This window comes from Rhinolophus sinicus, chromosome 11 (genome assembly GCF_057876585.1).
Source record: "Rhinolophus sinicus isolate RSI-liver-muscle chromosome 11, RSI-T2T, whole genome shotgun sequence".
In the NCBI taxonomy this organism is placed as follows: domain Eukaryota; kingdom Metazoa; phylum Chordata; class Mammalia; order Chiroptera; family Rhinolophidae; genus Rhinolophus; species Rhinolophus sinicus.
Window position 1 is genome coordinate 26,929,146 of NC_142511.1, and position 237,177 is coordinate 27,166,322.

Below are 237,177 nucleotides of genomic sequence, written 5' to 3' on the forward strand. Positions count from 1 at the left end.
TACTGGGACACGGGGAGACACGGGGACGGGGGTACTGGGGAAACGGGAGACGGGGGGATGGGTGGACGGGGAGAGGGGGAGTCGGGGAGACATAAGGACGGTGGGACCGGGGGAAAAGGGAGATGGGGAGACAGGGAGACCAAGGGACGGAGGGACCGAGGGGACTGGGGGAAAGGGAGACCCGGGTGACAGGGGGACGGGGGGATGGAGGGGACGCGGAGACAGGGAGACCGGGGGGACGGGGGGACGGAGGGACGGGGAGACCAGGGAGACGGGGGACGGGGGGACAGGGAGATGGGGAGACAGGGAGACCGAAGGACGGGTGGACCGAGGGGACGGGGGACAGGGAGACCGGTGGATGGGGGGACCGGGGAACCGGGGGACGGGGGGACCGGGGTGACGGGAATATCGGGGACGGGGGTACCGGGGGACGAAGAGCCCGGGGAGACGGGGGGACGGGGGCATGGGGAGACCGGTGGACGGGGAGACCGGGGGACTTGGGGACGGGGAGACTGGGGGGACGGGGAGACTGGGGGACGGTGGGACCGGGAGACCGGGGGGATGGGGAGATGGGGAGACCGGGGGGATGTGGGGACGGAGGGACGTGGGGACGGGGAGACGGGGAGACCGGGAGAAGGGGGGACGGCGGGACGGGGAGACCGGGAGACCGGGGGCCGGGAGGACCGGTGGGAAGGGGAGACGGGGAGACCGGGGGAACGGCGGGACGGGGGGACGAGGAGCCCGGGGGGACTGGGGGACGGGGGGACGGGGAGACCGGTGGACGGGGAGACCGGGGGACTGGGGAACGGGGGGAACGGAGGGACGGGGAGAATGGGGGACGGGGGGACTGGGCGACCGGGGGACCGTGGGGATAGGGAAACGGGGAGACAGGGAGACCGGGGGACCGGGGGACAAAGGGGACGGGGAGAGGGGGAGACGGGGAGACCGAAGAACGTGTATACGGGGAGACCGGGGGGGACGGGGGGACAGGGAGATGGGGAGACAGGGAGACCGAAGGACGGGGGGACCGAGGGGACGGGGGGACAGGGAGACCGGTGGACGGGGGGACCGGGGAACCGGGGGACGGGTGGACCGGGGTGACGAGGAGCCCGGGGGGACGGGGGGATGGGGGGACGGGGAGACCGGTGGACGGGGAGACCGGGGGACTGGGGAGCGGGGGGACCGGGGGGACGGGGAGAATGGGGGACGGGGGGACTGGGCGACCGGGGGACCGTGGGGACAGGGAAACGGGGAGACAGGGAGACCGGGGGACCGGGGGACAAAGGGGACTGGGGGACAGGGAGACCGGGGGGACGGTGGGACTGGGGGACGAAGGGGACGGGGACACGGGGAGACGGGGGGACGGCGGGACGGGGGGACGTGGTGACCGGGGGGACGGGGGGACGGGGGCATGGGGAGACCGGTGGACGGGGAGACCGGGGGACTTGGGGACGGGGGGACTGGGGGGACTGGGACACCGGGGGGATGGGGAGATGGGGAGACCGGGGGGATGTGGGGACGGAGGGACGTGGGGACGTGGAGACGGGGAGACCGGGAGAAGGGGGGACGGGGGTACGGGGAGACCGAGGGACAGGGGCCCGGGGGAAAGGGGGAAGTGTGGAACGTGGGACAGTGGGACGGGGAGACAGGGGAAATGGGGGGACGGGGAAACAGGGACACAGTTGGTACTGGGGGAGGGGTGACGTGTAGACCGTGGCACGGGGGACCGGAGGACTGAAGGGACGGGGGGATGGGGGGACGGTGGGACAGAGGGACGGGCGGACAGCGCAACGGGGGGACGGGGGTAGGGAAGTCCAGGAGACCGGGGGACGGGGGGACGGGCGAACGGGGGGACGGGGGGATGGGAAGACGAGGAGACCGGGGGACAGGGGGACCGTGGGACCGGGGGACCGGGGCGACGGGGAGATCGGGGACGGGGAGACCGTGGGACGGGGAGATCGGGGGGACCGGGGGGACAGGGGGACGGGGGGACGGGGAGACGGGGAGAGGGGAGACCGGGGGACGGGGGGACTGGGGAGACGGGGAGATGGGGGGATGGGGAGACCGGTGGATGGGGAAACCGGGAACTGGGGGACCGGGGGACCGGGGGGATGGGGAGACGGGGAGACAGGGAGACCGGGTTACAGTGGTACCGAGGCGACGGGGGGACAGGGAGACCGGGGGGACGGGATGACGGGGGGATGGGTAGACCATGGGACTGGGTGTGCGGGGGACCTGGGGAACAGGGGGGACGGGGAGACGGGGAGACCCGTGGACGGGAGGACCTAGGGGACTGGTAGACGGGGAGACCGGGGGAAGGGGGGACGGGGAGACGGTGGGACGGGGGACCTGGGGGAGCGGGGGACAGGGAGACGGGGAGTCCAGGGGACCGGGAGACTGGGGGACGGGGAGACCGGGGGGACGGAGGAACGGGGGGACAGGGAGATTTGGAGACAGGGAGACCGAAGGACGGGGGGACCGAGGGGACGGGGGGACAGGGAGACCCGGGGGACGGGGGGACAGGGAGACCGGGGAGACGGGGGGACAGGGGGACAGGGAGATGGGGAGACAGGGAGACCGAAGGACGGGGGGACCGGGGTGACGGGGATATCGGGGACGGGGGTACCGGGGGACAGGGGTACAGGGGGACGCGGAGACCGGGGGATGGGGGGACCGTGGGACCGTGGGACAGGGAGACCAGGGGACGGGGGCGGTGGGATGAGGAGACAGGGAGACTGTGGTACGGGGGGACCGGGAGAATGGGGTACGGTTGGACCAGAGGACCGAGGGACCGAGGGGACGGGGAGACGTGGAAAGGGGAGACCTGGGGACGGGGGGACTGGGGGACGGGTGGACCGGGGGACTGGGGGACCGGGGGACCGGGAGATGGGGAGACCGGGAGACGGGGGGACCAGGGGTACAGGGACATAGGGAGATCCGGGGATGGGGGGACCGGGGGACCGGTGGACTGGGGGACGGAGGGGAAGGGGAGACAGGGAGATGGGGAGACCGGGGGACGGGGGGAAGGTGGGATGGGGAGACGGGGAGACTGTGGTACGGGGGGATCGGGAGACTGGGGGACGGGGAGACCGGGGGACGGGGGGACCGGGGGACGGGGGGACTGGTGGGAGGGGAGACTGGGGGACGGGAGGACCGGGGGACCGGGGGGATGTGGAGATGGGGAGACCGGGGGGATGGGGGGACCGAGGGACGTGGGGACGGGGAGACGGGGAGACCGGGGAAGGGGGGACGGGGGGACGGGGAGACCGGGGGACAGGGGGACGGGGAGACCGGGGGATCGTGGGACGGGGGGACCGGGGCGAAGGGGAGACGGGGAGACCGGGAGACGGGGGGACTGGGGGTACGGGGACAAGGGGAGACCTGGGGACGGGGGGACCGAGGATCCGGGAAACGGGGGGACGGGGGGGGGACTGGGGACTGGGGGAACGGGGGGACGCAGAGACCGGGGGACGGGGTACTGGGAGACTGGGGAACGGGGGGACCGGGGCACTGGGGAACCGGGGGGACGGTGAGACGGGGAAACATTGAGAAGGGGGGACGGGGTGACGGGAAGACGGGGAGACCGGGGTACGGGGGACCGTGGGTCGGGGGAACAGGGGACCGGGGGACGGGGGGACCGGGGGGAGGTGGAGACTGGGGGATGGGGGCACCGGGGGACTGGGGGACCGGGGACGGGGAGACAGGGGGGACGGGGAGACGGGGAGACCGGGAGACGGGGGGACCGGGGGTACTGGGACATGGGGAGACACGGGGACGGGGGTACTGGGGAAACGGGAGACGGGGGGATGGGTGGACGGGGAGAGGGGGAGACGGGGAGACATAAGGAAGGTGGGACCGGGGGAAAAGGGAGATGGGGAGACAGGGAGACCAAGGGACGGAGGGACCGAGGGGACGGGGAAAGGGAGACCCAGGTGACAGGGGGACGGGGGGATGGAGGGGACGCGGAGACAGGGAGACCGGGGGGACGGGGGGACCGGGGGGACGGGGGGACGGGGAGACCGGGGAGACGGGGGACGGGGGGACAGGGAGATGGGGAGACAGGGAGACCGAAGGACGGGGGGACCGAAGGGACGGGGGGACAGGGAGTCTGGTGGACGTGGGGACCGGGGAACCGGGGGACGGGGGGACCGGGGTGACGGGAATATCGGGGACGGGGTTACCGGGGGACGAAGAGCCCGGGGAGACGGGGGGATGGGGGCACGGGGAGTCCGGTGGACGGGGAGACCGGGGGACTTGGGGACGGGGGGACGGGGGGACGGGGAGACTGGGGGACGGTGGGACCGGGAGACCGGGGGGATGGGGAGATGGGGAGACCGGGTGGATGTGGGGACGGAGGGACGTGGGGACGGGGAGACGGGGAGACCGGGAGAAGGGGGGACGGGGGGACGGGGAGACCGAGGGACAGGGGGACCGGGGAACAGGGTGACGGGGTGACCAGGAGACCGGGGGCCGGGAGGACCGGGGGGAAGGGGAGACGGGGAGACCGGGGGAACGGCGGGACGGGGGGACTGGGGGGACTGGGACACCGGGGGGATGGGGAGATGGGGAGACCGGGGGGATGTTGGGACGGAGGGACCTGGGGACGTGGAGACGGGGAGACCGGGAGAAGGGGGGACGGGGGGACGGGGAGACCGAGGGACAGGGGCCCGGGGGACAGGGGGACGGGTGGAACGTGGGACAGGGGGACGGGGAGACAGGGGAAATGGGGGGACGGGGAAACGGGGACACAGGTGGTACTGGGGGAGGGGTGACGTGTAGACCGGGGCACGGGGGACCGGGGGACTGAAGGGACGGGGGGATGGGGGGACGGTGGGACGGAGGGACGGGCGGACGGCGCAACGGGGTGACGGGGTTCGGGAAGACGAGGAGACCAGGGGACGGGGGGACCGTGGGACCGGGGGACCGGGGCGACGGGGAGATCGGGGAAGGGGAGACCGTGGGACGGGGAGATCGGGGGGACCGGGGGGACAGGGGGACGGGGGGAAGGGGAGACCAGGGGACCGGGGGATAGGGGTACGGGTACGTGGTGACCGGGGGACCGGAGGACCTGAGGGACGGGGAGACGGGGAGAGGGGAGACCGGGGGACAGGGTGACGCGGGGACCGGGGGACAGGGGGACCGGGGGTACGGGGACACGGGGAGACCGTGGGACGGGGGGGATGGGGAGACGGGGAGACAGGGAGACCAGGTTACAGGGGTACCGAGGCGACGGGGGGACAGGGAGACCGGGGGGACGGGATGACGGGGGGACGGAGGGGACGGGGAGACGGGGAGCCCGGGGGAACGGGGGGATGGGGGGACGGAGATACAGGGGTTTCGGGGGGACGGGGAGACCGGTGGACTGGGGATCGGGGGACCGGGAGATGGGGGGACTTGGGGGACTGGGGACTGGGGTACGGGGGGATCGGGGGACAGGGGGACGGGCAGACCGGGGGACCGGGTGACGCGGGGACCGGGGGGACGGGGAAACGGGGAGACCGGGGGACAGGGGACCGGGGGGACGGGGAGATGGGGAGATGGGGAGACCGGGGTTGGGGGGACCGGGGGGACCGGGTGATGTGGAGAACAGGGGGACGCGGGGATGGGGAGACCGGGGGACAGGGGCCCGGGGGACAGGGGGACGGGGAGACCGAGGGACCGTGGGACGGGGGGACCGGGGGGAAGGGGAGACGGGGAGACCCGGAGACGGGGGACCGGGGGTACAGGGACAAGGGGAGACCTGGGGACGGGGGGACCGAGGATCCGGGAAACGGGGGGACGGGGGGACTGGGGACTGGGGGAACGGGGGGACGCAGAGACCGGGGGAAGGGGTACAGGGAGACTGGGGGACGGGGGGACCGGGGGACTGGGGAACCGGGGGGACGGTGAGACGGGGAGACATTGAGAAGGGGGGACGGGGTGACGGGGAGACGGGGAGACCGGGGTACGGGGGACCGTGGGACGGGGGAACAGGGGACCGGGGGTCGGGGGGACAGGGGGGAGGTGGAGACTGGGGGATGGGGGCACCGGGGGACTGGGGGACCGGGGACGGGGAGACAGGGGGGACGGGGGGACGGGGAGACGGGGAGACCGGGAGACGGGGGGACCGGGGGTACTGGGACATGGGGAGACACGGGGACGGGGGTACTGGGGAAACGGGAGACGTGGGGATGGGTGGACGGGGAGAGGGGGAGACGGGGAGACATAAGGAAGGTGGGACCGGGGGAAAAGGGAGATGGGGAGACAGGGAGACCAAGGGATGAAGGGACCGAGGGGACGGGGGAAAGGGAGACCCGGGTGACAGGGGGACGGGGGGATGGAGGGGACGCGGAGACAGGGAGCCGGGGGGACGGGGGGACCGGGGGGACGGGGGGACGGGGAGACCGGGGAGACGGGGGACGGGGGGACAGGGAGATGGGGAGACAGGGAGACCGAAGGACGGGGGGACCGAGGGGATGGGGGGACAGGGAGACCGGTGGACGGGGGGACCGGGGAACCGGTGGACGGGGAGACCGTGGGACGGGGAGATCGGGGGGACCGGGGGGACAGGGGGACGGGGGGAAGGGGAGACCAGGGGACCGGGGGATAGGGGTACGGGTACGGGGTGACCGGGGGACCGGAGGACCTGAGGGACGGGGAGACGGGGAGAGGGGAGACCGGGGGACAGGGGGACGCGGGGACCGGGGGACAGGGGGACCGGGGGTACGGGGACACGGGGAGACCGGGGGACGGGGGGATCGGGGAACTGGGGGACCGGGAGACCGGGGGGATGGGGAGACGGGGAGACAGGGAGACCGGGTTACAGGGGTACCGAGGGGACGGGGGGACAGGGAGACCGGGGGGACGGGATGACGGGGGGAAGGAGGGGACGGGGAGACGGGGAACCCGGGGGGACGGGGGGGACGGGGGGACCGGGGCGACGGGGGACAGTGGGACGGGGAGACGGGGAGACCGGGGAACCGGGGGACCGGGGGACGGGGAGACTGGGGGACCGGGGGGACGGGGAGACGGGGAGACGGGGGGACGGGGAGACCGGTGGACGGACGGAACGGGGAATGGGGGACAGGGGGACCTGGGGGATGTGGAGACGGGGAGACGGGGAGACCTGGGGATGGAGGGACCGGGGGGATGGGGGGACGGGGAGACGGGGAGACAGGGGGACAGGGGACCGGGGGTACGGGGAGACGGGGAGACCGGTGGATGTGGGACCGGGGGGACGGGGACACGGGAAGATGGGGAGACCAGGGGACGGGGGGACCGGGGGACCAGGGGAAAGAGGGATGGGGAGACCAGGAGGACGCGGGGACGGGGAGACCGGGCGGACCGGGGCGACGGGGGGATGGGGGGACGGGGAGAGGGGGAGACGGGGAGACCGAAGGACGGGGACACGGGGAGACCGGGAGAAGGGGGGACTGGGGGTTGGGGAGACCGGGGGACGGGGGAATCGGGAGAAGGGGAGACTAGGGGTCGGGGAGACCGGGGGACGGGGGGACCGGGGGACGGGGGGACGGGTAGCCCGGGGGACTGGGGGACCGGGGGACCGGGAGATGCGGAGACCGGGAGACGGGGGGACCAGGGGTACAGGGAAGTGGGGAGACCAGGGGATGGGGGGACCGGGGGACCGGTGGACTGGGGGACGGAGGGGAAGGGGGGACCGGGAGACATTGAGAAGGGGGGACCGGGTGACGGGGAGACGGGGAGACTGGGGTATGGGGGACCGTGGGACGGGGGAACAGGGTATGGGGAGACCGGGGGACCGGCGGACGGGGGCCCGGGGGAACGGGAGACCATGATGACGGGGGACTAGGGGGACTAGGGGGACTAGGGGGACTAGGGGACCGGGGGATGGGGAGACAGGGGGGACGGGGGGACGGGGAGACGGGGAGACCAGGAGACGGGGGGACCGGGGGTACTGGGACATGGGGAGACACGGGGACGGGGGTACTGGGGAAATGGGAGACGGGGGGATGGGTGGACGGGGAGAGGGGGAGACGGGGAGACGTAAGGACGGTGGGACCGGGGGAAAAGGGAGATGGGGAGACAGGGAGACCAAGGGACGGAGGGACCGAGGGGATGGGGGGAAAGGGAGATCCGGGTGACAGGGGGACGAGGGGACGGGGGGACCGGGGGGACGGGGGGACGGGGGGACGTGGAGACCGGGGAGACGGGGGACGGGGGGACAGGGAGATGGGGAGACAGGGAGACCGAAGGACGGGGGGACCGGGGAACCGGGGGACGGGGGGACCGGGATGACGGGAATATCGGGGACGGGGGTACCGGGGGACGAAGAGCCCGGGGAGACGGGGGGAAGGGGGCACGGGGAGACCGGTGGACGGGGAGACCGGGGGACTTGGGGACGGGGTGACTGGGGGGACGGGGAGACTGGGGGACGGTGGGACCGGGAAACCGGGGGGATGGGAAGATGGGGAGACCGGGGGGATGTGGGGACGGAGGGACGTGGGGACGGGGAGACGGGGAGACCGGGAGAAGGGGGGACGGGGGGACGGGGAGACCGAGGGACAGGGGGACCGGGGGACAGGGGGACGGGGAGACCGGGAGACCGGGGGCCGGGAGGACCGAGGGGGAAGGGGAGACAGGGAGACCGGGGGAATGGCGGGACGGGGGGACGAGGAGCCCGGGGGGACGGGGGGACGGGGGGACGGGGAGACCGGTGGACGGGGAGACCGGGGGACTGGGGAACGGGGGGACCGGGGGGACGGGGAGAATGGGGGACGGGGGGACTGGGCGACCGGGGGACTGTGGGGACAGGGAAACGGGGAGACACGGAGACCGGGGGACCGGGGGACAAAGGGGACGGGGGGACAAGGAGACCGGGGGGACGGAGGGACTGGGGGACGAAGGGGACGGGGCCATGGGGAGACCGGGGGGACGGGGGGAATGGCGGACGGGGAGACCGGGGAGACGGGGGGACGGGGGCATGGGGAGACCGGTGGACGGGGAGACCGGGGGACTTGGGGACGGGGGGACTGGGAGGAATGGGAGACCGGGGGGATGGGGAGATGGGGAGACCGGGGGGATGTGGGGACGGAGGGACGTGGGGACGTGGAGACGGGGAGACCGGGAGAAGGGGGGACGGGGGGACGGGGAGACTAGGGACAGGGGCCCAGGGGACAGGGGGACGGGTGGAACGTGGGACAGGGGGACGGGGAGACAGGGGAAATGGGTGGACGGGGAAACGGGGACACAGGTGGTACTGGGGGAGGGTTGACGTGTAGACCGGGGCACGGGGGACCGGGGGACTGAAGGGACGGGGGGATGGGGGGACGGTGGGACGGAGGTACGGGCGGACGGCGCAACGGGGTGACGGGGTTCGGGAAGACGAGGAGACCAGGGGACGGGGGGACCGTGGGACCGGGGGACGGGGGCGACGGGAAGATCCGGGACGGGGAGACCGTGGGACGGGGAGATCGGGGGGACCGGGGGGACAGGGGGACGGGGGGAAGGGGAGACCAGGGGACCGGGGGATAGGGGTACGGGTACGGGGTGACCGGGGGACCGGAGGACCTGAGGGACGGGGAGACGGGGAGAGGGGAGACCGGGGGACAGGGGGACGCGGGGACCGGGGGACAGGGGGACCGGGGGTATGGGGACACGGGGAGTCCCGGGGACGGGGGGACCGGGGAACTGGGGGACCGGGGGACCGGGGGGATGGGGAAACGGGGAGACAGGGAGACCGGGTTACAGGGGTACCGAGGGGACGGGGGACAGCGAGACCGTGGGGACGGGATGACGGGGGGAAGGAGGGGACGGGGAGACGGGGAGCCCGGGGGGACGGGGGGACGGGGGATGGGGAGACCATGGGACTGGGTGTGCGGGGGACCTGGGGAAAAGGGGGGACGGGGAGACGGGGAGACCGGTGGACGGGAGGACCTAGGGGACGGGTAGACAGGGAGACCGGGGGAAGGGGGGACGGGGAGACGGTGGGACGGGGGACCTGGGGGAGCGGGGGACAGGGAGACGGGGAGACCAGGGGACCGGGAGACTGGGGGACGGGGAGACCGGGGGGACGGGGGGACGGGGGGACGGGGAGTCCGGGGAGATCGGCGGACGGGGGGAAGGGGAGACCTGTGGAAGGGGAGACGGGGAGACAGGGAGAAGGGCGGACCGGGGGACCGGGGGACGGGCAGACCGGGGGACCGAGGGACGGGGGGACCGGGGGACCGGGAGACGGGGAGACCGGGAGACGGAGAACAGGGGGCACGGGGGACGCGGAGCCCGTGGGACGGGGTACCGGGGAACTGGGTGATGGAGGGACCGGGGGACTGGGGGGACGCGGAGACGGGGAGAGATGAGACCTGGGGACGGGGGGACCGGGGGACGGGTGGACCGGGGGACAGGGTGACGGGGGGACCGGGGGAATGGGGGACCGGGGGACGGGGAGACCGGGGGGACCGAGGGCACGGGGGAACGGGGGGACGGGGAGACCTGGGGATGGGGAGACCGAAAGACGGGGAGACCGGGGGACTGGAGGGACTGGCGGGACGAGGCGACTGGTAGATGGGTAGACCGGGGGATGGGGGGACTGGGGGCACGGGGAGACTGGGAGACGGGGACACCGGGGGACCGGGGAACCGGGGGACCGGGGGACGGGGAGACCGGGGGGACCGGGGCGACGGGGGACAGGGGGACCGGCGAACCGGGGGATAGAGGAACGGGGAGATTGGGCGGACCGGGGCGACGGGGGGATGGGGAGACCGGGGGACGGGGGGACGGGGGGACTGGGGGACCTGGGGGAGCGGGGGGACGCGGAGACGTGGAGACCGGGGGATGGGGGGAACGGCGGACCGGGGGACGGGGAGACCGTGGGACCAGGGGACGGGGGGACCGGGGGGACGGGGAGACCGTGGGACAGGGGGACCAGAGAACCGGGGGATCGAGGGACGGGGAGATCGGGCGGACCGGGGCGACAGGGGGATGGGGGCACGGGTAGACGGGGAGATGGGGAGACCGAAGGACGGGGAGACCGTAGGGACGTGGGGATGGGGGGACGGAGATACAGGGGTTTCGGGAGGACGGGGAGACCGGGGTACTGGGGATCGGGGGACCGGGAGATGGGGGGACTTGGGGGACTGGGGACTGGGGTACGGGGGGATCGGGGGACAGGGGGACGGGCAGACCGGGGGTCCGGGGGACGCGGGGACAAGGGGGACGGGGAAACGGGGATACCGGGGGACAGGGGACCGGGGGGACGGGGAGATGGGCAGATAGGGAGACCGGGGGATGGGGGGACCGGGGGACCGGGGGACCGGGTGATGGGGAGAACAGGGGGACGCGGGGATGGGGAGACCAGGCGGACCGAGGCGACGGGGTGATGGGGGGACGGGGAGAGGGGGAGATGGGGAGACCTAAGGACGGGGGGACCCGGGGAACAGGGAGATGGGGAGACAGGTAGACCGAGGGACGGGGGGATCGAGGGGACGGGGGGAAAGGGAGACCGGGGGGACAGGGGTACGGGGGGACGGAGGAGACGCGGAGACGGAGAGACCCGGGGGGACGGGGAGACCGGGGGGACGGGGGGACGGGGGGACGGGAAGACCGGGGAGACGGGGGGACGTGGGGACAGGGAGACCGGTGGACGGGGGGACCGGGGAACAGGGAGATGTGGAGACAGGGAGACCGAGGGACGGGGGGACCGAGGGGACAAGGGGGACAGGGAAATGGGGATACCGGGGGATGGGGGTCCGGGGGACGGGGGGACGGGGAGACCGGGGATGGGGGGACAGGGAGATGGGGAGACAGGGAGACCGAAGGACGGGGGGACCGAGGGGACGGGGGGACAGGGAGACCGGTGGACGGGGGGACCGGGGAACCGGGGGACGGGGGGACCGGGGTGACGGGAATATCGGGGACGGGGGTACCGGGGGACGAAAGCCCGGGGAGACGGGGGGACGGGGGCACGGGGAGACCGGTGGACGGGGAGACCGGGGGACTTGGGGACGGAGGGACTGGGGGGACGGGGAGACTGGGGGACGGTGGGACCGGGAGACCGGGGGGATGGGGAGATGGGGAGACCGGGGGGATGTGGGGACGGAGGGACGTGGGGACGGGGAGACGGGGAGACCGGGAGAAGGGGGGACGGGGGGACGGGGAGACCGAGGGACAGGGGGACCGGGGGACAGGGGGACGGGGAGACCGGGAGACCGGGGGCCGGGAGGACCGGGGGGAAGGGGAGACGGGGAGACCGGGGGAACGGCGGGACGGGGGGACGAGGAGCCCGGGGGGACGGGGGGACGGGGGGACGGGGAGACCGGTGGACGGGGAGACCGGGGGACTGGGGAACGGGGGGAACGGAGGGACGGGGAGAATGGGGGACGGGGGGACTGGGCGACCGGGGGACCGTGGGGATAGGGAAACGGGGAGACAGGGAGACCGGGGGACCGGGGGACAAAGGGGACGGGGGGACAGGGAGACCGGGGGGACGGAGGGACTGGGGGACGAAGGGGACGGGGCCATGGGGAGACCGGGGGGACGGGGGGAATGGCGGACGGGGAGACCGGGGAGACGGGGGGACGGGGGCATGGGGAGACCGGTGGATGGGGAGACCGGGGGACTTGGGGACGGAGGGACTGGGGGGACTGGGAGACCGGGGGGATGGGGAGATGGGGAGACCGGGGGGATGTGGGGACGGAGGGACGTGGGGACGTGGAGACGGGGAGACCGGGAGAAAGGGGGACGGGGGGACGGGGAGACCGAGGGACAGGGGCCCGGGGGACAGGGGGACGGGGAGACAGGGGAAATGGGGGGACGGGGAAACGGGGACACAGGTGGTACTGGGGGAGGGGTGACGTGTAGACCGGGGCACGGGGGACCGGGGGACTGAAGGGACGGGGGGACTGGGGGACGGGGAGACCGGGGGACAGGGGATCGGGGGACGGGGGACCGGGGGACGGGGAGACCGGGGACGAGGGGACCGGGAGACCTGGGGATGGGGAGATGGAGAGACCGGGGGGATGTGGGGACGGAGGGAGGTGGGGACGGGGAGACGGGGAGACCGGGAGAAGGGGGGAAGGGGGGACGGGGAGACCGAGGGACAGGGGGCCCGGGGGACAGGGGGACGGGGAGACCGGGGGATCGTGGGACGGGGGGACCGGGGGGAAGGGGAGACGGGGAGACCGGGAGACGGGGGGACCGGGGGTACGGGGACAAGGGGAGACCTGGGGACGGGGGGACCGAGGATCCGGGAAACGGGGGGACGGGGGGGGACTGGGGACTGGGGGAACGGGGGGACGCAGAGACCGGGGGACGGGGTACTGGGAGACTGGGGGACGGGGGGACCGGGGCACTGGGGAACCGGGGGGACGGTGAGACGGGGAAACATTGAGAAGGGGGGACGGGGTGACGGGAAGACGGGGAGACCGGGGTACGGGGGACCGTGGGTCGGGGGAACAGGGGACCGGGGGACGGGGGGACCGGGGGGAGGTGGAGACTGGGGGATGGGGGCACCGGGGGACTGGGGGACCGGGGACGGGGAGACAGGGGGGACGGGGAGACGGGGAGACCGGGAGACGGGGGGACCGGGGGTACTGGGACATGGGGAGACACGGGGACGGGGGTACTGGGGAAACGGGAGACGGGGGGATGGGTGGACGGGGAGAGGGGGAGACGGGGAGACATAAGGAAGGTGGGACCGGGGGAAAAGGGAGATGGGGAGACAGGGAGACCAAGGGACGGAGGGACCGAGGGGACGGGGGGAAAGGGAGACCCAGGTGACAGGGGGACGGGGGGATGGAGGGGACGCGGAGACAGGGAGACCGGGGGGGACGGGGGGACCGGGGGGACGTGGGGACGGGGAGACCGGGGAGACGGGGGACGGGGGGACAGGGAGATGGGGAGACAGGGAGACCGAAGGACGGGGGGACCGAAGGGACGGGGGGACAGGGAGTCCGGTGGACGTGGGGACCGGGGAACCGGGGGACGGGGGGACCGGGGTGACGGGAATATCGGGGACGGGGTTACCGGGGGACGAAGAGCCCGGGGAGACGGGGGGATGGGGGCACGGGGAGACCGGTGGACGGGGAGACCGGGGGACTTGGGGACGGGGGGACTGGGGGGACGGGGAGACTGGGGGACGGTGGGACCGGGAGACCGGGGGGATGGGGAGATGGGGAGACCGGGTGGATGTGGGGACGGAGGGACGTGGGGACGGGGAGACGGGGAGACCGGGAGAAGGGGGGACGGGGGGACGGGGAGACCGAGGGACAGGGGGACCGGGGAACAGGGTGACGGGGTGACCAGGAGACCGGGGGCCGGGAGGACCGGGGGGAAGGGGAGACGGGGAGACCGGGGGAACGGCGGGACGGGGGGACTGGGGGGACTGGGACACCGGGGGGATGGGGAGATGGGGAGACCGGGGGGATGTGGGGACGGAGGGACCTGGGGACGTGGAGACGGGGAGACCGGGAGAAGGGGGGACGGGGGGACGGGGAGACCGAGGGACAGGGGCCCGGGGGACAGGGGGACGGGTGGAACGTGGGACAGGGGGACAGGGAGACAGGGGAAATGGGGGGACGGGGAAACGGGGACACAGGTGGTACTGGGGGAGGGGTGACGTGTAGACCGGGGCACGGGGGACCGGGGGACTGAAGGGACGGGGGGATGGGGGGACGGTGGGACGGAGGGACGGGCGGACGGCGCAACGGGGTGACGGGGTTCGGGAAGACGAGGAGACCAGGGGACGGGGGGACCGTGGGACCGGGGGACCGGGGCGACGGGGAGATCGGGGAAGGGGAGACCGTGGGACGGGGAGATCGGGGGGACCGGGGGGACAGGGGGACGGGGGGAAGGGGAGACCAGGGGACCGGGGGATAGGGGTACGGGTACGGGGTGACCGGGGGACCGGAGGACCTGAGGGACGGGGAGACGGGGAGAGGGGAGACCGGGGGACAGGGTGACGCGGGGACCGGGGGACAGGGGGACCGGGGGTACGGGGACACGGGGAGACCGGGGGACGGGGGGGATGGGGAGACGGGGAGACAGGGAGACCGGGTTACAGGGGTACCGAGGAGACGGGGGGACAGGGAGACCGGGGGGACGGGATGACGGGGGGACGGAGGGGACGGGGAGACGGGGAGCCCGGGGGAACGGGGGGACGGGGGGATGGGGAGACCATGGGACTGGGTGTGCGGGGGACCTGGGGAACAGGGGGGACAGGGAGACGGGGAGACCGGTGGACGGGAGGACCTAGGGGACGGGTAGACGGGGAGACCGGGGGAAGGGGGGACGGGGAGACAGTGGGAAGGGGGACCTGGGGGAGCGGGGGACAGGGAGACGGGGAGACCAGGGGACCGGGAGACTGGGGGACGGGGAGACCGGGGGGACGGGGGGACGGGGGGACGGGGATTCCGGGGAGATGGGGGGACGGGGGGACGGGGAGACCTGTGGACGGGGAGACGGGGCGACCGGGAGAAGGGGGACCGGGGGACCGGGGGACGGGGAGACCGGGAGACGGGGAACAGGGGGCACGGGGGGACGCGGAGCCCGGGGGACGGGGTACCGGGGGACTGGGTGATGGAGGGACCGGGGGACTGGGGGGACGCGGAGACACGGAGAGATGAGACCTGGGGACGGGGGGACCGGGGGACGGGTGGACCGGGGGACAGGGTGACGGGGGGACCGGGGGACGGGGGGACCGGGGGACGGGGAGACCGGGGGGACCGAGGGCACGGGGGAACGGGGGGACGGGGAGACCTGGGGATGGGGGCACCGGGGGGACGGGGAGACCGTGGGACAGGGGCACCGGCGAACCGGGGGATAGAGGAACGGGGAGATTGGGCGGACCGGGGCGACGGGGGGATGGGGAGACCGGGGGACGGGGGGACGGGGGGACTGGGGGACCTGGGGGAGCGGGGGGACGGGGAGACGTGGAGACCGGGGGATGGGGGGACCGGCGGACCGGGGGACGGGGAGACCGTGGGACCAGGGGATGGGCGGACCGGGGGGAAGGGGAGACCGTGGGACAGGGGGACCAGAGAACCGGGGGATCGAGGGACGGGGAGATCGGGCGGACCGGGGCGACGGGGGGATGGGGGCACGGGTAGACGGGGAGATGGCGAGACCGAAGGACGGGGAGACCGTAGGGACGTGGGGATGGGGGGACGGAGATACAGGGGTTTCGGGGGGACGGGGAGACCGGTGGACTGGGGATCGGGGGACCGGGAGATGGGGGGACTTGGGGGACTGGGGACTGGGGTACGGGGGGATCGGGGGACAGGGGGACGGGCAGACCGGGGGACCGGGTGACGCGGGGACCGGGGGGACGGGGAAACGGGGAGACCGGGGGACAGGGGACCGGGGGGACGGGGAGATGGGGAGATGGGGAGACCGGGGTTGGGGGGACCGGGGGACCGGGTGATGTGGAGAACAGGGGGACGCGGGGATGGGGAGACCGGGGGACAGGGGGCCCGGGGGACAGGGGGACGGGGAGACCGAGGGACCGTGGGACGGGGGGACCGGGGGGAAGGGGAGACGGGGAGACCCGGAGACGGGGGACCGGGGGTACAGGGACAAGGGGAGACCTGGGGACGGGGGGACCGAGGATCCGGGAAACGGGGGGACGGGGGGGACTGGGGACTGGGGGAACGGGGGGACGCAGAGACCGGGGGAAGGGGTACAGGGAGACTGGGGGACGGGGGGACCGGGGGACTGGGGAACCGGGGGGACGGTGAGACGGGGAGACATTGAGAAGGGGGGACGGGGTGACGGGGAGACGGGGAGACCGGGGTACGGGGGACCGTGGGACGGGGGAACAGGGGACCGGGGGTCGGGGGGACAGGGGGGAGGTGGAGACTGGGGGATGGGGGCACCGGGGGACTGGGGGACCGGGGACGGGGAGACAGGGGGGACGGGGGGACGGGGAGACGGGGAGACCGGGAGACGGGGGGACCGGGGGTACTGGGACATGGGGAGACACGGGGACGGGGGTACTGGGGAAACGGGAGACGTGGGGATGGGTGGACGGGGAGAGGGGGAGACGGGGAGACATAAGGAAGGTGGGACCGGGGGAAAAGGGAGATGGGGAGACAGGGAGACCAAGGGATGAAGGGACCGAGGGGACGGGGGAAAGGGAGACCCGGGTGACAGGGGGACGGGGGGATGGAGGGGACGCGGAGACAGGGAGCCGGGGGGACGGGGGGACCGGGGGGACGGGGGGACGGGGAGACCGGGGAGACGGGGGACGGGGGGACAGGGAGATGGGGAGACAGGGAGACCGAAGGACGGGGGGACCGAGGGGATGGGGGGACAGGGAGACCGGTGGACGGGGGGACCGGGGAACCGGTGGACGGGGAGACCGTGGGACGGGGAGATCGGGGGGACCGGGGGGACAGGGGGACGGGGGGAAGGGGAGACCAGGGGACCGGGGGATAGGGGTACGGGTACGGGGTGACCGGGGGACCGGAGGACCTGAGGGACGGGGAGACGGGGAGAGGGGAGACCGGGGGACAGGGGGACGCGGGGACCGGGGGACAGGGGGACCGGGGGTACGGGGACACGGGGAGACCGGGGGACGGGGGGATCGGGGAACTGGGGGACCGGGAGACCGGGGGGATGGGGAGACGGGGAGACAGGGAGACCGGGTTACAGGGGTACCGAGGGGACGGGGGGACAGGGAGACCGGGGGGACGGGATGACGGGGGGAAGGAGGGGACGGGGAGACGGGGAACCCGGGGGGACGGGGGGGACGGGGGGACCGGGGCGACGGGGGACAGTGGGACGGGGAGACGGGGAGACCGGGGAACCGGGGGACCGGGGGACGGGGAGACTGGGGGACCGGGGGGACGGGGAGACGGGGAGACGGGGGGACGGGGAGACCGGTGGACGGACGGAACGGGGAATGGGGGACAGGGGGACCTGGGGGATGTGGAGACGGGGAGACGGGGAGACCTGGGGATGGAGGGACCGGGGGGATGGGGGGACGGGGAGACGGGGAGACAGGGGACCGGGGGTACGGGGAGACGGGGAGACCGGTGGATGTGGGACCGGGGGGACGGGGACACGGGAAGATGGGGAGACCAGGGGACGGGGGGACCGGGGGACCAGGGGAAAGAGGGATGGGGAGACCAGGAGGACGCGGGGACGGGGAGACCGGGCGGACCGGGGCGACGGGGGGATGGGGGGACGGGGAGAGGGGGAGACGGGGAGACCGAAGGACGGGGACACGGGGAGACCGGGAGAAGGGGGGACTGGGGGTTGGGGAGACCGGGGGACGGGGGAATCGGGAGAAGGGGAGACTGGGGGTCGGGGAGACCGGGGGACGGGGGGACCGGGGGACGGGGGGACGGGTAGCCCGGGGGACTGGGGGACCGGGGGACCGGGAGATGCGGAGACCGGGAGACGGGGGGACCAGGGGTACAGGGAAGTGGGGAGACCAGGGGATGGGGGGACCGGGGGACCGGTGGACTGGGGGACGGAGGGGAAGGGGGGACCGGGGGGACGGGGAGACGGGGAGACGGGGGGACGGGGAGACCGGTGGACGGACGGAACGGGGAATGGGGGACAGGGGGACCTGGGGGATGTGGAGACGGGGAGACGGGGAGACCTGGGGATGGAGGGACCGGGGGGATGGGGGGACGGGGAGACGGGGAGACCGGGGAACCGGGGGACCGGGGGACGGGGAGACTGGGGGACCGGGGGGACGGGGAGACGGGGAGACGGGGGGACGGGGAGACCGGTGGACGGACGGAACGGGGAATGGGGGACAGGGGGACCTGGGGGATTTGGAGACGGGGAGACGGGGAGACCTGGGGATGGAGGGACCGGGGGGACGGGGAGACCGTGGGACAGGGGGACCGGCGAACCGGGGGATAGAGGAACGGGGAGATTGGGCGGACCAGGGCGACGGGGGGATGGGGAGACCGGGACACGGGGGGACGGGGGGACTGGGGGACCTGGGGGAACGGGGGGACGGGGAGACGTGGAGACTGGGGGATGGGGGGACCGGCGGACCGGGGGATGGGGAGACCGTGGGACCAGGGGACGGGGGGACCGGGGGGACGGGGAGACCGTGGGACAGGGGGACCAGAGAACCGGGGGATCGAGGGACGGGGAGATCGGGCGGACCGGGGCGACGGGGGTATGGGGGCACGGGTAGACGGAGAGATGGGGAGACCGAAGTACGGGGAGACCTGGGGACTGGAGGGACAGGGGGGACGAGGCGACTGGGAGATGGGTAGACCGGGGGATGGGGGGACTGGGGGCACGGGGAGACTGGGAGACGGGGACACCATGGGACCGGGGAACCGGGGGACCGGGGGACGGGGAGACCGGGGGGAACGGGGCGACGGGGGACAGTGGGACGGGGAGACGGGGAGACCGGGGAACCGGGGGACCGGGGGACTGGGAGACCGGGGGACCGGGGGGACGGGGAGACGGGGGGACGGGGAGACCGGTGGACGGGCGGAACGGGGAACGGGGGACCGGGGGACCTGGGGGATGTGGAGAAGGGGAGACGGGGAGACCGAGGGACCGAGGGAGTGGGGGACGGGGAGACCGGGGGACGAGGGGAATGGGGGACCGGGGGATGGGGAGACCGGGGTTCGTGGGGACCAGGGGGACGGGCAGACCGGGTGACGGAGGGACCGGGGGAGCGGGGGAACAGGGGACGGGGAGACCGCGGGACCGGCGGAAGGGGGCCCGGGGGAACGGGAGACCATGATGACAGGGAGACCGGGGGACCAGGGGGACGGCGAGACAGGGAGACGGGGAGACCGTGGGACAGGGGGAAGGGGAGACCGGGGGACGGGGAGCCCGGGGGTAAGGGGGGACTGGGAGACGGGGAACCCGGGGGTACGGGGGGACAGGGAGACGGGGAGACCAGGGGATGGGGGGACGGGGGGACGGGGAGACCGGGGGACAGGGGGCCCGGGGGAATGGGGGACGGGGAGACCGGGGGACCGTGGGATCTGGGGACGGGGAGACGGGGAGACGGGGATACAGGGGGGACAGGGGGACGTGAGAAGGGTGGACCGGGGGACCTGGGGGAGCGGGGGGACGGGGAGACGGGGAGACCGGGGGATGGGGGATCATGGGACCGGGGAGAAGGGGAGATGGTGATACCGGTGGATGGGGGGACAGGGGGGACTGGGAGACGGGGAGACCAGGGGACTGGGAGACTGGGGGACGGGGAGACCGGGGGGGACGGGGGGACGGGGGGACGGGGAGTCCGGGGAGATGGGGGGACGGGGGGACGGGGAGACTTGTGGACGGGGAGACGGGGAGACCGGAAGAAGGGGGGACCGGGGGACCGGAGGGACGGGTAGCCCGGGGGACTGGGGGACCGGGGGACCGGGAGATGGGGAGACCGGGAATTGGGGGGACCAGGGGTAAAGGGACATGGGGAGACCCGGGGATGGGGGGACCGGGGGACCGGTGGACTGGGGGACGGAGGGGAAGGGGAGACAGGGAGATGGGGAGACCGGGGGACGGGGGGATCGGGAGACTGGGGTACGGGGAGACCGGGGGACGGGGGGACCGGGGGACGGGGGGACTGGTGGGAGGGGAGACTGGGGGACGGGGGGACCGGGGGACCGGGGGGATGTGGAGATGGGGAGACCGGGGGGATGGGGGGACCGAGGTACGTGGGGACGGGGAGACGGGGAGACCGGGAGAAGGGGGGACGGGGGGACGGGGAGACCGGGGGACAGGGGGCCCGGGGGACAGGGGGACGGGGAGACCGGGGGACCGTGGGACGGGGGGACAGGGGGGAAGGGGAGACGGGGAGACCGGGAGACGGGGGGACCGGGGGTACGGGGACAAGGGGAGACCTGGGGACGGGGTGACCGAGGATCCGGGAAACGGGGGGACGGGGGGGACTGGGGACTGGGGGAACGGGGGGACGCAGAGACCGGGGGAAGGGGTACTGGGAGACTGGGGGACGGGGGGACCGGGGGACTGGGGAACCGGGGGGACGGTGAGACGGGGAGACATTGAGAAGGGGGGACGGGGTGACGGGGAGACGGGGAGACCGGGAGAAGGGGGGACTGGGGGTTGGGGAGACCGGGGGACGGGGGGACCGGGAGAAGGGGGGACTGGGGGTCGGGGAGACCGGGATCGGGGGGACCGGGGAACCGGGGGACGGGGAGACCGGGAGACGGGGGGACCGGGGGTACTGGGACATGGGGAGACACTGGGACGGGGGTACTGGGGAAACGGGAGACGGGGGGATGGGTGGACGGGGAGAGGGGGAGACGGGGAGACATAAGGACCTTGGGACCGGGGGAAAAAGGAGATGGGGAGACAGGGAGACCAAGGGACGGAGGGACCGAGGGGACGGGGGAAAGGGAGACCCGGGTGACAGGGGGACGGGGGGATGGAGGGGACCCGGAGACAGGGAGACCGGGGGGACGGGGGGACCGGGGGGACGGGGGGACGTGGGGACGGGGAGACCGGGGAGACGGGGGACAGGAGGACAGGGAGATGGGGAGACAGGGAGACCGAAGGACGGGGGGACCGAGGGGACGGGGGGATAGGGAGACAGGTGGATGGGGGGACCGGGGAACCGGGGGACGGGGGGACCGGGGTGACGGGAATATCGGGGACGGGGGTACCGGGGGACGAAGAGCCCGGGGAGACGGGGGGACGGGGGCACGGGGAGACCGGTGGATGGGGAGACCGGGGGACTTGGGGACGGGGGGACTGGGGGGACGGGGAGACTGGGGGACGGTGGGACCGGGAGATCGGGGTGATGGGGAGATGGGGAGACCGGGGGGATGTGGGGATGGAGGGACGTGGGGACGGGGAGACGGGGAGACCGGGAGAAGGGGGGACGTGGAGACCGGGAGACCGGGGGCCGGGATGACCGGTGGGGAATGGGAGACGGGGAGACCGGGGGAACGGCGGGACGGGGGGAGGAGGAGCCCGGGGGGACGGGGGGACGGGGAGCCCGGTGGACGGGGAGACCGGGGGACTGGGGAACGGGGGGACCGGGGGGACGGGGAGAATGGGGGACGGGGGGACTGGGCGACCGGGGGACCGTGGGGACAGGGAAACTGGGAGACAGGGAGACCGGGGGACCGGGGGACAAAGGGGACGGGGGGACAGGGAGACTGGGGGGACGGAGGGACTGGGGGAGGAAGGGGACGGGGACACCGGGAGACCGGGGGGACGGCGGGACGGGGGGACGTGGAGACCGGGGGGACGGGGGGACGGGGGGACGGGGAGACCGGGGAGACGGGGGGACGGGGGCATGGGGAGACCGGTGGACGGGGAGACCGGGGGACTTGGGGACGGGGGGACTGGGGGGACTGGGAGACCTGTGGGATGGGTAGATGGTGAGACCGGGGGGATGTGGGGACGGAGGGACGTGGGGACGTGGAGACGGGGAGACCGGGAGAAAGGGGGACGGGGGGACGGGGAGACCGAGGGACAGGGGCCCGGGGGACAGGGGGACGGGTGGAACGTGGGACAGGGGGACGGGGAGACAGGGTAAATGGGGGGACGGGGAAACGGGGACACAGGTGGTACTGGGGGAGGGGTGACGTGTAGACCGGGGCACGGGGGACCGGGGGACTGAAGGGACGGGGGGACTGGGGGACGGGGAGACGGGGGGACGGGGGATCGGTGGACGGGGGACCGGGGTGACGGGGATATCGGGGACGGGGGTACCGGGGGACAGGGGTACAGGGGGGAAGCGGAGACCGGGGGACGGGGGATCGTGGGACCGTGGGACGGGGAGACCATGGGAACGCGGGACGGGGGGACCAGGGGGACGGGGAGACCGTGGGACGGGGGGGACTGGGGAACCGGGAATCGGGGGTCGGGGAGATCGGGCGACCGGGGTAACGGGGAGATGGCGGGACGGGTAGACGGGGAGATGGGGAGACCTAAGGTCGTGGGTACAGGGGGGACAGGGAGACGGGGAGACGGGGAGACCGGGGGACGAGGGGACCGAGAGGATGGGGGGACGGGGAGACGGGGAGACAGGGGGACAGGGGACCGGGGGTATGGGGAGACGGGGAGACCGGTGGATGGGGGGACCGGGGGGACGGGGACACGGGAAGATGGGGAGACCGGGGGACGGGGTGACCGGGGGACCGGGGGACCGAGGGATGGGGAGACCAGGAGGACGCGGGGACGGGGAGACCGGGCGGACCGGGGCGACGGGAGGATGGGGGGACGGGGAGAGGCGGAGACGGGGAGACCGGGGAAGGGGGGACTGGGGGTTGGGGAGACCGGGGGACGGTGGGACCGGGAGAAGGGGGGACTGGGGGTCGGGGAGACCGGGGGACGGGGGGACCGGGGGACGGGGGGACGGGTAGCCCGGGGGACTGGGGGACCGGGGGACCGGGAGATGGGGAGACCGGGAGACGGGGGGACCAGGGGTACAGGGACATGGGGAGACCCGGGGATGGGGGGAACGGGGGACCGGTGGACTGGGGGACGGAGGGGAAGGGGAGACAGGGAGATGGGGAGAGCGGGGGACGGGGGGAAGGTGGGATGGGGAGACGGGGAGACTGTGGTACGGGGGGATCGGGAGACTGGGGTACGGGGAGACCGGTGGACGGGGAGACCGGGGGACTGGGGAACGGGGGGACTGGCGGACGGGGAGACCGGGTGACGGGGGATCGGGGGACGGGGGACCGGGGGACGGGGGATCGGGGGACGAGGGGACTGGGAGACCGGGGGGATGGGGAGATGGAGAGACCGGGGGGATGTGGGGACAGAGGGAAGTGGGGACGGGGAGACGGGGAGACCGGGAGAAGCGGGGAAGGGGGGACGGGGAGACCGGGGGACCGGGGGACGGGAGGACCGGGGAGAGGGGGAGACGGGGAGACCTAAGGACGGTGGGACCGGGGGAACAGGGAGATGGGGAGACAGGGAGACCAAGGGACGGAGGGACCGAGGGGACGGGGGGAAAGGGAGACCCGGGTGACAGGGGGACGGGGGGATGGAGGGGACGCGGAGACAGGGAGACCCGGGGGACGGGGGGACGGGGAGACCGGGGAGACGGGGGGACGGGGGGACAGGGAGATGGGGAGACAGGGAGACCGAAGGACGGGGGGACCGAGGGGACGGGGGGACAGGGAGACCGGTGGACGGGGGGACCGGGGAACCGGGGGACGGGGGGACCGGGGTGACGGGGATATCGGGGACGGGGGTACCGGGGGACAGGGGTACAGGGGGGACGCGTAGACCGGGGGACGGGGGGACCGTGGGACCGTGGGACGGGGAGACCATGGGAACGCGGGACGGGGGGACCAGGGGGACGGGGAGACCGTGGGACGGGGGGACTGGGGAACCGGGAATCGGGGGACGGGGAGATCGGGCGGACCGGGGTAAGGTGGAGATGGCGGGACGGGTAGACGGGGAGATGGGGAGACCTAAGGTCGTGGGTACAGGGGGGACAGGGAGACGGGGAGACGTGGAGACCGGGGGACGAGGGGACCGAGAGGATGGGGGGACGGGGAGACGGGGAGACAGGGGGACAGGGGACCGGGGGTACGGGGAGACGGGGAGACCGGTGGATGGGGGGACCGGGGGGACGGGGACACGGGAAGATGGGGAGACCGGGGGACGGGGTTACCGGGGGACCGGGGGACCGAGGGATGGGGAGACCAGGAGGACGCGGGGACGGGGAGACCGGGCGGACCGGGGCGACGGGGGGATGGGGGGACGGGGAGAGGGGGAGACGGGAGACTGAAGGACGGGGAGACGGGGAGACTGGGAGAAGGGGGGACTGGGGGTTGGGGAGACCGGGGGACGGGGGGAACGGGAGAAGGGGGGACTGGGGGGAGGGGAGACTGGGGGACGGGGGGACCGGGGGAACGGGGGGATGTGGAGATGGGGAGACCGGGGGGATGGGGGGACCGAGGGACGTGGGGACTGGGAGACGGGGAGACCGGAGAAGGGGGGACGGAGGGACGGGGAGACCGGGGGACAGGGGGCCCGGGGGACTGGGGGAAGGGGAGACCGGGGGACCGGGAGACGGGGGGACCGGGGGTACGGGGACAAGGGGAGACCTGGGGACGGGGCGACCGAGGATCCGGGAAACGGGGGGACTGGGGGGACTGGGGACTGGGGGAACGGGGGGACGCGGAGACCGGGGGACGGGGTACTGGGAGACTGGGGGACGGGGGGACCGGGGGACTGGGGAACCGGGGGGACGGTGAGTCGGGGGGACTGGGAGACCGGGGGACGGGGGGACCGGGGGACCGTGGGACGGGGAGACCGGGGGACGGGGGAATGGGGAACAGGGGGACGGGGAGACAGGGAGATGGGGAGACCGGGGGACGGGGGGATGGTGGGATGGGGAGACGGGGAGACTGTGGTACGAGTTGAACGGAGGACTGGGGTACGGTGGGACCGGAGGATCGAGGGACCGGGGGACGGGGGGAACGGGGTACCGGTGGACTGGGGAACGGAAAGGAAGGGGGGACCGGGAGACATTGAGAAGGGGGGACGGGGTGACGGGGAGACGGGGAGACCGGGGTACGGGGGACCGTGGGACGGGGGAACAGGGGAAGGGGAGACTGGGGGACCGGCGGACGGGGGCCCGGGGGGATGGGGGGACGGGGAGAGGGGGAGACGGGGAGACCGAAGGACGGGGAGACGGGGAGACCGGGAGAAGGGGGGACTGGGGTTTGGGGAGACCGGGGGACGGGGGGACCGGGAGAAGGGGGGACTGGGGGTCGGGGAGACCGGGGGAAGGGGGGACCGGGGAACCGGGGGACGGGGAGACCGGGAGACGGGGGGACCGGAGGTACTGGGACATGGGGAGACACGGGGACGGGGGTACTGGGGAAAAGGGAGACGGGGGGTGGGTGGACGGGGAGAGGGGGAGACGGGGAGACATAAGGACGGTGGGACCGGGGGAAAAGGGAGATGGGGAGACAGGGAGACCAAGGGACGGAGGGACCGAGGGGACGGGGGGAAAGGGAGACCCGGGTGACAGGGGGACCGGGGGATGGAGGGGACGCGGAGACAGGGAGACCGGGGGGATAGTGGGACCGGGGGGACGGGGGGACGGGGAGACCGGGGAGACGGGGGACGGGGGGACAGGGAGATGGGGAGACAGGGATACCGAAGGACGGCGGGACCGAGGGGACGGGGGGGACAGGGAGACCGGTGGACCGGGGGACCGGGGAACCGGGGGACGGGGGGACCGGGGTGACGGGAATATCGGGGACGGGGGTACCGGGGGACGAAGAGCCCGGGGAGACGGGGGGACGGGGGCACGGGGAGACCGGTGGACGGGGAGACCGGGGGACTTGGGGACGGCGGGACTGGGGGGACGGGGAGACTGGGGGACGGTGGGACCGGGAGACCGGGGGGATGGGGAGATGGGGAGACCGGGGGGATGTGGGGACGGAGGGACGTGGGGACGGGGAGACGGGGAGACCGGGAGAAGGGGGGACGGGGGGACGGGGAGACCGAGGGACAGGGGGACCGGGGGACAGGGGGACGGGGAGACCGGGAGACCGGGGGCCGGGAGGACCGGGGGGAAGGGGAGACGGGGAGACCGGGGGAACGGCGGGACGGGGGGACGAGGAGCCCGGGGGGACGGGGGGACGGGGGGACGGGGAGACCGGTGGACGGGGAGACCGGGGGACTGGGGAACGGGGGGAACGGAGGGACGGGGAGAATGGGGGACGGGGGGACTGGGCGACCGGGGGACCGTGGGGATAGGGAAATGGGGAGACAGGGAGACCGGGGGACCGGGGGACAAAGGGGACGGGGGGACAGGGAGACCGGGGGGACGGAGGGACTGGGGGACGAAGGGGACGGGGACACGGGGAGACCGGGGGACGGCGGGACAGGGGGACGTGGAGACCGGGGGGACGGGGGGACGGGGGGACGGGGAGACCGGGGAGACGGGGGGACGGGGGCATGGGGAGACCGGTGGATGGGGAGACCGGGGGACTTGGGGACGGAGGGACTGGGGGGACTGGGAGACCGGGGGGATGGGGAGACGGGGAGACCGGGGGACCGGGGGACGGGGAGACCAGGGGACCGGGGGACGGGGGGGACCGAGGGGACGTGGGGACAGGTAGACCGGGGGGACGGGGGGACGGGGGGACCGGGGGGAGGTGGAGGCTGGGGGATGGGGGCACCGGGGGACAGGGGGACCGGGGGACGGGGTGACAGGGGGACGGGGGGACGGGCAGACGGGGAGACCGGGAGACGGGGGGACCGGGGGTACTGGGACATGGGGAGACACGGGGACGGGGGTACTGGGGAAACGGAGACGGGGGGATGGGTGGACGGGGAGAGGGGGAGACCCGGGGGTACGGGGAGACTGGGGGACGGGGGGACGGGGGGACGGGAAGACCGGGGAGACGGGGGGACGGGGGGACAGGGAGACCGAGGGACGGGGGGACCGAGGGGACAAGGGGACAGGGAAATGGGGATACCGGGGGATGGGGGTCCGGGGGACAGGGGGACGGGGAGTCCGGGGGACCGGCGGACGGCGGGACCTGGGGGACGCGGAGACCGGTGGACGGGGGGACCGGGGAACCAGGGGACGTGGGGACCGTGGTGACGGGGATATCGGGGACGGGGGACCGGGGGACCGGGGGACCGGGGAACGGGGAGACCATGGGACCGGAGGACGGGGGGACCGGGGGGACGGGGAGACCGTGGGACGGGGGGCCCGGGGAACCGGGGAACCGGTGGATGGGGAGACCGGGCGGACGGGGAGACCGGGGAGACGGGGGGACGGGGGGACAGGGAGACCGGTGGACGGGGGGACCGGGGAACAGGGAGATGTGGAGACAGGGAGACCGAGGGATGGGGGGACCGAGGGGACAAGGGGGACAGGGAAATGGGGATACCGGGGATGGGGTGACTGGGGGACCGGGGACGGGGGACCGGGGGACCGGGGAACGGGGAGACCGTGGGACCGGGGGACGGGGGGCCCGGGGAACCGGGGGACCGGTGAATGGGGAGACCGGGCGGCCCGAGGCGACGGTGGGATGAGGGGACAGGGAGACGGGGAGACAGGGAGACCGGGGAACGGGGGACCGGGGGCGTGGACACCAGGGACCGGGGGAAGGGAGGACCGGTGTGACGAGGAGACCGGGAGATGGGGAGACAGGGGGACGGGGGGAACTTGGGATAGGGGGACGGGGAGACCGGGGAAATGGGGGGACAGGGAAATGGGTACACAGGGGTACTGGGGGAGGGGTGACGTGTAGACCGGGGAAAGGGGGACCGGGGGACTGAAGGGACGGGGGATGGGGGGACGGTCGGACGGAGGGACGGGGGACGGGGTAACGGTGGGACGGGGGGACGGGAAGACGAGGAGACCGGGGACGGGGGGACGGGGGAATGGGGGAACGGGGGTAGGGGAAGACGAGGAAACCGGGGGACGGGGGTACCGTGGGACCGGGGGACCGGGTCGACGGGTAGATCGGGGATGGTGGCGGACCGTGGGAAGGGGAGACCGGGGGACGGGGGGACGGGGGGACGGGGAGACCGGGGAGACGGGGGGACGGGGGCATGGGGAGACCGGTGGACGGGGAGACCGGGGGACTTGGGGACGGGGGGACTGGGGGGACTGGGAGACCTGTGGGATGGGTAGATGGTGAGACCGGGGGGATGTGGGGACGGAGGGACGTGGGGACGTGGAGACGGGGAGACCGGGAGAAAGGGGGACGGGGGGACGGGGAGACCGAGGGACAGGGGCCCGGGGGACAGGGGGACGGGTGGAACGTGGGACAGGGGACGGGGAGACAGGGTAAATGGGGGGACGGGAAACGGGGACACAGGTGGTACTGGGGGAGGGGTGACGTGTAGACCGGGGCACGGGGGACCGGGGGACTGAAGGGACGGGGGGACTGGGGGACGGGGAGACGGGGGGACGGGGGATCGGTGGACGGGGACCGGGGTGACGGGGATATCGGGGACGGGGGTACCGGGGGACAGGGGTACAGGGGGGAAGCGGAGACCGGGGGACGGGGGATCGTGGGACCGTGGGACGGGGAGACCATGGGAACGCGGGACGGGGGGACCAGGGGGACGGGGAGACCGTGGGACGGGGGGGACTGGGGAACCGGGAATCGGGGGTCGGGGAGATCGGGCGACCGGGGTAACGGGGAGATGGCGGGACGGGTAGACGGGGAGATGGGGAGACCTAAGGTCGTGGGTACAGGGGGGACAGGGAGACGGGGAGACGGGGAGACCGGGGGACGAGGGGACCGAGAGGATGGGGGACGGGGAGACGGGGAGACAGGGGGACAGGGGACCGGGGGTATGGGGAGACGGGGAGACCGGTGGATGGGGGGACCGGGGGGACGGGGACACGGGAAGATGGGGAGACCGGGGGACGGGGTGACCGGGGACCGGGGGACCGAGGGATGGGGAGACCAGGAGGACGCGGGGACGGGGAGACCGGGCGGACCGGGGCGACGGGAGGATGGGGGACGGGGAGAGGCGGAGACGGGGAGACCGGGGAAGGGGGGACTGGGGGTTGGGGAGACCGGGGGACGGTGGGACCGGGAGAAGGGGGACTGGGGGTCGGGGAGACCGGGGGACGGGGGGACCGGGGGACGGGGGGACGGGTAGCCCGGGGGACTGGGGGACCGGGGGACCGGGAGATGGGGAGACCGGGAGACGGGGGGACCAGGGGTACAGGGACATGGGGAGACCCGGGGATGGGGGGAACGGGGGACCGGTGGACTGGGGGACGGAGGGGAAGGGGAGACAGGGAGATGGGGAGAGCGGGGGACGGGGGGAAGGTGGGATGGGGAGACGGGGAGACTGTGGTACGGGGGGATCGGGAGACTGGGGTACGGGGAGACCGGTGGACGGGGAGACCGGGGGACTGGGGAACGGGGGGACTGGCGGACGGGGAGACCGGGTGACGGGGGATCGGGGGACGGGGACCGGGGGACGGGGGATCGGGGGACGAGGGGACTGGGAGACCGGGGGGATGGGGAGATGGAGAGACCGGGGGGATGTGGGGACAGAGGGAAGTGGGGACGGGGAGACGGGGAGACCGGGAGAAGCGGGGAAGGGGGACGGGGAGACCGGGGGACCGGGGGACGGGAGGACCGGGGAGAGGGGGAGACGGGGAGACCTAAGGACGGTGGGACCGGGGGAACAGGGAGATGGGGAGACAGGGAGACCAAGGGACGGAGGGACCGAGGGGACGGGGGGAAAGGGAGACCCGGGTGACAGGGGGACGGGGGGATGGAGGGGACGCGGAGACAGGGAGACCCGGGGGACGGGGGGACGGGGAGACCGGGGAGACGGGGGGACGGGGGACAGGGAGATGGGGAGACAGGGAGACCGAAGGACGGGGGGACCGAGGGGACGGGGGGACAGGGAGACCGGTGGACGGGGGGGACCGGGGAACCGGGGGACGGGGGGACCGGGGTGACGGGGATATCGGGGACGGGGTACCGGGGGACAGGGGTACAGGGGGGACGCGTAGACCGGGGGACGGGGGACCGTGGGACCGTGGGACGGGGAGACCATGGGAACGCGGGACGGGGGGACCAGGGGGACGGGGAGACCGTGGGACGGGGGGACTGGGGAACCGGGAATCGGGGGACGGGGAGATCGGGCGGACCGGGGTAAGGTGGAGATGGCGGGACGGGTAGACGGGGAGATGGAGAGACCTAAGGTCGTGGGTACAGGGGGACAGGGAGACGGGGAGACGTGGAGACCGGGGGACGAGGGGACCGAGAGGATGGGGGGACGGGGAGACGGGAGACAGGGGGACAGGGGACCGGGGGGGTACGGGGAGACGGGGAGACCGGTGGATGGGGGGACCGGGGGGACGGGGACACGGGAAGATGGGGAGACCGGGGGACGGGGTTACCGGGGGACCGGGGGACCGAGGGATGGGGAGACCAGGAGGACGCGGGGACGGGGAGACCGGGCGGACCGGGGCGACGGGGGGATGGGGGGACGGGGAGAGGGGGAGACGGGAGACTGAAGGACGGGGAGACGGGGAGACTGGGAGAAGGGGGGACTGGGGGTTGGGGAGACCGGGGGACGGGGGGAACGGGAGAAGGGGGGACTGGGGGGAGGGGAGACTGGGGGACGGGGGGACCGGGGGAACGGGGGGATGTGGAGATGGGGAGACCGGGGGGATGGGGGGACCGAGGGACGTGGGGACTGGGAGACGGGGAGACCGGAGAAGGGGGACGGAGGGACGGGGAGACCGGGGGACAGGGGGCCCGGGGGACTGGGGGAAGGGGAGACCGGGGGACCGGGAGACGGGGGGACCGGGGGTACGGGGACAAGGGGAGACCTGGGGACGGGGCGACCGAGGATCCGGGAAACGGGGGGACTGGGGGGACTGGGGACTGGGGGAACGGGGGGACGCGGAGACCGGGGGACGGGGTACTGGGAGACTGGGGGACGGGGGGACCGGGGGACTGGGGAACCGGGGGGACGGTGAGTCGGGGGGACTGGGAGACCGGGGGACGGGGGGACCGGGGGACCGTGGGACGGGGAGACCGGGGGACGGGGGAATGGGGAACAGGGGGACGGGGAGACAGGGAGATGGGGAGACCGGGGGACGGGGGGATGGTGGGATGGGGAGACGGGGAGACTGTGGTACGAGTTGAACGGAGGACTGGGGTACGGTGGGACCGGAGGATCGAGGGACCGGGGGACGGGGGGAACGGGGTACCGGTGGACTGGGGAACGGAAAGGAAGGGGGGACCGGGAGACATTGAGAAGGGGGGACGGGGTGACGGGGAGACGGGGAGACCGGGGTACGGGGGACCGTGGGACGGGGGAACAGGGGAAGGGGAGACTGGGGGACCGGCGGACGGGGGCCCGGGGGGATGGGGGGACGGGGAGAGGGGGAGACGGGGAGACCGAAGGACGGGGAGACGGGGAGACCGGGAGAAGGGGGGACTGGGGTTTGGGGAGACCGGGGGACGGGGGGACCGGGAGAAGGGGGGACTGGGGGTCGGGGAGACCGGGGGAAGGGGGGACCGGGGAACCGGGGGACGGGGAGACCGGGAGACGGGGGGACCGGAGGTACTGGGACATGGGGAGACACGGGGACGGGGGTACTGGGGAAAAGGGAGACGGGGGGTGGGTGGACGGGGAGAGGGGGAGACGGGGAGACATAAGGACGGTGGGACCGGGGGAAAAGGGAGATGGGGAGACAGGGAGACCAAGGGACGGAGGGACCGAGGGGACGGGGGGAAAGGGAGACCCGGGTGACAGGGGGACCGGGGGATGGAGGGGACGCGGAGACAGGGAGACCGGGGGGATAGGGGGACCGGGGGGACGGGGGGACGGGGAGACCGGGGAGACGGGGGACGGGGGACAGGGAGATGGGGAGACAGGGATACCGAAGGACGGCGGGACCGAGGGGACGGGGGGGACAGGGAGACCGGTGGACCGGGGGACCGGGGAACCGGGGGACGGGGGGACCGGGGTGACGGGAATATCGGGGACGGGGGTACCGGGGGACGAAGAGCCCGGGGAGACGGGGGGACGGGGGCACGGGGAGACCGGTGGACGGGGAGACCGGGGGACTTGGGGACGGCGGGACTGGGGGGACGGGGAGACTGGGGGACGGTGGGACCGGGAGACCGGGGGGATGGGGAGATGGGGAGACCGGGGGGATGTGGGGACGGAGGGACGTGGGGACGGGGAGACGGGGAGACCGGGAGAAGGGGGGACGGGGGGACGGGGAGACCGAGGGACAGGGGGACCGGGGGACAGGGGGACGGGGAGACCGGGAGACCGGGGGCCGGGAGGACCGGGGGAAGGGGAGACGGGGAGACCGGGGGAACGGCGGGACGGGGGGACGAGGAGCCCGGGGGGACGGGGGGACGGGGGGACGGGGAGACCGGTGGACGGGGAGACCGGGGGACTGGGGAACGGGGGGAACGGAGGGACGGGGAGAATGGGGGACGGGGGGACTGGGCGACCGGGGGACCGTGGGGATAGGGAAATGGGGAGACAGGGAGACCGGGGGACCGGGGGACAAAGGGGACGGGGGGACAGGGAGACCGGGGGGACGGAGGGACTGGGGGACGAAGGGGACGGGGACACGGGGAGACCGGGGGACGGCGGGACAGGGGGACGTGGAGACCGGGGGGACGGGGGGGACGGGGGGACGGGGAGACCGGGGAGACGGGGGGACGGGGGCATGGGGAGACCGGTGGATGGGGAGACCGGGGGACTTGGGGACGGAGGGACTGGGGGGACTGGGAGACCGGGGGGATGGGGAGACGGGGAGACCGGGGGACCGGGGGACGGGGAGACCAGGGGACCGGGGGACGGGGGGGACCGAGGGGACGTGGGGACAGGTAGACCGGGGGGACGGGGGGACGGGGGGACCGGGGGGAGGTGGAGGCTGGGGGATGGGGGCACCGGGGGACAGGGGGACCGGGGGACGGGGTGACAGGGGGGACGGGGGGACGGGCAGACGGGGAGACCGGGAGACGGGGGGACCGGGGGGTACTGGGACATGGGGAGACACGGGGACGGGGGTACTGGGGAAACGGGAGACGGGGGGATGGGTGGACGGGGAGAGGGGGAGACCCGGGGGTACGGGGAGACTGGGGGGACGGGGGGACGGGGGGACGGGAAGACCGGGGAGACGGGGGGACGGGGGGACAGGGAGACCGAGGGACGGGGGGACCGAGGGGACAAGGGGGACAGGGAAATGGGGATACCGGGGGATGGGGGTCCGGGGGACAGGGGGACGGGGAGTCCGGGGGACCGGCGGACGGCGGGACCTGGGGGACGCGGAGACCGGTGGACGGGGGGACCGGGGAACCAGGGGACGTGGGGACCGTGGTGACGGGGATATCGGGGACGGGGGACCGGGGGACCGGGGGACCGGGGAACGGGGAGACCATGGGACCGGAGGACGGGGGGACCGGGGGGACGGGGAGACCGTGGGACGGGGGGCCCGGGGAACCGGGGAACCGGTGGATGGGGAGACCGGGCGGACGGGGAGACCGGGGAGACGGGGGGACGGGGGGACAGGGAGACCGGTGGACGGGGGGGACCGGGGAACAGGGAGATGTGGAGACAGGGAGACCGAGGGATGGGGGGACCGAGGGGACAAGGGGGACAGGGAAATGGGGATACCGGGGGATGGGGTGACTGGGGGACCGGGGGACGGGGGACCGGGGGACCGGGGAACGGGGAGACCGTGGGACCGGGGGACGGGGGGCCCGGGGAACCGGGGGACCGGTGAATGGGGAGACCGGGCGGCCCGAGGCGACGGTGGGATGAGGGGACAGGGAGACGGGGAGACAGGGAGACCGGGGAACGGGGGACCGGGGCGTGGACACCAGGGGACCGGGGGAAGGGAGGACCGGTGTGACGAGGAGACCGGGAGATGGGGAGACAGGGGGACGGGGGGAACTTGGGATAGGGGGACGGGGAGACCGGGGAAATGGGGGGACAGGGAAATGGGTACACAGGGGGTACTGGGGGAGGGGTGACGTGTAGACCGGGGAAAGGGGGGACCGGGGGACTGAAGGGACGGGGGATGGGGGGACGGTCGGACGGAGGGACGGGGGGACGGGGTAACGGTGGGACGGGGGGACGGGAAGACGAGGAGACCGGGGGACGGGGGGACGGGGGAATGGGGGAACGGGGGTAGGGGAAGACGAGGAAACCGGGGGACGGGGGTACCGTGGGACCGGGGGACCGGGTCGACGGGTAGATCGGGGATGGTGGCGGACCGTGGGAAGGGGAGACCGGGGGGACGGGGGGACGGTGAGACGGGGAGACAGGGGGTTCGGGGGGACGGGGAGACCGGGTGACCGGGGGACGCGGAGACCGGGGGGGACGGCGAGATGGGGAGACCGGGGGACAGGGGGACCATGGGGGACGGGGAGACGGGGAGACGGGGAGACCGGGGGATGGGGGAATCGGGGGATCGGTGGACTGGGACGGAGGGGAAGGGGGGACGGGGAGATATTGGGAAGGGGGGACGGGGTGACGGGGAGACGGGGAGACCGGGATACGGGGGACCGTGGGACCGGGGGACGGGGGGACCGGAGGACCAGTGGACGGGGAGCCCGGATGGACGGGGGGATGGGGGGATGGGGAGACCAGGGGACGGGGGGAGCGGGAGACCTGGGGAACCGGGGGGACGGGGAGACTGGGAGACCGGTGGACGGGGGGACCCAGGGGACGGATAGACAGGGAGACCAGGGGAAGGGCGGACAGGGAGACGGTGGGACCGGGAGCACGGCGGAACCGGAACGGGGGGACAGGGAGACCGGGGGGACGGGGAGACCGGGGGGTCGGCGGGACGGGGGTACAATGAGCCCGGGGGGACGGGGGGGACGGGGGGACGGGGAGACCGGGGAGACGGGGGGACGGGGGCACGGGGAGACCGGTGGACGGGGAGACCGGGGGACTGGGGGCCCGGGGGACAGGGGGACGGGGAGACCGGGGGACCGTGGGACGGGGGGACCGGGGGGAAGGGGAGACGGGGAGACCGGGAGACGGGGGGACCGGGGGTACGGGGACAAGGGGAGACCGGGGGACGGTGGGACCGAGGATCCGGGAAACGGGGGGACTGGGGGGACTGGGGACTGGGGGGACGGGGGGACGCGGAGACGGGGAACGGGGGGACCGGGGGACCGGGGGAGTGGGGGAACAGGGGACGGGGAGACCGGGGGACGGGCGGACGGGGGCCCGGGGGAACGGGAGACCATTATGACGGGGAGACCGGGGGACCAGGGGGACGGCGAGACAGGGAGACGGGGAGACCGGGGGAGAGGGGGAAGGGGAGACCGGGGGACGGGGAGCCCGGGGGTAAGGGGGGACTGGGAGACGGGGAACCCGGGGGTACAGGGGGACAGGGAGACGGGGGCCCGGGGGAACGGGAGACCATGATGACGGGGAGACCAGGGGACCAGGGGGACGGCGAGACAGGGAGACGGGGAGACCGGGGGACAGGGGGAAGGGGAGACCGGGGGACGGGGAGCCCGGGGGTAAGGGGGGACTGGAAGACAAGGAACCCGGGGGTACGGGGGGACAGGGAGAATGGGAGACCAGGGGATGGGGGGACGGGGAGACCGGGGGACAGGGGGAAGGGGAGACCGGGGGACGGGGAGCCCGGGGGTAAGGGGGGGACTGGGAGACGGGGAACCCGGGGGTACGGGGGGACAGGGAGACGGGGGTACTGGGGGACTGGGGGACTGGGAGACAGGGAGATGGAGAGACCGGGGGACGGGGGGAAGGTGGGATGGGGAGACGGGGAGACTGTGGTACAGGGGGACCGGGAGACTGGGGTACGGGGAGACCGGGGGACGGGGGGACCGGGGGATGGGGAACCGGAATGCCTGGGAGACCGGGGGACCGGGGGGATGGGGAGACGGGGAGACCGGGCGACTGGGGGACCAGCGGGACGGGGAGACCGGGGAACCGTGGGACGGGGGGACCGGGGGGAAGGGGAGACGGGGAGACCGGGAGACGGGGGGACCGGGGGTACGGGGACAAGGGGAGACCGGGGGACGGGGGGACCGAGGATCCGGGTAACGGGGGGACTGGGGGGACTGGGGACTGGGGGGATGGGGGGACGGGGAGACTGGGAGACCGGGGGGACGGGGGACTAGGGGGATGGGGGGACGGGGAGACTGGGATACGGTGAGACCGGGGGACGGTGGGAACGGGGAGACAGGGGGACGGGGAGTCCGGGGGACGGGGAGACGGGAATTCGGGGGACAGGGAGACGGGGAGACTTGGGGACGAGGGGAACGGGGGACCGGGGGATGGGGAGATCGGGCGTCGTGTGGACCAGGGGGACGGGCAGACCGGGGGACGGGGGGACCGGGGGAGCGGGGGACCAGGGGACGGGGAGACCGGGGGAGCGGGGGACGGGGGGACCGTGGGACCTGGGGTACCGGGGGGACGGGGAGAGGGGGAGACCGGGGTACGGGGTACCGGGGGGACGGGGACACGGTGAGACGGGGAGACCGGGGGACGGGGGGACCGTGGGGACAGGGGACGGGGGGAAGGGGAGACGGGGAGACCGGTGGATGGGGAGACGGGGAGACCGGGAGAAGGGGGGACTGGGGGTTGGGGAGACCGGGGGACGGGGGGACCAGGAGAAGGGGGGACTGGGGGTCGGGGAGACCGGGGGACGGGGGGGACCGGGGAACCGGGGAACGGGGAGACCGGGAGACGGGGGGACCAGGGGACCGGGAGACGGGGAGACCGGGAGCCGGGGGACCGGGGGTACGGGCACATGGGGAGAACATTGGCAAGGGGGGACGGGGTGACGGGGAGACGGGGAGACCGGGGTACGGGGGACCGTGGGACCGGGGGACGGGGGGACCGGAGGACCAGTGGATGGGGAGCCCGGATGGACGGGGGGTTGCGGGGATGGGGAGACCGGGGGACGGGGGGAGAGGGGGACCTGGGGAACCGGGGGGATGGGGAGACTGGGAGACCGGGGGACGGGGGGACCTAGGGGACGGGTAGACGGGGAGACCGGGGGAAGGGCGGACAGGGAGACGGTGGGACCAGGGGGACGGCGGGACGGGGGGAAGGGGAGACCGGGGGGACGGGGGGACGGGGGGACGGGGAGACCGAGGAGACGGGGGACGGGGGCACGGGGAGACCGGTGGACGGGGAGACCGGGGGACTTGGGGACGGGGGGACTGGGGGGACGGGGAGACTGGGGGACGGTGGGACCAGGAGACCGGGGGGATGGGGAGATGGGGAGACCGGGGGGATGTGGGGACGGAGGGACGTGGGGACGGGGAGACGGGGAGACCGGGATAAGGGGGGACGGAGGGGAAGGGGCGACGGGGAGATATTGGGAAGGGGGGACGGGGTGACGGGGAGACGGGGAGACCGGGGTACGGGGGACCGTGGGACCGAGGGACGGGGGGACCGGAGGACAAGTGGACGGGGAGCCCGGATGGATGGGGGGATGGGGGGATGGGGAGACCAGGGGATGGGGGGAGCGGGAGACCTGGGGAACCGGGGGGACGGGGAGACTGGGAGACCGGTGGACGGGGGGACCGAGGGGACGGATAGACAGGGAGACCAGGGGAAGGGCGGACAGGGAGATGGTGGGACCGTGGGGACGGCGGGACGGGGGGGACAGGGAGACCGGGGGGACAGGGAGACCGGGGGACGGGGGACTGGGGGACTGGGGAACGGGGAGACAGGGAGATTGGGAGACCGGGGGACGGGGGGACGGTGGGATGGGGAGACGGGGAGACTGTGTTACGGGGGGACCCGGGGACTGGGGTACGGTGGGACCGGGGGACGGGTGGACCGGGGGACAGGGTGATAGGGGGAGCGGGGGACAGGGGGATCGGTGGGGAAGGCTGTCTCGGGGTACCGGGGGGACGGGGAGAGGGGGAGACCGGGGTACGGGGTACGGGGGGCCGGGGACACGGTGGAGCGGGAGACCGGGGGATGGGGGGACCGGGGGACTGGGGGACATGGGGACGGGGAGACGGGGAGACGGGGGGGCTGGGGGGTACTGGGACATGGGGAGACCCGGGGACGGGGGTACCGGGGAACCGGGAGACGGGGGGGCTGGGGAGACTGGGAGCTGGGGGCACGGGGGGGACGCGGAGCCCAGGGGGACGGGGACCAGGGGACTGCGGTCGGGGGAGCAGGGAGACCGGGGGGCAGGGTTACGGGGGACCGTGGGATGGGGAGACAGGGAGATGGGGAAACCGGGGGACGGTAGGATGGTGGGATGGGGAGACGGGGAAGCTGGTGTCAGGGGGGACCGGGGGACTGGGGTACGGTGGGACTGGGGGATCGGGGAACCGGGGGGACGCGGAGACATGGAGGAGGATGAAACCTGGGGACGGGGGGACCGGTTGACGGGTGGACCGGGGGACCGGGGGACGGGGAGACCGGGGGACCGAGGGCACGGGTGGACAGGAGAGCGGGGAGACCTTTGGATGGGGGGAGAGGGGGACGGGGAGACCGTGGGACAGGGGGACCGGCGAACCAGGGAATCAGCGCGACGGGGAGATCGGGTGGACCGGGGCGACGGGGGGATTGGGGCACGGGTAGACGGGGAAATGAGACAGAAAAGACGGGGAACCCAGAGGGGGCGTGGGGATGGGGGGACGGAGAGACAGGGGGTTCGGGGGGACGGGGAGACCGGGGGACTAGGGGATCAGGGGACTACGGGGCGATGAGGGGGACTTTGGGGGACTAGGGGACTGGGGTCCGAGGGGAGTCGGGGGACAGGGGGACGTCCAGAGCCGGGGGACCGGGGCACGCAGGAGGGGCCCGGGGGGACGGGGAAACGGGGAGCCGGGGGACAGGGGACCGGGGGACGGGGAGATGGGGAGATGGGGGCAGACGGGGGATGGGGGGACCGGGGGACCGGGGAGCCGGGTGATGGGGAGACAGGGGTACGCGGGGACGGGGAGACCGGCGGACCGAGGGCGACGGGGTGATGGGGGGACGGGGAGAGGGGGAGATGGGGAGACCTAAGGACGGGGGGACCAGGGGAACAGGGAGATGAGGGAGACAGGGAGACCGAGGGACGGGGGGGTGGAGAAGGGGGGAAAGGGAAGCCGGGGGGACAGGGGGACGGGGGGACGGAGGGGGGCGCGGAGACGGGAGAGACCCGGGCGGACGGGGAGCGCGGGGGACAGGGGGACGGGGGGACGGGAGGACCGGGGAGATGGGGGGACCGGGGGAACAGGGAGATGTGGAGACAGGGAGACCGAGGGACAGGGGGCTAAGAGGGGACGGGGGACAGGGAAATGGGGATACCGGGGGATGGGGGTCCGGGGTACCGGGGAACAGGGGAGTCCGGGGGACCAGCGGACGGCGGGACCTGGGGGACGGGGAGACGGGGAAATGGGTGGACCGAGGGACCGAGGGAGTGGGGGACGGGGAGACCGGGGAGCAGGGGAACGGGGGAGCCGTCCCCGTCTCCCCGGTCTCCTCGTCCCCCCGTCACCATCCCGGTCCCCCCGTCACCCTGTCCCCGGTCCACCCGTCCCTCGGGTCCCCAACCCCGGAGCCTCACGTCTACCTCTCTGCGTCCCAGAGACCCCCTTCCCCCGGTCTCCCTGTCCCCTGGTCCCCCTGTCCCCCGTCCCCCGGTCTCCACATCCCTGGTCCTCCGGTCCCCCGTCCCTCGGTCTCCCCGTCTCCCCGTCTCCCTGTCCCCACGGTCCCCCTGTCCCCCGCTCCCCCCATCACCCTGTCCCCCGGTCCACCCGTCCCCCAATCTCCCCTTCCACCCAGTCCCCCGTCCCCAAGTCCCCCGGTCTCCCCGTCCACCGGTCTCCCTGTGCCCCCGTCCCCCCTTCTCCCAGTCTCCGTCCCCCGTCCTCCCCGTCTCCCCTCCCCGTCCCCGCGTCCCACCTGTCCCCCCGGTCTCCTCATCCCCGGTCCCCCGGTCACCCCGTCCCCTGGTCTCCCTGACTCCACGTCTTCCCGTCTCCCCCCGTCCCTCCGTTCCCCCCATCCACGGTCTCCCCGTCTCCGCGTCCCCGGGTCCTCCAATCCTCCAGTCCCCGGTCTCCCCGACCCCCCTCCCCAAGGTCCCGGTCCCCCCGTCTCCCCGCGTCCCCGGTCTCCCCGACTCCCAGTCTCCGTCTCCCGCCCCGGCCCCCCGGTCTCCTCGTCCCTTTGGTCCCCCGGTCACGCGTCCCCTGGTCTCCCTGTCTCCCCGTCTCCCTGTCCCCTCAGTCCCCCCGTTCCCCGTCTCCCTGTCTCCCCGTCTCCCTGTCCCCCCGGGCCCCCCTAACTTCAGTCTCCCCGTCTCCCTCTCTCCCCGTCCCCCAATCCCCCCTTCGCCCCCGGTCGGCCTGGTCTCCCAATCCCCCGGTCCCCCGGTCCCGCGTTCCCCCGTCCCCGGTCTCCCGGTCTCCCCGTCTCCCCGTTCCCCGGTCCGCCCATCCACTGGTCTCACCGTCTCCCTGTCTCCGTCCCCCCAGTCCCTGACCCCGGTCTCCCCGTTCCCCATCCCCCGGTCCCCGCGTCCCCGGTCCCCCGGTCTCCCCTTCCCCCGGTCCCCCGGTCCCCTGATACCCCGTCCACCGGTCTCCCTGTCCCCCCGAACCCCCTGTCTCCCCGTCTCCCTGTCCCCACGTCCCCGCGGTATCCCCGTCCACCGGTCTCCCCTTCCCCCCGTCCCCCGTCCCCCCGGTTTCCCCGTCCCCCCGTCCCCCTGTTTATCCGGTCTCCCCTCTCCCAGTCTCCCGTCCCCACGGTCCCCCGGTCCCCCTGTCACTCCGTCCCCCAGTACCCTGGTCCCCCTTCCCACGGTCTCCCCGTCTCCCAGTCCCACCGTCCCCCCCGTCCTCCGGTCTCCCCATCTCCAAGTCTCCCCGTCCCCCCAGTCCCACCGTACCCCGGTCTCCCCATCTCCCCGACTCCCTGTCCCCCCGGTCGCCCGGTCCCCCGGTCCCCCTGTCCCCCGGTCCCCCCGTACCCGGTCTCCTCCTCTCCCTGTCTCCCGTCACCCAGTTCCCCCGGTCCCCAGGTCTCCCCTCTCCCCGTCTCCCAGTACCCACGGTCCCGCGGTCCCCCTGTCCCCCCGTCCCCCAGTCCCCTGGTCCCCCCGTCCCACGGTTTCCCCGTCTCCCCGTCCCACCGTCCACCCATCCCCCGGTCTCCCCATCTCCCTGTCTCCCTGTCCCCCGGTTCCCCGGTCCCCCCGTCCTCCGGTCTCCCCGTCTACCAGTCTCCCCGTCCCCCAAGTCCCCCCGTCCCCCGGTCTCCCCGTCTCCCCGTCTCCCCGTTTCCCCGGTCCCGCCGTCCCCCAGTGCCACGTTATCACCGTCCCCTGGTACCCCGATCCCCATGTACTCCGGTCCCCTGTCCCCCGGTCCCCTGGTCCCCCCCCTCCCCCGGTCTCCCTGTCCCCCCGGTCTACCCGTCCCCCGGTCCCCCTGTCCCCGTCCCCTGGTCTCCCCGTCCCCCGCTCCCCTAGTCCCCTGTCCCCCGGTACCCCTGTCTCCCCGTCCCCCGGTCCCTGGTCCCCCGGTCCCCAGTCGCCGGGTCTCCCCGTCTCCCCGCGTCCCCGGTACCCCCGTCACCCGGTCCCGCCTTCCGCCGGTCCCCCCGTCCCCCGGTCTCCCCGTCCCCCCGTCCCCCCTGTCTCCCGGTCTCCCCGTCTCCCCATCCCCACGTCCCCCCGCCCCACCGTCCCCCCGGTCTCCCCGTCTCCCCATCCCCCCGGTCCCCCGGTCTCCCCGTCCCACCGTCCCCCCATCTTCCCGTCTCCCTGTCCCCCCATCCCTCCGGTCTCCCAGTCCCCCCGTTCCCACGTCCCCCTGGTCTCCCTGTCCCCCCGTCCCCTCGGCCCCCACGTCCCCCGGTCTCCCTGTGTCCCTATCCCCCCGGTCCCCCCGTCCTTCGTTCCCCCCGACTCCCCCTCTCCCCGTCCCCCCATCTCCCCGTCACCCGGGTCCGCCCGGTCTCCCCGTCCCCCGGTCCCCCGGTTCCCCGGGCCCCCGTCTCATTGTCTCCCCGTCCCCCCGGTCCCCTCGTCCCCTGGTCCCCCGGTCTCCCCGTCCCCCGGTCCCCCGGTCCCCCGGTCCGCCCGTCCTCGATATCCCCGTCACCCCGGTCCCCCCCTCCCCCGGTCTCCTCGTCTTCCCGTCCCCCCGATGCCCCGTCCCCCCGTCCCCCCCGTCTTCCGGTTCCCCGTCCTGCGTCCCCCCGTAGCCCCGTCCCCCAGTCCCTCCGTCGCACCGTCCACCCATCCCACCCGCCCCCGCGGTTTCCCGTCCCCTGGTCCACCCGTCCCCCTGTCCCCCGGTCCCCCTGTCCCAGGTCTCCCCGTCTCCCCGTCCCCCCTCTCCCACCTTCCCCTGGTCTCCCCGTGCCCCCATCCCCCAGTCTCTCCATTCCCCTGGTCCCCCCCCCCCCGTCCCCCGGTCTGCATGTCACCCCTCCCCAGTACCCCCTGTGTCCCTGTTTCCCCGTCCCCCCATTTCCCCGGTCTCCCTGTCCCCCGGTACCCCGGTACCCACGTCCTCCGTTTTCCCCATCTCCCCGACTCCCTGTCCCCCCGGTCGCGCGGTCCCCCATTCCCCCTGTCCCCCGGTCCCCCCGTCCCCAGGTCCCCCTCTCCCTGTCTCCCCGACCCCACGGTCCCCCGGTCCCTGTGTCCCCCCGTCCCCCATTCCCCTGGTCCCCCCCGTCCCTCGGTCTCCCTGTCTCCCCGTCCCACCGTCCACCCATCCCCCGGTCTCTCCATCTCCCTGTGTCCCTGTCCCCCGGTCCCCCGGTACTCCTGTCCTCTGGCCTCCCTATCTCCCAGTCTCCCCATCCCCGTAGTTCCCCCGTCCCCCGGTCTCCCAGTCTCCCCGTCTCCCCGGTCCCCCGTCCCCCGGTGCCACGTTCTCTCCGTCCCCAGGTCCCCCGATCCCCACATACTCCAGTCCCCCCGTCCCCCGGTCCCCCGATCCCCCCCTCCCCCGGTCTCCCTGTCCCCACGGTCTACCGGTTCCCCGGTCCCCCCGTCCCCCGGTCTCCCCGTGTCTCCGTACCCCCGTCTCCCAGTCTCACCGTCTCCCCGTCCCCGTGTCCCACCGCCCCCCCGCCCCCCCCCCGGTCTCCCCGTCTCCCCATCCTCCCTGTCCCCCGCCCGATCCTAGTTCCCCCCGTCCCCCATTCACCCCGTCCCCCCGGTCCCCCCTGTCCCCCGTCCCCCGGTCTCCCCGTCTCCCCGTCGCCCCGCTTCCCCAGGTCCACCTGTCCACAGGTCCCCCCATCCCCCGGTCCCCCATTCCCAGGGTCTCCCCGTCTCCCCGTCCCCCAGGTCCCCCGGTCCCCCGGTCTACCCGTCTCCCCGACTCCCCGTCACCCCGGTCGCCCGGTACCCCGGTCCCCCTGTCCCCCAGTCCCCCCGTCCCCTGGTCTCCCCGTCTCCCCGTCCCCCCGGTCCCACTGTCCCCCGGTCCCCACGTCCCCCAGGCCCCCGGTCCCCCCGTCGCCCGTTCTCCGCGTCCCTCTGTCCCCCCGGTCTCCAGTCCCCCCAGTCCCCCCGTCTCCCGGTTCCCCGGTCCCCCCGTCCCCCGGTCTCCCCGTGTCTCCGTACCCCCGTCTCCCGGTCTCACCGTCTCCCCGTCCCCGTGTCCCCCCTCCCCCCCGCCCCCGCCCGGTCTCCCAGTCTCCCTATACCCCCTGTCCCCCGGTCCCTAGTTCCCCCCGTCCCCAATTCATCCCGTCCCGGGGTCCCCCCGTCCCCCAGTCCCCCGGTCTCCCCGTCCACCGATCTCCCCGTCCCCCCGTCCACCCGTCCCCCCAGTCCCCTGGTCCCCCCCTCCACCGGTCTCCCTGTCCCCTGGTCCCCCGGTACCCACGTCCTCCGTTCTCCCCGTCTCCCAGTCTCCCCAACCCTCCTGTCCCCATATACCCCGGTCCCGGTCACCCCGTCTCCCAGACTCCCCGTCCCCCTGTCGCCCGGTCCCCCGGTCCCCGTGTCCCCCGGTCCCCCCGTCCCCAGGTCTCCCCTTTCCCCATCTCCCCGTCCCACGGTCCCCCGGTCCCCGTGTCCCCCCGTCCCCCAGTCCCCTGGTCCCCCCGTCCCACGGTCTCCCCGTCTCCCCGACCCACCGTCCACCCATCCACCGGTCCCCCCGTCCCCCGGTCCCCCCGTCCCCCGGTCCCCCCGTACCCCGGTCCCCCCGACCCTCCAGTCCCCCTGTCCCTCTGTCTCCCGGTCCCCCCGTCACCCCGGCCCCCCGGCCCCAGGTCCCCCATCTCCCGGTCCCCCCGTCTCACGGTCCCCCCGTTCCCCCGTTTCCCGGTCCCCCCTCCCCATGTCCCTCGTCCCCCAGTACCCTCGTACTCCTGTCCCTCCATCCACCGGTCTCCTGGTCCCTCCGTCCCACCGTCCGCCAGTCCCACCGTCCTCTCATTCCCCCAATCCCCCAGTCCCCCAGTCTCCCTGTCCCCCAATTCCCCGGTCTCCCTTTCCCCTGGTACCGTGTCCCCCCATCTCCCGGTCCCCCCGTCCCCTGGTCCCACTGTCTCCCAGTACCCAGTCCCCCTGTCCCCCCGGTCCCCCGGTCCCCTTGTCCCCCCATCCCCCAGACCCCCGTCCCCCCGGCCCTCTCGTACTCCCGTCCCCCCATCTTCCGGTCACCCCTTCCCCCCGTCCCACATGCCCCCGTCTCCCAGACCCCCCGTCCCCCGGTTCTCCCAGTTCCAACGGTCTCCCTGTCCCCCTGCCCCCCTTCCCCCATCTCCTGGTACCCCGTCCCCCGGTACCCCCGCCCCGGGTTCCTACAGTCCCACCGTTCTCCCTGTCCCCCCTCTTACACCCGTCTCCCGGTCCCCTGTCCCCCGGTCCTCCCGTCCCCCGGTCCCCCTGTCCCCCCGTTCTGTCTGTCGGTCCCTGTCCTGCGGGGACTCTAGTCCCTCTGCCCGCACAAGAACCCAGGATTTGGCGAGGCCAAGAAGGAACACCAACAGAGCCACGGATAGGGAGCTCATAGCACCATGTCTCACGGGCGGCTGGCTTGGAGACACGGCAAGCCGGAGCCGCCCGATCCCCTACCTGCCGGCCGATTCTCTGCCAACCAACAGACTCACCAAGCCGGCCCACTGCAGTCCGCGCCCCTCTGCAATTTGCAGTCCACCATCCGCGCTTCCTAGCTTGGCCACCGCAGCTCTGCCAGTGGCCAATGGCCAACTGGCAACAGCTGATGGCCAAGCGGTAACAGCTGATGTCCGTGCAGCCCCCACGCAGCACCCCTCCACGCGAGGCCCAGAGCCTGGAAAGTGCTCTCTGCAAGTCTGTCCCCACAGTCCCCGTCTGTCTCTCTCCACCTACCTCTTGCTCCGTCTCTGGCCTTCTCTCATCCTCTCTCTCAACACCCTGGGTCAGGAGAGGTGATGTGTAGCCAGTGAAGTGACCAGTGATCGGGCGGGACGCCGGTCGCTGATGAGGGGCGAGGGCCCAGACAGAAGGCTGTGTGACGAAGGGTGGCGGCAGTCTGGAGGTGCTGCCCCCTGGTCGCGGGTGGCTCTCCCTGGCTTTGGGCCAGTGGGTGGGGCCGGCCAGGGCCAGGGCCTGGGTTGCACGTCCCTAGGGTGGAGGGGACTGAGAGGACCCTGCTACCCCCTCGGTGGCCCTGAGTGGTGGGGACAGCACAGCAGCAAGGAGGGTGTGCGGTTGTGGGGCTGGGGGGGGATGAGAGGGTTTGGGGTAGGGCGGCGTGGTAAAAGCCATTCCGGGCATGGGGAGTCCCAGGATGCCAGGGCGCCCAGACATATGTCACAGTCAGGGAAGTGACAGAGGCCTGTGGAGCCACTGGGGGGGCGCGAAGGGGCCTCGCTGCGGGCCAGGAGTAGCCCGTCGCCCACACCAGCGGCGACCGGAGGAGGCGGGGAGCGGGCGGGAGGCACTCGGGCAGACATGCTCGCCACCCGAGCAGACCAGCAGCATGGCGCGTGCGCTCAGGAGGCAAGTCGGGAGCAGGCTCTTGGAGTGCCTGGAGCCGGGTCCCAGTGCCTAAGGCCATACCACCCTGAACGCAGCAGATCTCGTCTGATCTCGGAAGCGAAGCAGGGTCTGTCCTGGTTAGTACTTGGATGGGAGACCGCCTGGGAATACCTGTTGGCTTTTGCTAGCGTCTCCTTTTGCATCGCCGCTCCGGCGTGGCTCCCTCTGCAGCCTCCCAGCCAGCCGCAGGTCCCCCTGACCAGCAGAGGGTCAGCCGCCCGGCACTACAAGCTGGCAGCCCCGGCCGCACACCAGGCCCGTGGGCCAGGGCTCCCCCCACACACCCTCCTCTCAGTCCTCTTCGGTCCCGCAGGCCGTCATCGCGAATCCTTCGCCGACTCGCGGTCGCCGCCACCGCCGCCTGCGCCAAAGCCACCGCCACCACCGGGCTCCCCCCCCCCCCCCCCCCCCCCCCCGCCAGCGCTGCCCTCGCCCCCGCCCCTGTCCCCGCCCCCGCCGCCGCCACCGCCAAACTCCCTCAAACTCCCTCCTGTGCTCTCCCCACCTCGGCCGCCAGCACCGCGCTCCCCATCTCCGCCACCAGTGCTGCCCTCTCCCCCACCCCCACCCCCGCCGCCGCCATATCCGTACTCCCTCAATTCCCTCCTCCGCTCTCCCCGCCTCCAGCACCGCCATCTCCCCCGCCCCCGCCCCAGACCCCCGCAGCCACCATCGCCATACTCCCTCAGTCTCCCGCCTCTGCTCTCCCGGCCTCCCCCGTAGCACCGCCCTCACGCCCTCCCCCGCCCCCGCTGCCGCCATTGCCGCACTCCCTCAATTCCCTCCTCTGCTCTCCCCGCCTCCAGCACCGCCATCTTCCCAGCCCCCGCCCCAGCCCCCGCCGCCACCAATGCCATACTCGCTCAGTCTCCCGCCTCTGCTCTCCCGGCCTCCGCCGCCAGCACCGCCCTCACGCCCTCCCCAGCCCCCGCCGCCACCGCCGCCGCCATCGGCCCCCGTGTCCCAGCGCCCACCGTCAATGCCCCCATTGTCGCCGCCGCCATCGCCGCCCTGGCGCCATCCACGCGGTTGCCATCGCCTACCTCGCCACCCTCCCCTGCCTCCGCCGCCGCCGCCGCCGCCGCCGCCGCAGCCGCCCCCGCCGCCGCCGCGGGGTCCTCCCACAACTCCCAGGCCCAGGGTTGCCTGCTGGTGCAGGCCTCCACCAGCCTTGGGGCTGCGGTTGGGGGTAAACCTGGTGGCGGTAGGGGGGCGGGTTGTATGCCGGTCTGGGTGCGGGGAGTCCCAGGATGCCAGAGTTCCACGACTTCTGGCACCATCAGGGAAGTGGCAGTGTCCCATGGAGCCCCGGGTGGCGCGAAGGGGCCTCGCTGTCGGCCAGGAGTAGCCCGCCGCCCACGCCAGGGGCATTAGGAAGAGGCGGGGAGCCGGACTGGGGGGGGACGCGGTGCTGGCAGAGCCGGCCCGCGGGTCGATGCTCGCCACCGGAGCGGCTCATCTGCATGGCGGGCGCTCACGAGACAGGCCGGGAGCAGGCTCTTGGGGCGCGGGAGCCGGGTCCCAGCGTCTACGGCCATACCACCCTGAACGCGCCCGATCTCCTCTGATCTCGGGAGCTAAGCAGGGAGGGGCCTGGTTAGTACTTGCATGGGAGACCGCCTGGGAATACCTGTAGGCTTTTGCTCGCCTCTCCTTTTGCGCCGCCGCCCCGGCGTGCCTCCCTCCGAATCCCTGCCGCCCCTTGCCCCTCTGCAACCCCTGCAGCCGCCCAGCCAGCCGAAGGTCCCCCTGGCCAGAGGAGGGACAGCCGCCCAGCACTACAAGCTCGCATCCCCGGCCGCACACCAGGCCTGTCGGCCAGGGCTCCCCCCCTCTCCCTCTTCTTAGTGCTCTTCGCCGAGGCAGGCCGTCAGCCTGCAGCAGTCAGCCGCGTCTAGGTCGCCGCCGCCGCCACCGCCATCGCAGGGCTCCCTCTCGCTCCCCGACCCTGCCGCCGCCGCAACCCCCAACGCCCAAGCCCAGGGCTGCCTGCCGGCGCAGGCTTCCACCAGGCTCTCTCCATCCCAGGACGTGCCGGTCCTTTGCACCTCGGCCCGAGCCCAGGGGACGCCCATCCCTGCGCCTGCCCCTGGGCCCCGAGACACAGGATCGGCGTGTCCTCGGGCAAACGGGACGCCCACCCGCCCCGCCCCACCGGAGTCTTCTGTCTCCGCGGGCAGGCACCTCTCCCCACACCCCCGCGCGTCCCCTCCCGTCTCCCACAAGAGCCAGGAGCCCTCCCTTCCCGCCGGCCACGGTGTCCCCGACACAAAGGGCACAAAGAGCCGGGACAAACCAGGGGACGGCGGGAGCAGCACCCCAACACACCACGCGCCATCGACTCCAGGGGAGACCGCCACAAGGGAAGAGCAGGCACGCAGGCACACAATCCTCACAACCAGGGTGCCTGGGGGCTGCCACTCTCCTCCCGCGGGCGGGTCCCTGGGCGGGGCTCAGAGCCCACTGGCCCTCCGGAGACCCTGGCGGCCCGCCCCGGGGGCTTCAATGGTGACTGCCAACGCCAGGGCAATGCCTCCTTGGCGGAGCCCAGCCCCGGGCACGACCACACTCCGGTGGAGAAGCCACCACTTCAACACAGCCTCAGTGCGTCTGTCCCAGTCCGTGTGCCCGAATGTGCGTCCCTCCCACCCTCCCCCACCCCATGTCTGTCTGGCTCTGTGACGTGCCTGTTGGGTTCTGGCTCTGGCTCAGGAGCTCTCTCCCCGCGTGCCAGCCCCCTCTTTCTCTGTCTCTGTCCATGTCTCTCTGTATGTCTAGACACATACATGTACATATACGTGTATATTTCCATCTCGCTCCCTCTTACTCCTCCTCCCATTCTGTCTGTCTGTCCCTGTCCTGCGGGGACTCTAGTCCCTCTGCCCGCACAAGAACGCAGGATTTGGCGAGGCCAAGAAGGAACACCCACAGAGCCACGGATAGGGGTCTCATAGCACCATGTCTCACGGGCGGCTGGCTTGGAGACACGGCAAGCCGGAGCCGCCCGATCCCCCACCTGCTGGCCGATTCTCTGCCAACCAACAGACCCACCAAGCCGGCCCACTGCAGTCCGCGCCCCTCTGCAATTTGCAGTCCACCATCCGCGCTTCCTAGCTTGGCCACCGCAGCTCTGCCGGTGTCCAATGGCCAACTGGCAACAGCTGAAGGCCAAGCGGTAACAGCTGATGTCAGTGCAGCCCCACGCAGTACCCCCGTCCCCCGGTACCCCCGTCTCCCCGTCACCCCTGTCTCCGTTCCCCCGGTTCCCCGTCTTCCTGTCCCCCGTCTCCCGGGTCCCCCGTCCCCACGTTCCACCATCCCCCCTATTCCGGTCCCCCCCGTCCCCTGTTCCCCCCGTCCCCTGATCCCCCTGTTCCCCCGTACCCCCATCCACCCTCTCCCAGTCCACCCGTCCCCCGGTGCCCCCGTCCCCCCAGTGCCCCATCCCCCGTCCCCCGCTCCCCCGTCCCCCCAGTCCACCCACGCCCCTGGTCCACCCGTCCCCCATTCCCTCATCTCCCGGTCCCCCCCTCCCCGGGTCCCCCGACCCCCGTTCCCCCGTCTCCCGGTCCTCCGTCTTGCGGTCCACCTGTCCCCCGGTCCCCCAGTCCCAACGTCTCCCCGTCTCCCCGTCCCTCCTTCGCCTGGTCCCCCCGTCCCCCCATACCCCCGGTCTCCTGTTCCCCGGTCCCCCGTCTCCTGGTCCCCCGGTCCCCCGGTTCCCCCGGCGCCCAGGCGCCCTTCTACCGGTCCCCCCGTTCCCCGGTCGCCCCGTCTCCCGGTCCCCAGTCTCCCGGTCCCCTGTCTCCCGGTCGCCCGGTCTTCCGGTCCCCTGGTCCTCCGTCCAGTGTTACCCCCTTCCCCCGGTCCCCCGGTCCCCCCATCTCCATGTCCCTCTGTCTCCCGGTCCGGCCGCACACCCATCCCCCCGTCTCCCGGTCCCCCGTCTCCCGGTCGCCCGGTCCCCAGGTCCCCCGTCTCCCGGTCCCCTCATCCCCTGGACCCCCAACCCCCGGTCCCTGGTCCCCCGGTCCCCCAGTCCCCCGGTTCCCCCATCGCCCTGGCCCCCGTCTACCGATCCCCCAGTTCTCCGTTCGCCCCGTCTCCCGGTCCTCCCGTCCCACAGTCTCCCGTCTCCCGGTGTCCCATCTCCCGGTCACCCCGTCCCCGGTCCCCCGTCTCGCGGTCCCCCGTCTCCTAGTCGCCCCGTTCCCCGGTACCCGATCTCCCGGTCCCCTCATCCCCCAGTCCCCCAACCCCCGGTCCCCCGGTCCCCCCGTCCCCCGGTCCCCGGTCCCCCGGTCCCCCCATCTCCCGGTCCACTGGTACCCCCGTCCCCCCAGTCCATTCATGCCCCTGGTCACCCCGTCGCCCGGTCCCCTATCCCCCGGTCCCCCCAACCTCCGGTCCCCCGGTCCGCGGGTCCCCTGGTCCCCCCATCCGCCGTTCCCCCGGTCCCCCCCGTCTCCGTTGCCCCGGTCCCCCCGTCCCCCGGTCCCCCCGTACCCCGGTCCCCCGACCCTCCAGTCCCCCTGTCCCTCTGTCTCCCGGTCCCCCCGTCACCCCGGCCCCCCGGCCCCAGGTCCCCCATCTCCCGGTCCCCCCGTCTCACGGTCCCCCGTTCCCCCGTTTCCCGGTCCCCCCTCCCCATGTCCCTCGTCCCCCAGTACCCTCGTACTCCTGTCCCTCCATCCACCGGTCTCCTGGTCCCTCCGTCCCACCGTCCGCCAGTCCCACCGTCCTCTCATGCCCCCAATCCCCCAGTCCCCCAGTCTCCCTGTCCCCCAATTCCCCGGTCTCCCTTTCCCCTGGTACCGTGTCCCCCCATCTCCCGGTCCCCCCGTCCCCTGGTCCCACTGTCTCCCAGTACCCAGTCCCCCTGTCCCCCCGGTCCCCCGGTCCCCTTGTCCCCCCATCCCCCAGTCCCCCCGTCCCCCCGGCCCTCTCGTACTCCCGTCCCCCCATCTTCCGGTCACCCCTTCCCCCCATCCCACATACCCCCGTCTCCCAGACCCCCCGTCCCCCGGTTCTCCCAGTTCCAACGGTCTCCCTGTCCCCCTGCCACCCTTCCCCCATCTCCTGGTACCCCGTCCCCCGGTACCCCCGCCCCGGGTTCCTACAGTCCCACCGTTCTCCCTGTCCCCCCCCTTACACCCGTCTCCCGGTCCCCTGTCCCCCGGTCCTCCCATCCCCCGGTCCCCCTGTCCCCCCGTTCTGTCTGTCGGTCCCTGTCCTGCGGGGACTCTAGTCCCTCTGCCCGCACAAGAACGCAGGATTTGGCGAGGCCAAGAAGGAACACCAACAGAGCCACGGATAGGGGGCTCATAGCACCATGTCTCACGGGCGGCTGGCTTGGAGACACGGCAAGCCGGAGCCGCCCGATCCCCAACCTGCCGGACGATTCTCTGCCAACCAACAGACCCACCAAGCCGGCCCACTGCAGTCCGCGCCCCTCTGCAATTTGCAGTCCACCATCCGCGCTTCCTACCTTGGCCACCGCAGCTCTGCCAGTGGCCAATGGCCAACTGGCAACAGCTGATGGCCAAGCGGTAACAGCTGATGTCCGTGCAGCCCCCACGCAGCACCCCTCCACGCGAGGCCCAGAGCCTGGAAAGTGCTCTCTGCAAGTCTGTCCCCACAGTCCCCGTCTGTCTCTCTCCGCCTACCTCTTGCTCCGTCTCTGGCCTTCTCTCATCCTCTCTCTCAACACCCTGGGTCAGGAGAGGTGATGTGTAGCCAGTGAAGTGACCAGTGATCGGGCGGGACGCCGGTCGCTGATGAGGGGCGAGGGCCCAGACAGAAGGCTGTGTGACGAAGGGTGGCGGCAGTCTGGAGGTGCTGCCCCCTGGTCGCGGGTGGCTCTCCCTGGCTTTGGGCCAGTGGGTGGGGCCGGCCAGGGCCAGGGCCTGGGTTGCACGTCCCTAGGGTGGAGGGGACTGAGAGGACCCTGCGACCCCCTCGGTGGCCCTGAGTGGTGGGGACAGCACAGCAGCAAGGGGGGTGTGCGGTTGTGGGGCTGGCGGGGGGATGAGAGGGGTTGGGGTAGGGGGGCGTGGTAAAAGCCATTCCGGGCGTGGGGAGTCCCAGGATGCCAGGGCGCCCAGACATATGTCACAGTCAGGGAAGTGACAGAGGCCTGTGGAGCCACTGGGGGGCGCGAAGGGGCCTCGCTGCGGGCCAGGAGTTGCTCGTCGCCCACACCAGCGGCGACCGGAGGAGGCGGGGAGCGGGCGGGAGGCACTCGGGCACACATGCTCGCCACCCCAGCGGCCCAGCAGCATGGCGCGTGCGCTCAGGAGGCAAGTCGGGAGCAGGCTCTTGGAGTGCCGGGAGCCGGGTCCCAGTGCCTAAGGCCATACCACCCTGAACGCAGCAGATCTCGTCTGATCTCGGAAGCGAAGCAGGGTCTGTCCTGGTTAGTACTTGGATGGGAGACAGCCTGGGAATACCTGTTGGCTTTTGCTAGCGTCTCCTTTTGCATCGCCGCTCCGGCGTGGCTCCCTCCGAACCCCTGCCGCCCCTTGCCCCTCTGCAGCCTCCCAGCCAGCCGCAGGTCCCCCTGACCAGCAGAGGGTCAGCCGCCCGGCACTTCAAGCTGGCAGCCCCGGCCGCACACCAGGCCCGTGGGCCAGGGCTCCCCCCACACACCCTCCTCTCAGTCCTCTTCGGTCCCGCAGGCCGTCATCGCGAATCCTTCGCCGACTCGCGGTCGCCGCCACCGCCGCCTGCGCCAAAGCCACCGCCACCACCGGGCTCCCCCCCCTCCCCCCCCTTCCCCCCCCCCCCCCCCGCCAGCGCTGCCCTCGCCCCCGCCCCTGTCCCCGCCCCCGCCGCCGCCACCGCCAAACTCCCTCAAACTCCCTCCTGTGCTCTCCCCACCTCGGCCGCCAGCACCGCGCTCCCCATCTCCGCCACCAGTGCTGCCTCTCCCCCACCCCCGCCCCTGCCGCCGCCGCCATATCCGTACTCCCTCAATTCCCTCCTCCGCTCTCCCCGCCTCCAGCACCGCCATCTCCCCCGCCCCCGCCCCAGACCCCCGCAGCCACCATCGCCATACTCCCTCAGTCTCCCGCCTCTGCTCTCCCGGCCTCCGCCGCCAGCACCGCCCTCACGCCCTCCCCAGCCCCCGCTGCCGCCATTGCCGCACTCCCTCAATTCCCTCCTCTGCTCTCCCCGCCTCCAGCACCGCCATCTTCCCAGCCCCCGCCCCAGCCCCCGCCGCCACCAATGCCATACTCGCTCAGTCTCCCGCCTCTGCTCTCCCGGCCTCCGCCGCCAGCACCGCCCTCACGCCCTCCCCAGCCCCCGCCGCCACCGCCGCCGCCATCGGCCCCCGTGTCCCAGCACCCACCGTCAAAGCCCCCATTGTCGCCGCCGCCATCGTCGCCCTGGCGCCATCCACGCGGTTGCCATCGCCTACCTCGCCACCCTCCCCTGCCTCTGCCGCCGCCGCCGCCGCCGCCGCAGCCGCCCCCGCCGCCGCCGCGGGGTCCTCCCACAACTCCCAGGCCCAGGGTTGCCTGCTGGTGCAGGCCTCCACCAGCCTTGGGGCTGCGGTTGGGGGTAAACCTGGTGGCGGTAGGGGGGCGGGTTGTATGCCGGTCTGGGTGCGGGGAGTCCCAGGATGCCAGAGTTCCACGACTTCTGGCACCATCAGGGAAGTGGCAGTGTCCCATGGAGCCCCGGGTGGCGCGAAGGGGCCTCGCTGTCGGCCAGGAGTAGCCCGCCGCCCACGCCAGGGGCATTAGGAAGAGGCGGGGAGCCGGACTGGGGGGGGACGCGGTGCTGGCAGAGCCGGCCCGCGGGTCGATGCTCGCCACCGGAGCGGCTCATCTGCATGGCGGGCGCTCACGAGACAGGCCGGGAGCAGGCTCTTGGGGTGCGGGAGCCGGGTCCCAGCGTCTACGGCCATACCACCCTGAACGCGCCCGATCTCCTCTGATCTCGGGAGCTAAGCAGGGAGGGGCCTGGTTAGTACTTGCATGGGAGACCGCCTGGGAATACCTGTAGGCTTTTGCTCGCCTCTCCTTTTGCGCCGCCGCCCCGGCGTGCCTCCCTCCGAATCCCTGCCGCCCCTTGCCCCTCTGCAACCCCTGCAGCCGCCCAGCCAGCCGAAGGTCCCCCTGGCCAGAGGAGGGACAGCCGCCCAGCACTACAAGCTCGCATCCCCGGCCGCACACCAGGCCTGTCGGCCAGGGCTCCCCCCCTCTCCCTCTTCTTAGTGCTCTTCGCCGAGGCAGGCCGTCAGCCTGCAGCAGTCAGCCGCGTCTAGGTCGCCGCCGCCGCCACCGCCATCGCAGGGCTCCCTCTCGCTCCCCGACCCTGCCGCCGCCGCAACCCCCAACGCCCAAGCCCAGGGCTGCCTGCCGGCGCAGGCTTCCACCAGGCTCTCTCCATCCCAGGACGTGCCGGTCCTTTGCACCTCGGCCCGAGCCCAGGGGACGCCCATCCCTGCGCCTGCCCCTGGGCCCCGAGACACAGGATCGGCGTGTCCTCGGGCAAACGGGACGCCCACCCGCCCCGCCCCACCGGAGTCTTCTGTCTCCGCGGGCAGGCACCTCTCCCCACACCCCCGCGCGTCCCCTCCCGTCTCCCACAAGAGCCAGGAGCCCTCCCTTCCCGCCGGCCACGGTGTCCCCGACACAAAGGGCACAAAGAGCCGGGACAAACCAGGGGACGGCGGGAGCAGCACCCCAACACACCACGCGCCATCGACTCCAGGGGAGACCGCCACAAGGGAAGAGCAGGCACGCAGGCACACAATCCTCACAACCAGGGTGCCTGGGGGCTGCCACTCTCCTCCCGCGGGCGGGTCCCTGGGCGGGGCTCAGAGCCCACTGGCCCTCCGGAGACCCTGGCGGCCCGCCCCGGGGGCTTCAATGGTGACTGCCAACGCCAGGGCAATGCCTCCTTGGCGGAGCCCAGCCCCGGGCACGACCACACTCCGGTGGAGAAGCCACCACTTCAACACAGCCTCAGTGCGTCTGTCCCAGTCCGTGTGCCCGAATGTGCGTCCCTCCCACCCTCCCCCACCCCATGTCTGTCTGGCTCTGTGACGTGCCTGTTGGGTTCTTGCTCTGGCTCAGGAGCTCTCTCCCCGCGTGCCAGCCCCCTCTTTCTCTGTCTCTGTCCATGTCTCTCTGTATGTCTAGACACATACATGTACATATACGTGTATATTTCCATCTCGCTCCCTCTTACTCCTCCTCCCATTCTGTCTGTCTGTCCCTGTCCTGCGGGGACTCTAGTCCCTCTGCCCGCACAAGAACGCAGGATTTGGCGAGGCCAAGAAGGAACACCCACAGAGCCACGGATAGGGGGCTCATAGCACCATGTCTCACGGGCGGCTGGCTTGGAGACACGGCAAGCCGGAGCCGCCCGATCCCCCACCTGCTGGCCGATTCTCTGCCAACCAACAGACCCACCAAGCCGGCCCACTGCAGTCCGCGCCCCTCTGCAATTTGCAGTCCACCATCCGCGCTTCCTAGCTTGGCCACCGCAGCTCTGCCGGTGTCCAATGGCCAACTGGCAACAGCTGAAGGCCAAGCGGTAACAGCTGATGTCAGTGCAGCCCCACGCAGTACCCCCGTCCCCCGGTACCCCCGTCTCCCCGTCACCCCTGTCTCCGTTCCCCCGGTTCCCCGTCTTCCTGTCCCCCGTCTCCCGGGTCCCCCGTCCCCACGTTCCACCATCCCCCCTATTCCGGTCCCCCCCCCCCCCGTCCCCTGTTCCCCCCGTCCCCTGATCCCCCTGTTCCCCCGTACCCCCATCCACCCTCTCCCAGTCCACACGTCCCCCGGTGGCCCGTCCCCCCAGTACCCCCACGCCCCTGGTCCACCCGTCCCCCATTCCCTCGTCTCCAGGTCCCCCCCTCCCCGGGTCCCCCGACCCCCGTTCCCCCGTCTCCCGGTCCTCCGTCTCGCGGTCCACCTGTCCCCCGGTCCCCCAGTCCCAACGTCTCCCCGTCCCCCTGTCCCTCCTTCGCCTGGTCCCCCCGTCCCCCCATACCCCCGGTCTCCCGTTCCCCGGTCCCCCGTCTCCTGGTCCCCCGGTCCCCCGGTTCCCCCGGCGCCCAGGCGCCCTTCTACCGGTCCCCCCGTTCCCCGGTCGCCCCGTCTCCCGGTCCCCAGTCTCCCGGTCCCCTGTCTCCCGGTCGCCCGGTCTTCCGGTCCCCCGGTCCTCCGTCCAGTGTTACCACCTTCCCCCGGTCCCCCGGTCACCCCATCTCCCTGTCCCTCTGTCTCCCGGTCCGGCCGCACACCCATCCCCCCGTCTCCCGGTCCCCCGTCTCCCGGTCGCCCGGTCCCCAGGTCCCCCGTCTCCCGGTCCCCTCATCCCCTGGACCCCCAACCCCCGGTCCCTGGTCCCCCGGTTACCCCATCGCCCTGGCCCCCGTCTACCGATCTCCCAGTTCTCCGTTCGCCCCGTCTTCCGGTCCTCCCGTCCCACAGTCTCCCGTCTCCCGGTGTCCCATCTCCCGGTCACCCCGTCCCCGGTCCCCCGTCTCGCGGTCCCCCGTCTCCTAGTCGCCCCGTTCCCCGGTACCCGATCTCCCGGTCCCCTCATCCCCCAGTCCCCCAACCCCCGGTCCCCCGGTCCCCCCGTCCCCCGGTCCCCGGTCCCCCGGTCCCCCCATCTCCCGGTCCACTGGTACCCCCGTCCCCCCAGTCCATTCATGCCCCTGGTCACCCCGTCGCCCGGTCCCCTATCCCCCGGTCCCCCCAACCTCCGGTCCCCCGGTCCGCGGGTCCCCTGGTCCCCCCATCCGCCGTTCCCCCGGTCCCCCCCGTCTCCGTTGACCCGGTCCCCCCGTCCCCCGGTCCCCCCGTCCCCCGGTCCCCCCGACCCTCCAGTCCCCCTGTCCCTCTGTCTCCCGGTCCCCCCGTCACCCCGTCCCCCCGGCCCCAGGTCCCCCATCTCCCGGTCCCCCCGTCTCACGGTCCCCCGTTCCCCCGTTTCCCGGTCCCCCCCTCCCCATGTCCCTCGTCCCCCAGTACCCTCGTACTCCTGTCCCTCCATCCACCGGTCTCCTGGTCCCTCCGTCCCACCGTCCGCCAGTCCCACCGTCCTCTCATTCCCCCAATCCCCCAGTCCCCCAGTCTCCCTGTCCCCCAATTCCCCGGTCTCCCTTTCCCCTGGTACCGTGTCCCCCCATCTCCCGGTCCCCCCGTCCCCTGGTCCCACTGTCTCCCAGTACCCAGTCCCCCTGTCCCCCCCGTTCCCCCTTCCCCTTGTCACCCCATCCCCCAGTCCCCCCGTCCCCCCGGCCCTCTCGTACTCCCGTCCCCCCATCTTCCGGTCACCCCTTCCCCCCGTCCCACATGCCCCCGTCTCCCAGACCCCCCGTCCCCCGGTTCTCCCAGTTCCAACGGTCTCCCTGTCCCCCTGCCCCCCTTCCCCCATCTCCTGGTACCCCGTCCCCCGGTACCCCCGCCCCGGGTTCCTACAGTCCCACCGTTCTCCCTGTCCCCCCCCTTACACCCGTCTCCCGGTCCCCTGTCCCCCTGTCCTCCCGTCCCCCGGTCCCCCTGTCCCCCCGTTCTGTCTGTCGGTCCCTGTCCTGCGGGGACTCTAGTCCCTCTGTCCGCACAAGAACCCAGGATTTGGCGAGGCCAAGAAGGAACACCAACAGAGCCACGGATAGGGGGCTCATAGCACCATGTCTCACGGGCGGCTGGCTTGGAGACACGGCAAGCCGGAGCCGCCCGATCCCCAACCTGCCGGCCGATTCTCTGCCAACCAACAGACCCACCAAGCCGGCCCACTGCAGTCCGCGCCCCTCTGCAAATTGCAGTCCACCATCCGCGCTTCCTAGCTTGGCCACCGCAGCTCTGCCAGTGGCCAATGGCCAACTGGCAACAGCTGATGGCCAAGCGGTAACAGCTGATGTCCGTGCAGCCCCCACGCAGCACCCCTCCACGCGAGGCCCAGAGCCTGGAAAGTGCTCTCTGCAAGTCTGTCCCCACAGTCCCCGTCTGTCTCTCTCCGCCTACCTCTTGCTCCGTCTCTGGCCTTCTCTCATCCTCTCTCTCAACACCCTGGGTCAGGAGAGGTGATGTGTAGCCAGTGAAGTGACGAGTGATCGGGCGGGACGCCGGTCGCTGATGAGGGGCGAGGGCCCAGACAGAAGGCTGTGTGACGAAGGGTGGCGGCAGTCTGGAGGTGCTGCCCCCTGGTCGCGGGTGGCTCTCCCTGGCTTTGGGCCAGTGGGTGGGGCCGGCCAGGGCCAGGGCCTGGGTTGCACGTCCCTAGGGTGGAGGGGACTGAGAGGACCCTGCGACCCCCTCGGTGGCCCTGAGTGGTGGGGACAGCACAGCAGCAAGGGGGGGTGTGCGGTTGTGGGGCTGGGGGGGGGATGAGAGGTGTTGGGGTAGGGGGGCGTGGTAAAAGCCATTCCGGGCGTGGGGAGTCCCAGGATGCCAGGGCGCCCAGACATATGTCACAGTCAGGGAAGTGACAGAGGCCTGTGGAGCCACTGGGGGGCGCGAAGGGGCCTCGCTGCGGGCCAGGAGTAGCCCGTGGCCCACACCAGCGGCGACCGGAGGAGGCGGGGAGCGGGCGGGAGGCACTCGGGCACACATGCTCGCCACCCGAGCGGCCCAGCAGCATGGCGCGTGCGCTCAGGAGGCAAGTCGGGAGCAGGCTCTTGGAGTGACGGGAGCCGGGTCCCAGTGCCTAAGGCCATACCACCCTGAATGCAGCAGATCTCGTCTGATCTCGGAAGCGAAGCAGGGTCTGTCCTGGTTAGTACTTGGATGGGAGACCGCCTGGGAATACCTGTTGGCTTTTGCTAGCGTCTCCTTTTGCATCGCCGCTCCGGCGTGGCTCCCTCTGCAGCCTCCCAGCCAGCCGCAGGTCCCCCTGACCAGCAGAGGGTCAGCCGCCCGGCACTACAAGCTGGCAGCCCCGGCCGCACACCAGGCCCGTGGGCCAGGGCTCCCCCCACACACCCTCCTCTCAGTCCTCTTCGGTCCCGCAGGCCGTCATCGCGAATCCTTCGCCGACTCGCGGTCGCCGCCACCGCCGCCTGCGCCAAAGCCACCGCCACCACCGGGCTCCCCCCCCCACCCCCCCACCCCCCCCACCCCCGCCAGCGCTGCCCTCGCCCCCGCCCCTGTCCCCGCCTACGCCGCCGCCACCGCCAAACTCCCTCAAACTCCCTCCTGTGCTCTCCCCACCTCGGCCGCCAGCACCGCGCTCCCCATCTCCGCCACCAGTGCTGCCCTCTCCCCCACCCCCGCCCCCGCCGCCGCCATATCCGTACTCCCTCAATTCCCTCCTCCGCTCTCCCCGCCTCCAGCACCGCCATCTCCCCCGCCCCCGCCCCAGACCCCCGCAGCCACCATCGCCATACTCCCTCAGTCTCCCGCCTCTGCTCTCCCGGCCTCCCCCGCAGCACCGCCCTCACGCCCTCCCCCGCCCCCGCTGACGCCATTGCCGCACTCCCTCAATTCCCTCCTCTGCTCTCCCCGCCTCCAGCACCGCCATCTTCCCAGCCCCCGCCCCAGCCCCCGCCGCCACCAATGCCATACTCGCTCAGTCTCCCGCCTCTGCTCTCCCGGCCTCCGCCGCCAGCACCGCCCTCACGCCCTCCCCAGCCCCCGCCGCCACCGCCGCCGCCATCGGCCCCCGTGTCCCAGCGCCCACCGTCAATGCCCCCATTGTCGCCGCCGCCATCGCCGCCCTGGCGCCATCCACGCGGTTGCCATCGCCTACCTCGCCACCCTCCCCTGCCTCCGCCGCCGCCGCCGCCGCCGCCGCCGCAGCCGCCGCCGCAGCCGCCCCCGCCGCCGCCGCGGGGTCCTCCCACAACTCCCAGGCCCAGGGTTGCCTGCTGGTGCAGGCCTCCACCAGCCTTGGGGCTGCGGTTGGGGGTAAACCTGGTGGCGGTAGGGGAGCGGGTTGTATGCCGGTCTGGGTGCGGGGAGTCCCAGGATGCCAGAGTTCCACGACTTCTGGCACCATCAGGGAAGTGGCAGTGTCCCATGGAGCCCCGGGTGGCGCGAAGGGGCCTCGCTGTCGGCCAGGAGTAGCCCGCCGCCCACGCCAGGGGCATTAGGAAGAGGCGGGGAGCCGGACTGGGGGGGGACGCGGTGCTGGCAGAGCCGGCCCGCGGGTCGATGCTCGCCACCGGAGCGGCTCATCTGCATGGCGGGCGCTCACGAGACAGGCCGGGAGCAGGCTCTTGGGGCGCGGGAGCCGGGTCCCAGCGTCTACGGCCATACCACCCTGAACGCGCCCGATCTCCTCTGATCTCGGGAGCTAAGCAGGGAGGGGCCTGGTTAGTACTTGCATGGGAGACCTCCTGGGAATACCTGTAGGCTTTTGCTCGCCTCTCCTTTTGCGCCGCCGCCCCGGCGTGCCTCCCTCCGAATCCCTGCCGCCCCTTGCCCCTCTGCAACCCCTGCAGCCGCCCAGCCAGCCGAAGGTCCCCCTGGCCAGAGGAGGGACAGCCGCCCAGCACTACAAGCTCGCATCCCCGGCCGCACACCAGGCCTGTCGGCCAGGGCTCCCCCCCTCTCCCTCTTCTTAGTGCTCTTCGCCGAGGCAGGCCGTCAGCCTGCAGCAGTCAGCCGCGTCTAGGTCGCCGCCGCCGCCACCGCCATCGCAGGGCTCCCTCTCGCTCCCCGACCCTGCCGCCGCCGCAACCCCCAACGCCCAAGCCCAGGGCTGCCTGCCGGCGCAGGCTTCCACCAGGCTCTCTCCATCCCAGGACGTGCCGGTCCTTTGCACCTCGGCCCGAGCCCAGGGGACGCCCATCCCTGCGCCTGCCCCTGGGCCCCGAGACACAGGATCGGCGTGTCCTCGGGCAAACGGGACGCCCACCCGCCCCGCCCCACCGGAGTCTTCTGTCTCCGCGGGCAGGCACCTCTCCCCACACCCCCGCGCGTCCCCTCCCGTCTCCCACAAGAGCCAGGAGCCCTCCCTTCCCGCCGGCCACGGTGTCCCCGACACAAAGGGCACAAAGAGCCGGGACAAACCAGGGGACGGCGGGAACAGCACCCCAACACACCACGCGCCATCGACTCCAGGGGAGACCGCCACAAGGGAAGAGCAGGCACGCAGGCACACAATCCTCACAACCAGGGTGCCTGGGGGCTGCCACTCTCCTCTCGCGGGCGGGTCCCTGGGCGGGGCTCAGAGCCCACTGGCCCTCCGGAGACCCTGGCGGCCCGCCCCGGGGGCTTCAATGGTGACTGCCAACGCCAGGGCAATGCCTCCTTGGCGGAGCCCAGCCCCGGGCACGACCACACTCCGGTGGAGAAGCCACCACTTCAACACAGCCTCAGTGCGTCTGTCCCAGTCCGTGTGCCCGAATGTGCGTCCCTCCCACCCTCCCCCACCCCATGTCTGTCTGGCTCTGTGACGTGCCTGTTGGGTTCTGGCTCTGGCTCAGGAGCTCTCTCCCCGCGTGCCAGCCCCCTCTTTCTCTGTCTCTGTCCATGTCTCTCTGTATGTCTAGACACATACATGTACATATACGTGTATATTTCCATCTCGCTCCCTCTTACTCCTCCTCCCGTTCTGTCTGTCTGTCCCTGTCCTGCGGGGACTCTAGTCCCTCTGCCCGCACAAGAACGCAGGATTTGGCGAGGCCAAGAAGGAACACCCACAGAGCCACGGATAGGGGTCTCATAGCACCATGTCTCACGGGCGGCTGGCTTGGAGACACGGCAAGCCGGAGCCGCCCGATCCCCCACCTGCTGGCCGATTCTCTGCCAACCAACAGACCCACCAAGCCGGCCCACTGCAGTCCGCGCCCCTCTGCAATTTGCAGTCCACCATCCGCGCTTCCTAGCTTGGCTACCGCAGCTCTGCCGGTGTCCAATGGCCAACTGGCAACAGCTGAAGGCCAAGCGGTAACAGCTGATGTCAGTGCAGCCCCACGCAGTACCCCCGTCCCCCGGTACCCCCGTCTCCCCGTCACCCCTGTCTCCGTTCCCCCGGTTCCCCGTCTTCCTGTCCCCCGTCTCCCGGGTCCCCCGTCCCCACGTTCCACCATCCCCCCTATTCCGGTCCCCCCCGTCCCCTGTTCCCCCCGTCCCCTGATCCCCCTGTTCCCCCGTACCCCCTTCCACCCTCTCCCAGTCCACCCGTCCCCCGGTGCCACCGTCCCCCCAGTGCCCCATCCCCCGTCCCCCGCTCCCCCGTCCCCCCAGTCCACCCACGCCCCTGGTCCACCCGTCCCCCATTCCCTCGTCTCCCGGTACCCCCCTCCCCGGGTCCCCCGACCCCCGTTCCCCCGTCTCCCGGTCCTCCGTCTCGCGGTCCACCTGTCCCCCGGTCCCCCAGTCCCAACGTCTCCCCGTCCCCCCGTCCCTCCTTCGCCTGGTCCCCCCGTCCCCCCATACCCCCGGTCTCCTGTTCCCCGGTCCCCCGTCTCCTGGTCCCCCGGTCCCCCGGTTCCCCCGGCGCCCAGGAGCCCTTCTACCGGTCCCCCCGTTCCCCGGTCGCCCCGTCTCCCGGTCCCCAGTCTCCCGGTCCCCTGTCTCCCGGTCGCCCGGTCTTCCGGTCCCCCGGTCCTCCGTCCAGTGTTACCCCCTTCCCCGGTCCCCCGGTCCCCCCATCTCCCTGTCCCTCTGTCTCCCGGTCCGGCCGCACACCCATCCCCCCGTCTCCCGGTCCCCCGTCTCCCGGTCGCCCGGTCCCCAGGTCCCCCGTCTCCCGGTCCCCTCATCCCCTGGACCCCCAACCCCCGGTCCCTGGTCCCCCGGTCCCCCAGTCCCCCGGTTCCCCCATCGCCCTGGCCCCCGTCTACCGATCCCCCAGTTCTCCGTTCGCCCCGTCTCCCGGTCCTCCCGTCCCACAGTCTCCCGTCTCCCGGTGTCCCATCTCCCGGTCACCCCGTCCCCGGTCCCCCGTCTCGCGGTCCCCCGTCTCCTAGTCGCCCCGTTCCCCGGTACCCGATCTCCCGGTCCCCTCATCCCCCAGTCCCCCAACCCCCGGTCCCCCGGTCCCCCCGTCCCCCGGTCCCCGGTCCCCCGGTCCCCCCATCTCCCGGTCCACTGGTACCCCCGTCCCCCAGTCCATTCATGCCCCTGGTCACCCCGTCGCCCGGACCCCTATCCCCCGGTCCCCCCAACCTCCGGTCCCCCGGTCCGCGGGTCCCCTGGTCCCCCCATCCGCCGTTCCCCCGGTCCCCCCCGTCTCCGTTGCCCCGGTCCCCCCGTCCCCCGGTCCCCCCGTACCCCGGTCCCCCCGACCCTCCAGTCCCCCTGTCCCTCTGTCTCCCGGTCCCCCCGTCACCCCGGCCCCCCGGCCCCAGGTCCCCCATCTCCCGGTCCCCCCGTCTCACGGTCCCCCGTTCCCCCGTTTCCCGGTCCCCCCCTCCCCATGTCCCTCGTCCACCAGTACCCTCGTACTCCTGTCCCTCCATCCACCGGTCTCCTGGTCCCTCCGTCCCACCGTCCGCCAGTCCCACCGTCCTCTCATTCCCCCAATCCCCCAGTGTCCCAGTCTCCCTGTCCCCCAATTCCCCGGTCTCCCTTTCCCCTGGTACCGTGTCCCCCCATCTCCCGGTCCCCCCGTCCCCTGGTCCCACTGTCTCCCAGTACCCAGTCCCCCTGTCCCCCCGGTCCCCCGGTCCCCTTGTCCCCCCATTCCCCAGACCCCCGTCCCCCTGGCCCTCTCGTACTCCCGTCCCCCCATCTTCCGGTCACCCCTTCCCCCCGTCCCACATGCCCCCGTCTCCCAGACCCCCCGTCCCCCGGTTCTCCCAGTTCCAACGGTCTCCCTGTCCCCCTGCCCCCCTTCCCCCATCTCCTGGTACCCCGTCCCCCGGTACCCCCGCCCCGGGTTCCTACAGACCCACCGTTCTCCCTGTCCCCCCTCTTACACCCGTCTCCCGGTCCCCTGTCCCCCGGTCCTCCCGTCCCCCGGTCCCCCTGTCCCCCCGTTCTGTCTGTCGGTCCCTGTCCTGCGGGGACTCTAGTCCCTCTGCCCGCACAAGAACCCAGGATTTGGCGAGGCCAAGAAGGAACACCAACAGAGCCACGGATAGGGAGCTCATAGCACCATGTCTCACGGGCGGCTGGCTTGGAGACACGGCAAGCCGGAGCCGCCCGATCCCCTACCTGCCGGCCGATTCTCTGCCAACCAACAGACTCACCAAGCCGGCCCACTGCAGTCCGCGCCCCTCTGCAATTTGCAGTCCACCATCCGCCCTTCCTAGCTTGGCCACCGCAGCTCTGCCAGTGGCCAATGGCCAACTGGCAACAGCTGATGGCCAAGCGGTAACAGCTGATGTCCGTGCAGCCCCCACGCAGCACCCCTCCACGCGAGGCCCAGAGCCTGGAAAGTGCTCTCTGCAAGTCTGTCCCCACAGTCCCCGTCTGTCTCTCTCCACCTACCTCTTGCTCCGTCTCTGGCCTTCTCTCATCCTCTCTCTCAACACCCTGGGTCAGGAGAGGTGATGTGTAGCCAGTGAAGTGACCAGTGATCGGGCGGGACGCCGGTCGCTGATGAGGGGCGAGGGCCCAGACAGAAGGCTGTGTGACGAAGGGTGGCGGCAGTCTGGAGGTGCTGCCCCCTGGTCGCGGGTGGCTCTCCCTGGCTTTGGGCCAGTGGGTGGGGCCGGCCAGGGCCAGGGCCTGGGTTGCACGTCCCTAGGGTGGAGGGGACTGAGAGGACCCTGCGACCCCCTCGGTGGCCCTGAGTGGTGGGGACAGCACAGCAGCAAGGAGGGTGTGCGGTTGTGGGGCTGGGGGGGGGATGAGAGGGGTTGGGGTAGGGCGGCGTGGTAAAAGCCATTCCGGGCGTGGGGAGTCCCAGGATGCCAGGGCGCCCAGACATATGTCACAGTCAGGGAAGTGACAGAGGCCTGTGGAGCCACTGGGGGGCGCGAAGGGGCCTCGCTGCGGGCCAGGAGTAGCCCGTCGCCCACACCAGCGGCGACCGGAGGAGGCGGGGAGCGGGCGGGAGGCACTCGGGCAGACATGCTCGCCACCCGAGCGGCCCAGCAGCATGGCGCGTGCGCTCAGGAGGCAAGTCGGGAGCAGGCTCTTGGAGTGCCGGGAGCCGGGTCCCAGTGCCTAAGGCCATACCACCCTGAACGCAGCAGATCTCCTCTGATCTCGGAAGCGAAGCAGGGTCTGTCCTGGTTAGTACTTGGATGGGAGACCGCCTGGGAATACCTGTTGGCTTTTGCTAGCGTCTCCTTTTGCATCGCCGCTCCGGCGTGGCTCCCTCCGAACCCCTGCCGCCCCTTGCCCCTCTGCAGCCTCCCAGCCAGCCGCAGGTCCCCCTGACCAGCAGAGGGTCAGCCGCCCGGCACTACAAGCTGGCAGCCCCGGCCGCACACCAGGCCCGTGGGCCAGGGCTCCCCCCACACACCCTCCTCTCAGTCCTCTTCGGTCCCGCAGGCCGTCATCGCGAATCCTTCGCCGACTCGCGGTCGCCGCCACCGCCGCCTGCGCCAAAGCCACCGCCACCACCGGGCTCCCCACCCCCCCACCCCCCCACCCCCCCACCCCCCACCCCCGCCAGCGCTGCCCTCGCCCCCGCCCCTGTCCCCGCCCCCGCCGCCGCCACCGCCAAACTCCCTCAAACTCCCTCCTGTGCTCTCCCCACCTCGGCCGCCAGCACCGCGCTCCCCATCTCCGCCACCAGTGCTGCCCTCTCCCCCACCCCCGCCCCCGCCGCCGCCATATCCGTACTCCCTCAATTCCCTCCTCCGCTCTCCCCGCCTCCAGCACCGCCATCTCCCCCGCCCCCGCCCCAGACCCCCGCAGCCACCATCGCCATACTCCCTCAGTCTCCCGCCTCTGCTCTCCCGGCCTCCGCCGCCAGCACCGCCCTCACGCCCTCCCCCGCCCCCGCTGCCGCCATTGCCGCACTCCCTCAATTCCCTCCTCTGCTCTCCCCGCCTCCAGCACCGCCATCTTCCCAGCCCCCGCCCCAGCCCCCGCCGCCACCAATGCCATACTCGCTCAGTCGCCCACCTCTGCTCTCCCGGCCTCCGCCGCCAGCACCGCCCTCACGCCCTCCCCAGCCCCCGCCGCCACCGCCGCCGCCATCGGCCCCCGTGTCCCAGCGCCCACCGTCAAAGCCCCCATTGTCGCCGCCGCCATCGCCGCCCTGGCGCCATCCACGCGGTTGCCATCGCCTACCTCGCCACCCTCCCCTGCCTCCGCCGCCGCCGCCGCCGCCGCCGCAGCCGCCCCCGCCGCCGCCGCGGGGTCCTCCCACAACTCCCAGGCCCAGGGTTGCCTGCTGGTTCAGGCCTCAAACAGCCTTGGGGCTGCGGTTGGGGGTAAACCTGGTGGCGGTAGGGGGGCGGGTTGTATGCCGGTCTGGGTGCCGGGAGTCCCAGGATGCCAGAGTTCCACGACTTCTGGCACCATCAGGGAAGTGGCAGTGTCCCATGGAGCCCCGGGTGGCGCGAAGGGGCCTCGCTGTCGGCCAGGAGTAGCCCGCCGCCCACGCCAGGGGCATTAGGAAGAGGCGGGGAGCCGGACTGGGGGGGGACGCGGTGCTGGCAGAGCCGGCCCGCGGGTCGATGCTCGCCACCGGAGCGGCTCATCTGCATGGCGGGCGCTCACGAGACAGGCCGGGAGCAGGCTCTTGGGGCGCGGGAGCCGGGTATCAGCGTCTACGGCCATACCACCCTGAACGCGCCCGATCTCCTCTGATCTCGGGAGCTAAGCAGGGAGGGGCCTGGTTAGTACTTGCATGGGAGACCTCCTGGGAATACCTGTAGGCTTTTGCTCGCCTCTCCTTTTGCGCCGCCGCCCCGGCGTGCCTCCCTCCGAATCCCTGCCGCCCCTTGCCCCTCTGCAACCCCTGCAGCCGCCCAGCCAGCCGAAGGTCCCCCTGGCCAGAGGAGGGACAGCCGCCCAGCACTACAAGCTCGCATCCCCGGCCGCACACCAGGCCTGTCGGCCAGGGCTCCCCCCCTCTCCCTCTTCTTAGTGCTCTTCGCCGAGGCAGGCCGTCAGCCTGCAGCAGTCAGCCGCGTCTAGGTCGCCGCCGCCGCCACCGCCATCGCAGGGCTCCCTCTCGCTCCCCGACCCTGCCGCCGCCGCAACCCCCAACGCCCAAGCCCAGGGCTGCCTGCCGGCGCAGGCTTCCACCAGGCTCTCTCCATCCCAGGACGTGCCGGTCCTTTGCACCTCGGCCCGAGCCCAGGGGACGCCCATCCCTGCGCCTGCCCCTGGGCCCCGAGACACAGGATCGGCGTGTCCTCGGGCAAACGGGACGCCCACCCGCCCCGCCCCACCGGAGTCTTCTGTCTCCGCGGGCAGGCACCTCTCCCCACACCCCCGCGCGTCCCCTCCCGTCTCCCACAAGAGCCAGGAGCCCTCCCTTCCCGCCGGCCACGGTGTCCCCGACACAAAGGGCACAAAGAGCCGGGACAAACCAGGGGACGGCGGGAGCAGCACCCCAACACACCACGCGCCATCGACTCCAGGGGAGACCGCCACAAGGGAAGAGCAGGCACGCAGGCACACAATCCTCACAACCAGGGTGCCTGGGGGCTGCCACTCTCCTCCCGCGGGCGGGTCCCTGGGCGGGGCTCAGAGCCCACTGGCCCTCCGGAGACCCTGGCGGCCCGCCCCGGGGGCTTCAATGGTGACTGCCAACGCCAGGGCAATGCCTCCTTGGCGGAGCCCAGCCCCGGGCACGACCACACTCCGGTGGAGAAGCCACCACTTCAACACAGCCTCAGTGCGTCTGTCCCAGTCCGTGTGCCCGAATGTGCGTCCCTCCCACCCTCCCCCACCCCATGTCTGTCTGGCTCTGTGACGTGCCTGTTGGGTTCTGGCTCTGGCTCAGGAGCTCTCTCCCCGCGTGCCAGCCCCCTCTTTCTCTGTCTCTGTCCATGTCTCTCTGTATGTCTAGACACATACATGTACATATACGTGTATATTTCCATCTCGCTCCCTCTTACTCCTCCTCCCGTTCTGTCTGTCTGTCCCTGTCCTGCGGGGACTCTAGTCCCTCTGCCCGCACAAGAACGCAGGATTTGGCGAGGCCAAGAAGGAACACCCACAGAGCCACGGATAGGGGGCTCATAGCACCATGTCTCACGGGCGGCTGGCTTGGAGACACGGCAAGCCGGAGCCGCCCGATCCCCCACCTGCTGGCCGATTCTCTGCCAACCAACAGACCCACCAAGCCGGCCCACTGCAGTCCGCGCCCCTCTGCAATTTGCAGTCCACCATCCGCGCTTCCTAGCTTGGCCACCGCAGCTCTGCCGGTGTCCAATGGCCAACTGGCAACAGCTGAAGGCCAAGCGGTAACAGCTGATGTCAGTGCAGCCCCACGCAGTACCCCCGTCCCCCGGTACCCCCGTCTCCCCGTCACCCCTGTCTCCGTTCCCCTGGTTCCCCGTCTTCCTGTCCCCCGTCTCCCGGGTCCCCCGTCCCCACGTTCCACCATCCCCCCTATTCCGGTCCCCCCCCCCGTCCCCTGTTCCCCCCGTCCCCTGATCCCCCTGTTCCCCCGTACCCCCATCCACCCTCTCCCAGTCCACACGTCCCCCGGTGGCCCGTCCCCCCAGTCCCCCCACGCCCCTGGTCCACCCGTCCCCCATTCCCTCGTCTCCCGGTACCCCCCTCCCCGGGTCCCCCGACCCCCGTTCCCCCGTCTCCCGGTCCTCCGTCTCGCGGTCCACCTGTCCCCCGGTCCCCCAGTCCCAACGTCTCCCCGTCCCCCCGTCCCTCCTTCGCCTGGTCCCCCCGTCCCCCCATACCCCCGGTCTCCTGTTCCCCGGTCCCCCGTCTCCTGGTCCCCCGGTCCCCCGGTTCCCCCGGCGCCCAGGCGCCCTTCTACCGGTCCCCCCGTTCCCCGGTCGCCCCGTCTCCCGGTCCCCAGTCTCCCGGTCCCCTGTCTCCCGGTCGCCCGGTCTTCCAGTCCCCCGGTCCTCCGTCCAGTGTTACCCCCTTCCCCCGGTCCCCCGGTCCCCCCATCTCCCTGTCCCTCTGTCTCCCGGTCCGGCCGCACACCCATCCCCCCGTCTCCCGGTCCCCCGTCTCCCGGTCGCCCGGTCCCCAGGTCCCCCGTCTCCCGGTCCCCTCATCCCCTGGACCCCCAACCCCCGGTCCCTGGTCCCCCGGTCCCCCAGTCCCCCGGTTCCCCCATCGCCCTGGCCCCCGTCTACCGATCCCCCAGTTCTCCGTTCGCCCCGTCTTCCGGTCCTCCCGTCCCACAGTCTCCCGTCTCCCGGTGTCCCATCTCCCGGTCACCCCGTCCCCGGTCCCCCGTCTCGCGGTCCCCCGTCTCCTAGTCGCCCCGTTCCCCGGTACCCGATCTCCCGGTCCCCTCATCCCCCAGTCCCCCAACCTCCGGTCCCCCGGTCCCCCCGTCCCCCGGTCCCCGGTCCCCCGGTCCCCCCATCTCCCGGTCCACTGGTACCCCCGTCCCCCCAGTCCATTCATGCCCCTGGTCACCCCGTCGCCCGGTCCCCTATCCCCCGGTCCCCCCAACCTCCGGTCCCCCGGTCCGCGGGTCCCCTGGTCCCCCCATCCGCCGTTCCCCCGGTCCCCCCCGTCTCCGTTGCCCCGGTCCCCCCGTCCCCCGGTCCCCCCGTACCCCGGTCCCCCCGACCCTCCAGTCCCCCTGTCCCTCTGTCTCCCGGTCCCCCCGTCACCCCGGCCCCCCGGCCCCAGGTCCCCCATCTCCCGGTCCCCCCGTCTCACGGTCCCCCGTTCCCCCGTTTCCCGGTCCCCCCCTCCCCATGTCCCTCGTCCCCCAGTACCCTCGTACTCCTGTCCCTCCATCCACCGGTCTCCTGGTCTTTCCGTCCCACCGTCCGCCAGTCCCACCGTCCTCTCATTCCCCCAATCCCCCAGTCCCCCAGTCTCCCTGTCCCCCAATTCCCCGGTCTCCCTTTCCCCTGGTACCGTGTCCCCCCATCTCCCGGTCCCCCCGTCCCCTGGTCCCACTGTCTCCCAGTACCCAGTCCCCCTGTCCCCCCGGTCCCCCGGTCCCCTTGTCCCCCCATCCCCCAGACCCCCGGCCCCCCGGCCCTCTCGTACTCCCGTCCCCCCATCTTCCGGTCACCCCTTCCCCCCGTCCCACATGCCCCCGTCTCCCAGACCCCCCGTCCCCCGGTTCTCCCAGTTCCAACGGTCTCCCTGTCCCCCTGCCCCCCTTCCCCCATCTCCTGGTACCCCGTCACCCGGTACCCCCGCCCCGGGTTCCTACAGACCCACCGTTCTCCCTGTCCCCCCTCTTACACCCGTCTCCCGGTCCCCTGTCCCCCGGTCCTCCCGTCCTCCGGTCCCCCTGTCCCCCCGTTCTGTCTGTCGGTCCCTGTCCTGCGGGGACTCTAGTCCCTCTGCCCGCACAAGAACCCAGGATTTGGCGAGGCCAAGAAGGAACACCAACAGAGCCACGGATAGGGAGCTCATAGCACCATGTCTCACGGGCGGCTGGCTTGGAGACACGAAAAGCCGGAGCCGCCCGATCCCCTACCTGCCGGCCGATTCTCTGCCAACCAACAGACTCACCAAGCCGGCCCACTGCAGTCCGCGCCCCTCTGCAATTTGCAGTCCACCATCCGCGCTTCCTAGCTTGGCCACCGCAGCTCTGCCAGTGGCCAATGGCCAACTGGCAACAGCTGATGGCCAAGCGGTAACAGCTGATGTCCGTGCAGCCCCCACGCAGCACCCCTCCACGCGAGGCCCAGAGCCTGGAAAGTGCTCTCTGCAAGTCTGTCCCCACAGTCCCCGTCTGTCTCTCTCCACCTACCTCTTGCTCCATCTCTGGCCTTCTCTCATCCTCTCTCTCAACACCCTGGGTCAGGAGAGGTGATGTGTAGCCAGTGAAGTGACCAGTGATCGGGCGGGACGCCGGTCGCTGATGAGGGGCGAGGGCCCAGACAGAAGGCTGTGTGACGAAGGGTGGCGGCAGTCTGGAGGTGCTGCCCCCTGGTCGCGGGTGGCTCTCCCTGGCTTTGGGCCAGTGGGTGGGGCCGGCCAGGGCCAGGGCCTGGGTTGCACGTCCCTAGGGTGGAGGGGACTGAGAGGACCCTGCGACCCCCTCGGTGGCCCTGAGTGGTGGGGACAGCACAGCAGCAAGGAGGGTGTGCGGTTGTGGGGCTGGGGGGGGGGATGAGAGGGTTTGGGGTAGGGCGGCGTGGTAAAAGCCATTCCGGGCGTGGGGAGTCCCAGGATGCCAGGGCGCCCAGACATATGTCACAGTCAGGGAAGTGACAGAGGCCTGTGGAGCCACTGGGGGGCGCGAAGGGGCCTCGCTGCGGGCCAGGAGTAGCCCGTCGCCCACACCAGCGGCGAACGGAGGAGGCGGGGAGCGGGCGGGAGGCACTCGGGCAGACATGCTCGCCACCCGAGCGGCCCAGCAGCATGGCGCGTGCGCTCAGGAGGCAAGTCGGGAGCAGGCTCTTGGAGTGCCGGGAGCCGGGTCCCAGTGCCTAAGGCCATACCACCCTGAACGCAGCAGATCTCGTCTGATCTCGGAAGCGAAGCAGGGTCTGTCCTGGTTAGTACTTGGATGGGAGACCGCCTGGGAATACCTGTTGGCTTTTGCTAGCGTCTCCTTTTGCATCGCCGCTCCGGCGTGGCTCCCTCTGCAGCCTCCCAGCCAGCCGCAGGTCCCCCTGACCAGCAGAGGGTCAGCCGCCCGGCACTACAAGCTGGCAGCCCCGGCCGCACACCAGGCCCGTGGGCCAGGGCTCCCCCCACACACCCTCCTCTCAGTCCTCTTCGGTCCCGCAGGCCGTCATCGCGAATCCTTCGCCGACTCGCGGTCGCCGCCACCGCCGCCTGCGCCAAAGCCACCGCCACCACCGGGCTCCCCCCCCCACCCCCCCACCCCCCCCCCCCCCGCCAGCGCTGCCCTCGCCCCCGCCCCTGTCCCCGCCCCCGCCGCCGCCACCGCCAAACTCCCTCAAACTCCCTCCTGTGCTCTCCCCACCTCGGCCGCCAGCACCGCGCTCCCCATCTCCGCCACCAGTGCTGCCCTCTCCCCCACCCCCACCCCCGCCGCCGCCATATCCGTACTCCCTCAATTCCCTCCTCCGCTCTCCCCGCCTCCAGCACCGCCATCTCCCCCGCCCCCGCCCCAGACCCCCGCAGCCACCATCGCCATACTCCCTCAGTCTCCCGCCTCTGCTCTCCCGGCCTCCCCCGCAGCACCGCCCTCACGCCCTCCCCCGCCCCCGCTGCCGCCATTGCCGCACTCCCTCAATTCCCTCCTCTGCTCTCCCCGCCTCCAGCACCGCCATCTTCCCAGCCCCCGCCCCAGCCCCCGCCGCCACCAATGCCATACTCGCTCAGTCTCCCGCCTCTGCTCTCCCGGCCTCCGCCGCCAGCACCGCCCTCACGCCCTCCCCAGCTCCCGCCGCCACCGCCGCCGCCATCGGCCCCCGTGTCCCAGCGCCCACCGTCAATGCCCCCATTGTCGCCGCCGCCATCGCCGCCCTGGCGCCATCCACGCGGTTGCCATCGCCTGCCTCGACACCATCCCCTGCCTCCGCCGCCGCCGCCGCCGCCGCCGCCGCAGCCGCCGCCGCAGACGCCCCCGCCGCCGCCGCGGGGTCCTCCCACAACTCCCAGGCCCAGGGTTGCCTGCTGGTGCATGCCTCCACCAGCCTTGGGGCTGCGGTTGGGGGTAAACCTGGTGGCGGTAGGGGGGCGGGTTGTATGCCGGTCTGGGTGCGGGGAGTCCCAGGATGCCAGAGTTCCACGACTTCTGGCACCATCAGGGAAGTGGCAGTGTCCCATGGAGCCCCGGGTGGCGCGAAGGGGCCTCGCTGTCGGCCAGGAGTAGCCCGCCGCCCACGCCAGGGGCATTAGGAAGAGGCGGGGAGCCGGACTGGGGGGGGACGCGGTGCTGGCAGAGCCGGCCCGCGGGTCGATGCTCGCCACCGGAGCGGCTCATCTGCATGGCGGGCGCTCACGAGACAGGCCGGGAGCAGGCTCTTGGGGTGCGGGAGCCGGGTCCCAGCGTCTACGGCCATACCACCCTGAACGCGCCCGATCTCCTCTGATCTCGGGAGCTAAGCAGGGAGGGGCCTGGTTAGTACTTGCATGGGAGACCTCCTGGGAATACCTGTAGGCTTTTGCTCGCCTCTCCTTTTGCGCCGCCGCCCCGGCGTGCCTCCCTCCGAATCCCTGCCGGCCCTTGCCCCTCTGCAACCCCTGCAGCCGCCCAGCCAGCCGAAGGTCCCCCTGGCCAGAGGAGGGACAGCCGCCCAGCACTACAAGCTCGCATCCCCGGCCGCACACCAGGCCTGTCGGCCAGGGCTCCCCCCCTCTCCCTCTTCTTAGTGCTCTTCGCCGAGGCAGGCCGTCAGCCTGCAGCAGTCAGCCGCGTCTAGGTCGCCGCCGCCGCCACCGCCATCGCAGGGCTCCCTCTCGCTCCCCGACCCTGCCGCCGCCGCAACCCCCAACGCCCAAGCCCAGGGCTGCCTGCCGGCGCAGGCTTCCACCAGGCTCTCTCCATCCCAGGACGTGCCGGTCCTTTGCACCTCGGCCCGAGCCCAGGGGACGCCCATCCCTGCGCCTGCCCCTGGGCCCCGAGACACAGGATCGGCGTGTCCTCGGGCAAACGGGACGCCCACCCGCCCCGCCCCACCGGAGTCTTCTGTCTCCGCGGGCAGGCACCTCTCCCCACACCCCCGCGCGTCCCCTCCCGTCTCCCACAAGAGCCAGGAGCCCTCCCTTCCCGCCGGCCACGGTGTCCCCGACACAAAGGGCACAAAGAGCCGGGACAAACCAGGGGACGGCGGGAACAGCACCCCAACACACCACGCGCCATCGACTCCAGGGGAGACCGCCACAAGGGAAGAGCAGGCACGCAGGCACACAATCCTCACAACCAGGGTGCCTGGGGGCTGCCACTCTCCTCCCGCGGGCGGGTCCCTGGGCGGGGCTCAGAGCCCACTGGCCCTCCGGAGACCCTGGCGGCCCGCCCCGGGGGCTTCAATGGTGACTGCCAACGCCAGGGCAATGCCTCCTTGGCGGAGCCCAGCCCCGGGCACGACCACACTCCGGTGGAGAAGCCACCACTTCAACACAGCCTCAGTGCGTCTGTCCCAGTCCGTGTGCCCGAATGTGCGTCCCTCCCACCCTCCCCCACCCCATGTCTGTCTGGCTCTGTGACGTGCCTGTTGGGTTCTGGCTCTGGCTCAGGAGCTCTCTCCCCGCGTGCCAGCCCCCTCTTTCTCTGTCTCTGTCCATGTCTCTCTGTATGTCTAGACACATACATGTACATATACGTGTATATTTCCATCTCGCTCCCTCTTACTCCTCCTCCCGTTCTGTCTGTCTGTCCCTGTCCTGCGGGGACTCTAGTCCCTCTGCCCGCACAAGAACGCAGGATTTGGCGAGGCCAAGAAGGAACACCCACAGAGCCACGGATAGGGGTCTCATAGCACCATGTCTCACGGGCGGCTGGCTTGGAGACACGGCAAGCCGGAGCCGCCCGATCCCCCACCTGCTGGCCGATTCTCTGCCAACCAACAGACCCACCAAGCCGGCCCACTGCAGTCCGCGCCCCTCTGCAATTTGCAGTCCACCATCCGCGCTTCCTAGCTTGGCCACCGCAGCTCTGCCGGTGTCCAATGGCCAACTGGCAACAGCTGAAGGCCAAGCGGTAACAGCTGATGTCAGTGCAGCCCCACGCAGTACCCCCGTCCCCCGGTACCCCCGTCTCCCCGTCACCCCTGTCTCCGTTCCCCCGGTTCCCCGTCTTCCTGTCCCCCATCTCCCGGGTCCCCCGTCCCCACGTTCCACCATCCCCCCTATTCCGGTCCCCCCGTCCCCTGTTCCCCCCGTCCCCTGATCCCCCTGTTCCCCCGTACCCCCATCCACCCTCTCCCAGTCCACCCGTCCCCCGGTGCCCCCGTCCCCCCAGTGCCCCATCCCCCGTCCCCCGCTCCCCCGTCCCCCCAGTCCACCCACGCCCCTGGTCCACCCGTCCCCCATTCCCTCATCTCCCGGTCCCCCCCTCCCCGGGTCCCCCGACCCCCGTTCCCCCGTCTCCCGGTCCTCCGTCTTGCGGTCCACCTGTCCCCCGGTCCCCCAGTCCCAACGTCTCCCCGTCTCCCCGTCCCTCCTTCGCCTGGTCCCCCCGTCCCCCCATACCCCCGGTCTCCTGTTCCCCGGTCCCCCGTCTCCTGGTCCCCCGGTCCCCCGGTTCCCCCGGCGCCCAGGCGCCCTTCTACCGGTCCCCCCGTTCCCCGGTCGCCCCGACTCCCGGTCCCCAGTCTCCCGGTCCCCTGTCTCCCGGTCGCCCGGTCTTCCGGTCCCCCGGTCCTCCGTCCAGTGTTACCCCCTTCCCCCGGTCCCCCGGTCCCCCCATCTCCCTGTCCCTCTGTCTCCCGGTCCGGCCGCACACCCATCCCCCCGTCTCCCGGTCCCCCGTCTCCCGGTCGCCCGGTCCCCAGGTCCCCCGTCTCCCGGTCCCCTCATCCCCTGGACCCCCAACCCCCGGTCCCTGGTCCCCCGGTCCCCCAGTCCCCCGGTTCCCCCATCGCCCTGGCCCCCGTCTACCGATCCCCCAGTTCTCCGTTCGCCCCGTCTTCCGGTCCTCCCGTCCCACAGTCTCCCGTCTCCCGGTGTCCCATCTCCCGGTCACCCCGTCCCCGGTCCCCCGTCTCGCGGTCCCCCGTCTCCTAGTCGCCCCGTTCCCCGGTACCCGATCTCCCGGTCCCCTCATCCCCCAGTCCCCCAACCCCCGGTCCCCCGGTCCCCCCGTCCCCCGGTCCCCGGTCCCCCGGTCCCCCCATCTCCCGGTCCACTGGTACCCCCGTCCCCCCAGTCCATTCATGCCCCTGGTCACCCCGTCGCCCGGTCCCCTATCCCCCGGTCCCCCCAACCTCCGGTCCCCCGGTCCGCGGGTCCCCTGGTCCCCCCATCCGCCGTTCCCCCGGTCCCCCCCGTCTCCGTTGCCCCGGTCCCCCCGTCCCCCGGTCCCCCCGTACCCCGGTCCCCCCGACCCTCCAGTCCCCCTGTCCCTCTGTCTCCCGGTCCCCCCGTCACCCCGGCCCCCCGGCCCCAGGTCCCCCATCTCCCGGTCCCCCCGTCTCACGGTCCCCCGTTCCCCCGTTTCCCGGTCCCCCCCTCCCCATGTCCCTCGTCCCCCAGTACCCTCGTACTCCTGTCCCTCCATCCACCGGTCTCCTGGTCCCTCCGTCCCACCGTCCGCCAGTCCCACCGTCCTCTCATTCCCCCAATCCCCCAGTCCCCCAGTCTCCCTGTCCCCCAATTCCCCGGTCTCCCTTTCCCCTGGTACCGTGTCCCCCCATCTCCCGGTCCCCCCGTCCCCTGGTCCCACTGTCTCCCAGTACCCAGTCCCCCTGTCCCCCCGGTCCCCCGGTCCCCTTGTCCCCCCATCCCCCAGACCCCCGGCCCCCCGGCCCTCTCGTACTCCCGTCCCCCCATCTTCCGGTCACCCCTTCCCCCCGTCCCACATGCCCCCGTCTCCCAGACCCCCCGTCCCCCGGTTCTCCCAGTTCCAACGGTCTCCCTGTCCCCCTGCCCCCCTTCCCCCATCTCCTGGTACCCCGTCCCCCGGTACCCCCGCCCCGGGTTCCTACAGACCCACCGTTCTCCCTGTCCCCCCTCTTACACCCGTCTCCCGGTCCCCTGTCCCCCGGTCCTCCCGTCCCCCGGACCCCCTGTCCCCCCGTTCTGTCTGTCGGTCCCTGTCCTGCGGGGACTCTAGTCCCTCTGCCCGCACAAGAACCCAGGATTTGGCGAGGCCAAGAAGGAACACCAACAGAGCCACGGATAGGGAGCTCATAGCACCATGTCTCACGGGCGGCTGGCTTGGAGACACGGCAAGCCGGAGCCGCCCGATCCCCTACCTGCCGGCCGATTCTCTGCCAACCAACAGACTCACCAAGCCGGCCCACTGCAGTCCGCGCCCCTCTGCAATTTGCAGTCCACCATCCGCGCTTCCTAGCTTGGCCACCGCAGCTCTGCCAGTGGCCAATGGCCAACTGGCAACAGCTGATGGCCAAGCGGTAACAGCTGATGTCCGTGCAGCCCCCACGCAGCACCCCTCCACGCGAGGCCCAGAGCCTGGAAAGTGCTCTCTGCAAGTCTGTCCCCACAGTCCCCGTCTGTCTCTCTCCACCTACCTCTTGCTCCGTCTCTGGCCTTCTCTCATCCTCTCTCTCAACACCCTGGGTCAGGAGAGGTGATGTGTAGCCAGTGAAGTGACCAGTGATCGGGCGGGACGCCGGTCGCTGATGAGGGGCGAGGGCCCAGACAGAAGGCTGTGTGACGAAGGGTGGCGGCAGTCTGGAGGTGCTGCCCCCTGGTCGCGGGTGGCTCTCCCTGGCTTTGGGCCAGTGGGTGGGGCCGGCCAGGGCCAGGGCCTGGGTTGCACGTCCCTAGGGTGGAGGGGACTGAGAGGACCCTGCGACCCCCTCGGTGGCCCTGAGTGGTGGGGACAGCACAGCAGCAAGGAGGGTGTGCGGTTGTGGGGCTGGGGGGGGGATGAGAGGGGTTGGGGTAGGGCGGCGTGGTAAAAGCCATTCCGGGCGTGGGGAGTCCCAGGATGCCAGGGCGCCCAGACATATGTCACAGTCAGGGAAGTGACAGAGGCCTGTGGAGCCACTGGGGGGCGCGAAGGGGCCTCGCTGCGGGCCAGGAGTAGCCCGTCGCCCACACCAGCGGCGACCGGAGGAGGCGGGGAGCGGGCGGGAGGCACTCGGGCAGACATGCTCGCCACCCGAGCGGCCCAGCAGCATGGCGCGTGCGCTCAGGAGGCAAGTCGGGAGCAGGCTCTTGGAGTGCCGGGAGCCGGGTCCCAGTGCCTAAGGCCATACCACCCTGAACGCAGCAGATCTCGTCTGATCTCGGAAGCGAAGCAGGGTCTGTCCTGGTTAGTACTTGGATGGGAGACCGCCTGGGAATACCTGTTGGCTTTTGCTAGCGTCTCCTTTTGCATCGCCGCTCCGGCGTGGCTCCCTCCGAACCCCTGCCGCCCCTTGCCCCTCTGCAGCCTCCCAGCCAGCCGCAGGTCCCCCTGACCAGCAGAGGGTCAGCCGCCCGGCACTACAAGCTGGCAGCCCCGGCCGCACACCAGGCCCATGGGCCAGGGCTCCCCCCACACACCCTCCTCTCAGTCCTCTTCGGTCCCGCAGGCCGTCATCGCGAATCCTTCGCCGACTCGCGGTCGCCGCCACCGCCGCCTGCGCCAAAGCCACCGCCACCACCGGGCTCCCCACCCCCCCCACCCCCCCACCCCCCCACCCCCCCCCCCCCCGCCAGCGCTGCCCTCGCCCCCGCCCCTGTCCCCGCCCCCGCCGCCGCCACCGCCAAACTCCCTCAAACTCCCTCCTGTGCTCTCCCCACCTCGGCCGCCAGCACCGCGCTCCCCATCTCCGCCACCAGTGCTGCCCTCTCCCCCACCCCCGCCCCCGCCGCCGCCATATCCGTACTCCCTCAATTCCCTCCTCCGCTCTCCCCGCCTCCAGCACCGCCATCTCCCCCGCCTCCGCCCCAGACCCCCGCAGCCACCATCGCCATACTCCCTCAGTCTCCCGCCTCTGCTCTCCCGGCCTCCGCCGCCAGCACCGCCCTCACGCCCTCCCCCGCCCCCGCTGCCGCCATTGCCGCACTCCCTCAATTCCCTCCTCTGCTCTCCCCGCCTCCAGCACCGCCATCTTCCCAGCCCCCGCCCCAGCCCCCGCCGCCACCAATGCCATACTCGCTCAGTCTCCCACCTCTGCTCTCCTGGCCTCCGCCGCCAGCACCGCCCTCACGCCCTCCCCAGCCCCCGCCGCCACCGCCGCCGCCATCGGCCCCCGTGTCCCAGCGCCCACCGTCAAAGCCCCCATTGTCGCCGCCGCCATCGCCGCCCTGGCGCCATCCACGCGGTTGCCATCGCCTACCTCGCCACCCTCCCCTGCCTCCGCCGCCGCCGCCGCCGCCGCCGCCGCAGCCGCCCCCGCCGCCGCCGCGGGGTCCTCCCACAACTCCCAGGCCCAGGGTTGCCTGCTGGTTCAGGCCTCCACCAGCCTTGGGGCTGCGGTTGGGGGTAAACCTGGTGGCGGTAGGGGGGCGGGTTGTATGCCGGTCTGGGTGCCGGGAGTCCCAGGATGCCAGAGTTCCACGACTTCTGGCACCATCAGGGAAGTGGCAGTGTCCCATGGAGCCCCGGGTGGCGCGAAGGGGCCTCGCTGTCGGCCAGGAGTAGCCCGCCGCCCACGCCAGGGGCATTAGGAAGAGGCGGGGAGCCGGACTGGGGGGGGACGCGGTGCTGGCAGAGCCGGCCCGCGGGTCGATGCTCGCCACCGGAGCGGCTCATCTGCATGGCGGGCGTTCACGAGACAGGTCGGGAGCAGGCTCTTGGGGCGCGGGAGCCGGGACCCAGCGTCTACGGCCATACCACCCTGAACGCGCCCGATCTCCTCTGATCTCGGGAGCTAAGCAGGGAGGGGCCTGGTTAGTACTTGCATGGGAGTCCGCCTGGGAATACCTGTAGGCTTTTGCTCGCCTCTCCTTTTGCGCCGCCGCCCCGGCGTGCCTCCCTCCGAATCCCTGCCGCCCCTTGCCCCTCTGCAACCCCTGCAGCCGCCCAGCCAGCCGAAGGTCCCCCTGGCCAGAGGAGGGACAGCTGCCCAGCACTACAAGCTCGCATCCCCGGCCGCACACCAGGCCTGTCGGCCAGGGCTCCCCCCCTCTCCCTCTTCTTAGTGCTCTTCGCCGAGGCAGGCCGTCAGCCTGCAGCAGTCAGCCGCGTCTAGGTCGCCGCCGCCGCCACCGCCATCGCAGGGCTCCCTCTCGCTCCCCGACCCTGCCGCCGCCGCAACCCCCAACGCCCAAGCCCAGGGCTGCCTGCCGGCGCAGGCTTCCACCAGGCTCTCTCCATCCCAGGACGTGCCGGTCCTTTGCACCTCGGCCCGAGCCCAGGGGACGCCCATCCCTGCGCCTGCCCCTGGGCCCCGAGACACAGGATCGGGGTGTCCTCGGGCAAACGGGACGCCCACCCGCCCCGCCCCACCGGAGTCTTCTGTCTCCGCGGGCAGGCACCTCTCCCCACACCCCCGCGCGTCCCCTCCCGTCTCCCACAAGAGCCAGGAGCCCTCCCTTCCCGCCGGCCACGGTGTCCCCGACACAAAGGGCACAAAGAGCCGGGACAAACCAGGGGACGGCGGGAGCAGCACCCCAACACACCACGCGCCATCGACTCCAGGGGAGACCGCCACAAGGGAAGAGCAGGCACGCAGGCACACAATCCTCACAACCAGGGTGCCTGGGGGCTGCCACTCTCCTCCCGCGGGCGGGTCCCTGGGCAGGGCTCAGAGCCCACTGGCCCTCCGGAGACCCTGGCGGCCCGCCCCGGGGGCTTCAATGGTGACTGCCAACGCCAGGGCAATGCCTCCTTGGCGGAGCCCATCCCCGGGCACGACCACACTCCGGTGGAGAAGCCACCACTTCAACACAGCCTCAGTGCGTCTGTCCCAGTCCGTGTGCCCGAATGTGCGTCCCTCCCACCCTCCCCCACCCCATGTCTGTCTGGCTCTGTGACGTGCCTGTTGGGTTCTGGCTCTGGCTCAGGAGCTCTCTCCCCGCGTGCCAGCCCCCTCTTTCTCTGTCTCTGTCCATGTCTCTCTGTATGTCTAGACACATACATGTACATATACGTGTATATTTCCATCTCGCTCCCTCTTACTCCTCCTCCCGTTCTGTCTGTCTGTCCCTGTCCTGCGGGGACTCTAGTCCCTCTGCCCGCACAAGAACGCAGGATTTGGCGAGGCCAAGAAGGAACACCCACAGAGCCACGGATAGGGGGCTCATAGCACCATGTCTCACGGGCGGCTGGCTTGGAGACACGGCAAGCCGGAGCCGCCCGATCCCCCACCTGCTGGCCGATTCTCTGCCAACCAACAGACCCACCAAGCCGGCCCACTGCAGTCCGCGCCCCTCTGCAATTTGCAGTCCACCATCCGCGCTTCCTAGCTTGGCCACCGCAGCTCTGCCGGTGTCCAATGGCCAACTGGCAACAGCTGAAGGCCAAGCGGTAACAGCTGATGTCAGTGCAGCCCCACGCAGTACCCCCGTCCCCCGGTACCCCCGTCTCCCCGTCACCCCTGTCTCCGTTCCCCCGGTTCCCCGTCTTCCTGTCCCCCGTCTCCCGGGTCCCCCGTCCCCACGTTCCACCATCCCCCCTATTCCGGTCCCCCCCGTCCCCTGTTCCCCCCGTCCCCTGATCCCCCTGTTCCCCCGTACCCCCATCCACCCTCTCCCAGTCCACCCGTCCCCCGGTGCCCCCGTCCCCCCAGTGCCCCATCCCCCGTCCCCCGCTCCCCCGTCCCCCCAGTACCCCCACGCCCCTGGTCCACCCGTCCCCCATTCCTTCGTCTCCAGGTCCCCCCCTCCCCGGGTCCCCCGACCCCCGTTCCCCCGTCTCCCGGTCCTCCGTCTCGCGGTCCACCTGTCCCCCGGTCCCCCAGTCCCAACGTCTCCCCGTCCCCCTGTCCCTCCTTCGCCTGGTCCCCCCGTCCCCCCATACCCCCGGTCTCCCGTTCCCCGGTCCCCCGTCTCCTGGTCCCCTGGTCCCCCGGTTCCCCCGGCGCCCAGGCGCCCTTCTACCGGTCCCCCCGTTCCCCGGTCGCCCCGTCTCCCGGTCCCCAGTCTCCCGGTCCCCTGTCTCCCGGTCGCCCGGTCTTCCGGTCCCCCGGTCCTCCGTCCAGTGTTACCACCTTCCCCCGGTCCCCCGGTCACCCCATCTCCCTGTCCCTCTGTCTCCCGGTCCGGCCGCACACCCATCCCCCCGTCTCCCGGTCCCCCGTCTCCCGGTCGCCCGGTCCCCAGGTCCCCCGTCTCCCGGTCCCCTCATCCCCTGGACCCCCAACCCCCGGTCCCTGGTCCCCCGGTTACCCCATCGCCCTGGCCCCCGTCTACCGATCTCCCAGTTCTCCGTTCGCCCCGTCTTCCGGTCCTCCCGTCCCACAGTCTCCCGTCTCCCGGTGTCCCATCTCCCGGTCACCCCGTCCCCGGTCCCCCGTCTCGCGGTCCCCCGTCTCCTAGTCGCCCCGTTCCCCGGTACCCGATCTCCCGGTCCCCTCATCCCCCAGTCCCCCAACCCCCGGTCCCCCGGTCCCCCCGTCCCCCGGTCCCCGGTCCCCCGGTCCCCCCATCTCCCGGTCCACTGGTACCCCCGTCCCCCCAGTCCATTCATGCCCCTGGTCACCCCGTCGCCCGGTCCCCTATCCCCCGGTCCCCCCAACCTCCGGTCCCCCGGTCCGCGGGTCCCCTGGTCCCCCCATCCGCCGTTCCCCCGGTCCCCCCCGTCTCCGTTGCCCCGGTCCCCCCGTCCCCCGGTCCCCCCGTCCCCCGGTCCCCCCGACCCTCCAGTCCCCCTGTCCCTCTGTCTCCCGGTCCCCCCGTCACCCCGTCCCCCCGGCCCCAGGTCCCCCATCTCCCGGTCCCCCCGTCTCACGGTCCCCCGTTCCCCCGTTTCCCGGTCCCCCCCTCCCCATGTCCCTCGTCCCCCAGTACCCTCGTACTCCTGTCCCTCCATCCACCGGTCTCCTGGTCCCTCCGTCCCACCGTCCGCCAGTCCCACCGTCCTCTCATTCCCCCAATCCCCCAGTCCCCCAGTCTCCCTGTCCCCCAATTCCCCGGTCTCCCTTTCCCCTGGTACCGTGTCCCCCCATCTCCCGGTCCCCCCGTCCCCTGGTCCCACTGTCTCCCAGTACCCAGTCCCCCTGTCCCCCCCGTTCCCCCTTCCCCTTGTCACCCCATCCCCCAGTCCCCCCGTCCCCCCGGCCCTCTCGTACTCCCGTCCCCCCATCTTCCGGTCACCCCTTCCCCCCGTCCCACATGCCCCCGTCTCCCAGACCCCCCGTCCCCCGGTTCTCCCAGTTCCAACGGTCTCCCTGTCCCCCTGCCCCCCTTCCCCCATCTCCTGGTACCCCGTCCCCCGGTACCCCCGCCCCGGGTTCCTACAGTCCCACCGTTCTCCCTGCCCTCCCCCTTACACCCGTCTCCCGGTCCCCTGTCCCCCGGTCCTCCCGTCCCCCGGTCCCCCTGTCCCCCCGTTCTGTCTGTCGGTCCCTGTCCTGCGGGGACTCTAGTCCCTCTGTCCGCACAAGAACCCAGGATTTGGCGAGGCCAAGAAGGAACACCAACAGAGCCACGGATAGGGGGCTCATAGCACCATGTCTCACGGGCGGCTGGCTTGGAGACACGGCAAGCCGGAGCCGCCCGATCCCCAACCTGCCGGCCGATTCTCTGCCAACCAACAGACCCACCAAGCCGGCCCACTGCAGTCCGCGCCCCTCTGCAAATTGCAGTCCACCATCCGCGCTTCCTAGCTTGGCCACCGCAGCTCTGCCAGTGGCCAATGGCCAACTGGCAACAGCTGATGGCCAAGCGGTAACAGCTGATGTCCGTACAGCCCCCACGCAGCACCCCTCCACGCGAGGCCCAGAGCCTGGAAAGTGCTCTCTGCAAGTCTGTCCCCACAGTCCCCGTCTGTCTCTCTCCGCCTACCTCTTGCTCCGTCTCTGGCCTTCTCTCATCCTCTCTCTCAACACCCTGGGTCAGGAGAGGTGATGTGTAGCCAGTGAAGTGACCAGTGATCGGGCGGGACGCCGGTCGCTGATGAGGGGCGAGGGCCCAGACAGAAGGCTGTGTGACGAAGGGTGGCGGCAGTCTGGAGGTGCTGCCCCCTGGTCGCGGGTGGCTCTCCCTGGCTTTGGGCCAGTGGGTGGGGCCGGCCAGGGCCAGGGCCTGGGTTGCACGTCCCTAGGGTGGAGGGGACTGAGAGGACCCTGCGACCCCCTCGGTGGCCCTGAGTGGTGGGGACAGCACAGCAGCAAGGGGGGGTGTGCGGTTGTGGGGCTGGGGGGGGGATGAGAGGTGTTGGGGTAGGGGGGCGTGGTAAAAGCCATTCCGGGCGTGGGGAGTCCCAGGATGCCAGGGCGCCCAGACATATGTCACAGTCAGGGAAGTGACAGAGGCCTGTGGAGCCACTGGGGGGCGCGAAGGGGCCTCGCTGCGGGCCAGGAGTAGCCCGTTGCCCACACCAGCGGCGACCGGAGGAGGCGGGGAGCGGGCGGGAGGCACTCGGGCAGACATGCTCGCCACCCGAGCGGCCCAGCAGCATGGCGCGTGCGCTCAGGAGGCAAGTCGGGAGCAGGCTCTTGGAGTGCCGGGAGCCGGGTCCCAGTGCCTAAGGCCATACCACCCTGAACGCAGCAGATCTCCTCTGATCTCGGAAGCGAAGCAGGGTCTGTCCTGGTTAGTACTTGGATGGGAGACCGCCTGGGAATACCTGTTGGCTTTTGCTAGCGTCTCCTTTTGCATCGCCGCTCCGGCGTGGCTCCCTCCGAACCCCTGCCGCCCCTTGCCCCTCTGCAGCCTCCCAGCCAGCCGCAGGTCCCCCTGACCAGCAGAGGGTCAGCCGCCCGGCACTACAAGCTGGCAGCCCCGGCCGCACACCAGGCCCGTGGGCCAGGGCTCCCCCCACACACCCTCCTCTCAGTCCTCTTCGGTCCCGCAGGCCGTCATCGCGAATCCTTCGCCGACTCGCGGTCGCCGCCACCGCCGCCTGCGCCAAAGCCACCGCCACCACCGGGCTCCCCACCCCCCCCACCCCCCCACCCCCCCACCCCCCACCCCCGCCAGCGCTGCCCTCGCCCCCGCCCCTGTCCCCGCCCCCGCCGCCGCCACCGCCAAACTCCCTCAAACTCCCTCCTGTGCTCTCCCCACCTCGGCCGCCAGCACCGCGCTCCCCATCTCCGCCACCAGTGCTGCCCTCTCCCCCACCCCCGCCCCCGCCGCCGCCATATCCGTACTCCCTCAATTCCCTCCTCCGCTCTCCCCGCCTCCAGCACCGCCATCTCCCCCGCCCCCGCCCCAGACCCCCGCAGCCACCATCGCCATACTCCCTCAGTCTCCCGCCTCTGCTCTCCCGGCCTCCGCCGCCAGCACCGCCCTCACGCCCTCCCCCGCCCCCGCTGCCGCCATTGCCGCACTCCCTCAATTCCCTCCTCTGCTCTCCCCGCCTCCAGCACCGCCATCTTCCCAGCCCCCGCCCCAGCCCCCGCCGCCACCAATGCCATACTCGCTCAGTCTCCCACCTCTGCTCTCCCGGCCTCCGCCGCCAGCACCGCCCTCACGCCCTCCCCAGCCCCCGCCGCCACCGCCGCCGCCATCGGCCCCCGTGTCCCAGCGCCCACCGTCAAAGCCCCCATTGTCGCCGCCGCCATCGCCGCCCTGGCGCCATCCACGCGGTTGCCATCGCCTACCTCGCCACCCTCCCCTGCCTCCGCCGCCGCCGCCGCCGCCGCCGCAGCCGCCCCCGCCGCCGCCGCGGGGTCCTCCCACAACTCCCAGGCCCAGGGTTGCCTGCTGGTTCAGGCCTCAAACAGCCTTGGGGCTGCGGTTGGGGGTAAACCTGGTGGCGGTAGGGGGGCGGGTTGTATGCCGGTCTGGGTGCCGGGAGTCCCAGGATGCCAGAGTTCCACGACTTCTGGCACCATCAGGGAAGTGGCAGTGTCCCATGGAGCCCCGGGTGGCGCGAAGGGGCCTCGCTGTCGGCCAGGAGTAGCCCGCCGCCCACGCCAGGGGCATTAGGAAGAGGCGGGGAGCCGGACTGGGGGGGGACGCGGTGCTGGCAGAGCCGGCCCGCGGGTCGATGCTCGCCACCGGAGCGGCTCATCTGCATGGCGGGCGCTCACGAGACAGGCCGGGAGCAGGCTCTTGGGGCGCGGGAGCCGGGTATCAGCGTCTACGGCCATACCACCCTGAACGCGCCCGATCTCCTCTGATCTCGGGAGCTAAGCAGGGAGGGGCCTGGTTAGTACTTGCATGGGAGACCTCCTGGGAATACCTGTAGGCTTTTGCTCGCCTCTCCTTTTGCGCCGCCGCCCCGGCGTGCCTCCCTCCGAATCCCTGCCGCCCCTTGCCCCTCTGCAACCCCTGCAGCCGCCCAGCCAGCCGAAGGTCCCCCTGGCCAGAGGAGGGACAGCCGCCCAGCACTACAAGCTCGCATCCCCGGCCGCACACCAGGCCTGTCGGCCAGGGCTCCCCCCCTCTCCCTCTTCTTAGTGCTCTTCGCCGAGGCAGGCCGTCAGCCTGCAGCAGTCAGCCGCGTCTAGGTCGCCGCCGCCGCCACCGCCATCGCAGGGCTCCCTCTCGCTCCCCGACCCTGCCGCCGCCGCAACCCCCAACGCCCAAGCCCAGGGCTGCCTGCCGGCGCAGGCTTCCACCAGGCTCTCTCCATCCCAGGACGTGCCGGTCCTTTGCACCTCGGCCCGAGCCCAGGGGACGCCCATCCCTGCGCCTGCCCCTGGGCCCCGAGACACAGGATCGGCGTGTCCTCGGGCAAACGGGACGCCCACCCGCCCCGCCCCACCGGAGTCTTCTGTCTCCGCGGGCAGGCACCTCTCCCCACACCCCCGCGCGTCCCCTCCCGTCTCCCACAAGAGCCAGGAGCCCTCCCTTCCCGCCGGCCACGGTGTCCCCGACACAAAGGGCACAAAGAGCCGGGACAAACCAGGGGACGGCGGGAGCAGCACCCCAACACACCACGCGCCATCGACTCCAGGGGAGACCGCCACAAGGGAAGAGCAGGCACGCAGGCACACAATCCTCACAACCAGGGTGCCTGGGGGCTGCCACTCTCCTCCCGCGGGCGGGTCCCTGGGCGGGGCTCAGAGCCCACTGGCCCTCCGGAGACCCTGGCGGCCCGCCCCGGGGGCTTCAATGGTGACTGCCAACGCCAGGGCAATGCCTCCTTGGCGGAGCCCAGCCCCGGGCACGACCACACTCCGGTGGAGAAGCCACCACTTCAACACAGCCTCAGTGCGTCTGTCCCAGTCCGTGTGCCCGAATGTGCGTCCCTCCCACCCTCCCCCACCCCATGTCTGTCTGGCTCTGTGACGTGCCTGTTGGGTTCTGGCTCTGGCTCAGGAGCTCTCTCCCCGCGTGCCAGCCCCCTCTTTCTCTGTCTCTGTCCATGTCTCTCTGTATGTCTAGACACATACATGTACATATACGTGTATATTTCCATCTCGCTCCCTCTTACTCCTCCTCCCGTTCTGTCTGTCTGTCCCTGTCCTGCGGGGACTCTAGTCCCTCTGCCCGCACAAGAACGCAGGATTTGGCGAGGCCAAGAAGGAACACCCACAGAGCCACGGATAGGGGGCTCATAGCACCATGTCTCACGGGCGGCTGGCTTGGAGACACGGCAAGCCGGAGCCGCCCGATCCCCCACCTGCTGGCCGATTCTCTGCCAACCAACAGACCCACCAAGCCGGCCCACTGCAGTCCGCGCCCCTCTGCAATTTGCAGTCCACCATCCGCGCTTCCTAGCTTGGCCACCGCAGCTCTGCCGGTGTCCAATGGCCAACTGGCAACAGCTGAAGGCCAAGCGGTAACAGCTGATGTCAGTGCAGCCCCACGCAGTACCCCCGTCCCCCGGTACCCCCGTCTCCCCGTCACCCCTGTCTCCGTTCCCCCGGTTCCCCGTCATCCTGTCCCCCGTCTCCCGGGTCCCCCGTCCCCACGTTCCACCATCCCCCCTATTCCGGTCCCCCCCCCCCCCGTCCCCTGTTCCCCCCGTCCCCTGATCCCCCTGTTCCCCCGTACCCCCATCCACCCTCTCCCAGTCCACACGTCCCCCGGTGGCCCGTCCCCCCAGTCCCCCCACGCCCCTGGTCCACCCGTCCCCCATTCCCTCGTCTCCCGGTACCCCCCTCCCCGGGTCCCCCGACCCCCGTTCCCCCGTCTCCCGGTCCTCCGTCTCGCGGTCCACCTGTCCCCCGGTCCCCCAGTCCCCACGTCTCCCCGTCCCCCCGTCCCTCCTTCGCCTGGTCCCCCCGTCCCCCCATACCCCCGGTCTCCTGTTCCCCGGTCCCCCGTCTCCTGGTCCCCCGGTCCCCCGGTTCCCCCGGCGCCCAGGCGCCCTTCTACCGGTCCCCCCGTTCCCCGGTCGCCCCGTCTCCCGGTCCCCAGTCTCCCGGTCCCCTGTCTCCCGGTCGCCCGGTCTTCCGGTCCCCCGGTCCTCCGTCCAGTGTTACCCCCTTCCCCGGTCCCCCGGTCCCCCCATCTCCCTGTCCCTCTGTCTCCCGGTCCGGCCACACACCCATCCCCCCGTCTCCCGGTCCCCCGTCTCCCGGTCGCCCGGTCCCCAGGTCCCCCGTCTCCCGGTCCCCTCATCCCCTGGACCCCCAACCCCCGGTCCCTGGTCCCCCGGTCCCCCAGTCCCCCGGTTACCCCATCGCCCTGGCCCCCGTCTACCGATCCCCCAGATCTCCGTTCGCCCCGTCTTCCGGTCCTCCCGTCCCACAGTCTCCCGTCTCCCGGTGTCCCATCTCCCGGTCACCCCGTCCCCGGTCCCCCGTCTCGCGGTCCCCCGTCTCCTAGTCGCCCCGTTCCCCGGTACCCGATCTCCCGGTCCCCTCATCCCCCAGTCCCCCAACCCCCGGTCCCCCGGTCCCCCCGTCCCCCGGTCCCCGGTCCCCCGGTCCCCCCATCTCCCGGTCCACTGGTACCCCCGTCCCCCCAGTCCATTCATGCCCCTGGTCACCCCGTCGCCCGGTCCCCTATCCCCCGGTCCCCCCAACCTCCGGTCCCCCGGTCCGCGGGTCCCCTGGTCCCCTCATCCGCCGTTCCCCCGGTCCCCCCCGTCTCCGTTGCCCCGGTCCCCCCGTCCCCCGGTCCCCCCGTACCCCGGTCCCCCCGACCCTCCAGTCCCCCTGTCCCTCTGTCTCCCGGTCCCCCCGTCACCCAGGCCCCCCGGCCCCAGGTCCCCCATCTCCCGGTCCCCCCGTCTCACGGTCCCCCGTTCCCCCGTTTCCCGGTCCCCCCCTCCCCATGTCCCTCGTCCCCCAGTACCCTCGTACTCCTGTCCCTCCATCCACCGGTCTCCTGGTCCCTCCGTCCCACCGTCCGCCAGTCCCACCGTCCTCTCATTCCCCCAATCCCCCAGTCCCCCAGTCTCCCTGTCCCCCAATTCCCCGGTCTCCCTTTCCCCTGGTACCGTGTCCCCCCATCTCCCGGTCCCCCCGTCCCCTGGTCCCACTGTCTCCCAGTACCCAGTCCCCCTGTCCCCCCGGTCCCCCGGTCCCCTTGTCCCCCCATCCCCCAGACCCCCGGCCCCCCGGCCCTCTCGTACTCCCGTCCCCCCATCTTCCGGTCACCCCTTCCCCCCGTCCCACATGCCCCCGTCTCCCAGACCCCCCGTCCCCCGGTTCTCCCAGTTCCAACGGTCTCCCTGTCCCCCTGCCCCCCTTCCCCCATCTCCTGGTACCCCGTCCCCCGGTACCCCCGCCCCGGGTTCCTACAGACCCACCGTTCTCCCTGTCCCCCCTCTTACACCCGTCTCCCGGTCCCCTGTCCCCCGGTCCTCCCGTCCCCCGGTCCCCCTGTCCCCCCGTTCTGTCTGTCGGTCCCTGTCCTGCGGGGACTCTAGTCCCTCTGCCCGCACAAGAACCCAGGATTTGGCGAGGCCAAGAAGGAACACCAACAGAGCCACGGATAGGGAGCTCATAGCACCATGTCTCACGGGCGGCTGGCTTGGAGACACGGCAAGCCGGAGCCGCCCGATCCCCTACCTGCCGGCCGATTCTCTGCCAACCAACAGACTCACCAAGCCGGCCCACTGCAGTCCGCGCCCCTCTGCAATTTGCAGTCCACCATCCGCGCTTCCTAGCTTGGCCACCGCAGCTCTGCCAGTGGCCAATGGCCAACTGGCAACAGCTGATGGCCAAGCGGTAACAGCTGATGTCCGTGCAGCCCCCACGCAGCACCCCTCCACGCGAGGCCCAGAGCCTGGAAAGTGCTCTCTGCAAGTCTGTCCCCACAGTCCCCGTCTGTCTCTCTCCACCTACCTCTTGCTCCGTCTCTGGCCTTCTCTCATCCTCTCTCTGAACACCCTGGGTCAGGAGAGGTGATGTGTAGCCAGTGAAGTGACCAGTGATCGGGCGGGACGCCGGTCGCTGATGAGGGGCGAGGGCCCAGACAGAAGGCTGTGTGACGAAGGGTGGCGGCAGTCTGGAGGTGCTGCCCCCTGGTCGCGGGTGGCTCTCCCTGGCTTTGGGCCAGTGGGTGGGGCCGGCCAGGGCCAGGGCCTGGGTTGCACGTCCCTAGGGTGGAGGGGACTGAGAGGACCCTGCGACCCCCTCGGTGGCCCTGAGTGGTGGGGACAAAACAGCAGCAAGGAGGGTGTGCGGTTGTGGGGCTGGGGGGGGGGATGAGAGGGGTTGGGGTAGGGCGGCGTGGTAAAAGCCATTCCGGGCGTGGGGAGTCCCAGGATGCCAGGGCGCCCAGACATATGTCACAGTCAGGGAAGTGACAGAGGCCTGTGGAGCCACTGGGGGGCGCGAAGGGGCCTCGCTGCGGGCCAGGAGTAGCCCGTCGCCCACACCAGCGGCGACCGGAGGAGGCGGGGAGCGGGCGGGAGGCACTCGGGCAGACATGCTCGCCACCCGAGCGGCCCAGCAGCATGGCGCGTGCGCTCAGGAGGCAAGTCGGGAGCAGGCTCTTGGAGTGCCGGGAGCCGGGTCCCAGTGCCTAAGGCCATACCACCCTGAACGCAGCAGATCTCGTCTGATCTCGGAAGCGAAGCAGGGTCTGTCCTGGTTAGTACTTGGATGGGAGACCGCCTGGGAATACCTGTTGGCTTTTGCTAGCGTCTCCTTTTGCATCGCCGCTCCGGCGTGGCTCCCTCCGAACCCCTGCCGCCCCTTGCCCCTCTGCAGCCTCCCAGCCAGCCGCAGGTCCCCCTGACCAGCAGAGGGTCAGCCGCCCGGCACTACAAGCTGGCAGCCCCGGCCGCACACCAGGCCCGTGGGCCAGGGCTCCCCCCACACACCCTCCTCTCAGTCCTCTTCGGTCCCGCAGGCCGTCATCGCGAATCCTTCGCCGACTCGCGGTCGCCGCCACCGCCGCCTGCGCCAAAGCCACCGCCACCACCGGGCTCCCCACCCCCCCCACCCCCCCACCCCCCACCCCCCCCCCCCCGCCAGCGCTGCCCTCGCCCCCGCCCCTGTCCCCGCCCCCGCCGCCGCCACCGCCAAACTCCCTCAAACTCCCTCCTGTGCTCTCCCCACCTCGGCCCCGCGCTCCCCATCTCCGCCACCAGTGCTGCCCTCTCCCCCAACCCCGCCCCCGCCGCCGCCATATCCGTACTCCCTCAATTCCCTCCTCCGCTCTCCCCGCCTCCAGCACCGCCATCTCCCCCGCCCCCGCCCCAGACCCCCGCAGCCACCATCGCCATACTCCCTCAGTCTCCCGCCTCTGCTCTCCCGGCCTCCGCCGCCAGCACCGCCCTCACGCCCTCCCCCGCCCCCGCTGCCGCCATTGCCGCACTCCCTCAATTCCCTCCTCTGCTCTCCCCGCCTCCAGCACCGCCATCTTCCCAGCCCCCGCCCCAGCCCCCGCCGCCACCAATGCCATACTCGCTCAGTCTCCCACCTCTGCTCTCCTGGCCTCCGCCGCCAGCACCGCCCTCACGCCCTCCCCAGCCCCCGCCGCCACCGCCGCCGCCATCGGCCCCCGTGTCCCAGCGCCCACCGTCAAAGCCCCCATTGTCGCCGCCGCCATCGCCGCCCTGGCGCCATCCACGCGGTTGCCATCGCCTACCTCGCCACCCTCCCCTGCCTCCGCCGCCGCCGCCGCCGCCGCCGCAGCCGCCCCCGCCGCCGCCGCGGGGTCCTCCCACAACTCCCAGGCCCAGGGTTGCCTGCTGGTTCAGGCCTCCACCAGCCTTGGGGCTGCGGTTGGGGGTAAACCTGGTGGCGGTAGGGGGGCGGGTTGTATGCCGGTCTGGGTGCCGGGAGTCCCAGGATGCCAGAGTTCCACGACTTCTGGCACCATCAGGGAAGTGGCAGTGTCCCATGGAGCCCCGGGTGGCGCGAAGGGGCCTCGCTGTCGGCCAGGAGTAGCCCGCCGCCCACGCCAGGGGCATTAGGAAGAGGCGGGGAGCCGGACTGGGGGGGGACGCGGTGCTGGCAGAGCCGGCCCGCGGGTCGATGCTCGCCACCGGAGCGGCTCATCTGCATGGCGGGCGCTCACGAGACAGGCCGGGAGCAGGCTCTTGGGGCGCGGGAGCCGGGTCCCAGCGTCTACGGCCATACCACCCTGAACGCGCCCGATCTCCTCTGATCTCGGGAGCTAAGCAGGGAGGGGCCTGGTTAGTACTTGCATGGGAGACCGCCTGGGAATACCTGTAGGCTTTTGCTCGCCTCTCCTTTTGCGCCGCCGCCCCGGCGTGCCTCCCTCCGAATCCCTGCCGCCCCTTGCCCCTCTGCAACCCCTGCAGCCGCCCAGCCAGCCGAAGGTCCCCCTGGCCAGAGGAGGGACAGCTGCCCAGCACTACAAGCTCGCATCCCCGGCCGCACACCAGGCCTGTCGGCCAGGGCTCCCCCCCTCTCCCTCTTCTTAGTGCTCTTCGCCGAGGCAGGCCGTCAGCCTGCAGCAGTCAGCCGCGTCTAGGTCGCCGCCGCCGCCACCGCCATCGCAGGGCTCCCTCTCGCTCCCCGACCCTGCCGCCGCCGCAACCCCCAACGCCCAAGCCCAGGGCTGCCTGCCGGCGCAGGCTTCCACCAGGCTCTCTCCATCCCAGGACGTGCCGGTCCTTTGCACCTCGGCCCGAGCCCAGGGGACGCCCATCCCTGCGCCTGCCCCTGGGCCCCGAGACACAGGATCGGCGTGTCCTCGGGCAAACGGGACGCCCACCCGCCCCGCCCCACCGGAGTCTTCTGTCTCCGCGGGCAGGCACCTCTCCCCACACCCCCGCGCGTCCCCTCCCGTCTCCCACAAGAGCCAGGAGCCCTCCCTTCCCGCCGGCCACGGTGTCCCCGACACAAAGGGCACAAAGAGCCGGGACAAACCAGGGGACGGCGGGAGCAGCACCCCAACACACCACGCGCCATCGACTCCAGGGGAGACCGCCACAAGGGAAGAGCAGGCACGCAGGCACACAATCCTCACAACCAGGGTGCCTGGGGGCTGCCACTCTCCTCCCGCGGGCGGGTCCCTGGGCAGGGCTCAGAGCCCACTGGCCCTCCGGAGACCCTGGCGGCCCGCCCCGGGGGCTTCAATGGTGACTGCCAACGCCAGGGCAATGCCTCCTTGGCGGAGCCCATCCCCGGGCACGACCACACTCCGGTGGAGAAGCCACCACTTCAACACAGCCTCAGTGCGTCTGTCCCAGTCCGTGTGCCCGAATGTGCGTCCCTCCCACCCTCCCCCACCCCATGTCTGTCTGGCTCTGTGACGTGCCTGTTGGGTTCTGGCTCTGGCTCAGGAGCTCTCTCCCCGCGTGCCAGCCCCCTCTTTCTCTGTCTCTGTCCATGTCTCTCTGTATGTCTAGACACATACATGTACATATACGTGTATATTTCCATCTCGCTCCCTCTTACTCCTCCTCCCGTTCTGTCTGTCTGTCCCTGTCCTGCGGGGACTCTAGTCCCTCTGCCCGCACAAGAACGCAGGATTTGGCGAGGCCAAGAAGGAACACCCACAGAGCCACGGATAGGGGGCTCATAGCACCATGTCTCACGGGCGGCTGGCTTGGAGACACGGCAAGCCGGAGCCGCCCGATCCCCCACCTGCTGGCCGATTCTCTGCCAACCAACAGACCCACCAAGCCGGCCCACTGCAGTCCGCGCCCCTCTGCAATTTGCAGTCCACCATCCGCGCTTCCTAGCTTGGCCACCGCAGCTCTGCCGGTGTCCAATGGCCAACTGGCAACAGCTGAAGGCCAAGCGGTAACAGCTGATGTCAGTGCAGCCCCACGCAGTACCCCCGTCCCCCGGTACCCCCGTCTCCCCGTCACCCCTGTCTCCGTTCCCCCGGTTCCCCGTCTTCCTGTCCCCCGTCTCCCGGGTCCCCCGTCCCCACGTTCCACCATCCCCCCTATTCCGGTCCCCCCCGTCCCCTGTTCCCCCCGTCCCCTGATCCCCCTGTTCCCCCGTACCCCCATCCACCCTCTCCCAGTCCACCCGTCCCCCGGTGCCCCCGTCCCCCCAGTGCCCCATCCCCCGTCCCCCGCTCCCCCGTCCCCCCAGTACCCCCACGCCCCTGGTCCACCCGTCCCCCATTCCTTCGTCTCCAGGTCCCCCCTCCCCGGGTCCCCCGACCCCCGTTCCCCCGTCTCCCGGTCCTCCGTCTCGCGGTCCACCTGTCCCCCGGTCCCCCAGTCCCAACGTCTCCCCGTCCCCCTGTCCCTCCTTCGCCTGGTCCCCCCGTCCCCCCATACCCCCGGTCTCCCGTTCCCCGGTCCCCCGTCTCCTGGTCCCCTGGTCCCCCGGTTCCCCCGGCGCCCAGCCGCCCTTCTACCGGTCCCCCCGTTCCCCGGTCGCCCCGTCTCCCGGTCCCCAGTCTCCCGGTCCCCTGTCTCCCGGTCGCCCGGTCTTCCGGTCCCCCGGTCCTCCGTCCAGTGTTACCCCCTTCCCCCGGTCCCCCGGTCACCCCATCTCCCTGTCCCTCTGTCTCCCGGTCCGGCCGCACACCCATCCCCCCGTCTCCCGGTCCCCCGTCTCCCGGTCGCCCGGTCCCCAGGTCCCCCGTCTCCCGGTCCCCTCATCCCCTGGACCCCCAACCCCCGGTCCCTGGTCCCCCGGTCCCCCAGTCCCCCGGTTACCCCATCGCCCTGGCCCCCGTCTACCGATCTCCCAGTTCTCCGTTCGCCCCGTCTTCCGGTCCTCCCGTCCCACAGTCTCCCGTCTCCCGGTGTCCCATCTCCCGGTCACCCTGTCCCCGGTCCCCCGTCTCGCGGTCCCCCGTCTCCTAGTCGCCCCGTTCCCCGGTACCCGATCTCCCGGTCCCCTCATCCCCCAGTCCCCCAACCCCCGGTCCCCCGGTCCCCCCGTCCCCCGGTCCCCGGTCCCCCGGTCCCCCCATCTCCCGGTCCACTGGTACCCCCGTCCCCCCAGTCCATTCATGCCCCTGGTCACCCCGTCGCCCGGTCCCCTATCCCCCGGTCCCCCCAACCTCCGGTCCCCCGGTCCGCGGGTCCCCTGGTCCCCCCATCCGCCGTTCCCCCGGTCCCCCCCCGTCTCCGTTGACCCGGTCCCCCCGTCCCCCGGTCCCCCCGTCCCCCGGTCCCCCCGACCCTCCAGTCCCCCTGTCCCTCTGTCTCCCGGTCCCCCCGTCACCCCGGCCCCCCGGCCCCAGGTCCCCCATCTCCCGGTCCCCCCGTCTCACGGTCCCCCGTTCCCCCGTTTCCCGGTCCCCCCCTCCCCATGTCCCTCGTCCCCCAGTACCCTCGTACTCCTGTCCCTCCATCCACCGGTCTCCTGGTCCCTCCGTCCCACCGTCCGCCAGTCCCACCGTCCTCTCATTCCCCCAATCCCCCAGTCCCCCAGTCTCCCTGTCCCCCAATTCCCCGGTCTCCCTTTCCCCTGGTACCGTGTCCCCCCATCTCCCGGTCCCCCCGTCCCCTGGTCCCACTGTCTCCCAGTACCCAGTCCCCCTGTCCCCCCCGTTCCCCCTTCCCCTTGTCCCCCCATCCCCCAGTCCCCCCGTCCCCCCGGCCCTCTCGTACTCCCGTCCCCCCATCTTCCGGTCACCCCTTCCCCCCGTCCCACATGCCCCCGTCTCCCAGACCCCCCGTCCCCCGGTTCTCCCAGTTCCAACGGTCTCCCTGTCCCCCTGCCCCCCTTCCCCCATCTCCTGGTACCCCGTCCCCCGGTACCCCCGCCCCGGGTTCCTACAGTCCCACCGTTCTCCCTGTCCCCCCCCTTACACCCGTCTCCCGGTCCCCTGTCCCCCGGTCCTCCCGTCCCCCGGTCCCCCTGTCCCCCCGTTCGGTCTGTCGGTCCCTGTCCTGCGGGGACTCTAGTCCCTCTGTCCGCACAAGAACCCAGGATTTGGCGAGGCCAAGAAGGAACACCAACAGAGCCACGGATAGGGGGCTCATAGCACCATGTCTCACGGGCGGCTGGCTTGGAGACACGGCAAGCCGGAGTCGCCCGATCCCCAACCTGCCGGCCGATTCTCTGCCAACCAACAGACCCACCAAGCCGGCCCACTGCAGTCCGCGCCCCTCTGCAAATTGCAGTCCACCATCCGCGCTTCCTAGCTTGGCCACCGCAGCTCTGCCAGTGGCCAATGGCCAACTGGCAACAGCTGATGGCCAAGCGGTAACAGCTGATGTCCGTGCAGCCCCCACGCAGCACCCCTCCACGCGAGGCCCAGAGCCTGGAAAGTGCTCTCTGCAAGTCTGTCCCCACAGTCCCCGTCTGTCTCTCTCCGCCTACCTCTTGCTCCGTCTCTGGCCTTCTCTCATCCTCTCTCTCAACACCCTGGGTCAGGAGAGGTGATGTGTAGCCAGTGAAGTGACCAGTGATCGGGCGGGACGCCGGTCGCTGATGAGGGGCGAGGGCCCAGACAGAAGGCTGTGTGACGAAGGGTGGCGGCAGTCTGGAGGTGCTGCCCCCTGGTCGCGGGTGGCTCTCCCTGGCTTTGGGCCAGTGGGTGGGGCCGGCCAGGGCCAGGGCCTGGGTTGCACGTCCCTAGGGTGGAGGGGACTGAGAGGACCCTGCGACCCCCTCGGTGGCCCTGAGTGGTGGGGACAGCACAGCAGCAAGGGGGGGTGTGCGGTTGTGGGGCTGGGGGGGGGATGAGAGGTGTTGGGGTAGGGGGGCGTGGTAAAAGCCATTCCGGGCGTGGGGAGTCCCAGGATGCCAGGGCGCCCAGACATATGTCACAGTCAGGGAAGTGACAGAGGCCTGTGGAGCCACTGGGGGGCGCGAAGGGGCCTCGCTGCGGGCCAGGAGTAGCCCGTGGCCCACACCAGCGGCGACCGGAGGAGGCGGGGAGCGGGCGGGAGGCACTCGGGCACACATGCTCGCCACCCGAGCGGCCCAGCAGCATGGCGCGTGCGCTCAGGAGGCAAGTCGGGAGCAGGCTCTTGGAGTGACGGGAGCCGGGTCCCAGTGCCTAAGGCCATACCACCCTGAATGCAGCAGATCTCGTCTGATCTCGGAAGCGAAGCAGGGTCTGTCCTGGTTAGTACTTGGATGGGAGACCGCCTGGGAATACCTGTTGGCTTTTGCTAGCGTCTCCTTTTGCATCGCCGCTCCGGCGTGGCTCCCTCTGCAGCTTCCCAGCCAGCCGCAGGTCCCCCTGACCAGCAGAGGGTCAGCCGCCCGGCACTACAAGCTGGCAGCCCCGGCCGCACACCAGGCCCGTGGGCCAGGGCTCCCCCCACACACCCTCCTCTCAGTCCTCTTCGGTCCCGCAGGCCGTCATCGCGAATCCTTCGCCGACTCGCGGTCGCCGCCACCGCCGCCTGCGCCAAAGCCACCGCCACCACCGGGCTCCCCACCCCCCCCACCCCCCCACCCCCCCACCCCCCACCCCCGCCAGCGCTGCCCTCGCCCCCGCCCCTGTCCCCGCCCCCGCCGCCGCCACCGCCAAACTCCCTCAAACTCCCTCCTGTGCTCTCCCCACCTCGGCCGCCAGCACCGCGCTCCCCATCTCCGCCACCAGTGCTGCCCTCTCCCCCACCCCCACCCCCGCCGCCGCCATATCCGTACTCCCTCAATTCCCTCCTCCGCTCTCCCCGCCTCCAGCACCGCCATCTCCCCCGCCCCCGCCCCAGACCCCCGCAGCCACCATCGCCATACTCCCTCAGTCTCCCGCCTCTGCTCTCCCGGCCTCCCCCGCAGCACCGCCCTCACGCCCTCCCCCGCCCCCGCTGCCGCCATTGCCGCACTCCCTCAATTCCCTCCTCTGCTCTCCCCGCCTCCAGCACCGCCATCTTCCCAGCCCCCGCCCCAGCCCCCGCCGCCACCAATGCCATACTCGCTCAGTCTCCCGCCTCTGCTCTCCCGGCCTCCGCCGCCAGCACCGCCCTCACGCCCTCCCCAGCCCCCGCCGCCACCGCCGCCGCCATCGGCCCCCGTGTCCCAGCGCCCACCGTCAATGCCCCCATTGTCGCCGCCGCCATCGCCGCCCTGGCGCCATCCACGCGGTTGCCATCGCCTGCCTCGACACCATCCCCTGCCTCCGCCGCCGCCGCCGCCGCCGCCGCCGCAGACGCCGCCGCAGACGCCCCCGCCGCCGCCGCGGGGTCCTCCCACAACTCCCAGGCCCAGGGTTGCCTGCTGGTGCATGCCTCCACCAGCCTTGGGGCTGCGGTTGGGGGTAAACCTGGTGGCGGTAGGGGGGCGGGTTGTATGCCGGTCTGGGTGCGGGGAGTCCCAGGATGCCAGAGTTCCACGACTTCTGGCACCATCAGGGAAGTGGCAGTGTCCCATGGAGCCCCGGGTGGCGCGAAGGGGCCTCGCTGTCGGCCAGGAGTAGCCCGCCGCCCACGCCAGGGGCATTAGGAAGAGGCGGGGAGCCGGACTGGGGGGGGACGCGGTGCTGGCAGAGCCGGCCCGCGGGTCGATGCTCGCCACCGGAGCGGCTCATCTGCATGGCGGGCGCTCACGAGACAGGCCGGGAGCAGGCTCTTGGGGTGCGGGAGCCGGGTCCCAGCGTCTACGGCCATACCACCCTGAACGCGCCCGATCTCCTCTGATCTCGGGAGCTAAGCAGGGAGGGGCCTGGTTAGTACTTGCATGGGAGACCTCCTGGGAATACCTGTAGGCTTTTGCTCGCCTCTCCTTTTGCGCCGCCGCCCCGGCGTGCCTCCCTCCGAATCCCTGCCGGCCCTTGCCCCTCTGCAACCCCTGCAGCCGCCCAGCCAGCCGAAGGTCCCCCTGGCCAGAGGAGGGACAGCCGCCCAGCACTACAAGCTCGCATCCCCGGCCGCACACCAGGCCTGTCGGCCAGGGCTCCCCCCCTCTCCCTCTTCTTAGTGCTCTTCGCCGAGGCAGGCCGTCAGCCTGCAGCAGTCAGCCGCGTCTAGGTCGCCGCCGCCGCCACCGCCATCGCAGGGCTCCCTCTCGCTCCCCGACCCTGCCGCCGCCGCAACCCCCAACGCCCAAGCCCAGGGCTGCCTGCCGGCGCAGGCTTCCACCAGGCTCTCTCCATCCCAGGACGTGCCGGTCCTTTGCACCTCGGCCCGAGCCCAGGGGACGCCCATCCCTGCGCCTGCCCCTGGGCCCCGAGACACAGGATCGGCGTGTCCTCGGGCAAACGGGACGCCCACCCGCCCCGCCCCACCGGAGTCTTCTGTCTCCGCGGGCAGGCACCTCTCCCCACACCCCCGCGCGTCCCCTCCCGTCTCCCACAAGAGCCAGGAGCCCTCCCTTCCCGCCGGCCACGGTGTCCCCGACACAAAGGGCACAAAGAGCCGGGACAAACCAGGGGACGGCGGGAACAGCACCCCAACACACCACGCGCCATCGACTCCAGGGGAGACCGCCACAAGGGAAGAGCAGGCACGCAGGCACACAATCCTCACAACCAGGGTGCCTGGGGGCTGCCACTCTCCTCCCGCGGGCGGGTCCCTGGGCGGGGCTCAGAGCCCACTGGCCCTCCGGAGACCCTGGCGGCCCGCCCCGGGGGCTTCAATGGTGACTGCCAACGCCAGGGCAATGCCTCCTTGGCGGAGCCCAGCCCCGGGCACGACCACACTCCGGTGGAGAAGCCACCACTTCAACACAGCCTCAGTGCGTCTGTCCCAGTCCGTGTGCCCGAATGTGCGTCCCTCCCACCCTCCCCCACCCCATGTCTGTCTGGCTCTGTGACGTGCCTGTTGGGTTCTGGCTCTGGCTCAGGAGCTCTCTCCCCGCGTGCCAGCCCCCTCTTTCTCTGTCTCTGTCCATGTCTCTCTGTATGTCTAGACACATACATGTACATATACGTGTATATTTCCATCTCGCTCCCTCTTACTCCTCCTCCCGTTCTGTCTGTCTGTCCCTGTCCTGCGGGGACTCTAGTCCCTCTGCCCGCACAAGAACGCAGGATTTGGCGAGGCCAAGAAGGAACACCCACAGAGCCACGGATAGGGGTCTCATAGCACCATGTCTCACGGGCGGCTGGCTTGGAGACACGGCAAGCCGGAGCCGCCCGATCCCCCACCTGCTGGCCGATTCTCTGCCAACCAACAGACCCACCAAGCCGGCCCACTGCAGTCCGCGCCCCTCTGCAATTTGCAGTCCACCATCCGCGCTTCCTAGCTTGGCCACCGCAGCTCTGCCGGTGTCCAATGGCCAACTGGCAACAGCTGAAGGCCAAGCGGTAACAGCTGATGTCAGTGCAGCCCCACGCAGTACCCCCGTCCCCCGGTACCCCCGTCTCCCCGTCACCCCTGTCTCCGTTCCCCCGGTTCCCCGTCTTCCTGTCCCCCATCTCCCGGGTCCCCCGTCCCCACGTTCCACCATCCCCCCTATTCCGGTCCCCCCGTCCCCTGTTCCCCCCGTCCCCTGATCCCCCTGTTCCCCCGTACCCCCATCCACCCTCTCCCAGTCCACCCGTCCCCCGGTGCCCCCGTCCCCCCAGTGCCCCAACCCCGTCCCCCGCTCCCCCGTCCCCCCAGTCCACCCACGCCCCTGGTCCACCCGTCCCCCATTCCCTCATCTCCCGGTCCCCCCCTCCCCGGGTCCCCCGACCCCCGTTCCCCCGTCTCCCGGTCCTCCGTCTTGCGGTCCACCTGTCCCCCGGTCCCCAGTCCCAACGTCTCCCCGTCTCCCCGTCCCTCCTTCGCCTGGTCCCCCCGTCCCCCCATACCCCCGGTCTCCTGTTCCCCGGTCCCCCGTCTCCTGGTCCCCCGGTCCCCCGGTTCCCCCGGCGCCCAGGCGCCCTTCTACCGGTCCCCCCGTTCCCCGGTCGCCCCGTCTCCCGGTCCCCAGTCTCCCGGTCCCCTGTCTCCCGGTCGCCCGGTCTTCCGGTCCCCCGGTCCTCCGTCCAGTGTTACCCCCTTCCCCCGGTCCCCCGGTCCCCCCATCTCCCTGTCCCTCTGTCTCCCGGTCCGGCCGCACACCCATCCCCCCGTCTCCCGGTCCCCCGTCTCCCGGTCGCCCGGTCCCCAGGTCCCCCGTCTCCCGGTCGCCCGGTCCCCAGGTCCCCCGTCTCCCGGTCCCCTCATCCCCTGGACCCCCAACCCCCGGTCCCTGGTCCCCCGGTCCCCCAGTCCCCCGGTTCCCCCATCGCCCTGGCCCCCGTCTACCGATCCCCCAGTTCTCCGTTCGCCCCGTCTTCCGGTCCTCCCGTCCCACAGTCTCCCGTCTCCCGGTGTCCCATCTCCCGGTCACCCCGTCCCCGGTCCCCCGTCTCGCGGTCCCCCGTCTCCTAGTCGCCCCGTTCCCCGGTACCCGATCTCCCGGTCCCCTCATCCCCCAGTCCCCCAACCCCCGGTCCCCCGGTCCCCCCGTCCCCCGGTCCCCGGTCCCCCGGTCCCCCCATCTCCCGGTCCACTGGTACCCCCGTCCCCCCAGTCCATTCATGCCCCTGGTCACCCCGTCGCCCGGTCCCCTATCCCCCGGTCCCCCCAACCTCCGGTCCCCCGGTCCGCGGGTCCCCTGGTCCCCCCATCCGCCGTTCCCCCGGTCCCCCCCGTCTCCGTTGCCCCGGTCCCCCCGTCCCCCGGTCCCCCCGTACCCCGGTCCCCCCGACCCTCCAGTCCCCCTGTCCCTCTGTCTCCCGGTCCCCCCGTCACCCCGGCCCCCCGGCCCCAGGTCCCCCATCTCCCGGTCCCCCCGTCTCACGGTCCCCCGTTCCCCCGTTTCCCGGTCCCCACCTCCCCATGTCCCTCGTCCCCCAGTACCCTCGTACTCCTGTCCCTCCATCCATCGGTCTCCTGGTCCCTCCGTCCCACCGTCCGCCAGTCCCACCGTCCTCTCATTCCCCCAATCCCCCAGTCCCCCAGTCTCCCTGTCCCCCAATTCCCCGGTCTCCCTTTCCCCTGGTACCGTGTCCCCCCATCTCCCGGTCCCCCCGTCTCCTGGTCCCACTGTCTCCCAGTACCCAGTCCCCCTGTCCCCCCGGTCCCCCGGTCCCCTTGTCCCCCCATCCCCCAGTCCCCCCGTCCCCCCGGCCCTCTCGTACTCCCGTCCCCCCATCTTCCGGTCACCCCTTCCCCCCATCCCACATGCCCCCGTCTCCCAGACCCCCCGTCCCCCGGTTCTCCCAGTTCCAACGGTCTCCCTGTCCCCCTGCCACCCTTCCCCCATCTCCTGGTACCCCGTCCCCCGGTACCCCCGCCCCGGGTTCCCACAGTCCCACCGTTCTCCCTGTCCCCCCCCTTACACCCGTCTCCCGGTCCCCTGTCCCCCGGTCCTCCCATCCCCCGGTCCCCCTGTCCCCCCGTTCTGTCTGTCGGTCCCTGTCCTGCGGGGACTCTAGTCCCTCTGCCCGCACAAGAACCCAGGATTTGGCGAGGCCAAGAAGGAACACCAACAGAGCCACGGATAGGGGGCTCATAGCACCATGTCTCACGGGCGGCTGGCTTGGAGACACAGCAAGCCGGAGCCGCCCGATCCCCAACCTGCCGGACGATTCTCTGCCAACCAACAGACCCACCAAGCCGGCCCACTGCAGTCCGCGCCCCTCTGCAATTTGCAGTCCACCATCCGCGCTTCCTACCTTGGCCACCGCAGCTCTGCCAGTGGCCAATGGCCAACTGGCAACAGCTGATGGCCAAGCGGTAACAGCTGATGTCCGTGCAGCCCCCACGCAGCACCCCTCCACGCGAGGCCCAGAGCCTGGAAAGTGCTCTCTGCAAGTCTGTCCCCACAGTCCCCGTCTGTCTCTCTCCGCCTACCTCTTGCTCCATCTCTGGCCTTCTCTCATCCTCTCTCTCAACACCCTGGGTCAGGAGAGGTGATGTGTAGCCAGTGAAGTGACCAGTGATCGGGCGGGACGCCGGTCGCTGATGAGGGGCGAGGGCCCAGACAGAAGGCTGTGTGACGAAGGGTGGCGGCAGTCTGGAGGTGCTGCCCCCTGGTCGCGGGTGGCTCTCCCTGGCTTTGGGCCAGTGGGTGGGGCCGGCCAGGGCCAGGGCCTGGGTTGCACGTCCCTAGGGTGGAGGGGACTGAGAGGACCCTGCGACCCCCTCGGTGGCCCTGAGTGGTGGGGACAGCACAGCAGCAAGGGGGGTGTGCGGTTGTGGGGCTGGGGGGGGGATGAGAGGGGTTGGGGTAGGGGGGCGTGGTAAAAGCCATTCCGGGCGTGGGGAGTCCCAGGATGCCAGGGCGCCCAGACATATGTCACAGTCAGGAAAGTGACAGAGGCCTGTGGAGCAACTGGGGGGCGCGAAGGGGCCTCGCTGCGGGCCAGGAGTAGCTCGTCGCCCACACCAGCGGCGACCGGAGGAGGCGGGGAGCGGGCGGGAGGCACTCGGGCACACATGCTCGCCACCCGAGCGGCCCAGCAGCATGGCGCGTGCGCTCAGGAGGCAAGTCGGGAGCAGGCTCTTGGAGTGCCGGGAGCCGGGTCCCAGTGCCTAAGGCCATACCACCCTGAACGCAGCAGATCTCGTCTGATCTCGGAAGCGAAGCAGGGTCTGTCCTGGTTAGTACTTGGATGGGAGACCGCCTGGGAATACCTGTTGGCTTTTGCTAGCGTCTCCTTTTGCATCGCCGCTCCGGCGTGGCTCCCTCCGAACCCCTGCCGCCCCTTGCCCCTCTGCAGCCTCCCAGCCAGCCGCAGGTCCCCCTGACCAGCAGAGGGTCAGCCGCCCGGCACTACAAGCTGGCAGCCCCGGCCGCACACCAGGCCCGTGGGCCAGGGCTCCCCCCACACACCCTCCTCTCAGTCCTCTTCGGTCCCGCAGGCCGTCATCGCGAATCCTTCGCCGACTCGCGGTCGCCGCCACCGCCGCCTGCGCCAAAGCCACCGCCACCACCGGGCTCCCCCCCCTCCCCCCCCTTCCCCCCCCCCCCCCCCCCCGCCAGCGCTGCCCTCGCCCCCGCCCCTGTCCCCGCCCCCGCCGCCGCCACCGCCAAACTCCCTCAAACTCCCTCCTGTGCTCTCCCCACCTCGGCCGCCAGCACCGCGCTCCCCATCTCCGCCACCAGTGCTGCCTCTCCCCCACCCCCGCCCCCGCCGCCGCCATATCCGTACTCCCTCAATTCCCTCCTCTGCTCTCCCCGCCTCCAGCACCGCCATCTTCCCAGCCCCCGCCCCAGCCCCCGCCGCCACCAATGCCATACTCGCTCAGTCTCCCGCCTCTGCTCTCCCGGCCTCCGCCGCCAGCACCGCCCTCACGCCCTCCCCAGCCCCCGCCGCCACCGCCGCCGCCATCGGCCCCCGTGTCCCAGCACCCACCGTCAAAGCCCCCATTGTCGCCGCCGCCATCGTCGCCCTGGCGCCATCCACGCGGTTGCCATCGCCTACCTCGCCACCCTCCCCTGCCTCTGCCGCCGCCGCCGCCGCCGCCGCCGCCGCCCCCGCCGCCGCCGCGGGGTCCTCCCACAACTCCCAGGCCCAGGGTTGCCTGCTGGTGCAGGCCTCCACCAGCCTTGGGGCTGCGGTTGGGGGTAAACCTGGTGGCGGTAGGGGGGCGGGTTGTATGCCGGTCTGGGTGCGGGGAGTCCCAGGATGCCAGAGTTCCACGACTTCTGGCACCATCAGGGAAGTGGCAGTGTCCCATGGAGCCCCGGGTGGCGCGAAGGGGCCTCGCTGTCGGCCAGGAGTAGCCCGCCGCCCACGCCAGGGGCATTAGGAAGAGGCGGGGAGCCGGACTGGGGGGGGACGCGGTGCTGGCAGAGCCGGCCCGCGGGTCGATGCTCGCCACCGGAGCGGCTCATCTGCATGGCGGGCGCTCACGAGACAGGCCGGGAGCAGGCTCTTGGGGTGCGGGAGCCGGGTCCCAGCGTCTACGGCCATACCACCCTGAACGCGCCCGATCTCCTCTGATCTCGGGAGCTAAGCAGGGAGGGGCCTGGTTAGTACTTGCATGGGAGACCGCCTGGGAATACCTGTAGGCTTTTGCTCGCCTCTCCTTTTGCGCCGCCGCCCCGGCGTGCCTCCCTCCGAATCCCTGCCGCCCCTTGCCCCTCTGCAACCCCTGCAGCCGCCCAGCCAGCCGAAGGTCCCCCTGGCCAGAGGAGGGACAGCCGCCCAGCACTACAAGCTCGCATCCCCGGCCGCACACCAGGCCTGTCGGCCAGGGCTCCCCCCCTCTCCCTCTTCTTAGTGCTCTTCGCCGAGGCAGGCCGTCAGCCTGCAGCAGTCAGCCGCGTCTAGGTCGCCGCCGCCGCCACCGCCATCGCAGGGCTCCCTCTCGCTCCCCGACCCTGCCGCCGCCGCAACCCCCAACGCCCAAGCCCAGGGCTGCCTGCCGGCGCAGGCTTCCACCAGGCTCTCTCCATCCCAGGACGTGCCGGTCCTTTGCACCTCGGCCCGAGCCCAGGGGACGCCCATCCCTGCGCCTGCCCCTGGGCCCCGAGACACAGGATCGGCGTGTCCTCGGGCAAACGGGACGCCCACCCGCCCCGCCCCACCGGAGTCTTCTGTCTCCGCGGGCAGGCACCTCTCCCCACACCCCCGCGCGTCCCCTCCCGTCTCCCACAAGAGCCAGGAGCCCTCCCTTCCCGCCGGCCACGGTGTCCCCGACACAAAGGGCACAAAGAGCCGGGACAAACCAGGGGACGGCGGGAGCAGCACCCCAACACACCACGCGCCATCGACTCCAGGGGAGACCGCCACAAGGGAAGAGCAGGCACGCAGGCACACAATCCTCACAACCAGGGTGCCTGGGGGCTGCCACTCTCCTCCCGCGGGCGGGTCCCTGGGCGGGGCTCAGAGCCCACTGGCCCTCCGGAGACCCTGGCGGCCCGCCCCGGGGGCTTCAATGGTGACTGCCAACGCCAGGGCAATGCCTCCTTGGCGGAGCCCAGCCCCGGGCACGACCACACTCCGGTGGAGAAGCCACCACTTCAACACAGCCTCAGTGCGTCTGTCCCAGTCCGTGTGCCCGAATGTGCGTCCCTCCCACCCTCCCCCACCCCATGTCTGTCTGGCTCTGTGACGTGCCTGTTGGGTTCTTGCTCTGGCTCAGGAGCTCTCTCCCCGCGTGCCAGCCCCCTCTTTCTCTGTCTCTGTCCATGTCTCTCTGTATGTCTAGACACATACATGTACATATACGTGTATATTTCCATCTCGCTCCCTCTTACTCCTCCTCCCGTTCTGTCTGTCTGTCCCTGTCCTGCGGGGACTCTAGTCCCTCTGCCCGCACAAGAACGCAGGATTTGGCGAGGCCAAGAAGGAACACCCACAGAGCCACGGATAGGGGTCTCATAGCACCATGTCTCACGGGCGGCTGGCTTGGAGACACGGCAAGCCGGAGCCGCCCGATCCCCCACCTGCTGGCCGATTCTCTGCCAACCAACAGACCCACCAAGCCGGCCCACTGCAGTCCGCGCCCCTCTGCAATTTGCAGTCCACCATCCGCGCTTCCTAGCTTGGCCACCGCAGCTCTGCCGGTGTCCAATGGCCAACTGGCAACAGCTGAAGGCCAAGCGGTAACAGCTGATGTCAGTGCAGCCCCACGCAGTACCCCCGTCCCCCGGTACCCCCGTCTCCCCGTCACCCCTGTCTCCGTTCCCCCGGTTCCCCGTCTTCCTGTCCCCCGTCTCCCGGGTCCCCCGTCCCCACGTTCCACCATCCCCCCTATTCCGGTCCCCCCCCCCCGTCCCCTGTTCCCCCCGTCCCCTGATCCCCCTGTTCCCCCGTACCCCCATCCACCCTCTCCCAGTCCACACGTCCCCCGGTGGCCCGTCCCCCCAGTCCCCCCACGCCCCTGGTCCACCCGTCCCCCATTCCCTCGTCTCCCGGTACCCCCCTCCCCGGGTCCCCCGACCCCCGTTCCCCCGTCTCCCGGTCCTCCGTCTCGCGGTCCACCTGTCCCCCGGTCCCCCAGTCCCAACGTCTCCCCGTCCCCCCGTCCCTCCTTCGCCTGGTCCCCCCGTCCCCCCATACCCCCGGTCTCCTGTTCCCCGGTCCCCCGTCTCCTGGTCCCCCGGTCCCCCGGTTCCCCCGGCGCCCAGGCGCCCTTCTACCGGTCCCCCCGTTCCCCGGTCGCCCCGTCTCCCGGTCCCCAGTCTCCCGGTCCCCTGTCTCCCGGTCGCCCGGTCTTCCGGTCCCCCGGTCCTCCGTCCAGTGTTACCCCCTTCCCCGGTCCCCCGGTCCCCCCATCTCCCTGTCCCTCTGTCTCCCGGTCCGGCCGCACACCCATCCCCCCGTCTCCCGGTCCCCCGTCTCCCGGTCGCCCGGTCCCCAGGTCCCCCGTCTCCCGGTCCCCTCATCCCCTGGACCCCCAACCCCCGGTCCCTGGTCCCCCGGTCCCCCAGTCCCCCGGTTCCCCCATCGCCCTGGCCCCCGTCTACCGATCCCCCAGTTCTCCGTTCGCCCCGTCTTCCGGTCCTCCCGTCCCACAGTCTCCCGTCTCCCGGTGTCCCATCTCCCGGTCACCCCGTCCCCGGTCCCCCGTCTCGCGGTCCCCCGTCTCCTAGTCGCCCCGTTCCCCGGTACCCGATCTCCCGGTCCCCTCATCCCCCAGTCCCCCAACCCCCGGTCCCCCGGTCCCCCCGTCCCCCGGTCCCCGGTCCCCCGGTCCCCCCATCTCCCGGTCCACTGGTACCCCCGTCCCCCCAGTCCATTCATGCCCCTGGTCACCCCGTCGCCCGGTCCCCTATCCCCCGGTCCCCCCAACCTCCGGTCCCCCGGTCCGCGGGTCCCCTGGTCCCCCCATCCGCCGTTCCCCCGGTCCCCCCCGTCTCCGTTGCCCCGGTCCCCCCGTCCCCCGGTCCCCCCGTACCCCGGTCCCCCCGACCCTCCAGTCCCCCTGTCCCTCTGTCTCCCGGTCCCCCCGTCACCCCGGCCCCCCGGCCCCAGGTCCCCCATCTCCCGGTCCCCCCGTCTCACGGTCCCCCGTTCCCCCGTTTCCCGGTCCCCCCCTCCCCATGTCCCTCGTCCCCCAGTACCCTCGTACTCCTGTCCCTCCATCCACCGGTCTCCTGGTCCCTCCGTCCCACCGTCCGCCAGTCCCACCGTCCTCTCATTCCCCCAATCCCCCAGTCCCCCAGTCTCCCTGTCCCCCAATTCCCCGGTCTCCCTTTCCCCTGGTACCGTGTCCCCCCATCTCCCGGTCCCCCCGTCCCCTGGTCCCACTGTCTCCCAGTACCCAGTCCCCCTGTCCCCCCGGTCCCCCGGTCCCCTTGTCCCCCCATCCCCCAGACCCCCGGCCCCCCGGCCCTCTCGTACTCCCGTCCCCCCATCTTCCGGTCACCCCTTCCCCCCGTCCCACATGCCCCCGTCTCCCAGACCCCCCGTCCCCCGGTTCTCCCAGTTCCAACGGTCTCCCTGTCCCCCTGCCCCCCTTCCCCCATCTCCTGGTACCCCGTCCCCCGGTACCCCCGCCCCGGGTTCCTACAGACCCACCGTTCTCCCTGTCCCCCCTCTTACACCCGTCTCCCGGTCCCCTGTCCCCCGGTCCTCCCGTCCCCCGGACCCCCTGTCCCCCCGTTCTGTCTGTCGGTCCCTGTCCTGCGGGGACTCTAGTCCCTCTGCCCGCACAAGAACCCAGGATTTGGCGAGGCCAAGAAGGAACACCAACAGAGCCACGGATAGGGAGCTCATAGCACCATGTCTCACGGGCGGCTGGCTTGGAGACACGGCAAGCCGGAGCCGCCCGATCCCCTACCTGCCGGCCGATTCTCTGCCAACCAACAGACTCACCAAGCCGGCCCACTGCAGTCCGCGCCCCTCTGCAATTTGCAGTCCACCATCCGCGCTTCCTAGCTTGGCCACCGCAGCTCTGCCAGTGGCCAATGGCCAACTGGCAACAGCTGATGGCCAAGCGGTAACAGCTGATGTCCGTGCAGCCCCCACGCAGCACCCCTCCACGCGAGGCCCAGAGCCTGGAAAGTGCTCTCTGCAAGTCTGTCCCCACAGTCCCCGTCTGTCTCTCTCCACCTACCTCTTGCTCCGTCTCTGGCCTTCTCTCATCCTCTCTCTCAACACCCTGGGTCAGGAGAGGTGATGTGTAGCCAGTGAAGTGACCAGTGATCGGGCGGGACGCCGGTCGCTGATGAGGGGCGAGGGCCCAGACAGAAGGCTGTGTGACGAAGGGTGGCGGCAGTCTGGAGGTGCTGCCCCCTGGTCGCGGGTGGCTCTCCCTGGCTTTGGGCCAGTGGGTGGGGCCGGCCAGGGCCAGGGCCTGGGTTGCACGTCCCTAGGGTGGAGGGGACTGAGAGGACCCTGCGACCCCCTCGGTGGCCCTGAGTGGTGGGGACAGCACAGCAGCAAGGAGGGTGTGCGGTTGTGGGGCTGGGGGGGGGATGAGAGGGGTTGGGGTAGGGCGGCGTGGTAAAAGCCATTCCGGGCGTGGGGAGTCCCAGGATGCCAGGGCGCCCAGACATATGTCACAGTCAGGGAAGTGACAGAGGCCTGTGGAGCCACTGGGGGGCGCGAAGGGGCCTCGCTGCGGGCCAGGAGTAGCCCGTCGCCCACACCAGCGGCGACCGGAGGAGGCGGGGAGCGGGCGGGAGGCACTCGGGCAGACATGCTCGCCACCCGAGCGGCCCAGCAGCATGGCGCGTGCGCTCAGGAGGCAAGTCGGGAGCAGGCTCTTGGAGTGCCGGGAGCCGGGTCCCAGTGCCTAAGGCCATACCACCCTGAACGCAGCAGATCTCGTCTGATCTCGGAAGCGAAGCAGGGTCTGTCCTGGTTAGTACTTGGATGGGAGACCGCCTGGGAATACCTGTTGGCTTTTGCTAGCGTCTCCTTTTGCATCGCCGCTCCGGCGTGGCTCCCTCCGAACCCCTGCCGCCCCTTGCCCCTCTGCAGCCTCCCAGCCAGCCGCAGGTCCCCCTGACCAGCAGAGGGTCAGCCGCCCGGCACTACAAGCTGGCAGCCCCGGCCGCACACCAGGCCCATGGGCCAGGGCTCCCCCCACACACCCTCCTCTCAGTCCTCTTCGGTCCCGCAGGCCGTCATCGCGAATCCTTCGCCGACTCGCGGTCGCCGCCACCGCCGCCTGCGCCAAAGCCACCGCCACCACCGGGCTCCCCACCCCCCCCACCCCCCCACCCCCCCACCCCCCCCCACCCCCGCCAGCGCTGCCCTCGCCCCCGCCCCTGTCCCCGCCCCCGCCGCCGCCACCGCCAAACTCCCTCAAACTCCCTCCTGTGCTCTCCCCACCTCGGCCGCCAGCACCGCGCTCCCCATCTCCGCCACCAGTGCTGCCCTCTCCCCCACCCCCGCCCCCGCCGCCGCCATATCCGTACTCCCTCAATTCCCTCCTCCGCTCTCCCCGCCTCCAGCACCGCCATCTCCCCCGCCTCCGCCCCAGACCCCCGCAGCCACCATCGCCATACTCCCTCAGTCTCCCGCCTCTGCTCTCCCGGCCTCCGCCGCCAGCACCGCCCTCACGCCCTCCCCCGCCCCCGCTGCCGCCATTGCCGCACTCCCTCAATTCCCTCCTCTGCTCTCCCCGCCTCCAGCACCGCCATCTTCCCAGCCCCCGCCCCAGCCCCCGCCGCCACCAATGCCATACTCGCTCAGTCTCCCACCTCTGCTCTCCCGGCCTCCGCCGCCAGCACCGCCCTCACGCCCTCCCCAGCCCCCGCCGCCACCGCCGCCGCCATCGGCCCCCGTGTCCCAGCGCCCACCGTCAAAGCCCCCATTGTCGCCGCCGCCATCGCCGCCCTGGCGCCATCCACGCGGTTGCCATCGCCTACCTCGCCACCCTCCCCTGCCTCCGCCGCCGCCGCCGCCGCCGCCGCAGCCGCCCCCGCCGCCGCCGCGGGGTCCTCCCACAACTCCCAGGCCCAGGGTTGCCTGCTGGTTCAGGCCTCAAACAGCCTTGGGGCTGCGGTTGGGGGTAAACCTGGTGGCGGTAGGGGGGCGGGTTGTATGCCGGTCTGGGTGCCGGGAGTCCCAGGATGCCAGAGTTCCACGACTTCTGGCACCATCAGGGAAGTGGCAGTGTCCCATGGAGCCCCGGGTGGCGCGAAGGGGCCTCGCTGTCGGCCAGGAGTAGCCCGCCGCCCACGCCAGGGGCATTAGGAAGAGGCGGGGAGCCGGACTGGGGGGGGACGCGGTGCTGGCAGAGCCGGCCCGCGGGTCGATGCTCGCCACCGGAGCGGCTCATCTGCATGGCGGGCGCTCACGAGACAGGCCGGGAGCAGGCTCTTGGGGCGCGGGAGCCGGGTATCAGCGTCTACGGCCATACCACCCTGAACGCGCCCGATCTCCTCTGATCTCGGGAGCTAAGCAGGGAGGGGCCTGGTTAGTACTTGCATGGGAGACCTCCTGGGAATACCTGTAGGCTTTTGCTCGCCTCTCCTTTTGCGCCGCCGCCCCGGCGTGCCTCCCTCCGAATCCCTGCCGCCCCTTGCCCCTCTGCAACCCCTGCAGCCGCCCAGCCAGCCGAAGGTCCCCCTGGCCAGAGGAGGGACAGCCGCCCAGCACTACAAGCTCGCATCCCCGGCCGCACACCAGGCCTGTCGGCCAGGGCTCCCCCCCTCTCCCTCTTCTTAGTGCTCTTCGCCGAGGCAGGCCGTCAGCCTGCAGCAGTCAGCCGCGTCTAGGTCGCCGCCGCCGCCACCGCCATCGCAGGGCTCCCTCTCGCTCCCCGACCCTGCCGCCGCCGCAACCCCCAACGCCCAAGCCCAGGGCTGCCTGCCGGCGCAGGCTTCCACCAGGCTCTCTCCATCCCAGGACGTGCCGGTCCTTTGCACCTCGGCCCGAGCCCAGGGGACGCCCATCCCTGCGCCTGCCCCTGGGCCCCGAGACACAGGATCGGCGTGTCCTCGGGCAAACGGGACGCCCACCCGCCCCGCCCCACCGGAGTCTTCTGTCTCCGCGGGCAGGCACCTCTCCCCACACCCCCGCGCGTCCCCTCCCGTCTCCCACAAGAGCCAGGAGCCCTCCCTTCCCGCCGGCCACGGTGTCCCCGACACAAAGGGCACAAAGAGCCGGGACAAACCAGGGGACGGCGGGAGCAGCACCCCAACACACCACGCGCCATCGACTCCAGGGGAGACCGCCACAAGGGAAGAGCAGGCACGCAGGCACACAATCCTCACAACCAGGGTGCCTGGGGGCTGCCACTCTCCTCCCGCGGGCAGGTCCCTGGGCGGGGCTCAGAGCCCACTGGCCCTCCGGAGACCCTGGCGGCCCGCCCCGGGGGCTTCAATGGTGACTGCCAACGCCAGGGCAATGCCTCCTTGGCGGAGCCCAGCCCCGGGCACGACCACACTCCGGTGGAGAAGCCACCACTTCAACACAGCCTCAGTGCGTCTGTCCCAGTCCGTGTGCCCGAATGTGCGTCCCTCCCACCCTCCCCCACCCCATGTCTGTCTGGCTCTGTGACGTGCCTGTTGGGTTCTGGCTCTGGCTCAGGAGCTCTCTCCCCGCGTGCCAGCCCCCTCTTTCTCTGTCTCTGTCCATGTCTCTCTGTATGTCTAGACACATACATGTACATATACGTGTATATTTCCATCTCGCTCCCTCTTACTCCTCCTCCCGTTCTGTCTGTCTGTCCCTGTCCTGCGGGGACTCTAGTCCCTCTGCCCGCACAAGAACGCAGGATTTGGCGAGGCCAAGAAGGAACACCCACAGAGCCACGGATAGGGGGCTCATAGCACCATGTCTCACGGGCGGCTGGCTTGGAGACACGGCAAGCCGGAGCCGCCCGATCCCCCACCTGCTGGCCGATTCTCTGCCAACCAACAGACCCACCAAGCCGGCCCACTGCAGTCCGCGCCCCTCTGCAATTTGCAGTCCACCATCCGCGCTTCCTAGCTTGGCCACCGCAGCTCTGCCGGTGTCCAATGGCCAACTGGCAACAGCTGAAGGCCAAGCGGTAACAGCTGATGTCAGTGCAGCCCCACGCAGTACCCCCGTCCCCCGGTACCCCCGTCTCCCCGTCACCCCTGTCTCCGTTCCCCCGGTTCCCCGTCTTCCTGTCCCCCGTCTCCCGGGTCCCCCGTCCCCACGTTCCACCATCCCCCCTATTCCGGTCCCCCCCGTCCCCTGTTCCCCCCGTCCCCTGATCCCCCTGTTCCCCCGTACCCCCATCCACCCTCTCCCAGTCCACCCGTCCCCCGGTGCCCCCGTCCCCCCAGTGCCCCATCCCCCGTCCCCCGCTCCCCCGTCCCCCCAGTACCCCCACGCCCCTGGTCCACCCGTCCCCCATTCCTTCGTCTCCAGGTCCCCCCCTCCCCGGGTCCCCCGACCCCCGTTCCCCCGTCTCCCGGTCCTCCGTCTCGCGGTCCACCTGTCCCCCGGTCCCCCAGTCCCAACGTCTCCCCGTCCCCCTGTCCCTCCTTCGCCTGGTCCCCCCGTCCCCCCATACCCCCGGTCTCCCGTTCCCCGGTCCCCCGTCTCCTGGTCCCCTGGTCCCCCGGTTCCCCCGGCGCCCAGGCGCCCTTCTACCGGTCCCCCCGTTCCCCGGTCGCCCCGTCTCCCGGTCCCCAGTCTCCCGGTCCCCTGTCTCCCGGTCGCCCGGTCTTCCGGTCCCCCGGTCCTCCGTCCAGTGTTACCACCTTCCCCCGGTCCCCCGGTCACCCCATCTCCCTGTCCCTCTGTCTCCCGGTCCGGCCGCACACCCATCCCCCCGTCTCCCGGTCCCCCGTCTCCCGGTCGCCCGGTCCCCAGGTCCCCCGTCTCCCGGTCCCCTCATCCCCTGGACCCCCAACCCCCGGTCCCTGGTCCCCCGGTTACCCCATCGCCCTGGCCCCCGTCTACCGATCTCCCAGTTCTCCGTTCGCCCCGTCTTCCGGTCCTCCCGTCCCACAGTCTCCCGTCTCCCGGTGTCCCATCTCCCGGTCACCCCGTCCCCGGTCCCCCGTCTCGCGGTCCCCCGTCTCCTAGTCGCCCCGTTCCCCGGTACCCGATCTCCCGGTCCCCTCATCCCCCAGTCCCCCAACCCCCGGTCCCCCGGTCCCCCCGTCCCCCGGTCCCCGGTCCCCCGGTCCCCCCATCTCCCGGTCCACTGGTACCCCCGTCCCCCCAGTCCATTCATGCCCCTGGTCACCCCGTCGCCCGGTCCCCTATCCCCCGGTCCCCCCAACCTCCGGTCCCCCGGTCCGCGGGTCCCCTGGTCCCCCCATCCGCCGTTCCCCCGGTCCCCCCCGTCTCCGTTGACCCGGTCCCCCCGTCCCCCGGTCCCCCCGTCCCCCGGTCCCCCCGACCCTCCAGTCCCCCTGTCCCTCTGTCTCCCGGTCCCCCCGTCACCCCGTCCCCCCGGCCCCAGGTCCCCCATCTCCCGGTCCCCCCGTCTCACGGTCCCCCGTTCCCCCGTTTCCCGGTCCCCCCCTCCCCATGTCCCTCGTCCCCCAGTACCCTCGTACTCCTGTCCCTCCATCCACCGGTCTCCTGGTCCCTCCGTCCCACCGTCCGCCAGTCCCACCGTCCTCTCATTCCCCCAATCCCCCAGTCCCCCAGTCTCCCTGTCCCCCAATTCCCCGGTCTCCCTTTCCCCTGGTACCGTGTCCCCCCATCTCCCGGTCCCCCCGTCCCCTGGTCCCACTGTCTCCCAGTACCCAGTCCCCCTGTCCCCCCCGTTCCCCCTTCCCCTTGTCACCCCATCCCCCAGTCCCCCCGTCCCCCCGGCCCTCTCGTACTCCCGTCCCCCCATCTTCCGGTCACCCCTTCCCCCCGTCCCACATGCCCCCGTCTCCCAGACCCCCCGTCCCCCGGTTCTCCCAGTTCCAACGGTCTCCCTGTCCCCCTGCCCCCCTTCCCCCATCTCCTGGTACCCCGTCCCCCGGTACCCCCGCCCCGGGTTCCTACAGTCCCACCGTTCTCCCTGCCCTCCCCCTTACACCCGTCTCCCGGTCCCCTGTCCCCCGGTCCTCCCGTCCCCCGGTCCCCCTGTCCCCCCGTTCTGTCTGTCGGTCCCTGTCCTGCGGGGACTCTAGTCCCTCTGTCCGCACAAGAACCCAGGATTTGGCGAGGCCAAGAAGGAACACCAACAGAGCCACGGATAGGGGGCTCATAGCACCATGTCTCACGGGCGGCTGGCTTGGAGACACGGCAAGCCGGAGCCGCCCGATCCCCAACCTGCCGGCCGATTCTCTGCCAACCAACAGACCCACCAAGCCGGCCCACTGCAGTCCGCGCCCCTCTGCAAATTGCAGTCCACCATCCGCGCTTCCTAGCTTGGCCACCGCAGCTCTGCCAGTGGCCAATGGCCAACTGGCAACAGCTGATGGCCAAGCGGTAACAGCTGATGTCCGTACAGCCCCCACGCAGCACCCCTCCACGCGAGGCCCAGAGCCTGGAAAGTGCTCTCTGCAAGTCTGTCCCCACAGTCCCCGTCTGTCTCTCTCCGCCTACCTCTTGCTCCGTCTCTGGCCTTCTCTCATCCTCTCTCTCAACACCCTGGGTCAGGAGAGGTGATGTGTAGCCAGTGAAGTGACCAGTGATCGGGCGGGACGCCGGTCGCTGATGAGGGGCGAGGGCCCAGACAGAAGGCTGTGTGACGAAGGGTGGCGGCAGTCTGGAGGTGCTGCCCCCTGGTCGCGGGTGGCTCTCCCTGGCTTTGGGCCAGTGGGTGGGGCCGGCCAGGGCCAGGGCCTGGGTTGCACGTCCCTAGGGTGGAGGGGACTGAGAGGACCCTGCGACCCCCTCGGTGGCCCTGAGTGGTGGGGACAGCACAGCAGCAAGGGGGGGTGTGCGGTTGTGGGGCTGGGGGGGGGATGAGAGGTGTTGGGGTAGGGGGGCGTGGTAAAAGCCATTCCGGGCGTGGGGAGTCCCAGGATGCCAGGGCGCCCAGACATATGTCACAGTCAGGGAAGTGACAGAGGCCTGTGGAGCCACTGGGGGGCGCGAAGGGGCCTCGCTGCGGGCCAGGAGTAGCCCGTCGCCCACACCAGCGGCGACCGGAGGAGGCGGGGAGCGGGCGGGAGGCACTCGGGCAGACATGCTCGCCACCCGAGCGGCCCAGCAGCATGGCGCGTGCGCTCAGGAGGCAAGTCGGGAGCAGGCTCTTGGAGTGCCGGGAGCCGGGTCCCAGTGCCTAAGGCCATACCACCCTGAACGCAGCAGATCTCCTCTGATCTCGGAAGCGAAGCAGGGTCTGTCCTGGTTAGTACTTGGATGGGAGACCGCCTGGGAATACCTGTTGGCTTTTGCTAGCATCTCCTTTTGCATCGCCGCTCCGGCGTGGCTCCCTCCGAACCCCTGCCGCCCCTTGCCCCTCTGCAGCCTCCCAGCCAGCCGCAGGTCCCCCTGACCAGCAGAGGGTCAGCCGCCCGGCACTACAAGCTGGCAGCCCCGGCCGCACACCAGGCCCGTGGGCCAGGGCTCCCCCCACACACCCTCCTCTCAGTCCTCTTCGGTCCCGCAGGCCGTCATCGCGAATCCTTCGCCGACTCGCGGTCGCCGCCACCGCCGCCTGCGCCAAAGCCACCGCCACCACCGGGCTCCCCACCCCCCCCACCCCCCCACCCCCCCACCCCCCACCCCCGCCAGCGCTGCCCTCGCCCCCGCCCCTGTCCCCGCCCCCGCCGCCGCCACCGCCAAACTCCCTCAAACTCCCTCCTGTGCTCTCCCCACCTCGGCCGCCAGCACCGCGCTCCCCATCTCCGCCACCAGTGCTGCCCTCTCCCCCACCCCCGCCCCCGCCGCCGCCATATCCGTACTCCCTCAATTCCCTCCTCCGCTCTCCCCGCCTCCAGCACCGCCATCTCCCCCGCCCCCGCCCCAGACCCCCGCAGCCACCATCGCCATACTCCCTCAGTCTCCCGCCTCTGCTCTCCCGGCCTCCGCCGCCAGCACCGCCCTCACGCCCTCCCCCGCCCCCGCTGCCGCCATTGCCGCACTCCCTCAATTCCCTCCTCTGCTCTCCCCGCCTCCAGCACCGCCATCTTCCCAGCCCCCGCCCCAGCCCCCGCCGCCACCAATGCCATACTCGCTCAGTCGCCCACCTCTGCTCTCCCGGCCTCCGCCGCCAGCACCGCCCTCACGCCCTCCCCAGCCCCCGCCGCCACCGCCGCCGCCATCGGCCCCCGTGTCCCAGCGCCCACCGTCAAAGCCCCCATTGTCGCCGCCGCCATCGCCGCCCTGGCGCCATCCACGCGGTTGCCATCGCCTACCTCGCCACCCTCCCCTGCCTCCGCCGCCGCCGCCGCCGCCGCCGCAGCCGCCCCCGCCGCCGCCGCGGGGTCCTCCCACAACTCCCAGGCCCAGGGTTGCCTGCTGGTTCAGGCCTCAAACAGCCTTGGGGCTGCGGTTGGGGGTAAACCTGGTGGCGGTAGGGGGGCGGGTTGTATGCCGGTCTGGGTGCCGGGAGTCCCAGGATGCCAGAGTTCCACGACTTCTGGCACCATCAGGGAAGTGGCAGTGTCCCATGGAGCCCCGGGTGGCGCGAAGGGGCCTCGCTGTCGGCCAGGAGTAGCCCGCCGCCCACGCCAGGGGCATTAGGAAGAGGCGGGGAGCCGGACTGGGGGGGGACGCGGTGCTGGCAGAGCCGGCCCGCGGGTCGATGCTCGCCACCGGAGCGGCTCATCTGCATGGCGGGCGCTCACGAGACAGGCCGGGAGCAGGCTCTTGGGGCGCGGGAGCCGGGTATCAGCGTCTACGGCCATACCACCCTGAACGCGCCCGATCTCCTCTGATCTCGGGAGCTAAGCAGGGAGGGGCCTGGTTAGTACTTGCATGGGAGACCTCCTGGGAATACCTGTAGGCTTTTGCTCGCCTCTCCTTTTGCGCCGCCGCCCCGGCGTGCCTCCCTCCGAATCCCTGCCGCCCCTTGCCCCTCTGCAACCCCTGCAGCCGCCCAGCCAGCCGAAGGTCCCCCTGGCCAGAGGAGGGACAGCCGCCCAGCACTACAAGCTCGCATCCCCGGCCGCACACCAGGCCTGTCGGCCAGGGCTCCCCCCCTCTCCCTCTTCTTAGTGCTCTTCGCCGAGGCAGGCCGTCAGCCTGCAGCAGTCAGCCGCGTCTAGGTCGCCGCCGCCGCCACCGCCATCGCAGGGCTCCCTCTCGCTCCCCGACCCTGCCGCCGCCGCAACCCCCAACGCCCAAGCCCAGGGCTGCCTGCCGGCGCAGGCTTCCACCAGGCTCTCTCCATCCCAGGACGTGCCGGTCCTTTGCACCTCGGCCCGAGCCCAGGGGACGCCCATCCCTGCGCCTGCCCCTGGGCCCCGAGACACAGGATCGGCGTGTCCTCGGGCAAACGGGACGCCCACCCGCCCCGCCCCACCGGAGTCTTCTGTCTCCGCGGGCAGGCACCTCTCCCCACACCCCCGCGCGTCCCCTCCCGTCTCCCACAAGAGCCAGGAGCCCTCCCTTCCCGCCGGCCACGGTGTCCCCGACACAAAGGGCACAAAGAGCCGGGACAAACCAGGGGACGGCGGGAGCAGCACCCCAACACACCACGCGCCATCGACTCCAGGGGAGACCGCCACAAGGGAAGAGCAGGCACGCAGGCACACAATCCTCACAACCAGGGTGCCTGGGGGCTGCCACTCTCCTCCCGCGGGCGGGTCCCTGGGCGGGGCTCAGAGCCCACTGGCCCTCCGGAGACCCTGGCGGCCCGCCCCGGGGGCTTCAATGGTGACTGCCAACGCCAGGGCAATGCCTCCTTGGCGGAGCCCAGCCCCGGGCACGACCACACTCCGGTGGAGAAGCCACCACTTCAACACAGCCTCAGTGCGTCTGTCCCAGTCCGTGTGCCCGAATGTGCGTCCCTCCCACCCTCCCCCACCCCATGTCTGTCTGGCTCTGTGACGTGCCTGTTGGGTTCTGGCTCTGGCTCAGGAGCTCTCTCCCCGCGTGCCAGCCCCCTCTTTCTCTGTCTCTGTCCATGTCTCTCTGTATGTCTAGACACATACATGTACATATACGTGTATATTTCCATCTCGCTCCCTCTTACTCCTCCTCCCGTTCTGTCTGTCTGTCCCTGTCCTGCGGGGACTCTAGTCCCTCTGCCCGCACAAGAACGCAGGATTTGGCGAGGCCAAGAAGGAACACCCACAGAGCCACGGATAGGGGTCTCATAGCACCATGTCTCACGGGCGGCTGGCTTGGAGACACGGCAAGCCGGAGCCGCCCGATCCCCCACCTGCTGGCCGATTCTCTGCCAACCAACAGACCCACCAAGCCGGCCCACTGCAGTCCGCGCCCCTCTGCAATTTGCAGTCCACCATCCGCGCTTCCTAGCTTGGCCACCGCAGCTCTGCCGGTGTCCAATGGCCAACTGGCAACAGCTGAAGGCCAAGCGGTAACAGCTGATGTCAGTGCAGCCCCACGCAGTACCCCCGTCCCCCGGTACCCCCGTCTCCCCGTCACCCCTGTCTCCGTTCCCCTGGTTCCCCGTCTTCCTGTCCCCCGTCTCCCGGGTCCCCCGTCCCCACGTTCCACCATCCCCCCTATTCCGGTCCCCCCCCCCGTCCCCTGTTCCCCCCGTCCCCTGATCCCCCTGTTCCCCCGTACCCCCATCCACCCTCTCCCAGTCCACACGTCCCCCGGTGGCCCGTCCCCCCAGTCCCCCCACGCCCCTGGTCCACCCGTCCCCCATTCCCTCGTCTCCCGGTACCCCCCTCCCCGGGTCCCCCGACCCCCGTTCCCCCGTCTCCCGGTCCTCCGTCTCGCGGTCCACCTGTCCCCCGGTCCCCCAGTCCCAACGTCTCCCCGTCCCCCCGTCCCTCCTTCGCCTGGTCCCCCCGTCCCCCCATACCCCCGGTCTCCTGTTCCCCGGTCCCCCGTCTCCTGGTCCCCCGGTCCCCCGGTTCCCCCGGCGCCCAGGCGCCCTTCTACCGGTCCCCCCGTTCCCCGGTCGCCCCGTCTCCCGGTCCCCAGTCTCCCGGTCCCCTGTCTCCCCGTCGCCCGGTCTTCCAGTCCCCCGGTCCTCCGTCCAGTGTTACCCCCTTCCCCCGGTCCCCCGGTCCCCCCATCTCCCTGTCCCTCTGTCTCCCGGTCCGGCCGCACACCCATCCCCCCGTCTCCCGGTCCCCCGTCTCCCGGTCGCCCGGTCCCCAGGTCCCCCGTCTCCCGGTCCCCTCATCCCCTGGACCCCCAACCCCCGGTCCCTGGTCCCCCGGTCCCCCAGTCCCCCGGTTCCCCCATCGCCCTGGCCCCCGTCTACCGATCCCCCAGTTCTCCGTTCGCCCCGTCTTCCGGTCCTCCCGTCCCACAGTCTCCCGTCTCCCGGTGTCCCATCTCCCGGTCACCCCGTCCCCGGTCCCCCGTCTCGCGGTCCCCCGTCTCCTAGTCGCCCCGTTCCCCGGTACCCGATCTCCCGGTCCCCTCATCCCCCAGTCCCCCAACCTCCGGTCCCCCGGTCCCCCCGTCCCCCGGTCCCCGGTCCCCCGGTCCCCCCATCTCCCGGTCCACTGGTACCCCCGTCCCCCCAGTCCATTCATGCCCCTGGTCACCCCGTCGCCCGGTCCCCTATCCCCCGGTCCCCCCAACCTCCGGTCCCCCGGTCCGCGGGTCCCCTGGTCCCCCCATCCGCCGTTCCCCCGGTCCCCCCCGTCTCCGTTGCCCCGGTCCCCCCGTCCCCCGGTCCCCCCGTACCCCGGTCCCCCCGACCCTCCAGTCCCCCTGTCCCTCTGTCTCCCGGTCCCCCCGTCACCCCGGCCCCCCGGCCCCAGGTCCCCCATCTCCCGGTCCCCCCGTCTCACGGTCCCCCGTTCCCCCGTTTCCCGGTCCCCCCCTCCCCATGTCCCTCGTCCCCCAGTACCCTCGTACTCCTGTCCCTCCATCCACCGGTCTCCTGGTCTTTCCGTCCCACCGTCCGCCAGTCCCACCGTCCTCTCATTCCCCCAATCCCCCAGTCCCCCAGTCTCCCTGTCCCCCAATTCCCCGGTCTCCCTTTCCCCTGGTACCGTGTCCCCCCATCTCCCGGTCCCCCCGTCCCCTGGTCCCACTGTCTCCCAGTACCCAGTCCCCCTGTCCCCCCGGTCCCCCGGTCCCCTTGTCCCCCCATCCCCCAGACCCCCGGCCCCCCGGCCCTCTCGTACTCCCGTCCCCCCATCTTCCGGTCACCCCTTCCCCCCGTCCCACATGCCCCCGTCTCCCAGACCCCCCGTCCCCCGGTTCTCCCAGTTCCAACGGTCTCCCTGTCCCCCTGCCCCCCTTCCCCCATCTCCTGGTACCCCGTCACCCGGTACCCCCGCCCCGGGTTCCTACAGACCCACCGTTCTCCCTGTCCCCCCTCTTACACCCGTCTCCCGGTCCCCTGTCCCCCGGTCCTCCCGTCCTCCGGTCCCCCTGTCCCCCCGTTCTGTCTGTCGGTCCCTGTCCTGCGGGGACTCTAGTCCCTCTGCCCGCACAAGAACCCAGGATTTGGCGAGGCCAAGAAGGAACACCAACAGAGCCACGGATAGGGAGCTCATAGCACCATGTCTCACGGGCGGCTGGCTTGGAGACACGAAAAGCCGGAGCCGCCCGATCCCCTACCTGCCGGCCGATTCTCTGCCAACCAACAGACTCACCAAGCCGGCCCACTGCAGTCCGCGCCCCTCTGCAATTTGCAGTCCACCATCCGCGCTTCCTAGCTTGGCCACCGCAGCTCTGCCAGTGGCCAATGGCCAACTGGCAACAGCTGATGGCCAAGCGGTAACAGCTGATGTCCGTGCAGCCCCCACGCAGCACCCCTCCACGCGAGGCCCAGAGCCTGGAAAGTGCTCTCTGCAAGTCTGTCCCCACAGTCCCCGTCTGTCTCTCTCCACCTACCTCTTGCTCCATCTCTGGCCTTCTCTCATCCTCTCTCTCAACACCCTGGGTCAGGAGAGGTGATGTGTAGCCAGTGAAGTGACCAGTGATCGGGCGGGACGCCGGTCGCTGATGAGGGGCGAGGGCCCAGACAGAAGGCTGTGTGACGAAGGGTGGCGGCAGTCTGGAGGTGCTGCCCCCTGGTCGCGGGTGGCTCTCCCTGGCTTTGGGCCAGTGGGTGGGGCCGGCCAGGGCCAGGGCCTGGGTTGCACGTCCCTAGGGTGGAGGGGACTGAGAGGACCCTGCGACCCCCTCGGTGGCCCTGAGTGGTGGGGACAGCACAGCAGCAAGGAGGGTGTGCGGTTGTGGGGCTGGGGGGGGGGATGAGAGGGTTTGGGGTAGGGCGGCGTGGTAAAAGCCATTCCGGGCGTGGGGAGTCCCAGGATGCCAGGGCGCCCAGACATATGTCACAGTCAGGGAAGTGACAGAGGCCTGTGGAGCCACTGGGGGGCGCGAAGGGGCCTCGCTGCGGGCCAGGAGTAGCCCGTCGCCCACACCAGCGGCGAACGGAGGAGGCGGGGAGCGGGCGGGAGGCACTCGGGCAGACATGCTCGCCACCCGAGCGGCCCAGCAGCATGGCGCGTGCGCTCAGGAGGCAAGTCGGGAGCAGGCTCTTGGAGTGCCGGGAGCCGGGTCCCAGTGCCTAAGGCCATACCACCCTGAACGCAGCAGATCTCGTCTGATCTCGGAAGCGAAGCAGGGTCTGTCCTGGTTAGTACTTGGATGGGAGACCGCCTGGGAATACCTGTTGGCTTTTGCTAGCGTCTCCTTTTGCATCGCCGCTCCGGCGTGGCTCCCTCTGCAGCCTCCCAGCCAGCCGCAGGTCCCCCTGACCAGCAGAGGGTCAGCCGCCCGGCACTACAAGCTGGCAGCCCCGGCCGCACACCAGGCCCGTGGGCCAGGGCTCCCCCCACACACCCTCCTCTCAGTCCTCTTCGGTCCCGCAGGCCGTCATCGCGAATCCTTCGCCGACTCGCGGTCGCCGCCACCGCCGCCTGCGCCAAAGCCACCGCCACCACCGGGCTCCCCCCCCCACCCCCCCACCCCCCCCCCCCGCCAGCGCTGCCCTCGCCCCCGCCCCTGTCCCCGCCCCCGCCGCCGCCACCGCCAAACTCCCTCAAACTCCCTCCTGTGCTCTCCCCACCTCGGCCGCCAGCACCGCGCTCCCCATCTCCGCCACCAGTGCTGCCCTCTCCCCCACCCCCACCCCCGCCGCCGCCATATCCGTACTCCCTCAATTCCCTCCTCCGCTCTCCCCGCCTCCAGCACCGCCATCTCCCCCGCCCCCGCCCCAGACCCCCGCAGCCACCATCGCCATACTCCCTCAGTCTCCCGCCTCTGCTCTCCCGGCCTCCCCCGCAGCACCGCCCTCACGCCCTCCCCCGCCCCCGCTGCCGCCATTGCCGCACTCCCTCAATTCCCTCCTCTGCTCTCCCCGCCTCCAGCACCGCCATCTTCCCAGCCCCCGCCCCAGCCCCCGCCGCCACCAATGCCATACTCGCTCAGTCTCCCGCCTCTGCTCTCCCGGCCTCCGCCGCCAGCACCGCCCTCACGCCCTCCCCAGCTCCCGCCGCCACCGCCGCCGCCATCGGCCCCCGTGTCCCAGCGCCCACCGTCAATGCCCCCATTGTCGCCGCCGCCATCGCCGCCCTGGCGCCATCCACGCGGTTGCCATCGCCTGCCTCGACACCATCCCCTGCCTCCGCCGCCGCCGCCGCCGCCGCCGCCGCAGCCGCCGCCGCAGACGCCCCCGCCGCCGCCGCGGGGTCCTCCCACAACTCCCAGGCCCAGGGTTGCCTGCTGGTGCATGCCTCCACCAGCCTTGGGGCTGCGGTTGGGGGTAAACCTGGTGGCGGTAGGGGGGCGGGTTGTATGCCGGTCTGGGTGCGGGGAGTCCCAGGATGCCAGAGTTCCACGACTTCTGGCACCATCAGGGAAGTGGCAGTGTCCCATGGAGCCCCGGGTGGCGCGAAGGGGCCTCGCTGTCGGCCAGGAGTAGCCCGCCGCCCACGCCAGGGGCATTAGGAAGAGGCGGGGAGCCGGACTGGGGGGGGACGCGGTGCTGGCAGAGCCGGCCCGCGGGTCGATGCTCGCCACCGGAGCGGCTCATCTGCATGGCGGGCGCTCACGAGACAGGCCGGGAGCAGGCTCTTGGGGTGCGGGAGCCGGGTCCCAGCGTCTACGGCCATACCACCCTGAACGCGCCCGATCTCCTCTGATCTCGGGAGCTAAGCAGGGAGGGGCCTGGTTAGTACTTGCATGGGAGACCTCCTGGGAATACCTGTAGGCTTTTGCTCGCCTCTCCTTTTGCGCCGCCGCCCCGGCGTGCCTCCCTCCGAATCCCTGCCGGCCCTTGCCCCTCTGCAACCCCTGCAGCCGCCCAGCCAGCCGAAGGTCCCCCTGGCCAGAGGAGGGACAGCCGCCCAGCACTACAAGCTCGCATCCCCGGCCGCACACCAGGCCTGTCGGCCAGGGCTCCCCCCCTCTCCCTCTTCTTAGTGCTCTTCGCCGAGGCAGGCCGTCAGCCTGCAGCAGTCAGCCGCGTCTAGGTCGCCGCCGCCGCCACCGCCATCGCAGGGCTCCCTCTCGCTCCCCGACCCTGCCGCCGCCGCAACCCCCAACGCCCAAGCCCAGGGCTGCCTGCCGGCGCAGGCTTCCACCAGGCTCTCTCCATCCCAGGACGTGCCGGTCCTTTGCACCTCGGCCCGAGCCCAGGGGACGCCCATCCCTGCGCCTGCCCCTGGGCCCCGAGACACAGGATCGGCGTGTCCTCGGGCAAACGGGACGCCCACCCGCCCCGCCCCACCGGAGTCTTCTGTCTCCGCGGGCAGGCACCTCTCCCCACACCCCCGCGCGTCCCCTCCCGTCTCCCACAAGAGCCAGGAGCCCTCCCTTCCCGCCGGCCACGGTGTCCCCGACACAAAGGGCACAAAGAGCCGGGACAAACCAGGGGACGGCGGGAACAGCACCCCAACACACCACGCGCCATCGACTCCAGGGGAGACCGCCACAAGGGAAGAGCAGGCACGCAGGCACACAATCCTCACAACCAGGGTGCCTGGGGGCTGCCACTCTCCTCCCGCGGGCGGGTCCCTGGGCGGGGCTCAGAGCCCACTGGCCCTCCGGAGACCCTGGCGGCCCGCCCCGGGGGCTTCAATGGTGACTGCCAACGCCAGGGCAATGCCTCCTTGGCGGAGCCCAGCCCCGGGCACGACCACACTCCGGTGGAGAAGCCACCACTTCAACACAGCCTCAGTGCGTCTGTCCCAGTCCGTGTGCCCGAATGTGCGTCCCTCCCACCCTCCCCCACCCCATGTCTGTCTGGCTCTGTGACGTGCCTGTTGGGTTCTGGCTCTGGCTCAGGAGCTCTCTCCCCGCGTGCCAGCCCCCTCTTTCTCTGTCTCTGTCCATGTCTCTCTGTATGTCTAGACACATACATGTACATATACGTGTATATTTCCATCTCGCTCCCTCTTACTCCTCCTCCCGTTCTGTCTGTCTGTCCCTGTCCTGCGGGGACTCTAGTCCCTCTGCCCGCACAAGAACGCAGGATTTGGCGAGGCCAAGAAGGAACACCCACAGAGCCACGGATAGGGGTCTCATAGCACCATGTCTCACGGGCGGCTGGCTTGGAGACACGGCAAGCCGGAGCCGCCCGATCCCCCACCTGCTGGCCGATTCTCTGCCAACCAACAGACCCACCAAGCCGGCCCACTGCAGTCCGCGCCCCTCTGCAATTTGCAGTCCACCATCCGCGCTTCCTAGCTTGGCCACCGCAGCTCTGCCGGTGTCCAATGGCCAACTGGCAACAGCTGAAGGCCAAGCGGTAACAGCTGATGTCAGTGCAGCCCCACGCAGTACCCCCGTCCCCCGGTACCCCCGTCTCCCCGTCACCCCTGTCTCCGTTCCCCCGGTTCCCCGTCTTCCTGTCCCCCATCTCCCGGGTCCCCCGTCCCCACGTTCCACCATCCCCCCTATTCCGGTCCCCCCGTCCCCTGTTCCCCCCGTCCCCTGATCCCCCTGTTCCCCCGTACCCCCATCCACCCTCTCCCAGTCCACCCGTCCCCCGGTGCCCCCGTCCCCCCAGTGCCCCATCCCCCGTCCCCCGCTCCCCCGTCCCCCCAGTCCACCCACGCCCCTGGTCCACCCGTCCCCCATTCCCTCATCTCCCGGTCCCCCCCTCCCCGGGTCCCCCGACCCCCGTTCCCCCGTCTCCCGGTCCTCCGTCTTGCGGTCCACCTGTCCCCCGGTCCCCCAGTCCCAACGTCTCCCCGTCTCCCCGTCCCTCCTTCGCCTGGTCCCCCCGTCCCCCCATACCCCCGGTCTCCTGTTCCCCGGTCCCCCGTCTCCTGGTCCCCCGGTCCCCCGGTTCCCCCGGCGCCCAGGCGCCCTTCTACCGGTCCCCCCGTTCCCCGGTCGCCCCGACTCCCGGTCCCCAGTCTCCCGGTCCCCTGTCTCCCGGTCGCCCGGTCTTCCGGTCCCCCGGTCCTCCGTCCAGTGTTACCCCCTTCCCCCGGTCCCCCGGTCCCCCCATCTCCCTGTCCCTCTGTCTCCCGGTCCGGCCGCACACCCATCCCCCCGTCTCCCGGTCCCCCGTCTCCCGGTCGCCCGGTCCCCAGGTCCCCCGTCTCCCGGTCCCCTCATCCCCTGAACCCCCAACCCCCGGTCCCTGGTCCCCCGGTCCCCCAGTCCCCCGGTTCCCCCATCGCCCTGGCCCCCGTCTACCGATCCCCCAGTTCTCCGTTCGCCCCGTCTTCCGGTCCTCCCGTCCCACAGTCTCCCGTCTCCCGGTGTCCCATCTCCCGGTCACCCCGTCCCCGGTCCCCCGTCTCGCGGTCCCCCGTCTCCTAGTCGCCCCGTTCCCCGGTACCCGATCTCCCGGTCCCCTCATCCCCCAGTCCCCCAACCCCCGGTCCCCCGGTCCCCCCGTCCCCCGGTCCCCGGTCCCCCGGTCCCCCCATCTCCCGGTCCACTGGTACCCCCGTCCCCCCAGTCCATTCATGCCCCTGGTCACCCCGTCGCCCGGTCCCCTATCCCCCGGTCCCCCCAACCTCCGGTCCCCCGGTCCGCGGGTCCCCTGGTCCCCCCATCCGCCGTTCCCCCGGTCCCCCCCGTCTCCGTTGCCCCGGTCCCCCCGTCCCCCGGTCCCCCCGTACCCCGGTCCCCCCGACCCTCCAGTCCCCCTGTCCCTCTGTCTCCCGGTCCCCCCGTCACCCCGGCCCCCCGGCCCCAGGTCCCCCATCTCCCGGTCCCCCCGTCTCACGGTCCCCCGTTCCCCCGTTTCCCGGTCCCCCCCTCCCCATGTCCCTCGTCCCCCAGTACCCTCGTACTCCTGTCCCTCCATCCACCGGTCTCCTGGTCCCTCCGTCCCACCGTCCGCCAGTCCCACCGTCCTCTCATTCCCCCAATCCCCCAGTCCCCCAGTCTCCCTGTCCCCCAATTCCCCGGTCTCCCTTTCCCCTGGTACCGTGTCCCCCCATCTCCCGGTCCCCCCGTCCCCTGGTCCCACTGTCTCCCAGTACCCAGTCCCCCTGTCCCCCCGGTCCCCCGGTCCCCTTGTCCCCCCATCCCCCAGACCCCCGGCCCCCCGGCCCTCTCGTACTCCCGTCCCCCCATCTTCCGGTCACCCCTTCCCCCCGTCCCACATGCCCCCGTCTCCCAGACCCCCCGTCCCCCGGTTCTCCCAGTTCCAACGGTCTCCCTGTCCCCCTGCCCCCCTTCCCCCATCTCCTGGTACCCCGTCCCCCGGTACCCCCGCCCCGGGTTCCTACAGACCCACCGTTCTCCCTGTCCCCCCTCTTACACCCGTCTCCCGGTCCCCTGTCCCCCGGTCCTCCCGTCCCCCGGACCCCCTGTCCCCCCGTTCTGTCTGTCGGTCCCTGTCCTGCGGGGACTCTAGTCCCTCTGCCCGCACAAGAACCCAGGATTTGGCGAGGCCAAGAAGGAACACCAACAGAGCCACGGATAGGGAGCTCATAGCACCATGTCTCACGGGCGGCTGGCTTGGAGACACGGCAAGCCGGAGCCGCCCGATCCCCTACCTGCCGGCCGATTCTCTGCCAACCAACAGACTCACCAAGCCGGCCCACTGCAGTCCGCGCCCCTCTGCAATTTGCAGTCCACCATCCGCGCTTCCTAGCTTGGCCACCGCAGCTCTGCCAGTGGCCAATGGCCAACTGGCAACAGCTGATGGCCAAGCGGTAACAGCTGATGTCCGTGCAGCCCCCACGCAGCACCCCTCCACGCGAGGCCCAGAGCCTGGAAAGTGCTCTCTGCAAGTCTGTCCCCACAGTCCCCGTCTGTCTCTCTCCACCTACCTCTTGCTCCGTCTCTGGCCTTCTCTCATCCTCTCTCTCAACACCCTGGGTCAGGAGAGGTGATGTGTAGCCAGTGAAGTGACCAGTGATCGGGCGGGACGCCGGTCGCTGATGAGGGGCGAGGGCCCAGACAGAAGGCTGTGTGACGAAGGGTGGCGGCAGTCTGGAGGTGCTGCCCCCTGGTCGCGGGTGGCTCTCCCTGGCTTTGGGCCAGTGGGTGGGGCCGGCCAGGGCCAGGGCCTGGGTTGCACGTCCCTAGGGTGGAGGGGACTGAGAGGACCCTGCGACCCCCTCGGTGGCCCTGAGTGGTGGGGACAGCACAGCAGCAAGGAGGGTGTGCGGTTGTGGGGCTGGGGGGGGGATGAGAGGGGTTGGGGTAGGGCGGCGTGGTAAAAGCCATTCCGGGCGTGGGGAGTCCCAGGATGCCAGGGCGCCCAGACATATGTCACAGTCAGGGAAGTGACAGAGGCCTGTGGAGCCACTGGGGGGCGCGAAGGGGCCTCGCTGCGGGCCAGGAGTAGCCCGTCGCCCACACCAGCGGCGACCGGAGGAGGCGGGGAGCGGGCGGGAGGCACTCGGGCAGACATGCTCGCCACCCGAGCGGCCCAGCAGCATGGCGCGTGCGCTCAGGAGGCAAGTCGGGAGCAGGCTCTTGGAGTGCCGGGAGCCGGGTCCCAGTGCCTAAGGCCATACCACCCTGAACGCAGCAGATCTCGTCTGATCTCGGAAGCGAAGCAGGGTCTGTCCTGGTTAGTACTTGGATGGGAGACCGCCTGGGAATACCTGTTGGCTTTTGCTAGCGTCTCCTTTTGCATCGCCGCTCCGGCGTGGCTCCCTCCGAACCCCTGCCGCCCCTTGCCCCTCTGCAGCCTCCCAGCCAGCCGCAGGTCCCCCTGACCAGCAGAGGGTCAGCCGCCCGGCACTACAAGCTGGCAGCCCCGGCCGCACACCAGGCCCATGGGCCAGGGCTCCCCCCACACACCCTCCTCTCAGTCCTCTTCGGTCCCGCAGGCCGTCATCGCGAATCCTTCGCCGACTCGCGGTCGCCGCCACCGCCGCCTGCGCCAAAGCCACCGCCACCACCGGGCTCCCCACCCCCCCCACCCCCCCACCCCCCCACCCCCCCCCCCCCGCCAGCGCTGCCCTCGCCCCCGCCCCTGTCCCCGCCCCCGCCGCCGCCACCGCCAAACTCCCTCAAACTCCCTCCTGTGCTCTCCCCACCTCGGCCGCCAGCACCGCGCTCCCCATCTCCGCCACCAGTGCTGCCCTCTCCCCCACCCCCGCCCCCGCCGCCGCCATATCCGTACTCCCTCAATTCCCTCCTCCGCTCTCCCCGCCTCCAGCACCGCCATCTCCCCCGCCTCCGCCCCAGACCCCCGCAGCCACCATCGCCATACTCCCTCAGTCTCCCGCCTCTGCTCTCCCGGCCTCCGCCGCCAGCACCGCCCTCACGCCCTCCCCCGCCCCCGCTGCCGCCATTGCCGCACTCCCTCAATTCCCTCCTCTGCTCTCCCCGCCTCCAGCACCGCCATCTTCCCAGCCCCCGCCCCAGCCCCCGCCGCCACCAATGCCATACTCGCTCAGTCTCCCACCTCTGCTCTCCTGGCCTCCGCCGCCAGCACCGCCCTCACGCCCTCCCCAGCCCCCGCCGCCACCGCCGCCGCCATCGGCCCCCGTGTCCCAGCGCCCACCGTCAAAGCCCCCATTGTCGCCGCCGCCATCGCCGCCCTGGCGCCATCCACGCGGTTGCCATCGCCTACCTCGCCACCCTCCCCTGCCTCCGCCGCCGCCGCCGCCGCCGCCGCCGCAGCCGCCCCCGCCGCCGCCGCGGGGTCCTCCCACAACTCCCAGGCCCAGGGTTGCCTGCTGGTTCAGGCCTCCACCAGCCTTGGGGCTGCGGTTGGGGGTAAACCTGGTGGCGGTAGGGGGGCGGGTTGTATGCCGGTCTGGGTGCCGGGAGTCCCAGGATGCCAGAGTTCCACGACTTCTGGCACCATCAGGGAAGTGGCAGTGTCCCATGGAGCCCCGGGTGGCGCGAAGGGGCCTCGCTGTCGGCCAGGAGTAGCCCGCCGCCCACGCCAGGGGCATTAGGAAGAGGCGGGGAGCCGGACTGGGGGGGGACGCGGTGCTGGCAGAGCCGGCCCGCGGGTCGATGCTCGCCACCGGAGCGGCTCATCTGCATGGCGGGCGTTCACGAGACAGGTCGGGAGCAGGCTCTTGGGGCGCGGGAGCCGGGACCCAGCGTCTACGGCCATACCACCCTGAACGCGCCCGATCTCCTCTGATCTCGGGAGCTAAGCAGGGAGGGGCCTGGTTAGTACTTGCATGGGAGTCCGCCTGGGAATACCTGTAGGCTTTTGCTCGCCTCTCCTTTTGCGCCGCCGCCCCGGCGTGCCTCCCTCCGAATCCCTGCCGCCCCTTGCCCCTCTGCAACCCCTGCAGCCGCCCAGCCAGCCGAAGGTCCCCCTGGCCAGAGGAGGGACAGCTGCCCAGCACTACAAGCTCGCATCCCCGGCCGCACACCAGGCCTGTCGGCCAGGGCTCCCCCCCTCTCCCTCTTCTTAGTGCTCTTCGCCGAGGCAGGCCGTCAGCCTGCAGCAGTCAGCCGCGTCTAGGTCGCCGCCGCCGCCACCGCCATCGCAGGGCTCCCTCTCGCTCCCCGACCCTGCCGCCGCCGCAACCCCCAACGCCCAAGCCCAGGGCTGCCTGCCGGCGCAGGCTTCCACCAGGCTCTCTCCATCCCAGGACGTGCCGGTCCTTTGCACCTCGGCCCGAGCCCAGGGGACGCCCATCCCTGCGCCTGCCCCTGGGCCCCGAGACACAGGATCGGGGTGTCCTCGGGCAAACGGGACGCCCACCCGCCCCGCCCCACCGGAGTCTTCTGTCTCCGCGGGCAGGCACCTCTCCCCACACCCCCGCGCGTCCCCTCCCGTCTCCCACAAGAGCCAGGAGCCCTCCCTTCCCGCCGGCCACGGTGTCCCCGACACAAAGGGCACAAAGAGCCGGGACAAACCAGGGGACGGCGGGAGCAGCACCCCAACACACCACGCGCCATCGACTCCAGGGGAGACCGCCACAAGGGAAGAGCAGGCACGCAGGCACACAATCCTCACAACCAGGGTGCCTGGGGGCTGCCACTCTCCTCCCGCGGGCGGGTCCCTGGGCAGGGCTCAGAGCCCACTGGCCCTCCGGAGACCCTGGCGGCCCGCCCCGGGGGCTTCAATGGTGACTGCCAACGCCAGGGCAATGCCTCCTTGGCGGAGCCCATCCCCGGGCACGACCACACTCCGGTGGAGAAGCCACCACTTCAACACAGCCTCAGTGCGTCTGTCCCAGTCCGTGTGCCCGAATGTGCGTCCCTCCCACCCTCCCCCACCCCATGTCTGTCTGGCTCTGTGACGTGCCTGTTGGGTTCTGGCTCTGGCTCAGGAGCTCTCTCCCCGCGTGCCAGCCCCCTCTTTCTCTGTCTCTGTCCATGTCTCTCTGTATGTCTAGACACATACATGTACATATACGTGTATATTTCCATCTCGCTCCCTCTTACTCCTCCTCCCGTTCTGTCTGTCTGTCCCTGTCCTGCGGGGACTCTAGTCCCTCTGCCCGCACAAGAACGCAGGATTTGGCGAGGCCAAGAAGGAACACCCACAGAGCCACGGATAGGGGGCTCATAGCACCATGTCTCACGGGCGGCTGGCTTGGAGACACGGCAAGCCGGAGCCGCCCGATCCCCCACCTGCTGGCCGATTCTCTGCCAACCAACAGACCCACCAAGCCGGCCCACTGCAGTCCGCGCCCCTCTGCAATTTGCAGTCCACCATCCGCGCTTCCTAGCTTGGCCACCGCAGCTCTGCCGGTGTCCAATGGCCAACTGGCAACAGCTGAAGGCCAAGCGGTAACAGCTGATGTCAGTGCAGCCCCACGCAGTACCCCCGTCCCCCGGTACCCCCGTCTCCCCGTCACCCCTGTCTCCGTTCCCCCGGTTCCCCGTCTTCCTGTCCCCCGTCTCCCGGGTCCCCCGTCCCCACGTTCCACCATCCCCCCTATTCCGGTCCCCCCCGTCCCCTGTTCCCCCCGTCCCCTGATCCCCCTGTTCCCCCGTACCCCCATCCACCCTCTCCCAGTCCACCCGTCCCCCGGTGCCCCCGTCCCCCCAGTGCCCCATCCCCCGTCCCCCGCTCCCCCGTCCCCCCAGTACCCCCACGCCCCTGGTCCACCCGTCCCCCATTCCTTCGTCTCCAGGTCCCCCCCTCCCCGGGTCCCCCGACCCCCGTTCCCCCGTCTCCCGGTCCTCCGTCTCGCGGTCCACCTGTCCCCCGGTCCCCCAGTCCCAACGTCTCCCCGTCCCCCTGTCCCTCCTTCGCCTGGTCCCCCCGTCCCCCCATACCCCCGGTCTCCCGTTCCCCGGTCCCCCGTCTCCTGGTCCCCTGGTCCCCCGGTTCCCCCGGCGCCCAGGCGCCCTTCTACCGGTCCCCCCGTTCCCCGGTCGCCCCGTCTCCCGGTCCCCAGTCTCCCGGTCCCCTGTCTCCCGGTCGCCCGGTCTTCCGGTCCCCCGGTCCTCCGTCCAGTGTTACCACCTTCCCCCGGTCCCCCGGTCACCCCATCTCCCTGTCCCTCTGTCTCCCGGTCCGGCCGCACACCCATCCCCCCGTCTCCCGGTCCCCCGTCTCCCGGTCGCCCGGTCCCCAGGTCCCCCGTCTCCCGGTCCCCTCATCCCCTGGACCCCCAACCCCCGGTCCCTGGTCCCCCGGTTACCCCATCGCCCTGGCCCCCGTCTACCGATCTCCCAGTTCTCCGTTCGCCCCGTCTTCCGGTCCTCCCGTCCCACAGTCTCCCGTCTCCCGGTGTCCCATCTCCCGGTCACCCCGTCCCCGGTCCCCCGTCTCGCGGTCCCCCGTCTCCTAGTCGCCCCGTTCCCCGGTACCCGATCTCCCGGTCCCCTCATCCCCCAGTCCCCCAACCCCCGGTCCCCCGGTCCCCCCGTCCCCCGGTCCCCGGTCCCCCGGTCCCCCCATCTCCCGGTCCACTGGTACCCCCGTCCCCCCAGTCCATTCATGCCCCTGGTCACCCCGTCGCCCGGTCCCCTATCCCCCGGTCCCCCCAACCTCCGGTCCCCCGGTCCGCGGGTCCCCTGGTCCCCCCATCCGCCGTTCCCCCGGTCCCCCCCGTCTCCGTTGACCCGGTCCCCCCGTCCCCCGGTCCCCCCGTCCCCCGGTCCCCCCGACCCTCCAGTCCCCCTGTCCCTCTGTCTCCCGGTCCCCCCGTCACCCCGTCCCCCCGGCCCCAGGTCCCCCATCTCCCGGTCCCCCCGTCTCACGGTCCCCCGTTCCCCCGTTTCCCGGTCCCCCCCTCCCCATGTCCCTCGTCCCCCAGTACCCTCGTACTCCTGTCCCTCCATCCACCGGTCTCCTGGTCCCTCCGTCCCACCGTCCGCCAGTCCCACCGTCCTCTCATTCCCCCAATCCCCCAGTCCCCCAGTCTCCCTGTCCCCCAATTCCCCGGTCTCCCTTTCCCCTGGTACCGTGTCCCCCCATCTCCCGGTCCCCCCGTCCCCTGGTCCCACTGTCTCCCAGTACCCAGTCCCCCTGTCCCCCCCGTTCCCCCTTCCCCTTGTCACCCCATCCCCCAGTCCCCCCGTCCCCCCGGCCCTCTCGTACTCCCGTCCCCCCATCTTCCGGTCACCCCTTCCCCCCGTCCCACATGCCCCCGTCTCCCAGACCCCCCGTCCCCCGGTTCTCCCAGTTCCAACGGTCTCCCTGTCCCCCTGCCCCCCTTCCCCCATCTCCTGGTACCCCGTCCCCCGGTACCCCCGCCCCGGGTTCCTACAGTCCCACCGTTCTCCCTGCCCTCCCCCTTACACCCGTCTCCCGGTCCCCTGTCCCCCGGTCCTCCCGTCCCCCGGTCCCCCTGTCCCCCCGTTCTGTCTGTCGGTCCCTGTCCTGCGGGGACTCTAGTCCCTCTGTCCGCACAAGAACCCAGGATTTGGCGAGGCCAAGAAGGAACACCAACAGAGCCACGGATAGGGGGCTCATAGCACCATGTCTCACGGGCGGCTGGCTTGGAGACACGGCAAGCCGGAGCCGCCCGATCCCCAACCTGCCGGCCGATTCTCTGCCAACCAACAGACCCACCAAGCCGGCCCACTGCAGTCCGCGCCCCTCTGCAAATTGCAGTCCACCATCCGCGCTTCCTAGCTTGGCCACCGCAGCTCTGCCAGTGGCCAATGGCCAACTGGCAACAGCTGATGGCCAAGCGGTAACAGCTGATGTCCGTACAGCCCCCACGCAGCACCCCTCCACGCGAGGCCCAGAGCCTGGAAAGTGCTCTCTGCAAGTCTGTCCCCACAGTCCCCGTCTGTCTCTCTCCGCCTACCTCTTGCTCCGTCTCTGGCCTTCTCTCATCCTCTCTCTCAACACCCTGGGTCAGGAGAGGTGATGTGTAGCCAGTGAAGTGACCAGTGATCGGGCGGGACGCCGGTCGCTGATGAGGGGCGAGGGCCCAGACAGAAGGCTGTGTGACGAAGGGTGGCGGCAGTCTGGAGGTGCTGCCCCCTGGTCGCGGGTGGCTCTCCCTGGCTTTGGGCCAGTGGGTGGGGCCGGCCAGGGCCAGGGCCTGGGTTGCACGTCCCTAGGGTGGAGGGGACTGAGAGGACCCTGCGACCCCCTCGGTGGCCCTGAGTGGTGGGGACAGCACAGCAGCAAGGGGGGGTGTGCGGTTGTGGGGCTGGGGGGGGGATGAGAGGTGTTGGGGTAGGGGGGCGTGGTAAAAGCCATTCCGGGCGTGGGGAGTCCCAGGATGCCAGGGCGCCCAGACATATGTCACAGTCAGGGAAGTGACAGAGGCCTGTGGAGCCACTGGGGGGCGCGAAGGGGCCTCGCTGCGGGCCAGGAGTAGCCCGTTGCCCACACCAGCGGCGACCGGAGGAGGCGGGGAGCGGGCGGGAGGCACTCGGGCAGACATGCTCGCCACCCGAGCGGCCCAGCAGCATGGCGCGTGCGCTCAGGAGGCAAGTCGGGAGCAGGCTCTTGGAGTGCCGGGAGCCGGGTCCCAGTGCCTAAGGCCATACCACCCTGAACGCAGCAGATCTCCTCTGATCTCGGAAGCGAAGCAGGGTCTGTCCTGGTTAGTACTTGGATGGGAGACCGCCTGGGAATACCTGTTGGCTTTTGCTAGCGTCTCCTTTTGCATCGCCGCTCCGGCGTGGCTCCCTCCGAACCCCTGCCGCCCCTTGCCCCTCTGCAGCCTCCCAGCCAGCCGCAGGTCCCCCTGACCAGCAGAGGGTCAGCCGCCCGGCACTACAAGCTGGCAGCCCCGGCCGCACACCAGGCCCGTGGGCCAGGGCTCCCCCCACACACCCTCCTCTCAGTCCTCTTCGGTCCCGCAGGCCGTCATCGCGAATCCTTCGCCGACTCGCGGTCGCCGCCACCGCCGCCTGCGCCAAAGCCACCGCCACCACCGGGCTCCCCACCCCCCCCACCCCCCCACCCCCCCACCCCCCACCCCCGCCAGCGCTGCCCTCGCCCCCGCCCCTGTCCCCGCCCCCGCCGCCGCCACCGCCAAACTCCCTCAAACTCCCTCCTGTGCTCTCCCCACCTCGGCCGCCAGCACCGCGCTCCCCATCTCCGCCACCAGTGCTGCCCTCTCCCCCACCCCCGCCCCCGCCGCCGCCATATCCGTACTCCCTCAATTCCCTCCTCCGCTCTCCCCGCCTCCAGCACCGCCATCTCCCCCGCCCCCGCCCCAGACCCCCGCAGCCACCATCGCCATACTCCCTCAGTCTCCCGCCTCTGCTCTCCCGGCCTCCGCCGCCAGCACCGCCCTCACGCCCTCCCCCGCCCCCGCTGCCGCCATTGCCGCACTCCCTCAATTCCCTCCTCTGCTCTCCCCGCCTCCAGCACCGCCATCTTCCCAGCCCCCGCCCCAGCCCCCGCCGCCACCAATGCCATACTCGCTCAGTCTCCCACCTCTGCTCTCCCGGCCTCCGCCGCCAGCACCGCCCTCACGCCCTCCCCAGCCCCCGCCGCCACCGCCGCCGCCATCGGCCCCCGTGTCCCAGCGCCCACCGTCAAAGCCCCCATTGTCGCCGCCGCCATCGCCGCCCTGGCGCCATCCACGCGGTTGCCATCGCCTACCTCGCCACCCTCCCCTGCCTCCGCCGCCGCCGCCGCCGCCGCCGCAGCCGCCCCCGCCGCCGCCGCGGGGTCCTCCCACAACTCCCAGGCCCAGGGTTGCCTGCTGGTTCAGGCCTCAAACAGCCTTGGGGCTGCGGTTGGGGGTAAACCTGGTGGCGGTAGGGGGGCGGGTTGTATGCCGGTCTGGGTGCCGGGAGTCCCAGGATGCCAGAGTTCCACGACTTCTGGCACCATCAGGGAAGTGGCAGTGTCCCATGGAGCCCCGGGTGGCGCGAAGGGGCCTCGCTGTCGGCCAGGAGTAGCCCGCCGCCCACGCCAGGGGCATTAGGAAGAGGCGGGGAGCCGGACTGGGGGGGGACGCGGTGCTGGCAGAGCCGGCCCGCGGGTCGATGCTCGCCACCGGAGCGGCTCATCTGCATGGCGGGCGCTCACGAGACAGGCCGGGAGCAGGCTCTTGGGGCGCGGGAGCCGGGTATCAGCGTCTACGGCCATACCACCCTGAACGCGCCCGATCTCCTCTGATCTCGGGAGCTAAGCAGGGAGGGGCCTGGTTAGTACTTGCATGGGAGACCTCCTGGGAATACCTGTAGGCTTTTGCTCGCCTCTCCTTTTGCGCCGCCGCCCCGGCGTGCCTCCCTCCGAATCCCTGCCGCCCCTTGCCCCTCTGCAACCCCTGCAGCCGCCCAGCCAGCCGAAGGTCCCCCTGGCCAGAGGAGGGACAGCCGCCCAGCACTACAAGCTCGCATCCCCGGCCGCACACCAGGCCTGTCGGCCAGGGCTCCCCCCCTCTCCCTCTTCTTAGTGCTCTTCGCCGAGGCAGGCCGTCAGCCTGCAGCAGTCAGCCGCGTCTAGGTCGCCGCCGCCGCCACCGCCATCGCAGGGCTCCCTCTCGCTCCCCGACCCTGCCGCCGCCGCAACCCCCAACGCCCAAGCCCAGGGCTGCCTGCCGGCGCAGGCTTCCACCAGGCTCTCTCCATCCCAGGACGTGCCGGTCCTTTGCACCTCGGCCCGAGCCCAGGGGACGCCCATCCCTGCGCCTGCCCCTGGGCCCCGAGACACAGGATCGGCGTGTCCTCGGGCAAACGGGACGCCCACCCGCCCCGCCCCACCGGAGTCTTCTGTCTCCGCGGGCAGGCACCTCTCCCCACACCCCCGCGCGTCCCCTCCCGTCTCCCACAAGAGCCAGGAGCCCTCCCTTCCCGCCGGCCACGGTGTCCCCGACACAAAGGGCACAAAGAGCCGGGACAAACCAGGGGACGGCGGGAGCAGCACCCCAACACACCACGCGCCATCGACTCCAGGGGAGACCGCCACAAGGGAAGAGCAGGCACGCAGGCACACAATCCTCACAACCAGGGTGCCTGGGGGCTGCCACTCTCCTCCCGCGGGCGGGTCCCTGGGCGGGGCTCAGAGCCCACTGGCCCTCCGGAGACCCTGGCGGCCCGCCCCGGGGGCTTCAATGGTGACTGCCAACGCCAGGGCAATGCCTCCTTGGCGGAGCCCAGCCCCGGGCACGACCACACTCCGGTGGAGAAGCCACCACTTCAACACAGCCTCAGTGCGTCTGTCCCAGTCCGTGTGCCCGAATGTGCGTCCCTCCCACCCTCCCCCACCCCATGTCTGTCTGGCTCTGTGACGTGCCTGTTGGGTTCTGGCTCTGGCTCAGGAGCTCTCTCCCCGCGTGCCAGCCCCCTCTTTCTCTGTCTCTGTCCATGTCTCTCTGTATGTCTAGACACATACATGTACATATACGTGTATATTTCCATCTCGCTCCCTCTTACTCCTCCTCCCGTTCTGTCTGTCTGTCCCTGTCCTGCGGGGACTCTAGTCCCTCTGCCCGCACAAGAACGCAGGATTTGGCGAGGCCAAGAAGGAACACCCACAGAGCCACGGATAGGGGGCTCATAGCACCATGTCTCACGGGCGGCTGGCTTGGAGACACGGCAAGCCGGAGCCGCCCGATCCCCCACCTGCTGGCCGATTCTCTGCCAACCAACAGACCCACCAAGCCGGCCCACTGCAGTCCGCGCCCCTCTGCAATTTGCAGTCCACCATCCGCGCTTCCTAGCTTGGCCACCGCAGCTCTGCCGGTGTCCAATGGCCAACTGGCAACAGCTGAAGGCCAAGCGGTAACAGCTGATGTCAGTGCAGCCCCACGCAGTACCCCCGTCCCCCGGTACCCCCGTCTCCCCGTCACCCCTGTCTCCGTTCCCCCGGTTCCCCGTCATCCTGTCCCCCGTCTCCCGGGTCCCCCGTCCCCACGTTCCACCATCCCCCCTATTCCGGTCCCCCCCCCCCCGTCCCCTGTTCCCCCCGTCCCCTGATCCCCCTGTTCCCCCGTACCCCCATCCACCCTCTCCCAGTCCACACGTCCCCCGGTGGCCCGTCCCCCCAGTCCCCCCACGCCCCTGGTCCACCCGTCCCCCATTCCCTCGTCTCCCGGTACCCCCCTCCCCGGGTCCCCCGACCCCCGTTCCCCCGTCTCCCGGTCCTCCGTCTCGCGGTCCACCTGTCCCCCGGTCCCCCAGTCCCCACGTCTCCCCGTCCCCCCGTCCCTCCTTCGCCTGGTCCCCCCGTCCCCCCATACCCCCGGTCTCCTGTTCCCCGGTCCCCCGTCTCCTGGTCCCCCGGTCCCCCGGTTCCCCCGGCGCCCAGGCGCCCTTCTACCGGTCCCCCCGTTCCCCGGTCGCCCCGTCTCCCGGTCCCCAGTCTCCCGGTCCCCTGTCTCCCGGTCGCCCGGTCTTCCGGTCCCCCGGTCCTCCGTCCAGTGTTACCCCCTTCCCCGGTCCCCCGGTCCCCCCATCTCCCTGTCCCTCTGTCTCCCGGTCCGGCCACACACCCATCCCCCCGTCTCCCGGTCCCCCGTCTCCCGGTCGCCCGGTCCCCAGGTCCCCCGTCTCCCGGTCCCCTCATCCCCTGGACCCCCAACCCCCGGTCCCTGGTCCCCCGGTCCCCCAGTCCCCCGGTTACCCCATCGCCCTGGCCCCCGTCTACCGATCCCCCAGATCTCCGTTCGCCCCGTCTTCCGGTCCTCCCGTCCCACAGTCTCCCGTCTCCCGGTGTCCCATCTCCCGGTCACCCCGTCCCCGGTCCCCCGTCTCGCGGTCCCCCGTCTCCTAGTCGCCCCGTTCCCCGGTACCCGATCTCCCGGTCCCCTCATCCCCCAGTCCCCCAACCCCCGGTCCCCCGGTCCCCCCGTCCCCCGGTCCCCGGTCCCCCGGTCCCCCCATCTCCCGGTCCACTGGTACCCCCGTCCCCCCAGTCCATTCATGCCCCTGGTCACCCCGTCGCCCGGTCCCCTATCCCCCGGTCCCCCCAACCTCCGGTCCCCCGGTCCGCGGGTCCCCTGGTCCCCTCATCCGCCGTTCCCCCGGTCCCCCCCGTCTCCGTTGCCCCGGTCCCCCCGTCCCCCGGTCCCCCCGTACCCCGGTCCCCCCGACCCTCCAGTCCCCCTGTCCCTCTGTCTCCCGGTCCCCCCGTCACCCAGGCCCCCCGGCCCCAGGTCCCCCATCTCCCGGTCCCCCCGTCTCACGGTCCCCCGTTCCCCCGTTTCCCGGTCCCCCCCTCCCCATGTCCCTCGTCCCCCAGTACCCTCGTACTCCTGTCCCTCCATCCACCGGTCTCCTGGTCCCTCCGTCCCACCGTCCGCCAGTCCCACCGTCCTCTCATTCCCCCAATCCCCCAGTCCCCCAGTCTCCCTGTCCCCCAATTCCCCGGTCTCCCTTTCCCCTGGTACCGTGTCCCCCCATCTCCCGGTCCCCCCGTCCCCTGGTCCCACTGTCTCCCAGTACCCAGTCCCCCTGTCCCCCCGGTCCCCCGGTCCCCTTGTCCCCCCATCCCCCAGACCCCCGGCCCCCCGGCCCTCTCGTACTCCCGTCCCCCCATCTTCCGGTCACCCCTTCCCCCCGTCCCACATGCCCCCGTCTCCCAGACCCCCCGTCCCCCGGTTCTCCCAGTTCCAACGGTCTCCCTGTCCCCCTGCCCCCCTTCCCCCATCTCCTGGTACCCCGTCCCCCGGTACCCCCGCCCCGGGTTCCTACAGACCCACCGTTCTCCCTGTCCCCCCTCTTACACCCGTCTCCCGGTCCCCTGTCCCCCGGTCCTCCCGTCCCCCGGTCCCCCTGTCCCCCCGTTCTGTCTGTCGGTCCCTGTCCTGCGGGGACTCTAGTCCCTCTGCCCGCACAAGAACCCAGGATTTGGCGAGGCCAAGAAGGAACACCAACAGAGCCACGGATAGGGAGCTCATAGCACCATGTCTCACGGGCGGCTGGCTTGGAGACACGGCAAGCCGGAGCCGCCCGATCCCCTACCTGCCGGCCGATTCTCTGCCAACCAACAGACTCACCAAGCCGGCCCACTGCAGTCCGCGCCCCTCTGCAATTTGCAGTCCACCATCCGCGCTTCCTAGCTTGGCCACCGCAGCTCTGCCAGTGGCCAATGGCCAACTGGCAACAGCTGATGGCCAAGCGGTAACAGCTGATGTCCGTGCAGCCCCCACGCAGCACCCCTCCACGCGAGGCCCAGAGCCTGGAAAGTGCTCTCTGCAAGTCTGTCCCCACAGTCCCCGTCTGTCTCTCTCCACCTACCTCTTGCTCCGTCTCTGGCCTTCTCTCATCCTCTCTCTGAACACCCTGGGTCAGGAGAGGTGATGTGTAGCCAGTGAAGTGACCAGTGATCGGGCGGGACGCCGGTCGCTGATGAGGGGCGAGGGCCCAGACAGAAGGCTGTGTGACGAAGGGTGGCGGCAGTCTGGAGGTGCTGCCCCCTGGTCGCGGGTGGCTCTCCCTGGCTTTGGGCCAGTGGGTGGGGCCGGCCAGGGCCAGGGCCTGGGTTGCACGTCCCTAGGGTGGAGGGGACTGAGAGGACCCTGCGACCCCCTCGGTGGCCCTGAGTGGTGGGGACAAAACAGCAGCAAGGAGGGTGTGCGGTTGTGGGGCTGGGGGGGGGGATGAGAGGGGTTGGGGTAGGGCGGCGTGGTAAAAGCCATTCCGGGCGTGGGGAGTCCCAGGATGCCAGGGCGCCCAGACATATGTCACAGTCAGGGAAGTGACAGAGGCCTGTGGAGCCACTGGGGGGCGCGAAGGGGCCTCGCTGCGGGCCAGGAGTAGCCCGTCGCCCACACCAGCGGCGACCGGAGGAGGCGGGGAGCGGGCGGGAGGCACTCGGGCAGACATGCTCGCCACCCGAGCGGCCCAGCAGCATGGCGCGTGCGCTCAGGAGGCAAGTCGGGAGCAGGCTCTTGGAGTGCCGGGAGCCGGGTCCCAGTGCCTAAGGCCATACCACCCTGAACGCAGCAGATCTCGTCTGATCTCGGAAGCGAAGCAGGGTCTGTCCTGGTTAGTACTTGGATGGGAGACCGCCTGGGAATACCTGTTGGCTTTTGCTAGCGTCTCCTTTTGCATCGCCGCTCCGGCGTGGCTCCCTCCGAACCCCTGCCGCCCCTTGCCCCTCTGCAGCCTCCCAGCCAGCCGCAGGTCCCCCTGACCAGCAGAGGGTCAGCCGCCCGGCACTACAAGCTGGCAGCCCCGGCCGCACACCAGGCCCGTGGGCCAGGGCTCCCCCCACACACCCTCCTCTCAGTCCTCTTCGGTCCCGCAGGCCGTCATCGCGAATCCTTCGCCGACTCGCGGTCGCCGCCACCGCCGCCTGCGCCAAAGCCACCGCCACCACCGGGCTCCCCACCCCCCCCACCCCCCCACCCCCCACCCCCCCCCCCCCGCCAGCGCTGCCCTCGCCCCCGCCCCTGTCCCCGCCCCCGCCGCCGCCACCGCCAAACTCCCTCAAACTCCCTCCTGTGCTCTCCCCACCTCGGCCCCGCGCTCCCCATCTCCGCCACCAGTGCTGCCCTCTCCCCCACCCCCGCCCCCGCCGCCGCCATATCCGTACTCCCTCAATTCCCTCCTCCGCTCTCCCCGCCTCCAGCACCGCCATCTCCCCCGCCCCCGCCCCAGACCCCCGCAGCCACCATCGCCATACTCCCTCAGTCTCCCGCCTCTGCTCTCCCGGCCTCCGCCGCCAGCACCGCCCTCACGCCCTCCCCCGCCCCCGCTGCCGCCATTGCCGCACTCCCTCAATTCCCTCCTCTGCTCTCCCCGCCTCCAGCACCGCCATCTTCCCAGCCCCCGCCCCAGCCCCCGCCGCCACCAATGCCATACTCGCTCAGTCTCCCACCTCTGCTCTCCTGGCCTCCGCCGCCAGCACCGCCCTCACGCCCTCCCCAGCCCCCGCCGCCACCGCCGCCGCCATCGGCCCCCGTGTCCCAGCGCCCACCGTCAAAGCCCCCATTGTCGCCGCCGCCATCGCCGCCCTGGCGCCATCCACGCGGTTGCCATCGCCTACCTCGCCACCCTCCCCTGCCTCCGCCGCCGCCGCCGCCGCCGCCGCAGCCGCCCCCGCCGCCGCCGCGGGGTCCTCCCACAACTCCCAGGCCCAGGGTTGCCTGCTGGTTCAGGCCTCCACCAGCCTTGGGGCTGCGGTTGGGGGTAAACCTGGTGGCGGTAGGGGGGCGGGTTGTATGCCGGTCTGGGTGCCGGGAGTCCCAGGATGCCAGAGTTCCACGACTTCTGGCACCATCAGGGAAGTGGCAGTGTCCCATGGAGCCCCGGGTGGCGCGAAGGGGCCTCGCTGTCGGCCAGGAGTAGCCCGCCGCCCACGCCAGGGGCATTAGGAAGAGGCGGGGAGCCGGACTGGGGGGGGACGCGGTGCTGGCAGAGCCGGCCCGCGGGTCGATGCTCGCCACCGGAGCGGCTCATCTGCATGGCGGGCGCTCACGAGACAGGCCGGGAGCAGGCTCTTGGGGCGCGGGAGCCGGGTCCCAGCGTCTACGGCCATACCACCCTGAACGCGCCCGATCTCCTCTGATCTCGGGAGCTAAGCAGGGAGGGGCCTGGTTAGTACTTGCATGGGAGACCGCCTGGGAATACCTGTAGGCTTTTGCTCGCCTCTCCTTTTGCGCCGCCGCCCCGGCGTGCCTCCCTCCGAATCCCTGCCGCCCCTTGCCCCTCTGCAACCCCTGCAGCCGCCCAGCCAGCCGAAGGTCCCCCTGGCCAGAGGAGGGACAGCTGCCCAGCACTACAAGCTCGCATCCCCGGCCGCACACCAGGCCTGTCGGCCAGGGCTCCCCCCCTCTCCCTCTTCTTAGTGCTCTTCGCCGAGGCAGGCCGTCAGCCTGCAGCAGTCAGCCGCGTCTAGGTCGCCGCCGCCGCCACCGCCATCGCAGGGCTCCCTCTCGCTCCCCGACCCTGCCGCCGCCGCAACCCCCAACGCCCAAGCCCAGGGCTGCCTGCCGGCGCAGGCTTCCACCAGGCTCTCTCCATCCCAGGACGTGCCGGTCCTTTGCACCTCGGCCCGAGCCCAGGGGACGCCCATCCCTGCGCCTGCCCCTGGGCCCCGAGACACAGGATCGGCGTGTCCTCGGGCAAACGGGACGCCCACCCGCCCCGCCCCACCGGAGTCTTCTGTCTCCGCGGGCAGGCACCTCTCCCCACACCCCCGCGCGTCCCCTCCCGTCTCCCACAAGAGCCAGGAGCCCTCCCTTCCCGCCGGCCACGGTGTCCCCGACACAAAGGGCACAAAGAGCCGGGACAAACCAGGGGACGGCGGGAGCAGCACCCCAACACACCACGCGCCATCGACTCCAGGGGAGACCGCCACAAGGGAAGAGCAGGCACGCAGGCACACAATCCTCACAACCAGGGTGCCTGGGGGCTGCCACTCTCCTCCCGCGGGCGGGTCCCTGGGCAGGGCTCAGAGCCCACTGGCCCTCCGGAGACCCTGGCGGCCCGCCCCGGGGGCTTCAATGGTGACTGCCAACGCCAGGGCAATGCCTCCTTGGCGGAGCCCATCCCCGGGCACGACCACACTCCGGTGGAGAAGCCACCACTTCAACACAGCCTCAGTGCGTCTGTCCCAGTCCGTGTGCCCGAATGTGCGTCCCTCCCACCCTCCCCCACCCCATGTCTGTCTGGCTCTGTGACGTGCCTGTTGGGTTCTGGCTCTGGCTCAGGAGCTCTCTCCCCGCGTGCCAGCCCCCTCTTTCTCTGTCTCTGTCCATGTCTCTCTGTATGTCTAGACACATACATGTACATATACGTGTATATTTCCATCTCGCTCCCTCTTACTCCTCCTCCCGTTCTGTCTGTCTGTCCCTGTCCTGCGGGGACTCTAGTCCCTCTGCCCGCACAAGAACGCAGGATTTGGCGAGGCCAAGAAGGAACACCCACAGAGCCACGGATAGGGGGCTCATAGCACCATGTCTCACGGGCGGCTGGCTTGGAGACACGGCAAGCCGGAGCCGCCCGATCCCCCACCTGCTGGCCGATTCTCTGCCAACCAACAGACCCACCAAGCCGGCCCACTGCAGTCCGCGCCCCTCTGCAATTTGCAGTCCACCATCCGCGCTTCCTAGCTTGGCCACCGCAGCTCTGCCGGTGTCCAATGGCCAACTGGCAACAGCTGAAGGCCAAGCGGTAACAGCTGATGTCAGTGCAGCCCCACGCAGTACCCCCGTCCCCCGGTACCCCCGTCTCCCCGTCACCCCTGTCTCCGTTCCCCCGGTTCCCCGTCTTCCTGTCCCCCGTCTCCCGGGTCCCCCGTCCCCACGTTCCACCATCCCCCCTATTCCGGTCCCCCCCGTCCCCTGTTCCCCCCGTCCCCTGATCCCCCTGTTCCCCCGTACCCCCATCCACCCTCTCCCAGTCCACCCGTCCCCCGGTGCCCCCGTCCCCCCAGTGCCCCATCCCCCGTCCCCCGCTCCCCCGTCCCCCCAGTACCCCCACGCCCCTGGTCCACCCGTCCCCCATTCCTTCGTCTCCAGGTCCCCCCCTCCCCGGGTCCCCCGACCCCCGTTCCCCCGTCTCCCGGTCCTCCGTCTCGCGGTCCACCTGTCCCCCGGTCCCCCAGTCCCAACGTCTCCCCGTCCCCCTGTCCCTCCTTCGCCTGGTCCCCCCGTCCCCCCATACCCCCGGTCTCCCGTTCCCCGGTCCCCCGTCTCCTGGTCCCCTGGTCCCCCGGTTCCCCCGGCGCCCAGCCGCCCTTCTACCGGTCCCCCCGTTCCCCGGTCGCCCCGTCTCCCGGTCCCCAGTCTCCCGGTCCCCTGTCTCCCGGTCGCCCGGTCTTCCGGTCCCCCGGTCCTCCGTCCAGTGTTACCCCCTTCCCCCGGTCCCCCGGTCACCCCATCTCCCTGTCCCTCTGTCTCCCGGTCCGGCCGCACACCCATCCCCCGTCTCCCGGTCCCCCGTCTCCCGGTCGCCCGGTCCCCAGGTCCCCCGTCTCCCGGTCCCCTCATCCCCTGGACCCCCAACCCCCGGTCCCTGGTCCCCCGGTCCCCCAGTCCCCCGGTTACCCCATCGCCCTGGCCCCCGTCTACCGATCTCCCAGTTCTCCGTTCGCCCCGTCTTCCGGTCCTCCCGTCCCACAGTCTCCCGTCTCCCGGTGTCCCATCTCCCGGTCACCCTGTCCCCGGTCCCCGTCTCGCGGTCCCCCGTCTCCTAGTCGCCCCGTTCCCCGGTACCCGATCTCCCGGTCCCCTCATCCCCCAGTCCCCCAACCCCCGGTCCCCCGGTCCCCCCGTCCCCCGGTCCCCGGTCCCCCGGTCCCCCCATCTCCCGGTCCACTGGTACCCCCGTCCCCCCAGTCCATTCATGCCCCTGGTCACCCCGTCGCCCGGTCCCCTATCCCCCGGTCCCCCCAACCTCCGGTCCCCCGGTCCGCGGGTCCCCTGGTCCCCCCATCCGCCGTTCCCCCGGTCCCCCCCCGTCTCCGTTGACCCGGTCCCCCCGTCCCCCGGTCCCCCCGTCCCCCGGTCCCCCCGACCCTCCAGTCCCCCTGTCCCTCTGTCTCCCGGTCCCCCCGTCACCCCGGCCCCCCGGCCCCAGGTCCCCCATCTCCCGGTCCCCCCGTCTCACGGTCCCCCGTTCCCCCGTTTCCCGGTCCCCCCCTCCCCATGTCCCTCGTCCCCCAGTACCCTCGTACTCCTGTCCCTCCATCCACCGGTCTCCTGGTCCCTCCGTCCCACCGTCCGCCAGTCCCACCGTCCTCTCATTCCCCCAATCCCCCAGTCCCCCAGTCTCCCTGTCCCCCAATTCCCCGGTCTCCCTTTCCCCTGGTACCGTGTCCCCCCATCTCCCGGTCCCCCCGTCCCCTGGTCCCACTGTCTCCCAGTACCCAGTCCCCCTGTCCCCCCCGTTCCCCCTTCCCCTTGTCCCCCCATCCCCCAGTCCCCCCGTCCCCCCGGCCCTCTCGTACTCCCGTCCCCCCATCTTCCGGTCACCCCTTCCCCCCGTCCCACATGCCCCCGTCTCCCAGACCCCCCGTCCCCCGGTTCTCCCAGTTCCAACGGTCTCCCTGTCCCCCTGCCCCCCTTCCCCCATCTCCTGGTACCCCGTCCCCCGGTACCCCCGCCCCGGGTTCCTACAGTCCCACCGTTCTCCCTGTCCCCCCCTTACACCCGTCTCCCGGTCCCCTGTCCCCCGGTCCTCCCGTCCCCCGGTCCCCCTGTCCCCCCGTTCGGTCTGTCGGTCCCTGTCCTGCGGGGACTCTAGTCCCTCTGTCCGCACAAGAACCCAGGATTTGGCGAGGCCAAGAAGGAACACCAACAGAGCCACGGATAGGGGGCTCATAGCACCATGTCTCACGGGCGGCTGGCTTGGAGACACGGCAAGCCGGAGTCGCCCGATCCCCAACCTGCCGGCCGATTCTCTGCCAACCAACAGACCCACCAAGCCGGCCCACTGCAGTCCGCGCCCCTCTGCAAATTGCAGTCCACCATCCGCGCTTCCTAGCTTGGCCACCGCAGCTCTGCCAGTGGCCAATGGCCAACTGGCAACAGCTGATGGCCAAGCGGTAACAGCTGATGTCCGTGCAGCCCCCACGCAGCACCCCTCCACGCGAGGCCCAGAGCCTGGAAAGTGCTCTCTGCAAGTCTGTCCCCACAGTCCCCGTCTGTCTCTCTCCGCCTACCTCTTGCTCCGTCTCTGGCCTTCTCTCATCCTCTCTCTCAACACCCTGGGTCAGGAGAGGTGATGTGTAGCCAGTGAAGTGACCAGTGATCGGGCGGGACGCCGGTCGCTGATGAGGGGCGAGGGCCCAGACAGAAGGCTGTGTGACGAAGGGTGGCGGCAGTCTGGAGGTGCTGCCCCCTGGTCGCGGGTGGCTCTCCCTGGCTTTGGGCCAGTGGGTGGGGCCGGCCAGGGCCAGGGCCTGGGTTGCACGTCCCTAGGGTGGAGGGGACTGAGAGGACCCTGCGACCCCCTCGGTGGCCCTGAGTGGTGGGGACAGCACAGCAGCAAGGGGGGGTGTGCGGTTGTGGGGCTGGGGGGGGGATGAGAGGTGTTGGGGTAGGGGGGCGTGGTAAAAGCCATTCCGGGCGTGGGGAGTCCCAGGATGCCAGGGCGCCCAGACATATGTCACAGTCAGGGAAGTGACAGAGGCCTGTGGAGCCACTGGGGGGCGCGAAGGGGCCTCGCTGCGGGCCAGGAGTAGCCCGTGGCCCACACCAGCGGCGACCGGAGGAGGCGGGGAGCGGGCGGGAGGCACTCGGGCACACATGCTCGCCACCCGAGCGGCCCAGCAGCATGGCGCGTGCGCTCAGGAGGCAAGTCGGGAGCAGGCTCTTGGAGTGACGGGAGCCGGGTCCCAGTGCCTAAGGCCATACCACCCTGAATGCAGCAGATCTCGTCTGATCTCGGAAGCGAAGCAGGGTCTGTCCTGGTTAGTACTTGGATGGGAGACCGCCTGGGAATACCTGTTGGCTTTTGCTAGCGTCTCCTTTTGCATCGCCGCTCCGGCGTGGCTCCCTCTGCAGCTTCCCAGCCAGCCGCAGGTCCCCCTGACCAGCAGAGGGTCAGCCGCCCGGCACTACAAGCTGGCAGCCCCGGCCGCACACCAGGCCCGTGGGCCAGGGCTCCCCCCACACACCCTCCTCTCAGTCCTCTTCGGTCCCGCAGGCCGTCATCGCGAATCCTTCGCCGACTCGCGGTCGCCGCCACCGCCGCCTGCGCCAAAGCCACCGCCACCACCGGGCTCCCCACCCCCCCCACCCCCCCACCCCCCCCCCCCCCCCCCGCCAGCGCTGCCCTCGCCCCCGCCCCTGTCCCCGCCCCCGCCGCCGCCACCGCCAAACTCCCTCAAACTCCCTCCTGTGCTCTCCCCACCTCGGCCGCCAGCACCGCGCTCCCCATCTCCGCCACCAGTGCTGCCCTCTCCCCCACCCCCACCCCCGCCGCCGCCATATCCGTACTCCCTCAATTCCCTCCTCCGCTCTCCCCGCCTCCAGCACCGCCATCTCCCCCGCCCCCGCCCCAGACCCCCGCAGCCACCATCGCCATACTCCCTCAGTCTCCCGCCTCTGCTCTCCCGGCCTCCCCCGCAGCACCGCCCTCACGCCCTCCCCCGCCCCCGCTGCCGCCATTGCCGCACTCCCTCAATTCCCTCCTCTGCTCTCCCCGCCTCCAGCACCGCCATCTTCCCAGCCCCCGCCCCAGCCCCCGCCGCCACCAATGCCATACTCGCTCAGTCTCCCGCCTCTGCTCTCCCGGCCTCCGCCGCCAGCACCGCCCTCACGCCCTCCCCAGCCCCCGCCGCCACCGCCGCCGCCATCGGCCCCCGTGTCCCAGCGCCCACCGTCAATGCCCCCATTGTCGCCGCCGCCATCGCCGCCCTGGCGCCATCCACGCGGTTGCCATCGCCTGCCTCGACACCATCCCCTGCCTCCGCCGCCGCCGCCGCCGCCGCCGCCGCAGACGCCGCCGCAGACGCCCCCGCCGCCGCCGCGGGGTCCTCCCACAACTCCCAGGCCCAGGGTTGCCTGCTGGTGCATGCCTCCACCAGCCTTGGGGCTGCGGTTGGGGGTAAACCTGGTGGCGGTAGGGGGGCGGGTTGTATGCCGGTCTGGGTGCGGGGAGTCCCAGGATGCCAGAGTTCCACGACTTCTGGCACCATCAGGGAAGTGGCAGTGTCCCATGGAGCCCCGGGTGGCGCGAAGGGGCCTCGCTGTCGGCCAGGAGTAGCCCGCCGCCCACGCCAGGGGCATTAGGAAGAGGCGGGGAGCCGGACTGGGGGGGGACGCGGTGCTGGCAGAGCCGGCCCGCGGGTCGATGCTCGCCACCGGAGCGGCTCATCTGCATGGCGGGCGCTCACGAGACAGGCCGGGAGCAGGCTCTTGGGGTGCGGGAGCCGGGTCCCAGCGTCTACGGCCATACCACCCTGAACGCGCCCGATCTCCTCTGATCTCGGGAGCTAAGCAGGGAGGGGCCTGGTTAGTACTTGCATGGGAGACCTCCTGGGAATACCTGTAGGCTTTTGCTCGCCTCTCCTTTTGCGCCGCCGCCCCGGCGTGCCTCCCTCCGAATCCCTGCCGGCCCTTGCCCCTCTGCAACCCCTGCAGCCGCCCAGCCAGCCGAAGGTCCCCCTGGCCAGAGGAGGGACAGCCGCCCAGCACTACAAGCTCGCATCCCCGGCCGCACACCAGGCCTGTCGGCCAGGGCTCCCCCCCTCTCCCTCTTCTTAGTGCTCTTCGCCGAGGCAGGCCGTCAGCCTGCAGCAGTCAGCCGCGTCTAGGTCGCCGCCGCCGCCACCGCCATCGCAGGGCTCCCTCTCGCTCCCCGACCCTGCCGCCGCCGCAACCCCCAACGCCCAAGCCCAGGGCTGCCTGCCGGCGCAGGCTTCCACCAGGCTCTCTCCATCCCAGGACGTGCCGGTCCTTTGCACCTCGGCCCGAGCCCAGGGGACGCCCATCCCTGCGCCTGCCCCTGGGCCCCGAGACACAGGATCGGCGTGTCCTCGGGCAAACGGGACGCCCACCCGCCCCGCCCCACCGGAGTCTTCTGTCTCCGCGGGCAGGCACCTCTCCCCACACCCCCGCGCGTCCCCTCCCGTCTCCCACAAGAGCCAGGAGCCCTCCCTTCCCGCCGGCCACGGTGTCCCCGACACAAAGGGCACAAAGAGCCGGGACAAACCAGGGGACGGCGGGAACAGCACCCCAACACACCACGCGCCATCGACTCCAGGGGAGACCGCCACAAGGGAAGAGCAGGCACGCAGGCACACAATCCTCACAACCAGGGTGCCTGGGGGCTGCCACTCTCCTCCCGCGGGCGGGTCCCTGGGCGGGGCTCAGAGCCCACTGGCCCTCCGGAGACCCTGGCGGCCCGCCCCGGGGGCTTCAATGGTGACTGCCAACGCCAGGGCAATGCCTCCTTGGCGGAGCCCAGCCCCGGGCACGACCACACTCCGGTGGAGAAGCCACCACTTCAACACAGCCTCAGTGCGTCTGTCCCAGTCCGTGTGCCCGAATGTGCGTCCCTCCCACCCTCCCCCACCCCATGTCTGTCTGGCTCTGTGACGTGCCTGTTGGGTTCTGGCTCTGGCTCAGGAGCTCTCTCCCCGCGTGCCAGCCCCCTCTTTCTCTGTCTCTGTCCATGTCTCTCTGTATGTCTAGACACATACATGTACATATACGTGTATATTTCCATCTCGCTCCCTCTTACTCCTCCTCCCGTTCTGTCTGTCTGTCCCTGTCCTGCGGGGACTCTAGTCCCTCTGCCCGCACAAGAACGCAGGATTTGGCGAGGCCAAGAAGGAACACCCACAGAGCCACGGATAGGGGTCTCATAGCACCATGTCTCACGGGCGGCTGGCTTGGAGACACGGCAAGCCGGAGCCGCCCGATCCCCCACCTGCTGGCCGATTCTCTGCCAACCAACAGACCCACCAAGCCGGCCCACTGCAGTCCGCGCCCCTCTGCAATTTGCAGTCCACCATCCGCGCTTCCTAGCTTGGCCACCGCAGCTCTGCCGGTGTCCAATGGCCAACTGGCAACAGCTGAAGGCCAAGCGGTAACAGCTGATGTCAGTGCAGCCCCACGCAGTACCCCCGTCCCCCGGTACCCCCGTCTCCCCGTCACCCCTGTCTCCGTTCCCCCGGTTCCCCGTCTTCCTGTCCCCCATCTCCCGGGTCCCCCGTCCCCACGTTCCACCATCCCCCCTATTCCGGTCCCCCCGTCCCCTGTTCCCCCCGTCCCCTGATCCCCCTGTTCCCCCGTACCCCCATCCACCCTCTCCCAGTCCACCCGTCCCCCGGTGCCCCCGTCCCCCCAGTGCCCCATCCCCCGTCCCCCGCTCCCCCGTCCCCCAGTCCACCCACGCCCCTGGTCCACCCGTCCCCCATTCCCTCATCTCCCGGTCCCCCCCTCCCCGGGTCCCCCGACCCCCGTTCCCCCGTCTCCCGGTCCTCCGTCTTGCGGTCCACCTGTCCCCCGGTCCCCAGTCCCAACGTCTCCCCGTCTCCCCGTCCCTCCTTCGCCTGGTCCCCCCGTCCCCCCATACCCCCGGTCTCCTGTTCCCCGGTCCCCCGTCTCCTGGTCCCCCGGTCCCCCGGTTCCCCCGGCGCCCAGGCGCCCTTCTACCGGTCCCCCCGTTCCCCGGTCGCCCCGACTCCCGGTCCCCAGTCTCCCGGTCCCCTGTCTCCCGGTCGCCCGGTTTTCCGGTCCCCCGGTCCTCCGTCCAGTGTTACCCCCTTCCCCCGGTCCCCCGGTCCCCCCATCTCCCTGTCCCTCTGTCTCCCGGTCCGGTCGCACACCCATCCCCCGTCTCCCGGTCCCCCGTCTCCCGGTCGCCCGGTCCCCAGGTCCCCCGTCTCCCGGTCGCCCGGTCCCCAGGTCCCCCGTCTCCCGGTCCCCTCATCCCCTGGACCCCCAACCCCCGGTCCCTGGTCCCCCGGTCCCCCAGTCCCCCGGTTCCCCCATCGCCCTGGCCCCCGTCTACCGATCCCCCAGTTCTCCGTTCGCCCCGTCTTCCGGTCCTCCCGTCCCACAGTCTCCCGTCTCCCGGTGTCCCATCTCCCGGTCACCCGTCCCCGGTCCCCCGTCTCGCGGTCCCCCGTCTCCTAGTCGCCCCGTTCCCCGGTACCCGATCTCCCGGTCCCCTCATCCCCCAGTCCCCCAACCCCCGGTCCCCGGTCCCCCCGTCCCCGGTCCCCGGTCCCCCGGTCCCCCCATCTCCCGGTCCACTGGTACCCCCGTCCCCCAGTCCATTCATGCCCCTGGTCACCCCGTCGCCCGGTCCCCTATCCCCCGGTCCCCCAACCTCCGGTCCCCCGGTCCGCGGGTCCCCTGGTCCCCCCATCCGCCGTTCCCCCGGTCCCCCCCGTCTCCGTTGCCCCGGTCCCCCCGTCCCCCGGTCCCCCCGTACCCCGGTCCCCCCGACCCTCCAGTCCCCCTGTCCCTCTGTCTCCCGGTCCCCCCGTCACCCCGGCCCCCCGGCCCCAGGTCCCCCATCTCCCGGTCCCCCCGTCTCACGGTCCCCCGTTCCCCCGTTTCCCGGTCCCCACCTCCCCATGTCCCTCGTCCCCCAGTACCCTCGTACTCCTGTCCCTACATCCATCGGTCTCCTGGTCCCTCCGTCCCACCGTCCGCCAGTCCCACCGTCCTCTCATTCCCCCAATCCCCCCAGTCCCCCAGTCTCCCTGTCCCCCAATTCCCCGGTCTCCCTTTCCCCTGGTACCGTGTCCCCCCATCTCCCGGTCCCCCCGTCTCCTGGTCCCACTGTCTCCCAGTACCCAGTCCCCCTGTCCCCCCGGTCCCCCGGTCCCCTTGTCCCCCCATCCCCCAGTCCCCCCGTCCCCCCGGCCCTCTCGTACTCCCGTCCCCCCATCTTCCGGTCACCCCTTCCCCCATCCCACATGCCCCCGTCTCCCAGACCCCCCGTCCCCCGGTTCTCCCAGTTCCAACGGTCTCCCTGTCCCCCTGCCACCCTTCCCCCATCTCCTGGTACCCCGTCCCCCGGTACCCCCGCCCCGGGTTCCCACAGTCCCACCGTTCTCCTGTCCCCCCCTTACACCCGTCTCCCGGTCCCCTGTCCCCCGGTCCTCCCATCCCCCGGTCCCCCTGTCCCCCGTTCTGTCTGTCGGTCCCTGTCCTGCGGGGACTCTAGTCCCTCTGCCCGCACAAGAACCCAGGATTTGGCGAGGCCAAGAAGGAACACCAACAGAGCCACGGATAGGGGGCTCATAGCACCATGTCTCACGGGCGGCTGGCTTGGAGACACAGCAAGCCGGAGCCGCCCGATCCCCAACCTGCCGGACGATTCTCTGCCAACCAACAGACCCACCAAGCCGGCCCACTGCAGTCCGCGCCCCTCTGCAATTTGCAGTCCACCATCCGCGCTTCCTACCTTGGCCACCGCAGCTCTGCCAGTGGCCAATGGCCAACTGGCAACAGCTGATGGCCAAGCGGTAACAGCTGATGTCCGTGCAGCCCCCACGCAGCACCCCTCCACGCGAGGCCCAGAGCCTGGAAAGTGCTCTCTGCAAGTCTGTCCCCACAGTCCCCGTCTGTCTCTCTCCGCCTACCTCTTGCTCCATCTCTGGCCTTCTCTCATCCTCTCTCTCAACACCCTGGGTCAGGAGAGGTGATGTGTAGCCAGTGAAGTGACCAGTGATCGGGCGGGACGCCGGTCGCTGATGAGGGGCGAGGGCCCAGACAGAAGGCTGTGTGACGAAGGGTGGCGGCAGTCTGGAGGTGCTGCCCCCTGGTCGCGGGTGGCTCTCCCTGGCTTTGGGCCAGTGGGTGGGGCCGGCCAGGGCCAGGGCCTGGGTTGCACGTCCCTAGGGTGGAGGGGACTGAGAGGACCCTGCGACCCCCTCGGTGGCCCTGAGTGGTGGGGACAGCACAGCAGCAAGGGGGGTGTGCGGTTGTGGGGCTGGGGGGGGGATGAGAGGGGTTGGGGTAGGGGGGCGTGGTAAAAGCCATTCCGGGCGTGGGGAGTCCCAGGATGCCAGGGCGCCCAGACATATGTCACAGTCAGGAAAGTGACAGAGGCCTGTGGAGCAACTGGGGGGCGCGAAGGGGCCTCGCTGCGGGCCAGGAGTAGCTCGTCGCCCACACCAGCGGCGACCGGAGGAGGCGGGGAGCGGGCGGGAGGCACTCGGGCACACATGCTCGCCACCCGAGCGGCCCAGCAGCATGGCGCGTGCGCTCAGGAGGCAAGTCGGGAGCAGGCTCTTGGAGTGCCGGGAGCCGGGTCCCAGTGCCTAAGGCCATACCACCCTGAACGCAGCAGATCTCCTCTGATCTCGGAAGCGAAGCAGGGTCTGTCCTGGTTAGTACTTGGATGGGAGACCGCCTGGGAATACCTGTTGGCTTTTGCTAGCGTCTCCTTTTGCATCGCCGCTCCGGCGTGGCTCCCTCCGAACCCCTGCCGCCCCTTGCCCCTCTGCAGCCTCCCAGCCAGCCGCAGGTCCCCCTGACCAGCAGAGGGTCAGCCGCCCGGCACTACAAGCTGGCAGCCCCGGCCGCACACCAGGCCCGTGGGCCAGGGCTCCCCCCACACACCCTCCTCTCAGTCCTCTTCGGTCCCGCAGGCCGTCATCGCGAATCCTTCGCCGACTCGCGGTCGCCGCCACCGCCGCCTGCGCCAAAGCCACCGCCACCACCGGGCTCCCCCCCCTCCCCCCCCCTTCCCCCCCCCCCCCCCCCCCCCGCCAGCGCTGCCCTCGCCCCCGCCCCTGTCCCCGCCCCCGCCGCCGCCACCGCCAAACTCCCTCAAACTCCCTCCTGTGCTCTCCCCACCTCGGCCGCCAGCACCGCGCTCCCCATCTCCGCCACCAGTGCTGCCTCTCCCCCACCCCCGCCCCCGCCGCCGCCATATCCGTACTCCCTCAATTCCCTCCTCTGCTCTCCCCGCCTCCAGCACCGCCATCTTCCCAGCCCCCGCCCCAGCCCCCGCCGCCACCAATGCCATACTCGCTCAGTCTCCCGCCTCTGCTCTCCCGGCCTCCGCAGCCAGCACCGCCCTCACGCCCTCCCCAGCCCCCGCCGCCACCGCCGCCGCCATCGGCCCCCGTGTCCCAGCACCCACCGTCAAAGCCCCCATTGTCGCCGCCGCCATCGTCGCCCTGGCGCCATCCACGCGGTTGCCATCGCCTACCTCGCCACCCTCCCCTGCCTCTGCCGCCGCCGCCGCCGCCGCCGCCGCCGCCCCCGCCGCCGCCGCGGGGTCCTCCCACAACTCCCAGGCCCAGGGTTGCCTGCTGGTGCAGGCCTCCACCAGCCTTGGGGCTGCGGTTGGGGGTAAACCTGGTGGCGGTAGGGGGGCGGGTTGTATGCCGGTCTGGGTGCGGGGAGTCCCAGGATGCCAGAGTTCCACGACTTCTGGCACCATCAGGGAAGTGGCAGTGTCCCATGGAGCCCCGGGTGGCGCGAAGGGGCCTCGCTGTCGGCCAGGAGTAGCCCGCCGCCCACGCCAGGGGCATTAGGAAGAGGCGGGGAGCCGGACTGGGGGGGGACGCGGTGCTGGCAGAGCCGGCCCGCGGGTCGATGCTCGCCACCGGAGCGGCTCATCTGCATGGCGGGCGCTCACGAGACAGGCCGGGAGCAGGCTCTTGGGGTGCGGGAGCCGGGTCCCAGCGTCTACGGCCATACCACCCTGAACGCGCCCGATCTCCTCTGATCTCGGGAGCTAAGCAGGGAGGGGCCTGGTTAGTACTTGCATGGGAGACCGCCTGGGAATACCTGTAGGCTTTTGCTCGCCTCTCCTTTTGCGCCGCCGCCCCGGCGTGCCTCCCTCCGAATCCCTGCCGCCCCTTGCCCCTCTGCAACCCCTGCAGCCGCCCAGCCAGCCGAAGGTCCCCCTGGCCAGAGGAGGGACAGCCGCCCAGCACTACAAGCTCGCATCCCCGGCCGCACACCAGGCCTGTCGGCCAGGGCTCCCCCCCTCTCCCTCTTCTTAGTGCTCTTCGCCGAGGCAGGCCGTCAGCCTGCAGCAGTCAGCCGCGTCTAGGTCGCCGCCGCCGCCACCGCCATCGCAGGGCTCCCTCTCGCTCCCCGACCCTGCCGCCGCCGCAACCCCCAACGCCCAAGCCCAGGGCTGCCTGCCGGCGCAGGCTTCCACCAGGCTCTCTCCATCCCAGGACGTGCCGGTCCTTTGCACCTCGGCCCGAGCCCAGGGGACGCCCATCCCTGCGCCTGCCCCTGGGCCCCGAGACACAGGATCGGCGTGTCCTCGGGCAAACGGGACGCCCACCCGCCCCGCCCCACCGGAGTCTTCTGTCTCCGCGGGCAGGCACCTCTCCCCACACCCCCGCGCGTCCCCTCCCGTCTCCCACAAGAGCCAGGAGCCCTCCCTTCCCGCCGGCCACGGTGTCCCCGACACAAAGGGCACAAAGAGCCGGGACAAACCAGGGGACGGCGGGAGCAGCACCCCAACACACCACGCGCCATCGACTCCAGGGGAGACCGCCACAAGGGAAGAGCAGGCACGCAGGCACACAATCCTCACAACCAGGGTGCCTGGGGGCTGCCACTCTCCTCCCGCGGGCGGGTCCCTGGGCGGGGCTCAGAGCCCACTGGCCCTCCGGAGACCCTGGCGGCCCGCCCCGGGGGCTTCAATGGTGACTGCCAACGCCAGGGCAATGCCTCCTTGGCGGAGCCCAGCCCCGGGCACGACCACACTCCGGTGGAGAAGCCACCACTTCAACACAGCCTCAGTGCGTCTGTCCCAGTCCGTGTGCCCGAATGTGCGTCCCTCCCACCCTCCCCCACCCCATGTCTGTCTGGCTCTGTGACGTGCCTGTTGGGTTCTTGCTCTGGCTCAGGAGCTCTCTCCCCGCGTGCCAGCCCCCTCTTTCTCTGTCTCTGTCCATGTCTCTCTGTATGTCTAGACACATACATGTACATATACGTGTATATTTCCATCTCGCTCCCTCTTACTCCTCCTCCCGTTCTGTCTGTCTGTCCCTGTCCTGCGGGGACTCTAGTCCCTCTGCCCGCACAAGAACGCAGGATTTGGCGAGGCCAAGAAGGAACACCCACAGAGCCACGGATAGGGGTCTCATAGCACCATGTCTCACGGGCGGCTGGCTTGGAGACACGGCAAGCCGGAGCCGCCCGATCCCCCACCTGCTGGCCGATTCTCTGCCAACCAACAGACCCACCAAGCCGGCCCACTGCAGTCCGCGCCCCTCTGCAATTTGCAGTCCCACCATCCGCGCTTCCTAGCTTGGCCACCGCAGCTCTGCCGGTGTCCAATGGCCAACTGGCAACAGCTGAAGGCCAAGCGGTAACAGCTGATGTCAGTGCAGCCCCACGCAGTACCCCCGTCCCCCGGTACCCCCGTCTCCCCGTCACCCCTGTCTCCGTTCCCCCGGTTCCCCGTCTTCCTGTCCCCCGTCTCCCGGGTCCCCCGTCCCCACGTTCCACCATCCCCCCTATTCCGGTCCCCCCCCCCCCGTCCCCTGTTCCCCCCGTCCCCTGATCCCCCTGTTCCCCCGTACCCCCATCCACCCTCTCCCAGTCCACACGTCCCCCGGTGGCCCGTCCCCCCAGTCCCCCCACGCCCCTGGTCCACCCGTCCCCCATTCCCTCGTCTCCCGGTACCCCCCTCCCCGGGTCCCCCGACCCCCGTTCCCCCGTCTCCCGGTCCTCCGTCTCGCGGTCCACCTGTCCCCGGTCCCCCAGTCCCAACGTCTCCCCGTCCCCCCGTCCCTCCTTCGCCTGGTCCCCCGTCCCCCCATACCCCCGGTCTCCTGTTCCCCGGTCCCCCGTCTCCTGGTCCCCCGGTCCCCCGGTTCCCCCGGCGCCCAGGCGCCCTTCTACCGGTCCCCCCGTTCCCCGGTCGCCCCGTCTCCCGGTCCCCAGTCTCCCGGTCCCCTGTCTCCCGGTCGCCCGGTCTTCCGGTCCCCCGGTCCTCCGTCCAGTGTTACCCCCTTCCCCGGTCCCCCGGTCCCCCCATCTCCCTGTCCCTCTGTCTCCCGGTCCGGCCGCACACCCATCCCCCCGTCTCCCGGTCCCCCGTCTCCCGGTCGCCCGGTCCCCAGGTCCCCCGTCTCCCGGTCCCTCATCCCCTGGACCCCCAACCCCCGGTCCCTGGTCCCCCGGTCCCCCAGTCCCCCGGTTCCCCCATCGCCCTGGCCCCCGTCTACCGATCCCCCAGTTCTCCGTTCGCCCCGTCTTCCGGTCCTCCCGTCCCACAGTCTCCCGTCTCCCGGTGTCCCATCTCCCGGTCACCCCGTCCCCGGTCCCCCGTCTCGCGGTCCCCCGTCTCCTAGTCGCCCCGTTCCCCGGTACCCGATCTCCCGGTCCCCTCATCCCCCAGTCCCCCAACCCCCGGTCCCCCGGTCCCCCCGTCCCCCGGTCCCCGGTCCCCCGGTCCCCCCATCTCCCGGTCCACTGGTACCCCGTCCCCCAGTCCATTCATGCCCCTGGTCACCCCGTCGCCCGGTCCCCTATCCCCCGGTCCCCCCAACCTCCGGTCCCCGGTCCGCGGGTCCCCTGGTCCCCCCATCCGCCGTTCCCCCGGTCCCCCCCGTCTCCGTTGCCCCGGTCCCCCCGTCCCCCGGTCCCCCCGTACCCCGGTCCCCCCGACCCTCCAGTCCCCCTGTCCCTCTGTCTCCCGGTCCCCCCGTCACCCCGGCCCCCCGGCCCCAGGTCCCCCATCTCCCGGTCCCCCCGTCTCACGGTCCCCCGTTCCCCGTTTCCCGGTCCCCCCCTCCCCATGTCCCTCGTCCCCCAGTACCCTCGTACTCCTGTCCCTCCATCCACCGGTCTCCTGGTCCCTCCGTCCCACCGTCCGCCAGTCCCACCGTCCTCTCATTCCCCTCCCCCAATCCCCCAGTCCCCCAGTCTCCCTGTCCCCCAATTCCCCGGTCTCCCTTTCCCCTGGTACCGTGTCCCCCCATCTCCCGGTCCCCCCGTCCCCTGGTCCCACTGTCTCCCAGTACCCAGTCCCCCTGTCCCCCCGGTCCCCCGGTCCCCTTGTCCCCCCATCCCCCAGACCCCCGGCCCCCCGGCCCTCTCGTACTCCCGTCCCCCCATCTTCCGGTCACCCCTTCCCCCCGTCCCACATGCCCCCGTCTCCCAGACCCCCCGTCCCCCGGTTCTCCCAGTTCCAACGGTCTCCCTGTCCCCCTGCCCCCCTTCCCCCATCTCCTGGTACCCCGTCCCCCGGTACCCCCGCCCCGGGTTCCTACAGACCCACCGTTCTCCCTGTCCCCCCTCTTACACCCGTCTCCCGGTCCCCTGTCCCCCGGTCCTCCCGTCCCCCGGACCCCCTGTCCCCCCGTTCTGTCTGTCGGTCCCTGTCCTGCGGGGACTCTAGTCCCTCTGCCCGCACAAGAACCCAGGATTTGGCGAGGCCAAGAAGGAACACCAACAGAGCCACGGATAGGGAGCTCATAGCACCATGTCTCACGGGCGGCTGGCTTGGAGACACGGCAAGCCGGAGCCGCCCGATCCCCTACCTGCCGGCCGATTCTCTGCCAACCAACAGACTCACCAAGCCGGCCCACTGCAGTCCGCGCCCCTCTGCAATTTGCAGTCCACCATCCGCGCTTCCTAGCTTGGCCACCGCAGCTCTGCCAGTGGCCAATGGCCAACTGGCAACAGCTGATGGCCAAGCGGTAACAGCTGATGTCCGTGCAGCCCCCACGCAGCACCCCTCCACGCGAGGCCCAGAGCCTGGAAAGTGCTCTCTGCAAGTCTGTCCCCACAGTCCCCGTCTGTCTCTCTCCACCTACCTCTTGCTCCGTCTCTGGCCTTCTCTCATCCTCTCTCTCAACACCCTGGGTCAGGAGAGGTGATGTGTAGCCAGTGAAGTGACCAGTGATCGGGCGGGACGCCGGTCGCTGATGAGGGGCGAGGGCCCAGACAGAAGGCTGTGTGACGAAGGGTGGCGGCAGTCTGGAGGTGCTGCCCCCTGGTCGCGGGTGGCTCTCCCTGGCTTTGGGCCAGTGGGTGGGGCCGGCCAGGGCCAGGGCCTGGGTTGCACGTCCCTAGGGTGGAGGGGACTGAGAGGACCCTGCGACCCCCTCGGTGGCCCTGAGTGGTGGGGACAGCACAGCAGCAAGGAGGGTGTGCGGTTGTGGGGCTGGGGGGGGGATGAGAGGGGTTGGGGTAGGGCGGCGTGGTAAAAGCCATTCCGGGCGTGGGGAGTCCCAGGATGCCAGGGCGCCCAGACATATGTCACAGTCAGGGAAGTGACAGAGGCCTGTGGAGCCACTGGGGGGCGCGAAGGGGCCTCGCTGCGGGCCAGGAGTAGCCCGTCGCCCACACCAGCGGCGACCGGAGGAGGCGGGGAGCGGGCGGGAGGCACTCGGGCAGACATGCTCGCCACCCGAGCGGCCCAGCAGCATGGCGCGTGCGCTCAGGAGGCAAGTCGGGAGCAGGCTCTTGGAGTGCCGGGAGCCGGGTCCCAGTGCCTAAGGCCATACCACCCTGAACGCAGCAGATCTCGTCTGATCTCGGAAGCGAAGCAGGGTCTGTCCTGGTTAGTACTTGGATGGGAGACCGCCTGGGAATACCTGTTGGCTTTTGCTAGCGTCTCCTTTTGCATCGCCGCTCCGGCGTGGCTCCCTCCGAACCCCTGCCGCCCCTTGCCCCTCTGCAGCCTCCCAGCCAGCCGCAGGTCCCCCTGACCAGCAGAGGGTCAGCCGCCCGGCACTACAAGCTGGCAGCCCCGGCCGCACACCAGGCCCATGGGCCAGGGCTCCCCCCACACACCCTCCTCTCAGTCCTCTTCGGTCCCGCAGGCCGTCATCGCGAATCCTTCGCCGACTCGCGGTCGCCGCCACCGCCGCCTGCGCCAAAGCCACCGCCACCACCGGGCTCCCCCCCCCCCCCACCCCCCCACCCCCCCACCCCCCCCCCCCCCCCCCCCCGCCAGCGCTGCCCTCGCCCCCGCCCCTGTCCCCGCCCCCGCCGCCGCCACCGCCAAACTCCCTCAAACTCCCTCCTGTGCTCTCCCCACCTCGGCCGCCAGCACCGCGCTCCCCATCTCCGCCACCAGTGCTGCCCTCTCCCCCACCCCCGCCCCCGCCGCCGCCATATCCGTACTCCCTCAATTCCCTCCTCCGCTCTCCCCGCCTCCAGCACCGCCATCTCCCCCGCCTCCGCCCCAGACCCCCGCAGCCACCATCGCCATACTCCCTCAGTCTCCCGCCTCTGCTCTCCCGGCCTCCGCCGCCAGCACCGCCCTCACGCCCTCCCCCGCCCCCGCTGCCGCCATTGCCGCACTCCCTCAATTCCCTCCTCTGCTCTCCCCGCCTCCAGCACCGCCATCTTCCCAGCCCCCGCCCCAGCCCCCGCCGCCACCAATGCCATACTCGCTCAGTCTCCCACCTCTGCTCTCCCGGCCTCCGCCGCCAGCACCGCCCTCACGCCCTCCCCAGCCCCCGCCGCCACCGCCGCCGCCATCGGCCCCCGTGTCCCAGCGCCCACCGTCAAAGCCCCCATTGTCGCCGCCGCCATCGCCGCCCTGGCGCCATCCACGCGGTTGCCATCGCCTACCTCGCCACCCTCCCCTGCCTCCGCCGCCGCCGCCGCCGCCGCCGCAGCCGCCCCCGCCGCCGCCGCGGGGTCCTCCCACAACTCCCAGGCCCAGGGTTGCCTGCTGGTTCAGGCCTCAAACAGCCTTGGGGCTGCGGTTGGGGGTAAACCTGGTGGCGGTAGGGGGGCGGGTTGTATGCCGGTCTGGGTGCCGGGAGTCCCAGGATGCCAGAGTTCCACGACTTCTGGCACCATCAGGGAAGTGGCAGTGTCCCATGGAGCCCCGGGTGGCGCGAAGGGGCCTCGCTGTCGGCCAGGAGTAGCCCGCCGCCCACGCCAGGGGCATTAGGAAGAGGCGGGGAGCCGGACTGGGGGGGGACGCGGTGCTGGCAGAGCCGGCCCGCGGGTCGATGCTCGCCACCGGAGCGGCTCATCTGCATGGCGGGCGCTCACGAGACAGGCCGGGAGCAGGCTCTTGGGGCGCGGGAGCCGGGTATCAGCGTCTACGGCCATACCACCCTGAACGCGCCCGATCTCCTCTGATCTCGGGAGCTAAGCAGGGAGGGGCCTGGTTAGTACTTGCATGGGAGACCTCCTGGGAATACCTGTAGGCTTTTGCTCGCCTCTCCTTTTGCGCCGCCGCCCCGGCGTGCCTCCCTCCGAATCCCTGCCGCCCCTTGCCCCTCTGCAACCCCTGCAGCCGCCCAGCCAGCCGAAGGTCCCCCTGGCCAGAGGAGGGACAGCCGCCCAGCACTACAAGCTCGCATCCCCGGCCGCACACCAGGCCTGTCGGCCAGGGCTCCCCCCCTCTCCCTCTTCTTAGTGCTCTTCGCCGAGGCAGGCCGTCAGCCTGCAGCAGTCAGCCGCGTCTAGGTCGCCGCCGCCGCCACCGCCATCGCAGGGCTCCCTCTCGCTCCCCGACCCTGCCGCCGCCGCAACCCCCAACGCCCAAGCCCAGGGCTGCCTGCCGGCGCAGGCTTCCACCAGGCTCTCTCCATCCCAGGACGTGCCGGTCCTTTGCACCTCGGCCCGAGCCCAGGGGACGCCCATCCCTGCGCCTGCCCCTGGGCCCCGAGACACAGGATCGGCGTGTCCTCGGGCAAACGGGACGCCCACCCGCCCCGCCCCACCGGAGTCTTCTGTCTCCGCGGGCAGGCACCTCTCCCCACACCCCCGCGCGTCCCCTCCCGTCTCCCACAAGAGCCAGGAGCCCTCCCTTCCCGCCGGCCACGGTGTCCCCGACACAAAGGGCACAAAGAGCCGGGACAAACCAGGGGACGGCGGGAGCAGCACCCCAACACACCACGCGCCATCGACTCCAGGGGAGACCGCCACAAGGGAAGAGCAGGCACGCAGGCACACAATCCTCACAACCAGGGTGCCTGGGGGCTGCCACTCTCCTCCCGCGGGCAGGTCCCTGGGCGGGGCTCAGAGCCCACTGGCCCTCCGGAGACCCTGGCGGCCCGCCCCGGGGGCTTCAATGGTGACTGCCAACGCCAGGGCAATGCCTCCTTGGCGGAGCCCAGCCCCGGGCACGACCACACTCCGGTGGAGAAGCCACCACTTCAACACAGCCTCAGTGCGTCTGTCCCAGTCCGTGTGCCCGAATGTGCGTCCCTCCCACCCTCCCCCACCCCATGTCTGTCTGGCTCTGTGACGTGCCTGTTGGGTTCTGGCTCTGGCTCAGGAGCTCTCTCCCCGCGTGCCAGCCCCCTCTTTCTCTGTCTCTGTCCATGTCTCTCTGTATGTCTAGACACATACATGTACATATACGTGTATATTTCCATCTCGCTCCCTCTTACTCCTCCTCCCGTTCTGTCTGTCTGTCCCTGTCCTGCGGGGACTCTAGTCCCTCTGCCCGCACAAGAACGCAGGATTTGGCGAGGCCAAGAAGGAACACCCACAGAGCCACGGATAGGGGGCTCATAGCACCATGTCTCACGGGCGGCTGGCTTGGAGACACGGCAAGCCGGAGCCGCCCGATCCCCCACCTGCTGGCCGATTCTCTGCCAACCAACAGACCCACCAAGCCGGCCCACTGCAGTCCGCGCCCCTCTGCAATTTGCAGTCCACCATCCGCGCTTCCTAGCTTGGCCACCGCAGCTCTGCCGGTGTCCAATGGCCAACTGGCAACAGCTGAAGGCCAAGCGGTAACAGCTGATGTCAGTGCAGCCCCACGCAGTACCCCCGTCCCCCGGTACCCCCGTCTCCCCGTCACCCCTGTCTCCGTTCCCCCGGTTCCCCGTCTTCCTGTCCCCCGTCTCCCGGGTCCCCCGTCCCCACGTTCCACCATCCCCCCTATTCCGGTCCCCCCCGTCCCCTGTTCCCCCCGTCCCCTGATCCCCCTGTTCCCCCGTACCCCCATCCACCCTCTCCCAGTCCACCCGTCCCCCGGTGCCCCCGTCCCCCCAGTGCCCCATCCCCCGTCCCCCGCTCCCCCGTCCCCCCAGTACCCCCACGCCCCTGGTCCACCCGTCCCCCATTCCTTCGTCTCCAGGTCCCCCCCTCCCCGGGTCCCCCGACCCCCGTTCCCCCGTCTCCCGGTCCTCCGTCTCGCGGTCCACCTGTCCCCCGGTCCCCCAGTCCCAACGTCTCCCCGTCCCCCTGTCCCTCCTTCGCCTGGTCCCCCCGTCCCCCCATACCCCCGGTCTCCCGTTCCCCGGTCCCCCGTCTCCTGGTCCCCTGGTCCCCCGGTTCCCCCGGCGCCCAGGCGCCCTTCTACCGGTCCCCCCGTTCCCCGGTCGCCCCGTCTCCCGGTCCCCAGTCTCCCGGTCCCCTGTCTCCCGGTCGCCCGGTCTTCCGGTCCCCCGGTCCTCCGTCCAGTGTTACCACCTTCCCCCGGTCCCCCGGTCACCCCATCTCCCTGTCCCTCTGTCTCCCGGTCCGGCCGCACACCCATCCCCCCGTCTCCCGGTCCCCCGTCTCCCGGTCGCCCGGTCCCCAGGTCCCCCGTCTCCCGGTCCCCTCATCCCCTGGACCCCCAACCCCCGGTCCCTGGTCCCCCGGTTACCCCATCGCCCTGGCCCCCGTCTACCGATCTCCCAGTTCTCCGTTCGCCCCGTCTTCCGGTCCTCCCGTCCCACAGTCTCCCGTCTCCCGGTGTCCCATCTCCCGGTCACCCCGTCCCCGGTCCCCCGTCTCGCGGTCCCCCGTCTCCTAGTCGCCCCGTTCCCCGGTACCCGATCTCCCGGTCCCCTCATCCCCCAGTCCCCCAACCCCCGGTCCCCCGGTCCCCCCGTCCCCCGGTCCCCGGTCCCCCGGTCCCCCCATCTCCCGGTCCACTGGTACCCCCGTCCCCCCAGTCCATTCATGCCCCTGGTCACCCCGTCGCCCGGTCCCCTATCCCCCGGTCCCCCCAACCTCCGGTCCCCCGGTCCGCGGGTCCCCTGGTCCCCCCATCCGCCGTTCCCCCGGTCCCCCCCGTCTCCGTTGACCCGGTCCCCCCGTCCCCCGGTCCCCCCGTCCCCCGGTCCCCCCGACCCTCCAGTCCCCCTGTCCCTCTGTCTCCCGGTCCCCCCGTCACCCCGTCCCCCCGGCCCCAGGTCCCCCATCTCCCGGTCCCCCCGTCTCACGGTCCCCCGTTCCCCCGTTTCCCGGTCCCCCCCTCCCCATGTCCCTCGTCCCCCAGTACCCTCGTACTCCTGTCCCTCCATCCACCGGTCTCCTGGTCCCTCCGTCCCACCGTCCGCCAGTCCCACCGTCCTCTCATTCCCCCAATCCCCCAGTCCCCCAGTCTCCCTGTCCCCCAATTCCCCGGTCTCCCTTTCCCCTGGTACCGTGTCCCCCCATCTCCCGGTCCCCCCGTCCCCTGGTCCCACTGTCTCCCAGTACCCAGTCCCCCTGTCCCCCCCGTTCCCCCTTCCCCTTGTCACCCCATCCCCCAGTCCCCCCGTCCCCCCGGCCCTCTCGTACTCCCGTCCCCCCATCTTCCGGTCACCCCTTCCCCCCGTCCCACATGCCCCCGTCTCCCAGACCCCCCGTCCCCCGGTTCTCCCAGTTCCAACGGTCTCCCTGTCCCCCTGCCCCCCTTCCCCCATCTCCTGGTACCCCGTCCCCCGGTACCCCCGCCCCGGGTTCCTACAGTCCCACCGTTCTCCCTGCCCTCCCCCTTACACCCGTCTCCCGGTCCCCTGTCCCCCGGTCCTCCCGTCCCCCGGTCCCCCTGTCCCCCCGTTCTGTCTGTCGGTCCCTGTCCTGCGGGGACTCTAGTCCCTCTGTCCGCACAAGAACCCAGGATTTGGCGAGGCCAAGAAGGAACACCAACAGAGCCACGGATAGGGGGCTCATAGCACCATGTCTCACGGGCGGCTGGCTTGGAGACACGGCAAGCCGGAGCCGCCCGATCCCCAACCTGCCGGCCGATTCTCTGCCAACCAACAGACCCACCAAGCCGGCCCACTGCAGTCCGCGCCCCTCTGCAAATTGCAGTCCACCATCCGCGCTTCCTAGCTTGGCCACCGCAGCTCTGCCAGTGGCCAATGGCCAACTGGCAACAGCTGATGGCCAAGCGGTAACAGCTGATGTCCGTACAGCCCCCACGCAGCACCCCTCCACGCGAGGCCCAGAGCCTGGAAAGTGCTCTCTGCAAGTCTGTCCCCACAGTCCCCGTCTGTCTCTCTCCGCCTACCTCTTGCTCCGTCTCTGGCCTTCTCTCATCCTCTCTCTCAACACCCTGGGTCAGGAGAGGTGATGTGTAGCCAGTGAAGTGACCAGTGATCGGGCGGGACGCCGGTCGCTGATGAGGGGCGAGGGCCCAGACAGAAGGCTGTGTGACGAAGGGTGGCGGCAGTCTGGAGGTGCTGCCCCCTGGTCGCGGGTGGCTCTCCCTGGCTTTGGGCCAGTGGGTGGGGCCGGCCAGGGCCAGGGCCTGGGTTGCACGTCCCTAGGGTGGAGGGGACTGAGAGGACCCTGCGACCCCCTCGGTGGCCCTGAGTGGTGGGGACAGCACAGCAGCAAGGGGGGGTGTGCGGTTGTGGGGCTGGGGGGGGGATGAGAGGTGTTGGGGTAGGGGGGCGTGGTAAAAGCCATTCCGGGCGTGGGGAGTCCCAGGATGCCAGGGCGCCCAGACATATGTCACAGTCAGGGAAGTGACAGAGGCCTGTGGAGCCACTGGGGGGCGCGAAGGGGCCTCGCTGCGGGCCAGGAGTAGCCCGTCGCCCACACCAGCGGCGACCGGAGGAGGCGGGGAGCGGGCGGGAGGCACTCGGGCAGACATGCTCGCCACCCGAGCGGCCCAGCAGCATGGCGCGTGCGCTCAGGAGGCAAGTCGGGAGCAGGCTCTTGGAGTGCCGGGAGCCGGGTCCCAGTGCCTAAGGCCATACCACCCTGAACGCAGCAGATCTCCTCTGATCTCGGAAGCGAAGCAGGGTCTGTCCTGGTTAGTACTTGGATGGGAGACCGCCTGGGAATACCTGTTGGCTTTTGCTAGCATCTCCTTTTGCATCGCCGCTCCGGCGTGGCTCCCTCCGAACCCCTGCCGCCCCTTGCCCCTCTGCAGCCTCCCAGCCAGCCGCAGGTCCCCCTGACCAGCAGAGGGTCAGCCGCCCGGCACTACAAGCTGGCAGCCCCGGCCGCACACCAGGCCCGTGGGCCAGGGCTCCCCCCACACACCCTCCTCTCAGTCCTCTTCGGTCCCGCAGGCCGTCATCGCGAATCCTTCGCCGACTCGCGGTCGCCGCCACCGCCGCCTGCGCCAAAGCCACCGCCACCACCGGGCTCCCCACCCCCCCCACCCCCCCACCCCCCCACCCCCCACCCCCGCCAGCGCTGCCCTCGCCCCCGCCCCTGTCCCCGCCCCCGCCGCCGCCACCGCCAAACTCCCTCAAACTCCCTCCTGTGCTCTCCCCACCTCGGCCGCCAGCACCGCGCTCCCCATCTCCGCCACCAGTGCTGCCCTCTCCCCCACCCCCGCCCCCGCCGCCGCCATATCCGTACTCCCTCAATTCCCTCCTCCGCTCTCCCCGCCTCCAGCACCGCCATCTCCCCCGCCCCCGCCCCAGACCCCCGCAGCCACCATCGCCATACTCCCTCAGTCTCCCGCCTCTGCTCTCCCGGCCTCCGCCGCCAGCACCGCCCTCACGCCCTCCCCCGCCCCCGCTGCCGCCATTGCCGCACTCCCTCAATTCCCTCCTCTGCTCTCCCCGCCTCCAGCACCGCCATCTTCCCAGCCCCCGCCCCAGCCCCCGCCGCCACCAATGCCATACTCGCTCAGTCTCCCACCTCTGCTCTCCCGGCCTCCGCCGCCAGCACCGCCCTCACGCCCTCCCCAGCCCCCGCCGCCACCGCCGCCGCCATCGGCCCCCGTGTCCCAGCGCCCACCGTCAAAGCCCCCATTGTCGCCGCCGCCATCGCCGCCCTGGCGCCATCCACGCGGTTGCCATCGCCTACCTCGCCACCCTCCCCTGCCTCCGCCGCCGCCGCCGCCGCCGCCGCAGCCGCCCCCGCCGCCGCCGCGGGGTCCTCCCACAACTCCCAGGCCCAGGGTTGCCTGCTGGTTCAGGCCTCAAACAGCCTTGGGGCTGCGGTTGGGGGTAAACCTGGTGGCGGTAGGGGGGCGGGTTGTATGCCGGTCTGGGTGCCGGGAGTCCCAGGATGCCAGAGTTCCACGACTTCTGGCACCATCAGGGAAGTGGCAGTGTCCCATGGAGCCCCGGGTGGCGCGAAGGGGCCTCGCTGTCGGCCAGGAGTAGCCCGCCGCCCACGCCAGGGGCATTAGGAAGAGGCGGGGAGCCGGACTGGGGGGGGACGCGGTGCTGGCAGAGCCGGCCCGCGGGTCGATGCTCGCCACCGGAGCGGCTCATCTGCATGGCGGGCGCTCACGAGACAGGCCGGGAGCAGGCTCTTGGGGCGCGGGAGCCGGGTATCAGCGTCTACGGCCATACCACCCTGAACGCGCCCGATCTCCTCTGATCTCGGGAGCTAAGCAGGGAGGGGCCTGGTTAGTACTTGCATGGGAGACCTCCTGGGAATACCTGTAGGCTTTTGCTCGCCTCTCCTTTTGCGCCGCCGCCCCGGCGTGCCTCCCTCCGAATCCCTGCCGCCCCTTGCCCCTCTGCAACCCCTGCAGCCGCCCAGCCAGCCGAAGGTCCCCCTGGCCAGAGGAGGGACAGCCGCCCAGCACTACAAGCTCGCATCCCCGGCCGCACACCAGGCCTGTCGGCCAGGGCTCCCCCCCTCTCCCTCTTCTTAGTGCTCTTCGCCGAGGCAGGCCGTCAGCCTGCAGCAGTCAGCCGCGTCTAGGTCGCCGCCGCCGCCACCGCCATCGCAGGGCTCCCTCTCGCTCCCCGACCCTGCCGCCGCCGCAACCCCCAACGCCCAAGCCCAGGGCTGCCTGCCGGCGCAGGCTTCCACCAGGCTCTCTCCATCCCAGGACGTGCCGGTCCTTTGCACCTCGGCCCGAGCCCAGGGGACGCCCATCCCTGCGCCTGCCCCTGGGCCCCGAGACACAGGATCGGCGTGTCCTCGGGCAAACGGGACGCCCACCCGCCCCGCCCCACCGGAGTCTTCTGTCTCCGCGGGCAGGCACCTCTCCCCACACCCCCGCGCGTCCCCTCCCGTCTCCCACAAGAGCCAGGAGCCCTCCCTTCCCGCCGGCCACGGTGTCCCCGACACAAAGGGCACAAAGAGCCGGGACAAACCAGGGGACGGCGGGAGCAGCACCCCAACACACCACGCGCCATCGACTCCAGGGGAGACCGCCACAAGGGAAGAGCAGGCACGCAGGCACACAATCCTCACAACCAGGGTGCCTGGGGGCTGCCACTCTCCTCCCGCGGGCGGGTCCCTGGGCGGGGCTCAGAGCCCACTGGCCCTCCGGAGACCCTGGCGGCCCGCCCCGGGGGCTTCAATGGTGACTGCCAACGCCAGGGCAATGCCTCCTTGGCGGAGCCCAGCCCCGGGCACGACCACACTCCGGTGGAGAAGCCACCACTTCAACACAGCCTCAGTGCGTCTGTCCCAGTCCGTGTGCCCGAATGTGCGTCCCTCCCACCCTCCCCCACCCCATGTCTGTCTGGCTCTGTGACGTGCCTGTTGGGTTCTGGCTCTGGCTCAGGAGCTCTCTCCCCGCGTGCCAGCCCCCTCTTTCTCTGTCTCTGTCCATGTCTCTCTGTATGTCTAGACACATACATGTACATATACGTGTATATTTCCATCTCGCTCCCTCTTACTCCTCCTCCCGTTCTGTCTGTCTGTCCCTGTCCTGCGGGGACTCTAGTCCCTCTGCCCGCACAAGAACGCAGGATTTGGCGAGGCCAAGAAGGAACACCCACAGAGCCACGGATAGGGGGCTCATAGCACCATGTCTCACGGGCGGCTGGCTTGGAGACACGGCAAGCCGGAGCCGCCCGATCCCCCACCTGCTGGCCGATTCTCTGCCAACCAACAGACCCACCAAGCCGGCCCACTGTAGTCCGCGCCCCTCTGCAATTTGCAGTCCACCATCCGCGCTTCCTAGCTTGGCCACCGCAGCTCTGCCGGTGTCCAATGGCCAACTGGCAACAGCTGAAGGCCAAGCGGTAACAGCTGATGTCAGTGCAGCCCCACGCAGTACCCCCGTCCCCCGGTACCCCCGTCTCCCCGTCACCCCTGTCTCCGTTCCCCCGGTTCCCCGTCTTCCTGTCCCCCGTCTCCCGGGTCCCCCGTCCCCACGTTCCACCATCCCCCCTATTCCGGTCCCCCCCCCCCCCGTCCCCTGTTCCCCCCGTCCCCTGATCCCCCTGTTCCCCCGTACCCCCATCCACCCTCTCCCAGTCCACACGTCCCCCGGTGGCCCGTCCCCCCAGTCCCCCCACGCCCCTGGTCCACCCGTCCCCCATTCCCTCGTCTCCCGGTACCCCCCTCCCCGGGTCCCCCGACCCCCGTTCCCCCGTCTCCCGGTCCTCCGTCTCGCGGTCCACCTGTCCCCCGGTCCCCCAGTCCCCACGTCTCCCCGTCCCCCCGTCCCTCCTTCGCCTGGTCCCCCCGTCCCCCCATACCCCCGGTCTCCTGTTCCCCGGTCCCCCGTCTCCTGGTCCCCCGGTCCCCCGGTTCCCCCGGCGCCCAGGCGCCCTTCTACCGGTCCCCCCGTTCCCCGGTCGCCCCGTCTCCCGGTCCCCAGTCTCCCGGTCCCCTGTCTCCCGGTCGCCCGGTCTTCCGGTCCCCCGGTCCTCCGTCCAGTGTTACCCCCTTCCCCGGTCCCCCGGTCCCCCCATCTCCCTGTCCCTCTGTCTCCCGGTCCGGCCGCACACCCATCCCCCCGTCTCCCGGTCCCCCGTCTCCCGGTCGCCCGGTCCCCAGGTCCCCCGTCTCCCGGTCCCCTCATCCCCTGGACCCCCAACCCCCGGTCCCTGGTCCCCCGGTCCCCCAGTCCCCCGGTTCCCCCATCGCCCTGGCCCCCGTCTACCGATCCCCCAGATCTCCGTTCGCCCCGTCTTCCGGTCCTCCCGTCCCACAGTCTCCCGTCTCCCGGTGTCCCATCTCCCGGTCACCCCGTCCCCGGTCCCCCGTCTCGCGGTCCCCCGTCTCCTAGTCGCCCCGTTCCCCGGTACCCGATCTCCCGGTCCCCTCATCCCCCAGTCCCCCAACCCCCGGTCCCCCGGTCCCCCCGTCCCCCGGTCCCCGGTCCCCCGGTCCCCCCATCTCCCGGTCCACTGGTACCCCCGTCCCCCCAGTCCATTCATGCCCCTGGTCACCCCGTCGCCCGGTCCCCTATCCCCCGGTCCCCCCAACCTCCGGTCCCCCGGTCCGCGGGTCCCCTGGTCCCCTCATCCGCCGTTCCCCCGGTCCCCCCCGTCTCCGTTGCCCCGGTCCCCCCGTCCCCCGGTCCCCCCGTACCCCGGTCCCCCCGACCCTCCAGTCCCCCTGTCCCTCTGTCTCCCGGTCCCCCCGTCACCCAGGCCCCCCGGCCCCAGGTCCCCCATCTCCCGGTCCCCCCGTCTCACGGTCCCCCGTTCCCCCGTTTCCCGGTCCCCCCCTCCCCATGTCCCTCGTCCCCCAGTACCCTCGTACTCCTGTCCCTCCATCCACCGGTCTCCTGGTCCCTCCGTCCCACCGTCCGCCAGTCCCACCGTCCTCTCATTCCCCCAATCCCCCAGTCCCCCAGTCTCCCTGTCCCCCAATTCCCCGGTCTCCCTTTCCCCTGGTACCGTGTCCCCCCATCTCCCGGTCCCCCCGTCCCCTGGTCCCACTGTCTCCCAGTACCCAGTCCCCCTGTCCCCCCGGTCCCCCGGTCCCCTTGTCCCCCCATCCCCCAGACCCCCGGCCCCCCGGCCCTCTCGTACTCCCGTCCCCCCATCTTCCGGTCACCCCTTCCCCCCGTCCCACATGCCCCCGTCTCCCAGACCCCCCGTCCCCCGGTTCTCCCAGTTCCAACGGTCTCCCTGTCCCCCTGCCCCCCTTCCCCCATCTCCTGGTACCCCGTCCCCCGGTACCCCCGCCCCGGGTTCCTACAGACCCACCGTTCTCCCTGTCCCCCCTCTTACACCCGTCTCCCGGTCCCCTGTCCCCCGGTCCTCCCGTCCCCCGGTCCCCCTGTCCCCCCGTTCTGTCTGTCGGTCCCTGTCCTGCGGGGACTCTAGTCCCTCTGCCCGCACAAGAACCCAGGATTTGGCGAGGCCAAGAAGGAACACCAACAGAGCCACGGATAGGGAGCTCATAGCACCATGTCTCACGGGCGGCTGGCTTGGAGACACGGCAAGCCGGAGCCGCCCGATCCCCTACCTGCCGGCCGATTCTCTGCCAACCAACAGACTCACCAAGCCGGCCCACTGCAGTCCGCGCCCCTCTGCAATTTGCAGTCCACCATCCGCGCTTCCTAGCTTGGCCACCGCAGCTCTGCCAGTGGCCAATGGCCAACTGGCAACAGCTGATGGCCAAGCGGTAACAGCTGATGTCCGTGCAGCCCCCACGCAGCACCCCTCCACGCGAGGCCCAGAGCCTGGAAAGTGCTCTCTGCAAGTCTGTCCCCACAGTCCCCGTCTGTCTCTCTCCACCTACCTCTTGCTCCGTCTCTGGCCTTCTCTCATCCTCTCTCTGAACACCCTGGGTCAGGAGAGGTGATGTGTAGCCAGTGAAGTGACCAGTGATCGGGCGGGACGCCGGTCGCTGATGAGGGGCGAGGGCCCAGACAGAAGGCTGTGTGACGAAGGGTGGCGGCAGTCTGGAGGTGCTGCCCCCTGGTCGCGGGTGGCTCTCCCTGGCTTTGGGCCAGTGGGTGGGGCCGGCCAGGGCCAGGGCCTGGGTTGCACGTCCCTAGGGTGGAGGGGACTGAGAGGACCCTGCGACCCCCTCGGTGGCCCTGAGTGGTGGGGACAAAACAGCAGCAAGGAGGGTGTGCGGTTGTGGGGCTGGGGGGGGGATGAGAGGGGTTGGGGTAGGGCGGCGTGGTAAAAGCCATTCCGGGCGTGGGGAGTCCCAGGATGCCAGGGCGCCCAGACATATGTCACAGTCAGGGAAGTGACAGAGGCCTGTGGAGCCACTGGGGGGCGCGAAGGGGCCTCGCTGCGGGCCAGGAGTAGCCCGTCGCCCACACCAGCGGCGACCGGAGGAGGCGGGGAGCGGGCGGGAGGCACTCGGGCAGACATGCTCGCCACCCGAGCGGCCCAGCAGCATGGCGCGTGCGCTCAGGAGGCAAGTCGGGAGCAGGCTCTTGGAGTGCCGGGAGCCGGGTCCCAGTGCCTAAGGCCATACCACCCTGAACGCAGCAGATCTCGTCTGATCTCGGAAGCGAAGCAGGGTCTGTCCTGGTTAGTACTTGGATGGGAGACCGCCTGGGAATACCTGTTGGCTTTTGCTAGCGTCTCCTTTTGCATCGCCGCTCCGGCGTGGCTCCCTCCGAACCCCTGCCGCCCCTTGCCCCTCTGCAGCCTCCCAGCCAGCCGCAGGTCCCCCTGACCAGCAGAGGGTCAGCCGCCCGGCACTACAAGCTGGCAGCCCCGGCCGCACACCAGGCCCGTGGGCCAGGGCTCCCCCCACACACCCTCCTCTCAGTCCTCTTCGGTCCCGCAGGCCGTCATCGCGAATCCTTCGCCGACTCGCGGTCGCCGCCACCGCCGCCTGCGCCAAAGCCACCGCCACCACCGGGCTCCCCACCCCCCCCACCCCCCCACCCCCCACCCCCCCCCCCCGCCAGCGCTGCCCTCGCCCCCGCCCCTGTCCCCGCCCCCGCCGCCGCCACCGCCAAACTCCCTCAAACTCCCTCCTGTGCTCTCCCCACCTCGGCCCCGCGCTCCCCATCTCCGCCACCAGTGCTGCCCTCTCCCCCACCCCCGCCCCCGCCGCCGCCATATCCGTACTCCCTCAATTCCCTCCTCCGCTCTCCCCGCCTCCAGCACCGCCATCTCCCCCGCCCCCGCCCCAGACCCCCGCAGCCACCATCGCCATACTCCCTCAGTCTCCCGCCTCTGCTCTCCCGGCCTCCGCCGCCAGCACCGCCCTCACGCCCTCCCCCGCCCCCGCTGCCGCCATTGCCGCACTCCCTCAATTCCCTCCTCTGCTCTCCCCGCCTCCAGCACCGCCATCTTCCCAGCCCCCGCCCCAGCCCCCGCCGCCACCAATGCCATACTCGCTCAGTCTCCCACCTCTGCTCTCCTGGCCTCCGCCGCCAGCACCGCCCTCACGCCCTCCCCAGCCCCCGCCGCCACCGCCGCCGCCATCGGCCCCCGTGTCCCAGCGCCCACCGTCAAAGCCCCCATTGTCGCCGCCGCCATCGCCGCCCTGGCGCCATCCACGCGGTTGCCATCGCCTACCTCGCCACCCTCCCCTGCCTCCGCCGCCGCCGCCGCCGCCGCCGCAGCCGCCCCCGCCGCCGCCGCGGGGTCCTCCCACAACTCCCAGGCCCAGGGTTGCCTGCTGGTTCAGGCCTCCACCAGCCTTGGGGCTGCGGTTGGGGGTAAACCTGGTGGCGGTAGGGGGGCGGGTTGTATGCCGGTCTGGGTGCCGGGAGTCCCAGGATGCCAGAGTTCCACGACTTCTGGCACCATCAGGGAAGTGGCAGTGTCCCATGGAGCCCCGGGTGGCGCGAAGGGGCCTCGCTGTCGGCCAGGAGTAGCCCGCCGCCCACGCCAGGGGCATTAGGAAGAGGCGGGGAGCCGGACTGGGGGGGGACGCGGTGCTGGCAGAGCCGGCCCGCGGGTCGATGCTCGCCACCGGAGCGGCTCATCTGCATGGCGGGCGCTCACGAGACAGGCCGGGAGCAGGCTCTTGGGGCGCGGGAGCCGGGTCCCAGCGTCTACGGCCATACCACCCTGAACGCGCCCGATCTCCTCTGATCTCGGGAGCTAAGCAGGGAGGGGCCTGGTTAGTACTTGCATGGGAGACCGCCTGGGAATACCTGTAGGCTTTTGCTCGCCTCTCCTTTTGCGCCGCCGCCCCGGCGTGCCTCCCTCCGAATCCCTGCCGCCCCTTGCCCCTCTGCAACCCCTGCAGCCGCCCAGCCAGCCGAAGGTCCCCCTGGCCAGAGGAGGGACAGCTGCCCAGCACTACAAGCTCGCATCCCCGGCCGCACACCAGGCCTGTCGGCCAGGGCTCCCCCCCTCTCCCTCTTCTTAGTGCTCTTCGCCGAGGCAGGCCGTCAGCCTGCAGCAGTCAGCCGCGTCTAGGTCGCCGCCGCCGCCACCGCCATCGCAGGGCTCCCTCTCGCTCCCCGACCCTGCCGCCGCCGCAACCCCCAACGCCCAAGCCCAGGGCTGCCTGCCGGCGCAGGCTTCCACCAGGCTCTCTCCATCCCAGGACGTGCCGGTCCTTTGCACCTCGGCCCGAGCCCAGGGGACGCCCATCCCTGCGCCTGCCCCTGGGCCCCGAGACACAGGATCGGCGTGTCCTCGGGCAAACGGGACGCCCACCCGCCCCGCCCCACCGGAGTCTTCTGTCTCCGCGGGCAGGCACCTCTCCCCACACCCCCGCGCGTCCCCTCCCGTCTCCCACAAGAGCCAGGAGCCCTCCCTTCCCGCCGGCCACGGTGTCCCCGACACAAAGGGCACAAAGAGCCGGGACAAACCAGGGGACGGCGGGAGCAGCACCCCAACACACCACGCGCCATCGACTCCAGGGGAGACCGCCACAAGGGAAGAGCAGGCACGCAGGCACACAATCCTCACAACCAGGGTGCCTGGGGGCTGCCACTCTCCTCCCGCGGGCGGGTCCCTGGGCAGGGCTCAGAGCCCACTGGCCCTCCGGAGACCCTGGCGGCCCGCCCCGGGGGCTTCAATGGTGACTGCCAACGCCAGGGCAATGCCTCCTTGGCGGAGCCCATCCCCGGGCACGACCACACTCCGGTGGAGAAGCCACCACTTCAACACAGCCTCAGTGCGTCTGTCCCAGTCCGTGTGCCCGAATGTGCGTCCCTCCCACCCTCCCCCACCCCATGTCTGTCTGGCTCTGTGACGTGCCTGTTGGGTTCTGGCTCTGGCTCAGGAGCTCTCTCCCCGCGTGCCAGCCCCCTCTTTCTCTGTCTCTGTCCATGTCTCTCTGTATGTCTAGACACATACATGTACATATACGTGTATATTTCCATCTCGCTCCCTCTTACTCCTCCTCCCGTTCTGTCTGTCTGTCCCTGTCCTGCGGGGACTCTAGTCCCTCTGCCCGCACAAGAACGCAGGATTTGGCGAGGCCAAGAAGGAACACCCACAGAGCCACGGATAGGGGGCTCATAGCACCATGTCTCACGGGCGGCTGGCTTGGAGACACGGCAAGCCGGAGCCGCCCGATCCCCCACCTGCTGGCCGATTCTCTGCCAACCAACAGACCCACCAAGCCGGCCCACTGCAGTCCGCGCCCCTCTGCAATTTGCAGTCCACCATCCGCGCTTCCTAGCTTGGCCACCGCAGCTCTGCCGGTGTCCAATGGCCAACTGGCAACAGCTGAAGGCCAAGCGGTAACAGCTGATGTCAGTGCAGCCCCACGCAGTACCCCCGTCCCCCGGTACCCCCGTCTCCCCGTCACCCCTGTCTCCGTTCCCCCGGTTCCCCGTCTTCCTGTCCCCCGTCTCCCGGGTCCCCCGTCCCCACGTTCCACCATCCCCCCTATTCCGGTCCCCCCCGTCCCCTGTTCCCCCCGTCCCCTGATCCCCCTGTTCCCCCGTACCCCCATCCACCCTCTCCCAGTCCACCCGTCCCCCGGTGCCCCCGTCCCCCCAGTGCCCCATCCCCCGTCCCCCGCTCCCCCGTCCCCCCAGTACCCCCACGCCCCTGGTCCACCCGTCCCCCATTCCTTCGTCTCCAGGTCCCCCCCTCCCCGGGTCCCCCGACCCCCGTTCCCCCGTCTCCCGGTCCTCCGTCTCGCGGTCCACCTGTCCCCCGGTCCCCCAGTCCCAACGTCTCCCCGTCCCCCTGTCCCTCCTTCGCCTGGTCCCCCCGTCCCCCCATACCCCCGGTCTCCCGTTCCCCGGTCCCCCGTCTCCTGGTCCCCTGGTCCCCCGGTTCCCCCGGCGCCCAGCCGCCCTTCTACCGGTCCCCCCGTTCCCCGGTCGCCCCGTCTCCCGGTCCCCAGTCTCCCGGTCCCCTGTCTCCCGGTCGCCCGGTCTTCCGGTCCCCCGGTCCTCCGTCCAGTGTTACCCCCTTCCCCCGGTCCCCCGGTCACCCCATCTCCCTGTCCCTCTGTCTCCCGGTCCGGCCGCACACCCATCCCCCCGTCTCCCGGTCCCCCGTCTCCCGGTCGCCCGGTCCCCAGGTCCCCCGTCTCCCGGTCCCCTCATCCCCTGGACCCCCAACCCCCGGTCCCTGGTCCCCCGGTCCCCCAGTCCCCCGGTTACCCCATCGCCCTTGCCCCCGTCTACCGATCTCCCAGTTCTCCGTTCGCCCCGTCTTCCGGTCCTCCCGTCCCACAGTCTCCCGTCTCCCGGTGTCCCATCTCCCGGTCACCCCGTCCCCGGTCCCCCGTCTCGCGGTCCCCCGTCTCCTAGTCGCCCCGTTCCCCGGTACCCGATCTCCCGGTCCCCTCATCCCCCAGTCCCCCAACCCCCGGTCCCCCGGTCCCCCCGTCCCCCGGTCCCCGGTCCCCCGGTCCCCCCATCTCCCGGTCCACTGGTACCCCCGTCCCCCCAGTCCATTCATGCCCCTGGTCACCCCGTCGCCCGGTCCCCTATCCCCCGGTCCCCCCAACCTCCGGTCCCCCGGTCCGCGGGTCCCCTGGTCCCCCCATCCGCCGTTCCCCCGGTCCCCCCCCGTCTCCGTTGACCCGGTCCCCCCGTCCCCCGGTCCCCCCGTCCCCCGGTCCCCCCGACCCTCCAGTCCCCCTGTCCCTCTGTCTCCCGGTCCCCCCGTCACCCCGGCCCCCCGGCCCCAGGTCCCCCATCTCCCGGTCCCCCCGTCTCACGGTCCCCCGTTCCCCCGTTTCCCGGTCCCCCCCTCCCCATGTCCCTCGTCCCCCAGTACCCTCGTACTCCTGTCCCTCCATCCACCGGTCTCCTGGTCCCTCCGTCCCACCGTCCGCCAGTCCCACCGTCCTCTCATTCCCCCAATCCCCCAGTCCCCCAGTCTCCCTGTCCCCCAATTCCCCGGTCTCCCTTTCCCCTGGTACCGTGTCCCCCCATCTCCCGGTCCCCCCGTCCCCTGGTCCCACTGTCTCCCAGTACCCAGTCCCCCTGTCCCCCCCGTTCCCCCTTCCCCTTGTCCCCCCATCCCCCAGTCCCCCCGTCCCCCCGGCCCTCTCGTACTCCCGTCCCCCCATCTTCCGGTCACCCCTTCCCCCCGTCCCACATGCCCCCGTCTCCCAGACCCCCCGTCCCCCGGTTCTCCCAGTTCCAACGGTCTCCCTGTCCCCCTGCCCCCCTTCCCCCATCTCCTGGTACCCCGTCCCCCGGTACCCCCGCCCCGGGTTCCTACAGTCCCACCGTTCTCCCTGTCCCCCCCCTTACACCCGTCTCCCGGTCCCCTGTCCCCCGGTCCTCCCATCCCCCGGTCCCCCTGTCCCCCCGTTCTGTCTGTCGGTCCCTGTCCTGCGGGGACTCTAGTCCCTCTGCCCGCACAAGAACCCAGGATTTGGCGAGGCCAAGAAGGAACACCAACAGAGCCACGGATAGGGGGCTCATAGCACCATGTCTCACGGGCGGCTGGCTTGGAGACACGGCAAGCCGGAGCCGCCCGATCCCCAACCTGCCGGACGATTCTCTGCCAACCAACAGACCCACCAAGCCGGCCCACTGCAGTCCGCGCCCCTCTGCAATTTGCAGTCCACCATTCGCGCTTCCTACCTTGGCCACCGCAGCTCTGCCAGTGGCCAATGGCCAACTGGCAACAGCTGATGGCCAAGCGGTAACAGCTGATGTCCGTGCAGCCCCCACGCAGCACCCCTCCACGCGAGGCCCAGAGCCTGGAAAGTGCTCTCTGCAAGTCTGTCCCCACAGTCCCCGTCTGTCTCTCTCCGCCTACCTCTTGCTCCGTCTCTGGCCTTCTCTCATCCTCTCTCTCAACACCCTGGGTCAGGAGAGGTGATGTGTAGCCAGTGAAGTGACCAGTGATCGGGCGGGACGCCGGTCGCTGATGAGGGGCGAGGGCCCAGACAGAAGGCTGTGTGACGAAGGGTGGCGGCAGTCTGGAGGTGCTGCCCCCTGGTCGCGGGTGGCTCTCCCTGGCTTTGGGCCAGTGGGTGGGGCCGGCCAGGGCCAGGGCCTGGGTTGCACGTCCCTAGGGTGGAGGGGACTGAGAGGACCCTGCGACCCCCTCGGTGGCCCTGAGTGGTGGGGACAGCACAGCAGCAAGGAGGGTGTGCGGTTGTGGGGCTGGGGGGGGGATGAGAGGGGTTGGGGTAGGGCGGCGTGGTAAAAGCCATTCCGGGCGTGGGGAGTCCCAGGATGCCAGGGCGCCCAGACATATGTCACAGTCAGGGAAGTGACAGAGGCCTGTGGAGCCACTGGGGGGCGCGAAGGGGCCTCGCTGCGGGCCAGGAGTAGCCCGTCGCCCACACCAGCGGCGACCGGAGGAGGCGGGGAGCGGGCGGGAGGCACTCGGGCAGACATGCTCGCCACCCGAGCGGCCCAGCAGCATGGCGCGTGCGCTCAGGAGGCAAGTCGGGAGCAGGCTCTTGGAGTGCCGGGAGCCGGGTCCCAGTGCCTAAGGCCATACCACCCTGAACGCAGCAGATCTCGTCTGATCTCGGAAGCGAAGCAGGGTCTGTCCTGGTTAGTACTTGGATGGGAGACCGCCTGGGAATACCTGTTGGCTTTTGCTAGCGTCTCCTTTTGCATCGCCGCTCCGGCGTGGCTCCCTCCGAACCCCTGCCGCCCCTTGCCCCTCTGCAGCCTCCCAGCCAGCCGCAGGTCCCCCTGACCAGCAGAGGGTCAGCCGCCCGGCACTACAAGCTGGCAGCCCCGGCCGCACACCAGGCCCGTGGGCCAGGGCTCCCCCCACACACCCTCCTCTCAGTCCTCTTCGGTCCCGCAGGCCGTCATCGCGAATCCTTCGCCGACTCGCGGTCGCCGCCACCGCCGCCTGCGCCAAAGCCACCGCCACCACCGGGCTCCCCACCCCCCCCACCCCCCCACCCCCCACCCCCCCCCCCCGCCAGCGCTGCCCTCGCCCCCGCCCCTGTCCCCGCCCCCGCCGCCGCCACCGCCAAACTCCCTCAAACTCCCTCCTGTGCTCTCCCCACCTCGGCCCCGCGCTCCCCATCTCCGCCACCAGTGCTGCCCTCTCCCCCACCCCCGCCCCCGCCGCCGCCATATCCGTACTCCCTCAATTCCCTCCTCCGCTCTCCCCGCCTCCAGCACCGCCATCTCCCCCGCCTCCGCCCCAGACCCCCGCAGCCACCATCGCCATACTCCCTCAGTCTCCCGCCTCTGCTCTCCCGGCCTCCGCCGCCAGCACCGCCCTCACGCCCTCCCCCGCCCCCGCTGCCGCCATTGCCGCACTCCCTCAATTCCCTCCTCCGCTCTCCCCGCCTCCAGCACCGCCATCTTCCCAGCCCCCGCCCCAGCCCCCGCCGCCACCAATGCCATACTCGCTCAGTCTCCCACCTCTGCTCTCCTGGCCTCCGCCGCCAGCACCGCCCTCACGCCCTCCCCAGCCCCCGCCGCCACCGCCGCCGCCATCGGCCCCCGTGTCCCAGCGCCCACCGTCAAAGCCCCCATTGTCGCCGCCGCCATCGCCGCCCTGGCGCCATCCACGCGGTTGCCATCGCCTACCTCGCCACCCTCCCCTGCCTCCGCCGCCGCCGCCGCCGCCGCCGCCGCAGCCGCCCCCGCCGCCGCCGCGGGGTCCTCCCACAACTCCCAGGCCCAGGGTTGCCTGCTGGTTCAGGCCTCCACCAGCCTTGGGGCTGCGGTTGGGGGTAAACCTGGTGGCGGTAGGGGGGCGGGTTGTATGCCGGTCTGGGTGCCGGGAGTCCCAGGATGCCAGAGTTCCACGACTTCTGGCACCATCAGGGAAGTGGCAGTGTCCCATGGAGCCCCGGGTGGCGCGAAGGGGCCTCGCTGTCGGCCAGGAGTAGCCCGCCGCCCACGCCAGGGGCATTAGGAAGAGGCGGGGAGCCGGACTGGGGGGGGACGCGGTGCTGGCAGAGCCGGCCCGCGGGTCGATGCTCGCCACCGGAGCGGCTCATCTGCATGGCGGGCGCTCACGAGACAGGCCGGGAGCAGGCTCTTGGGGCGCGGGAGCCGGGTCCCAGCGTCTACGGCCATACCACCCTGAACGCGCCCGATCTCCTCTGATCTCGGGAGCTAAGCAGGGAGGGGCCTGGTTAGTACTTGCATGGGAGACCGCCTGGGAATACCTGTAGGCTTTTGCTCGCCTCTCCTTTTGCGCCGCCGCCCCGGCGTGCCTCCCTCCGAATCCCTGCCGCCCCTTGCCCCTCTGCAACCCCTGCAGCCGCCCAGCCAGCCGAAGGTCCCCCTGGCCAGAGGAGGGACAGCTGCCCAGCACTACAAGCTCGCATCCCCGGCCGCACACCAGGCCTGTCGGCCAGGGCTCCCCCCCTCTCCCTCTTCTTAGTGCTCTTCGCCGAGGCAGGCCGTCAGCCTGCAGCAGTCAGCCGCGTCTAGGTCGCCGCCGCCGCCACCGCCATCGCAGGGCTCCCTCTCGCTCCCCGACCCTGCCGCCGCCGCAACCCCCAACGCCCAAGCCCAGGGCTGCCTGCCGGCGCAGGCTTCCACCAGGCTCTCTCCATCCCAGGACGTGCCGGTCCTTTGCACCTCGGCCCGAGCCCAGGGGACGCCCATCCCTGCGCCTGCCCCTGGGCCCCGAGACACAGGATCGGCGTGTCCTCGGGCAAACGGGACGCCCACCCGCCCCGCCCCACCGGAGTCTTCTGTCTCCGCGGGCAGGCACCTCTCCCCACACCCCCGCGCGTCCCCTCCCGTCTCCCACAAGAGCCAGGAGCCCTCCCTTCCCGCCGGCCACGGTGTCCCTGACACAAAGGGCACAAAGAGCCGGGACAAACCAGGGGACGGCGGGAGCAGCACCCCAACACACCACGCGCCATCGACTCCAGGGGAGACCGCCACAAGGGAAGAGCAGGCACGCAGGCACACAATCCTCACAACCAGGGTGCCTGGGGGCTGCCACTCTCCTCCCGCGGGCGGGTCCCTGGGCAGGGCTCAGAGCCCACTGGCCCTCCGGAGACCCTGGCGGCCCGCCCCGGGGGCTTCAATGGTGACTGCCAACGCCAGGGCAATGCCTCCTTGGCGGAGCCCATCCCCGGGCACGACCACACTCCGGTGGAGAAGCCACCACTTCAACACAGCCTCAGTGCGTCTGTCCCAGTCCGTGTGCCCGAATGTGCGTCCCTCCCACCCTCCCCCACCCCATGTCTGTCTGGCTCTGTGACGTGCCTGTTGGGTTCTGGCTCTGGCTCAGGAGCTCTCTCCCCGCGTGCCAGCCCCCTCTTTCTCTGTCTCTGTCCATGTCTCTCTGTATGTCTAGACACATACATGTACATATACGTGTATATTTCCATCTCGCTCCCTCTTACTCCTCCTCCCGTTCTGTCTGTCTGTCCCTGTCCTGCGGGGACTCTAGTCCCTCTGCCCGCACAAGAACGCAGGATTTGGCGAGGCCAAGAAGGAACACCCACAGAGCCACGGATAGGGGGCTCATAGCACCATGTCTCACGGGCGGCTGGCTTGGAGACACGGCAAGCCGGAGCCGCCCGATCCCCCACCTGCTGGCCGATTCTCTGCCAACCAACAGACCCACCAAGCCGGCCCACTGCAGTCCGCGCCCCTCTGCAATTTGCAGTCCACCATCCGCGCTTCCTAGCTTGGCCACCGCAGCTCTGCCGGTGTCCAATGGCCAACTGGCAACAGCTGAAGGCCAAGCGGTAACAGCTGATGTCAGTGCAGCCCCACGCAGTACCCCCGTCCCCCGGTACCCCCGTCTCCCCGTCACCCCTGTCTCCGTTCCCCCGGTTCCCCGTCTTCCTGTCCCCCGTCTCCCGGGTCCCCCGTCCCCACGTTCCACCATCCCCCCTATTCCGGTCCCCCCCGTCCCCTGTTCCCCCCGTCCCCTGATCCCCCTGTTCCCCCGTACCCCCATCCACCCTCTCCCAGTCCACCCGTCCCCCGGTGCCCCCGTCCCCCCAGTGCCCCATCCCCCGTCCCCCGCTCCCCCGTCCCCCCAGTACCCCCACGCCCCTGGTCCACCCGTCCCCCATTCCTTCGTCTCCAGGTCCCCCCCTCCCCGGGTCCCCCGACCCCCGTTCCCCCGTCTCCCGGTCCTCCGTCTCGCGGTCCACCTGTCCCCCGGTCCCCCAGTCCCAACGTCTCCCCGTCCTCCTGTCCCTCCTTCGCCTGGTCCCCCTGTCCCCCCATACCCCCGGTCTCCCGTTCCCCGGTCCCCCGTCTCCTGGTCCCCTGGTCCCCCGGTTCCCCCGGCGCCCAGGCGCCCTTCTACCGGTCCCCCCGTTCCCCGGTCGCCCCGTCTCCCGGTCCCCAGTCTCCCGGTCCCCTGTCTCCCGGTCGCCCGGTCTTCCGGTCCCCCGGTCCTCCGTCCAGTGTTACCCCCTTCCCCCGGTCCCCCGGTCACCCCATCTCCCTGTCCCTCTGTCTCCCGGTCCGGCCGCACACCCATCCCCCCGTCTCCCGGTCCCCCGTCTCCCGGTCGCCCGGTCCCCAGGTCCCCCGTCTCCCGGTCCCCTCATCCCCTGGACCCCCAACCCCCGGTCCCTGGTCCCCCGGTCCCCCAGTCCCCCGGTTACCCCATCGCCCTGGCCCCCGTCTACCGATCCCCCAGTTCTCCGTTCGCCCCGTCTTCCGGTCCTCCCGTCCCACAGTCTCCCGTCTCCCGGTGTCCCATCTCCCGGTCACCCCGTCCCCGGTCCCCCGTCTCGCGGTCCCCCGTCTCCTAGTCGCCCCGTTCCCCGGTACCCGATCTCCCGGTCCCCTCATCCCCCAGTCCCCCAACCCCCGGTCCCCCGGTCCCCCCGTCCCCCGGTCCCCGGTCCCCCGGTCCCCCCATCTCCCGGTCCACTGGTACCCCCGTCCCCCCAGTCCATTCATGCCCCTGGTCACCCCGTCGCCCGGTCCCCTATCCCCCGGTCCCCCCAACCTCCGGTCCCCCGGTCCGCGGGTCCCCTGGTCCCCCCATCCGCCGTTCCCCCGGTCCCCCCCGTCTCCGTTGACCCGGTCCCCCCGTCCCCCGGTCCCCCCGTCCCCCGGTCCCCCCGACCCTCCAGTCCCCCTGTCCCTCTGTCTCCCGGTCCCCCCGTCACCCCGGCCCCCCGGCCCCAGGTCCCCCATCTCCCGGTCCCCCCGTCTCACGGTCCCCCGTTCCCCCGTTTCCCGGTCCCCCCCTCCCCATGTCCCTCGTCCCCCAGTACCCTCGTACTCCTGTCCCTCCATCCACCGGTCTCCTGGTCCCTCCGTCCCACCGTCCGCCAGTCCCACCGTCCTCTCATTCCCCCAATCCCCCAGTCCCCCAGTCTCCCTGTCCCCCAATTCCCCGGTCTCCCTTTCCCCTGGTACCGTGTCCCCCCATCTCCCGGTCCCCCCGTCCCCTGGTCCCACTGTCTCCCAGTACCCAGTCCCCCTGTCCCCCCCGTTCCCCCTTCCCCTTGTCCCCCCATCCCCCAGTCCCCCCGTCCCCCCGGCCCTCTCGTACTCCCGTCCCCCCATCTTCCGGTCACCCCTTCCCCCCGTCCCACATGCCCCCGTCTCCCAGACCCCCCGTCCCCCGGTTCTCCCAGTTCCAACGGTCTCCCTGTCCCCCTGCCCCCCTTCCCCCATCTCCTGGTACCCCGTCCCCCGGTACCCCCGCCCCGGGTTCCTACAGTCCCACCGTTCTCCCTGTCCCCCCCCTTACACCCGTCTCCCGGTCCCCTGTCCCCCGGTCCTCCCGTCCCCCGGTCCCCCTGTCCCCCCGTTCTGTCTGTCGGTCCCTGTCCTGCGGGGACTCTAGTCCCTCTGTCCGCACAAGAACCCAGGATTTGGCGAGGCCAAGAAGGAACACCAACAGAGCCACGGATAGGGGGCTCATAGCACCATGTCTCACGGGCGGCTGGCTTGGAGACACGGCAAGCCGGAGCCGCCCGATCCCCAACCTGCCGGCCGATTCTCTGCCAACCAACAGACCCACCAAGCCGGCCCACTGCAGTCCGCGCCCCTCTGCAAATTGCAGTCCACCATCCGCGCTTCCTAGCTTGGCCACCGCAGCTCTGCCAGTGGCCAATGGCCAACTGGCAACAGCTGATGGCCAAGCGGTAACAGCTGATGTCCGTGCAGCCCCCACGCAGCACCCCTCCACGCGAGGCCCAGAGCCTGGAAAGTGCTCTCTGCAAGTCTGTCCCCACAGTCCCCGTCTGTCTCTCTCCGCCTACCTCTTGCTCCGTCTCTGGCCTTCTCTCATCCTCTCTCTCAACACCCTGGGTCAGGAGAGGTGATGTGTAGCCAGTGAAGTGACCAGTGATCGGGCGGGACGCCGGTCGCTGATGAGGGGCGAGGGCCCAGACAGAAGGCTGTGTGACGAAGGGTGGCGGCAGTCTGGAGGTGCTGCCCCCTGGTCGCGGGTGGCTCTCCCTGGCTTTGGGCCAGTGGGTGGGGCCGGCCAGGGCCAGGGCCTGGGTTGCACGTCCCTAGGGTGGAGGGGACTGAGAGGACCCTGCGACCCCCTCGGTGGCCCTGAGTGGTGGGGACAGCACAGCAGCAAGGGGGGGTGTGCGGTTGTGGGGCTGGGGGGGGGATGAGAGGTGTTGGGGTAGGGGGGCGTGGTAAAAGCCATTCCGGGCGTGGGGAGTCCCAGGATGCCAGGGCGCCCAGACATATGTCACAGTCAGGGAAGTGACAGAGGCCTGTGGAGCCACTGGGGGGCGCGAAGGGGCCTCGCTGCGGGCCAGGAGTAGCCCGTCGCCCACACCAGCGGCGACCGGAGGAGGCGGGGAGCGGGCGGGAGGCACTCGGGCACACATGCTCGCCACCCGAGCGGCCCAGCAGCATGGCGCGTGCGCTCAGGAGGCAAGTCGGGAGCAGGCTCTTGGAGTGACGGGAGCCGGGTCCCAGTGCCTAAGGCCATACCACCCTGAATGCAGCAGATCTCGTCTGATCTCGGAAGCGAAGCAGGGTCTGTCCTGGTTAGTACTTGGATGGGAGACCGCCTGGGAATACCTGTTGGCTTTTGCTAGCGTCTCCTTTTGCATCGCCGCTCCGGCGTGGCTCCCTCTGCAGCCTCCCAGCCAGCCGCAGGTCCCCCTGACCAGCAGAGGGTCAGCCGCCCGGCACTACAAGCTGGCAGCCCCGGCCGCACACCAGGCCCGTGGGCCAGGGCTCCCCCCACACACCCTCCTCTCAGTCCTCTTCGGTCCCGCAGGCCGTCATCGCGAATCCTTCGCCGACTCGCGGTCGCCGCCACCGCCGCCTGCGCCAAAGCCACCGCCACCACCGGGCTCCCCCCCCCACCCCCCCACCCCCCCCACCCCCGCCAGCGCTGCCCTCGCCCCCGCCCCTGTCCCCGCCTACGCCGCCGCCACCGCCAAACTCCCTCAAACTCCCTCCTGTGCTCTCCCCACCTCGGCCGCCAGCACCGCGCTCCCCATCTCCGCCACCAGTGCTGCCCTCTCCCCCACCCCCGCCCCCGCCGCCGCCATATCCGTACTCCCTCAATTCCCTCCTCCGCTCTCCCCGCCTCCAGCACCGCCATCTCCCCCGCCCCCGCCCCAGACCCCCGCAGCCACCATCGCCATACTCCCTCAGTCTCCCGCCTCTGCTCTCCCGGCCTCCGCCGCCAGCACCGCCCTCACGCCCTCCCCCGCCCCCGCTGCCGCCATTGCCGCACTCCCTCAATTCCCTCCTCTGCTCTCCCCGCCTCCAGCACCGCCATCTTCCCAGCCCCCGCCCCAGCCCCCGCCGCCACCAATGCCATACTCGCTCAGTCTCCCGCCTCTGCTCTCCCGGCCTCCGCCGCCAGCACCGCCCTCACGCCCTCCCCAGCCCCCGCCGCCACCGCCGCCGCCATCGGCCCCCGTGTCCCAGCGCCCACCGTCAATGCCCCCATTGTCGCCGCCGCCATCGCCGCCCTGGCGCCATCCACGCGGTTGCCATCGCCTACCTCGCCACCCTCCCCTGCCTCCGCCGCCGCCGCCGCCGCCGCCGCCGCAGCCGCCGCCGCAGCCGCCCCCGCCGCCGCCGCGGGGTCCTCCCACAACTCCCAGGCCCAGGGTTGCCTGCTGGTGCAGGCCTCCACCAGCCTTGGGGCTGCGGTTGGGGGTAAACCTGGTGGCGGTAGGGGGGCGGGTTGTATGCCGGTCTGGGTGCGGGGAGTCCCAGGATGCCAGAGTTCCACGACTTCTGGCACCATCAGGGAAGTGGCAGTGTCCCATGGAGCCCCGGGTGGCGCGAAGGGGCCTCGCTGTCGGCCAGGAGTAGCCCGCCGCCCACGCCAGGGGCATTAGGAAGAGGCGGGGAGCCGGACTGGGGGGGGACGCGGTGCTGGCAGAGCCGGCCCGCGGGTCGATGCTCGCCACCGGAGCGGCTCATCTGCATGGCGAGCGCTCACGAGACAGGCCGGGAGCAGGCTCTTGGGGCGCGGGAGCCGGGTCCCAGCGTCTACGGCCATACCACCCTGAACGCGCCCGATCTCCTCTGATCTCGGGAGCTAAGCAGGGAGGGGCCTGGTTAGTACTTGCATGGGAGACCTCCTGGGAATACCTGTAGGCTTTTGCTCGCCTCTCCTTTTGCGCCGCCGCCCCGGCGTGCCTCCCTCCGAATCCCTGCCGCCCCTTGCCCCTCTGCAACCCCTGCAGCCGCCCAGCCAGCCGAAGGTCCCCCTGGCCAGAGGAGGGACAGCCGCCCAGCACTACAAGCTCGCATCCCCGGCCGCACACCAGGCCTGTCGGCCAGGGCTCCCCCCCTCTCCCTCTTCTTAGTGCTCTTCGCCGAGGCAGGCCGTCAGCCTGCAGCAGTCAGCCGCGTCTAGGTCGCCGCCGCGGCCACCGCCATCGCAGGGCTCCCTCTCGCTCCCCGACCCTGCCGCCGCCGCAACCCCCAACGCCCAAGCCCAGGGCTGCCTGCCGGCGCAGGCTTCCACCAGGCTCTCTCCATCCCAGGACGTGCCGGTCCTTTGCACCTCGGCCCGAGCCCAGGGGACGCCCATCCCTGCGCCTGCCCCTGGGCCCCGAGACACAGGATCGGCGTGTCCACGGGCAAACGGGACGCCCACCCGCCCCGCCCCACCGGAGTCTTCTGTCTCCGCGGGCAGGCAACTCTCCCCACACCCCCGCGCGTCCCCTCCCGTCTCCCACAAGAGCCAGGAGCCCTCCCTTCCCGCCGGCCACGGTGTCCCCGACACAAAGGGCACAAAGAGCCGGGACAAACCAGGGGACGGCGGGAGCAGCACCCCAACACACCACGCGCCATCGACTCCAGGGGAGACCGCCACAAGGGAAGAGCAGGCACGCAGGCACACAATCCTCACAACCAGGGTGCCTGGGGGCTGCCACTCTCCTCTCGCGGGCGGGTCCCTGGGCGGGGCTCAGAGCCCACTGGCCCTCCGGAGACCCTGGCGGCCCGCCCCGGGGGCTTCAATGGTGACTGCCAACGCCAGGGCAATGCCTCCTTGGCGGAGCCCATCCCCGGGCACGACCACACTCCGGTGGAGAAGCCACCACTTCAACGCAGCCTCAGTGCGTCTGTCCCAGTCCGTGTGCCCGAATGTCCGTCCCTCCCACCCTCCCCCACCCCATGTCTGTCTGGCTCTGTGACGTGCCTGTTGGGTTCTGGCTCTGGCTCAGGAGCTCTCTCCCCGCGTGCCAGCCCCCTCTTTCTCTGTCTCTGTCCATGTCTCTCTGTATGTCTAGACACATACATGTACATATACGTGTATATTTCCATCTCGCTCCCTCTTACTCCTCCTCCCGTTCTGTCTGTCTGTCCCTGTCCTGCGGGGACTCTAGTCCCTCTGCCCGCACAAGAACGCAGGATTTGGCGAGGCCAAGAAGGAACACCCACAGAGCCACGGATAGGGGGCTCATAGCACCATGTCTCACGGGCGGCTGGCTTGGAGACACGGCAAGCCGGAGCCGCCCGATCCCCCACCTGCTGGCCGATTCTCTGCCAACCAACAGACCCACCAAGCCGGCCCACTGCAGTCCGCGCCCCTCTGCAATTTGCAGTCCACCATCCGCGCTTCCTAGCTTGGCTACCGCAGCTCTGCCGGTGTCCAATGGCCAACTGGCAACAGCTGAAGGCCAAGCGGTAACAGCTGATGTCAGTGCAGCCCCACGCAGTACCCCCGTCCCCCGGTACCCCCGTCTCCCCGTCACCCCTGTCTCCGTTCCCCCGGTTCCCCGTCTTCCTGTCCCCCGTCTCCCGGGTCCCCCGTCCCCACGTTCCACCATCCCCCCTATTCCGGTCCCCCCCGTCCCCTGTTCCCCCCGTCCCCTGATCCCCCTGTTCCCCCGTACCCCCATCCACCCTCTCCCAGTCCACCCGTCCCCCGGTGCCACCGTCCCCCCAGTGCCCCATCCCCCGTCCCCCGCTCCCCCGTCCCCCCAGTCCACCCACGCCCCTGGTCCACCCGTCCCCCATTCCCTCGTCTCCCGGTACCCCCCTCCCCGGGTCCCCCGACCCCCGTTCCCCCGTCTCCCGGTCCTCCGTCTCGCGGTCCACCTGTCCCCCGGTCCCCCAGTCCCCACGTCTCCCCGTCCCCCCGTCCCTCCTTCGCCTGGTCCCCCCGTCCCCCCATACCCCCGGTCTCCTGTTCCCCGGTCCCCCGTCTCCTGGTCCCCCGGTCCCCCGGTTCCCCCGGCGCCCAGGCGCCCTTCTACCGGTCCCCCCGTTCCCCGGTCGCCCCGTCTCCCGGTCCCCAGTCTCCCGGTCCCCTGTCTCCCGGTCGCCCGGTCTTCCGGTCCCCCGGTCCTCCGTCCAGTGTTACCCCCTTCCCCGGTCCCCCGGTCCCCCCATCTCCCTGTCCCTCTGTCTCCCGGTCCGGCCGCACACCCATCCCCCCGTCTCCCGGTCCCCCGTCTCCCGGTCGCCCGGTCCCCAGGTCCCCCGTCTCCCGGTCCCCTCATCCCCTGGACCCCCAACCCCCGGTCCCTGGTCCCCCGGTCCCCCAGTCCCCCGGTTCCCCCATCGCCCTGGCCCCCGTCTACCGATCCCCCAGTTCTCCGTTCGCCCCGTCTTCCGGTCCTCCCGTCCCACAGTCTCCCGTCTCCCGGTGTCCCATCTCCCGGTCACCCCGTCCCCGGTCCCCCGTCTCGCGGTCCCCCGTCTCCTAGTCGCCCCGTTCCCCGGTACCCGATCTCCCGGTCCCCTCATCCCACAGTCCCCCAACCCCCGGTCCCCCGGTCCCCCCGTCCCCCGGTCCCCGGTCCCCCGGTCCCCCCATCTCCCGGTCCACTGGTACCCCCGTCCCCCCAGTCCATTCATGCCCCTGGTCACCCCGTCGCCCGGTCCCCTATCCCCCGGTCCCCCCAACCTCCGGTCCCCCGGTCCGCGGGTCCCCTGGTCCCCCCATCCGCCGTTCCCCCGGTCCCCCCCGTCTCCGTTGCCCCGGTCCCCCCGTCCCCCGGTCCCCCCGTACCCCGGTCCCCCCGACCCTCCAGTCCCCCTGTCCCTCTGTCTCCCGGTCCCCCCGTCACCCAGGCCCCCCGGCCCCAGGTCCCCCATCTCCCGGTCCCCCCGTCTCACGGTCCCCCGTTCCCCCGTTTCCCGGTCCCCCCCTCCCCATGTCCCTCGTCCCCCAGTACCCTCGTACTCCTGTCCCTCCATCCACCGGTCTCCTGGTCCCTCCGTCCCACCGTCCGCCAGTCCCACCGTCCTCTCATTCCCCCAATCCCCCAGTCCCCCAGTCTCCCTGTCCCCCAATTCCCCGGTCTCCCTTTCCCCTGGTACCGTGTCCCCCCATCTCCCGGTCCCCCCGTCCCCTGGTCCCACTGTCTCCCAGTACCCAGTCCCCCTGTCCCCCCGGTCCCCCGGTCCCCTTGTCCCCCCATTCCCCAGACCCCCGTCCCCCCGGCCCTCTCGTACTCCCGTCCCCCCATCTTCCGGTCACCCCTTCCCCCCGTCCCACATGCCCCCGTCTCCCAGACCCCCCGTCCCCCGGTTCTCCCAGTTCCAACGGTCTCCCTGTCCCCCTGCCCCCCTTCCCCCATCTCCTGGTACCCCGTCCCCCGGTACCCCCGCCCCGGGTTCCTACAGACCCACCGTTCTCCCTGTCCCCCCTCTTACACCCGTCTCCCGGTCCCCTGTCCCCCGGTCCTCCCGTCCCCCGGTCCCCCTGTCCCCCCGTTCTGTCTGTCGGTCCCTGTCCTGCGGGGACTCTAGTCCCTCTGCCCGCACAAGAACCCAGGATTTGGCGAGGCCAAGAAGGAACACCAACAGAGCCACGGATAGGGGGCTCATAGCACCATGTCTCACGGGCGGCTGGCTTGGAGACACGGCAAGCCGGAGCCGCCCGATCCCCAACCTGCCGGCCGATTCTCTGCCAACCAACAGACCCACCAAGCCGGCCCACTGCAGTCCGCGCCCCTCTGCAATTTGCAGTCCACCATCCGCGCTTCCTAGCTTGGCCACCGCAGCTCTGCCAGTGGCCAATGGCCAACTGGCAACAGCTGATGGCCAAGCGGTAACAGCTGATGTCCGTGCAGCCCCCACGCAGCACCCCTCCACGCGAGGCCCAGAGCCTGGAAAGTGCTCTCTGCAAGTCTGTCCCCACAGTCCCCGTCTGTCTCTCTCCGCCTACCTCTTGCTCCGTCTCTGGCCTTCTCTCATCCTCTCTCTCTCCTCCCTGGGTCAGGAGAGGTGATGTGTAGCCAGTGAAGTGACCAGTGATCGGGCGGGACGCCGGTCGCTGATGAGGGGCGAGGGCCCAGACAGAAGGCTGTGTGACGAAGGGTGGCGGCAGTCTGGAGGTGCTGCCCCCTGGTCGCGGGTGGCTCTCCCTGGCTTTGGGCCAGTGGGTGGGGCCGGCCAGGGCCAGGGCCTGGGTTGCACGTCCCTAGGGTGGAGGGGACTGAGAGGACCCTGCGACCCCCTCGGTGGCCCTGAGTGGTGGGGACAGCACAGCAGCAAGGGGGTGTGCGGTTGTGGGGCTGGGGGGGGGATGAGAGGGGTTGGGGTAGGGGGGCGTGGTAAAAGCCATTCCGGGCGTGGGGAGTCCCAGGATGCCAGGGCGCCCAGACATATGTCACAGTCAGGGAAGTGACAGAGGCCTGTGGAGCCACTGGGGGGCGCGAAGGGGCCTCGCTGCGGGCCAGGAGTAGCCCGTCGCCCACACCAGCGGCGACCGGAGGAGGCGGGGAGCGGGCGGGAGGCACTCGGGCACACATGCTCGCCACCCGAGTGGCCCAGCAGCATGGCGCGTGCGCTCAGGAGGCAAGTCGGGAGCAGGCTCTTGGAGTGCCGGGAGCCGGGTCCCAGTGCCTAAGGCCATACCACCCTGAACGCAGCAGATCTCGTCTGATCTCGGAAGCGAAGCAGGGTCTGTCCTGGTTAGTACTTGGATGGGAGACCGCCTGGGAATACCTGTTGGCTTTTGCTAGCGTCTCCTTTTGCATCGCCGCTCCGGCGTGGCTCCCTCTGCAGCCTCCCAGCCAGCCGCAGGTCCCCCTGACCAGCAGAGGGTCAGCCGCCCGGCACTACAAGCTGGCAGCCCCAGCCGCACACCAGGACCGTGGGCCAGGGCTCCCCCCACACACCCTCCTCTCAGTCCTCTTCGGTCCCGCAGGCCGTCATCGCGAATCCTTCGCCGACTCGCGGTCGCCGCCACCGCCGCCTGCGCCAAAGCCACCGCCACCACCGGGGCACCCCACCCCCCCCACCCCCCCACCCCCCCCCCCCGCCAGCGCTGCCCTCGCCCCCGCCCCTGTCCCCGCCCCCGCCGCCGCCCCCGCCAAACTCCCTCAAACTCCCTCCTGTGCTCTCCCCACCTCGGCCGCCAGCACCGCGCTCCCCATCTCCGCCACCAGTGCTGCCCTCTCCCCCACCCCCGCCCCCGCCGCCGCCATATCCGTACTCCCTCAATTCCCTCCTCTGCTCTCCCCGCCTCCAGCACCGCCATCTTCCCAGCCCCCGCCCCAGCCCCCGCCGCCACCAATGCCATACTCGCTCAGTCTCCCGCCTCTGCTCTCCTGGCCTCCGCCGCCAGCACCGCCCTCACGCCCTCCCCAGCCCCCGCCGCCACCGCCGCCGCCATCGGCCCCCGTGTCCCAGCGCCCACCGTCAAAGCCCCCATTGTCGCCGCCGCCATCGCCGCCCTGGCGCCATCCACGCGGTTGCCATCGCCTACCTCGCCACCCTCCCCTGCCTCCGCCGCCGCCGCCGCCGCAGCCGCCCCCGCCGCCGCCGCCGCGGGGTCCTCCCACAACTCCCAGGCCCAGGGTTGCCTGCTGGTGCAGGCCTCCACCAGCCTTGGGGCTGCGGTTGGGGGTAAACCTGGTGGCGGTAGGGGGGCGGGTTGTATGCCGGTCTGGGTGCGGGGAGTCCCAGGATGCCAGAGTTCCACGACTTCTGGCACCATCAGGGAAGTGGCAGTGTCCCATGGAGCCCCGGGTGGCGCGAAGGGGCCTCGCTGTCGGCCAGGAGTAGCCCGCCGCCCACGCCAGGGGCATTAGGAAGAGGCGGGGAGCCGGACTGGGGGGGGACGCGGTGCTGGCAGAGCCGGCCCGCGGGTCGATGCTCGCCACCGGAGCGGCTCATCTGCATGGCGGGCGCTCACGAGACAGGCCGGGAGCAGGCTCTTGGGGCGCGGGAGCCGGGTCCCAGCGTCTACGGCCATACCACCCTGAACGCGCCCGATCTCCTCTGATCTCGGGAGCTAAGCAGGGAGGGGCCTGGTTAGTACTTGCATGGGAGACCTCCTGGGAATACCTGTAGGCTTTTGCTCGCCTCTCCTTTTGCGCCGCCGCCCCGGCGTGCCTCCCTCCGAATCCCTGCCGCCCCTTGCCCCTCTGCAACCCCTGCAGCCGCCCAGCCAGCCGAAGGTCCCCCTGGCCAGAGGAGGGACAGCCGCCCAGCACTACAAGCTCGCATCCCCGGCCGCACACCAGGCCTGTCGGCCAGGGCTCCCCCCCTCTCCCTCTTCTTAGTGCTCTTCGCCGAGGCAGGCCGTCAGCCTGCAGCAGTCAGCCGCGTCTAGGTCGCCGCCGCCGCCACCGCCATCGCAGGGCTCCCTCTCGCTCCCCGACCCTGCCGCCGCCGCAACCCCCAACGCCCAAGCCCAGGGCTGCCTGCCGGCGCAGGCTTCCACCAGGCTCTCTCCATCCCAGGACGTGCCGGTCCTTTGCACCTCGGCCCGAGCCCAGGGGACGCCCATCCCTGCGCCTGCCCCTGGGCCCCGAGACACAGGATCGGCGTGTCCTCGGGCAAACGGGACGCCCACCCGCCCCGCCCCACCGGAGTCTTCTGTCTCCGCGGGCAGGCACCTCTCCCCACACCCCCGCGCGTCCCCTCCCGTCTCCCACAAGAGCCAGGAGCCCTCCCTTCCCGCCGGCCACGGTGTCCCCGACACAAAGGGCACAAAGAGCCGGGACAAACCAGGGGACGGCGGGAGCAGCACCCCAACACACCACGCGCCATCGACTCCAGGGGAGACCGCCACAAGGGAAGAGCAGGCACGCAGGCACACAATCCTCACAACCAGGGTGCCTGGGGGCTGCCACTCTCCTCCCGCGGGCGGGTCCCTGGGCGGGGCTCAGAGCCCACTGGCCCTCCGGAGACCCTGGCGGCCCGCCCCGGGGGCTTCAATGGTGACTGCCAACGCCAGGGCAATGCCTCCTTGGCGGAGCCCAGCCCCGGGCACGACCACACTCCGGTGGAGAAGCCACCACTTCAACACAGCCTCAGTGCGTCTGTCCCAGTCCGTGTGCCCAAATGTGCGTCCCTCCCACCCTCCCCCACCCCATGTCTGTCTGGCTCTGTGACGTGCCTGTTGGGTTCTGGCTCTGGCTCAGGAGCTCTCTCCCCGCGTGCCAGCCCCCTCTTTCTCTGTCTCTGTCCATGTCTCTCTGTATGTCTAGACACATACATGTACATATACGTGTATATTTCCATCTCGCTCCCTCTTACTCCTCCTCCCGTTCTGTCTGTCTGTCCCTGTCCTGCGGGGACTCTAGTCCCTCTGCCCGCACAAGAACGCAGGATTTGGCGAGGCCAAGAAGGAACACCCACAGAGCCACGGATAGGGGGCTCATAGCACCATGTCTCACGGGCGGCTGGCTTGGAGACACGGCAAGCCGGAGCCGCCCGATCCCCCACCTGCTGGCCGATTCTCTGCCAACCAACAGACCCACCAAGCCGGCCCACTGCAGTCCGCGCCCCTCTGCAATTTGCAGTCCACCATCCGCGCTTCCTAGCTTGGCCACCGCAGCTCTGCCGGTGTCCAATGGCCAACTGGCAACAGCTGAAGGCCAAGCGGTAACAGCTGATGTCAGTGCAGCCCCACGCAGTACCCCCGTCCCCCGGTACCCCCGTCTCCCCGTCACCCCTGTCTCCGTTCCCCCGGTTCCCCGTCTTCCTGTCCCCCGTCTCCCGGGTCCCCCGTCCCCACGTTCCACCATCCCCCCTATTCCGGTCCCCCCCCCCCGTCCCCTGTTCCCCCCGTCCCCTGATCCCCCTGTTCCCCCGTACCCCCATCCACCCTCTCCCAGTCCACACGTCCCCCGGTGGCCCGTCCCCCCAGTCCCCCCACGCCCCTGGTCCACCCGTCCCCCATTCCCTCGTCTCCCGGTCCCCCCCTCCCCGGGTCCCCCGACCCCCGTTCCCCCGTCTCCCGGTCCTCCGTCTCGCGGTCCACCTGTCCCCCGGTCCCCCAGTCCCAACGTCTCCCCGTCCCCCCGTCCCTCCTTCGCCTGGTCCCCCCGTCCCCCCATACCCCCGGTCTCCCGTTCCCCGGTCCCCCGTCTCCTGGTCCCCCGGTCCCCCGGTTCCCCCGGCGCCCAGGCGCCCTTCTACCGGTCCCCCCGTTCCCCGGTCGCCCCGTCTCCCGGTCCCCAGTCTCCCGGTCCCCTGTCTCCCGGTCGCCCGGTCTTCCGGTCCCCCGGTCCTCCGTCCAGTGTTACCCCCTTCCCCGGTCCCCCGGTCCCCCCATCTCCCTGTCCCTCTGTCTCCCGGTCCGGCCGCACACCCATCCCCCCGTCTCCCGGTCCCCCGTCTCCCGGTCGCCCGGTCCCCAGGTCCCCCGTCTCCCGGTCCCCTCATCCCCTGGACCCCCAACCCCCGGTCCCTGGTCCCCCGGTCCCCCAGTCCCCCGGTTCCCCCATCGCCCTGGCCCCCGTCTACCGATCCCCCAGTTCTCCGTTCGCCCCGTCTCCCGGTCCTCCCGTCCCACAGTCTCCCGTCTCCCGGTGTCCCATCTCCCGGTCACCCCGTCCCCGGTCCCCCGTCTCGCGGTCCCCCGTCTCCTAGTCGCCCCGTTCCCCGGTACCCGATCTCCCGGTCCCCTCATCCCCCAGTCCCCCAACCCCCGGTCCCCCGGTCCCCCCGTCCCCCGGTCCCCGGTCCCCCGGTCCCCCCATCTCCCGGTCCACTGGTACCCCCGTCCCCCCAGTCCATTCATGCCCCTGGTCACCCCGTCGCCCGGTCCCCTATCCCCCGGTCCCCCCAACCTCCGGTCCCCCGGTCCGCGGGTCCCCTGGTCCCCCCATCCGCCGTTCCCCCGGTCCCCCCCGTCTCCGTTGCCCCGGTCCCCCCGTCCCCCGGTCCCCCCGTACCCCGGTCCCCCCGACCCTCCAGTCCCCCTGTCCCTCTGTCTCCCGGTCCCCCCGTCACCCCGGCCCCCCGGCCCCAGGTCCCCCATCTCCCGGTCCCCCCGTCTCACGGTCCCCCGTTCCCCCGTTTCCCGGTCCCCCCCTCCCCATGTCCCTCGTCCCCCAGTACCCTCGTACTCCTGTCCCTCCATCCACCGGTCTCCTGGTCCCTCCGTCCCACCGTCCGCCAGTCCCACCGTCCTCTCATTCCCCCAATCCCCCAGTCCCCCAGTCTCCCTGTCCCCCAATTCCCCGGTCTCCCTTTCCCCTGGTACCGTGTCCCCCCATCTCCCGGTCCCCCCGTCCCCTGGTCCCACTGTCTCCCAGTACCCAGTCCCCCTGTCCCCCCGGTCCCCCGGTCCCCTTGTCCCCCCATTCCCCAGACCCCCGTCCCCCCGGCCCTCTCGTACTCCCGTCCCCCCATCTTCCGGTCACCCCTTCCCCCCGTCCCACATGCCCCCGTCTCCCAGACCCCCCGTCCCCCGGTTCTCCCAGTTCCAACGGTCTCCCTGTCCCCCTGCCCCCCTTCCCCCATCTCCTGGTACCCCGTCCCCCGGTACCCCCGCCCCGGGTTCCTACAGACCCACCGTTCTCCCTGTCCCCCCTCTTACACCCGTCTCCCGGTCCCCTGTCCCCCGGTCCTCCCGTCCCCCGGTCCCCCTGTCCCCCCGTTCTGTCTGTCGGTCCCTGTCCTGCGGGGACTCTAGTCCCTCTGCCCGCACAAGAACCCAGGATTTGGCGAGGCCAAGAAGGAACACCAACAGAGCCACGGATAGGGAGCTCATAGCACCATGTCTCACGGGCGGCTGGCTTGGAGACACGGCAAGCCGGAGCCGCCCGATCCCCTACCTGCCGGCCGATTCTCTGCCAACCAACAGACTCACCAAGCCGGCCCACTGCAGTCCGCGCCCCTCTGCAATTTGCAGTCCACCATCCGCGCTTCCTAGCTTGGCCACCGCAGCTCTGCCAGTGGCCAATGGCCAACTGGCAACAGCTGATGGCCAAGCGGTAACAGCTGATGTCCGTGCAGCCCCCACGCAGCACCCCTCCACGCGAGGCCCAGAGCCTGGAAAGTGCTCTCTGCAAGTCTGTCCCCACAGTCCCCGTCTGTCTCTCTCCGCCTACCTCTTGCTCCGTCTCTGGCCTTCTCTCATCCTCTCTCTCAACACCCTGGGTCAGGAGAGGTGATGTGTAGCCAGTGAAGTGACCAGTGATCGGGCGGGACGCCGGTCGCTGATGAGGGGCGAGGGCCCAGACAGAAGGCTGTGTGACGAAGGGTGGCGGCAGTCTGGAGGTGCTGCCCCCTGGTCGCGGGTGGCTCTCCCTGGCTTTGGGCCAGTGGGTGGGGCCGGCCAGGGCCAGGGCCTGGGTTGCACGTCCCTAGGGTGGAGGGGACTGAGAGGACCCTGCGACCCCCTCGGTGGCCCTGAGTGGTGGGGACAGCACAGCAGCAAGGAGGGTGTGCGGTTGTGGGGCTGGGGGGGGGATGAGAGGGGTTGGGGTAGGGCGGCGTGGTAAAAGCCATTCCGGGCGTGGGGAGTCCCAGGATGCCAGGGCGCCCAGACATATGTCACAGTCAGGGAAGTGACAGAGGCCTGTGGAGCCACTGGGGGGCGCGAAGGGGCCTCGCTGCGGGCCAGGAGTAGCCCGTCGCCCACACCAGCGGCGACCGGAGGAGGCGGGGAGCGGGCGGGAGGCACTCGGGCAGACATGCTCGCCACCCGAGCGGCCCAGCAGCATGGCGCGTGCGCTCAGGAGGCAAGTCGGGAGCAGGCTCTTGGAGTGCCGGGAGCCGGGTCCCAGTGCCTAAGGCCATACCACCCTGAACGCAGCAGATCTCGTCTGATCTCGGAAGCGAAGCAGGGTCTGTCCTGGTTAGTACTTGGATGGGAGACCGCCTGGGAATACCTGTTGGCTTTTGCTAGCGTCTCCTTTTGCATCGCCGCTCCGGCGTGGCTCCCTCCGAACCCCTGCCGCCCCTTGCCCCTCTGCAGCCTCCCAGCCAGCCGCAGGTCCCCCTGACCAGCAGAGGGTCAGCCGCCCGGCACTACAAGCTGGCAGCCCCGGCCGCACACCAGGCCCGTGGGCCAGGGCTCCCCCCACACACCCTCCTCTCAGTCCTCTTCGGTCCCGCAGGCCGTCATCGCGAATCCTTCGCCGACTCGCGGTCGCCGCCACCGCAGCCTGCGCCAAAGCCACCGCCACCACCGGGCTCCCCACCCCCCCCACCCCCCCACCCCCCCACCCCCCACCCCCCCACCCCCCACCCCCGCCAGCGCTGCCCTCGCCCCCGCCCCTGTCCCCGCCCCCGCCGCCGCCACCGCCAAACTCCCTCAAACTCCCTCCTGTGCTCTCCCCACCTCGGCCGCCAGCACCGCGCTCCCCATCTCCGCCACCAGTGCTGCCCTCTCCCCCACCCCCGCCCCCGCCGCCGCCATATCCGTACTCCCTCAATTCCCTCCTCCGCTCTCCCCGCCTCCAGCACCGCCATCTCCCCCGCCCCCGCCCCAGACCCCCGCAGCCACCATCGCCATACTCCCTCAGTCTCCCGCCTCTGCTCTCCCGGCCTCCGCCGCCAGCACCGCCCTCACGCCCTCCCCCGCCCCCGCTGCCGCCATTGCCGCACTCCCTCAATTCCCTCCTCTGCTCTCCCCGCCTCCAGCACCGCCATCTTCCCAGCCCCCGCCCCAGCCCCCGCCGCCACCAATGCCATACTCGCTCAGTCTCCCACCTCTGCTCTCCCGGCCTCCGCCGCCAGCACCGCCCTCACGCCCTCCCCAGCCCCCGCCGCCACCGCCGCCGCCATCGGCCCCCGTGTCCCAGCGCCCACCGTCAAAGCCCCCATTGTCGCCGCCGCCATCGCCGCCCTGGCGCCATCCACGCGGTTGCCATCGCCTACCTCGCCACCCTCCCCTGCCTCCGCCGCCGCCGCCGCCGCAGCCGCCCCCGCCGCCGCCGCGGGGTCCTCCCACAACTCCCAGGCCCAGGGTTGCCTGCTGGTTCAGGCCTCAAACAGCCTTGGGGCTGCGGTTGGGGGTAAACCTGGTGGCGGTAGGGGGGCGGGTTGTATGCCGGTCTGGGTGCCGGGAGTCCCAGGATGCCAGAGTTCCACGACTTCTGGCACCATCAGGGAAGTGGCAGTGTCCCATGGAGCCCCGGGTGGCGCGAAGGGGCCTCGCTGTCGGCCAGGAGTAGCCCGCCGCCCACGCCAGGGGCATTAGGAAGAGGCGGGGAGCCGGACTGGGGGGGGACGCGGTGCTGGCAGAGCCGGCCCGCGGGTCGATGCTCGCCACCGGAGCGGCTCATCTGCATGGCGGGCGCTCACGAGACAGGCCGGGAGCAGGCTCTTGGGGCGCGGGAGCCGGGTCCCAGCGTCTACGGCCATACCACCCTGAACGCGCCCGATCTCCTCTGATCTCGGGAGCTAAGCAGGGAGGGGCCTGGTTAGTACTTGCATGGGAGACCTCCTGGGAATACCTGTAGGCTTTTGCTCGCCTCTCCTTTTGCGCCGCCGCCCCGGCGTGCCTCCCTCCGAATCCCTGCCGCCCCTTGCCCCTCTGCAACCCCTGCAGCCGCCCAGCTAGCCGAAGGTCCCCCTGGCCAGAGGAGGGACAGCCGCCCAGCACTACAAGCTCACATCCCCGGCCGCACACCAGGCCTGTCGGCCAGGGCTCCCCCCCTCTCCCTCTTCTTAGTGCTCTTCGCCGAGGCAGGCCGTCAGCCTGCAGCAGTCAGCCCCGTCTAGGTCGCCGCCGCCGCCACCGCCATCGCAGGGCTCCCTCTCGCTCCCCGACCCTGCCGCCGCCGCAACCCCCAACGCCCAAGCCCAGGGCTGCCTGCCGGCGCAGGCTTCCACCAGGCTCTCTCCATCCCAGGACGTGCCGGTCCTTTGCACCTCGGCCCGAGCCCAGGGGACGCCCATCCCTGCGCCTGCCCCTGGGCCCCGAGACACAGGATCGGCGTGTCCTCGGGCAAACGGGACGCCCACCCGCCCCGCCCCACCGGAGTCTTCTGTCTCCGCGGGCAGGCACCTCTCCCCACACCCCCGCGCGTCCCCTCCCGTCTCCCACAAGAGCCAGGAGCCCTCCCTTCCCGCCGGCCACGGTGTCCCCGACACAAAGGGCACAAAGAGCCGGGACAAACCAGGGGACGGCGGGAGCAGCACCCCAACACACCACGCGCCATCGACTCCAGGGGAGACCGCCACAAGGGAAGAGCAGGCACGCAGGCACACAATCCTCACAACCAGGGTGCCTGGGGGCTGCCACTCTCCTCCCGCGGGCGGGTCCCTGGGCGGGGCTCAGAGCCCACTGGCCCTCCGGAGACCCTGGCGGCCCGCCCCGGGGGCTTCAATGGTGACTGCCAACGCCAGGGCAATGCCTCCTTGGCGGAGCCCAGCCCCGGGCACGACCACACTCCGGTGGAGAAGCCACCACTTCAACACAGCCTCAGTGCGTCTGTCCCAGTCCGTGTGCCCGAATGTGCGTCCCTCCCACCCTCCCCCACCCCATGTCTGTCTGGCTCTGTGACGTGCCTGTTGGGTTCTGGCTCTGGCTCAGGAGCTCTCTCCCCGCGTGCCAGCCCCCTCTTTCTCTGTCTCTGTCCATGTCTCTCTGTATGTCTAGACACATACATGTACATATACGTGTATATTTCCATCTCGCTCCCTCTTACTCCTCCTCCCGTTCTGTCTGTCTGTCCCTGTCCTGCGGGGACTCTAGTCCCTCTGCCCGCACAAGAACGCAGGATTTGGCGAGGCCAAGAAGGAACACCCACAGAGCCACGGATAGGGGGCTCATAGCACCATGTCTCACGGGCGGCTGGCTTGGAGACACGGCAAGCCGGAGCCGCCCGATCCCCCACCTGCTGGCCGATTCTCTGCCAACCAACAGACCCACCAAGCCGGCCCACTGCAGTCCGCGCCCCTCTGCAATTTGCAGTCCACCATCCGCGCTTCCTAGCTTGGCCACCGCAGCTCTGCCGGTGTCCAATGGCCAACTGGCAACAGCTGAAGGCCAAGCGGTAACAGCTGATGTCAGTGCAGCCCCACGCAGTACCCCCGTCCCCCGGTACCCCCGTCTCCCCGTCACCCCTGTCTCCGTTCCCCCGGTTCCCCGTCATCCTGTCCCCCGTCTCCCGGGTCCCCCGTCCCCACGTTCCACCATCCCCCCTATTCCGGTCCCCCCCGTCCCCTGTTCCCCCCGTCCCCTGATCCCCCTGTTCCCCCGTACCCCCATCCACCCTCTCCCAGTCCACACGTCCCCCGGTGGCCCGTCCCCCCAGTCCCCCCACGCCCCTGGTCCACCCGTCCCCCATTCCCTCGTCTCCCGGTACCCCCCTCCCCGGGTCCCCCGACCCCCGTTCCCCCGTCTCCCGGTCCTCCGTCTCGCGGTCCACCTGTCCCCTGGTCCCCCAGTCCCCACGTCTCCCCGTCCCCCCGTCCCTCCTTCGCCTGGTCCCCCCGTCCCCCCATACCCCCGGTCTCCTGTTCCCCGGTCCCCCGTCTCCTGGTCCCCCGGTCCCCCGGTTCCCCCGGCGCCCAGGCGCCCTTCTACCGGTCCCCCCGTTCCCCGGTCGCCCCGTCTCCCGGTCCCCAGTCTCCCGGTCCCCTGTCTCCCGGTCGCCCGGTCTTCCGGTCCCCCGGTCCTCCGTCCAGTGTTACCCCCTTCCCCGGTCCCCCGGTCCCCCCATCTCCCTGTCCCTCTGTCTCCCGGTCCGGCCGCACACCCATCCCCCCGTCTCCCGGTCCCCCGTCTCCCGGTCGCCCGGTCCCCAGGTCCCCCGTCTCCCGGTCCCCTCATCCCCTGGACCCCCAACCCCCGGTCCCTGGTCCCCCGGTCCCCCAGTCCCCCGGTTCCCCCATCGCCCTGGCCCCCGTCTACCGATCCCCCAGTTCTCCGTTCGCCCCGTCTTCCGGTCCTCCCGTCCCACAGTCTCCCGTCTCCCGGTGTCCCATCTCCCGGTCACCCCGTCCCCGGTCCCCCGTCTCGCGGTCCCCCGTCTCCTAGTCGCCCCGTTCCCCGGTACCCGATCTCCCGGTCCCCTCATCCCACAGTCCCCCAACCCCCGGTCCCCCGGTCCCCCCGTCCCCCGGTCCCCGGTCCCCCGGTCCCCCCATCTCCCGGTCCACTGGTACCCCCGTCCCCCCAGTCCATTCATGCCCCTGGTCACCCCGTCGCCCGGTCCCCTATCCCCCGGTCCCCCCAACCTCCGGTCCCCCGGTCCGCGGGTCCCCTGGTCCCCCCATCCGCCGTTCCCCCGGTCCCCCCCGTCTCCGTTGCCCCGGTCCCCCCGTCCCCCGGTCCCCCCGTACCCCGGTCCCCCCGACCCTCCAGTCCCCCTGTCCCTCTGTCTCCCGGTCCCCCCGTCACCCAGGCCCCCCGGCCCCAGGTCCCCCATCTCCCGGTCCCCCCGTCTCACGGTCCCCCGTTCCCCCGTTTCCCGGTCCCCCCCTCCCCATGTCCCTCGTCCCCCAGTACCCTCGTACTCCTGTCCCTCCATCCACCGGTCTCCTGGTCCCTCCGTCCCACCGTCCGCCAGTCCCACCGTCCTCTCATTCCCCCAATCCCCCAGTCCCCCAGTCTCCCTGTCCCCCAATTCCCCGGTCTCCCTTTCCCCTGGTACCGTGTCCCCCCATCTCCCGGTCCCCCCGTCCCCTGGTCCCACTGTCTCCCAGTACCCAGTCCCCCTGTCCCCCCGGTCCCCCGGTCCCCTTGTCCCCCCATTCCCCAGACCCCCGTCCCCCCGGCCCTCTCGTACTCCCGTCCCCCCATCTTCCGGTCACCCCTTCCCCCCGTCCCACATGCCCCCGTCTCCCAGACCCCCCGTCCCACGGTTCTCCCAGTTCCAACGGTCTCCCTGTCCCCCTGCCCCCCTTCCCCCATCTCCTGGTACCCCGTCCCCCGGTACCCCCGCCCCGGGTTCCTACAGACCCACCGTTCTCCCTGTCCCCCCTCTTACACCCGTCTCCCGGTCCCCTGTCCCCCGGTCCTCCCGTCCCCCGGTCCCCCTGTCCCCCCGTTCTGTCTGTCGGTCCCTGTCCTGCGGGGACTCTAGTCCCTCTGCCCGCACAAGAACCCAGGATTTGGCGAGGCCAAGAAGGAACACCAACAGAGCCACGGATAGGGGGCTCATAGCACCATGTCTCACGGGCGGCTGGCTTGGAGACACGGCAAGCCGGAGCCGCCCGATCCCCAACCTGCCGGCCGATTCTCTGCCAACCAACAGACCCACCAAGCCGGCCCACTGCAGTCCGCGCCCCTCTGCAATTTGCAGTCCACCATCCGCGCTTCCTAGCTTGGCCACCGCAGCTCTGCCAGTGGCCAATGGCCAACTGGCAACAGCTGATGGCCAAGCGGTAACAGCTGATGTCCGTGCAGCCCCCACGCAGCACCCCTCCACGCGAGGCCCAGAGCCTGGAAAGTGCTCTCTGCAAGTCTGTCCCCACAGTCCCCGTCTGTCTCTCTCCGCCTACCTCTTGCTCCGTCTCTGGCCTTCTCTCATCCTCTCTCTCTCCTCCCTGGGTCAGGAGAGGTGATGTGTAGCCAGTGAAGTGACCAGTGATCGGGCGGGACGCCGGTCGCTGATGAGGGGCGAGGGCCCAGACAGAAGGCTGTGTGACGAAGGGTGGCGGCAGTCTGGAGGTGCTGCCCCCTGGTCGCGGGTGGCTCTCCCTGGCTTTGGGCCAGTGGGTGGGGCCGGCCAGGGCCAGGGCCTGGGTTGCACGTCCCTAGGGTGGAGGGGACTGAGAGGACCCTGCGACCCCCTCGGTGGCCCTGAGTGGTGGGGACAGCACAGCAGCAAGGGGGTGTGCGGTTGTGGGGCTGGGGGGGGGATGAGAGGGGTTGGGGTAGGGGGGCGTGGTAAAAGCCATTCCGGGCGTGGGGAGTCCCAGGATGCCAGGGCGCCCAGACATATGTCACAGTCAGGGAAGTGACAGAGGCCTGTGGAGCCACTGGGGGGCGCGAAGGGGCCTCGCTGCGGGCCAGGAGTAGCCCGTCGCCCACACCAGCGGCGACCGGAGGAGGCGGGGAGCGGGCGGGAGGCACTCGGGCACACATGCTCGCCACCCGAGTGGCCCAGCAGCATGGCGCGTGCGCTCAGGAGGCAAGTCGGGAGCAGGCTCTTGGAGTGCCGGGAGCCGGGTCCCAGTGCCTAAGGCCATACCACCCTGAACGCAGCAGATCTCGTCTGATCTCGGAAGCGAAGCAGGGTCTGTCCTGGTTAGTACTTGGATGGGAGACCGCCTGGGAATACCTGTTGGCTTTTGCTAGCGTCTCCTTTTGCATCGCCGCTCCGGCGTGGCTCCCTCTGCAGCCTCCCAGCCAGCCGCAGGTCCCCCTGACCAGCAGAGGGTCAGCCGCCCGGCACTACAAGCTGGCAGCCCCGGCCGCACACCAGGACCGTGGGCCAGGGCTCCCCCCACACACCCTCCTCTCAGTCCTCTTCGGTCCCGCAGGCCGTCATCGCGAATCCTTCGCCGACTCGCGGTCGCCGCCACCGCCGCCTGCGCCAAAGCCACCGCCACCACCGGGGCACCCCACCCCCCCCACCCCCCCCCCCACCCCCCCCCCCCGCCAGCGCTGCCCTCGCCCCCGCCCCTGTCCCCGCCCCCGCCGCCGCCCCCGCCAAACTCCCTCAAACTCCCTCCTGTGCTCTCCCCACCTCGGCCGCCAGCACCGCGCTCCCCATCTCCGCCACCAGTGCTGCCCTCTCCCCCACCCCCGCCCCCGCCGCCGCCATATCCGTACTCCCTCAATTCCCTCCTCTGCTCTCCCCGCCTCCAGCACCGCCATCTTCCCAGCCCCCGCCCCAGCCCCCGCCGCCACCAATGCCATACTCGCTCAGTCTCCCGCCTCTGCTCTCCTGGCCTCCGCCGCCAGCACCGCCCTCACGCCCTCCCCAGCCCCCGCCGCCACCGCCGCCGCCATCGGCCCCCGTGTCCCAGCGCCCACCGTCAAAGCCCCCATTGTCGCCGCCGCCATCGCCGCCCTGGCGCCATCCACGCGGTTGCCATCGCCTACCTCGCCACCCTCCCCTGCCTCCGCCGCCGCCGCCGCAGCCGCCCCCGCCGCCGCCGCGGGGTCCTCCCACAACTCCCAGGCCCAGGGTTGCCTGCTGGTGCAGGCCTCCACCAGCCTTGGGGCTGCGGTTGGGGGTAAACCTGGTGGCGGTAGGGGGGCGGGTTGTATGCCGGTCTGGGTGCGGGGAGTCCCAGGATGCCAGAGTTCCACGACTTCTGGCACCATCAGGGAAGTGGCAGTGTCCCATGGAGCCCCGGGTGGCGCGAAGGGGCCTCGCTGTCGGCCAGGAGTAGCCCGCCGCCCACGCCAGGGGCATTAGGAAGAGGCGGGGAGCCGGACTGGGGGGGGACGCGGTGCTGGCAGAGCCGGCCCGCGGGTCGATGCTCGCCACCGGAGCGGCTCATCTGCATGGCGGGCGCTCACGAGACAGGCCGGGAGCAGGCTCTTGGGGCGCGGGAGCCGGGTCCCAGCGTCTACGGCCATACCACCCTGAACGCGCCCGATCTCCTCTGATCTCGGGAGCTAAGCAGGGAGGGGCCTGGTTAGTACTTGCATGGGAGACCTCCTGGGAATACCTGTAGGCTTTTGCTCGCCTCTCCTTTTGCGCCGCCGCCCCGGCGTGCCTCCCTCCGAATCCCTGCCGCCCCTTGCCCCTCTGCAACCCCTGCAGCCGCCCAGCCAGCCGAAGGTCCCCCTGGCCAGAGGAGGGACAGCCGCCCAGCACTACAAGCTCGCATCCCCGGCCGCACACCAGGCCTGTCGGCCAGGGCTCCCCCCCTCTCCCTCTTCTTAGTGCTCTTCGCCGAGGCAGGCCGTCAGCCTGCAGCAGTCAGCCGCGTCTAGGTCGCCGCCGCCGCCACCGCCATCGCAGGGCTCCCTCTCGCTCCCCGACCCTGCCGCCGCCGCAACCCCCAACGCCCAAGCCCAGGGCTGCCTGCCGGCGCAGGCTTCCACCAGGCTCTCTCCATCCCAGGACGTGCCGGTCCTTTGCACCTCGGCCCGAGCCCAGGGGACGCCCATCCCTGCGCCTGCCCCTGGGCCCCGAGACACAGGATCGGCGTGTCCTCGGGCAAACGGGACGCCCACCCGCCCCGCCCCACCGGAGTCTTCTGTCTCCGCGGGCAGGCACCTCTCCCCACACCCCCGCGCGTCCCCTCCCGTCTCCCACAAGAGCCAGGAGCCCTCCCTTCCCGCCGGCCACGGTGTCCCCGACACAAAGGGCACAAAGAGCCGGGACAAACCAGGGGACGGCGGGAGCAGCACCCCAACACACCACGCGCCATCGACTCCAGGGGAGACCGCCACAAGGGAAGAGCAGGCACGCAGGCACACAATCCTCACAACCAGGGTGCCTGGGGGCTGCCACTCTCCTCCCGCGGGCGGGTCCCTGGGCGGGGCTCAGAGCCCACTGGCCCTCCGGAGACCCTGGCGGCCCGCCCCGGGGGCTTCAATGGTGACTGCCAACGCCAGGGCAATGCCTCCTTGGCGGAGCCCAGCCCCGGGCACGACCACACTCCGGTGGAGAAGCCACCACTTCAACACAGCCTCAGTGCGTCTGTCCCAGTCCGTGTGCCCAAATGTGCGTCCCTCCCACCCTCCCCCACCCCATGTCTGTCTGGCTCTGTGACGTGCCTGTTGGGTTCTGGCTCTGGCTCAGGAGCTCTCTCCCCGCGTGCCAGCCCCCTCTTTCTCTGTCTCTGTCCATGTCTCTCTGTATGTCTAGACACATACATGTACATATACGAGTATATTTCCATCTCGCTCCCTCTTACTCCTCCTCCCGTTCTGTCTGTCTGTCCCTGTCCTGCGGGGACTCTAGTCCCTCTGCCCGCACAAGAACGCAGGATTTGGCGAGGCCAAGAAGGAACACCCACAGAGTCACGGATAGGGGGCTCATAGCACAATGTCTCACGGGCGGCTGGCTTGGAGACACGGCAAGCCGGAGCCGCCCGATCCCCCACCTGCTGGCCGATTCTCTGCCAACCAACAGACCCACCAAGCCGGCCCACTGCAGTCCGCGCCCCTCTGCAATTTGCAGTCCACCATCCGCGCTTCCTAGCTTGGCCACCGCAGCTCTGCCGGTGTCCAATGGCCAACTGGCAACAGCTGAAGGCCAAGCGGTAACAGCTGATGTCAGTGCAGCCCCACGCAGTACCCCCGTCCCCCGGTACCCCCGTCTCCCCGTCACCCCTGTCTCCGTTCCCCCGGTTCCCCGTCTTCCTGTCCCCCGTCTCCCGGGTCCCCCGTCCCCACGTTCCACCATCCCCCCTATTCCGGTCCCCCCCCCCCGTCCCCTGTTCCCCCCGTCCCCTGATCCCCCTGTTCCCCCGTACCCCCATCCACCCTCTCCCAGTCCACACGTCCCCCGGTGGCCCGTCCCCCCAGTCCCCCCACGCCCCTGGTCCACCCGTCCCCCATTCCCTCGTCTCCCGGTCCCCCCCTCCCCGGGTCCCCCGACCCCCGTTCCCCCGTCTCCCGGTCCTCCGTCTCGCGGTCCACCTGTCCCCCGGTCCCCCAGTCCCAACGTCTCCCCGTCCCCCCGTCCCTCCTTCGCCTGGTCCCCCCGTCCCCCCATACCCCCGGTCTCCCGTTCCCCGGTCCCCCGTCTCCTGGTCCCCCGGTCCCCCGGTTCCCCCGGCGCCCAGGCGCCCTTCTACCGGTCCCCCCGTTCCCCGGTCGCCCCGTCTCCCGGTCCCCAGTCTCCCGGTCCCCTGTCTCCCGGTCGCCCGGTCTTCCGGTCCCCCGGTCCTCCGTCCAGTGTTACCCCCTTCCCCGGTCCCCCGGTCCCCCCATCTCCCTGTCCCTCTGTCTCCCGGTCCGGCCGCACACCCATCCCCCCGTCTCCCGGTCCCCCGTCTCCCGGTCGCCCGGTCCCCAGGTCCCCCGTCTCCCGGTCCCCTCATCCCCTGGACCCCCAACCCCCGGTCCCTGGTCCCCCGGTCCCCCAGTCCCCCGGTTCCCCCATCGCCCTGGCCCCCGTCTACCGATCCCCCAGTTCTCCGTTCGCCCCGTCTCCCGGTCCTCCCGTCCCACAGTCTCCCGTCTCCCGGTGTCCCATCTCCCGGTCACCCCGTCCCCGGTCCCCCGTCTCGCGGTCCCCCGTCTCCTAGTCGCCCCGTTCCCCGGTACCCGATCTCCCGGTCCCCTCATCCCCCAGTCCCCCAACCCCCGGTCCCCCGGTCCCCCCGTCCCCCGGTCCCCGGTCCCCCGGTCCCCCCATCTCCCGGTCCACTGGTACCCCCGTCCCCCCAGTCCATTCATGCCCCTGGTCACCCCATCGCCCGGTCCCCTATCCCCCGGTCCCCCCAACCTCCGGTCCCCCGGTCCGCGGGTCCCCTGGTCCCCCCATCCGCCGTTCCCCCGGTCCCCCCCGTCTCCGTTGCCCCGGTCCCCCCGTCCCCCGGTCCCCCCGTACCCCGGTCCCCCCGACCCTCCAGTCCCCCTGTCCCTCTGTCTCCCGGTCCCCCCGTCACCCAGGCCCCCCGGCCCCAGGTCCCCCATCTCCCGGTCCCCCCGTCTCACGGTCCCCCGTTCCCCCGTTTCCCGGTCCCCCCCTCCCCATGTCCCTCGTCCCCCAGTACCCTCGTACTCCTGTCCCTCCATCCACCGGTCTCCTGGTCCCTCCGTCCCACCGTCCGCCAGTCCCACCGTCCTCTTATTCCCCCAATCCCCCAGTCCCCCAGTCTCCCTGTCCCCCAATTCCCCGGTCTCCCTTTCCCCTGGTACCGTGTCCCCCCATCTCCCGGTCCCCCCGTCCCCTGGTCCCACTGTCTCCCAGTACCCAGTCCCCCTGTCCCCCCGGTCCCCCGGTCCCCTTGTCCCCCCATTCCCCAGACCCCCGTCCCCCCGGCCCTCTCGTACTCCCGTCCCCCCATCTTCCGGTCACCCCTTCCCCCCGTCCCACATGCCCCCGTCTCCCAGACCCCCCGTCCCCCGGTTCTCCCAGTTCCAACGGTCTCCCTGTCCCCCTGCCCCCCTTCCCCCATCTCCTGGTACCCCGTCCCCCGGTACCCCCGCCCCGGGTTCCTACAGACCCACCGTTCTCCCTGTCCCCCCTCTTACACCCGTCTCCCGGTCCCCTGTCCCCCGGTCCTCCCGTCCCCCGGTCCCCCTGTCCCCCCGTTCTGTCTGTCGGTCCCTGTCCTGCGGGGACTCTAGTCCCTCTGCCCGCACAAGAACCCAGGATTTGGCGAGGCCAAGAAGGAACACCAACAGAGCCACGGATAGGGAGCTCATAGCACCATGTCTCACGGGCGGCTGGCTTGGAGACACGGCAAGCCGGAGCCGCCCGATCCCCTACCTGCCGGCCGATTCTCTGCCAACCAACAGACTCACCAAGCCGGCCCACTGCAGTCCGCGCCCCTCTGCAATTTGCAGTCCACCATCCGCGCTTCCTAGCTTGGCCACCGCAGCTCTGCCAGTGGCCAATGGCCAACTGGCAACAGCTGATGGCCAAGCGGTAACAGCTGATGTCCGTGCAGCCACCACGCAGCACCCCTCCACGCGAGGCCCAGAGCCTGGAAAGTGCTCTCTGCAAGTCTGTCCCCACAGTCCCCGTCTGTCTCTCTCCGCCTACCTCTTGCTCCGTCTCTGGCCTTCTCTCATCCTCTCTCTCAACACCCTGGGTCAGGAGAGGTGATGTGTAGCCAGTGAAGTGACCAGTGATCGGGCGGGACGCCGGTCGCTGATGAGGGGCGAGGGCCCAGACAGAAGGCTGTGTGACGAAGGGTGGCGGCAGTCTGGAGGTGCTGCCCCCTGGTCGCGGGTGGCTCTCCCTGGCTTTGGGCCAGTGGGTGGGGCCGGCCAGGGCCAGGGCCTGGGTTGCACGTCCCTAGGGTGGAGGGGACTGAGAGGACCCTGCGACCCCCTCGGTGGCCCTGAGTGGTGGGGACAGCACAGCAGCAAGGAGGGTGTGCGGTTGTGGGGCTGGGGGGGGGATGAGAGGGGTTGGGGTAGGGCGGCGTGGTAAAAGCCATTCCGGGCGTGGGGAGTCCCAGGATGCCAGGGCGCCCAGACATATGTCACAGTCAGGGAAGTGACAGAGGCCTGTGGAGCCACTGGGGGGCGCGAAGGGGCCTCGCTGCGGGCCAGGAGTAGCCCGTCGCCCACACCAGCGGCGACCGGAGGAGGCGGGGAGCGGGCGGGAGGCACTCGGGCACACATGCTCGCCACCCGAGTGGCCCAGCAGCATGGCGCGTGCGCTCAGGAGGCAAGTCGGGAGCAGGCTCTTGGAGTGCCGGGAGCCGGGTCCCAGTGCCTAAGGCCATACCACCCTGAACGCAGCAGATCTCGTCTGATCTCGGAAGCGAAGCAGGGTCTGTCCTGGTTAGTACTTGGATGGGAGACCGCCTGGGAATACCTGTTGGCTTTTGCTAGCGTCTCCTTTTGCATCGCCGCTCCGGCGTGGCTCCCTCTGCAGCCTCCCAGCCAGCCGCAGGTCCCCCTGACCAGCAGAGGGTCAGCCGCCCGGCACTACAAGCTGGCAGCCCCGGCCGCACACCAGGACCGTGGGCCAGGGCTCCCCCCACACACCCTCCTCTCAGTCCTCTTCGGTCCCGCAGGCCGTCATCGCGAATCCTTCGCCGACTCGCGGTCGCCGCCACCGCCGCCTGCGCCAAAGCCACCGCCACCACCGGGGCACCCCACCCCCCCCACCCCCCCCCCACCCCCCCCCCCGCCAGCGCTGCCCTCGCCCCCGCCCCTGTCCCCGCCCCCGCCGCCGCCCCCGCCAAACTCCCTCAAACTCCCTCCTGTGCTCTCCCCACCTCGGCCGCCAGCACCGCGCTCCCCATCTCCGCCACCAGTGCTGCCCTCTCCCCCACCCCCGCCCCCGCCGCCGCCATATCCGTACTCCCTCAATTCCCTCCTCTGCTCTCCCCGCCTCCAGCACCGCCATCTTCCCAGCCCCCGCCCCAGCCCCCGCCGCCACCAATGCCATACTCGCTCAGTCTCCCGCCTCTGCTCTCCTGGCCTCCGCCGCCAGCACCGCCCTCACGCCCTCCCCAGCCCCCGCCGCCACCGCCGCCGCCATCGGCCCCCGTGTCCCAGCGCCCACCGTCAAAGCCCCCATTGTCGCCGCCACCATCGCCGCCCTGGCGCCATCCACGCGGTTGCCATCGCCTACCTCGCCACCCTCCCCTGCCTCCGCCGCCGCCGCCGCCGCAGCCGCCCCCGCCGCCGCCGCCGCGGGGTCCTCCCACAACTCCCAGGCCCAGGGTTGCCTGCTGGTGCAGGCCTCCACCAGCCTTGGGGCTGCGGTTGGGGGTAAACCTGGTGGCGGTAGGGGGGCGGGTTGTATGCCGGTCTGGGTGCGGGGAGTCCCAGGATGCCAGAGTTCCACGACTTCTGGCACCATCAGGGAAGTGGCAGTGTCCCATGGAGCCCCGGGTGGCGCGAAGGGGCCTCGCTGTCGGCCAGGAGTAGCCCGCCGCCCACGCCAGGGGCATTAGGAAGAGGCGGGGAGCCGGACTGGGGGGGGACGCGGTGCTGGCAGAGCCGGCCCGCGGGTCGATGCTCGCCACCGGAGCGGCTCATCTGCATGGCGGGCGCTCACGAGACAGGCCGGGAGCAGGCTCTTGGGGCGCGGGAGCCGGGTCCCAGCGTCTACGGCCATACCACCCTGAACGCGCCCGATCTCCTCTGATCTCGGGAGCTAAGCAGGGAGGGGCCTGGTTAGTACTTGCATGGGAGACCTCCTGGGAATACCTGTAGGCTTTTGCTCGCCTCTCCTTTTGCGCCGCCGCCCCGGCGTGCCTCCCTCCGAATCCCTGCCGCCCCTTGCCCCTCTGCAACCCCTGCAGCCGCCCAGCCAGCCGAAGGTCCCCCTGGCCAGAGGAGGGACAGCCGCCCAGCACTACAAGCTCGCATCCCCGGCCGCACACCAGGCCTGTCGGCCAGGGCTCCCCCCCTCTCCCTCTTCTTAGTGCTCTTCGCCGAGGCAGGCCGTCAGCCTGCAGCAGTCAGCCGCGTCTAGGTCGCCGCCGCCGCCACCGCCATCGCAGGGCTCCCTCTCGCTCCCCGACCCTGCCGCCGCCGCAACCCCCAACGCCCAAGCCCAGGGCTGCCTGCCGGCGCAGGCTTCCACCAGGCTCTCTCCATCCCAGGACGTGCCGGTCCTTTGCACCTCGGCCCGAGCCCAGGGGACGCCCATCCCTGCGCCTGCCCCTGGGCCCCGAGACACAGGATCGGCGTGTCCTCGGGCAAACGGGACGCCCACCCGCCCCGCCCCACCGGAGTCTTCTGTCTCCGCGGGCAGGCACCTCTCCCCACACCCCCGCGCGTCCCCTCCCGTCTCCCACAAGAGCCAGGAGCCCTCCCTTCCCGCCGGCCACGGTGTCCCCGACACAAAGGGCACAAAGAGCCGGGACAAACCAGGGGACGGCGGGAGCAGCACCCCAACACACCACGCGCCATCGACTCCAGGGGAGACCGCCACAAGGGAAGAGCAGGCACGCAGGCACACAATCCTCACAACCAGGGTGCCTGGGGGCTGCCACTCTCCTCCCGCGGGCGGGTCCCTGGGCGGGGCTCAGAGCCCACTGGCCCTCCGGAGACCCTGGCGGCCCGCCCCGGGGGCTTCAATGGTGACTGCCAACGCCAGGGCAATGCCTCCTTGGCGGAGCCCAGCCCCGGGCACGACCACACTCCGGTGGAGAAGCCACCACTTCAACACAGCCTCAGTGCGTCTGTCCCAGTCCGTGTGCCCGAATGTGCGTCCCTCCCACCCTCCCCCACCCCATGTCTGTCTGGCTCTGTGACGTGCCTGTTGGGTTCTGGCTCTGGCTCAGGAGCTCTCTCCCCGCGTGCCAGCCCCCTCTTTCTCTGTCTCTGTCCATGTCTCTCTGTATGTCTAGACACATACATGTACATATACGTGTATATTTCCATCTCGCTCCCTCTTACTCCTCCTCCCGTTCTGTCTGTCTGTCCCTGTCCTGCGGGGACTCTAGTCCCTCTGCCCGCACAAGAACGCAGGATTTGGCGAGGCCAAGAAGGAACACCCACAGAGCCACGGATAGGGGGCTCATAGCACCATGTCTCACGGGCGGCTGGCTTGGAGACACGGCAAGCCGGAGCCGCCCGATCCCCCACCTGCTGGCCGATTCTCTGCCAACCAACAGACCCACCAAGCCGGCCCACTGCAGTCCGCGCCCCTCTGCAATTTGCAGTCCACCATCCGCGCTTCCTAGCTTGGCCACCGCAGCTCTGCCGGTGTCCAATGGCCAACTGGCAACAGCTGAAGGCCAAGCGGTAACAGCTGATGTCAGTGCAGCCCCACGCAGTACCCCCGTCCCCCGGTACCCCCGTCTCCCCGTCACCCCTGTCTCCGTTCCCCCGGTTCCCCGTCTTCCTGTCCCCCGTCTCCCGGGTCCCCCGTCCCCACGTTCCACCATCCCCCCTATTCCGGTCCCCCCCCCCCGTCCCCTGTTCCCCCCGTCCCCTGATCCCCCTGTTCCCCCGTACCCCCATCCACCCTCTCCCAGTCCACACGTCCCCCGGTGGCCCGTCCCCCCAGTCCCCCCACGCCCCTGGTCCACCCGTCCCCCATTCCCTCGTCTCCCGGTCCCCCCCTCCCCGGGTCCCCCGACCCCCGTTCCCCCGTCTCCCGGTCCTCCGTCTCGCGGTCCACCTGTCCCCCGGTCCCCCAGTCCCAACGTCTCCCCGTCCCCCCGTCCCTCCTTCGCCTGGTCCCCCCGTCCCCCCATACCCCCGGTCTCCCGTTCCCCGGTCCCCCGTCTCCTGGTCCCCCGGTCCCCCGGTTCCCCCGGCGCCCAGGCGCCCTTCTACCGGTCCCCCCGTTCCCCGGTCGCCCCGTCTCCCGGTCCCCAGTCTCCCGGTCCCCTGTCTCCCGGTCGCCCGGTCTTCCGGTCCCCCGGTCCTCCGTCCAGTGTTACCCCCTTCCCCGGTCCCCCGGTCCCCCCATCTCCCTGTCCCTCTGTCTCCCGGTCCGGCCGCACACCCATCCCCCCGTCTCCCGGTCCCCCGTCTCCCGGTCGCCCGGTCCCCAGGTCCCCCGTCTCCCGGTCCCCTCATCCCCTGGACCCCCAACCCCCGGTCCCTGGTCCCCCGGTCCCCCAGTCCCCCGGTTCCCCCATCGCCCTGGCCCCCGTCTACCGATCCCCCAGTTCTCCGTTCGCCCCGTCTCCCGGTCCTCCCGTCCCACAGTCTCCCGTCTCCCGGTGTCCCATCTCCCGGTCACCCCGTCCCCGGTCCCCCGTCTCGCGGTCCCCCGTCTCCTAGTCGCCCCGTTCCCCGGTACCCGATCTCCCGGTCCCCTCATCCCCCAGTCCCCCAACCCCCGGTCCCCCGGTCCCCCCGTCCCCCGGTCCCCGGTCCCCCGGTCCCCCCATCTCCCGGTCCACTGGTACCCCCGTCCCCCCAGTCCATTCATGCCCCTGGTCACCCCGTCGCCCGGTCCCCTATCCCCCGGTCCCCCCAACCTCCGGTCCCCCGGTCCGCGGGTCCCCTGGTCCCCCCATCCGCCGTTCCCCCGGTCCCCCCCGTCTCCGTTGCCCCGGTCCCCCCGTCCCCCGGTCCCCCCGTACCCCGGTCCCCCCGACCCTCCAGTCCCCCTGTCCCTCTGTCTCCCGGTCCCCCCGTCACCCCGGCCCCCCGGCCCCAGGTCCCCCATCTCCCGGTCCCCCCGTCTCACGGTCCCCCGTTCCCCCGTTTCCCGGTCCCCCCCTCCCCATGTCCCTCGTCCCCCAGTACCCTCGTACTCCTGTCCCTCCATCCACCGGTCTCCTGGTCCCTCCGTCCCACCGTCCGCCAGTCCCACCGTCCTCTCATTCCCCCAATCCCCCAGTCCCCCAGTCTCCCTGTCCCCCAATTCCCCGGTCTCCCTTTCCCCTGGTACCGTGTCCCCCCATCTCCCGGTCCCCCCGTCCCCTGGTCCCACTGTCTCCCAGTACCCAGTCCCCCTGTCCCCCCGGTCCCCCGGTCCCCTTGTCCCCCCATTCCCCAGACCCCCGTCCCCCCGGCCCTCTCGTACTCCCGTCCCCCCATCTTCCGGTCACCCCTTCCCCCCGTCCCACATGCCCCCGTCTCCCAGACCCCCCGTCCCCCGGTTCTCCCAGTTCCAACGGTCTCCCTGTCCCCCTGCCCCCCTTCCCCCATCTCCTGGTACCCCGTCCCCCGGTACCCCCGCCCCGGGTTCCTACAGACCCACCGTTCTCCCTGTCCCCCCTCTTACACCCGTCTCCCGGTCCCCTGTCCCCCGGTCCTCCCGTCCCCCGGTCCCCCTGTCCCCCCGTTCTGTCTGTCGGTCCCTGTCCTGCGGGGACTCTAGTCCCTCTGCCCGCACAAGAACCCAGGATTTGGCGAGGCCAAGAAGGAACACCAACAGAGCCACGGATAGGGAGCTCATAGCACCATGTCTCACGGGCGGCTGGCTTGGAGACACGGCAAGCCGGAGCCGCCCGATCCCCTACCTGCCGGCCGATTCTCTGCCAACCAACAGACTCACCAAGCCGGCCCACTGCAGTCCGCGCCCCTCTGCAATTTGCAGTCCACCATCCGCGCTTCCTAGCTTGGCCACCGCAGCTCTGCCAGTGGCCAATGGCCAACTGGCAACAGCTGATGGCCAAGCGGTAACAGCTGATGTCCGTGCAGCCCCCACGCAGCACCCCTCCACGCGAGGCCCAGAGCCTGGAAAGTGCTCTCTGCAAGTCTGTCCCCACAGTCCCCGTCTGTCTCTCTCCGCCTACCTCTTGCTCCGTCTCTGGCCTTCTCTCATCCTCTCTCTCAACACCCTGGGTCAGGAGAGGTGATGTGTAGCCAGTGAAGTGACCAGTGATCGGGCGGGACGCCGGTCGCTGATGAGGGGCGAGGGCCCAGACAGAAGGCTGTGTGACGAAGGGTGGCGGCAGTCTGGAGGTGCTGCCCCCTGGTCGCGGGTGGCTCTCCCTGGCTTTGGGCCAGTGGGTGGGGCCGGCCAGGGCCAGGGCCTGGGTTGCACGTCCCTAGGGTGGAGGGGACTGAGAGGACCCTGCGACCCCCTCGGTGGCCCTGAGTGGTGGGGACAGCACAGCAGCAAGGAGGGTGTGCGGTTGTGGGGCTGGGGGGGGGATGAGAGGGGTTGGGGTAGGGCGGCGTGGTAAAAGCCATTCCGGGCGTGGGGAGTCCCAGGATGCCAGGGCGCCCAGACATATGTCACAGTCAGGGAAGTGACAGAGGCCTGTGGAGCCACTGGGGGGCGCGAAGGGGCCTCGCTGCGGGCCAGGAGTAGCCCGTCGCCCACACCAGCGGCGACCGGAGGAGGCGGGGAGCGGGCGGGAGGCACTCGGGCAGACATGCTCGCCACCCGAGCGGCCCAGCAGCATGGCGCGTGCGCTCAGGAGGCAAGTCGGGAGCAGGCTCTTGGAGTGCCGGGAGCCGGGTCCCAGTGCCTAAGGCCATACCACCCTGAACGCAGCAGATCTCGTCTGATCTCGGAAGCGAAGCAGGGTCTGTCCTGGTTAGTACTTGGATGGGAGACCGCCTGGGAATACCTGTTGGCTTTTGCTAGCGTCTCCTTTTGCATCGCCGCTCCGGCGTGGCTCCCTCCGAACCCCTGCCGCCCCTTGCCCCTCTGCAGCCTCCCAGCCAGCCGCAGGTCCCCCTGACCAGCAGAGGGTCAGCCGCCCGGCACTACAAGCTGGCAGCCCCGGCCGCACACCAGGCCCGTGGGCCAGGGCTCCCCCCACACACCCTCCTCTCAGTCCTCTTCGGTCCCGCAGGCCGTCATCGCGAATCCTTCGCCGACTCGCGGTCGCCGCCACCGCCGCCTGCGCCAAAGCCACCGCCACCACCGGGCTCCCCACCCCCCCCACCCCCCCACCCCCCCCCCCCGCCAGCGCTGCCCTCGCCCCCGCCCCTGTCCCCGCCCCCGCCGCCGCCACCGCCAAACTCCCTCAAACTCCCTCCTGTGCTCTCCCCACCTCGGCCGCCAGCACCGCGCTCCCCATCTCCGCCACCAGTGCTGCCCTCTCCCCCACCCCCGCCCCCGCCGCCGCCATATCCGTACTCCCTCAATTCCCTCCTCCGCTCTCCCCGCCTCCAGCACCGCCATCTCCCCCGCCCCCGCCCCAGACCCCCGCAGCCACCATCGCCATACTCCCTCAGTCTCCCGCCTCTGCTCTCCCGGCCTCCGCCGCCAGCACCGCCCTCACGCCCTCCCCCGCCCCCGCTGCCGCCATTGCCGCACTCCCTCAATTCCCTCCTCTGCTCTCCCCGCCTCCAGCACCGCCATCTTCCCAGCCCCCGCCCCAGCCCCCGCCGCCACCAATGCCATACTCGCTCAGTCTCCCACCTCTGCTCTCCCGGCCTCCGCCGCCAGCACCGCCCTCACGCCCTCCCCAGCCCCCGCCGCCACCGCCGCCGCCATCGGCCCCCGTGTCCCAGCGCCCACCGTCAAAGCCCCCATTGTCGCCGCCGCCATCGCCGCCCTGGCGCCATCCACGCGGTTGCCATCGCCTACCTCGCCACCCTCCCCTGCCTCCGCCGCCGCCGCCGCCGCCGCCGCAGCCGCCCCCGCCGCCGCCGCGGGGTCCTCCCACAACTCCCAGGCCCAGGGTTGCCTGCTGGTTCAGGCCTCAAACAGCCTTGGGGCTGCGGTTGGGGGTAAACCTGGTGGCGGTAGGGGGGCGGGTTGTATGCCGGTCTGGGTGCCGGGAGTCCCAGGATGCCAGAGTTCCACGACTTCTGGCACCATCAGGGAAGTGGCAGTGTCCCATGGAGCCCCGGGTGGCGCGAAGGGGCCTCGCTGTCGGCCAGGAGTAGCCCGCCGCCCACGCCAGGGGCATTAGGAAGAGGCGGGGAGCCGGACTGGGGGGGGACGCGGTGCTGGCAGAGCCGGCCCGCGGGTCGATGCTCGCCACCGGAGCGGCTCATCTGCATGGCGGGCGCTCACGAGACAGGCCGGGAGCAGGCTCTTGGGGCGCGGGAGCCGGGTACCAGCGTCTACGGCCATACCACCCTGAACGCGCCCGATCTCCTCTGATCTCGGGAGCTAAGCAGGGAGGGGCCTGGTTAGTACTTGCATGGGAGACCTCCTGGGAATACCTTTAGGCTTTTGCTCGCCTCTCCTTTTGCGCCGCCGCCCCGGCGTGCCTCCCTCCGAATCCCTGCCGCCCCTTGCCCCTCTGCAACCCCTGCAGCCGCCCAGCCAGCCGAAGGTCCCCCTGGCCAGAGGAGGGACAGCCGCCCAGCACTACAAGCTCGCATCCCCGGCCGCACACCAGGCCTGTCGGCCAGGGCTCCCCCCCTCTCCCTCTTCTTAGTGCTCTTCGCCGAGGCAGGCCGTCAGCCTGCAGCAGTCAGCCGCGTCTAGGTCGCCGCCGCCGCCACCGCCATCGCAGGGCTCCCTCTCGCTCCCCGACCCTGCCGCCGCCGCAACCCCCAACGCCCAAGCCCAGGGCTGCCTGCCGGCGCAGGCTTCCACCAGGCTCTCTCCATCCCAGGACGTGCCGGTCCTTTGCACCTCGGCCCGAGCCCAGGGGACGCCCATCCCTGCGCCTGCCCCTGGGCCCCGAGACACAGGATCGGCGTGTCCTCGGGCAAACGGGACGCCCACCCGCCCCGCCCCACCGGAGTCTTCTGTCTCCGCGGGCAGGCACCTCTCCCCACACCCCCGCGCGTCCCCTCCCGTCTCCCACAAGAGCCAGGAGCCCTCCCTTCCCGCCGGCCACGGTGTCCCCGACACAAAGGGCACAAAGAGCCGGGACAAACCAGGGGACGGCGGGAGCAGCACCCCAACACACCACGCGCCATCGACTCCAGGGGAGACCGCCACAAGGGAAGAGCAGGCACGCAGGCACACAATCCTCACAACCAGGGTGCCTGGGGGCTGCCACTCTCCTCCCGCGGGCGGGTCCCTGGGCGGGGCTCAGAGCCCACTGGCCCTCCGGAGACCCTGGCGGCCCGCCCCGGGGGCTTCAATGGTGACTGCCAACGCCAGGGCAATGCCTCCTTGGCGGAGCCCAGCCCCGGGCACGACCACACTCCGGTGGAGAAGCCACCACTTCAACACAGCCTCAGTGCGTCTGTCCCAGTCCGTGTGCCCGAATGTGCGTCCCTCCCACCCTCCCCCACCCCATGTCTGTCTGGCTCTGTGACGTGCCTGTTGGGTTCTGGCTCTGGCTCAGGAGCTCTCTCCCCGCGTGCCAGCCCCCTCTTTCTCTGTCTCTGTCCATGTCTCTCTGTATGTCTAGACACATACATGTACATATACGTGTATATTTCCATCTCGCTCCCTCTTACTCCTCCTCCCGTTCTGTCTGTCTGTCCCTGTCCTGCGGGGACTCTAGTCCCTCTGCCCGCACAAGAACGCAGGATTTGGCGAGGCCAAGAAGGAACACCCACAGAGCCACGGATAGGGGGCTCATAGCACCATGTCTCACGGGCGGCTGGCTTGGAGACACGGCAAGCCGGAGCCGCCCGATCCCCCACCTGCTGGCCGATTCTCTGCCAACCAACAGACCCACCAAGCCGGCCCACTGCAGTCCGCGCCCCTCTGCAATTTGCAGTCCACCATCCGCGCTTCCTAGCTTGGCCACCGCAGCTCTGCCGGTGTCCAATGGCCAACTGGCAACAGCTGAAGGCCAAGCGGTAACAGCTGATGTCAGTGCAGCCCCACGCAGTACCCCCGTCCCCCGGTACCCCCGTCTCCCCGTCACCCCTGTCTCCGTTCCCCCGGTTCCCCGTCTTCCTGTCCCCCGTCTCCCGGGTCCCCCGTCCCCACGTTCCACCATCCCCCCTATTCCGGTCCCCCCCGTCCCCTGTTCCCCCCGTCCCCTGATCCCCCTGTTCCCCCGTACCCCCATCCACCCTCTCCCAGTCCACCCGTCCCCCGGTGCCCCCGTCCCCCCAGTGCCCCATCCCCCGTCCCCCGCTCCCCCGTCCCCCCAGTACCCCCACGCCCCTGGTCCACCCGTCCCCCATTCCTTCGTCTCCAGGTCCCCCCCTCCCCGGGTCCCCCGACCCCCGTTCCCCCGTCTCCCGGTCCTCCGTCTCGCGGTCCACCTGTCCCCCGGTCCCCCAGTCCCAACGTCTCCCCGTCCCCCTGTCCCTCCTTCGCCTGGTCCCCCCGTCCCCCCATACCCCCGGTCTCCCGTTCCCCGGTCCCCCGTCTCCTGGTCCCCTGGTCCCCCGGTTCCCCCGGCGCCCAGGCGCCCTTCTACCGGTCCCCCCGTTCCCCGGTCGCCCCATCTCCCGGTCCCCAGTCTCCCGGTCCCCTGTCTCCCGGTCGCCCGGTCTTCCGGTCCCCCGGTCCTCCGTCCAGTGTTACCCCCTTCCCCCGGTCCCCCGGTCACCCCATCTCCCTGTCCCTCTGTCTCCCGGTCCGGCCGCACACCCATCCCCCCGTCTCCCGGTCCCCCGTCTCCCGGTCGCCCGGTCCCCAGGTCCCCCGTCTCCCGGTCCCCTCATCCCCTGGACCCCCAACCCCCGGTCCCTGGTCCCCCGGTCCCCCAGTCCCCCGGTTACCCCATCGCCCTGGCCCCGTCTACCGATCTCCCAGTTCTCCGTTCGCCCCGTCTTCCGGTCCTCCCGTCCCACAGTCTCCCGTCTCCCGGTGTCCCATCTCCCGGTCACCCCGTCCCCGGTCCCCCGTCTCGCGGTCCCCCGTCTCCTAGTCGCCCCGTTCCCCGGTACCCGATCTCCCGGTCCCCTCATCCCCCAGTCCCCCAACCCCCGGTCCCCCGGTCCCCCCGTCCCCCGGTCCCCGGTCCCCCGGTCCCCCCATCTCCCGGTCCACTGGTACCCCCGTCCCCCCAGTCCATTCATGCCCCTGGTCACCCCGTCGCCCGGTCCCCTATCCCCCGGTCCCCCCAACCTCCGGTCCCCCGGTCCGCGGGTCCCCTGGTCCCCCCATCCGCCATTCCCCCGGTCCCCCCCGTCTCCGTTGACCCGGTCCCCCCGTCCCCCGGTCCCCCCGTCCCCCGGTCTCCCCGACCCTCCAGTCCCCCTGTCCCTCTGTCTCCCGGTCCCCCCGTCACCCCGTCCCCCCGGCCCCAGGTCCCCCATCTCCCGGTCCCCCCGTCTCACGGTCCCCCGTTCCCCCGTTTCCCGGTCCCCCCCTCCCCATGTCCCTCGTCCCCCAGTACCCTCGTACTCCTGTCCCTCCATCCACCGGTCTCCTGGTCCCTCCGTCCCACCGTCCGCCAGTCCCACCGTCCTCTCATTCCCCCAATCCCCCAGTCCCCCAGTCTCCCTGTCCCCCAATTCCCCGGTCTCCCTTTCCCCTGGTACCGTGTCCCCCCATCTCCCGGTCCCCCCGTCCCCTGGTCCCACTGTCTCCCAGTACCCAGTCCCCCTGTCCCCCCCGTTCCCCCTTCCCCTTGTCCCCCCATCCCCCAGTCCCCCCGTCCCCCCGGCCCTCTCGTACTCCCGTCCCCCCATCTTCCGGTCACCCCTTCCCCCCGTCCCACATGCCCCCGTCTCCCAGACCCCCCGTCCCCCGGTTCTCCCAGTTCCAACGGTCTCCCTGTCCCCCTGCCCCCCTTCCCCCATCTCCTGGTACCCCGTCCCCCGGTACCCCCGCCCCGGGTTCCTACAGTCCCACCGTTCTCCCTGTCCCCCCCCTTACACCCGTCTCCCGGTCCCCTGTCCCCCGGTCCTCCCGTCCCCCGGTCCCCCTGTCCCCCCGTTCTGTCTGTCGGTCCCTGTCCTGCGGGGACTCTAGTCCCTCTGCCCGCACAAGAACCCAGGATTTGGCGAGGCCAAGAAGGAACACCAACAGAGCCACGGATAGGGGGCTCATAGCACCATGTCTCACGGGCGGCTGGCTTGGAGACACGGCAAGCCGGAGCCGCCCGATCCCCAACCTGCCGGACGATTCTCTGCCAACCAACAGACCCACCAAGCCGGCCCACTGCAGTCCGCGCCCCTCTGCAATTTGCAGTCCACCATCCGCGCTTCCTAGCTTGGCCACCGCAGCTCTGCCAGTGGCCAATGGCCAACTGGCAACAGCTGATGGCCAAGCGGTAACAGCTGATGTCCGTGCAGCCCCCACGCAGCACCCCTCCACGCGAGGCCCAGAGCCTGGAAAGTGCTCTCTGCAAGTCTGTCCCCACAGTCCCCGTCTGTCTCTCTCCGCCTACCTCTTGCTCCGTCTCTGGCCTTCTCTCATCCTCTCTCTCTCCTCCCTGGGTCAGGAGAGGTGATGTGTAGCCAGTGAAGTGACCAGTGATCGGGCGGGACGCCGGTCGCTGATGAGGGGCGAGGGCCCAGACAGAAGGCTGTGTGACGAAGGGTGGCGGCAGTCTGGAGGTGCTGCCCCCTGGTCGCGGGTGGCTCTCCCTGGCTTTGGGCCAGTGGGTGGGGCCGGCCAGGGCCAGGGCCTGGGTTGCACGTCCCTAGGGTGGAGGGGACTGAGAGGACCCTGCGACCCCCTCGGTGGCCCTGAGTGGTGGGGACAGCACAGCAGCAAGGGGGTGTGCGGTTGTGGGGCTGGGGGGGGGATGAGAGGGGTTGGGGTAGGGGGGCGTGGTAAAAGCCATTCCGGGCGTGGGGAGTCCCAGGATGCCAGGGCGCCCAGACATATGTCACAGTCAGGGAAGTGACAGAGGCCTGTGGAGCCACTGGGGGGCGCGAAGGGGCCTCGCTGCGGGCCAGGAGTAGCCCGTCGCCCACACCAGCGGCGACCGGAGGAGGCGGGGAGCGGGCGGGAGGCACTCGGGCACACATGCTCGCCACCCGAGTGGCCCAGCAGCATGGCGCGTGCGCTCAGGAGGCAAGTCGGGAGCAGGCTCTTGGAGTGCCGGGAGCCGGGTCCCAGTGCCTAAGGCCATACCACCCTGAACGCAGCAGATCTCGTCTGATCTCGGAAGCGAAGCAGGGTCTGTCCTGGTTAGTACTTGGATGGGAGACCGCCTGGGAATACCTGTTGGCTTTTGCTAGCGTCTCCTTTTGCATCGCCGCTCCGGCGTGGCTCCCTCTGCAGCCTCCCAGCCAGCCGCAGGTCCCCCTGACCAGCAGAGGGTCAGCCGCCCGGCACTACAAGCTGGCAGCCCCGGCCGCACACCAGGACCGTGGGCCAGGGCTCCCCCCACACACCCTCCTCTCAGTCCTCTTCGGTCCCGCAGGCCGTCATCGCGAATCCTTCGCCGACTCGCGGTCGCCGCCACCGCCGCCTGCGCCAAAGCCACCGCCACCACCGGGGCACCCCCCCCCCACCCCCCCCACCCCCCCCCCCCGCCAGCGCTGCCCTCGCCCCCGCCCCTGTCCCCGCCCCCGCCGCCGCCCCCCCCGCCAAACTCCCTCAAACTCCCTCCTGTGCTCTCCCCACCTCGGCCGCCAGCACCGCGCTCCCCATCTCCGCCACCAGTGCTGCCCTCTCCCCCACCCCCGCCCCCGCCGCCGCCATATCCGTACTCCCTCAATTCCCTCCTCTGCTCTCCCCGCCTCCAGCACCGCCATCTTCCCAGCCCCCGCCCCAGCCCCCGCCGCCACCAATGCCATACTCGCTCAGTCTCCCGCCTCTGCTCTCCTGGCCTCCGCCGCCAGCACCGCCCTCACGCCCTCCCCAGCCCCCGCCGCCACCGCCGCCGCCATCGGCCCCCGTGTCCCAGCGCCCACCGTCAAAGCCCCCATTGTCGCCGCCGCCATCGCCGCCCTGGCGCCATCCACGCGGTTGCCATCGCCTACCTCGCCACCCTCCCCTGCCTCCGCCGCCGCCGCCGCCGCAGCCGCCCCCGCCGCCGCCGCCGCGGGGTCCTCCCACAACTCCCAGGCCCAGGGTTGCCTGCTGGTGCAGGCCTCCACCAGCCTTGGGGCTGCGGTTGGGGGTAAACCTGGTGGCGGTAGGGGGGCGGGTTGTATGCCGGTCTGGGTGCGGGGAGTCCCAGGATGCCAGAGTTCCACGACTTCTGGCACCATCAGGGAAGTGGCAGTGTCCCATGGAGCCCCGGGTGGCGCGAAGGGGCCTCGCTGTCGGCCAGGAGTAGCCCGCCGCCCACGCCAGGGGCATTAGGAAGAGGCGGGGAGCCGGACTGGGGGGGGACGCGGTGCTGGCAGAGCCGGCCCGCGGGTCGATGCTCGCCACCGGAGCGGCTCATCTGCATGGCGGGCGCTCACGAGACAGGCCGGGAGCAGGCTCTTGGGGCGCGGGAGCCGGGTCCCAGCGTCTACGGCCATACCACCCTGAACGCGCCCGATCTCCTCTGATCTCGGGAGCTAAGCAGGGAGGGGCCTGGTTAGTACTTGCATGGGAGACCTCCTGGGAATACCTGTAGGCTTTTGCTCGCCTCTCCTTTTGCGCCGCCGCCCCGGCGTGCCTCCCTCCGAATCCCTGCCGCCCCTTGCCCCTCTGCAACCCCTGCAGCCGCCCAGCCAGCCGAAGGTCCCCCTGGCCAGAGGAGGGACAGCCGCCCAGCACTACAAGCTCGCATCCCCGGCCGCACACCAGGCCTGTCGGCCAGGGCTCCCCCCCTCTCCCTCTTCTTAGTGCTCTTCGCCGAGGCAGGCCGTCAGCCTGCAGCAGTCAGCCGCGTCTAGGTCGCCGCCGCCGCCACCGCCATCGCAGGGCTCCCTCTCGCTCCCCGACCCTGCCGCCGCCGCAACCCCCAACGCCCAAGCCCAGGGCTGCCTGCCGGCGCAGGCTTCCACCAGGCTCTCTCCATCCCAGGACGTGCCGGTCCTTTGCACCTCGGCCCGAGCCCAGGGGACGCCCATCCCTGCGCCTGCCCCTGGGCCCCGAGACACAGGATCGGCGTGTCCTCGGGCAAACGGGACGCCCACCCGCCCCGCCCCACCGGAGTCTTCTGTCTCCGCGGGCAGGCACCTCTCCCCACACCCCCGCGCGTCCCCTCCCGTCTCCCACAAGAGCCAGGAGCCCTCCCTTCCCGCCGGCCACGGTGTCCCCGACACAAAGGGCACAAAGAGCCGGGACAAACCAGGGGACGGCGGGAGCAGCACCCCAACACACCACGCGCCATCGACTCCAGGGGAGACCGCCACAAGGGAAGAGCAGGCACGCAGGCACACAATCCTCACAACCAGGGTGCCTGGGGGCTGCCACTCTCCTCCCGCGGGCGGGTCCCTGGGCGGGGCTCAGAGCCCACTGGCCCTCCGGAGACCCTGGCGGCCCGCCCCGGGGGCTTCAATGGTGACTGCCAACGCCAGGGCAATGCCTCCTTGGCGGAGCCCAGCCCCGGGCACGACCACACTCCGGTGGAGAAGCCACCACTTCAACACAGCCTCAGTGCGTCTGTCCCAGTCCGTGTGCCCGAATGTGCGTCCCTCCCACCCTCCCCCACCCCATGTCTGTCTGGCTCTGTGACGTGCCTGTTGGGTTCTGGCTCTGGCTCAGGAGCTCTCTCCCCGCGTGCCAGCCCCCTCTTTCTCTGTCTCTGTCCATGTCTCTCTGTATGTCTAGACACATACATGTACATATACGTGTATATTTCCATCTCGCTCCCTCTTACTCCTCCTCCCGTTCTGTCTGTCTGTCCCTGTCCTGCGGGGACTCTAGTCCCTCTGCCCGCACAAGAACGCAGGATTTGGCGAGGCCAAGAAGGAACACCCACAGAGCCACGGATAGGGGGCTCATAGCACCATGTCTCACGGGCGGCTGGCTTGGAGACACGGCAAGCCGGAGCCGCCCGATCCCCCACCTGCTGGCCGATTCTCTGCCAACCAACAGACCCACCAAGCCGGCCCACTGCAGTCCGCGCCCCTCTGCAATTTGCAGTCCACCATCCGCGCTTCCTAGCTTGGCCACCGCAGCTCTGCCGGTGTCCAATGGCCAACTGGCAACAGCTGAAGGCCAAGCGGTAACAGCTGATGTCAGTGCAGCCCCACGCAGTACCCCCGTCCCCCGGTACCCCCGTCTCCCCGTCACCCCTGTCTCCGTTCCCCCGGTTCCCCGTCTTCCTGTCCCCCGTCTCCCGGGTCCCCCGTCCCCACGTTCCACCATCCCCCCTATTCCGGTCCCCCCACCCGTCCCCTGTTCCCCCCGTCCCCTGATCCCCCTGTTCCCCCGTACCCCCATCCACCCTCTCCCAGTCCACACGTCCCCCGGTGGCCCGTCCCCCCAGTCCCCCCACGCCCCTGGTCCACCCGTCCCCCATTCCCTCGTCTCCCGGTCCCCCCCTCCCCGGGTCCCCCGACCCCCGTTCCCCCGTCTCCCGGTCCTCCGTCTCGCGGTCCACCTGTCCCCCGGTCCCCCAGTCCCAACGTCTCCCCGTCCCCCCGTCCCTCCTTCGCCTGGTCCCCCCGTCCCCCCATACCCCCGGTCTCCCGTTCCCCGGTCCCCCGTCTCCTGGTCCCCCGGTCCCCCGGTTCCCCCGGCGCCCAGGCGCCCTTCTACCGGTCCCCCCGTTCCCCGGTCGCCCCGTCTCCCGGTCCCCAGTCTCCCGGTCCCCTGTCTCCCGGTCGCCCGGTCTTCCGGTCCCCCGGTCCTCCGTCCAGTGTTACCCCCTTTCCCGGTCCCCCGGTCCCCCCATCTCCCTGTCCCTCTGTCTCCCGGTCCGGCCGCACACCCATCCCCCCGTCTCCCGGTCCCCCGTCTCCCGGTCGCCCGGTCCCCAGGTCCCCCGTCTCCCGGTCCCCTCATCCCCTGGACCCCCAACCCCCGGTCCCTGGTCCCCCGGTCCCCCAGTCCCCCGGTTCCCCCATCGCCCTGGCCCCCGTCTACCGATCCCCCAGTTCTCCGTTCGCCCCGTCTCCCGGTCCTCCCGTCCCACAGTCTCCCGTCTCCCGGTGTCCCATCTCCCGGTCACCCCGTCCCCGGTCCCCCGTCTCGCGGTCCCCCGTCTCCTAGTCGCCCCGTTCCCCGGTACCCGATCTCCCGGTCCCCTCATCCCCCAGTCCCCCAACCCCCGGTCCCCCGGTCCCCCCGTCCCCCGGTCCCCGGTCCCCCGGTCCCCCCATCTCCCGGTCCACTGGTACCCCCGTCCCCCCAGTCCATTCATGCCCCTGGTCACCCCGTCGCCCGGTCCCCTATCCCCCGGTCCCCCCAACCTCCGGTCCCCCGGTCCGCGGGTCCCCTGGTCCCCCCATCCGCCGTTCCCCCGGTCCCCCCCGTCTCCGTTGCCCCGGTCCCCCCGTCCCCCGGTCCCCCCGTACCCCGGTCCCCCCGACCCTCCAGTCCCCCTGTCCCTCTGTCTCCCGGTCCCCCCGTCACCCCGGCCCCCCGGCCCCAGGTCCCCCATCTCCCGGTCCCCCCGTCTCACGGTCCCCCGTTCCCCCGTTTCCCGGTCCCCCCCTCCCCATGTCCCTCGTCCCCCAGTACCCTCGTACTCCTGTCCCTCCATCCACCGGTCTCCTGGTCCCTCCGTCCCACCGTCCGCCAGTCCCACCGTCCTCTCATTCCCCCAATCCCCAGTCCCCCAGTCTCCCTGTCCCCCAATTCCCCGGTCTCCCTTTCCCCTGGTACCGTGTCCCCCCATCTCCCGGTCCCCCCGTCCCCTGGTCCCACTGTCTCCCAGTACCCAGTCCCCCTGTCCCCCCGGTCCCCCGGTCCCCTTGTCCCCCCATTCCCCAGACCCCCGTCCCCCCGGCCCTCTCGTACTCCCTTCCCCCCATCTTCCGGTCACCCCTTCCCCCCGTCCCACATGCCCCCGTCTCCCAGACCCCCCGTCCCCCGGTTCTCCCAGTTCCAACGGTCTCCCTGTCCCCCTGCCCCCCTTCCCCCATCTCCTGGTACCCCGTCCCCCGGTACCCCCGCCCCGGGTTCCTACAGACCCACCGTTCTCCCTGTCCCCCCTCTTACACCCGTCTCCCGGTCCCCTGTCCCCCGGTCCTCCCGTCCCCCGGTCCCCCTGTCCCCCCGTTCTGTCTGTCGGTCCCTGTCCTGCGGGGACTCTAGTCCCTCTGCCCGCACAAGAACCCAGGATTTGGCGAGGCCAAGAAGGAACACCAACAGAGCCACGGATAGGGAGCTCATAGCACCATGTCTCACGGGCGGCTGGCTTGGAGACACGGCAAGCCGGAGCCGCCCGATCCCCTACCTGCCGGCCGATTCTCTGCCAACCAACAGACTCACCAAGCCGGCCCACTGCAGTCCGCGCCCCTCTGCAATTTGCAGTCCACCATCCGCGCTTCCTAGCTTGGCCACCGCAGCTCTGCCAGTGGCCAATGGCCAACTGGCAACAGCTGATGGCCAAGCGGTAACAGCTGATGTCCGTGCAGCCACCACGCAGCACCCCTCCACGCGAGGCCCAGAGCCTGGAAAGTGCTCTCTGCAAGTCTGTCCCCACAGTCCCCGTCTGTCTCTCTCCGCCTACCTCTTGCTCCGTCTCTGGCCTTCTCTCATCCTCTCTCTCAACACCCTGGGTCAGGAGAGGTGATGTGTAGCCAGTGAAGTGACCAGTGATCGGGCGGGACGCCGGTCGCTGATGAGGGGCGAGGGCCCAGACAGAAGGCTGTGTGACGAAGGGTGGCGGCAGTCTGGAGGTGCTGCCCCCTGGTCGCGGGTGGCTCTCCCTGGCTTTGGGCCAGTGGGTGGGGCCGGCCAGGGCCAGGGCCTGGGTTGCACGTCCCTAGGGTGGAGGGGACTGAGAGGACCCTGCGACCCCCTCGGTGGCCCTGAGTGGTGGGGACAGCACAGCAGCAAGGAGGGTGTGCGGTTGTGGGGCTGGGGGGGGATGAGAGGGGTTGGGGTAGGGCGGCGTGGTAAAAGCCATTCCGGGCGTGGGGAGTCCCAGGATGCCAGGGCGCCCAGACATATGTCACAGTCAGGGAAGTGACAGAGGCCTGTGGAGCCACTGGGGGGCGCGAAGGGGCCTCGCTGCGGGCCAGGAGTAGCCCGTCGCCCACACCAGCGGCGACCGGAGGAGGCGGGGAGCGGGCGGGAGGCACTCGGGCACACATGCTCGCCACCCGAGCGGCCCAGCAGCATGGCGCGTGCGCTCAGGAGGCAAGTCGGGAGCAGGCTCTTGGAGTGCCGGGAGCCGGGTCCCAGTGCCTAAGGCCATACCACCCTGAACGCAGCAGATCTCGTCTGATCTCGGAAGCGAAGCAGGGTCTGTCCTGGTTAGTACTTGGATGGGAGACCGCCTGGGAATACCTGTTGGCTTTTGCTAGCGTCTCCTTTTGCATCGCCGCTCCGGCGTGGCTCCCTCCGAACCCCTGCCGCCCCTTGCCCCTCTGCAGCCTCCCAGCCAGCCGCAGGTCCCCCTGACCAGCAGAGGGTCAGCCGCCCGGCACTACAAGCTGGCAGCCCCGGCCGCACACCAGGCCCGTGGGCCAGGGCTCCCCCCACACACCCTCCTCTCAGTCCTCTTCGGTCCCGCAGGCCGTCATCGCGAATCCTTCGCCGACTCGCGGTCGCCGCCACCGCCGCCTGCGCCAAAGCCACCGCCACCACCGGGCTCCCCACCCCCCCCACCCCCCCACCCCCCCACCCCCCCACCCCCCCCCCCGCCAGCGCTGCCCTCGCCCCCGCCCCTGTCCCCGCCCCCGCCGCTGCCACCGCCAAACTCCCTCAAACTCCCTCCTGTGCTCTCCCCACCTCGGCCGCCAGCACCGCGCTCCCCATCTCCGCCACCAGTGCTGCCCTCTCCCCCACCCCCGCCCCCGCCGCCGCCATATCCGTACTCCCTCAATTCCCTCCTCCGCTCTCCCCGCCTCCAGCACCGCCATCTCCCCCGCCCCCGCCCCAGACCCCCGCAGCCACCATCGCCATACTCCCTCAGTCTCCCGCCTCTGCTCTCCCGGCCTCCGCCGCCAGCACCGCCCTCACGCCCTCCCCCGCCCCCGCTGCCGCCATTGCCGCACTCCCTCAATTCCCTCCTCTGCTCTCCCCGCCTCCAGCACCGCCATCTTCCCAGCCCCCGCCCCAGCCCCCGCCGCCACCAATGCCATACTCGCTCAGTCTCCCACCTCTGCTCTCCCGGCCTCCGCCGCCAGCACCGCCCTCACGCCCTCCCCAGCCCCCGCCGCCACCGCCGCCGCCATCGGCCCCCGTGTCCCAGCGCCCACCGTCAAAGCCCCCATTGTCGCCGCCGCCATCGCCGCCCTGGCGCCATCCACGCGGTTGCCATCGCCTACCTCGCCACCCTCCCCTGCCTCCGCCGCCGCCGCCGCCGCCGCCGCAGCCGCCCCCGCCGCCGCCGCGGGGTCCTCCCACAACTCCCAGGCCCAGGGTTGCCTGCTGGTTCAGGCCTCCACCAGCCTTGGGGCTGCGGTTGGGGGTAAACCTGGTGGCGGTAGGGGGGCGGGTTGTATGCCGGTCTGGGTGCCGGGAGTCCCAGGATGCCAGAGTTCCACGACTTCTGGCACCATCAGGGAAGTGGCAGTGTCCCATGGAGCCCCGGGTGGCGCGAAGGGGCCTCGCTGTCGGCCAGGAGTAGCCCGCCGCCCACGCCAGGGGCATTAGGAAGAGGCGGGGAGCCGGACTGGGGGGGGACGCGGTGCTGGCAGAGCCGGCCCGCGGGTCGATGCTCGCCACCGGAGCGGCTCATGTGCATGGCGGGCGCTCACGAGACAGGCCGGGAGCAGGCTCTTGGGGCGCGGGAGCCGGGTCCCAGCGTCTACGGCCATACCACCCTGAACGCGCCCGATCTCCTCTGATCTCGGGAGCTAAGCAGGGAGGGGCCTGGTTAGTACTTGCATGGGAGACCGCCTGGGAATACCTGTAGGCTTTTGCTCGCCTCTCCTTTTGCGCCGCCGCCCCGGCGTGCCTCCCTCCGAATCCCTGCCGCCCCTTGCCCCTCTGCAAACCCTGCAGCCGCCCAGCCAGCCGAAGGTCCCCCTGGCCAGAGGAGGGACAGCCGCCCAGCACTACAAGCTCGCATCCCCGGCCGCACACCAGGCCTGTCGGCCAGGGCTCCCCCCCTCTCCCTCTTCTTAGTGCTCTTCGCCGAGGCAGGCCGTCAGCCTGCAGCAGTCAGCCGCGTCTAGGTCGCCGCCGCCGCCACCGCCATCGCAGGGCTCCCTCTCGCTCCCCGACCCTGCCGCCGCCGCAACCCCCAACGCCCAAGCCCAGGGCTGCCTGCCGGCGCAGGCTTCCACCAGGCTCTCTCCATCCCAGGACGTGCCGGTCCTTTGCACCTCGGCCCGAGCCCAGGGGACGCCCATCCCTGCGCCTGCCCCTGGGCCCCGAGACACAGGATCGGCGTGTCCTCGGGCAAACGGGACGCCCACCCGCCCCGCCCCACCGGAGTCTTCTGTCTCCGCGGGCAGGCACCTCTCCCCACACCCCCGCGCGTCCCCTCCCGTCTCCCACAAGAGCCAGGAGCCCTCCCTTCCCGCCGGCCACGGTGTCCCCGACACAAAGGGCACAAAGAGCCGGGACAAACCAGGGGACGGCGGGAGCAGCACCCCAACACACCACGCGCCATCGACTCCAGGGGAGACCGCCACAAGGGAAGAGCAGGCACGCAGGCACACAATCCTCACAACCAGGGTGCCTGGGGGCTGCCACTCTCCTCCCGCGGGCGGGTCCCTGGGCGGGGCTCAGAGCCCACTGGCCCTCCGGAGACCCTGGCGGCCCGCCCCGGGGGCTTCAATGGTGACTGCCAACGCCAGGGCAATGCCTCCTTGGCGGAGCCCAGCCCCGGGCACGACCACACTCCGGTGGAGAAGCCACCACTTCAACACAGCCTCAGTGCGTCTGTCCCAGTCCGTGTGCCCGAATGTGCGTCCCTCCCACCCTCCCCCACCCCATGTCTGTCTGGCTCTGTGACGTGCCTGTTGGGTTCTGGCTCTGGCTCAGGAGCTCTCTCCCCGCGTGCCAGCCCCCTCTTTCTCTGTCTCTGTCCATGTCTCTCTGTATGTCTAGACACATACATGTACATATACGTGTATATTTCCATCTCGCTCCCTCTTACTCCTCCTCCCGTTCTGTCTGTCTGTCCCTGTCCTGCGGGGACTCTAGTCCCTCTGCCCGCACAAGAACGCAGGATTTGGCGAGGCCAAGAAGGAACACCCACAGAGCCACGGATAGGGGGCTCATAGCACCATGTCTCACGGGCGGCTGGCTTGGAGACACGGCAAGCCGGAGCCGCCCGATCCCCCACCTGCTGGCCGATTCTCTGCCAACCAACAGACCCACCAAGCCGGCCCACTGCAGTCCGCGCCCCTCTGCAATTTGCAGTCCACCATCCGCGCTTCCTAGCTTGGCCACCGCAGCTCTGCCGGTGTCCAATGGCCAACTGGCAACAGCTGAAGGCCAAGCGGTAACAGCTGATGTCAGTGCAGCCCCACGCAGTACCCCCGTCCCCCGGTACCCCCGTCTCCCCGTCACCCCTGTCTCCGTTCCCCCGGTTCCCCGTCTTCCTGTCCCCCGTCTCCCGGGTCCCCCGTCCCCACGTTCCACCATCCCCCCTATTCCGGTCCCCCCACCCGTCCCCTGTTCCCCCCGTCCCCTGATCCCCCTGTTCCCCCGTACCCCCATCCACCCTCTCCCAGTCCACACGTCCCCCGGTGGCCCGTCCCCCCAGTCCCCCCACGCCCCTGGTCCACCCGTCCCCCATTCCCTCGTCTCCCGGTCCCCCCCTCCCCGGGTCCCCCGACCCCCGTTCCCCCGTCTCCCGGTCCTCCGTCTCGCGGTCCACCTGTCCCCCGGTCCCCCAGTCCCAACGTCTCCCCGTCCCCCCGTCCCTCCTTCGCCTGGTCCCCCCGTCCCCCCATACCCCCGGTCTCCCGTTCCCCGGTCCCCCGTCTCCTGGTCCCCCGGTCCCCCGGTTCCCCCGGCGCCCAGGCGCCCTTCTACCGGTCCCCCCGTTCCCCGGTCGCCCCGTCTCCCGGTCCCCAGTCTCCCGGTCCCCTGTCTCCCGGTCGCCCGGTCTTCCGGTCCCCCGGTCCTCCGTCCAGTGTTACCCCCTTCCCCCGGTCCCCCGGTCCCCCCATCTCCCTGTCCCTCTGTCTCCCGGTCCGGCCGCACACCCATCCCCCCGTCTCCCGGTCCCCCGTCTCCCGGTCGCCCGGTCCCCAGGTCCCCCGTCTCCCGGTCCCCTCATCCCCTGGACCCCCAACCCCCGGTCCCTGGTCCCCCGGTCCCCCAGTCCCCCGGTTCCCCCATCGCCCTGGCCCCCGTCTACCGATCCCCCAGTTCTCCGTTCGCCCCGTCTCCCGGTCCTCCCGTCCCACAGTCTCCCGTCTCCCGGTGTCCCATCTCCCGGTCACCCCGTCCCCGGTCCCCCGTCTCGCGGTCCCCCGTCTCCTAGTCGCCCCGTTCCCCGGTACCCGATCTCCCGGTCCCCTCATCCCCCAGTCCCCCAACCCCCGGTCCCCCGGTCCCCCCGTCCCCCGGTCCCCGGTCCCCCGGTCCCCCCATCTCCCGGTCCACTGGTACCCCCGTCCCCCCAGTCCATTCATGCCCCTGGTCACCCCGTCGCCCGGTCCCCTATCCCCCGGTCCCCCCAACCTCCGGTCCCCCGGTCCGCGGGTCCCCTGGTCCCCCCATCCGCCGTTCCCCCGGTCCCCCCCGTCTCCGTTGCCCCGGTCCCCCCGTCCCCCGGTCCCCCCGTACCCCGGTCCCCCCGACCCTCCAGTCCCCCTGTCCCTCTGTCTCCCGGTCCCCCCGTCACCCCGGCCCCCCGGCCCCAGGTCCCCCATCTCCCGGTCCCCCCGTCTCACGGTCCCCCGTTCCCCCGTTTCCCGGTCCCCCCCTCCCCATGTCCCTCGTCCCCCAGTACCCTCGTACTCCTGTCCCTCCATCCACCGGTCTCCTGGTCCCTCCGTCCCACCGTCCGCCAGTCCCACCGTCCTCTCATTCCCCCAATCCCCCAGTCCCCCAGTCTCCCTGTCCCCCAATTCCCCGGTCTCCCTTTCCCCTGGTACCGTGTCCCCCCATCTCCCGGTCCCCCCGTCCCCTGGTCCCACTGTCTCCCAGTACCCAGTCCCCCTGTCCCCCCGGTCCCCCGGTCCCCTTGTCCCCCCATTCCCCAGACCCCCGTCCCCCCGGCCCTCTCGTACTCCCGTCCCCCCATCTTCCGGTCACCCCTTCCCCCCGTCCCACATGCCCCCGTCTCCCAGACCCCCCGTCCCCCGGTTCTCCCAGTTCCAACGGTCTCCCTGTCCCCCTGCCCCCCTTCCCCCATCTCCTGGTACCCCGTCCCCCGGTACCCCCGCCCCGGGTTCCTACAGACCCACCGTTCTCCCTGTCCCCCCTCTTACACCCGTCTCCCGGTCCCCTGTCCCCCGGTCCTCCCGTCCCCCGGTCCCCCTGTCCCCCCGTTCTGTCTGTCGGTCCCTGTCCTGCGGGGACTCTAGTCCCTCTGCCCGCACAAGAACCCAGGATTTGGCGAGGCCAAGAAGGAACACCAACAGAGCCACGGATAGGGAGCTCATAGCACCATGTCTCACGGGCGGCTGGCTTGGAGACACGGCAAGCCGGAGCCGCCCGATCCCCTACCTGCCGGCCGATTCTCTGCCAACCAACAGACTCACCAAGCCGGCCCACTGCAGTCCGCGCCCCTCTGCAATTTGCAGTCCACCATCCGCGCTTCCTAGCTTGGCCACCGCAGCTCTGCCAGTGGCCAATGGCCAACTGGCAACAGCTGATGGCCAAGCGGTAACAGCTGATGTCCGTGCAGCCCCCACGCAGCACCCCTCCACGCGAGGCCCAGAGCCTGGAAAGTGCTCTCTGCAAGTCTGTCCCCACAGTCCCCGTCTGTCTCTCTCCGCCTACCTCTTGCTCCGTCTCTGGCCTTCTCTCATCCTCTCTCTCAACACCCTGGGTCAGGAGAGGTGATGTGTAGCCAGTGAAGTGACCAGTGATCGGGCGGGACGCCGGTCGCTGATGAGGGGCGAGGGCCCAGACAGAAGGCTGTGTGACGAAGGGTGGCGGCAGTCTGGAGGTGCTGCCCCCTGGTCGCGGGTGGCTCTCCCTGGCTTTGGGCCAGTGGGTGGGGCCGGCCAGGGCCAGGGCCTGGGTTGCACGTCCCTAGGGTGGAGGGGACTGAGAGGACCCTGCGACCCCCTCGGTGGCCCTGAGTGGTGGGGACAGCACAGCAGCAAGGAGGGTGTGCGGTTGTGGGGCTGGGGGGGGGATGAGAGGGGTTGGGGTAGGGCGGCGTGGTAAAAGCCATTCCGGGCGTGGGGAGTCCCAGGATGCCAGGGCGCCCAGACATATGTCACAGTCAGGGAAGTGACAGAGGCCTGTGGAGCCACTGGGGGGCGCGAAGGGGCCTCGCTGCGGGCCAGGAGTAGCCCGTCGCCCACACCAGCGGCGACCGGAGGAGGCGGGGAGCGGGCGGGAGGCACTCGGGCAGACATGCTCGCCACCCGAGCGGCCCAGCAGCATGGCGCGTGCGCTCAGGAGGCAAGTCGGGAGCAGGCTCTTGGAGTGCCGGGAGCCGGGTCCCAGTGCCTAAGGCCATACCACCCTGAACGCAGCAGATCTCGTCTGATCTCGGAAGCGAAGCAGGGTCTGTCCTGGTTAGTACTTGGATGGGAGACCGCCTGGGAATACCTGTTGGCTTTTGCTAGCGTCTCCTTTTGCATCGCCGCTCCGGCGTGGCTCCCTCCGAACCCCTGCCGCCCCTTGCCCCTCTGCAGCCTCCCAGCCAGCCGCAGGTCCCCCTGACCAGCAGAGGGTCAGCCGCCCGGCACTACAAGCTGGCAGCCCCGGCCGCACACCAGGCCCGTGGGCCAGGGCTCCCCCCACACACCCTCCTCTCAGTCCTCTTCGGTCCCGCAGGCCGTCATCGCGAATCCTTCGCCGACTCGCGTTCGCCGCCACCGCCGCCTGCGCCAAAGCCACCGCCACCACCGGGCTCCCCACCCCCCCCACCCCCCCACCCCCCCCCCACCCCCCCCCCCCGCCAGCGCTGCCCTCGCCCCCGCCCCTGTCCCCGCCCCCGCCGCCGCCACCGCCAAACTCCCTCAAACTCCCTCCTGTGCTCTCCCCACCTCGGCCGCCAGCACCGCGCTCCCCATCTCCGCCACCAGTGCTGCCCTCTCCCCCACCCCCGCCCCCGCCGCCGCCATATCCGTACTCCCTCAATTCCCTCCTCCGCTCTCCCCGCCTCCAGCACCGCCATCTCCCCCGCCCCCGCCCCAGACCCCCGCAGCCACCATCGCCATACTCCCTCAGTCTCCCGCCTCTGCTCTCCCGGCCTCCGCCGCCAGCACCGCCCTCACGCCCTCCCCCGCCCCCGCTGCCGCCATTGCCGCACTCCCTCAATTCCCTCCTCTGCTCTCCCCGCCTCCAGCACCGCCATCTTCCCAGCCCCCGCCCCAGCCCCCGCCGCCACCAATGCCATACTCGCTCAGTCTCCCACCTCTGCTCTCCCGGCCTCCGCCGCCAGCACCGCCCTCACGCCCTCCCCAGCCCCCGCCGCCACCGCCGCCGCCATCGGCCCCCGTGTCCCAGCGCCCACCGTCAAAGCCCCCATTGTCGCCGCCGCCATCGCCGCCCTGGCGCCATCCACGCGGTTGCCATCGCCTACCTCGCCACCCTCCCCTGCCTCCGCCGCCGCCGCCGCCGCCGCCGCAGCCGCCCCCGCCGCCGCCGCGGGGTCCTCCCACAACTCCCAGGCCCAGGGTTGCCTGCTGGTTCAGGCCTCCACCAGCCTTGGGGCTGCGGTTGGGGGTAAACCTGGTGGCGGTAGGGGGGCGGGTTGTATGCCGGTCTGGGTGCCGGGAGTCCCAGGATGCCAGAGTTCCACGACTTCTGGCACCATCAG

General features: G+C 71.4%; 54 pseudogenes; all 54 read left to right on the forward strand.

The window, feature by feature from the left end:
* The first annotated feature begins 46,370 nt into the window (after positions 1-46,370).
* Positions 46,371-46,490, forward strand: LOC148756692 (5S ribosomal RNA; annotated as a pseudogene).
* Positions 46,491-47,889: 1,399 nt separating this feature from the next.
* Positions 47,890-48,009, forward strand: LOC148756693 (5S ribosomal RNA; annotated as a pseudogene).
* A 6,254-nt stretch (positions 48,010-54,263) lies between these two features.
* On the forward strand, positions 54,264-54,383 carry LOC148756694 (5S ribosomal RNA; annotated as a pseudogene).
* Positions 54,384-59,036: 4,653 nt separating this feature from the next.
* LOC148756695 (5S ribosomal RNA) lies at positions 59,037-59,156 on the forward strand (annotated as a pseudogene).
* A 1,418-nt stretch (positions 59,157-60,574) lies between these two features.
* Positions 60,575-60,694, forward strand: LOC148756696 (5S ribosomal RNA; annotated as a pseudogene).
* A 6,257-nt stretch (positions 60,695-66,951) lies between these two features.
* Positions 66,952-67,071, forward strand: LOC148756697 (5S ribosomal RNA; annotated as a pseudogene).
* A 4,665-nt stretch (positions 67,072-71,736) lies between these two features.
* Positions 71,737-71,856, forward strand: LOC148756698 (5S ribosomal RNA; annotated as a pseudogene).
* Positions 71,857-73,274: 1,418 nt separating this feature from the next.
* LOC148756699 (5S ribosomal RNA) lies at positions 73,275-73,394 on the forward strand (annotated as a pseudogene).
* Positions 73,395-78,093: 4,699 nt separating this feature from the next.
* Positions 78,094-78,213, forward strand: LOC148756700 (5S ribosomal RNA; annotated as a pseudogene).
* Positions 78,214-79,658: 1,445 nt separating this feature from the next.
* LOC148756701 (5S ribosomal RNA) lies at positions 79,659-79,778 on the forward strand (annotated as a pseudogene).
* Positions 79,779-86,024: 6,246 nt separating this feature from the next.
* Positions 86,025-86,144, forward strand: LOC148756702 (5S ribosomal RNA; annotated as a pseudogene).
* Positions 86,145-90,811: 4,667 nt separating this feature from the next.
* On the forward strand, positions 90,812-90,931 carry LOC148756703 (5S ribosomal RNA; annotated as a pseudogene).
* A 1,433-nt stretch (positions 90,932-92,364) lies between these two features.
* Positions 92,365-92,484, forward strand: LOC148756704 (5S ribosomal RNA; annotated as a pseudogene).
* Positions 92,485-97,186: 4,702 nt separating this feature from the next.
* LOC148756705 (5S ribosomal RNA) lies at positions 97,187-97,306 on the forward strand (annotated as a pseudogene).
* A 1,428-nt stretch (positions 97,307-98,734) lies between these two features.
* On the forward strand, positions 98,735-98,854 carry LOC148756706 (5S ribosomal RNA; annotated as a pseudogene).
* Positions 98,855-103,583: 4,729 nt separating this feature from the next.
* LOC148756707 (5S ribosomal RNA) lies at positions 103,584-103,703 on the forward strand (annotated as a pseudogene).
* A 1,255-nt stretch (positions 103,704-104,958) lies between these two features.
* LOC148756708 (5S ribosomal RNA) lies at positions 104,959-105,078 on the forward strand (annotated as a pseudogene).
* A 4,664-nt stretch (positions 105,079-109,742) lies between these two features.
* LOC148756709 (5S ribosomal RNA) lies at positions 109,743-109,862 on the forward strand (annotated as a pseudogene).
* A 1,443-nt stretch (positions 109,863-111,305) lies between these two features.
* On the forward strand, positions 111,306-111,425 carry LOC148756710 (5S ribosomal RNA; annotated as a pseudogene).
* Positions 111,426-117,671: 6,246 nt separating this feature from the next.
* Positions 117,672-117,791, forward strand: LOC148756711 (5S ribosomal RNA; annotated as a pseudogene).
* Positions 117,792-122,456: 4,665 nt separating this feature from the next.
* On the forward strand, positions 122,457-122,576 carry LOC148756712 (5S ribosomal RNA; annotated as a pseudogene).
* A 1,416-nt stretch (positions 122,577-123,992) lies between these two features.
* LOC148756713 (5S ribosomal RNA) lies at positions 123,993-124,112 on the forward strand (annotated as a pseudogene).
* Positions 124,113-128,811: 4,699 nt separating this feature from the next.
* On the forward strand, positions 128,812-128,931 carry LOC148756714 (5S ribosomal RNA; annotated as a pseudogene).
* Positions 128,932-130,375: 1,444 nt separating this feature from the next.
* On the forward strand, positions 130,376-130,495 carry LOC148756715 (5S ribosomal RNA; annotated as a pseudogene).
* Positions 130,496-136,741: 6,246 nt separating this feature from the next.
* LOC148756716 (5S ribosomal RNA) lies at positions 136,742-136,861 on the forward strand (annotated as a pseudogene).
* A 4,666-nt stretch (positions 136,862-141,527) lies between these two features.
* On the forward strand, positions 141,528-141,647 carry LOC148756717 (5S ribosomal RNA; annotated as a pseudogene).
* Positions 141,648-143,080: 1,433 nt separating this feature from the next.
* LOC148756718 (5S ribosomal RNA) lies at positions 143,081-143,200 on the forward strand (annotated as a pseudogene).
* A 4,700-nt stretch (positions 143,201-147,900) lies between these two features.
* LOC148756719 (5S ribosomal RNA) lies at positions 147,901-148,020 on the forward strand (annotated as a pseudogene).
* Positions 148,021-149,446: 1,426 nt separating this feature from the next.
* LOC148756720 (5S ribosomal RNA) lies at positions 149,447-149,566 on the forward strand (annotated as a pseudogene).
* A 6,098-nt stretch (positions 149,567-155,664) lies between these two features.
* LOC148756721 (5S ribosomal RNA) lies at positions 155,665-155,784 on the forward strand (annotated as a pseudogene).
* Positions 155,785-160,448: 4,664 nt separating this feature from the next.
* On the forward strand, positions 160,449-160,568 carry LOC148756722 (5S ribosomal RNA; annotated as a pseudogene).
* Positions 160,569-162,017: 1,449 nt separating this feature from the next.
* Positions 162,018-162,137, forward strand: LOC148756723 (5S ribosomal RNA; annotated as a pseudogene).
* Positions 162,138-168,383: 6,246 nt separating this feature from the next.
* LOC148756724 (5S ribosomal RNA) lies at positions 168,384-168,503 on the forward strand (annotated as a pseudogene).
* Positions 168,504-173,169: 4,666 nt separating this feature from the next.
* On the forward strand, positions 173,170-173,289 carry LOC148756725 (5S ribosomal RNA; annotated as a pseudogene).
* Positions 173,290-174,721: 1,432 nt separating this feature from the next.
* LOC148756726 (5S ribosomal RNA) lies at positions 174,722-174,841 on the forward strand (annotated as a pseudogene).
* Positions 174,842-179,543: 4,702 nt separating this feature from the next.
* Positions 179,544-179,663, forward strand: LOC148756727 (5S ribosomal RNA; annotated as a pseudogene).
* A 1,435-nt stretch (positions 179,664-181,098) lies between these two features.
* LOC148756728 (5S ribosomal RNA) lies at positions 181,099-181,218 on the forward strand (annotated as a pseudogene).
* Positions 181,219-185,920: 4,702 nt separating this feature from the next.
* LOC148756729 (5S ribosomal RNA) lies at positions 185,921-186,040 on the forward strand (annotated as a pseudogene).
* A 1,419-nt stretch (positions 186,041-187,459) lies between these two features.
* LOC148756730 (5S ribosomal RNA) lies at positions 187,460-187,579 on the forward strand (annotated as a pseudogene).
* A 4,698-nt stretch (positions 187,580-192,277) lies between these two features.
* Positions 192,278-192,397, forward strand: LOC148756731 (5S ribosomal RNA; annotated as a pseudogene).
* Positions 192,398-193,621: 1,224 nt separating this feature from the next.
* On the forward strand, positions 193,622-193,741 carry LOC148756732 (5S ribosomal RNA; annotated as a pseudogene).
* Positions 193,742-198,405: 4,664 nt separating this feature from the next.
* LOC148756733 (5S ribosomal RNA) lies at positions 198,406-198,525 on the forward strand (annotated as a pseudogene).
* Positions 198,526-199,974: 1,449 nt separating this feature from the next.
* Positions 199,975-200,094, forward strand: LOC148756734 (5S ribosomal RNA; annotated as a pseudogene).
* A 4,659-nt stretch (positions 200,095-204,753) lies between these two features.
* LOC148756735 (5S ribosomal RNA) lies at positions 204,754-204,873 on the forward strand (annotated as a pseudogene).
* A 1,222-nt stretch (positions 204,874-206,095) lies between these two features.
* On the forward strand, positions 206,096-206,215 carry LOC148756736 (5S ribosomal RNA; annotated as a pseudogene).
* A 4,664-nt stretch (positions 206,216-210,879) lies between these two features.
* On the forward strand, positions 210,880-210,999 carry LOC148756737 (5S ribosomal RNA; annotated as a pseudogene).
* Positions 211,000-212,225: 1,226 nt separating this feature from the next.
* LOC148756738 (5S ribosomal RNA) lies at positions 212,226-212,345 on the forward strand (annotated as a pseudogene).
* A 4,664-nt stretch (positions 212,346-217,009) lies between these two features.
* LOC148756739 (5S ribosomal RNA) lies at positions 217,010-217,129 on the forward strand (annotated as a pseudogene).
* A 1,432-nt stretch (positions 217,130-218,561) lies between these two features.
* Positions 218,562-218,681, forward strand: LOC148756740 (5S ribosomal RNA; annotated as a pseudogene).
* A 4,699-nt stretch (positions 218,682-223,380) lies between these two features.
* Positions 223,381-223,500, forward strand: LOC148756741 (5S ribosomal RNA; annotated as a pseudogene).
* Positions 223,501-224,725: 1,225 nt separating this feature from the next.
* On the forward strand, positions 224,726-224,845 carry LOC148756742 (5S ribosomal RNA; annotated as a pseudogene).
* A 4,661-nt stretch (positions 224,846-229,506) lies between these two features.
* LOC148756743 (5S ribosomal RNA) lies at positions 229,507-229,626 on the forward strand (annotated as a pseudogene).
* A 1,447-nt stretch (positions 229,627-231,073) lies between these two features.
* LOC148756744 (5S ribosomal RNA) lies at positions 231,074-231,193 on the forward strand (annotated as a pseudogene).
* A 4,664-nt stretch (positions 231,194-235,857) lies between these two features.
* Positions 235,858-235,977, forward strand: LOC148756745 (5S ribosomal RNA; annotated as a pseudogene).
* Positions 235,978-237,177: the final 1,200 nt, after the last annotated feature.